General features: G+C 39.4%; 2 protein-coding genes, 1 non-coding gene and 1 pseudogene across 5 annotated transcripts; 2 read left to right on the top strand and 2 right to left on the bottom strand.

Annotated features, from left to right (window-relative positions):
* Positions 1–38,694: 38,694 nt before the first annotated feature.
* On the top strand, positions 38,695–38,767 carry TRNAV-UAC (transfer RNA valine (anticodon UAC)). Its single transcript has one exon. It is a non-coding gene; the product is annotated as a tRNA-Val (tRNA).
* Positions 38,768–49,244: 10,477 nt separating this feature from the next.
* Positions 49,245–64,769, top strand: RS1 (retinoschisin 1). The gene is made up of 6 exons (XM_058535349.1): positions 49,245–49,248; positions 50,764–50,789; positions 51,354–51,459; positions 59,859–60,000; positions 62,240–62,435; positions 64,530–64,769. Exons 1-6 carry the CDS (start codon positions 49,245–49,247, stop codon positions 64,680–64,682), a joined length of 627 nt encoding a protein of 208 aa, XP_058391332.1. The 3' UTR covers positions 64,683–64,769.
* Positions 64,770–77,116: 12,347 nt separating this feature from the next.
* On the bottom strand, positions 77,117–216,071 carry CDKL5 (cyclin dependent kinase like 5). 3 transcript variants are annotated; one of them, XM_058535521.1, is made up of 19 exons: positions 216,027–216,071; positions 184,407–184,636; positions 181,828–181,862; positions 139,379–139,424; positions 129,353–129,489; positions 124,553–124,673; positions 122,555–122,614; positions 119,561–119,651; positions 116,055–116,244; positions 110,601–110,681; positions 105,777–105,928; positions 99,989–100,955; positions 95,929–96,030; positions 95,541–95,646; positions 92,247–92,370; positions 85,285–85,384; positions 81,243–81,365; positions 79,962–80,081; positions 77,117–77,516 (listed from the first exon to the last, which is right to left on the bottom strand). In XM_058535521.1, the coding sequence occupies exons 2-19, from the start codon at positions 184,468–184,470 to the stop codon at positions 77,130–77,132; spliced, it is 3,006 nt and encodes a 1,001-aa protein (XP_058391504.1). In that variant the 5' UTR covers positions 184,471–184,636; positions 216,027–216,071; the 3' UTR covers positions 77,117–77,129. The 3 variants fall into 3 exon arrangements, with proteins under 3 accessions (XP_058391504.1, XP_058391505.1, XP_058391506.1); XM_058535522.1 differs by lacking the exon at positions 81,243–81,365 and adding an exon at positions 82,478–82,537 and having other exon boundaries at positions 216,027–216,070; XM_058535523.1 differs by lacking the exon at positions 81,243–81,365 and having other exon boundaries at positions 216,027–216,067.
* On the bottom strand, positions 163,102–165,024 carry LOC131400787 (gap junction alpha-1 protein-like; annotated as a pseudogene).
* Positions 216,072–230,300: the final 14,229 nt, after the last annotated feature.

Raw genomic sequence — 230,300 nt, 5'->3', positions numbered from 1 at the left:
AAGAAATAAAAGCAAATATATCATAGTGTTCTCAAAGTGCTCCATGAGAAAAGAAAAAGGGAATAGATTATTAATTCAAAATCCATCGATATAAAATTTTAAATGTAAAGTGAAGTTCAGGAGAATGAAAGTGCAACATTTAATTTCTGTTTTTTAGATAAATTCCAATTTTACAAGCCAGGACAGCATATCAAAAGGAGCATGGACTTTGGAATCGTCAGAGCCGGTTCCAATTCAGGTTCAGCAACCAACCAGTGCATGACTTTGGGCAGTTCTTCAATCTAAGTCTCAGTTTCCTCTTCTAGAAAAGGAGACTAATCAAAGCTCCCTCCAAGAGATTTCAGTGAGAAATAGAAATAATGAATGTAGTAGGCACTCAATAAATGATAGCTATTATTATTCACTTCCCTGTTGCATATCATAAAAGAAGCAAAATAACAACAATAACAATAATAATACAACATCGATGCTACTTCTCCACATGGGAGGTAGAGAGCCCACAAGAAGGGGACAGCCTCAATGTTATATGTAGGCTACTCTTTCTCAAAAAATGCCATGGTGCTCCAGAGACAGAGTACAGTGGTAGGGCTGAATGACCATGGGGGAGGAACTCTTCACTCTAGTGAGACCATGAGAAACAGGAAGCAAGCTCCAGCCCTGGCTCTGCCACTTAATAGCTGTGATTTCTCCAGCACATCACTTTGCCTCTCAAAGCCTCAGTTTCCTTTTCTGCAAATTGAGAACAACCCTTCACAGGTTGTGAAGATCAAATGTATGTGAAAGCGCCTGGCCGAATATAAAAGCACGATGCAAATAAAACGTACTTTATGTAAGTAAACTTAATTAAACCTACATTGGGAGGCACCATAAAAGGGTGTAACAGTTGACAGCAAAAAACACTGTAGTCAGAATTCCTTGGATTCAAATCCCAACTCTGAGAGCTGTTAGTTATATGACCTTGACAAGTACTTACCTTGTTGAGCAAGAGCTTCTTCAACTATACAAACAGGAATAATAACACTTTACTCTGGTTTATTGCAAGGATTAAATAAAACATGTAGAATATTTGAACACTCTCTGGAATACAGTTAGTAGTCAGGAAATAATTGCTATTATTTTCTCTTTTTTTGTCTTTATTTTTTTTTCTTTGTTTAATTTTTAATTATTATTTTTTATTGCAGTAACGTTGGTTTATACCGTTATATAGATTTCAGGTGTACATCCTTATATTTTGATTTCTGCATAGGTTACATCATGTTCACTACCCAAAGACTAATTACAGGCCATCACCACACACATGTGCCTAATCATCCCTTTCTCCCTCCTCCCTCCCCACTTGCCCTCAGGTAACCACCAATCCAATCTCTGTATGTGATTGTGTGTTATTGTTTTTATCTTCTACTTATGAGTGAGATCATATGGTATTTGACTTTCTCCCTCTGATTTGTTTCACTTAGCATAATACCCTCAATGTCCGTCCATATTGTCACAAATGGCTGGATTTCATCATTTCTTATCACTGAGTAGTATCCCATTGTGTATATATACCACATCTTCTTTATCCATTCATCCCTTGATGGGCACCTAGGTTGCTTCCAAGTCTCGGCTATTGTGAATAACGCTGCAATAATCATAGGGGTGCATGTATCTTTACGCATTCATGTTTTCATGTTCTTTGGATAAATACCCAGCAGTGGAATAGTTGGATCGTATGGTAGTTCTATTCTTAATTTTTTGAGGAATCTCCATACTGTTTTCCATAGTGGCTGCACCAGTTTGCACTCCCACCAGCAATGTATGCGAGTTCCCTTCTCTGCACGTCATCTCTAACACTTGTTGTTTCCCATCTTGTTAATTATAGCCATTCTGACAGGAGTGAGGTGATAGCTCATTGTAGTTTTGATTTTAATAGCTATTATTTTCTATCAAGAGCTTTCAAAATATTCATAGCCCTTGACCCAGTAATTTCACGTCTAACCACCTAAATATGGGAATAATTCAAAATAAGAAAAAAGCTTTACACAAAGAAATTCTTCAAAGTGTTACTTACGTTAGTAAAAAAAGTTCCAATATTAGAGGAATAAATAAGTATATTATGGCCTATCCACTAAATGAAATATTTAGCAATGGCTAAAATGATGTTTACAAAGCATTTATAACAACTCGAGAAATGTTTATATAACAATGTTTTAGTGCCAAAAGTGAAGCTATAAAAAATAATATTTAGTATGATCAAAAATCTACACTAGGGGCCAGCCCAGTGGTGTAACAGTTAAGTGTGCACGCTCTACTGCAGCAGCCCAGGGTTCGACGCACTGCTTGTCAAGCCATGCTGTGGCGGTGTCCCATATAAAGTAGAGGAAGATGGGCACAGATGTTAGCCCAGGGCCAGTCTTCCTCAGCAAAAAGAGGACAATTGGCATCGGATGTTAGCTCAGGGCTAATCTTCCTCACACACATACACACACACACAAAAATCTACACTATACCAGGGCCAGTCCCGTGGCCTAGTAGTTAAGTTCAGCAGACTCCACTTCCACAGCCCGGGTTCAGTTCCCGGGCACAGACCTACACCACTCGGCGGCAGCCATGCTGTAGCGGCAACCCACATATAAAATAGAGGAAGATTGGCACAGATATTACCGCAGGGCAAATCTTCCTCAGGAAAAAAAAAATCTACAGGATACCAAAAAGAAAAACTAGAAGGAAATTATCAGAATGTTAATAGTCGTTATCTTTGGGTAGTAGAAGGATAAGCAAATATTAATTACTTCCAACTGCTTTTTATATTTTACAATATTTCTGAAAGGGGAAAAGGTTTTTATGGGTAAAATTTTTATCATATGAATAAATGTAAGTAGATACCATTGCATCAGTTTCAGAAGACTTATTATTATGAAATCATAATAAACATTGATTAACATATTCAACAAGACATAATGGAATAATAAAAAGAATTATAAGGGAATACTCTGAATAAGTATATGCTATTAGATCATTTAGATGAAATGGACAAATTCCTAGAAGGACACAAACTACTGAAAATGACTCGAGAAGATATGGAAAATCTGAATAGACCTATAACAAGTAAAAAGACAGAATAAGTAATCAAAAAACTACCCACAAAGAAAGGCCCATGCCCAGATAGCTTCACTGACAAATTCTACCAAACATTTAAAGGAGAATTAATACCAATTCTTCACAAACTCCTCTAAGAAATGGAAGAGAAGGGAACACTTTCCACCTCATTCTATGAGGCCAGTATTACCCTGATATGAAAACCGGACAAAGACATCACAAGAAAAGAAAACTATAGACCAATATCTCTTATGAATATAGGTGCAAAAATCCTAAACAAAATACTAGCAAACTGAATCCAGCAACATATAAAAAGGATTATAAACCACGACCAAGTGGGATTTATCCCAGGGATGCAAAGTTGGCTTAACATCTGAAATTCAATTAACATACACCATATCATAGAACAAAGGACAAAAACTATGTGATCCTCTCAATACATGCAGACAAAACATTTGACAAAATTGAAAACTACTTCTTAATAAAAAACAATCAATAAACCAGGAATAGGAATGAACTTCTTCAACCTGATAGAGTATCTACAATGCTTTCCCCCTAAGATTAGGAACAAGACAAGGATGTCTACCCTCGCATTTCTATTCAACATTATAACAGAGGACAGCCAGGATAATTAGGCAAAAAAATGAAATAAAAGGCATAGAATAGAAAGGAAGAAGTAAAACTATCTCTATTTGCAGATGACAAGATTTGTAAATAGAAAATCCTAAGGAATCCATTAAAAATTTATTAGAGCTAATAAATGAGTTCAGCAAGTTTTCAAGATACAAGATACACATAAAAATCAATTGTTTTTCTATACACTTGCAATGAACAATACAAAAATGAAATTAAGAAAACAATTCTATCTACAATAGCATCAAAAAGAATAAAATATTTAGGCTAAATTTTTTTTAAAAAATTTTGTGTGTGTACGTGTGTGAGGAAGATTGGCCCTGAGCTAACACTCGTTGCCAATCCTCCTCTTTTTGCTTGAGGAAGATTGTCCCTGAGCTAACATCTATGCCAACTTCCTCCATTTTTGTATGTCAGTCACGGCCACAGCATGGCTTGATGAGTGGTGTAGGTCCATGCCTGGGATCCAAACCCGTGAACCCCAGGCCACGAAGCGGAGCTCGTGAACTTAACCACTACGCCACCAGGCCGTCCCCTATTTAGGCTAAATTTAACCAAAGAAATATAAAACAAACTCTGAACACTACAAAACACTGTTGAAAGAAATTAAAGAAGACCTAAATAAATGGAAAGACATCCCATGTCCATGGATCAGATGATTTAACTGTTAAGATGGCAATCTCCCCAAATTGATCTAGATTCAATGCAATCTCCATCAATACTCCAGCTGGCTTCTTTTGAGAAATTGACAAATTGATCCTAAAATTCATATGGAAATGTAAGGGACCCAGAAAACCAAAATAGTCTTGAAAAAGAGAAAAAAGTTGAAGGACTCACACTCCCAATTTCAAAACTTTCTACAAAAGCTATAGTAATCAAGACAGTGTGGTACTGGCATAAAGCTAGACACACAGATCAATGGAACAGAACTAACAGTCTGGAAATAATCCCTCACATTTACAGTCAATTGATTTTTGAAAAGAGTGCCAAGACCATTCAATGGGGCCAGAATAGTCTTTTCAACAAATAGTGCTGGGACAACTGGATATCCACATGCAAAGAATAAATCTGTACCCTACCTCATACCATACATGAAAATTAACTTAAAATAGATCAAAAACCTAAATGTAAGAGCTAAAAATATAAAACTCTTAAAAGAAAACATAAGCGGGGCTGGCCCAGTGGTGTAGCGGTTAAGTTTGCACATGCTGCTTCGGCAGCCTGGAGTTTGCAGGCTCAGATCCCGGACATGGACCTACCTACCACTTATCAAGCCATGCTGTGGCAGGTGTCCCACATATAAAGTAGAGGAAGATGGGCACGGATGTTAGCCCAGGGCCAATCTTCCTCAGCAAAAAGAGGAGGATTGGCAACAGATGTTAGCTCAGGGCTAACTTTCCTCACCAAAAAAAAAAAAAGGAAGAAGAAGAAAACATAAGCATAAATAATCTTGGATTTGGCAATAGATACTTGGATACAATACCAAAAGCACAGGTAACCAAAGAAAACATAAATTGGAGTTCATCATAATTAAAAACCTTTGTGCTTCAAAGGACATCATCAGGAAAGTGAGGAGACAACCCACTGAATGGGAAAGAACATTTGCAAATCATACACTTGAAAAGGAACTTAAAATAGAATATATAAAGAACTCTTACAACAAAATAACATAAAAATAAATCAATTAAAAACTGTACAAATGATCTGAATAGACGTTTCTCCAAAGAAGATCTACAAATGGCCAATAAATACATGCAAAGATGCTCAACACCATTAGTCATTAGGGAAATGCAAATAAAAACACTGAGATACCCCTTTATACCCATTAGGATGGGTAAAATCAAAAGGACAGCCAATAAAAAGTGTTGCTGAGGATGTGGAAAAATTGGAACCATCACACATTGCTGGTGGGAATGTAGAATGGCGCAGCCACTTGGGAAAACAGTTTGGAAGTTTCTCAAACTGTTAAACATTGAGCTACCATATGACCAGCAATTCTACTCCTAGGTACATACCCAAGAGAACTGAAAACATTTGTTTACACAATAACTTGTATATGAATGTTCATAGCAGTTCATATTGTTCACAATAGTAAAAAAGTAGAAACAATCCAAATGTCCATTGATTGATGAATGGATGAATACAATGTGGCATATTCATAAAATGGAATATTATTCAGCAATAAAAAGGAATGAAGTTCTGATTCATGCTACAACATGGATGAACTTTGAAAACATTATGCTGAGTGAAATAAGTCAGACAAAAAGACTCCATATTGTCTGATTATATTTATATAAAATGTCCAGAATAGCCCAAATCTATAGAGACAGAAAGTAGATTAGTGATTGCCTAGGGCTGGAGAGGTAGTGGGTAGAGGAGGGACTCAATCAGTTTCTGGGCAGGGTGGGGGGATGAAAATGTTGTTGATTGTGGTAATGGTTGTACAGCTCTGTGAATATACTAAAAACTATTGAATTATACACTTTAAACTGGTAAATTGTGTGGTATATGAATTATATCTCAATAAAGCTGCTGTTTTTAAAAAATGATCCAGGAAAACAGTTTGGCATGTCCTCAAAAAGTTAAACGTAGAATTATCATATGACCTGCAGTTCCACTCCTAGGTATATACTCAAAAGAATTGAAAACAGGGACTCAAACAAGTACACATACACACATGTTCATAGCAGAACTATTCACAGTAACCAAAAAGGTGGAAAAAACCCAAATGTCCATCAACAAATGAATGGAAAAACAAAATGTAGTATAAACAATAATGGAATACTATTCAGTCTTAAAAAAGAACAAAGTACTGATACATGCTACAACATGGATAAACTTCAAAAACATGATGCTAAGTGAAAGAAGCCAGACACAAAAGGTCACGTTGTGTATGATTCCATTTACATGACAGGTCCAGAACAGATAAATTCATAGAGACAGAATACAGATTGGTGGTTGCCAAGGGTTGGGAAGAGAGGGAAATAGGGAGAAAGTGCTTAATACCTAAGGGGCTTTACTTTGGAATGAGGAAATGTTTTGGAACTAGATAGATGTGGTGGTTACACAACATTGTGAATGTACCAAACACTACTGAATTGTTCCCTTTAAAATGGTTAATTCTATGTTATGTGAATTTCACCTCAATCAATTATTTAAAAGAAAAAGCAATTCAAAAAATCTAAGCTAATATTTCCATTTCCATGCAACATGTTAAAAGTTGAAAAATATTTCCAAAAGAGAGAATTAACTTTTACAAGTTGGGCTTGGCCTTTTTTAACCTAGGAAATTTGGCTAAATTTAAAGAACTCTGGGTAGTCTCAGACATAAAAAGATAATTACTCTCTTGACTCTTACTACTATGGAATTAGTTCAGCTGGAGCTTCTGAAAAATTTGTTTCATGACGTGCTTACAGATATGAAAGAGTTAGTGCATCTCCCGTGTCTCTACTGTCAGAGATTAGTTTGCTAACTCACCAGCACAAGTCAGCTGGGAGGGAGAACAGCATTTGCTTCCCAAAGGAAAACATCCCACACTAATTAGTATAGAATACTCTGCATCCTAAACTCTCCATCTTAAGCCTGAGAAACTTCCAAAACCAAGATGTGGAATAGAAATTGGGAAAATTATCTCTAACCTAGATAACAAAGGAACGGAGTTTAGGAGCAAATTATTCACATAATTGTCCTAGTTTATTTGTTTGTTTTTATTTTAATTTGCTTGTGGAAACTATGTCCCTTAAACACTCAAGTAAGTTTCATCTAGATTCTAGTAGCTATGAGAAAGAACCTCAGTACAAAATAAACAAAGGAAATATTATAAGCCTCTAATTATACGGGGATAGTAGGGGGCATGTCATCCATTTAGAACAACACGCTTTTTGGCAAACAGATGATCTAGCATTTCCCAAATTCTACCTAGAATATTCTAAAAACATGAGGCAAATCTAATGAAGTTCTGTGTTGAAAAGCTATAAAAAATAATCCGATCATTGAGTTATAAAATCTAATAAAAATTCAATGATGCTACTAAATGTGACATAGGTATGGATACATCTATTTATAAGTGTACTGAATAAATAGACATAAATGTACAGAGGCTTTCTGGTTCCCTGCCCCTGAGTTTTAAATTGAGATTTTATATTGGTACATTTTCAACCAAAATCAAATCAAACATAAAATATCTCTTAGATAATACTTTATGGTACATCATAAATTCAAAGCTACATCTTCCTAAAGGTAGTTTCCCATGTTACCCTAATGTTTCACCTTCAGTTAAAGTGATGATGCCTTGTGCAAAATCACAGAGGGCAGCTTGAGCACCACGTGAGTGAATGAGAAAGGGGGAGAGGGTGAATCCAGCTCACTCTGCCCTTTTCATTCATAGACAGGCATGATCCTAGCACTCACCTCTCTCAGATTTCCTGTCTTTCACTGAAGATGTACCACAGCCCATGTCTTCTCAATTGTGTGTTTGTGAATTCAACTTCTCATTCCAAGACAGAGCGAGCAAAGTGCCTCCCTTTATGCTGTGAGGAGCCACTCGTGGCTGATCGCCTTCAGTCATAGATCCTGATGAGGAAGACACAGGAGGGAGAGAGGAAAGCGTCCGTTAACAAGGTACCTAAGGACTGCTCAGCAGGATTCATCTTATGCTTCTTCTCAACTGCTGTTCATCATGTGATGTAGAAAGTGATCAGACATAATCTAATCCTGGTTTATTTTCCAAACCACAGCAGCAGCAACAGAGCAGCTATCGATTGCTTCTCTGCTACACATGAGTTATATTTTCCCCGTGTCTAGGTCAGATCAAGATCTGTATAAAATAAAGCATTAAAAATGAAAAGAAAAATGGAAATGTAAGAGCTTACAATTTTCTAATTGAAATACAGGGAATGGGATATGGAGCATCTGATATAATTTAACTGTTTTTGTTTTAAGCTCAAAATAATTAAATCTATCTGGGCTTTTAAAAACACAAATTGGAGGCTGACTTTCTATGAAACAAAAACAACATATTTAAACAACTATGCCAAAATTAAAATTAAAGTGAGTTCTTTGACCATATTTCTCAGAATCAGTTGGGATGCTTGTTTTAAGAAAAAGAAGCTCAAGGCCTCCCCCCAGACTGAGGCATCAGAATGTGTGGGAGTGCCTTTTTAATCAAGTTCTCCAAGTGTTTCTGAGGCCCCTCCGAAGTCTACCCTCACGCTCACCAGGCCTTCTGATGAGTTCTCTGCAACTGCTAAATTGGATCTCCCACAATCACTCCATGGGAGTTCTCAACACAATTCCTTTCCATAGTATCCCACCTCATTGCTTTTTTGGGTGATGTTTCCTTTATTTTGTGATGCTCCAAACCAGCCCGATCTAATCTATTTGCATTTCTTGACAGGAACAAAGTCAGAGACCAACTGACTCAGGACCCTAGTAGCCATGTCTATTTTTCCATTAGAACTACACTAAAAGCTTCAAAATTTCGACTCAAAGTGAGGGGCAAAATAAAATGAGCAAAGTATCTGAATTATGGAAATATTTTTAAAACAATAATAACCTTAAAAAACAGATATTCTAATATCTGTTAATATCTAATATCTAATCAGATATTGTAATCAGGCCTGATTCTTTTACGATTGAATTAACTAACCCTTCAAAACTTTGGGTTATTTCCAAATTTGATAGGCATTTCTTTCATATCTTTCTTATCCACATCACGGATAAAAAATGTTAACAAGGTCAGCAACTAGGGCAGAACAACTCTTGTGGCATTCCACTCCAGACCATTCTTTAGGGCTACTACAGACCCATTACATTCACACTCTCTGAGCATATTTGTTCAGTTAGGTGGTAAATTTACCCATCATAACTATCATCTTATTTATCTATGAGACATCCTAGAAATTTTGCTAAATATTTTAATGAAATTAAGATATATAATTTGACACCTTGACATTCCAGCCTATCCTAGCAGCAGAAGAAGAAGAAAAAGAAGAGGAAGAGGAGAAGGAAGAAGTGAGGGAGGAAGGAAAAGGGGGAAGGAAGGAAGGAGAAGGAAGAAGAGAGGAAGAACGAAAGGAAGGAAATCAGTTTGGCATGATTTTTAATAACAGAATCATAGAAGTTTAAACATGGGAGACAGCTTTAAAATTACCTAGAATTTACACAAAGTGCAAGGAAGTTAAGCAACTTGCCTAATGTCATATAGACATTTGTCACATATTAGCATCACCAGGGGAGCTTTTAAAACTCCCAGTACTCAAAAAGCACCTCATTAAATCAGAATCTTTGGAGGTTTAAAAAATACTGATGCCTGGGTCCCATCCCCAGAGATTCTGATGTAATAGGTATTGAGTAGGGGTTGGGCATCAAGATTTTTTTAAAGCTCCCCAGATGATTCTAATGCACAATAAAGTTTGACAACCTCTAACAGAGACAATGTTTTAGCAAACCCATGATGACGCCTAATGACCATCCGATTTTCCTCTAACTGCTCTGACTCCATTTGTTTGGAACAGAATTTTTCCAGAGGTCATGTCAGGGTTATAAGGCTGTGACTTCTGGCATCTACTCTTTTGTCATTTTTGAGAATGAGAAACTATTTACCCATCACCTGCCTTCTCTCCATATTCAGAAATTTCTCAAAGGTTATCTGCAGTGCCTATGAGAACACATCTGCCAGGTTCTTCATCACCCTTTGAAGTAGTTCATCTACTTCTAGTGACCTTCTCCAAGTGCCTAGATTAGTGCTCTCCAATATAAGTAGCACAAGACTTATCAGGGCAGATTATTTTAAAAAAATGCAGACTCCCAATGCAGACTGCCAATACTTGGATTCAAGAAGTCTGGGAGGCCTGGGAATCTGCAATTAAAGTGCACCCTTCGGGGGACTTTGACGCAGGCACTCCCTGTATCTCAGTTTGAGAAACATTGCTCTCCATATCTCCCTTGGGCTTCACTTCCATCTTTATGCTATTTTTTCTACCCCTTTTTATCAGTACGCAAGAGTTGGGCATTGAGTAAGCAACAAACACTGACTCAACAATAAGAAGTGATATGCAGATGGTTCCCAACTTAAAATGGTCGACTCATGATTTTTCGACTTTACCATGGTGCGAAAGCAATACGCATTCAGTAGAAACTCGACTTCGAATTTTGAATTTGATCTTCTCCAGGGCTAGAAACATGTGGTCTGATCCTCCCTCATGATGCTGGGCAGTGGCAGTGAGCTGCAGCTCCCAGTCAGCCCGGCGATCATGAGGGTAAACAACCGATACACCTACAACCATTCCGCCCCCATACAACCATTCTGTTTTTCATTTTCAGTACAGTAGTCGATCAATTACATGAGCTATTCAATACTTTACTATAAAACAGGCTTTGTGTTGGATGATTTTGCCCAACTGCAGGCTAATGTAACATGTCTGAGCTCCTTTAAGGTAGGCTAGGCTAAGCTATGAGGTTTGGTAGGTTAGGTATATTAAATGCATTTCCAATTTACAATATTTTCAACTTACGATGGGTTTATTGGGATGTAACCCCATTGTAAGTCAAGGAAGATCTGTATTTCAATCACGATTTTCTTTTTCCAGAAAATAAATAAATAAAGTAATATCTCTCCAAGGGCATTTGGTTCTTAGCCACCTCTTAGTTAATTCACTACACAACAAACCAAATTCCATTAAAAAGATTCACTAGGAACTAAAAAGTATCAAACTTGAGTATATTTCTGCTAGACTGTAAGCTCTACACGTATCTTTCTTTCTAAATACTCCTTGAATCTCTGCCACCTACACAGTGCCTTTCACATAGCAGGTGTTTGATAAATGCTAAATGAATGAATGAATAAAAGAATGAATATTTCTAAGCCAGAGTCTTTTTTAAAATTGATAAAAGTCATTATTCATCCATCGTTTTGTGCAGATACATACCACTTGATTATACAAAAGCCTTTTATTAAACCAGAAAATGGGTAGTACCTATACACCCATTTTTAAAGAAAAGTTTTAAATCATGATGGAAAGAAATGAGAATTGTTCTAGAACTCTTTGGTTATTAGAAAAAATAATTTGCTGTTAGAATTTTTACATGATTAAGTAATTATTATTAAGCAACTTATTTTTAAACTGTTTTTCTCCCTCAGGTAACAGGTGAAAAAAAAAAAAACAAGTACTCATTTTAATTCTTGCCAAAACAAGAGCTGGCTAAGGCCAGGTGCCATTTACCACTCTGACAACTGCCCAACCTAGACTGTAATCACCTACTTAAGGGCAGAGAGGGAAGCGAATTTTTACACGTGTATGTGCCTTTGAGGACATCTCTGGCTGGCTGCAAAGCTGATAAAAATGATTTGGAGATTTTCCATTATTGGGAAAAATCTAACCTTCTTCCATTTCCCGCCCTCTGTCAGCATTAGAAAAGCACTTAGCGTGCTAAAGAACTCTCTGAAGAAATATTCCCTGGGGCCTGGAAGGGGTTCTCCAGCCCAAGATGTGGGGAGTTTCTGCAGCGTTCACAAAGACCCAAGAGTGCTATAGTCAGTGACACGAACCACTGAAAAGGTGGATCTTGGCAAAAAACAGCTTGAAACTTGCCCAGTGCTGCTGCCCCTACCAATATATACCAAGGATGGTTTTAAAGCATAAACATAAAATAGTGACTCATCATTGGCACTCACTCCTAATCTGCAAAGGGAAAGGTTTCTAAGACTTCTGCTAAAAGGTTTTTACTGCGTGTGTGTCAGGGGCTAAGTGGGGAGAACTGGAGGGTGGAACTGTTTGATGATGTTCAGTTCTTTTCATCCTAACCACTTTGCATTTCTCAAGGTGAAAACACAAGGAAAGAACAAAAGATGGCCTTTGGAGCCTCCCCAAGTGGTTCTTATTCATTCTTAACTTTATTTTATTTCAAAGTGCATCTCTCTTGAACTCCCACAGGGCTCAGCCACCTTGACCTTGATTCCACCTCTGGTATTCTAGATGTGAATTGTGTGGCTTCCCATGTTAGAAACTCAGCTTTTCCTCAAGATGCTGGCTTTTGTGAGAAATTCCTACTCTAGCTCTAGCCCCGAGGAACCCAAATCTAGAACCCATAGCCATTCAACACACCCCAGCTCTCAAAGTGGGAGTTAGGTAGGCAGGTCTAATTCTTCCCCGTTGGCCTGTGTAGACAAGAGCATGGAGAACAGTTACCTCTTCAGGCTCACCCTGCTACATTCTCTTTGGTATTCATCAAAACAAGGGTCACAGAGCCTGATGTCTGTGGCCTAAATATAACTAAGGGGCACAGAGAGGGGTAGAGAAGTCCCCGGCAGACGGCACTAAAAAGGCCCCTTCCACCACCACCTTTCCAGTAGAACACTGTAGCATTTGCTTGTGTCTGGGGTCTTAAATGAATAAGAAGAGTCTGTAAGACTGAACTGGTGACTCTTCCTGGGTCTCATGAGATGAAAGGATAAGAAAAGGGAGGGAACTACCTACCACCAGAAGGTGTCTGAGGGTATCTGTTGTTATATCAGACAGGATGGTAATCAGGAGGCAGCTTAGCCTGGTGCCAGGTTTTCCAAAGTCTGTTTGTGGAAGAGTAGTTCTATGTGGTTTATGATTCTAGGAATAAGGCAAAAAAGGTCCCACCAACAAATAAGATCAGGAGAAGCAGGATTAAACAGGTTTCTTTACTGCAGGATTCCTCAGAGCCTTCAATATGTTAATATGTGTCTCTAATATGAATCTCTAAGAAAGAGCTATGGTGTCCACTGTTTCCCAAACTGCCTAGCAGGGGACCTTTTTGAGGTAAAGCATCTCAAGAACATCTATTGTTCCTAACTGCCTAATGCTGGCGCAGTGGAGCCCCGGGTTTAGAAGTCAGACCGGAGTTTAAATTCTTCTCAGCTAGTCATTAATTCCTCTGCACCTCAGTTTTCTCATAAGAAAATAGGATGGGGGCCAGCCTGGTGGCATAGCGGTTAAGTTCACACACTCTGCTTTGGTGCCCCAGGGTTCACAGGTTCGGACCCTGGGAGCGGACCTACACACCGCTCATCAAGCCATGCTGAGGTGGCGTCCCATATACAGCAACCAGAGGGATGTACAACCATGACATACAACTATCTACTGGGGCTTTGGGGAGAAAAAAGGAAAAAAAGGAGGAAGATTGGCAACAGATGTTAGCTCAGGGCCAATCTTCCTCAAAAAAAAAAAAAGAAAGAAAGAAAATAGGGATAATAACGCATACCTTACTTGTACTGAGGACTAACGAGGTGGAAAAAACCAACTTGAACAAAGAGCAATTCTCAGCAGATGAGTTAGAAGGGGCCATGCATGCGCGGGTACCCACTGTGGTAGAAGATTGAAACGAAACCTGTGTTTGCTCAAGTCTCTTCCTTCAGAAGGCGTTGTCTGGGCCCTCCCAGAGACGAAACCCCTTGGGTATCTACCGGTTCCGGGATAATTGTAGATTCACAAAGAAATGGACTCTTTTCCCCTGAGAGCACTCAGATCCGAAAGAATGTTATACCAGTAATAATAATAATAGGGCAAATCACTAGTATTTATTAAAGGACTACATTTACCCACACAGTGGGTGCTTTATATTTCTATTATTCTAGTTAATCTTCACAGCAACCTTCAAGGTGGTATCATCACTCCCATATTACAGATGAAGAAACTGAGACTCAGAAATTAAATAGCCTACTCCATGGCATAGCTGATCAGTGACAGAACTACAGACCCACTTTGTTTAATGATTAAAGAACGAAAATGTCCATCCACTAAAAGGTTAGCTATGCCTTCGTTTCAGGATCCAATCTGATCAATCTGTGTAAGCACTAAATCACTAAAGAGAATTCTTGAACACTGCAAGGAATTTTGTTTCCCTTTCGTACAGATAGATGGAAACCCTGTGGTCCTCTAAGACAGCAAGAGGCCAAAGGAGCTAAAAGAAGATTTCTGAACATGAAGTTGTATAGTGGGGTTTGGGGAAGGCCCCATGAAGGGCCTAGAAGGGTTTCTCAAAGTATCCTTTCCCTCATTTTCTAGCTCTCACCCAAGTAACCACAGAGTTTTTCCAAATATCGAGTTCATTTGGAATAGGCCACAACCCTTCGGATTGCAAAGTCATCTGTACCTTTTTAAGATGATGACAACTAATTTGCAATCAGCATCTGTGAGAAAAATCATTCCAAGAAATTGCAAAGCAATAAAATAAACTCCAAGGAGTGCATGTTCCCTGTTCCGTTGCTACACAATGTATGTTTATAATGTAGACTTCTGCTTGCCCAAAATACCTGAGAAGAAATAAATGTATTACCTGTTTCTTCTGCTTGGCCAATGCAGAGGTTGTTCCTCACTCCAGGTGTTTCAAGAGAAACAAAAACGAGAAAAAACCTTCTCTGTGAGGGATGCAGAGGTCTGAAAGAGAAGAAGTACAATTCTAGCTCTCTCTGGAGCACCACCCCTACACACACACACTCCACACATCTCATATCTCTGCAGTTCTCTGCAGAGAGAGCTCTTGCTTAAATGAATCAAGAAATAAATACACACAAGCACACAAAGAAATAACTCGAACGTGCCACAGCTGCTTTGCCTTTCAGCCTGGAAGGCGAGCCCAGAGCAGCAGATCTGGGAGAGGCTGGGCTGGGCGGTGAGCCGCAGCTGTCTGCCCCAACCCTGCCCTATTCCAGGCTAGGAGATAAAGGGATGCTCTCAAGTGATGGGCTGTGGTCACATGACTGCTTCCAAGGGGACCAGGCTCTGTACAGGCAGGACCAGGCCGATGTTTGCATAAATAATCTGCATCAGTACAAAATACAAAATGAATTTTGGTAAATAAGAGCAGAAAAGCATTCAGTGGCTGACTCTTTAGGTCAACCGAGGATGATTTTTAGGAAACATTACAGTAACCTGGGTATGATTAAGAGAAGGAAGTGGAAAAACAAAACATTCCTCTTTAGGACTTGAAAAGGCACGGGTTTAAGGGAGCAGCTGTTGGGTGCTGTGCTGCAAATTTATTTATATGCCGTTTTTATTCCTCCAGCCATTCAATTAGCTGCTTGTTGGAGAACCTGTCTGTGAAAGGGAGATTCACCTCTCTTCATCAGCAGAAAGGAAAAGGAAAGTTGACCTGTAATTTTGCTGAGTTTGAAAAGGAAGAGGAGGAAGACATTTGAAAAATCGAAGTGCCGATGTCAGTACTGGATGCCACCAGCCACAGTTCTGCTGTCTTTCGAGGCAATCCAGAGGTGATCTTGTTCCCAGAGTTTCACGTTGACTGCAGCTACACTGGCAGCAATTTTCCTCCCAAACTCTTCCTAGCTGGTTACACAGCATATGTGTTTTCGAGCTTACTGGCCTTAGGCATCTCAAGCTGGGATTTGAAGAACTCCAGCCATAGTCATTTCATAACCCCACCCAAGCTGCTCTTTAGCCAATTCCTTTCTGCAATTGAGAACCACAGGAGATCCAGTAAAGTGGTTACCTAGCTTGCTATTTAATCTAATGGAATCACTTTAAAAATAACTGGAAAGGCAGCTCTGGGCTTCTGTGCTCCTATTAGCATATTAAATATTATCAGAGGGCCTCATTATGAGGCAATGCAACCATACAGCTTTCCATGGTAGGGACTCCAAGACTAGGACCTGATAAGGCTGCCATACACATTGTAAATGATAGCATAACTACCCAGGCTCCTGAAAAATAGTGGACAATGTTGCTATACGGCTGGGTTTCCAGCCAAATGCCTAGTCAGTCCACAGTGATGGCTATGTCTAGACACAGTTGTTCAAATGTCACCTACTCTGTGTGAAGCCTTTCCTGAATCACCAAAGGGGAGGCAGTCATTCTGTCTTCTGGCTCTCAAAGCCATGTGTGTGTCCAATTATAGAGCTTCCCAAAGTGCACTGTAATTTGTCCTTTTACATATGAAATCCCAAAGGAAAAGGATCCATTTCATTCCTCTTGGCACCCCCAGCACCAAATGCATAAGAGGTACTCACCAAATATTTGTTTAATCACAGAAAGAAAGGAAAGGAGGGAAAGAACTCATGATTTAGGTGGTTGTTATAATGGTCAGTCTCTGGATCATGAATTGGATTGGTTGTGCCCTTTATATGACTTGTCTAAAATTTAGAATTTGCTTAAAAGGAAGAACTTCACCGTATTTTTCCATTGTACAAAGAAAACTAAAATGTTACTTTGAGCACCACAAAGAGTCCTATAGCCAGCCTCTAATTGCTAAATGAACCAGCACTGATATATGTGTATACATCACAACAACGATAATAACATTTATTGAGCACTTACTGTGTTGTAGGCACTTGTCAATTTTACATGTGTTGATCTTATTTATTTATTTATTTATTTATTTATTTCGTGAGGAAGATCAGCCCTGAGCTAACATCCATGCTAATCCTCCTCTTTTTGCTGAGGAAGACCAGCTCTGAGCTAACATCTATTGCCAATCCTCCTCCTTTTTTTTTCCCCAAATCCCCACTAGATAGTGGTATGTCATAGTTGCACATCCTTCTAGCTGCTGTATGTGGGACATGGCCTCAGCACGGCAGGAGAAGCGGTGCGTCAGTGTACGCCGAGGATCCGAACCTGGGCCGCCAACAGCGGAGCGCGTGGACTTAACCGCTAAGCCACAGGGCCGGCCCTGTTAATCTTATTTAATCCACACATCATCCTGTGAGGTACAGTAGTCCCCCCTTATCCAAAGTTTCACTTTCCACGGTTTCAGTTACCCGCAGTCAACCACTGTCCAAAAATATTAAATGGAAAATTCCAGAAATAAAAAATTCATAAGTTTTAAATTGCATGCTGTTCTGAGTAGTGTGATGAAATCTTGTCTCGTTCCGCTCTGTCTTGCTTGAGACATGACTCATCCCTTTGTCCAGCAGATCCACGCTGTATCCGTGACCCGCCCGTTAGTCACTTAGCTGTCTGGGTTATCAAATCGACTATCATAGTATTGCAGTGCTTGTGTTCAAGTCACCCTTATTTTACTTAGTAATGGCCCCAAAGCACAAGAGTAGTGATGCTGGCAATTTGGACATGCCAAAGACAAGCCATAAAGTGCTTCCTTTAAGTGAAAAGGTAAAAGTTCTCGACTTAATAAGGAAAGAAAAAAATGATACACTGAGGTGGCTAGGATCTATGGTAAATTTTACTACAGTATATTGTTGTAATTCTTCCATTTTATTATTAGTTACTGTTGTTAATCTCTTACTGTGCCTAATTTATAAATTAAACTTTATCATAGGTATGTATGTATAAGAATAAACATAGTATATACAGGGCTCAGTACTATCCACAGTTTCAGGCATCCACTGGGGGTCTTGAAACGTATCCCCTGCAGATAAGGGGGGACTAGTGAATACTATTATTATCCCTCTTCACACGTTAGGAACTACAGCCCAACGTCAAACAGCAAATGAGTGGTAGAGCAGGAGTTTGAACTCAGACACTTTGACTCTAGAACCCCTACTTATGATCATTACACTATGTTGTCTTGGTCAGCACCTTGTGTGGTTGCAAAATGAAAGTTCCAGCCTCTTCTCAGATATTCTCTGGCTTTCTTCCAGCTAAGCAAGGATGTGTTCTCTCAGCCTGAAAAAAGAAAAAATAAAGGGCAATGTAATGTTAACAGTTCTAAACTCACTGATTAACAGACTTATCCCCCTAACAGTCAAGGTGGGTCAATTTATATCTCAATGGGCACACCATCGGATGAAAACAGCCAAAAGGAAAGGTGAGAGTTCACCTTCCCCCTCGGAGAAGGTCATGGCGACACCCAAGTCCTCCTTAGCTAAGAGGTCTTGTGCTCTTCTATTCAATTCAATACCTTTTTACTGAGCACTCCCTATGTGGGAGGCACTGTGCTGAGGGACAGGGACAGAAAGTGTGAACAAAATGGACATGACCTGGGGCAAACACATAGGTAAATAAGAAATTAAAATTAAATTACAAATTAAAATCTGTCTCCCCTATTGGAATATAAGCTCCAGGTACCTAAAACAGTGCCAGACACATCATAGATATTTATTAAATGAATAAATGAAAGCAATACAGTATGACAAAATCTCTAATAGGACAGATAGGGGGTGCAGAGAAAGAGCCCTATGCCAGAAAGAGGGATGAAGGAAGGCTTTCTAGAAGAACTGATGCCCCAGCTGAGACCTGAGGATTGTGCAGCAAGAAGTTAGGAGTTAACCAGAAGAAAAGAGGTGAGGGAGGGAAGAGGGTGTTCTTGTAGAAACGTAGATTTTACAGTACTTAACAAGGATGTGAAAGGGGAGAGGTGAAATAAAAATCAAAACAAACTGAGTTCCTAATTATAATGCTGCAATTAGACTTATAAGTGGGTAGAGAAAAGTGCCCGTCTGCTGTGATTGAAAAATCGCAGGCTCTCCACCTCTGCAGGCTGGACTTACTCTTTCTTGGCTGCTTTGGCTGTCTTTCTTTCCTTTCTCACTTCCCCACTCCCCTACTGGGTTTGCTTTCACCCTCCAAATAAACTTACTGTCAAATGCTTGTCTCAGTGTCTGCTTCTGAGGGAACCCAAACCAGGACACTCAGTTAGTCTATGGTAGTAGCAAGCTATAGAAAGGCAGAGGGGAATGGAGAAGGCTGGTTGGACATTGCAGGCAAACCTCTCCTGTTTCACAAGCTTCCTGGAGCTGGCCACAGCTCCAGTTTCTCCCAAGGAGAAGTAATTCTAACAGGCAGCTCCTACACACACTGGGGAGTATGCTAGAATCTAGGCAAAGCAGCTGGATTTGGGAATAGACTGACAAAAAAATGATGTGTGCAGATCTGTTGGGTGGTGAGTACTTAAGGTGTCTGTCCATTCATGGTCCCTGATACATCAATGCCCAATAGCTCCAAAGTGAGGAAGCTCGCACGGGGCTGGCCTCCCAGCTCTGGCAACTCTCAGCCAGCCTTCTAGTGCTGGGCCCAGTGGTAAGCAATCACACCTAGTCCCGGCTTCCTAACACCTAGTAGTCTCCAAATGGGGGTACCTGCCCCACAGCAGATGCACAGAAGATCTGTGCGACAGTAGAAAGCAAAATATTAGAACTCATATTTTTATCTATTTTCTTAATCTTTTCAAATTTTCTAATTTCAGGTATGTTTGGTAATGTACACAGTATATGAGTTCAGTAGTATTAGTTGTAAATAAATAAATATACCTGTATTAGGGGTCCATTCTCAAAAAGCTTTTACTGTGAGAGGTTCATGATCAAAAACATTTGAAGAACCTTAATTTAAAGGGCCTGCTTCCTTTTGAACAGAGGTAACGAATACCAAGTAATTTTACATCTCCATAAAGAGAAAGGATCAAGCATATTTTCAGGGATGAGTTCTGGGTATTGAAAAACCACATTAAGTAGGAGAAAAGAGAGGCCAGATTTGGCAAGTCATTAGAAAGTCATTAAAAGAAATCAAAGGTGGGTTACAAGTCACTATCAGGTGAAAGAAATTCATAAAGGCCAGTGCTGGCCAGATGTGTCTGTTGGGGTCACCTGGTCAGCAGCCACAATGACAGGCTGAAACAGCTGTCACGTGTTGAAGTTTATAAGTTCGGCTTTGAAAAGGCTCCATCCTGGGTACAAAACTTGAGCTTTCCATGGTTGTGATTTAATAAATAGAAGATTAGTAGATAGCAGAATTTAAATTTTGACCACTGCTTAATCTAACCCTAGCTTGGTCCTAGATGGCTTGAGTTAAAAAATAAAAAATAAAAAAAATTCTCCTTAAATTAACCCTGAATGTTCATAAATCAAATCAAAAGCTTCACAGAGAGTTCCAGTCTGGGTAAGATGGAATAAGGACAGTCTACCCGCTGTACCCTGTCTCTCCCATTGAATGAAGCCACAAATCCCGGAGAGAATCCAGGGAGCACTGCGGCAGGCAGACACCAAGATGGTCCCCAACGATCCCCGCCTCCTGGTATTCATGCCCTTGTGTTATCCCCTCCCTTTCAGTGTAAGGCTGGACCTCGTGACTGACTTCTAATCAACAGAATATGGCAAAGGTATTTGGGATGTCACTTCTGTGACTAGGTTATAAAAGATTGTGACTTTCTGTCTTGCTAGCAGACTCTCTCTATTGCCTTTGTAAATCGTGTGCTTTTGATAAAGCAAGCCGCCATGTTGGAGAGGCCCACATGGCACAGGACTGAGGAAAGTCTCTGGCCAAAAGCCAGCAAGGAACTGAGGCCCTCAGTCAAACAGACGTCAAGGAACTGAATCCTGCCCACAACCCTGTGAACCTGGAAGTGGATCTTTCCCCAGTTAAGCCTTAAGATGCCTGCAGCCCAGCCAACATGTCGACTGCAACAGCTTGTGAGAGATCCTGAAGTAGAGGACCCAGGTAAGACATGCCCAGATTCCTGACTCACAGAAGCTGTGATATCATATCTATCTGTTTTAAGCCTCTAAGTTTTTTAGTAATTTGTTACACGGCAATAAATAAGTAACACAAGGACTCTGAAAAGTAAATAGCAAAAAACAGAATGAGGAAGAGGATCAGAGTTTGAAGTACCACCAAACTGGTGGTGAGTTGACCATTTTTTCCATCCAGTTCCCCCAGACTGGATTCAAGGAAGCAGAAATTCAAATTAAAACCAAAATGAGATAATACTGCACACCTATTAGAATGGTTTAAAAAAAATTCTAGGGCCGGCCCCGTGGCTTAGCGGTTAAGTGCGCGTGCTCCGCTGCTGGCGGCCTGGGTTCGGATCCCGGGCGTGCACCGACACACCACTTCTCCGGCCATGCTGAGGCCGCGTCCCACATACAGCAACTAGAAGGATGTGCAGCTATGACATACAACTATCTACTGGGGCTTTGGGGAAAAAAACAAATAAATAAAATTATAAAAAAATAAAAAAAATTCTAATAATACCCAGTGCTGGTTAGGATGTGGAGTAACTAAAACTCTCACACTTCGCTGGTGGGAATGCAAAATGGTACAGCCACTCTGAAAAATAGTTTGGTAGTTTCTTATAAAGCTGAACATACACTTACCATATGACACAGCAATCCTACCCCTGGGTATTTACTTTAGAGAAATGAAAGCCTATATTCACACAAAAACCTGTACACAGGTTCATGTGGTCAAATACTGAAAACAGCCCAAATGTCCTTCAATGGGTGAATGGATACACAAACTGTAGGACATCCATACAATGGAATACTATTTAGCAATAAAAAGGAACAAACTATTGATACACACAACCTGGATAAATCTCAAAGGCATTATGCTGAGTGAAAGAAGCCGGATTTAAAAGGCCGCATACATTTATATGACATTCTTGAAAAGACAAAACTATAATGATGGAGAACTGATCAGTGGTTGCCAGGGTTTATGGGTGGGGGAGGTTATGACTACAAAGGGACAGCAAGAGGGAGTTTCGGGGGCAATGTTCTGTATCCTGAATAAGGTGGTGGTTATACTAATCTCCATGTGTCAAAATCCACAGAACTGTAAAACAGGTCGATTTTACTGTACACTAATTTAAAAATAAATTTTTAAAAAAGCTTCAGAGCTGGCTCTGGTTTAGTGCCTTTGGGTCTGCAGATATTAAGTCCCCATGGGCTGACTTTGACTGCCAAGGGCCTTCCTAAATCACAACCAGAAGCAGTGTCTTCTGCTGTAAACTCTGAGCACTAAGGAAAACACTTCTCTCTGACTTCACTTTTAGCTCTCCATCCACGGGCACAACTCAAAAAACAGAGATCCCAGTCAGGAAACGCACCCCATCCATTCTTTACTCAACAAGTACTTACTGAGCATGTTCTAGCGACAAGGCAGAGTACAAAGATGAATACATTCTGATTCATTTCTCTACTAGCTTCACAGTGTAATGAGGGACACGGACCTGTCCACAATAATTTCAAGACAGGAAGTGTAGGTAAAGAGATATGCCCACATTCTTTTAGAGTCCAGAAGGATATCAGCTCTGCTAGGGCAAGTCGAGTAACGTTTCATAGAGCATGAAAGGTGGGGAAAGGCATTCTGGGGAACACGGGAGCATGCTATATTTGAGTGATGTTTCCTGAGACTGGGAGATAGAGGGTGTATAGAGTGGAGGATGGGGACGTGAACCTGGGGAGGTAGACTGGTGCCAACTGTGATCATTCCTGTAAATCACAACGAAGAATTCAGACTTGAAGCTGTCAGTCAGGGATTGCAATTTCAAATGCTTACATGGGCTGGGACAGATAATATAAATGCATAAAGCAGCCTGGGTGGAAACGATGGGACATTCTGGAGAGATTCTGTCTACATGAGGCAGATGCTACTTACCGGTAGCTCCCTCTTGGGCTGCCATCCAAAAATCCTGGCCCAGTGTTGCCCGATGTAATTTTTCAAGAGAAGCTGAACATATTTTTATGGAAAATCTCCCTATTTTTAAATGTCAGTATGAGTATATTTCTGCAAATTTGAAGATGCCGTCAATTTCAAGGAGCATCATTATTTTATGTACCAATAAGAAAGAAAAAAGCCACCCATCAAACTATGACACTCCATCGATTTTAAGACACATTCCAATTTCAGAGGTGCTAAAATGTGAAAAAATGTGCTTAGAATCAATGAAGTGCAGTAATTCTCATTTTCTCAAAACACTGTATAGACTCCATGGATTGAGCGTGAGGCTGCCAGATTGCAAACTCTGTTTAAGTGAAGGGGAGCCTGAGGGTAATGTGATTAGATTTAAGCTTCAGGAAGATCATCTCAGGTCAGATGGTGATGAGCTGGGAAAAAGCCAGCCAAAGGAAGACCAGTGAGGAAGCTCCTGCAACAATCCAGGAGAGAGAGGATAAGGGCTGAATTAAAGAAGTGACAGTGGGGATGGAGAGAGGGCCAAAGGTGAAAGCCTTTTATGTAATAAACCCCACAGGCCCCAGCCTGGGCAGAGGGAGTGAGGGAGAGGGAGGCATCAAGAATGATTCCAAGGTTTCTAGTTTGGAATAATAGATGGATTCCTCACTTCTTCAACAACACTTACTGGGTGTCTACCATGTGCCAGGCACTATGCTGGGCACTGGGGGTACAATGGTGGACAAGACAGACATGATCTCTGCCCTCCTGTCATTTACAGTCTAGTGGGTGATATCATTAATTGCGGTAGAGTATGAACGGGTACAGGGGTAGGACAAGAAGAGGGACAAGTGTGTTTACGGTGGAGAAAAATAACAAGTTGAAATGTCCCATAGGCAGTAAAAGATTGTGTTTAGAGCCCAGGAAATAAATCAGGTCTTGCGGATTCTGATTAAAGTGGTCATCAGGTTACCAATAACAGCTGAAGTGATTAGAGCAGATACAATAGCCAAGGTGAGCTTGTAGAGTAAGAAGGCAATAGGGGCGAAAGCAGAAGCCTGGGGAATAGAAACATTTAAAAGGAATGAGGAGGGACTGGCCCCGTGGCTTAGCGGTTAAGTGCGCGCGCTCAGCTACTGGCAGCCCGGGTTCGGAGCCCGGGCGTGCAGCGACGCACCCCTTGTCCCGCCATGCTGGGGCCGCGTCCCACATACAGCAACTAGAAGGATGTGCAACTATGACATACAACTATCTACCAGGCCTTTGGGGGAAAAAATAAATAAATAAAATTATAAATAAAAGGAATGAGGAGGAGGAAGGAGCAAAGGAGACTAAACAAGGGACAATCTGGACAGGAAGGAGCCCAGGAGAGAGGAGCGTCTGTAAACCAAGGGAGACAGGTATTACCACATAATCCAAAATACCTTTATCTATAATTACTGCACAAAAGTAATTGACCTTGGCAATGTACAACTCAGATTTTCAGAGTTAAGGGTGTTTTGCATGAACTCCAAATTCAGGCTTATCAGAACTGCTTCTTATTTAGAGAGTTGTGATATTTTTAAATATTGCCACAATCTGTTCCTTTAGCTTGTATGTGCTGGCGTTTTGCATGTATTGCAGTTTGACATCTAGCATGAGTCAATGGCAGAGAAATGTTAATTCCTTACTTCTTATTTCCCTTCTGCAGGAGCTATAATCTGCCATTCCAAGACAAAAGTAAAACAAAAAACATACATTTATGCAACTCCCTCTCATGTCAAAGCACTGGGAATTGGGCAATTGACCTAGGCACAGACGGTGGAGTCCCCTTGCAAGAAAATCATGAGGTTCTTGGCCTAGAGCTCTGTAACAGGTGAGCCTGTGATGTGGTAAGATACTCTGGTCCTCTGGACTTGTTCAGAAAGGCCCTTCATTTTATAGGAGAGGAAACCAGGCCCAGACAGGTTAGGTGGCCTCCCCAACGTCACAGTCTTATGACTTGGTGGCCAGTACTCTATCCATTACATCAAAATGACCCAGTTCTACCCTATAAAGATAGCTTGAATATAATATACATTAAAGTATGATAAACTCCATACACAAAACATAAAGTCCACAAGAATTGGCCAAACAACTAAGCAAACAGAGGAAGAAGGTTAACATTCAGTCATATGATTCTATGACTACCCAGATTTCATTCAATTCATCTTCTCCTTTAAGAGTTCTTACCCTTCCCTCTAAGTTGTATCAGTTCCACACAGGTTCCAGGAAAACAGACTCCTAGATCTTCATTTTGCTGGCTGCTGTATCTTTCAGCCTGATCTGTAGGCTCAGGACACAATCCATCGTCACACTGATAGGTCTTACTTGAAGAGGATTCCTCAGCCTCATCTGGAATTTTCCAGAGGTAGATTCTAGAATGATTCTTTAATAGGTTTCTGTGGCAACCCCACAATGTCAGATACAGGTATGACAGTACCTACCAACAGTAATGTCAACAACACAACCTGGATGACAGAACTACTTCCTGCTTATTAGAAAGGCAGGTTCCAGGTTCATCAAGCTTTCGTTTTGCCACCACTGCCTCCCTGTCAACCATTTTTGTGTTTATGAACATAGAAAACAAGGAACAGTTGATTTTTTGGAGGAATGTTGAAACTATTAGCTAAAACAAAGCCTGGGACATATCCATGGCTTTCTTTTCAAAACCCCTGCTACTATTGCCTCAGACAACTAAGGGTTTATGGTGAAGCCTTTGGGAAAGTTTTTAGAGAATTTTCTCTAAGAGCACTTATTCTTATCTTGGTTTTATTCATATATTCATTCAACAAATATTTGTTGAGGGCCAGCCCTGGTTGCCTAGTGGTTAAGTTTGGCACACTCCACTTTGGCAGCCTGGATTCAGTTCCCGGGCACGGACCTATACCTCTGTCAGTGGCCATGCTGTGGCGGTGGTTCACATACAAAAAGAGGAAGATTGACAACAGATGTTAGCTCAGGACAAATCTTCCTCAGCACAAAAAGAAGATTGGCAATAGATGTTAGCTCAGGGCAAATCTTCCTCAGCAAAAAACAAAAACAAACAAAAAACCCACACATATTTGTTGAGCATCTATTGTGTGCCAGGTACTGTTCTAGACCCTGGGGATACACCAATTAACAGAACTGACAAGGTCCTTCCCTCATGAAGTTTATAATCTAAAGGGGAAATAAACATTAATGAAATAATCCTAAAAATAAATAGGAAATTGCAAAGGAGAAGTACATGTATCATGAGAATGAGTCAGGAGGTCAAGCAAAGGCTTCTCTGAGGAAGTAGCCTTTGAACTGATGTCTGAAAGACAAATACTAGTTAATTAGGTGAAGGTGTTGATGGGGGATGGAGTCAAGCATACACTTGAGTTAAGGCTCGGTGACCCAGAGTAGATAACTGGAGCCTAGGATTTGGGGACTTGCAAAGGAGAATCTAGGGTTTAATATAGGTCTTAGTTTACTAAAGCTGAAGTTAGTATTTTCACCAATATTCCAAAGAGTGTACAATCTGTGTGTCTCATTTACATAAAACTCTCTAAAGCAGGGCTTCTCAAACTTTAATGTGCTTATAAATCACCTGGGGATCTTGTTAAAACACAGATTCCCTGGCCCAGCCCCTAGAGGTTCTGATTCAGCAGGTCTGAGTAGGGCCCATGAATCTGTATTTCTAATAAACTCCCAAGTGATGGAGCATACTTCGAGAGGCACTGCTCTACCACGCAGTAGGGTTTTTTGCTTTTCTGTTTTTTGGTGAGGAAGATTTACCTTGAGCTAACATCTGTGCCAGTCTTTCTCTATTTTGTACGTGGGTCGCCGCCACAGCATGGCTGATGAGGCCCACGCCCGGGATCTGAACCTGCGAACACCTGGAGCGCACTGAACCTAACCACTACACCAGGGGGCCGGCCCCCATTATGATTTTTATTTAAATCTCTATTTCTTTTTCAACCCGCTCTTTCATGACTTTTTAAAGTCAAACTATATTCTACAATGTTCTTGTGATTTTTAGGGTCAATTCAGGAGTAACACCAGAACAAGAGAATGTTGTGATATATAAATAAAACCATGCCATAAGCTAAAGATTTCAAATATTTGGAAAGAGCTAAAGATTTCAAATATTTGGCAAGAATGAGAGAAATAACAATTATAAGCAAACTGAGGTATCAGTAATGTAGTGAAACTTCATTAATGTACCCCAGTGAGGTGGACCGTCATCCTTAGCGAAAAGTCTGATTTACAAAGTAGTTTTAAGGAAATGTAATACAAATTAACCTGACGTAACTAAGGACAGGAGATTTCTATATGTTTAATGACTTTTTAACAGGTAGATAAGAGCCCTTTGTACTGAGCACTTTAATATTTTGAACGAAGCTCTGGAGTTTATATTACATGAGATAAAAACAACCTCCCTGTTTAGGTCTTTGTTTCTCACTACTGAACACAATTCCTGCTGAGATGCCATGTTCCTGCTGGTGTGGCTACGGGAAAAGGACACTAGGAAAGCCAGTTGGTGAGAGATCCAAGATTTCTCTGGATTGTTTTCCTGAGAAGGTCATAAAGTTAATACAGGGCCTGGAGCCAAGAATTGTCCTTTTAAAAAATTAAAAATGAAGTCTCTGTGCACGGAAGAATAGGAGGATTAGGAAAGGGGACCAGGAGTAAGTTTTCGTAACTTCAAGGAAATATCAGCTCTGCTACTTATGACCTGGGGAACTTAGGCAACTTATGTAACTTCTCTGAGCCTCAGTTTCCTCATTTGAAAAATGAAATAATATTTAAATGGAATAATCTAAGTGGAATATTCTTCAGAAACTATAAAGTGCTAAACAGATACTAGCTACCATTTCTAGGAGAGACCTTCATTCCCTGAGTGGATACACATCCTAGAGAAGAAATGTGGTCTGGCCTGTGGGTCAGGATGTGTCTGGGAGCATGATAGAATCTGGTTCTAGACTCAGATTGCTTGGGGTCATTTTCTAGCTCCACCGCGTAACAGCTGTATGTGAGCTTGGGAAAATTACATAACCTCTCCGTGCCTGTTTCTTAGAAAACAGAGATAGTAATAGTACCGCCCACACTGGGTTGATGTAAGGAATAAATGGGTTAATACATATTGTGGCAGCTACTGATAGTTGCCTAACCAATATCCATTCTCCCTTTCTTCTCCTAACCAATAAAACCCTAATTTTGTTCTAGGTGGCAATGGGCAAACAAAACTTGATTTGGTAGGATCCCTTGCAGTTAGGGGTGGTCACATGACTCAGTTCTGTCCAGTGAGATATAAGCAGAAATCTACTGGCTGAGGCTCCCAGAAAAGCTGTTTTCCTAATAAAAAGATAAGACTTAGCTGGCATGAGCCCTTTCCTCTTTGCCCTTACCCCTTTCTGCCTGGAACCAAGACACAACGCCTGGAGGTGGAGCAGCCCTCTTGTGCACATTAGGAAGAGAGCAGAAAGATGGAAGATGAGCCTGAGACATGGATGACAATGTGAAGCTGCTTCTTTCCTGGCCTCACATCATGTGAAATAAAAACCAACCCCTCTGTGTTAAGTCCCTGCTATTTCATTTACCTTATTACATGCAGCCAAACACATTCTCCAACCAATACACTTGTAAAGCGGTTTGAGTGGTGACTGGCTCATAGTTAGTAGTCAATAAATGTTAGCTATTATTATTATTATTTGCCCAGCATTCTGTTCCCTAACCAGGTGGCTACTAAGTATTCCCCTCATTGCCTTGCAATAGTACCCCAATTGTCCTTTTGAAATCAACCCTCTCCCTATTCTCAGCCCTGTGGTTTGCATGGGATTGACCACCCCCCACTGTGAGTGTGGGCCCTGATTGGCTTAAGCCAATTAGCACAGCCCACTTCCCCAGCAACAGTGATTGCCCAGGGATAGCACATAACTCAGGCCTAAGGCAGGTAGCACACCCTCTTCTCCTGGCAAAAGGGAGGGTTCAGATGGGCACGTAGCTAGAGACAGGCAATATGAGTGAGTCTCAGGGCTCCTGGAGAGAGCACTGGGACATAGACTCACTCTTCTCCCCCAAGTGTGGTGCTCTGAGCAAGGCTGTCACCATGAGGAGAGCCAGTGTGGGGGATGCAATTGTTACACGGAGAAGGGCAGACCAAGAGAAGGGCAGGGAAATGGAGCTGGAGCCCTCCCTCATAAATCTCCAGTTGAAATTTTACCTCTGGAATTTCAAGTCAGATTCATTTGAGACTGGTTTTGCTAACTCAGTTTGGGTTGAATCCTCTGTCATTTGCAACCACAAGATTCCTTCTGATACTATTACATGAAGAAAAGAATAATTTGATGTAAGGATTACAGACCTAGAGGGGAACTTTCCAAACTGGTCTAGTGCATCTATTTAATCAAATATATAGTCAAGTACAATATAAATTCATACCCAAACCACCTTTCCAAAAGAAAAGAACAGCAATAAAATCTACAATATGCAATTGTGTAAATTCATTCGAATTTCTGTTCCAAAAGAAAAACAACCCAGCCAGTTGAAAGTGTTGTGTTTTTGTTTTTTGTAAACACGTCCCGGAGAACTCCTTTAAGAATAGACGTACGTCTGGATTTTAGAACGAATGTTGGACCCAGAGGCAGACACTGGAATCCTATGACTACTATTGAAATAATATTCACAGACAGTTGTCATGGCAGCCTGCTCATTCTGCACAAAATAGAACCCACTGCATTTTAACAGGATTTAGCAGAGGGAAGCTGCTAGCCTGCAGACAGTCTCTGAGTTAACCTACTCATTGGTTTTGGTTTTATTATATATAGCCTTCAGACTATACTCTAATTGTATCCCCCAAAATTACAAATACTTAAAATCACTAATAAAGGCACATAATATGATTTTTGTTTAACACCTGCCTCACTCTTGAAATCTTCCCATTAGACTCTGAGGAACAGCTTGCAGGCAAGTCCCATGGTGTGCACACTTGAATCCACTTGTAAATCTAAAGAAGACAGTAAGTGTTGGGGAAGTAGAGGGAGTAACCAATTTCATTTCCATCACCAATTAGCACTGTCTGGATGCTGCTATCAGACATTTCCTTTTAAGTGGAGTTCTGTAGGAGTGGTGAGTAGCCAAGTTGTTCTATGCTCAGTTACACAGTCCCAGGGGAGTGACTTTAGAAAGTGGAAGCATCTCAAGACATATAAATAAGGGAGGGAGAGACAAAGTATTTTGAGCTGATCTGTTTCTCACTTGAGTGGCTATCTCTATCAAATCTCAACTCATTGAATGTGACTGGGGGTGATTTTGGAGATTACAGATAGCTGGTGTTGAGAGGAATACCACGAGGCAATCTCTAATATTAGACAGGTTTTCACATATCACCCTGCCCCCCTCTCCCCTCTGCCTTCTCTTTTGAGTCTCCTCTTTAAGAGAGAGGAGACAGAGTCTAATTAAAATCCGATAGCATCCCGCATTAGGAAAACCACATCAAGCCATTATCATCCATTAACATCTTGGAACGAATGAGTCCTTTGGGTAAACTAATGTTCTTCAGACTCCATGAGATGGGGCCATATCATATACTGTTTTTTTAAACTCCCACACTGTCCAACACTGTGCTTCTAGACATATTGCAGGCATGCGACATAAACAATTTCAATCAGGGGACGGGAACACAGGGCAGTCCCTCAGTAGCTGGTGGGCAGATTAAAGACTTGGTCAAAATGGTACAGGAGACAGCTAAGGGTGAGAAATGTGGAAATGTTGAATCAGTAGGGATTGTATTTTCTCTCATGTAACTGAAACTCCCACTAAACAATGGTATTAAAAATGAGGGGTTTTGGGCCAGCCCCGTGGTTTAGCAGTTAAGTGCGCGCACTCCGCTGCTGGCGGCCGGGGTTCGGATCCCGGGCGCACACCGACGCATCGCTTCTCCGGCCATGCCGAGGCCACGTCTCACGTACAGCAACTAGAAGGATGTGCAGCTATGACATACAACTATCTACTGGGGCTTTGGGGGGGGGGTGGAAATAAAGAAATAATTATTTTTTTAAAAAATGAGGGGTTTTATTTTTCACATGTAACAAGGAATCTGGAAGTAGGAAATCTGGGGCAGGGATCCAGGCACTTCCTTCTTTCAGCTGAACCATGTAGCTTTCTTCTTCATAATTGTCAACTCATGGTCACAAAGTGGCAGCTCTACTTCCAGCATCACATTTGCATTCCAGGCAGAAAGCAAAGAAGTAAGGGCAAAAGAGGGCATACCAACCGAGTCTACTTCCTTTTAAAGAAATAGTTTTGGAAGCCAACCTACTTCTATACATCTCATTGGCTAGAATTATGGCATACAGTCTCTTCTAGCTGTAAGGGAGCTTGGGAAATCAAGCTGTTTTAGCTGGACACATGCCTAATCAAACAAAATCAGGCAGTGCAACGTAGAGGTTAAATACAGCCTATGGAGCCAGATGGCCTGGGTGCAAAACCCTGCTCCTTCATTTACTAGCTGTGTGAGTACTCAAGTTACCTAACTATTCTGTGCGTCGGTTTTCTCATGTGTAAAGTAAGCATAATAACAGTACCTTTCTCACAGGGTTCTTGTGAGGATTAAATGAGTTAATATGAATAAAGGGTTTAGAATAGTCTCTGATACATAACAAGTATTATACGAGTGTTTATTCTTCTAATTTTTATCATTGAGGAAAAGAAAACCGGATACCGGATAAGCAACTAGCAGTATCTGCCACAGATGTGTCACCCACTCTATAACTTTAACTGTCCTGGTAACTGTGCTACGTGTGAGCAAGTGCCCTGCCACATGGAGAACTGCTGGCTCCCGGGCGACAGGGAAACCAAACCCCTGCCCTGCCAGAAGTAACGATTCCATGACCATCAGCCTCGTTCCCACTTACTGGGAACTGAGGGCAACCAAAACTTCCCAGCGTCCGAGCAGGGCACCACTGCCAGCCACTGTGCTGCTGCCCAGCCGTTTTAGACATGAATCATCAGGAGGCCTTCTGTTCCACGTGTCAGTGAACCCAATCCCAGCTGGCCTGAGCACAACTGGGAATGTATCCTTCAAATAACTGGAGAGTCAACGGCTATACTTAAAGCATGACTTGGTCGAGGCCTTAAATGATGGCACCTGGTTGCTCTATTTCTCAGCTCCAATCCGTTGCTGTTGGCTCCATTTTCAGGCTTTGGGCAGGCAGTGGATCTCTTTCATGCTTTGTGGTCACCCGCTAACTTCTCAACATCCTCCCTGTGTTTTGGTAGTTCCCCACATTTGACTCCTACTTCCCCGAAAGAGAATAAGAAATTTGCTTTTTCCAGCCTTTCTCATGGCAAGACCACAGGTATGTAACCCAGGCTCTGCCAGAGGCCTCAACTGAGAAAAGGGCAACACGAGGAGTCAAGGGGTTACGAAAGCCATCTTCTGAGAAGATTAATGGCCGAGGGGTCCAATTTTCAGAGGCAGCAGTGATAGAGATTCTGAGAGATTCTGCAGAGAGGCTCCCTCACTGGTTGAGTTGCTAACCTGTACTCAGAGGGTATAGCACTGGGCATCTTTGCTGCCCCACACTGAGATTTAGACATTATTTCCGGCTTTGGAGTCTCCAAGGCCTTCTCGGAGATCCTGCGAGCCACCAAATACCCTTTAATGAACTCACTGTCTTCTTAAACTAGCAGGAATGTTGAATCAGCTTAGGTGACATTATGCTTTGGTAACAAACAACCCAAAATCTTAATGGCTTAGGATAATCAACTGATTACGTTAATCAAGGTTTATTTTTCACTCCTGTTCCACGGCCAGCGCAGGTTGGCTGCAGTTCCATAACATGAGGTCTTCCCTCTAAGACTCAGGCTAACCTCTCTCTGGGGCACTGCTGTTCTCACAGCAAAGAGGAGACACTGAGGTAGCGAACCACAAGCTGGCTCATCACGCTTTTGCTTGGAAGCAATACACATCACCTCTGCCTACATTCAAATGGCCAAAGCAAGACACTCGGTCAAGCCTATCAGTGGGGCCATGGTGTAAAAATCCTCCATGGGGAAGAGCAGTGACTATTTTGGACAAGAGGGCTCTGCTGTACGCAACTAAGAGCCCTGTCTGACACAATGCAATAGTAAGACGGCAGCAGAACCTCCAGCCTCTGGATTATCTCACATTCAAGTCCAAGGTGAACAAGGAAATGTCTCTTCTGGGGAATTCAAGCAAAAGCCCCAGGATTGGCTCTTATGGGGACGGACTGACCTGGCTGGAGTCATCCCCAACCCTGCACAGATTCAGTCAAGACATATTTATCAAGCACCTACTGTGTGCTAGGCACTACTTAGGCTCTGTGGAATACAGCAGTGAACAAAACCAAATCCATGCCTTCAAGGAACTTTCATTCTAGTTGAGGATGGTGGGGGACTGGCAATCAACAAAATAAATAACTAAATATCTAGAAAATCAGGTGGTGATAAGTGCTGTAGAGAAAAATAAAGCAGGAAAGGGGGATACTGAGTTTCTAGTGTGACGGGGAAAGGAAAAGAGCAATTTTAAATAGGGCAGTCAGGAAAGACCTCACTGAGAAGATATTTGAGCAAGGTGAGAGGGCAAAGGGTGACCCAGGGAAAGAGCATTCAAGGCTGAGAGAACAGCAGATGCAAAGGCCCTGAGGCAGAAGAGGCCTAGTGTGTTTGAAGAACAGCAAGCAGGCAAATGTGGCCGGAAGAGAGTAACAGAAAAGGCAAAGTAATAGGATATATGATCAGAGAGGTAACAGATAGGACAGATCAAGCGGGGCCTTGCGGGCCACTATAAGGCTGTGGCTTTCATTCTAGTTAAGGTGAGGAGCTACTGAAGGGCTCTGAGCAGAGGAGTGACAAGATCTAACTTGGGTTTTAAAAGGATAACTCTGGCTACTGTGTGGAGAATAGTCTGTAGGGAAAAAAACGCAGAAGCTGGGAGACCAGGAGATGAGGTTCTTGGCAATGATCTAAGCAAAAAGTGATGGTGGCTTTGATTAGTATGGTAGCAGGTGAGATGGTAGAAAGTGATCAGATTCCAGGTAGATCTTGAAGGTGAAGCCAATAGGATTTGCTAGTGAGGTTAGAATTGAGTTGTGAGAAAAAGAAGAATCAAGTATGATTCTAAGTTTTAGGCCTAAATAACTGGAAAGATGGAGTTGCTCTTATCTGAGACAAGGAAGACTGAGAGAGGAGCAGATTCAGAGGATAGAGCTCAAAAGCTTAGATACAGACATATTAGGTTTGAGATGCCTATTAGACATGTAAATGGAGATGCTGAGTAGGTAGATTTGGAGTTTGGGAGAAAAGTCTGGATTAGAGATATAAATTTGGAAGTCATCTAGGTTATAGATGATATTTAAAGGTATTAGATTGAATGAGGTTGCCAAGGTGGTGAGAATGAATAGAGAAGTCCAAGAACCAAGGCCTGAGGTCCACCCATGTTCAGAGGTCAAAGAGATGAGGATCCAGCAAAGGTGACTGAGAAGGAGCAACCAGTGAGGTAGGAAACAAAAATCAGGAGAGAATGGTATCCTAAAGGCAGGGGAGGGAAAGTGCTTCCAACAGGAGAGGAATTGGGGAGAGCGCCTACAGACAAATCTTTCTAAGAGTTTTGCTATAAGGAGAGCAGAGAAATGGAAGTAGCTAGAGGCAGAAATGGAATTAAGAGATTATTTTTTTAATGATGAGAGAAATGTGTAATATTTGCATGCTGATCAAAATGATCCAATGGAGAAGTTAAATAATGATGTAGTTGAAAGAGGGCGGAACTGTTGGGGTGGTTTCCTTGAGTAGGTGAGAGCAGGCTGGCTTTTGATAGGAATGCAGACCACTCATCTAGGACAGGATTTCTCAACCGTGACACTATTGACATGTGAAACTGGGTCATTTTTTGTTGTGAGGGGCTGTTCTGTGCATTGCAAGATGTTTCACGGCATCCTTGGTCTCTACCGACTGGATGCCAGTAGCACACCAACCCCTCCCAGTCATGACAACCAAAAGTGTCTGCAGACATTGCCAAATAGCCCCCAAGATTTTGCCCCCCCCCCCGGGGATATTTTGAGTTGTCACAACTGGGGGAGGGGTGCTATGGGCATCTAGTGAGTAGAGGCCAGGGTCGCTGTGAAACATTCTACAACACACAGAACAGGCCCCAACGACAGAGTTACCCAGTCTGAAACGTCAACAGGGCTGTGGTGGAGAAGCCCTGATCTAGACGAAGAGCCCTGGTCTAGATCTATGAGGGCACACATGCAGGTAGGTGGGCAGATGTGGCGGGTACTTGTAGAAGTTCTCTTCTGATTGCTTCCATTCTTGCACTGAAATAAGGCAGCAAGTCCATCAGCTGTAAGTGAGGTTGGGGAAGGAGGTACAGGAAGTTTAGGGAGAGAAGATATGAAACTGCCCTTTAGGGGAGGTAGAGAATGAATGGACAGGGGAAGCAGACAGATTCTAGGCTACATTAAAGGCTCACTTGAGGTAAGTAGTCAAGAATTTAACATAAAACCAGTTGGCCTGAATGTGTGTTCTTCTTGGGGCCATATTCAGGGGCGGAGTAGGGAGAGAGTTGGATTTAACAGGTTGTGGTTTTGCCAACAAATACAAGCAACAAAGGGGCAAACGAGTGATAAAAACCACCACAGAACTCGAGCTGGGTAAGAAGACAGAGGGATGTAAGTGACTGAAAAGGTAGGTGGGCAGAAAGCAACAGATATCCATTCCAATAGGCTAGTTTCAAATGTTCTGAACATGGAGAGCTACAAAAGGGGAAAAATAAGGCGAGCTCTGCCATACTATGATAATGACTCACTTTTCTTAGTAAATACTTGAGTATTCACTGAAAGACAGAGTACAATCATTTCTAAATGAAATGAAATGAAATCAGCTTCCTAAGTCAGCTCAGCGTTTGGGGCTGTGGTTTCTTTGGTTGCATTACTCTCCATCAGTGAAGCCTAACACTGGGGAAGCCACACTAAACATCTGAGAAATCAGAGGACTCAAAACGTTTAAAGTGACTTCTGTGTTTATTTACTAGTTTGTTGATGTATTTGTCTTATCGTTGTTCAGCTGCTTATGGGTATACCTGGGAGGGGGACAGGCCTCACCAATCTGACTGAAAAGACTGAAGTGCCAGGCAAAACTGTGGGCAGCTGAGGCACTATCCAGGACACTGGTGGTTTCAAGGTGCAAGTCATCAACAGTTGTTTCCAGCAGGCTCTTGGTTCCTGCTTTTGAGGATTTCATTTAAAAACTACAGAAGATGAAAAATAAAAGGTATCCACCTCCTCACTGGCATGCATACAATATATTACGAGACCAATGGCACTCGTATGGGAACAACAACATGTAGTCTTTCTGGACATGGGCCTCCCGAAATCACTTAAGTATCAGAAGGCTGAGTTTGAGCCCAGCCCTGCCACTCACCTGTAGAATGGTCTCAGACAAGGCAAGCTTTTCAGCTTCAACTTCTTCAGCTGAAAAATGGAGATAGTAACACTTACCATGGCTATCTCATAGGAATGTATGTGAAAGTGCTTTGTAAACCATATTGCACTTTACTAATAATAGAGATTGTGACTACTCCTTGAGGGCACCCGGAGAGTGGAACAAGAGTCTCCCTCCTTGTCAGAATAGAGAAATGGAACACGAGTTTTTCACTAAGGGCAGAAACCTGTGTCACGTGCATTAGAGGTACACCAGCTTCTTTTCTACAGAGAGTGTACGTGCAGGAACTTGGCCAAGGCTTGCACTTGGTGAACCCACCCTTATAGCAAGTGCAGACAAAGCTGGAGGGAGAGCAAAGCGTTCCCTGGAGACAAACCAAAATACAACTGGTGAGTGTAATTTCAGGCCCAATTCTTGGTAGCCTTGTTTTGAACTGAGAGGGGTTTGGCAACAGGTGGGATATACTTAATATTGGGCATCCCGGAGTCAGAGTTCATTGACTAGCAGAAACACGGAGCTTTCATGAATGCATCCTCTGGCTAGTGGCTGTCCACCCATGGTCATCTCATGGCTCATAATCTAAACATCAAGTGCTCAAGAGGCCTCTCGAAATGTATCAACAAAAAGGCATTCTGGAAGAGGCCCCACGATGAATATTACAGGGCGCTAACCAGGACACAGGAAATCTGGTCCTAGACAACCCAAGCACTAGCTGCAGGCCTGCCTCTATTTCTGTAGAAAAACTTACAGGGCAGATAACAGCCTCCATTTTCCCACCTGGAAAGTAGGGATGACATTTAGACCCAGAGGGCAAAGTGGGGGTGTATAGTCCAACCCATGCATTTCACAAAGGAGGACACTGAGGCTTGGGAGGAGAACTGACTAGTTCAAGAGTAGCCAAGACAGGACTAGAATCCAGATCATGCCCCTCCGATTAGTGCACCTTCCACCCACCTGTTTCTTCCAGGGGCTTTCCCAGGAAGACAGGAGTTGGCTGAAGGGGTTGCTTTCGTACAATCAGTATCATTTCTCCACCATTCTGGGAGCCTCAGAGGAAGACGTCAGGGAAAAGGCCGGCTGCAGCCTTCAGCCATGTCCAATTCAGCACTTAAAGATGCCCCCCAAATGGTTTTAAGTGGGTTTTTAAGCTTGAGGACGGCGGGAAATCCTAGGATGGTGACGAAGATCCATCCAGAAGCACTGGGGAGGGCAAACAGCACTGACAATGAAAACCAAGAAGCGAGACCATACAGGAGCCCTTTGTAACGGAGAGTCCCAGCACCCCGTGGGGACCACAGTCCTGGAAGCACAGCGGCAGGTTCGCGGGCCTCGCACGGGCCGCGCTGGGGTTAATGCTCTGCTGTCACCGTTTTGGAATTCGTAATAACTTATGAACGAGGAACCTGGCATTTGCATTTTGCACTGGCCCCTCGAATCTTGTGGCCGGTCCTGCTTCATCCCCCCCCAGCCATAAAGGGGTGGCCTGTCTACACCGCACCCCCAACCCCACCCAACCCCAGGCGAATCAGAGCAAACAAAAGCCCGGTCATTTTTCGCCCCTCTCTGAGGGGAAGAAAGTTGTGGAAAAAGTCAGGGGCGCATTAAGAGCCTACATCCTCCGGCAAGAGGCCGACTGACGAGCGGCCTTTTCCAACCCTGGCAAAATGAATGCCAATATAGAAATGACCCCCAGCGCACCCCCAAACCCCGCGCTGCTGAATCTTGGCTCCAAGTGGGGCTCCCGTCCGCCCTGCTCCGGACTCAAGGCCTCCAATGTGCCCGAAGCGACTCAGTGTGTCCGTGGGGAAAATGGGGAAAGCGCGGGGCCCTCCCGAGCTGAGGGAAGCTGCCAGAACGGGCCGTGCCGCGAGCATGGTCCGCTTGCGCCCGCCGGGCCGGCCTCGCCGACGCCCCGACTGAGGGAAAGTTTGGGGACGGGTCATTAGTGCGACGGAACTCTCGGCCAGGGGGGTAAGCCAGGCTCTGGCCTGCCTGGTCGCAGGAGCGACGAACCCGGCACACGAGCACCGCGAGCAGCCCAGACACCGGAACCGGAGCCGGAGCCCGCGGCCTGGCCGCGAACGCCGTACCTCGCAGGAGGGGCGGGGCCACGGCGGGGGCGGGGCCACGGCGGAGGGAGCCGGTTTCAGCGGAGGCGCTGTTTATGATGTCAGACTATGAATAAACCAACGATGAGGCGAATCAGCGTGAAGGTTCCATAGTGTAGTGGTTATCACGTCTGCTTTACACGCAGAAGGTCCTGGGTTCGAGCCCCAGTGGAACCATAGCTGGGCAGCTGGTTTTTCAGTTTTACTACTTTGAGTGTCTGGGTAGAAACATGGAAAGCAAAGACAAGGTGCTTTTCTTTCTCCTTCTATTTTTTAATTTATTTATTTTATTTTTCTATTTTTTGGCATCTTTTTATCACAAGCGTAATGACAGATACCTTCTCCTCCCATCCCCGCCGCCATCGCCCTACCTGACAAACAGCAGAGGTAGGGTCCCGGCCGTGTCGTAGTCCCGAGGACGCCCCCGCCTCGCCCGGGCCCTACCCCCATCTCTTCTCCGGTACTCCCGAGCGGCCTCGGAAAATCCGGCACTCGTGGGAAGCAAGACCACCGGGCGCGGCCCTTTCCCTGCAAACCAAGACAGGCCGGCCTCCCCAAAGCCTCCAGCTAAAATATGGCAATACAGCAGCTCTTTGACTGCAGTTGAATTATTAAACGTTTATTATTATCATCGTCATCATCATCATGATTATTAAAGGTTTTTCACTAAACTCTAAAATGCAGAGCAGGGGAAAAAATAGTCCTTTTCTTTGTAATACAGCAGTAGAGTTTGTTGAATAGACCTTCGTCTGTTCAGTGAAGAATCCATACACACAATATAGAATAAATGTCAGCCTTGTAGATACTCCATAAATGCTGATTGAATGACTAAACGTTACCCTAGTTCCTTTTTGTTTCTCTTTACTAGTTCATTACAGTTTCGTTTGGGGGGTTATTATTATCTTTTTAATATTGGCCTGTTTCGTCTTCCACAAGAGGAATGAAGGAAAGTTGTCTGGGACTCTGGGGGCTGAGGTGGGATAGTGGCGGCCAAGAACTAAAAAGGGAAAACGAAACAGCATTTTTCTCTGCATTTTTCCAAGTAGTTTTGCTCATGCAGTGTGTACAATTGCATCCTTTTCTAATTCAAGAGTATAACACATGATTGCCCCTGTTACTACAATCACTTCATTAACTTGATTTTTTTTTTACCATCTTAATCCTTGTTAAGTGTACTGTTCAGTAATGTTAAGTATATTCATATTGTTGTGAAAAAGATCTCCAGAACTTTTTCATCTTGCAAAATTGAAACTCTATATTCATTAAACAACTCCCCTTCCCCTCATCAACTTTATTATTAATGGCTATATAATAATAATAGCTAATTATTTCAATTACTGTTCTTAGTATTTTACGTATATATATATCTCGCTCTCTCATCTAAGCCTCAGACTAACTCTATGAAGTAGGCATTATTATCACCATCTTACAGATCAGAAAGTTGAGGCACAGAGACCTTAAGTAACTTGCCCAAGGTCTCATAACAAGTGGTTGAGCAGGGATTTGCCCCCAGTGTGTCTTGGGAATCTCTGCTCTTAACAGTTAACTACATGCTGCGCTGAACATCCTAACCTTGGCCATGTAGATTGTTTCCCATTTTTTGTTATTATAAATAATGCAGCAATATACATCTTCGTGTGTAACTGTCCCCCCCGCCCAAATTTAGTATTTTCCTGAGTGAATAGGTATGAACATTGATGCCAATGTGCTTTCTAAGAGGGGAATCCATGTCATTTTCATGGAATTTGAGAATGTTAGTGCTTATTCTGCGGGAAATTGCTCAAGGTCACCCCCTAGAAGATGATGGCACGGAAAGGATTAAGACCTGGGCCTTCTGATTCTAGTTGCTATTTCCCTCCACTGCTCCCCTTCCATTTAAAAATAAAACCAATATCTTCCTTTGCTAAACTGACCTCCATTGACATTAGATTTTTCTCTGAGACTTCCTTGTTGAGGCAGGTAACTATGTGGGTTAACTTGGTGGGGCTCAGCGAAAGCCCTAAGAACTAAATGGAATAAGATGCTTAATGAGGCCAGTGCTCAAGTTAAGCTCCTGCTCCTGGAGAAGCTCTCCACTTCGAGAAGGTAGAGCTGCAGCCAAGGACAAGGGGAGAATGCCACGCAAGATAGAAGGCTTCTTGTTTTTACTTCTCTTTGGCTATGAAGGTATGTGCTATCCAACCATTAGGGTTCATTAAATACTTAATAATACAATTGAATTAATAATATAGCTGATTAATAGAAATGCAACCTGAATAATTAAAATATTATTAATTAGCAAGGCATGTTAATTAAGTAATATGCATTGTTAATGAACAACAGTTGTCTTGATATGGATGCAGTCCTCTTTGTCTCGCCACTGGCTTTCTAGTTTTGTGAGGAGCCTTCTAAAGTTCAAACAATGCTTTAAATGGGACAGAGAGAAGGAAGGGTGTCAGAAATTGTAGCTATAAATTGTAACAATTAATAAGAAAGTGTGGCATATTCTTGAGTATTTTTTGGAGTCAAAGTTAGAGTGATTGTAGAATTTAATCTTCCAAACCAGGACGTTATTGAGAATGGAAGAAGATGCTATTAATAATTCTGCTGGGACAACAGGTGTAAACCAGGACTGTCCCGGGCAAATTGGGACGTGAGGTCACCCTAGTTTAAATATGGATTAACATAACAGGCCAAGTACCACTGGACTCTAATAGAAAGCATAATCCATCTGAGAGTCAAGAACTCCTGAAGACTCAATAGACTCCTCAATCATTTTTAAATTTCTAAGTATCCTAGCAGGAGTGATATGCTTAAAGGAGTGAGGAGAAATTAAAGGCAAATCTCTAAAACATTATCCAATTCAACTTTCAAGTTCTCTTTCAATCTTTGAAGTAATATTCTTTCATGCCTCTCTCAACTCTCAAGGACCCATCAGCTCAGAATTCCTTTTTAGCTTCATTCTGAACATCAGAAATTGGTTGAATGTCTTCTTTGTGGTCACTGTTTATCTATGTGTATTACAGGAGTTAAGGAGGGCAGGAAGGGCGTGGCCTCTCCGCTCTGCCAGTAACCTGAGGGACAGACACGATGAAACTCACACGAGTCAGAATCCCTGGTTTAAATCACTTTCCTTTCTACCCTTTCCTTATATTTTATTGGTAGATTACTTGCTTTCACCATTCCCCAATCTCATGACTGTTGTTATTTAGTCACATTTCTCAGTATTTGGAAAGATTTGTAAAAATATAATCCCAAGGTCACTTTGCAAACCCAAATATATTTCTAAGTAGGAGTCATTTAGACCAATTGTCTCTTTTTTTTCCCTTTGCAATTAAGAGTCAGCAACTTGTCCCAGAAACTCTTAATACTTTAAGATGCTTTTGGATTGACTCCACTGATATGTTGGAGGAAGGTTCATTTGGGAATGCACAAATCATCATAGTAAAACACTGCCTATGTCTTATAACTGAGGCAGGCTTCTATTTATCTTATGTTGTACTTTTGGATTCAATGCCAATGATGATTTTGAAAACATCCACCTTATTAAATTATATTGGTTCAGTACTTGGTCATGGTCATTATATAAAAACAAGAAAAGAATCACCAAACTTCATCTTACAGGTGAGGGTGTCCTCTATGCAGGTGTGTCAACCATCAGTGACAGCAGATTTTTTTTAAAGCAGCTTTATTGAGATGTAATTTACATACCATTAAATTCCCCCATTTAAAGTGTGCAATTCAATGGTTTTTAGTATATTTACGGATTTGTGGAGCACACAATCTATTTTTTAGAACATTTTCATCACCGCATAAAGAAACTTGTACACGTGAAGCACTCACTCCCCTTTTCCCCCTCCCCCCAACCGCTGATCTACTCTGTCTCCATAGATTTGCCTACTCTGGACGTTTCATTTAAATGGAATCATGCTACATGTGGTCTTTTGTCTTTCATTCAGCATATGTTTGTGAGGTTCATCTGTGTTGAAGCATGTCCAAAGAACAGATTTACCCATGAATTTGCCTGTCGCCTAAAATAGTAACACTTTCACACCAGAAGCAATTTCCTTCTTTCTTCTTCAAGAGGGTCGTTACTGCAGCCTGCCGTTTTTCTCCTGTGTCTTATTCTTGTTTCTCAAGTAGATTGGAAGCTGGTTACAGTTTTAATCATTCATAATCTTATGCTTTTCTCCTTGGCTTCGTCTGTTTCCATGGGAAGGAAAGCGCTGTATTTAGTGACAGCCAATCAAAAAGACTAAAATAATCTTTCCGATGTGTGTCTAATGGGCACTTTTTCTCTTGGGCTTGCAAGGTACATTTCGAGAAATAGCATGCCTTGAATTTTCTTGCTGTGGTAACAAGGCTTTCCCCATGGCATGGCCCTTTGAGCAAAAGGGCAGAATGATCCCATATTGCATACATCCAAGATTGGGGAGTGGCAGAGATCTCAGATGCTCTAGCAGAAACCCATACCGTAGAGGAATCTTGAAAACAATCCGAGTAGGAAAAAAATACGCAACCACGTCATCTAAATCTTTTCCTTTTTCCTTTAAAGGCTGACCTATTTTCTTTTGCTCATTTCAACTACGTTATTTCCTGGTATTATAAGATGTTGTAGTCAAATATGCTTTTGTTCGCCAGCTTTTTGGTGATTGAATCATTTGGGGGCTACAGCAGCCACGTTGCTGCTCCTCGGTGACAGCTTTTCCTGTAAAATGCTTGTTGTTCCTGCCCTCTCTGTTCATTTCCATGAGGATCTGGTGTCTCAGAACCCCAGGCTGCCTACAGATGATGGCTTTCTGGGGAGGGGAGCCTGGGAGGGGGAAAAAATGCCAGAAATCTGTCCAACAATTGACTGAGCACAGGAAGTGGCTCTGAAACCAGGCCTTCCTCTTAGTCTCTTCCTCCCCACAGGCAGACAGTGGCAGAACCTCCTCGCCCTTCCCTTTTTGCCTTACACTTTGTTTCTGCAGAATGCGGAGCCCCTCCAGGGCCCCACCATGGACCAAGTAACACAAAAGGCCCTGAAGGCCAGGGCAATTAGAGGGGCCTCTTTTGAACTCTGGGTTTGCTCAGTTGCAGCTGCATAGACCCTCTTCAGTGACAGGTGCCCCCTCTGGGCCAAATTGATTTGGTTATTAAGGCCACGCTGTCAGTGACCCACTCGCCTTGCCTTTGGTCCCCCCAAAAGAGGATCTTGGCACACTTGATGTTTGCCCAACTGGCAGGGCCGTTCTGCATTTCAGCCCTCCCCAGCTTCTCCTGAGATGGGATGGAACCGAGTGCCTCCCAAGTCAACTAGATGCCAGCTGCTCATCTACTTTGCAGTTCTTGGGGAGCAGCTGCGGGACTGAGGCTATGAGTTCACGTACGAATTAACTGCAAGGAGCACAGGGCACCACCCAGCCTATCTGGGATTTCTCCTGAGCTCCAGAAGCTTCCAGCCAGCTGCCCACTCAACGTCAACACTTGAGTGAACCCATAGGCCTCTCAAACGGAACATCTCCACCCATGCCCCCAAATCGCTGCTCCCCTTGGAACCTTGTCCTCCCCCAGTAAATGGTAGCTCTATCCTCCCAGTTACTTAGGCCTCCGACCTCTCTCTCTTTCACACCCGTGTCATCTGTCAGCAAATCCTGTTGGCGCGACCTTCCAAATACAGTCAGAATCCAGCCGCTTCTCATCACCTCCACTGCCACCACGCTGGGCCAAGCCACCGTCATCTCTCCTTTGGATGACTGCACTCGCCTGACTAGGCTCCCTGCTTCCAGCCTTGTCCCGGGCAGTCTGGTCTATACCCAGCAGCCCGAGGGAGCTTTGTAAACCGCAGGCAGTCTTGTCTCTCCTCCCTTTGAACCCTGCCGACGTCTCACTCAGGGTAAATGCCACAGTCCTTATGTGCCCACAAGGCCCTGCACAGACTGCCTCCTCTAACCTGCTTCATCTCCTAAAACTCTCCTTTATTCACTGGCTCTCGCCCCAGAGTCTCCTTGCTCTTCCTGGCACATGCCAAGCACCCGCCCACCTCAGGGTCTTTGCACTTGCTCCTCCCTCTGCCCACAGGTCTCTCACCTCCTTCGGCTCTTTGCTCCAACATCACCTTCTCAGTGCAGGCTTCCCTAAGCCGAAAAGTCCCACTCTCTGTCCCCTCCCTTTTCTGCTTTATTTTCCTCCATAGCTGTCATCGTTATTTTACATACTATATATTTTATTCATTCATTCATTCATTCATTATCTTCCCCCACACTGGACTATAAGCTCTGTGAAGGCAGGTGTTTTTCCAGGTTTGTTTGCTGCTATATCCCCAGCACCTAAAGCTGGGCCTGGAATATAGTAGATACTCAATGAATATTAATGAACGAATGCTTTGGGACCAGTCATTACCAGCTGTCTTTTACATCAATTTCTATACTCGTACGGGTGCTTAGATAAACCTGTGGACAAGAAAGAGGTGTGAATAACGCTGCAGTGAACACAGGGGTGCATGCATCTTTACACATTGGTGTTTTCAAGTTCTTTGGATAAATACCCAGCAGGGGAATAGCTGGATCATATGGTAGTTCTATCCTTGATTTTTTGAGGAATCTCCATACTGTTTTCCATAGTGGCTGCACCAGTTTGCACTCCCACCAGCAGTGTATGAGGGTTCCCTTCTCTCCACAGCCTCTCCAACACATGTTGTTTCCTGGTATATATACACAATGGAATACTATTCAGCCATAAGAAACGATGAAATCCAGCCATTTGTGACAACATGGATGGACATTGAGGGTATAATGCAAAGTGAAATAAGTCAGAGGGAGAAGGTCAAATACCATATGATTTCCTTCATTAAGTAGTAGATAATAACAACAATAAACAAACACATAGAGACAGAGATTGGATTGGTGGTTCCCAGAGGGGAAGGGGGGAGGGAGGAGGGCGAAAGGGATAATTCTGCACATGTGTGTGGTGATGGGTTGTAATTAGTATTTGGTTGGTGAACATGATGCAATCTATGCAGAAATAGAAGTATAATGATGTACACCTGAAATTTATACAATGTTATAAACCAATGTTACTGTAATAAACAAAAAATTAAAAAAAAAAAAAAAGAAAGAAAGAGGTGGGAGACAAAGGCCAGAGCAAGTGGTGAGTTCTACACAGAGGACAAGGTCCTCTTCATCGGGAAGGGGATAAGCGCAGGAGAGTAGGGAGGGGAGGGCATTTGAGGCCAAGAAATCATCCGGACAAGGCCACGGAGGCATGAAACCGCCTGGCACGTTCGATGAGTTGCAAGTAGTAGAGAGTGCAAAAGATCAATCTGGAGAGGTAGGCGGGAGATAGATCACGGCAACCCCTTGAAAGACACATTATTATTATACCCATTTCAGGGATGAGGAAATGGAAAGATGTGGTCATACAGCCAATAAATGTCAGAGGTGGGACTTGGGCCGTGGCAATGGGGACCCACCAAAGGGTTTGGAGCAAGCAAGTGGCCGGATCAGGTTTGCATTCCATTCTCTTGGCAGCACGGAGGATGGATGAGGCGAGGTCTCTCTTTAGCGGGGAGAGTATCCAGGGGAGAGAGGGTAAGGCCTAAAACAGGAAGTGGTAGTGGAGGTGGAGAGGAAAAAGGCCCCTGGGAGACACTGGATGTGGGGGTTTAGGAAAAAGAGGCGACAAAGACGAGTCCCAGGTCTCTGGATGGGGTGGTAGGTGGGTGGCGGAGTCATTCAGCAGGATGAGAAATAGACAAAGGAGAAGAACAATCTGAGGAAGGATGTAATGAGTTCGGTTTTTTAAAAAACTTTATATTGCAGTATAACATACATACATTTAAGTATAATATATACACAGAAAAGTGCAGGTAGGTGTACAGCTCAGTGAATTTTCACTACTGAACACACCCACATAACCAACACTCAGATCAAGTAACAGAACGTTATCAGGCCCCCAGACACCCTCCCTGGGTTTCCTCTCTGCCACTCCCTGCCCCTAGTGTGACCAGGACCCTAATGTCTAACGGCATAGATTACTTTTGCCTGTTTTTGTACACTTTAAATGGATTCATATGGTGTGTCCACTTTAGCATCTGACTTTTCACTCAGTCTTGTGACATGCAACCGTATTGAGGTGTGGAGTTGTAGATCATCCATTTTCATTGCAGTATAGTGTTCCACTGTGTGAATTTACCACATGTATCCTTTTTTTTTTTTTTGTGAGGAAGATCAGCTCTGAGCTAACATCCATGCCAATCCTCCTCTTTTTGCTGAGGAAGACCGGCTCTGAGCTAACATCTATTGCCAATCCTCCTCCTTTTTTCCCCCAAATCCCCAGTATATAGTTGTATGTCATAGTTGCACATCCTTCTAGTTGCTATATGTGGGACCTCGCCTCAGCATGGCCGGAGAAGCGGTGTGTCGGTGCACGCCCGGGATCCGAACCCAGGCCACCAGTAGTAGAGCACGTGCACTTAACTGCTAAGCCACAGGGCCGGTCCCTACATGTATCCATTTGCAAAGGATTCTCAGACCCAATTTTGATGTGTGTGTGTGGAGGCTTCCCCACACCAACAAGCAGATCTCTGATGCTAGCAGGGTATGTGAGAATTCAACTCAATTCTGACACTATCTACCCAGAGATAGAATCAGATTCCACAGGGAAAGGGCTCAGTCCCACAAGACCGCCCTCCACTTGAGATGCCAGTCACAAGCCCAGCTTGTTACCTGTGCTTATTTTTTTCAATAATTTTTTTGTGTGTGGTCACATTGGTTTATAACATTCTGTAAATTTCAGGTGTACATCATTATACTTCTATTTCTGCATGGATTACATCATGTTCACCACCCAAATACTAATTACAATCCGTCATCACACACATGTACCTAATCATCCCTTTGCCCTCCTCACTCCCCTCTTCCCCTCTGGTAACCACCAATCCAATCTCTGTCTCTATGTGTTTGTTTGTTGTTGTTATTATCTACTACTTAATGAGTGAGATCATATGGTATTTGACCTTCTCCCTCTGACTTATTTCACTTTGCATAATACCCTCAATGTCCATCCATGTTGTGTGCTTCTGATTCAAGGGCTGTAAATCAGAGGTTCCCAAGATCCCTCCTCTGGTTCAAGTGATTTGCTAAAACAGCTCACAGAACTGAAGAAAACCCATTTACTCACTAGATTACTGATTTATTACAAAGGATATTAAAAGATATGAATCAACAGCCAGATGGACAGATACATAGGGTGAGGTCCCAGACAAAGGAACTTCTGTCTTCATGGAGCTTGGGGCCCAGCACGGTGGCATATGGAAGTGTTCTGGTTCCCCAACGTGGAAGCTCTCTGAAAAAGGCCAACAAGCTGTCCTTTCGGGTTCTTATGGAGGCTTCATTACATAGTCATGACTGACTAAGTCATTGGCCATTGGCAACTGATTCAACCTGCAGTCCCCTCCCCTCCCCAGAAATCAGGGGGTAGGACTGAAAGTTCCAATCCTCTGATCACATGACTGGCTCCACTGGCAACCAGCTCCCACCCTTGGGTGCTTTTCAAAAGTCACCTCATTAACATATCAAGAGATACCTTTGTCATTCTTCAACACTTAGGAAATTCCAAGGGTTTGGGGAGCTGTGAACCAGGAACTGTGGACAAGACCAAATATATATGAGAAATATTTTGGTCATCTGAATGACCAAATATATATTTCTTATAAATTTCTTATAAATCACAATATTGTACTATTCTACTCTTTTTTTTTTCTGAGGAAGATTCTCCCTGAGCTAACATCTGTGCCAGTCCTCCTCTGTTTGGTATGTGGGTTGCTGCCACAGCACGGCCACCAACGAGTGGTGCAGGTCTGCACGCAGGAACTGAGCCCAGGCAGCCGACGCCAAAGCAGAGCATGCCGAACTTAACCACTAGGCCACGGGGCTGGCTCCTGTACTATTCTATTCTTGATGGGCATATGAGTGTTTCCAGTTTGGGGTTATTACAGATACTGCTGCGATGCATAATCTAGTACATGTTTTTGTTTGTTGGAGAACATATGTATGCACTTCTGGTGGGCAAATTCTTAGGAGTGGAATTTCTGGTTCCCCATATATAGGGAACATATATGTCCAGCCTTAGCATAAATTGCCAAACAGTTTTTCAAAGAGGTTAGACCAACCTACACCCCTACCTTCAACATATGGGAGTTCAGGTTGCTCCATGACCTTGCCAACACTTGGTTGGGTCTAGTTTTAGACAGTAAGAGACATCTACGGGGAGATATCCAATAAGCCATTCAATGCAGGTGTCAGAATCTTGGATTTAGCAACATTTATGGGGGTGGAGGGGATAGGAAGCAGAGCTCTCAAGAGAGATTGAGGATTATTCAGAGTGGTGGGAGAAGAACCAGGTGAGCAGTGTGATGGAAGCTAAAGGAAGATTGGAGGGACTGACAGCACCCAACGTTGCAGAGTGAGAAGACATAAGGTCAGTGTTGGGAAGAGCCCATCGGATGTGAAAGTAAGAAGTTGTTGGTAACTTCCTTTGCCAGCACAGGGCTTGGCCTCCTCTCAAGACGGCGCTCCCTAACCTTCACTGCTACCTGAGGGGGGTCCTTCTGCCCATAGCATGTGGACCAAGGAGTCTCTAGAAATGACTAGCCAGTGGACAGGGGCCCAGGAGAGACAGCAGTTTGGTGACCATGGGTGAGGGGTGGCCCTGAATCTGCCCAGGCTAAAGATATGCCCCCTTGACTCCCACTGCAACCTATGCATGAGCCGGCAGAGTATTCACCACATGCATTGTCCAGTGGTCCATCATCTCCTGGGTCCTCAAGCCCCTTGTGGGCAAAGAGTGAGGCTTCCATTTCAGAAGGCCCAGGCCGTGGAGCAGTGCCCGGCTCACAGCAGACATGCAGAAGTGGTTTGTGGAATGGGTAAATATGTATTATTTAAATGAAGGCACAATTTTAAAAAGATAGCTTTATAACTGTGATGAAAAAGATGAGACTATTCCTCTACTCTCTACAACAAATCTGAAAGTTTTTGTGGGCATCACATTCAAGTATTAGATAGGAAAGTGGTTAAGGAAGGACTTTTATTTCTTACTGTCTACACTCAGGTTTTGTTTGAGATTTTTTTAATAGGTATGTGTTACTTTTATAATCAGAAAAGAAATGAAGGTATTTGTTTTGGTGAAAATGGGAAATGGAGCTTTGGTGCTTTAAACCAGCCATGTCTAACGGAACCTTCTGCGAGAGTGGAAACGTTCCGTATCTGTGCCATCCGGTACAGTAGCCAATAGCCACATGTGGCCAGTGAGCCCTTGAAATGTGGCTGGTGTGACAGAGGAATTGAATTTTTAATTTTATTAATTTTAATTCATTTAAATTCAAACAGCCACACAGGACTAGTGGCTATGGAATTGGACAGTGCAGCTTTAAACCATCGGTTTATGTTAATACATACAAACTCTTTTCCTATCAAATTAGGCATTCATTCTTTTTATTCATACTTCTATAAAGATAGTTTATACGTTAGTTTTATGTTAAATTTTGCACACTTTCAGTTTTCCCACATCATTTATACAGTATTTATGCTAATATTGTGGTTTGATATTTTCTGTACATTATAGGCAAGCCTAAAAAAGATTTTCTAAACAATGTCCTAAATGTAAATATGTCACAGTAGGGGGACCGGGAATCGACTCCTGAATAGCACATTCGGCAGACACTAGGAATGATGATGATGATGATGGAGAGGTAATAAGTAGAGGGAAAAACTTGCACTGTTAATGCTAAGTGGAAAAAAAATGTTGTAAACATTGTTTAGATAGTAGGTTCTCATATATGTTTTTAAAATACGCGTAGAAAAAAGACAGGAAAGATTTACAGTAAGATGTTAACAGTGTTGCCTTTGGTGGTAAAAAAATATAGGTGCTTTTTTTTTCTCTTTGCTACATTAATGTATTTTCCAAAATTCTGTAATGAACAAAAATAATAATAATTATCCTTGTCTTTCTGTTTAATTTTACTGCCCCTAGTTTCTCAGCGTCTGCAGAGGTTTTTCCTGGTAGACATTTACTTAGTTTGACTTCTTCCCAAGGGGTCTGTTAACTTATATGTGACTATTTTCATTTCGCTTTTCCATGTAATGAATCATTTTATTGAATTTCTCTTTCTTTTTTTAACTTGATTTTTCCTCTCTCGTCCTTCTGTTCAGCCACACTGGGATTATCGTCTACGGAGGTACGTTACAGTAGGAAGGCTGGAATTTATGTGGATACTGTTTTTGAAGATTTTCCTAGCCACAAATGATGTATAGGATTATCACTTTTTTAAAAAAATTTATCTTTTCTGGTAGTGGCAATAGCACGTTTTTTCTGGGCAAACTCCAAGATTGGTGTTTTAATGAGAGAATGCAAGTAAAGCAAGTCTTAACTCAGATGGCATAATCTCGAATCCAGCACTTTTTAAAATTAGATCCCCAGAAGGGACTTCCAGGGGATGCAAGGAGCCTGACCTCGGATTTGGGCTCCCCAAGCCCCCGAAGATAACATCGCCCTCTACACGGGTGTGTCTGTGAGATCACTAGCTGGTCACCCACAGTGGCAGACATTGGTTTATCTAGACTGAAAGCTGAGCGGCAACTGTGTGTGTTAAGGCTGGATTAAGAATTCAGCTGTGCTACAGTAGTGTGAAAGCAGCCATAGTCAATAGGCAATGAATGAGCAAGGCTTCTCCTGTGGTGCTGACTGCAGTTGCCTTTGACTGTGACTTTTCTGATGCTCCTGCCCCTCTGGCCTCCCACAGGATGAGGGCGAGGACCCCTGGTACCACAAAGCGTGCAAGTGCGATTGCCAAGGAGGCACCAACGCCCTGTGGTCTGTGGGTGCCACCTCCTTAGACTGCATACCGGGTGAGTGTCCCCTCTCCTTGGGACACCAGATCCTTGGAGTGTCCTTGGGAACACCCTGTTTCTCCTCCTTCTCTCAACCCAGCTGAATTACACCCCCGAATGCCAAGCTCTGGGTTTTCTCCAGTTGGCCTCTGAGCTTCAAATCTCACAATGGCCACTGCTCCAACCAACTCCAATGACGTCACTATTCAAAAACAGCTTCCTGGATCTCTACTTGGCCTGGATGAGATGATAAGGTGGGATCTAATTGTCAATAAAGAGATCAGTGGAATTTATTGAAAATAAATTAATGGTGGGTATCTTGAGAAGAGCACAGGCTTTTGAGCCCAAGAGACCAGAGTTGGAATGCTGGCCGCCTCATGTCTTATCTGGGACTTCCGCTTTGGTCTTTTTCTGTCAAATGGAGGTAACAGTAGTGGGCCTGGGTGTTAATTGCTCACTAGACAACCATGCACTTCCCCACATTCCAGCCCCCTTGCTGTCAGGTGGTGCCGTATGAGCAGTTCCTTCCAGCCAAAGTGAGCAGTGTCCCTTCCGAAATGAGGCCCTTAAGGGCTGGTACTTGACTCTACGGCTCACCCTTTCCCTGCTTGAGAAAGTGGCTTGTCCTTCACCTGGGTGCCTGGGAGGGTAAGTGGAGCAGAACTCCCTGCAGACCCTTCATGGGCAAGTTGCCTGAGTGAAAAAGAAACCTTTGCTGTGTTAAGCTTCTGAAATTTCTGGGACAATTTGTTCTGCAGCATAACACAGGCTTTCCTGACTAATATGAATGCCTTCCTCTAAGGCAGGGCCAGCAACTTGGTCTGTAGAGGACCAGACCGTAAATATTTGTGGCTTTGTGGGCCATGTGGTCTCAACTCCTCAATTCTGCCATTGTAGTGGGAAAGCAGCCATAGACGATGTGTAAATGCATGAGCATGGCTGCGTTCCAATAAAACTTTATTTACAAAAGCAGACGGTGAAGCCACAGTTAGCCCCAGGGCCACCGTTTGCCAGCCCCTGCTCTAGGCAGTTGTGAGGAATAAAGCTGATGAGGCATAAAGCACCTTGTGTTGCACCTGGCAAACGGTACCATTTCATAAAGGTCAGCTCGTCTTCCTGCCTCCTAAGAGCTCACACTGACTTGCAGAAGCTTGGGCGGCCCAGCAAGTGTTTGCAATGCTCAGTGCTTTCCAGGGCCCAGAGGCTCTTTTGCATGAAACTGTCCTTGCCACCCTCTCCAGGGTTGTGAAGGTGCCACGCAACATCATTCACTTTACACAATCGCCTATCATAGGTCCAGGAGAGGCAAGTTTGTGTGTATGTATGTGAGCTTCTCTTCATTATTTCATTAAATTTGCATTAAAATAGCACATTGTGGGGGAGGAGGGGCAGTCTACAAAGGCTTTTACTGCCTTCGTTTTCCTCTTTACTAAAGGAGTAGGAGGTTGTTTCTGAACTGTCTTCTGGAAGGGAACAGCAGGATCCCCACAGTGAGGAAAGCAGTAAGGGCTGTTTAGTTCGGTGGGCTTCCCCCCAGGATGTCCCACTGAGCTCCATGGCAGGAGCTCCTGCAGCCATTATGCGTTGATGTGATCTGCCCAGTCAATAGTGAAGCGCCCTCCTTGATAATCCATTTAGAATTCAATTCCACTCTCTTTCACCATGTGCCTGTTATGTGCCAGGCACTGATGGGGAGACAAAAATGAAGGCATTGCCTCCATCCTGGAGGAGTTTACCATTTAGTGGAAACAAATGTTCTCTTCACTAGAGACATGAGACCTACTGGAATTCTATTCCAAGGAAGCACTTTCTAAGAAGAAATTGAAAAGAGATTATGCGGATTGGCTTCATTGACCCAATCAACTGCGAAGCTGAGAAGGGCCGTCTGTTTGAGGAATGTGAAGACGATTCTGGTCCCTCAAGCCTTCTCCCCTACAGCGTTGTTGTGAGCTTGAAGTTCTGATATCAGAAATTCTTTTAGCTTAAGTGTTCTCCCCTCCCCGCTGGTTTTTTTGTTTTGTTTTGTTTTGTTTTTTAACAACACAGATATTTCCAGGAAGGAAAAAAATACGACCTCGGTGTTAAATGGTTGATTCATTGGTGTTAATTGGTTTTTTCAAGAAGGATGATTCAGGGCAGGACTAGCCACAACCTTCCAGAAGTCACTTGCCCATCAGTGCCTCATATCTTCAGGGGAATATAAAGAACACATCTTGGTCTCTCCGGACCCTGAGTTTCAGCTCTTGCGCCGGAGTCCGCCTTAGGGGAGAAAGGCCTAGAAAGCACAGAAGGAAAGGAGGGTCATTCAGAGCTGCCAGGAGGCCCTCCCAGGTGCACACTGGTGGTTACTGCCCAGAGGCCCCACCCACGGAGCAGAAGGTGACCGGCTAGGTGCATTACAGCCTCCTAATCTTCAGCTTAATGCTATTAAAAATACTAAAACGTCTGCTTTTCTACAGTTGAGCCATGACTACCTCAGCTCTCTGAGAGGGGAGACCAGGGTAGGGAAGGTATCAAAGTATAAGAAATCCAATGACTCAATGCTTTACTTTTATTCTAGATTTCATATTTCTGTATTATATTCAACTTTATACTCACTCTTCTATAAATATTCTTCTTTTTTTTTTTTTTTGTGAGGAAGATCAGCCCTGAGCTAACATCCATGCTAATCCTCCTCTTTTTGCTGAGGAAGACCGGCTCTGAGCTAACATCTATTGCCAATCCTCCTCCTTTTTTTTTTTCCCCAAAGCCCCAGTAGATAGTTGTATGTCATAGTTGCACATCCTTCTAGTTGCTGTATGTGGGATGCAACCTCAGCATCGCCGGAGAAGCAGTGCGACAGTGCGCGCCCGGGATCCGAACCCGGGCCGCCAGTAGCGGAGCACGCGCACTTAACTGCTAAGCCACGGGGCCGGCCCCTATAAATATTATTCTATATTCTATACCTTGTCATATATATTCAAGTCTAATACATGTGCATAATAATATTCACATCTCTCTTGTCAAAAATGATGCTGACCTCTCTTTGCTCTTTTAGGTTAACATTCTTCATAAGCATGTCTGGCCCTCATGCCTACAAATCAAGAAATTATCTACCGAACGAGAAAGGCTAGCATGTTAAGGATACGTAGCCTGGATTAGCAGCACATTGTGAATAAGCCTTTATCCATCTAATTATCAAATCATCACTCAGAAGAGCCACTTGTGCCACAGAAGATGCAGGGTTTTCCTTAAAATGAATGTAGAAACAGTCTTTTATTTTTCTTGAGCAAGATTAGCCCTGAGCTAACATCTTCCTCTGTTTTTGTATGTGGGACGCTGCCACAGCATGGCTGATGATTGGAGTTGTCCATGCCCAGGATCCAAGCCTGCGAACCCAGGCCACAGAAGCAGAGCTCGCCAAACTTAACCACTACGCCACAGGGCCGGCCCTGTAGAAACATTCTTTTTTCACTTAAAATGAGTGTAGAAACAGACTTAATAGCTACAGTAACAAACTTCCATTGGGCAGAAAACTTGGGAAGGACATATTCTGTGTGTGTCTGGTGAGGATCCCCTTAATTCCTTCAGCAACATTATTCACGTTGCTTAATACTAGCTTATACTCAATTGACAGTTTCTTTTTTATTAGGCCGGTGCGAATTCTCCGGGCTGGTCAACTTCTACTTCCTCCCTGAGCTCTCTGCTTCCTGTTTCTGCCATTTTCTTGGCTTATCCCTAGTGGCCACCCAAGATGGAGTCATGATGTTGGTTTATCCCTTCATTCATCCATCCAATCAATAACTACTGAGTGCCTAGCAGGTGCAGGCATTCTGCTTGGCTCAGAGGATAGAATGGTGAGCAAGACAGACCCGGGGAGCAGACAATGAAATAATCACCCAGAGGAGGGATAAGGGACAGGTGCAGGGTGCAGGGGAGGCAGCACCGGGAGGCCCTTACCCTGCTCAGGGTGGGCAGTGGAAGTGGGCAGAGATCTGAAGGATGAGTAGAGTTGTCCAGCTGAAGGGGGAGGAGAGGGGACAGGAGTGTCACAGGCAGAGGGAACGGCCTCAAGGGAAGGCCTCCAGGCCTGCATGAGGATCTGAAGGGAGCTCAGCCAGGACCATGGAAGGAGGAGGAGAGGGGGAAAGGAGTCAGGAAAAATAATAATAACATAACTGGAGTTTACTCCACAGCACACAGAGTGCGAGAAATGTCACATTTTCTATTTTTTCAAGTTCAAATAACTCCAGTTTGAGTTCCCCTTTGTCATGGCCTGTGAGGAGTCTACAGACAGGGTTGTTGAAGGTTCTTCCTCTCTCCTTTGACTACATGAAAGCCCCACGGGCTTGCGACAGCTGCCCGGGGGCAGGGCCTGGGCTCAGGCTGGGCGGCAGCTCCCTGCCCGGCCCACAGCCCCACTTGAAGGAAGACACCTTGTTGGTGGCTCTTCTCCCTCTGAACTAAGCTCAACTTGGGGACCTTCCCAAGTTTCCTGAGGATGTCCAGAGTTCAGGACTCCCAGGCCCCATCTGTGGTCCGGCCCCCTCAGAAGAACTACGTCCCCGCTGAGCTCAGGCCCCTACCACGAGGCCCCCACCCCCACACACAGGGGTCAAAGCCCAGAGTCTCTAGCTACCTCCTCCTCTGGGACAAGCAGCTAATTCCTGTGGAGGCCTAGACCTTCCAAATCCATAAGCCTGAGGAGAGATGCTGTCAGTAGGCTTCTCCTGTCTCAAATATCACACACACACACACACACACACACACACACACACACACACGGCTTATTCCTTCCTGGGGCAAGGAGAGCCCAACTCTCTAGAAACATGAAGCTGGCCTCCTTCTCGGGGAGCTGTAAGGGGAATAATGGGGGCAGGTCACAGTAGGGTAGAGGGGTGTTAGATTCCTTCCCTGGTGGTCTTCACCGGAAAAACAAACATGCAACACTCAAGAAGTCATCAATGTATTCTCACAAATTCACCCAATTACACCAATATTAGCTGCTACTTTTCGGCCAGGTGCCGCAGGTTCTACACTCCACAAATGTTATTTCACGTAACCCCATGGCAACTTTATGAAGGCAGTTACTAGTGTCGTGCTCATTTCACAGATGAGGAAACTGAGACCCACAGAGGTTAAGCCGCTTGCCTAAATTGATGCAGAGGGAGAGTGGGATCCAATCCCAGGTCGCATTAGCTGTAAGCAGGCGTTCTTGACCTCGGCTGCCCATTATAACCACTGCGGCTTTACTCCATGCCTAGGCGCTGCCCCAGACCAATGCCATCAGAGTCTCTGGGGGTGTGGCCCGAGCATCAGCGCTTCTGCAATTCTCCCGCTGACTCCAGGGGGCAGCCAGCCTGGGAGTCTCTGCTTTGTGCCCTGGGCCAGACCCACAGCTTTCTGGGTTAGTAGCCGGGTAGCTGGAGGCACCGATGCCTGAGACGGGAGCACTGGTCCGGGGCTGTCTTGGGCTTGGCTGCTGAGGGGTCAGTTGTGGACATATGGGGTGTGAAGAGATTTTGGGTCACCCATATGGAGCTGTTCACCTGGAAAATATTCAGGGGGCAGTGGGACGAGGCTTGGGGCCTGGGAGTCAGGCATTGGCTCCCAGACGCCAGCTGAAGCCACGGGGACAGTGAGATCATCGCCTCCCCTGGAGAGCAGGCAGGATCCACGTCTGAACAAGCCCTCACAGGCCTCCAAGGCCATTGCCACTGGCCAGGTCCCTGCAGGTCTATAGCCCCCTCTTAACTGGTAGATGTGCTAATTGGGAAGAAATGGCAAAGGAGATGTGAGGGGAAAACAGAGAAAGAGCAAAATGACAAGAATAAAGCGATCAGAGAGAGAATGATGGCTTTTCCTTCTCCTCTGCCCCCTCCCTCGGAGCTGGTGGTCGCGGAGCGAGGAACTGGCGTTTCAGGATGGAGGGGCCTTAGAGACACCCACGGTTAGAATTTAAGTGTCGACCAAGGGCCTAACTGAAACCCAGCTTCCTGACGCTGAGGCCTTGTCCCTCCTTCCGGAAGCACGGGCTTGTCTTCCAGGTCGGAGGGGAGTTGAGGAGGTGGAGGAGCCCCCAAGGCCACAGGCACTAGACCCCTGAATCCACCAGCCGACAGATGCCTTCCTTGGCAGGCCAAGGTTTCCAGAATGCGCTTTGAAAGTGTGCTTATTAAAAATGCGGCCGGGGGCCGGCCCGGTGGCGCAAGCGGTTAAGTGCGCGCGCTCCGCTGCGGCGGCCCGGGGTTCGCTGGTTCGGATCCCGGGCGCGCACCGACGCACTGCTTGGTAAGCCATGCTGTGGCGGCGTCCCATATAAAGTGGAGGAGGATGGGCACAGATGTTAGCCCAGGGCCGTCTTCCTCAGCAAAAAAAGAGGAGGATTGGCGGGTGTTAGCTCAGGGCTGATCTCCTCACAAAAAAAAAAAAAAAAAAAAATGCGGCCGCTCTGGGGGTAGAATCCTGGAAACTGCATTCTTTTTTTTTTTCTTTTTTGTGAGGAAGATCAGCCCTGTGCTAACATCTGCCAATCCTCCTCATTTTTTGCTGAAGAAGACTGGCCCTGGGCTAACATCCATGCCCATCTTCCTCCACTCTATATGGGACACCGCCACAGCATGGCTTGCCAAGCGGTGCATCGGTGCGCGCCCAGGATCCGAACCGGCGAACCCCGGGCCGCCACAGCGGAGAGCGTGCACTTAACCGCTTGCGCCACCGGGCCGGCCCCGGAAACTGCACTCTTAACAATGCTTCCCTGAAGATTCGCGTGATCGAGTGGCCTATAAAATGCTCCTGTTCTCTCTCTCAGGCATTGACATTATTTTAATAGGTCCCAGAAGCCTCAGGTACTTGATAAACTACAAATGCTGTAGTTTGCCTACAGTGCAGGCCCCACTGAGCTGCAGCTGCTGGTGGGAGTGGGCCCTCCTCCTTTGGTGCATTGGGCAGAAAGGCTGTTAAGCCCCCCTGGCCAGAGGTCTGAAGCTGTCCTTCTGTCTTCAGCCCCTGGGGACAGGGCATGACTGTCCCTACAGGCATTCTGGAGCCGCAAAATGGCGTTCAAGGTTTTGCATGCTTCATTCAGTTTTACTGACTTTTGAAAATCATCTTCCAGAAAGACCTCAGCACTCATTTTACTGTTGAAGGTGATGATGCTGCAGTAAATATGTTCAGCTCTTCAATCTGAACTCAAATTTACACATGGAAAAAAAATAATTTGATTTACCTTACTTGAAGTTTATCACCCACAATCAGAAAACTAGGAAAATGTATTTGCATAAGTTTATCATTTGTTTTCTACAGAAATTCAGCTAGAGACCGGGTTGGTTATAAATAAGAGACCCTCTAAATAGCGGCTTATTGAATGAGGAGTTTTGTTTTGACTCACATGGTAAAAAGACCAGGAGTAGGGAGTTGCTTAAGGATATCAGGGCTGAGGTTTCTGCAGTTCTCCCGGCCTTACTCATATAGTGCAAGATGGCTACTGTTGCACCAGCCATCAGGTCTTCCTTATAGGCAACAGGAAGAAAGAAGAGGCAAGCAAAACCTGATCGGAAATCTCCAGCAGACATCCCATTATATCTACTGGTCAGAAATTGTGTCACATGGTCACTTCTAACTGCAAGGGAGGCTGGGAAAGATTGTTTTTTGAGCTGGCCACATTGCTGCCTCCAACAAAATTAGGGTTCTTTAGTCAAAAAGAAGGGGAGAATGAATACTGGGTGAGCAATTGGCAGTCTCTGGCCAGGTAACACAACACTAAATATGAGAGGAAATACATGAGAAGAAGCATAGAACACACAAGAACCAGCTTTGGCTATTCTTCTTTGGAAAAAGCACTTCTTTTCAACTGTTCCTTATTCAACAGTCACTCAGGCATATTTCACCCTCTTTTTTTTCCACTAGACTAGTGAGAAAATTTATAAGTGGGAATTAAGTCTTAATATATAATTGCCTTTCTTGCCTCTCACCATTGTTTTGTTCCTATGATTGGCATCATATGCTGCCTGAGGACAATTAGGGACCCTGATGTCATCATGCAGGATGGCTAACCCTGTGTTAATGAGCAAAATAAAAAGTAAGGCATTTAAGTATGATATTTCGCTGCGAACCTCTTGGTTTTCAGGTCTCTAAGTTTGTGGAGCAGGCGAAGTATTTCTACCCCCCCCCATGAGGTTGCCATAGAACCACTTCCGTCTGCTTTTACAAATGTCGTGTCTCTATGGCAATCCCTTCACTTCATCTTCACCCTCTTCTCGCAGTGACTGGGTGGAAGACCCAGCCCCGCCGCTGCGAACCACGCTGACAAGTAAGACGTTCTCCACCTTCCAAAGCGCAAATGAGACGGTTTGATTAGTCATTTCAGTCAGGCCGTGTTTGTTGAGTACTGCCATGCGCTATGAGGGCTCTAATGTGCACGGGTTTTCCTTTCGCAGAATGCCCATATCATAAGCCCCTGGGTTTTGAGTCAGGAGAGGTGACCCCAGACCAGATCACCTGCTCCAACCCGGAGCAGTACGTGGGCTGGTACTCTTCGTGGACCGCCAACAAGGCCCGGCTCAACAGTCAAGGCTTTGGGTAAGCAGGGAAGGTGGCTCAGGGGTTTTTTCCCCTGTGATTTGAAAAAGCAGGCTCTATAATAAATGAATGACACAGAACGCATTTATTTATTCAACAAATATTAACTGAGCGCCTTCCATGTGCCAAGGACTGTGGATACAGCAGTGCACAAGGTGGATGAGGGCTTGGCCTTCAAGAAGCACCCAGTTTAGGGGGGGAGGCGGACTCTAAGCACACAATCACACAACTGATCATTTAATAAGTGTGGTGAGGGCTGGGGAGGAGACAAAGAGGGAAGAAAGACCTGTCCATTTGAAGCATCAGGGAAGGCTTTCTAAGGAAACGATATTTAACCTGAGACCTGAGACCTGCAGTTGGCCAGGTGATGGGGGGAGAGGCACAAGGTATAGCAGGTGCAAAGGCCCTGAGTTGGGAAGATCCTTCAAGGGAATGGATGGGGACCATAGAGAAGACCAGCAAAGTTAGAGCACAGGTGAGATAAGGCTGGAGAGGTAGGCAGAAGTCAGATCGTGTAGGGCCTTACACATCATGGTAAGGATTGTGGTCCTTATTTTAGGGATAACGGGAGGACCCTGAATGTGCATTAGTTAGAATACAGGTTTGTGCTGCTGTAACTAACAAAGTACAGAGACTTAAACAATGGAGAGGTATATTTCTTGCTCATCTAAAATTTTCATGAGGCAGTCTAGGTGTGTTAAGGCAGCTGGATGGTATCTGAGGCCCAGACTCTTTCTACCTTGTTCAAGATGGCTGCTCTAGCTTCCACTATCACACCTGCACACTAGTCAGTAGAGAAAAAAGAAGAGCAGAGAACACACACTTTTCCTTTAAGGACACAAACATAATCCTATGGGCCACTTCTGCCCACATCCCATTGATCAGAACTTGGCCCAATGGCCTCACCTAACCGCAACGGAGACCAGGAAATGCGATCTTAGCTGGGTGGCCATTTGCCCAGAGAAAACCCAGGAGTTCTATTACTAAAGAAAGATGGGAAGAAGATATTGGGAGACAATTAGCAGACTCTACCAGAGAAAGATTTGAAGTTGGGGAGTATCACAATCAGATTTGTATTTTAAGAAAAATCTGCTGGCTCCTGTGGGGAGAGCTGTTGGAGGGGAGCAAGAGTAATTCAGGGGGACTAGTTAAGTAAACTACACAGCAGTCCAGGCGAGAATAGAGTGTGACATGGGCTAGAGTGGTGGCAGTGAAACGGAGAGAAGCAAATGACTTTGAGAAACATTTGGAGATGGAGCCAATAGATGGATTGGATGCTTGAGGTGACAGAGAGGAAGCGACCAAGGATGGCTCTCAGACTGCTGGCAGGAACACCTGGGAGGCTGGGGGTGGCATCCAGAAAGATGAATACTGGAAGGAGGGGTTGGGGCGGGGTAATTAGGAGCTCACTTTTGGACAAGTTTCATTTGAGATGCTGTAAGGCATCCAGGAGAAGTTGTCTAGCCAGCAACGGATTCTCGGGATTTGGAATTTTGGTAAGGTCTGGGATGCAAGTAAAAAGTTAGGGGCCACCCAAGGAGCAAGTCCAGAATTAGAAGCGAAGGCAGCCAAAGACTGAGTCCCAAGAAGCTAATTAATACACAATAAAATAAAATTTAAAAAAACAACAACAAAGGGGAAACTGTAGGTTTCTACAATTTTTGAGGGATATAGCTAAAAAACGAATCAGTTCCTTCAATGGTTGGTTTGCTTTACAATTGTCAAAAGCCCTTCCAGAGCCACTTGGTTCAGTGTTCTACACATGGTAGACACTCCCTGAAAGCCACGCAAGACAGCACGTGAAGGAGACGCAGATACGTATGAAGAGAGTGAATTAAAGAAAAAAACAAGACATGGAGAGAAACATCAGGAGAGACCAAGAAAAGGGAAGTGGGCTGGCGGGTACAGTAATCATGCATTCGCATGTTTTAAAGAAAGACATGCTCAACCACACCCCAAAGGTGATTTCAGCTACACTCAAAGGCTTTTCTTTGACAAATTAGCTGAATTTGGCAATTTTTCCTCTGGTGGTGGAGATGCAGGGAGAGAGAAGGATCTAGGTATCACAGGGGCTGGACACTTCTCGGAGACAAGCGTCTGGGTGCTTAGCAGATTGCAGCTCAGCCTGCCTGAGCTTGTGGGGGCTCTGCAGGCACTGGAGTCCCCTCAGACCGCGCCCCCCGGCTTTTCAGAGGCACTTCCGGGGAAAGGCTCCAGTGATTCGCGGTGTCTCCGGCAGGTGCGCCTGGCTCTCCAAGTTCCAGGACAGCAGCCAGTGGTTACAGATCGATCTGAAGGAGGTCAAGGTGATTTCAGGGATCCTCACTCAGGGGCGCTGTGACATCGACGAGTGGATGACCAAGTACAGCGTGCAGTACAGGACTGATGAGAGCTTGAACTGGATTTACTACAAGGACCAGACCGGAAACAACCGGGTAAGATGGTCTTCCCCCAAACCACCTTCAGCTCGCACTCTCTGGGACTCCCCTGCAGTCCCTGTCCCTGTGCTCTAGTCGGCAGCCCTCTGTCAGAGCACTGACCCCAAGGCGTGGTGAGTCATCGGTGCTTCTTCCCTACAACACAGGCCGCTCTCTGACGACAAGGCAAGTTGTGGTGCCTAGTGCCGTTTGTTTGCCAATGAGTTTTGCTCATCTGTTTGCCACTCTTGTGTGCGAAAGACATCTTTGAATTCTCCTATCACTGTACAGCTGCTTGAATAATCAAAAGCGGCCATTTGGACTATTCCGAACTCGCCGGACCATTGAAGACTTTGCCGCATGGGCCTGACTTGATCTATTACTCATGCGGGCGGGTCCTTGTCCATTTATGTAGATCTGGCCTCTCCTTACTATTGATGGAGACCAACTGCTGGGAAGCTTTCTATGCCCCAGCAAGTCAGCCAGGAAACCACATAAGTGGTTAAAAGGACTCGCGCAGTGCAGACACGGAGGCACTTATCCCTTGGAGCGACTTTATATCTTACTCATCTCTGAGGGCCGAGCCCCAAGTCTTGTTCATCATAGGCTGAACAGAGTAGGCTCTTATTTATATATATATATATAAACACATCTAATCAATATTATATATATAAAGTATATTTGCAATGAATTAAAACCTCAGTAGCTGTTTAGAAATGTTAAATGTTAATGTCCTTTTGCTTGAGAGCAAGGGCTTCCCTGGCTAATCTGGACATTTAGTCAGTTTAGGTAGACGTGCGTGGCTGAAAAGCTTCAGAAGGCTTTGTACTCTCTGATGACAATTTGCAGAGCAAGACATTCACGGGTTGAGATTTCAAGGAGTTTGAACACAATGGGAAAAACCATCTTGATACTTGGACATTTTATTTCATTTTTGTTCTTATTAGTTGGCTTTTCAAAAAGATATGAAAATTATTTTTCAAGCCCTCTCTGTGTTTCTGAAGGCCTTGATGGTTCTTTGCAAAGAAGCACTGTGCTCGGGCACTCATGCAGTCTGGAGGAGCTTCCATCCTCCCTCACACCTGACTCCTGACTTGCATAGGTTCAAGGGCAAACAGCTTAGAGAAGGGGGGTGGGAAACTGCTATTGGGAAGAAAGGCAAGATCATGGCAGCTGAGGTCCTTCTTGTCTTGTCCATGGATGAAGCCAGTGTGGCAGCCAGATTTTTTCAGGAGATTATCCCAGAAGGAAATGAAACGTTCCGGTGTCATCAGGCAGAGCACTATGACTCTGGAAAGAGTGCAAAGAATGATTTCTTTGGAAATATAGCCAAACATCCACTGCACCTTTTTGTTACATCCCAAAAAACACAAAGCAAACCCTTTTTCTCTCTATTCTGGGCACTACCCTCTCCCATCCAGAATCTTCCCTCCAGTTTTTACATCTTTTTTTTTTTTCTAAAACATTTTTCCAAGTTTAAAAAGTACTTGCCATTTCTATGAATGTAGAGACACACTTAAGCTTTGGCTCACAACTTCAGGGCCAACTCATGAGTTTTTACTCGAACCCCACTTTGGATACCTTTGGAACAAGGTAACATTCCTCTTGTGTGATGTAGCCCTTTGCAAAATTTGTCAAAATGCAAAGGATTAAAAGACAAAATTGGTCATAATCAAGAGGCATTTTATCAGCGCCGTCCAATAGAACTTTCTGCGATGATGGAAATGTTAATATCTGCACTGTCCAATACGGCAGCCACTAATCACATGTAGCTACTGAGCACTTGAACCTTGGCTGGTGTGACTGAGGAACTGAATAGTTATCTAATTTTAATTCATTTAAATTTAAACAGTCACACGTGGCTAGTGGCTACCATACTGGATGGTGCTGTTCTAGATGTCCCCATATAGTGACTTGGAGATGCCCCAAGGATGTAGGTGCTAACAATCACTCAAGGTTAGATTTTGCCGGGGGAAGAATCTGCCAATTCTCTGCACTTAAGCCATTTTCTGAGATTTTCCAGTTAGAAGTTGAGGCCAGCTTCAGACAGGAATCGTTCTTCCTTTTCTCTCCCTTGATGTGATGGTGACAGGATTTTCTCCCTCTCTTTAGGTCTTCTACGGAAACTCGGACCGAACCTCCACAGTCCAGAACCTGCTGCGGCCCCCCATCATTTCCCGCTTCATCCGGCTGATCCCGCTGGGCTGGCACGTCCGCATCGCCATCCGGATGGAGCTTCTGGAGTGTGTCAGCAAGTGTGCCTGACGCCTCCTGCCTCAGCCCGGGCCTGCGGCGGGGAGCGCGCAGGGTCCCAGGGGACCGCAACACACCACGGTGACAAACAAGGCTGTATTTACAAGCTCTTTTCAATGCAGAGCTGGGCAGAGAATATTTCTTTCCTTTTTGAAGATATAGTTTCCAATTTCAATGAAAAAAAAAAGAAAAATGAACTTATTCCCCACTCAGGGCCAAAGAAAATACGAACAAAGAAAATGTCCCTAAACACAATTTTCAGACAAAAGCCTAAGCAGCGGGATAATTTGCTGCTCTCGGGTTTTTTGTCTCAGTGACACTGTGAAAGGTGCAGTCCCAGGGGAACACAAAGCAGCGCTGATCACTTGAGACTTCTCCTGCTTTCCCACATTCAAGACAGGAACACAGAGTTTCATGAAGCCTCGCTCTGAATACAAAGGGGGAGCAAGCTTGCGGTTTCTCCTAGCTAGGTTTTCATTAAATCAGGGCCTTTTAGGACTTTAGAGCACCGGGTAAGCAGACTGAAAGTTTTGGAGGTGACTGGGTGGTGGCGATGAGTACAGTGGGTGGGAGCCCGTGTCCCGGTCTCCAGAGAGCCGGACACGCCCAAACACCCAGGTAGGAGGGCCTCCCCTGCCCTGAGCTCTCACCCACATGCACACAGGGATTGGGGGGTCCAGAGCACTCATCCATACAGTTCCATTCTGCAGCCCATTCAAGCGAATTATCCTTCCATGGTCACTATTTAGGTGAATACACGGGGCAGGCTGTACGTGTAAGTAGCAATTTCCCTCTATTGAGGAACCCCAAATGACCAGAGCACACCGACATTTCCCTTTATCTAGGGCTACCATTTTTTCAACAAGCTTCACACTTTGACAACAGTTGGCCCAGGAGCTATCACTGGCTACTCGGAGGAGGCCCATTAGCTGACTACATGCTTTGCAGGAAGCTGTCAGGACCTACATCCTAAGACAGCCAACGTGGCTACACTCCTGGAGAACCCAACCTTCCAACCTCTGCCCCCTTGTCTTGCAACAAGCAAACACACCTGTTCCTGACGCTGAAACCTCCCTGGGAAGGAACAGGCCTGGCCTTCCCCTCCTGGAGGAGCTCCTTAAGCAGGGAGCTGGGGGAACAGTGTAAGTCTCCTTGGTCATTTATAGCTCAATCTGAGTTTTCAGGCGCTTCCCTGGGACAGGCTGATGACATGGGGGATGGGCAGGAGAGGATTTGAAAGTAGCGGCTGAGAAGGGATGGAATCAGAGGATGCAGGCCCTCTAACGAGACTGGGGAATCCAAGACTGTCCTGGCCCTGACGCGGTGCAGCCTTTGCCGGCAGCTCGTTTCTTTGAGTTACTTTTTGTTTTCAAATGCCAAGTCCAGCAAATGGACTCACACTAACACCATCCTGAACATCACATTCACCTTTTCTGTGAGTGGGTATCCTCCTAAAGGCCCCAAATCTCTCCCCTGGTGTTTTTGGGCTTAGAACAGCTTCATATTTAACCCAGCATCTTTCTAACCCCATGCTGTATACTTGAACCTGGAAAAACGCTTTTCACTGCTCAATCTCAAATGTAAACATATCAATTCAGGGTGGGGAAAAAAATCCTTGTCTGGCCTTAGGACTCGTGGACAAATCCATTTTGAACAGAATGCCTGATCAGAGACTCTTATTGGGAAAGGTGAATGAACTTTTATCATGACACGGATTGTCAAAGAAAATGGCGGTAGCCTAAGAGTTCAGGTCTACAATTGGCACTCCAGACACAGGAGGGAAGTAGAGTTAAGGGAAAAAAGAAAAGAACGCAAGTGTAAGGCACGGATAAACGTTCTCCAAATAATTGTTCATGTTGGAAATTTTTGTTTTATAACAACTTTATTGAGATCAAGTTCACGTAACATACAAATTTCACCCATTTAAAGTGCACAATTCAATGACTTTTAGTATATTCAGAATTGAGCAACAATTATCACAATCAATTTTAGAAAAATTTCATCACCCCAAAAAGAAACTCTGTACCCATTAGCCATCACCCCCCAACCGACTTGCCCACCCCAGCCCTAGGCCACCACTGATCTACTTTCTGTCTCTGTAGATTTGCCTATTCTGGACATTTCATATAAATGGAATTATACAATATGTGGTCTTTTCTGTCTGGCTTCTTTCGCTTAGCAGTGTTTTCAAGGTTCATCCATGTTATAGCATGTATCAGGACTTCATTCCTTTTTATGGCTAAATATCATTCCATTGTATGGAGAGACCACATTGTGTTTACCCATTCATCCATTGATGCACATTTGGGTTGTTTCCACATTTTGACTATTACGAATAATGCTGCTATGAACAATTGCGTACAAATTTTCGTGTGGACATATGTTCTCATTTATCTTGGGTATATACCTAGGAGTGGAATTGCTGGGTCATACGGTAACTTTATGTTTAACCTTTTGAGGAACTGTCAGATGATTTTCCAAAGTGGCTCCATTCCCACCAGCAGTGTATGAGGGTTCCAATTTCTCTTCACTTGTTACCATCTTTTTGATGATAGCCGTCCTGGTGTGTATGAAGTAGTATCTCATTGTGGTTTTGACTTGCATTTCCCTATGATTTATGATACTAAGCATACTTTCATGTGTTTACTGGCCATTTGTACACCTTCTTTGGAGAAATGTCTATTCAGATCCTTTTGCCTATTTTAAAATCAGGTTATTATTAAGTTGTAAGAATTCTTTATATATTTTAGATACAATTCCCTTATCAGATATATGATTTGCAAATATTTTCCCGTATTCTGTGAGTTGGCTTTTTACTCTCTTGATGGAGTCCTTTGAAATACACATTTTTTAATTTTGATGAAGTCCAATTTATTTTTCTCTTTTGTTGCTTGAGCTTTTGGTGTAATACCTGAAAAACCATTGCCAAATGCAGATCATGAAGATTTACTCCTGTTTTCTTCCAAGAGTTTTATAGTTTTACCTCTTACATTTAGATCTTTGATCCATTTTGAGTTAATTTTTGTATATGGTATGAGGTAGGCGTCCAGCTTCATTCTTTGCATGTGGGTGTCCAGTTGTCCCAGCACCATTAGTCAAAAAGACTCTTCTTTCCCCATTGAATGGCCTTGACACCCTTATTGAAATCAATTGACCATAAAGGTGAGGGTTTATTTCTAGACTCTCAGTTCTATTCCATTGATCTATGTCTGTCCTTATGCCAGTACCATATTGTCTTTGTAGCTATCATATTGTAGTAGTATCATATTGTAGCTTTGTAGTAAGTTGGAGCTTACTACAACTTTTGTAGTTGTGGAAATTGGAACGTGTGAGTCCTCCAACTTTGTTCTTCTTCAAGGTTGTTTTGCCTATTGAGTCCCTCAAATTTCCATATGAATTTTGGGATCAACTTGTCAATTTCTGCAAAGAAGCCAGCTGAGATTTCACATTGGAAATTGGTCAATACTTCAGAATTTAATAAACAATGAGATACTGAGATATGTAAAATGTTTCTCTGCAGGTCATTTGTTTAGGACAGCATGTAAATTATTTACTTCATTTATGACAGAATATATAAAAAATAAAACTTTTATTGAGGGACATCTGAAGCCTAACAGAATCTTACTATTAAACACATGAACTATGTTTGCAGTATTCTTTTGTGGGGGAAACTTTCAATTAAATATATATAATGTAGCAAAAACTCATTCTCTTACCTTACATTAACATATTTATTTTCAGAAATGCTAGAATGTGGTCTACACTTGCAGGAGATTTTAACTGTGGTAAAATATTCACAACATATTGCAGGAGATTTTTAAACAACTAAATGAAGTGCTATGAAAAAAGAAGTAGCATTAAGTGTTGCCAAGATTAAGAAAATCTGAGCTGATTTTGGTATTCAGTGTGGGAGGAGGTTACTTGGACGAAGCAAAGGTATTTCAAAATAAAGGTACCACTATGAATCCAGTCTCAGAGCCCAGAAGATTGGCCCCCTAAAGCGAGCCTTTGAACAGACACCGACAGAAGCCTATCTTGTTGTCTATCTGGAGTGGGTTGTGGAGGCCTGCTGACACACACACAGCTGTAAGGGCTGCTGCTTCCCCTATGATCCCAAGAGTAGCTCCAAGCTGGGAGGTCTTAACCTAGACAACTTTGCAGGGCTGAAGTGAAGATCAAATAGGATAAGTGCAGCTAAAGGGCCTAACGAGCTCTCCATAACCAGCCATCATGATTCAGTGACATTCCTTTTTAACCTCACAGGGCTCCCAACTGGGGCACAAATAATAGCAATAATGTTGTAATAGCTAATATTTATTGAGAATCTATCAAGTGCTTTGCAGGTCATCATCTCATTAAATCCTCATAAGAGTCCTATGGGGTAGGTACTATTATTATTTCCATTTAAAGATAAGAAACCGAGGCATAGAAAGTTAAATGACGTGCCTCAAACCACACAAGATGTAGGTGATGGGGCTAAGATTCCACTCAGGCACTCTGACTCCAGATCCTGAGCTTTTAGCCACTTCATCAGTCTCTGAACCTCTAGTGACTTGTTTCAGTGAAATGTTCCATTCTCAAATCAAACCAATTACCACCTGCTGGGAGATGGGAGGAACGGTGGTACATGAATAGTCCCATGTCATGAACCCTATGTCAGTTTCTATACACGGAGACACAGCGGCTGCACTGTTTAGTGGTGTTGAAGGGTATGGGCTTTACAGTGAACATACTCAGCTTCAAATCCCAGCTGGGTGACCTTGGGTAAGTTAACATCAAGTCCATGAACCTCAGCTTACTCATCTATAAATGGGGATACTACCCACTTCATTGCGTTGTTGTGAAAAGTAAATGTAATAATAAAAGTAAAACGCTTGGCATTGTGCCCAGCCATAGTAAGTGCTATGAACACAAAAAAATGACAAGCCCCAGATACTTTGATTCAGTCTTGATGAAAAAAGTCTAGTTGAAATCACAGACCCCAAGTTTCCATGACACTTAAGGAGAAACTTGGAGTGAAGAAATTGGTGACACAGTGCTTTTAAGAATGCAATGCACGGGGTTTCCGCTCATATCCTTTGTTTAGAAAGATAAAGTTGGGGAATATTTATATGTTATCACAAAATTTAAGTTCTTTCCCCCCTGACTCAGCATTTAACTCAGTTGGTCTTCTTATCCTTAAAGACAAAAGTGAGGGCCTAAAACTGCTCAGTAAACTGGCCCCCAGCCTGTTTTTGTAAATGGAGTTTTATTGGAACACAGCCACACCCATCATTTACATATCCTCAGGGCTGCTTCTGCACTACAATGGCAGAGTTGTGTAGTGGTAGAGTTGAGTAGTTGTGTCAGAAACCCTATGGCCCGCAGAGCCTCAAATATCTACTATCTAGCCCTTCACAGAAAAACTTTGCCAACCTCCTGCTCTAAAACGAAGAAACCCTTACGAAGCTGTCCGTCTTCGCTTTCTCCCGGGCACTGAGCAGGAGGTTGGCATCTCTTCCCATCCTCCCCAAACCACCAAGTGAGCATCTAACAACACGCAAAGGAGACAACACTCAGATGTAAAAGAAACCAAAGTTTTCAAAATGCCAGAAGGGAAAAAAGCTTTATAAATACAAAAAAAAAAAAAAAAAAAAAAATTATCAACATCATTAAACAACAGGATTTGCCCTGCTTTACATTAATTTCTGTCCCTTAAACTGATTCCAACTTCAAAGGCCCATTATCCCTCATTTGAATTCAAACGAGTTCTTTACAAAGAAGGAACTAACAGAGTTGCTTGCTGTTCAAATATGAGGGGCCACAGTGCTCAAGATGGGGACAGCCTGGCAATCACATCAGTCAGTGCAAAATCTGCATTTTATTAAAGACATTTGAGAAGATCCATTCAAAAATACATTGTGCTCAGTAAAAATTAACCATTTCATGCTGATAATTAAGGTTACCACGGAATAGATATTTGTATAATATTTACAGCAACAATAGAAATTTTACATAAGTTTAGAATGGAATACATGCCAGAAAAAACTTGATAAGATGCACCAACACATGATACAAAGAGTCATATAAACACTTCACAAATGGTTCATAATTAGCTTGTGAGGAATTTAAATATTCAATACTTTAAATTCAGTTTGGATTCAAAAATTAAAAAGGTTAACACCACGTCACACCCTTGCCACAGTAAAAAGTATGGAATTACACTCTGTATTACGGATTATAAAGTCTGTGCAATTAAGAATTTCCACTGATTCATCATCTACCAAATTTGGATGTTACATCATTCTGGCTTATCCCTATTTTTGTTTTCATGCATGAGCAGGGCTCTCAAAGTGACCCTGCTCTGTGTCTTCCCAGATTCCCCCTTCAAACTTCCTAGAGATTGAAGAAGCTCAGAATAGTCTTCTAAGTATATACAGAATAACTACCTGAATTCAAAATGGCACAAAGCAATTAATTCTTGGAGATAGGAATTAGGGGCAACTATTTTGTTTGGTTTAATTGTTTCCGTTAATCAATCCACGTTTACTGTGAGAATGTCCTTCTTGCAATCACAGCATTACCCCTCCAGCCTGACTCAATCCGTGACCAAGGAGGAAACAAGGAGAGGGAAGTAGACTGACATGACTATAATTAATCGTGTATCTGTTGTGAAAACGGATTTTCAACAAGCTTCGCTTTCCATTTTGGAAAATCTAAGCCATTGTGGAGAACTTAAAAGTTCTCCAGGAGGAAAAGCATTGTTTTTTTCCTGGAAACCCTGAATGCTTTGTAACTGGAGATTTTGACAACTCTGGCGATAAACACTTTAATCCCTCAACAGGGACAAAAGTCAAGGCATCTACCTTTTCTATTCCTGGGTTTCGTCCGATTAGCTCTGAAGCAGAGCACTAGAACAAGCTTGTCTATGCCTGAAATGAACCAGATCAGGCTTTTGGGAAAGTAAAATCCCAAACCAAAGGAAGTCCTGAGGAATTCTTAGCAGTCTGTCAAACGGAGGAGCAGATAAGGCCTCTTTCTCCCTGATACTCAGCGCTGGAAGAGTAGCAAACAAGGCAACTTCTAATCTGCATACAACATAGAGACCGATTTTGTAAGATTCCAAAGGAGGATGGAAATCCAACCCAAGGATCAAATGGGGTTCAGAGAGCTTCACCTTGTGGGGAATGAAGGGCCTTGGAAGCGAAACCAGTTTCACCATCGCGGTTCTTTGGCCCTAGAAGTCCTACGTGCAGACTATTACAAATTTTTTCTGGCAAAATAGATGACAAATCTCCCTCAAATTTGGGAGTAAACAGTTAATGAATGAAAATACAAGGCAGGTCGTGATCATATTTACTAGCCTATAGGAAATACACAGAAAGGTGGGTCAGCGCCTGGAGCGGAGAAAGGTGGAGCCAGGACCAGGCCCAACCAATGCTGACGAATTAACAAAGCACTATGGGAAGAAATGAATATTCACGCGATAACTGACTTGGCACAAAAGTCTATGATCTTTTATAGTACATTTGATTAAAAAAGAAGAAATAGAATATTCTAGGGCAGCAGGCCCAGAGTTTCCTAGCCACCTTACTTCTACCACATTGTGTGTATACAGACAGACGAGAGACTCATCCTGTCACGGCTTCATTTTCTTGCATTTACTCATGGTTTCTAAGACAGAATTTGTTACCCAGTGGAATCAGACCACAAGATATTCTATATCTCAGCTGGTCAAGATGCACAAGGAAGAAATCAGAACCACTTACAAGTTTTTGTTTTGTAAGTTGGCCCTTTAAGTCTCTGAGAGAAACTTCTTGTGAGATTCTGGCCCTGGGGATTGGCGACAGGACACTTAAAACATTTGTACTGTCTTTTCTGCAGCCCCTTTGAAAGAAACCATTTTTTTTTAACTATGAATAAGTTTTCTCTGCCTACACACTTTATTAGTGATGAACTGAAGGAGGCGAGGAAATATTTCAATATTTTCGGACTTGGTTCAGTGTATCATACCACATTCCCAGTTCACAAAAGGATGAGTCTGTGGATCTTAGTGCTCACAGGGAGCGCAATATCCCACTATAATGCAGGAGGTAACAAACTTCTAGATAGAAAAGCAGTGCTCTCCAGAAAACAATGTTCTGACCAGGAGAGAATACGCAGATTGCTGAGTCCCAGCTGAGCTCTAGGAATAAGTCGCAATGAGCGATCGCCCTTGCTGAAAGTTGGGTCACCACCAGGACCTAGGTGAACAGAAATAGACGGAGCCTTCTACAAACTTGGAAAGTAATCCTCTGGCCTTTAAGAAAAGCTGTACACTTATGAGTCATTCTCAATACACAGCTAGAAGAAAATAAATGGCTTTTTTCCTTATTTACTCTAAAAACTAGTTTAAGAATTGAGGATACTAACGTTAACTAAGAGGTGCTGGGAAGGGAAAATGGGATAGCATTTCCTAGCAAAGTCCACTAATTTTCAGGTTAAGAACATGCTTAACTGGCTAACTCTATAACCACAGCATACTTTATAATACATGACGTGACTAGAAACTAACCAGCGTAGCTCTGAGCCGAGAATTACAGTACAACCGTATATGGTGCATCTTAAAGCATGGTTTAAAACAGATTAACCAAAGCGTACAGCACAAATACTCCTATAACAGCCACATCACAACCACCAATAAAGAATTTTTTGCTTCTAATCGGTCTGTCGTATGCCATTATTTGTAAAGAGCTATTAAATGACTTGAATAAAAAACAAAGACATTTTCTTTTGGGAGACACAGCTAAAACCCATGGATACCTTTGAGCAGTTGGTAAAAATCATGCCAATCTGCTAGGCTGCTGCTTACTTCTAAATATAAGCCTCATGGCTCTGTGAAAGATTTTCTAAGGATGCTGACCTAGAATTTAAGTTCTCAAACACCTGTAAAGTAACTCTGGTCTCCTCTCGAAGGACGTATATTTTAGCAGGCCCAAGACAATGGAAACGAGCGATAGGATTCCAGGGATTCAAGAAGAGTGGTAGAAGACTGATGCTGAAGAAGTCACATCTGCAGTTTCGCAGCCTGCAGAGAACAAGGACAGGGCCGGACTCAGAATATGGTAGAGCAGGGATTCTCAACCTCAGCACTACTGATATTTGGGGCTGGATCATTCTTCATTTGCTGGGTGGTGGGGGTGGGTCCTGTGCATGTAGGATGTTTAGCAGCCTCCCTGGCCTCTACCCACTAGATGCCAGTAGCACAGCACCAGCCCCAGTTGTGACGACCAAATATGTCTCTTGATATTGCCAAATGTCCCCGGGAGACAAGATTGGCCCTGGTTGAGAACCACTGCTGTAGACACAGCTCACTTGAGCCCCTTAGCATGGAGCACTTTTGGTCTTGGATTCTGGAGAGAGGCTAAACCTCAGATCGAGACCAAACAAGGTTCAGTAAAAATTCATTTAGAACTTCTAAGAAGAAAAATGAGGATGGTAGTAAAGCAAAAGCAGAAAAACAGCAAAGCACAGTTTCTTTTCAAAAGGAGATCAGTGATACTTCCACAAAACAAAGTAATTAATAAGCCTTCCTTCAGCCTTTTTATCCTTTAGGAAGTTAGGGCAGATAATAGAATATGGATATCACAAATTTCCCTTCCTAAAGAAAATGCAGACTTTTGTGACTTTAAATCAAGTCCTTGTCATGGATGGTAATCTTTGTGAGGTCAACAATTCATCAACCAGAGGAAAACAACAGTTAAAAACTAAGAGAAAGCCCATTAGATTTGAGAGAAAACTTTACCATTCCCCTCTACGAGAAGAAGAGAATTATCCATGCTAGAAATGCGGATTGTAGTTCACTTATAGCTTACCGAGGTCAATGAAAAGTCAGAATGGACGAAAGCTGAGAAGAGGATAAAAGAGCTACCTCAAAAACACCAGTTGAAAACACTGTAGATATTTTCTGGCTCAAATCTGGGAATGTACGAAAAGTACGTATTGACTCTTCATCAGTTAGGTTTACTTTGCTCTAGGTAGAAGGCAATTATTCTAGCCCTTCTTTGAAGAACCATCATAAACATAAATGTTCTGCATAACATCTGAGATCCCAGTGTTAGCAAGGATGAAAACATGGGAAACCAGCCCCTAGGTCACAACGAGCCTCAAATGCCACAGTATGGCAATGTGACCGCGCAGTTCCTAAGCGCACAGCACAGTGAGAAGTCATTCCAGAGGAAAAAATGTAGTTTCTGGTTTGCAAGGGGGAATACAAGGTACAGATCTAGTATGAAAAAGAAGAGTTACACACCCTTTTAGAGTCATTAGTATCCAGGCAAAAACTGCTAAGGGTCCACACCACTTATATAACTGAGCAGCTGCCTGGGAAAAGCCAAAAGTCAGAGCTACTCGAACAGTACTGAACTGGTGAAAGACACAAGATATAAAAAGAACTGAAGAGCATGCAAACTATTGGTTAGAATCAAATCGTTTCAATGATTGATAGTACCCAGTTGAGTTTCATTTTAGTGCCTATCACACTTATTAAAATTAAATAAAAAGCACCTTAAAATGACCTCTATATATAATCAATACACATCATTATAGTAGTTATATAAAAATGCAATATGCACACAATTTAAGCTTCAAGGAAACTAAGACCTCTTTCTTTATAATCTTCATAATCATCAGCGCTATGATTCTCAAAATCTAGGGGAGGGGGAACAGTAACTCAGCACACTTCAATTACAGCTGACGTGATTCCAGGGCTGACGCTCTCAGAATCCTGGGACAAGTCAGAAATACCGAAAAGTTACCTCTTTGTGGGGTGGGAGGGAATCTTTAAAAATATTATTGCTAAGAGACTACTTCTAAAAATCTAATATTCTTGATGGATGATGGTGTTGAGCTGATTTCTGTCAAGGATGGCCCAGAGACACGGGGCTATAACCCTTGTTGGCCAAAGGCCTTGATGACATTTGGGAGTAACTTGGGAGTTGAAGGAGATCAAATGAGGGAAAGATGAGTCCTGTTCTGTCTGACCATGTGTGTGTATTATGTGCATGATAACCTTGGTATAAATGGACAGTCCCAGGAAGAAAAAAATGGGTATAGAATTTTCTCTACATCTGGAATTGCTTCAGGGGCCTTTTAAATATACTGGAAAGATCAATAACAAAAAAAGCATTTAGAAATAGAAATGCCACACATGTATCTCACAGCACACCAACCAAGAGTCTCCGGTACAGTGCACAGGATTCAGAAGCATAGAGCTGGTTTGCCAGATCTGCAGACAGGTGCCTCTTGCAACCTCGCAACTAGGAATGTTCACTGGCAAATCTTTGGTCTACGCTCTATGCTAATGCTAAGTAGAAGAGCATATTCTCTCTATGAAGACCCATGAGTAACCTTGGATCTGTTCTCCCCTCAGGTGCAAGGAACATCCCTGGACACGAACAAGAGTCAACTGTGTGAGGACAGAGATGAGGCCTTCTGGAGTTCTCACTGGCCTAGCCAACTTTGGGTCAGAAAGAAACGCTGCATCTCATCTGCTAACAAGGATCATGTCTGGAGGCTACTGCTGGAGCCTAAAGGTTGAGCAAGGTTCCTACTGTTACAGTCACATATAGCCACAATTCAACTCCCTTGATTAGAAGTATAATACTCACTTCATATCACAAATGTATAAAAATATGGCAGATAGTGTCATAACGATACTTTCTTTAAATGATTATATTTATAAAACAGACAGATATTTACCATATATATATATTTATATATAGAATAAAATACTCCTGATGCAATATATAAATGTTACTGTTTAGTTTTTATAGAAACTACTGTAGCTGTCCCACTGCTTCACAATGTTCCAAACAGCTCAAAATAACTTTACATTTAACATAAAAGGTATGATTATAACAGTACAATATTAATTAATTATAAATAAATGTTACAAATCCTATCAAATATGGAAGTTTAGAAAACAATTTAAGACATACAGTTAGTTCATCTGCTAACCCTTCAAAGGGATACTCTTGGATTACAATAAACCCCACATTTAGTCTAGGCAGAAAAAAATCTGTGGTGAGGGCATCGGTCAACACAAATTCTTCTATCCCTTGCAGCGCCAGAACACGTCCTGGCTTTCCCAAGTTCAACAGGGATTGCACTAAAGCTGGAAAGTAAGGGGGAGAAACTGGCAAGAATGTCTTATTCCTCAATGGCACACTCTATCCATTCTCACGAAAGACCCGTGGGGACTGGCAATCCCTAAGGAACTCCTGTGGCTCTAAGATCCCTGACTAGCATTTGTGGCCGTGAGGAGCCAGAGCTCCACACATACAATATTGCACACACCTTCATAAAGCTGAAAATACTGGCTTACCACCCGGGACCAGCCCATTCCCCAACCACCCCACCCCTCCCCTCCCCTCCCAACTGGCTTGTGCTGTCCCTCGCCCCCCTGGCCCCCTGCCTCCCCACCCACCCACCCAGCACACATTACAAGGCTGTCTCTTTTAAATCATTCAGATTTGGCATTCGGGACCGATTTGTTCTGTTATAAGGGTGCCCGTTTGGCCCACTCTTGGCACCCAGCTGTTCAGAGTAGGAAGGCCCCTCTGTGGCACTCCGGGTCACAGAGGACACGTGCCAACCAGGGTCCATCTGACCTGGCAGCTGGAGGGCTGGCCTGCCCTTTGGTGTGGGCTCCTGCCGGATGTTACTGCTCCCGCCAGAGGCCTGGCTCAAGGGGTGAATCCGAATTTCTGAGAAGGAATTTTTGGTTTGCTGAGTTGCTAAGGGTTGGAAGCGGGTGTCTGAGGAAGCCGGGTGATTTGAGGCTGAAGAGAGATGTAACAGCTTGCGCAGTGATTTTAATGGCTGGTTCTGAAAGAAAAGATGCGAGTACATGGAGGATTTAATTTAGAGTAGACTCCAAAGCCAGGGGGAAATGGAAGGGAGATCTGAGAGGACTGCATGTAGCCAGGGAGGGCTGCCATGGGAGAGGAGGAGCTAGTTCAGCCTCATCTGTTCCTTTGTTCTTTTCAGATAAGACCAAAGGTTTTTTTTTAGTGAAAAAGCCTAGAAGTCTAGACAAGAAATCTGGACCTGGTGTGGAGGCTGATCAAAGGCCTAGCCCCTCTGCCTGGCTGCAGCCCAGCTTTACTGGCACCCCGTGCTTCAACCAGCAGGAAGAAGCACCGGAAGCGGTATGCCGATCACTCTGAGAAGACCTTCTAACAGCTTCACGTAAAGCTGCCACTTGTATTGCACCAGCCAGAACTCAGCCATGCGACCATATCTAGCTGCAAGAGAAACTGAAAAAATGTAATGTTTCAATTAGGTAGCAACGTACTCAGCTAAAAGTTGTATATCCCTTTCTGTTCTTATCTCTCTGAGTTCCCTTTTCCCCTGACATTGCAAAATCTGAATGTTCCCTTTCTGCACTTTTACTTTTTTTGGTTTTTGTTTTCATTTTTTTTGCGGCAGGAGGAAGGTAAGGTTTGGGCGTTAAAAAATGCAAAGCACAGAGAAACAAGCAAAAGCCCTACAGACCCTAAAACACAGGAGGCCTTCCATTCCTAACATGGGCCTGTCTGTTACGTGGCTGATGCCTGGGCCCCACTGGGTGTTGTACTGTGGAGGGGGACTGTGTCTCAAGGCAGAAGGGAGGGTCTTGGAAGCCATCTGCCCTGCGGGCTCCCCACAGAAGAGGCATGCTAAAGGACTCTGAAATTCAAGGCCCTCACCGGGGACCATGGGACTCAGGCTGCAGCCCTAGCCTTGGGGCACCTTTGGCTGCCAATCTTCAAGGGCCATGCATCCAAGGGCTCAGTAAAGTTTTAATGAGTTCGTTGACGATCTCAACGAACACTACAAGATTTGAAGGAAGAGGGCACTGAAATCCAAGGGAAACTGCTTGAGAATTGACTCAAGTAGAAATTGCTCCTGGGGAAGCATCCTCCATGGCCATTCCAAAGTCTGTCCAAGAAAGCTTTGTGGCCCCCATCGGAGGTGGCATAGTACACTGCACACCATAAATGCTCAAAAGTGTGTTCTTTGCTGTTTTTTTTTAAATGAAATTGGTATGATAATGTAATGAGATTCCTGGTGATTTTTGTAGCCCTGACTACATGCAACTATTAAGCAATTACAATAACCTGGGTTCAGCTGGAAAGAAAAATTACCTAAAAAGAGCTTCTTGGCAAAAGAAATGGCTATACAAAGAAAGTTCTAAAGCCTCATATTCCTTTTTTGTAAATTGGGAACAGAACATCAGGCCCTCGCTCAGAGCCTTGTGCTCTTAGTTCCGATACATATCCAATAACTTGGATATCTGGTTCTCTACATCCTCTCCACCCCCCATTATGTTAGAAGCAGAAAATATAAATGGTTGGGCAAATACAATCGAAATTTGGGAAACTCCTGAGCGACTCTAAGTAACACCTTACAGTTAAAGAAAGTAAACAACGATCCTATAAAAACAGACTCTCCTCCAAATCACAGAAATCTATGGTCATTTATAGGCACAAGTAACTGTACAGCCTCAAAAGCCCACGAGGGTTGTCAGAAATTATAGTATAGGAGAATAATGGATTTATAAAATATTGAATATGATCAAAAAATAAGTTAGATTATGTTACTGTGCTCATTATGGGATATTGAAAAGATACAATATTAAAACATTTCTAATGAAAATAGTTGTTCAAAGGAGATAAACCTCAGCTACCTGAAAAATTTACTGATTCAATTTCTGCTCATTCCCTCATTACGGCAGATAAACGTGATTATACAATACTGTCTAACATACAGCTCCTAATGCAACTGTTTGCCAGTTTTGCATCAAAAATAGTATGGATTTCAGAAGTTTAAGTATTCTTTCAAGAAAGGTTGTCATATCTGTCTTTCAAGGCACAATTCGTACGCTACCACCTTCAATGAAACCTTAGTCTTCCCACTACCTCCTCTCACTCTCCCCTACGTTTTATGGCACGCCTCACTTTTTACCATGAATTATGGTTATTTATGGATTTTCTCTCTCTGTTAGGTTGCAGAGTATTTGTGGGCTGGGATGTCTTAATCATCCCCTGTTAATCCTCTTCAACCCCCCAGCTAGGTGAAGGCTAATGGATCCCCTGTAGGACATGGTCACTGAAGCAAGATTCATCTGGACTCCTAAGATGCATCTGGCTATTAGTGAGGGTATAATATAGGGAGGCTCTCAGCCTTGTCGTAACATTGAGAGGCTAAGTTTCTCAACCCTGCCCTCCCCTCAGGAGAGCCGGTCACTGCAGAGTCTGAGAGCCTAGGAGTGATGCAAGCACCACTCACTTGGGTCTGTAGATCAGAGATCTTCTCAGGACGCCACTCCTTTGGTCTGCTGCTCGGAGTGCTAGCAGAGTGAATGGCTTTCTGTAATGTCAGAAGATCGGGGCCATCAGAATTGGGCACCTAGAGCAGAACATGAACAAGGATTCAATAAGCACACCAATAAGCCTAATTAAGATATACAACTACACCCAAGAGGAGAACAAAAGCAAATCAAACCAAAACTCAAAAAAAGAAGGACCCAATAAAAAGGAAACCAAAATTCTCCCGATGTTCACAATGCAAGTGATGCTAGTTAAGTTCTACTGCCCTCTTAATAATTTTCCCCGCATTAGGAAAAATTGGCAGATGTCATGCAGCTTTGTTAAAACCTCAACCTTAAAGCATTCCCATGCTGTTAGTTTTAGTCGCTGTAAGAGAGAGCAGTTAAATTGGGCTGTACCAGGAATTGCTGTCGTATCCTCATTCCATATTGCAGTTAGGTTATGAACCAGTTCAATAAAACAAAAATTTGTTTCTGCTGGGAAAGTGATCCAAACGCTGTATTCGGTGGTGTCAAAGAAGTCTAGCAGGTTTTTCAAGGATAGCGAAGTGGGAAAGTATGGTTTGAATCAGATTCCCAAGACACTGCCCAGTAAATCTGGGTCTAGTATTATGCACTATGAAAATGCTGGAAATCTGTGGCATGAATTCTAAACGAATGCAATTGGTCCATTCACCAATTTTGGTGAACACAGGAAAGTAATGCCAAATGCCAAGCAAAAGCTCTGGCTTTAAACTAAGTGACCAGCAAAAACTAGAACCAGGCAAGGAAAGAGCAAATCACCAACTAACAGAAGCTGTTTTTCATGGAGCCTGCTAGCTCACTCAATTTGGTCAATTCCACTTGGTTTCAAAGAAACAAACTGCCAACCAAGTGTTAATAAACTTTGGGAGCCAAACGAAAAGACATCTGTTAATTGTAAATGTTAATCACATTCTTTACAGGAAATAAGGGATTTTATGAATGCTGTCTGCTGACAATTGGCTAATCAGACAACCCAAGCTAGCCTTTCGCTAGTTTGTTTGTTCAATAATAGCCTTTGATGTGTCAACCTCCTTAACTGATTCAGAAAATCCAGAATGGCAAAGAATTGATATCTCGGTGAATTTATGGAACTGGCTCAGGTACTTAACTAGCACAAAGAGAATATGACCCCATGAAAATAAAAGACATGCTGTTGTCATCAGTAAAACAAGTTTACTGGAGCAGTTTTCAGGGCTACCATACGTAAAAATGGGTACCATGGGTGGAGTGACTACAGGAAGCTTTTTCAAAGAAGAACTATGCTTTAAATGATTCTTTGAATTAAAAAGAGGAAAGAGGGATTTCTTGATGCTTGGATTCTCCCCGTTGGTGGAATCTGTCTGCAACATAAGATACAAATAAACTAATTGCAAAAAAAAAAAAAAAAAAAAAGTGTTCTTATGAAACTCCTAGCCCTTGGAAGCCCTCAAATTGTGAAATATTAACAGTCACTGGAAGAATCTGTGCTGTGTGTGTATCTAGAGGGGTTCTGTGTCATTTCTCACCTGGATATGAAGATGCCAACAATGTAAATTCAAGACATGCACAAACTTCCATGTATATAAAGAACATGTGGTCGTGATCCATACCTATAGTAGGAATGCCTAGAGATCTACACACATCTATTCACATTAAGCTTAAAAAACATTTAAGGATTTATTATCAGAAATATGATTATTATAAAGAATGTGTTTAAAGAGCTATTGATGAATTTCAATCTTTTCCTAATTGCTAGAGAGGACTTCAGCAACTAAATAATCTACCATGGATTCTGCCTAGCAGGAAAAAAAAAGAAAAAGATACTGCAAACCCTTTTGAACATGGTCAACTCTTGACCAGAAAACGTCACTTGGAAGAGGAGTATCACTGTTGCAGGATTCTACCATTGAGGAAGAAGCCTGGTTCTACACTGTTAGAAATATTCACCACGTGGAAAATATCTGCCGCAATTCAGAATATGGGTTTTCAAAGTGAAGAAACAGAAAGTTCAATCTTTAAACTGAAGCATGATTCCAGTTAAGATACTAACTAGGGTACAATTACCAAGTTGGCAAAGTCACCATATGCTCTGAGGGCTTATGTAACTCTCTGGATGTGGAACTGAAGCCAGATTTCCCAAGACGGCTTCCAGATTTGCTTGAGTCAAAGCAGGCACCTTTACAATACAGAATTATTTTTTGGCACCACTTTTCCCTGTTTTGGATATCTCAATTGTCAGAACTAGAATGTATATGAGGGATTCAGATCATCTTTTACGGGTATGTGTACGAAGACATTTGAGTACAACAGCCCAGAAAGTTTCCTGTTCCCATGACAGGGATCTCAGGGCAGAGTTTAACTTGCATCAGCACAGAGGTCACAAGAGAGCCCAGAAACAAGCAGCCGGAGGCTCTCCACACAAGTGGGCCTGTGGCACGGACTGAGCCTGGGCCTGCTATTCAGGAGAACCCACCTCTAGTTCACCCAACTGATTGTGCGACTTCAGGTAGGTCACAACTTGCCTGGGCAGTTCCTACAGCAGTGAAATAAAGGAGTTAAACTAGATTTAGGACCCACGGAGGCTTTAAAATGTCCTGCTTCTCTATGTGCGCTGGGCGTCAGATTTCCACTTCGTTGAATCTTATGCAAAAGCCACAACGCTTTAAATCTTTCAAACCTCGTTTACCTAGTTTTCTTTTGCTGAGTTCTAGAGAGTGAAAAAAAGCTAACTTTACTTCTGTTTGAATGCTTATTCGAAGTAGACAGAGTTAACACAATGTCAGGCTTAAGAGCCTGAGGTCTGGCAGGATATACTGAGTGCTCTTTGGAAACCTTACTCTAGATACCAAAGTCCTTTAAAGATTTTTTTTTCTTTTAATTAAAAAATGCAGAGATATAAACAACTTTTGGTTTGGAAGGCTTAAGTCATCGTGGCCTGTGCAGAGATATTTTGGCAGTTACTTTACATATCAAAAATGAAACGTGTGAAAACCTAAAAAAGAGTAAGTTCAAGTGGAGAGGATGTTAGAGAATAGTAATTTTCTTATTTACTCCAATCTATACTATTTAAACATCTAAAATTTGAACTGGATCCTGAATAATAGAGTCAGTCAACATGTATATACTCGACTCAGGCCAGAGCGAGCCAGGGGCGTGAGGTCTAACATGGGTCTAAGGCAGACAGACAGCAAAAGCTAAATCTATGCACACAACACCTTCACTCCCTTGGTTCTTGCTACTTTCTTCCACTTAATCAGCCCACTTTTGCTACAGGCCTGAGGTTCAAAACAAAAACAAAAACCTCGAAATCAAAATAATAGCAGTTAGGAGGAGGCGGTCTAATTTAATGTTCATGATGGAGAACTATGTTCTATAGACAATGATAAAATGTTTATTTGATTAGCACTTTAAATATTTTAAGCTTCTCTACTTTATTATTTTTAATTAATTAATTTTTTTTTGGAGGAAGATTGGCCCTGAGCTAACATCTGTTGCCAATCTTCCTCTTTCTTTTTTCTCCCCAAAGCCCCAGTACATAGTTGTGTGCCACAGTTGTAGAGTTATAGCTCTTCTATGTGGGGCGCCACCTCAGCATGGCTTGATGAGCGGTGAGTAGGTCTGCGCCAAGGATCTGAACCAGCGAACCCTGGGCCGCCGAAGTGGAATGCGAGAACCCAACCACTACGCCACCCAGCTGCCCCTAAGCTTCTCTACTTTAAATCAGGTCTATTTTGTTCATCCAGTCTAAATAACAAATGTAGTAATATTTGATTGAGTGGCATTTTGATTTGATATCCTGCTTTAAGTGAGTTTCAGTTAGAGATACAGGCAGTTGTTTTTTTAATGAACATTTCAGGAATATTATGCAGCCATTAAAATGAAGATGATAAAATTTATGTAGTAACATACATATTGTGTGTATGGGTGTATGTGTGATAGAGAGACAGAAATACTATTAAAAGCCAGAATACAAAATTGTACTAGAATGATCGCTATTATTTAAACCAAACTAAATAACCACCTTCTTTCCCAAACATATGCACAGGCTAAAAAGCTAGGAGGAAATACACCATAATCCTACTACTAGTTGTGATAGGGTGGTAAGATTAGAAATGATCATTTTTTTCCTCAATTTTTCTATAATGAGCTCATATTTTATAATGAAACACATAAATTTAACAAACAAGCAAGTGAAAGAATAATCTAGAAAGGTAATCTAGTAAGGTCTTTATTAATACTTCTAGAACATCTGTGAGATAAAAATTCTTACTTTAGGTATTATATTCTTTGCAACTATCATCTATCTCATCTTTACTTACCATTGAGTCAAAATCCTAGAATTTTCATAATAGAATGGACTTCAGAAACAGAGTCTAATCTACCCATCTTACAGATGAAATCAATGAAGTCCATCCGAGCAGGCCATTTTGATTATGGCTTTTTCCTTTTTAAACAAATGAGAGTCAATCATGTATGAAATAAAACTAGAAACAAAATCATTTAAAATGGCTGACTCAACCTTGTCTAGTCTTGAAGGTGCCACAAAGCAAAGGGGGAAGCAGGCCTCACATGGGTGAAGAAGCTCCTGCTGGCCTGGCGGCCTGGCTTCCCCACGTTTTCTCATGTCACTAACCAGCAGAATCCTTGCTTGGGTGGTTCAAGTGATGTGATGGGCATGGTTCTACAGAGCCAGCCCTGATTCAGGCGGAGGGCTCCCAGGAGACAAGACTCATTCCATTTCACAGTTCAATCACGGTACAAACATGTCTTCCTACTAAAGCAAGCCCTGAAATGTCAAATACTATCTCTTCTCTATGACTGTGCAGCCCAGAAATGCACTTGTCAACATGGGAATTGGATAACCAGCCAGGGGAGAATAATAAATGATGGCTAGTTATGAATTTCAAGATTTAAACATAAACCAAAACCATTTCCTAAGTTTTTGCATATCTTTAACCCCCAGAGAGAAATAAATCCTGCAGCTTCATAGTTTTTGCATGAATATAAATCCACATGGATAAGACGTTTATTGAGAGATGCTTAAAGTGTTCTCTCTCATCCAAATTAAATTTCTTCTATTCCTGGCGATTCTGTTGAATCTAGAAAAGGCTCTGTGACAGGAGGATAGTTATATAGAATTTAAGAAAAAAACATACACAGTGTACGCATGTCAAGTCTCAACAAGAAAACAATTCACTTTGCCATGTACAAAGTGTAAAGTACCCACAGACTAATGCAGACTCGTATGCCATTGTCTACAGAAATTGGCCATCTACTTACTGTTTGAGATTTCTTCTTTTTCTTTTTCATTGACCTGAAAAAACCTTGTTTTTCCTTTTCCTTGAGTTGTTCAGAATGACTAATGTTTTCAGGGCTTTTCCTAAATGAGAAGACATTTTTATCATATTGATCTTCCAGTCATTCTCCTGCCATTATATGAAAAATATAATGAAGATTAAAAATGCATGACACCAGGTTCAAATAACCATGAAGAATCAAGCACATAGGCAAAGAGCCTCTAAAAAGCACAGGAGGAACTGAATCTAATCAACCATGGTTAATGATTAGCCTTTGGCACAGGCTCACTCCAACTAGCAATTTGAGCATTATTACAAATGATCTGTAACTGTGCCGTAGGACCATTTCACACTGTTGAAAACCTCAGGATTAGCGAGTCTGAAAAGCACATGGTTTAAAAGATACCTTTTCTGTAACCCTCCGAGGGAAATAGCAGAAACATTTTCAATATCTTCATTTTCCTATTCACCTTTTTAAAACCAGCTCAACAAGTTCATTATTAGTGGCTTGCCATGATATTGAACATTAAAAAAAAAAAAAAAAAAATGCTGCTACAGAAACATTACAAATAAAAGTAAAAATAGCCTGAAACAGGAAAATTCCTTTATAAAAATCTTATACCTATTTATTAAAATTAAATAAAAAAATAGATAAGGTAAGAAAAAATGTAGACAGGAGGAATGTTTTAATACAAAGCACTCTTCTGGAAACAAGCTTCTAACTGAAAATACTAACATTAAGCTTCATACCACTGACACCACCAGGTGTTTTAATACAAATAGGAGATATTAAAAGACAACAGACAAGATATCTTGGCCCCAACAAGTTGGCTACTTGTATGTTAACAGAGGCCCTGTATTACTTAATTTAATTTACAGTCTTTAAAAAGCAACTCAACTGGTGTTAGTGTTATTCTTGAAAAAGACACCTTCTGTGGGCTCTATTTTAAATCTGAATATCTAAATGACTGTGGAAAACCATTTTCTCAAATGATTGGATTCCTTCTATTAGCTATTCCCTAAAATCAAGAGTAAAACGATTTCCCTAAAATCATTCATATTTATGGTTTTAGAATACCCAACAGTGATGAAGTTACTAGAACATCTAAGAAACTATGAGCAAAGCAGCATCCTTTACTTGATTAAATCTGTGTGAAGGCAGAAAACATCTATATAAACTATTATTGAGCCACATGATAGAAAACACCCTAAAACTATTAAAATTGCATCACATTTTCAAATAATTTTCACTGATATGAAGGAATATTCAAACTACAATACTAAGTGAAAACAGCAAGATTCAAAACTTTCTACATGAGCCCAATTGTATAAAAAAGGGTATGTATGTGTACATATACACACATTTTTAAAAAGGCAGGAATAAACTCTAAATAGCAATCATCTCTCAGTAGCAGGATTATTGGTGATTTATGGTTTCTTCTTTTTAATTTCAACAACAAACATACTACAGATATAATAAAAAGGTTTTACAAACCACAGAAAATTTATTTGAAAAATCAAGAACTCAAGATCAAAGAGAACAAGGGAAAAGATTTAGAGAGAGAGAGGACAGACAAAAAACAGGAAGTAAAACCCATGACTGTTTGAAGGAGCAATAATCATTTAAGTGCTCAGCCTAAAAGTTAACGAGAACTCGAAGGAAGTAAAAACATGTACTGTAGATCCAAGTGTTCCTGAAACTCATTAAGACTGGCAATTTTGAACATCATTGAGAGAGTTCCAAGTTCTGAAGTGAAAGTTTTATAATACAACACAACCAATAAAACAGCTAGCATTGGAACTCAGAATGACGCATTTATAATTTTTTTTTTTTTAATAATTTCATTTATTTATTTATTTTTCCCCCAAAGCCCCAGCAGATAGCTGCATGTCATAGCTACACATCCTTCTAGTTGCTGTATGTGGGACTCGGCCTCAGCATGGCCGGACAAGCGGTGCGTCAGTGCGCGCCCGGGATCCGAACCCGGGCCGCCAGCAGCCCAGCACGTGCACTTAACCGCTAAGCCACGGGGCCGGCCCCGCATTTATAATTTTGAAAGCTAGCGAATTTCAGACATGATGGAATGGGTGAGAATGGAATAGTGAGAAGTTAAAAATTCTTTAAATGCAGTGTTGTACTGTTGGGAAAACACTTGCATCCCAATGACAGGGTGGGCCTAGACCCTGGGAATTCGGTCCAAGTTTCTTATGACAAGTACTTTTGGGATTAAGGAGATGAAACCATTGCAGAGGGCCTAAACACAGACTGCTCTAAACTCAAGTCCAGGCCACCGCATCCAGTCATGTGAGGGTTCCCGGGAACCTCAGCGATCATCTAATCCAACCAGCCACACTATTTTTAATGTTCTGTAACTTCTGGAAGTTAAAGAATTATTTGTTTATTATACAGCTTACATCTTGGCATAATGGGTTCTGCACATAACCTAGAAGCACAGCAGAGTATTCAGATTAACGGGTAGAAGTTTTTACTAATCAGAATGAAAGTCAACAAAATCTCAAAGGTCTGCCGAGCGTCAGTAGTAAAAGTGCTTTCTGCCGACCCAGGAAATCTTTGAGGAACACGCTCATCATGACTGCAACCTCAGGATGGGAATGGGCGTTACTATAAGAACACTAATGCTGGTGCGAGAGTAAGCAAAGGCTTAAGTCCTAGGAGGAGCAGGATTTGAGTGGGAAGAAGAGTCCCTATCCAATAAGATGAAAGTACAAGGATGGGGGCAGGCTAAGGAAAGAGGAGACGGAGCAGGACAAAAAGCCCAGTGTTTGCAGTTCCTGTGTCCCCAAAACACAGGGAAGAGGAATCAAAGGCCCTCTGCAGTGTCTTTTCAGAGGCACCGGATAAACTAGAGCTGGCAGAGAAGGGGGAGTGATGGGGAAATATCTTCAAACTGAAGCTGAGTAGAGGCAGTGGGGCCAAGATCCAGGTAGGGAAAGATCTCAGAGGCCAAGACAAACAAGGAAATAAATTACCCTTGAACTAGAGGATGACAGGAGTGAAGTGTGAGTGTGCATGCATCACAAAAGACACAGAAGGAAGTCAGAGACAAAGAGAAAGAGTGCAAGTGGGAGAGAGAGAGGGAGAAGCTACACTGAAACATACACACACAGAATTAACAGAGAAATAGAAGGGAGAAAAAGCTTGGGAGAGAGACTCAGAGAGATGGAGAGAAGCTGCCTGGAACACAGGCATCTGAAAAGCTGTGTGTTGTACCAGAGAATGAAGAGAGAGACTTGGACATTTACAACTGGTACTGTGCCAAATGGGTAAGAGCGAGCCCCATAATTTATCTCATTTGTGAATTCTGGACCCTGCGATTTTACCTGGTACGGCCAGCAACTGCATGCTGAGCTAACTGTATAGGCAACAGGTGGGTCTAAGAGGGGCAGCGCAAAAGAAGGGCAAGTGGGTGACCACATAAATCTCAGGGACAGGAGCTTTGAGAAGGACCATCCAGCTGGTCACCTGGCACATTTTCCAGGGCTGATAAAACAGCGGGGGGCGAGAATGATGGTACGGGGCTAACAGGGGTAACGGTCTCCTTCCTGCACAGTCTTGGGACTCAAATATTATCTAACACAACAGCTATTTCCATAAGGGGTCAAAAGGAAAGAAAGAATTCAAAAGACATCTAAAAAGGGAAGGAATTAAACTGACTGAATCAAAGTCAACCAGTATTTACGGAGTATTTTGTATGTGCCAGGCCCCGTGTTAGGTGTTGGAGCTACAGAGAAAAATACAATAAGGAGTGTGACCTCAAGCTGCTTACAGACTCCAGGCGGGAGACCCACAGGTTTAACAGGGGGCCAGACTTCCGGGGCTTCAGTATAATCCCTCTGGGAGCAGTGTGAAGGTGAGATGGAGAGGAGAGGGGCATTTCTGGGTGACACTTTCCCTGCCCTGGTAGTGTGGCTAGGGTGGTCAGCTAATTATCTGAGAAGAGAAAATTAGGGAATAATTTTGTGAGTTAACGGCGGCAAGCAATAATGGATACCAGTATATTCATAACTTTACAAGAAGAAAAAGCCTGGGATTGTACAAGTGAGTGACAGCAATTCTTCACTTAACTACTAGGATTTCTAATTAATTTGATTTACTGTTTAAGTGTCAATTTTTAACCCAATTTTGACAGCAGTCTTTCTAAACATATTTATATACTTTGTCTTTTTAAGCAAAGAGCAGCCTATTTTATAAATATATACTCTACATGGATATCTATTCTATGTATGAAACCATAAAGGCTAGAAATGATTTTCCCACGGGGGGCCTGAGAAAAGGCAAAAATACCCTCTTCTCTCCACAATATTGCTTGGGATCTTTCTCCTCTGCACTCTGTATTGTTACCTGGGATTATTTCTTGCCCGACAACCTCAGAGCCAACTGCTAGAACTGTGCATAAAAGTAGAACAAACAGGTTCATAAGGAGGGTGGAGGTGTTTTCCCATTAGTAAAGATGATGAATCTGACCACGTTAACTCTATTTCTCTTGTTCTGCAATATTTTGGCTTATCTCCCAGTTTTTAACCGGATTCTGGATAGCTGAGATGGCCAGAACCACCACTCTGGATGTTATACTACAATATCTATTTATCTCTTTAAAATATGATATAGTAGCTTGATTTTTCCATTGCAAGAAATGTGTACACTGTACAAATAAATAATCTCTTCCCAAAAGAAATGTAAAGTACTACTATCAAGGAGAAATAGACTGCCCTTAGGTAAGCAATAATTTAGGAAAAGCAATTCGCTGTTACCATAGCAAGGCTCGTTCGTGTGTTTGTAACAGTTATCAAACTGCATTTCTCTCAAACATACACAATATAGTGAACCAATGAGAAATCTTGTTCAAGGAAAAAAAAAAAAAACAAGACAAATCAAGCTTAATGAATGACTTAGACTAAGTTAGATGTAATGCATGAAGGAAAAGTACCATAGCAGCATTATCATGAGGGGTAGTGGGAACAAAAGAACAGAGCCAATTCATCACTGGCAATTCTGGAACTCTCTCAAGCCTCAAAACAGCAATATCAGAGTAAGGATGACTTGAAGATTTGTGTAAAGTTCAACATCTCAATTTTTACAACAACTGTTTTCAGGTGTCTATACATATCCAGGTCTAAACAAGTTCTACTCAAACTGATTATCAAAAAGACAGAAACAATATGTTGTTAACACTACCTATCCTATATTTGGATTCAGTTTTGATCTGACCCACCTAATTTTCACAGGACTATGTTAATCTGTAACTGATGCTCTTTTAAACCATCACAACTTCCTCATGCAACGACCAGGAGAAAGAACAATTCCTTCTGTACTTCCGTATTCTCACAATTTAGACACTATTCTCAGGGCTTGTCAAAGCCACACTTGAAAACTGTCAACGCTGGTAACTAAGAGAAGCTGTACGTGTGCTCTCAGGTTAATGTATAGGAGATCTTGTCTACAGTCACAGGGAGAAAGAATGCACCAAAGTTTATCAGCCAAGTAAGTGGAGGGGAGACACCTGACGAGTCATACTGAAGTCAGAGTATGTTAACGATACAAATGGCTACTGTTAACAAGTCACAACGGCGCCAGGCCAGATCTAGGTGCTTTTGATGGTTTACCTCCTTTAATGATCACATCAACCCTAGGAGGGAGGTGCTATTCTTAGCCCTATTTTACAGATGAGGAAACCAAGGGGCAGAGAGGTTCAAGTTACAAGGCCAGAAGGTGACACTAATCAAGATATTCTATTTCCAGAGTCTAACCTCGTCACTAACGTTAAAACTCTCATTTTATAAATAAGGCAATGGATGTAAAGTGTGCTTATAAAACAAAAAGTATTTACAGCTTTAAAAAACATTGTTTTTATTATTATTTTTAAAATAATTAAGCTATTTTAACCATAGGGCACAGTAACATTGAAACCTCGATATAACCCTGCCAACAGGGTCCAAACTGTGAAACCATATAGTGTTAAGAGTACCGACCTAGGCCCTTCTGTGACTTCTGGCAACAAACAAGAGATGGAATCTCTGACAGACTGATCTAATTCTAAATTTGGTGTGTTACAGAGATATGCCATTTTATTCTCTTGGTGAAGAACTTAGTAGTTCTGTGAAGTACACATAAATGCCCCTCACACCTAGATTCTGGGCAGTCTTTGTGGGCAGCTGAGAATATAAAGTCTACATTATTAAAAAAAAAAAAAAAAAGTCCTTACTCTCCAGATAGATCTGCTAATGAGACTTGATACATGTTATAATTCTCTCCCTAAATTTTTATTACATATGACACAAAAAGAGAAAAGCATAAACAAAGTTGGTGCCTCATTTTAACCTCTGACTACCATTATGCTTTTGTGGTAACATACAGGGTTGTTTCCTTATTTCTCTCTTTTCACCCTGAATGAAAGTCAGGCGGCATAGAGGGGAAAGACACGAGCTTTGGAGTCAAAGCCTGTCTAGGTCTAGATCCTGGCTCCCTCCACCCTGTTACTGGCTGTCCAGCACCAGGTAAGCTCCTTACCTTTTCTAAGCTGCAGTGTCCTCACCTGTAGAATTGAGCCACCCCTACTTCAAAGGCTGATTGTGAGGACTGAGTGAGCAGTGCACACAAACTGCTAACCCAAGTGTCTGCTACTTGATTCAAGAGCAACAAGAGAGGAGACAGCAGAAGACATCCATCACATCAGGAGAACGCAATGGAAGACTGAGAAGGTATTTGCTGACCCGGGAGATTTTTTTTCTTTTACATGATATTTAATATAAATGCTGAACTTGAAAGAGACCACTACAAAGAACGACAAATCACATTTTCCTTATCAAACAATCTCTCTCAAGAAAGAAAGGCCTAGCAGGAGAAAGAAAGCTAAAAAGTTTATGCAAAATTTCTTTGAAATCTCAAATCTATGATTAGGAAAAAAAACAAACCAAAATACTCACCATGGATCGAACGCTGGTTGTCGCTTTGAGTGGTTAGTTCCAGAGCCGCTTTCTGATGGTAGGGAAGAAACTCGAGTTGACACGTTATTTTCATGGAAAGAATTGTCTGGACGTGGAGACGGCACTGAATAAAGAAAAAATAAGCCACTGATGTACTCTTTTGGTCAAAGCAGTTCTCATGTTATTCTACTGCATTTTCTCTCACACAAATAAAATAAATTAACAAACAGATAAAATCCTCATCTGCCCTTCATATAACTTTTGTGGTTTCTGAGGGTGGAGGCATTCCAGGGAACATTCTCCCTCCCTCTACTGCTCACAACAGTAACTTGCAAGGGTCAGTTAACACCTGGGTAATTACGGATTCAAAACATAAACTGACCTGTCAGCTGATAAACTGAAGAACCCTGTAGGATATTTACAAGTATGAACATGATAGCACCCCCTACCCCCTGCCACTGTTTTGACATTCTTTGAAGTTGAGGCTTTCTTACATCATAGACCCAACTATGCAAAATCCATTCTTAGTCTGAAGTGATTCCTAATAATATGTGTGCTGGAATATACAAACTACAATTTAATCCTTGACACTTGGGAGGCAGCATCAATTTTATATTTTTTTAAACTAAATTCCAAAGAAATTTATTTGCATAAAAATACTATTTTTCTCTAGGTTCTCAATCCAAGAATGAACAGAAAGACAAACCACAATGTATGTGACTAAACACTTTTCTGCCTTTTTTGGGGAGGGAGGAGGGCTGATTACTATCTTTTTCTGTCAATTTGTAAGCTTGGTCATAAATCAAAATATACTGCAAATTTCATCACAAAAGGAATCTACAGGCTGTATACCAAGATAAATGACACCATTTCACTTGACCCTTGACCAGTAGGACTGGAAACGGGAAGTATTATGGAAACATCTGCCATTTCAATGATATCACCAAATCAAGATTTAGTCTCCAGATGTTTCACCTAAATTTTTTCCTTCTATTTCTAGACTTCCTAAAATAAAAATGTTCTACCTGCCAAACCCTGAAGTGGATTATGAGGAAGACCACTGAGGGGCTTTACTGATATTAACCAATTTAATTCACTTGCAATCAAAATAAAATGGTGTTTCCAGAGGTCAAAGACTAATTGATTAATTAATTTAAAACTTTGCTAACATTTTATATTAAAGTATATTCTCCAGACATCTATAGAAATAACGTGTATGGTCCATTTTGGAAGTAAAACTTACAGTAATAGAAGAAAAGGCTTTTGCTCATATAAACTACAATATTTTGTTTTAATTAACTTTAATCTGAATTAAAATTTTAGTTCCATAGAATTCTAAAGTAACCATGGCATCAGAAAAAAAAATAAATAAATGCATTAAAAGGCATACTGGATGCCTTATGCTTTTTTCAAAGGTGGGGCTGGGAGGGAACAGAGTAGCCTCATCATTCAATATACATTTAGTCCTAAATAAATGTATTTAGCTCAGGTTCCTAATTAAAATGACCAAGCAGTTGTCCACATTCCCTCCCAATTCCTGCCTCTTTCCAGCTGTCCTCCCTAATCAACAGAATAGTCAGAAGCCAGGCAATGTGGGCATGGGTGTCTCTAGAAGGTCGTAGTGACTCTTGAAGGCTTTGAGAAGCTGTGCCTCCTGGAGCTAGGACATTGCCCCCACCTCGATGGGCTTGGTGTCAGTCTACCTACTAGTGGCTGGGGCTTCCCGGGGGCTCTCACTTTATCACTGCGTAGCTCCTCAAAGGAGATGCCTTTCTCTGTCAATGTCTCCTAAATCCACACAGCCCTCGAAGCATCTGTTTTAGTTCTCTATTAAACATTGAAGTACATTTATAAGGTTGTGCAAGTACACCTGAAGATTTTCTTTTATTCAGTCAACAAATATTGGGGCCGGCCCCGTGGCTCAGTGGTTAAGTGTGCGCACTCCACTACTGGCGGCCCAGGTTCGGATCCCGGGCGCACACCGACGCACCGCTTGTTGGGCCATGCTGAGGCGGTGTCCCACATACAGCAACTAGCAGGATGTGCAACTACGACATACAACTATCTACTGGGGCTTTGGGGTACAACTATCTACTGGGCCTTTGGGGAGAAAAAGGGAAAAAAAAGGAGGAGGATCGGCATTAGATGTTAGCTCAGGGCCAGTCTTCCTCAGCAAAAAGAGGAGGATTGGCATGGATGTTAGCTCAGGGTTGATCTTCCTCACAAAAATAAACAAACAAACAAACAAATATTTATGAAACTGCTAGGCAGTGTGCTAGTCGATGAGAGTAAAAGAGGAAAACATAAAGAGAACTCAATGTCTTTGAGGGCCTCGCAATCTCGTGAGAAACGCAAAGAATCAGTGCCATGTGGTCCGTGTCATGTTAGAGGCCTAGATAAGGAACCATGGGTGGAACAGAGGAGGAAACACTTCACTTCGTCTGAGTGGGCAGGGAAGACATCACATTGCAGAGGACCTCAAAGTAGAATCTTAAAAGAACAGAAACAAGCTACCAAGGAGGGCGAGGAGTACGTTTCAGGCCAGAGAAGAGCATGGCATGGGTGTGAGTCCCACAGGCTGGGCACCAGAGAGGAGGCAGAGCAGCTGGAGAGGATGGCAAGGGCCAGGGCACGGAAAGCCTGAAATGGCATCTTAGGGAATTCAGATTTTGTCCTGATGCCAGTGGGAAGCCACGAGGACTCTCAGCAGGTGAGAGAGAGGACTGGGGAGGCGGGGGGGGGGGGGGGGGGGGGGGGGGGCAGCGTGGTAGGGGCAATGGGTTGCCTTGCTCTATTTTTGTCCCTGTAGCATTTATTATCTTTTACTGCTCTATATAATTATTACATTTAGTGTTGCTCTTTCCTCATGAGAACGTGAGCTCCATGAGGGTGGAGACCATTGGCTGTCTCGTTCACTGACATGTTCTAAGCTAGGACAGTGTCAGGCAGACAGGTGACGTCAATAAATATTTTATGACTTAATTGAATGAATGAGTGGTGGGGTCAGAACACAGCTTCAGAAGAATTATTCCATGGACTGTTTTGATGGCAACCTTGGAGACAGGCAGACCAGTTGGCAGGCTACTCAAAGAACCCAAGTCAGAAACCACGAGGGCCTGAACTAAGACAGCAGGACCGGAGGCAGGGAGAAGCGTTGGAAGGCAATCGCACACGCAAGAATGACGCTGGTCTGATGGCAGTCAGGGCAGCGAAATGTAGTGGGGGGCGCGGCCTGGAGGTGTAGTGAGGGGGAGAGGAGAGAGGGCCCTGGTGGGTGCTAGGGGCCAGGCTTACCTCGGTAGAAGCTACCAACTCTCCTTGGAACAGGATCATTGTATAGGTGTCTATTTTCTTTAGGGGCAGTGCCATCATCAGAGTGCGGGTCATGATACGATCCGCCCTGAGACAGGAAACAGGTTTATAAAAAGTAAATGACAGAGCGATAACAGGGCCTGTAAACTTAGAACAGTACCTAACTGGTCTATAATTTACTCTAGGCTCTTTTAAAGAGAAAACTCAGAAGTATGGCTTGAGGAAAACCACTTACTTTACAAGCCAGTACAAATTATTTGTGGAAGATTGGGTATGAATACATTTTAAAAGATTGGTCATTTGACATCATTACAATCTACCTTTATGGCACATTTTATCATAAAAGGTAGCAACTCTGGAGAATTCATACCTCAGACTTCTGCCGTGCATGGAACGAAGAGGGCCCTTCTCTGGAGGATTCTTTAACGGAAGATCGCGCCACAGTCATCTCTGGAGGAAGCTGTTCTCCAGGCTGCAAGTCAAATTTAAAAGGATTTATAAGAGTGTCCTGTTCCTAGGAATGAAAATCACCTAAATCACCAGGGGCTTTACTTGGTATATAACCAGTACCTCAACTGGCTAAAATAAAAAATCTTACTTGGCTGAAACACAAATTGTCCCGTAAAAGAGTGAATCATCTGATGAATGTAAAATAAGTCAAACAAATGTCACACAGATGGAAAGTGAAATTCTCATTAAAGTAAAGGCGAGCTGGGATTGAATTACTCTGAAAATAGTTCAATTAATTATTAAAAACAAAGAGAATTATCTTCCTAATATCTAGATAGTCATGGTTCTGAGCAGTACTCTAATTCGAGATTCTATTAGTTAATCCAAAATTTCTCTAGCAGATTTTAGGCTGAGTTCCCCAAAAAGAACTGCGTAGATCCAAAATTATTTTTTAAGAAGGACTTATATAGCAGATTCAGATGAAAACAAATGTTCTTTGAGTATATCAAGGAATAGAATCAGTACTCAATAACTAACTACTGTATTATCTTAATTCCCTAACTACTGTAGTTTATGTACTTAAGTTCTCTTCTTAATCTTCTCAAGGATAACAGTACTTATATTTCATGTATTTTCTTAACCATAATCATGACAGTGCTCATCTCTGGAGACACTATCTATTTCTCTTAAGGAAGTGAGTCATAGCTAAGAGCAGCCTTGGTCCACCATGGTGTTCATTGAGGGTGAAAGTAGCATTTTCTACCCTTGGAAAAAAAAGATTAAGGAACAAAATTACCAAGCCATTAGGAGGAGTTAGCTGCATTGCATATCTGTACATTACGCACAGAACGAGTATTATCTTGAGCCTTTCGTGATGTATCAAAAACATTTTATTTAAAATTTAAAATATGATTCTGTCTTTCTCCCCCTCAGTCCCCAAATGTACTATGAAAGGATTCTGGGCAGGAAATCATCTAATGTAGCCTTTCTTCTTTCTACTTTGTAAAAAGAACTCACTTGAATTTTATCACCTGTATTGTTTACAAAGGCCTATAGAAAAGTATTTTAGAAAACAAATGATTTACATCTAACCTAAACTCTTAAGTGACAGTGCCAGTCCAGTCCCCTTGCTCTTGAAGGTGGCTACAATACTTTGCAAGAGCGTGATTCTCGTCATTTATTTACAGCTTTGGTTACTTGTCAAGCCGTCTGCCATCTTTGTGTCTTTAAACTTGTACTTTCTTGCAGCTTGGCACTGTACCGCCCGAACTGGACTTAAAATTCAGTAACAGTTGGATCTGTGCTTAGCCCACAGTAACTGTTTAGAATTAGCTTATTTCCACCATGTTCACAAAGTTTTTTTTCTGGATCTCTCAGAGAGTTAGTCCATTTGCCTTTTCCAAGTTATAGCTTTTTGTTTTTCTTACTTCTTCTCTGTTTACACTATGCTTAATGCCAGCTTACTTTACCTGGTTTTGACCTCCATGTAGCATCTATTGGTAGCTGCCAGGCTCTATAGAGATCTTTCTAGGCCCTAGAGATTCTCTGCTCTCTAGATGGACTCCACAGGGGCTCCTCTGACTCCGATCACGGCATCTCCTGCCATGTGTATCTCTTCCACGTGCAAGCGTGTATCTCCTGCCCTTCCTCTCACCTGAGCACCAGATGGTCTTTCCAACCTCGGGGAGAACAACTCTGCTTAGGGGCCCAGGGTCACTTCAACCTCAACATGCCAGCATAATACAGCGTGAAGAGTGCTGGCCTAAGAAACTAGACACTGCCTCATGATCCCAGTTGTGCCCTGAACTAGTGGGGTAAACCTGGGCAACCCACTCAACTTCTTGGAGCCTCAGCATGCTCATCTGTGAAATAAAGGGGTTGAATTAGGTGACTTCAAAAGTCCTCTCTTCTCCTCTGAAAAGGAGCCCCCAAAAAGAAACTGTGAAGTCTTTCTTTTTCCTATATTGAACCTTGCAATTCACAAGTCCCATTGTTTCTACTTCTGAGGAGTCTTTAAGACCCACTCTTTCTCTGTCTTCCCACTGGCACTGACTTAGTCCAGAACATACTCTCCCTACCTCATGCTTGGATTATTGCAAAAGCCACCCCAAATCTTGCATTTTTCACTCCAGCAACGTGCAACAAGTTGCAATCCCCACAGCACACCACGCTATTTAATGTCTCTATTACCCTCTTTTCCTCGCAGCGCTCTTTCCCACCCTCCCTTCAAGCCTCTTTCCTGATGTCGTCTCCGCTTTCTTCCCCTAGCTAAATCCCAGAAGTCTCTGTTCAGATGCCACCTCCCCTGGGGGCCTCCCACAACCCCCTGCCGGGACTGTGCCGCTCCTCTCTGTCCCTAGGCTGTCCATAGGCGCGCATACCTCCAGCACAGTGCAGCGCGGCACGCAGCCTCACAGTATTGCAACAGCCTATCCGTTGGCAAGTGGGTGCCAGCCCCCCGCCCCCAGCCCACACACTCCAAGAGGACAGGGACCACATCTTTTTCATCACTCTAATTAGAGCCTATCATGGTGCCTCGCTCAGTAAATGCCTGAACACATCTTCATTCTTTAGCCATTTAAAACCTCTACCTACACCCTAGCTCAGAGCAAGACCTTTAGTTGCCCCTAAAGCCACTTCTGACTGCTCCTGCTCACAATGATCTCTCCCTGTTCTCAACTCCTATTTATAGCAAGTGCCACAGTAATTTGGTTCTTAATTATTTCATTGTTATCATGTATAATTTAATCTTCCCTGAGAGAAGATAAGTTTCTCAAGGGCAAGGACCCTATGTCAGACTCTTTTGAGTGCCTGAGAATACCCAGCACAGAGGAGGTGTTCAATGTCTAAAGAACAGCCCCCACCATCACAGAAGCAGCAACAACTAAAATTTGTTCAACACTTAACTCTGTGCCGGGCACCGGGCACAGTGCTTTATACACTGTGTTTAATCTTCATAACACCACCCAGATGAGTAATCTGAGGCACAGAGAAATTACATCACTTTCCCAAATTTACACAGTTTGAAGCACATTGCAGAACTGGATACAAAGCCAGGTCTGTCTGGCTTTCCAGCCTGAGCTCTTAGCTGCTTTGCTACACCGACTGCTCAGTTACTGACGGTCTACCCGTCCCCAGCGCTCATCTTGCTAAGCCTCCCATGACAGACTCCATCCATATTTCCTGGAGTTCTGACACATGCTGATGAACCTATTTTCATATCCTCTAAAAGTGAGCACTTTCCCTATATGAAACTCTTCCTTCTGACATTAGCTTTTCTCCACCTTCATTTCTTTGATGCAGGTGAATGTTATAGATCACAAAAACATAATTTAAAAAACGTGTTCTGTTGTAAGCATGCTACTTCTTTCAAACAGGTTAGTGTCAGTTTTAGAGTCTAAAGATCAGTAAGATGGAGGAAGCATTATGCTAAAAACACTGCCTTGAGATTTAAAAACAATCTAAAAGACTGAAAATTAACATTTATCCTGAAGTTAAATTTACCTATAGTTCTAGTTAAATTTAAAACTTTTCAATTCAGTTAAGATATCGAGTAAGGTATTAGCAAAAGAGTTTGACTTAAGCAAATGTGGTTGGGAGAGATTAGAGAAAATCCCCATAAATTCACACTGAATTTTGAGAAAATTAAAAACTAACTCATATAGCTGATAAATTCTGTAATAAATCAAAATAGGATTCTCTCAACAAAATATGCCAGAAAGGAACATTTAAGAAAGGAAACAGATTTCTAAAAACGAGCTTTTTGAGTTCTCTTGAGTACTCAATAATTGGCTTAAATAAGTAAATTATTTTTATTTTTTTTACAGATTAGTCCTTTAAATATTGCTTCCCTAAATGTATCCTATCGAGAAAGTACAACCTCCTGCAGTAGGGAAAATTGCAGACTGACCCTGTTCACACCTCTGTACCACCTTCCCATGACGAGCACCAACAGATCGGGTCAAGGTCCTAAGCTGTACCTGGGGTGATAAGAGCTGCAGGCTGTTGGCTCTGGTCGCCATCCCTTGCCCTACGCTCAAGCTTCCGTCCAAGCCTTTGGCTCTCACTTTGTCCCGGGTCACGTACATGGAATGCCTGTGTGGACGCTGCTGGGAAGAGAAGGGGCTGGTGTAGCCCAGCCCATAAGAAAACGATTCATGAGGTGCAGACAGTGAATGGGAATGGCTGCTGTCCACGTGCTCGGGCAGCTTTAACTCCTCCATTGTTTTAGAATGCCTGGTTGTGGTTCGGCGTGAGTCGAGAGTGCCCTCACTTCGGTTATTTCTCCCGGAGGGGCTGAGCAAAGTTCTCGTGTCGCTGTGCCTGGTGGGGGTTGGGCTGGTGGGAGAGTTCAAGTCCAAGCAGCTGGACGGGAAGTACCTGCTGGTATTGGACTCTGCAATTTGGGCCCTGGCTTCGGAAAGGTTGCTCACCGACTTGGAGTCACTCAAGGCCCCATGGCTTTTGGTCTTGGTCCTGTAGGAGGGACTCCTGGAGGACTGGGGAATGGTGTCAATGTAGCTATGTCGACTCTGTTTTTCAATGGGCTGCAGTGTTCCCGTTTTGCTCTGAGAGCTTTCCATAAACGAGTGCCGGTTCTGCTGAGATCTGCTGCTTGACTTAAGGTACTTTGTGCCTGGGCCTTCTGAAGGCTTTGGGTCAATGTTAAAATCAAACTCTGCCTTTGACTTGGCTTCTTTTGGGCTGAGAAGGTGTGGTAAGTTGTTGTTGGTAAGATCTTTACCCGAAGACCCAGGCTGGCTGCTTGCCTGGTAGGTTTTGGTGTGCATGGGACTAAGAGTAGCTCCAGCGAGGTTTCCATTTAGGAAGCTTTCATTGGCAGGAAGACCTTCGTCAGCCCGGGGCAGACCCACACTTAGGTTCTGGATGTCTTTGCTGTTAGATCTGTGGTGAGACTGCAAAGCAGCACTTTTGCTGGCCTGGTTTCTATGTGAAAAACGAAAGAAGTATATCAGTTTCCCTCAATAGCAGACACACAAAAAGTATCATAAAAAAAAAAAGGACAAATACCTAAAACACCTCAAAGACTAAAAAACTCTCTCTAACATGTGCCAACAAATAACTCTAAGAAGTAAGTTCCTTAGATCAAGTCACTCTGCAACAAAGCATCGGTCCTGATGAAATGATTTTGGCATCCTTAAATGCTCGGCTAACTTGCTGCCAACACAGTTTCGAAGTGATAATCTGAGGAAACGTGCTTTTGCTATATTGGTGCTCACGAGTGTTTGTTATAGAACGCCTGCTAAGGAGAAGAGAGCTTAGCTATAGACAAACTCTTTATAACTCTTGCCTGCTTGAATGTCAGACGGCAACATTTAGACTTGAAGGTCACTGTGTTCCTTCAACTTCATTTTTATTTATAAAACTCACAGCCTGCCTCAGAGATACATGCTTACAGACACCAGCGTCTCTTTTGTCTTTAGCCTGTATCATCAAACAATGAGAATTCTAGCAATGTACTCAATAAAAGAAAATGGTACTCTAAAAAGAAATGTAAATTGCCTGGTGAGGTTTGTCGGGAAAACATGGTGATCAATGTTTATGTTTTAGAGAAGTGGCACTATTTGGAGTACTTGTACTCAGACATCTTCATGTACACTAAACAGGAACATGTCTCTAACTGGATCAGAGGGATCTAAAGAGTTAATTTCTTTCCAAAAGACACAATTTATTCTCTTCTTCATTTCACATGTCATTATTCCAAACCATCTGGGGCCTTCTTTAGGATTTAAAGCTTCATTTCCTACTTGGTTTAAAATACAAAATATAAATCCAGAGGAAAACCTTGTCCTCTATTTGAAAGCTGAAAATGACATCACAGCCAAGTCAGTTTGTTCTATTGTAACTATTTAAAGGACCAAATTGTAGTTTGAGATAGCTGAGAATGTTTTCAAATGAAAAATAATTTACACAATTCCCTTTTTACTATGCATTCATAAAATTTTGCTGCAAATATTTCTATTGCTAAGATGGTTTGATTTGGGAGAGTTTTGTTCCCATCACACACTAATTGGAAGAAAAGTCACATTTTGTTTTCTGTAGAATGGTAATCTGTGAAACTATGCCTTCCCATTTTCCCTGTGAGAATCCACACTTGCTCAGGCATCAAGGGTCAGGGCCCTTTTCCTCTCGTCCTACCTTCCAGGGTTAAAAAGTATCTGATATCAAGCAAGCCTGTAACAATGTAGAAGGCATCATCTCCTAAATGCACTCACTAAGCTCTCCCAGTTGGGGCACAAGAATTGCAGCATTAAATATGGTCATTTAAATATGAGCTAACTAAATGGCAGATCCCAGACCTAGAGAGAAATGATAAAGAAAGGAAAGTTGCACTTTCTGTTAAATGATGTCAACAGAGTCTCCCCAGATCAATAAAGGACAGTCGTCGTACCCTAAAGGCATCAGGTTTTAAACCATCAGAGTCGTTTGTCAACTTATTCTCGGTAACTAAAACATCTCAGCAACTTTTCAAAAACCCAAACGATGATAGACGAACAGTCTCACCCATAAATAGATCTAAATGTGCTGGTTATTCTCCATTTGCCCAACCCCCAATCCATTTTCCACTCCTCTCTTGCCCCATCCTGGGCCTCAGGAGCCCAACACTGCAGACTGCTGCACCCAGGCTCCCTTACCGCCTAACTCCCAGTGGGGCTTAGCAGTGCAAGAAGCTGGCGCCTGTCTTCCCTGCTCCTTCCCAGCATCAGCACCCGGACTTAGATGGGAACTGTGTCCCTCCAGATTACAGCTTCCACGGGGTGGCTCCTCCTGCCTGGCTCCCCTGGGCTCTCAGAACCCTAGTGCCAACACTTTCTCTCCTTCAGGCTTAGAGAGAGTAATAGCAGAGATAACACATGCAGATATTGTGAAACGTCTGAAGCTCCCAAGAGGACCAGAAAAGGAGAAGAGTGAAGACAGCTGCTCGAGCTTTTGAAACTCTTGGAAACACTGCTCTCAATGTGAAGCACAAACCTACATGTTAGAAAGAACATGTTCATAGCAATGTAAGACACAATTTCTAACGTGAAAAGGGAGTCTATAAAGTTAAGGTAGAAACATTTGTTAAAGATTTAGGTTGACATAAATGTACAAAGAACCTAAATTGCTATTCTGAAAGTTTCTGTCTTGATATTAATCTGATGCCATTGAGTTTTGTACATAATTCCTACGTAGAAAGGGCATCAAATGGTCTTCAAATTGGAGCTCTGCCAAAGCACAACAATAAAAAATTGCTTGAAAAATTCCATAGATCTCTTTGACACACAACTGTAAAGAATCTGTGTTAAACTGCCAACCACTTGAGAGGATTTTATATATAAACCCTTCTTAAATGGTTGGCAGGACAGATAGATAGTTAATCTCTTTAGGCAAAATAACTTTTCAAAACAAACATCAAAGATGCAAAGCGACATTTTTATGGAGAAGGTTGGCAAAGCAGGACTGGCGAGAGGGCAGTGCAGGGCAGGCTGAAGCACCATCCCGCCATGTCCAAGGTGAGCAGAACCTCAGGAGAGTTTGAAGCAGACTTAGGCAGGGGCTAGGTAATGCAAGAGCCCACTGCTTCTCCTACAGAGACAGGAACCTGGATGACAGAAGAGAGGGTATGTGAGTGTGTCTCAGGGACAAGTCAGGGGAGTGTGTAAGCGGCAGCCACCATGATACGGTGCCATGAACATCTCTACAATGGTGCTGGGAAGTGTCCCTAGGGGCCGGCCCAGTGGTGTAGTGGTTAAGTTCACATGCTCCGCTTTGGTGGCCCGGGGTTTGTGGGTTCAGATCCCGGGTGCAGACATACACCACTCATCAAGCCATGGTGTGGTGGTATCCCACATATAAAATAGAGGAGGATTGGCAACAGATTTAGCTCAGGGCCAATCTTCCTCAAAAAAAAAAAAAAGAAAAGAAAAGAAGTAGTGTCTCTAACGAGAAGGGTTTCCATAGAGGAAATATGGACCACAGACAAGTGTGGACAAAAGGACATTTCCAGATGCATGTAAACTGAGCTAAGATCGTTCCTAGAGAAACCATTTAGGACTTTTTCTTTAATATAGTTAGTACATTGTCAAGACCTAAAAACAAATTCCTCCAGAGATTTTTATTTACTTATAATTTCTATTCTCATCTACTTGAAAAGGGGATTCGGGAGGACTCCTCAAAGATCCATATAAACCATATCCTCATCACTACACACATCCTCCTTGACAGATCCCTAAAGAGGGTTCCCAGGGAGAACCTCAAATCCCCACTGGGATCTTTCTCAAGTGAGTCACTAGAGGACGAATACACAGGCCCCCTTTCATGATATGGGTTATACCACTAATCACTATAGCACAAATCAAAAATTTATCATCGGTCTACTAACCTTTATATCACTGGGATCCTTTCTCTTTGCAAATGTAAACTAGAGGAGTCAAGTGACAAGGTAGAAGGGAGAGAAAAGCACCTGAAAGGGGAGTGACCCCAGATAAGACAGGCATAATGTGAAACTCCTAAATGCAAAGGAGCAACCAAACGATGAATACTATTCCTTGACTTAGTGTACTAAAATCTCATAGAAACAGACAACAAGGTGAACACAAACTTGGTTAAAGGGAATTTGAATCTGATTCCAGACCTCCTTGAAAAGTAAGAATTGTCTATAAGATGTGAGGGAAACAATAACTAAAACCAGTCATTTTAAAGAAAGTAAAGAGCTGTAAAACACAATTACACCATCGCAGTTAAGCAGAGAAAATAGAGAATAAATGGTTATTGCCAATTTATGGATGTGCTCACAGTTCTAAAAAGTACCAGGTCTTGAGCTTTCAAAATTCCAATGGATTAAGAACAATTGTTCTACAAGGAGAGAAAATTGGGGGAAAATGGGAGAAAATTTATATTCAAAAAGGTCCACATTAAGAATTATTGTTTTCTATTTCTCTTCTTAACAGTAGATGAGAGAAACTATCTCCTATCTCCCATAGTCTAAGCAATGCCAGATGACAAGACCAGCTTCTTGGGAGAGGAAGGAAGACAAGGAGACAGTGACAAGCACACTGCCCTCCTGTAAATGCAGCCAACAGAATCACGGAACGTCAGTTCTGGAGAGAGAACCTGATTGCATAGTCCAATCCCTTGTGAGTTTTTTCCCTCAGGAAATAGAGATTTCTTTTTTTAAGATTATGCTGAAAAGTTATATTTTAAAAAGCACCAATTTTAATCACTATCTACCAAACTGACTTTACTACTTCCTTATTCTTATTCTTATGGGGAAAAAAACTTCTCAACTCAATGATAAATAGACAAGAGCAACAAAAACACAAGACCCTTCTATAGAGCAGACTGACTGAGTTTGGTTGCAAAGACTGTCCTACGTGCCTTCCCACTCACCTGTGTTTGGCATCCTCTTCTCCCTCCAGAAATCCCCTTGCCCTCATCCACCGTTCTTCCTCCAAGCATCACCCACTGGGTCCCATTTACACAGAACCTTCTAGCTCATGAGGTTAGAAACCCCCTTAGTTGATAACCCATGCCACCTTTCCCAAGGAATGCATAGGTTTCCATAATATACTTGTTAAAGATAAAGTCTTTAAGACCCACACAACTCTTTAATTGTGGTTCTGAATCATGTAATAAGCATAAGGAAGATATTTTTGAATAAAGAGGGCTTTCCTTCTTTTCTCTAATTGTATCATTTAAGCAGCCACCTCCTCCACCTACTTGTAAGACCAACACTGCATCTATATTTCCTTAAAAGGGAATATTTACCTATTAGACAAAGTGCTGCTTTCCACGTGGTAAGGTTTTCTTTTTGCTGACCTTGAAGGGGAGCGATCCAAAAGTCTCTGGGTTTGAAATGTAGGGTGATTCAAACACTGTTCTGTCAAGTATCTGTCAGCTGGGTCCAACTTCAGTAAATTCTTAGGAAATAAAATTAGGATTGGAAAGAACATTACAAAGTTAAATTTAAATCGTAATAAAAACCTTATTTCTTTTTCTTATAAAAGAAATGTGTGGTCATGGAAGAACATCTAGCAAACACAGTTTAGTCCAAAAAAGATTTTTTAAAGGACTATCTAAATCACCCATAACCTTTTTTTTTTTTTTTAATTTTATTTATTTATTTTTTTCCCCCAAAGCCCCAGTAGATAGTTGTATGCCATAGCTGCACATCCTTCTAGGTGCTGTATATGGGACGCGGCCTCAGCATGGCCGGAGAAGTGGTGCGTCGGTGCGCGCCGGGGATCCGAACACGGGCCGCCAGCAGTGGAGCGCACGCACTTAACCACTAAGCCACAGGGCCGGCCCGAAATCACCCATAATCTTATCATTGTTGTCCTCTAGGGATATGACCTCTCAGCCCTTTTGCGATTATCATATATACATATTTTCTTTTATAAAATCTGGCTCTTATTATACACATGAGTTTTGTATCCTGTACTTTTCACTTACTAATCAAAAACATTTTTTACAACATAATTTAAACATTTTAAATATACTTTTGAGTAAGTATATACTCACATGAAAGAATATACATTCTTCATCTTTCTCCTGTCCCCCTCTCTGGAGGCCCATGTTACCAGTTTCTTGTACATCCTTCCATAGATACTCTGTACACATCTCCATCTGCTTTTATCTTACCCAGACAGTAGCATACACACAATGGCCTGCACTTAGCTTTCTTTTCACTGGACATTAGATCGTAAGAGATCATTCCATATTAGTAAAGAGCTTCGACTCTATGGATGTATCGTAGGTTGTTTTTAGCAATTCCCTAATGATAAACATTTCATTTGTTTCCCTTCTTTTATTATTATGAACAGTGCTGCAACAAATAACTTTACAACATGTTTCTAAATGACTATGTAGAAGTTTGTGGTATGGATATACTATTAAACCAGTCTCTTACTGTTGGACATTTAGATGGCTACCACTTTTCACTATTATAATTAATGCTGTGATGAACATCTGAAATCTTTGAGTATATCCATGGTCCCTTTCATAGGATAAACTCCTAGAGATGGAACTGGTAGGCATGCAAACTCTTAAGGATTATTTTCTATGTGTTGCCAAATTACCCCTTAGGATGGTTGTTCCAAATGATACTCCTCTCAGCAATTGAGAGTCTACCAGTTTCCTGGCACCCTCATCAACAATAGGCATTATCTATATCATCCTTTTTAGCATTTATAAATTATTTAAAAAATGGTATCTCACGGCTGTTTTAACTCATGTCTTTGATTACTAGTGAGGTAAATCATGTTTTTTGGTTACTTATATTCTTTCTTTTCTTATTTTTCTATTTGTGTATCTGTTAATTTATTTGTAAGTGTCCTTTATTCTTTAAGGTACTAATCCTTTTATGTTGCACATATTAGATTTTTTTTACAACTAAAATGTTTTCTTCTAATATTAATCTTATTAGTAATTGGACAAGATTTTAAAAGGTGACTCATTATTAACACTAATTGATTTTTATTGAAAAATTAAGCAAATATATAAAGAAATATAACCTATATAACCTAACACATCTCAATAGATCACACTGAAATTTGCTTTTTGAGTGATGGGCATTCTCTCTCAGAGAAAGGAAGAAGGGTGAAATTCCAGCATTCCCAAATGCATCTCTAGCTCACTTTCATTGGTTTTGCCCACAGTTAATTTCTTTGTGATCCACTGTTGAACAGCAAAAGCACACCTAGATTTGCTCCCAATAAGCCAGAAGTCAGTTTCAGATAACCACCTTCAACCCAGCGTCACAGAAAATATGAATTCTGATCCTATCAGATACTGAAACATTCACTTTGGATCAAAAGATTCCGGTAATCCAAGCCACTGCTTACATGCAAGCAGATTTACACTCATGTTGACTCAGACACCTCTAAAAGTATCCCAATTCTTTCTTCTTACTAAAAAATAAAAACTATAGAGGTATATAAAATGCTTTTGGTCTCACTGGCAGTTAAAAGAGTTATCATCAAAATGGTTTCAATACTAGTTAAAAACAAAGGAAAGTCGGCCCCTGAGTAGTATTTTCAATTAGAAGTACATATGACCTTTCAGAAGCCAAATATCTACTAGCATTAACAAGCTATTTTAACTTAAAATGTTACTGCACACACACCCAAAGAACTATTTCTATAATTATGAATACAGCTGTTAATTTTCAAATTACTTGGAAAGATGAAGTCATTATGAGGAAAGTATAGAACTTACTGAGTAAACAGTTTCAAAATTCAGTACACGGGGGGAAAAAAACAACATTATTATTGTTTTGCTTTGTTTTGTTTTTTTACTAAAACAGAGCCCATATAATTATTGTAGGTGTTCTTTAAGTTATTAGGGGCTTTGATTAATTCTGGTGACTTGTATCCCTACTAAAATGGCTGATATGTATAAACAGATGCAAGATGAGATGGCCATTTCAGGTACTTATATACAGACAGAATTATCAAATCTGCCTTAGGCAACGGCATAGAGAATATATTTCTTCATGACAGGATAAACGGTGTTATTTATTTTTCAAATTCATTTTCAAAAATAGCTAAAAGACAAAAGGAATAATTCTATTTATATAACAATAATAACAAGGCAATATTAACCTTTGGTGATAGAAGTCAGACTCGTGGTTCCCAGGAGTGGGGACCAGCAGGGGTGTAGAGCCTGGGAGGGGGTCGTGAGGAGACTTCTGGGGTGTTAATAATTCTATCTCAGTTTGGGTGGGGTTACATAGATATGTTTACATTATAAAAATTAACTGAGATGTACACATAATTTTTATACCTTATGAATATACATTTCAATGAAAACGTTCACTTAATGTTAAAGAAATTTAAGGGTAAATATATTAAATGAATAGGAATTAGACTGTATAACTTCCAAAATGGTATAAATGCAGAAAGATTCAGGTTACCTTTGTACTTTTATCTCGGCTAGATTTTACCAGGTATCACACTGATGTTTGGTAATTACATTTGATAATAATTTACATTTGGTAAATAATTTAATAATTAAATTATTTATTATTTTTTTGCTGAGGAAGATTGTCCATGAGGTAACATCTGTGCCAATCTTCCTCTATTTTGTATGTGGGATGCTGCCACAGCATGGCTTGATGAGCGGTATGTAGGTTTGTGCCCCAGATCTGAACCCACAAACCCTGGGCTGCTGAAGTGGAGTGTGCGAACTTAACCATTACACCACCAGGCCAGCCCCAAAGTTCAATTATTTTTAACTAAAAAAAGACAGAAGGCAGAAAACATGAAATTGTATTTAATTCAGTTCTCCTACTTTATTCTATTTACATTTTAAAAGTTACCACATAATTAAGGCCCTGATAAATAATTATTGATTGTGTGAAAGAACATATTGACAAAACCCAACTGATTTAAAAGATAATTTATGCCTAATTAACCTGAAAGAGCCTTGAGGGTTCTTTTTTTAATAGCATCTCTCAATCTGTGTTCAGAAGAACACTAGTGCTGTAGAGTTTTATTTTAAAAAAAAAAAAGCATTCAGTATTTAAATTTGGGAAGTGTTGGATGTGACAGAAATGCTTCTTTACTGTGGGATTTCTGAAAGCCGTTATAGGTTAATGAATGTTGTGAATCTCTACAAAGGTTATGTGGTATGTGGCCTTTCCCAAAGGCCAAGCCTCCCTCGCCCACCTCTGCCCCCACACCTATTTACACAGTGTTCCTTGGAACACAGATTAACATAGTTTAAAGCACAGCAAAGTTCTGAGAGTGTTGCTCAGCAAATTCCAACTGTGCTAAGTACACCTTTAAAGGCTCTGTGCACAGTGTAACCTCTCTGATTTTCACAGGTTGACTGGGCAGAAAATAAAATTGATTCATTAACAAGTGGTTTTTGAAGGTCTACTATCAAACAACCAGCACTTGCTTATGCACTGGCTGGCGACAATGAAAGCTGGAGAAATATGAAAAAATAGTTCTCACTCAAGGGGCTGACTGTCTACTGGGAAAGAAAAACTTGAAGAGAAATGATGAGAATGTTTTCAGTAGTCCAGAGCGGGAAGACCGGGATGGGGGCACTAGCACAAGGAGGAACGCTCAGGCATGCCAGCAGCAGTGCTCCTGCTGTGTGAGAAGAGCCAGAAAGAGCCCATCTGTCTCGGAGAGAAGAGGCCAAGTTAGAAAAAGGGCAGAATTAGGTTCACTGATAAAAATAATCTTATGAGAGGCCTTAAATAAAAAATGTTAGAATCTCTTTTCTTTCAACATTCATTTTCAGATTTGTTTTAAAACGTTATGCCTGAGCAGCTCGAATGCTGAATAAATTTTTTTATTTCATTCTTATTATTTATATTTAGATTGTTATTATTCTGTCCATTTTAAGAACATAATTTAGGTATCTCATGGTCCTATCTAGATGAAATGTTACAATACCAGATACTGCTGCGATTTTAAATAAATTACATGCCTTTTAACATGACACAGCCCCCCATTATTCACCATTATACATCTATTAAGAAAACATTTTATTCATAAAAGCAGGCTATGGTCATATGTAGACACAAGAAAACCCACAACCCAAAAGACATTTTATACAGACAACATCAACTTGTCCCACCTTCATTAAGTCAAGTAAAACGCTATTTAAAATTCCAAGGTATCTTCTCTCCAATGACTGAGGATGGTTAACAGCTGGAAACTGCAAGAACAACATGAGAGAAGCGTTAGCACACGGGGAAGGGTGTTTGTGTGCATGTGCTGTGAGTGCAGAAGAAGGTAGCAGATGACTAGAAGTTATTGCCCTAGTGCCAATCCAAGTCAAATTTATTCCATATGTGTATTACCTTTGGTGTCTATATATTTGAAGTATGGATTAATAGGACTGGGTATTAAATAACAGGAAAACTCACATGTGAAAGATGATAATTCAATCTACTCAGACAATACTGAAGCACATAAAACAAACCAAAATATAAAAATTTGAAACTCAATTTGTACAGTTTACACAGAATTGTCTACCTATATAGACAATCCAGTTATAATAGTTTAAACAGAATATGTCTGCTTATACAGACAATTCTTAAGCCTTTTTCACAATAACATATCATTTACTTCTGAAAATTAGAAAAGTGAAAAAAAAAAGGGATAGAGGCCAGTACCTGAAAGGCCAGAGAAGTAGAAATAGCGAATTCAGACACACGCTCTATTATTGCTTTTAATATACTCTTTTATTGACCTGTTTTCAGTTCCTTCATTTATGTAAGTTGGAACAGAAGGCAAATAGGCTCCTAAATTAACAAAGACATTTTTAAATAAAATGAAGGGAAGAGGTCAGGTTTATTTAGAAGCTCTGTCCTTCCCTCTGCCAATTCACATTTTGCAATATCTAAGTAGATGGTAAAGTATTAGAGTCCAGTGCCACACATTCACCCCCAATGGGAGGGCTACGTTGCTTTAAATATATATTTCCTTTATACCAACGTGACACCATTTCAAAGTACTGAAATCCCTGAAGATGCTAAATAAGTGGATGGGAGGACTAGCTATGGAGGAAAATTCAACCGAGGTATCTAAGGAGAGATTATGACATCATCCCCACACTGTGCTAGGTACGGCAGGAGACATATAATATGGGTAAGATCTAAACCTCACACTGAAGCAATCTGCAGTCTAGTTGGGAAAGCAATCAGAACTAAACTGTGTAGCTGCAAATTCTAATCGAAGCTCAGAGAAAGGAGATACCAAGGTGGTTTGCAGCTGTAGAAGAAGGAATCCATAGATAATATTTGAACTAGATTTTGAAAGGTAAGAAAAATGTGAGGACACAGAAAAGTAGGACAGCACCTTCTAGATAGAGGAAGTAGAAGGAATAACATGAACTTAACACAGACACAGGCAATAATCTAAAACTGATTTCTGAGGGAAGTGATGCTATGTGAGGCATTTTAGCAATTATTCTTCTTATTTTAGAGATGAGGAAGGTGACGATCAGAAAGTTCAAATAAGTGGTTCAAGGTAAGTTACATAATTAAAAAGCAGTAGAACTAGTATTTGCACCCAGGTCTGTGATCTAAACGCACACTCTTTCTAAACCCAGTTGCCTCTCCTGAGAGGTAGAGAGGTTCCTTTGGATGTTGTTGGAACATTAAATATCAGCCCAAAGAGAGAGACACCTGTCACGCTGTGAAAACAAACTCCATACCGGCACATTTTAATTAATATTTTGCTTATGAGGTCTATCTTATGCTACCAGATAACCCCTCCTTTTATTTTCAGAAGCAATATTTCATTGATAAAAAAATTAATGCTGAAAGTCAAAAGGTATTAGAAATAGCATGATAAAAAATGACCAAGCAAACTCCTAACTTAAAAAAAGTTAATTTGTGTGCTTTTGAATGAAAGCCACCATTCTGCTACGACATAATTCAACAAATAACCAAAACCCAAGTATAGAAGTTTAAAGTATATCCCAATCAGTAGTTTGTTTGTTTGTTTCCTTTCTTTCTTTCTTAATCACTTGGCCAATACACTACAATGACAGTGCCTCTTTAACCCAGCAGTCACTATGCGTCAGGCACTGGTCTGGGCATTTTATGTATATTATAACATTTCATCTACACAACAACCCCATCAGGTGCTATCTGTTATCATCATTTCACACACGAAGAAACAGAGGCACAAGAAACTTGTCCAAGGTCAATCGTGTAGTAAATATGGAGTCAGGCTTTGAACCCCAGCAGTCTAACTCCAGAGTCTATGCCCTATACTCTGGGATAGCAATTGTTACTTTTTCAAAGCAATGCATACCATTAGAGCAACATCTTGTTGATTTTCCAATCTGTACACAACCGAATCAAAATGCAAATAACCGTGGACTGGTTACTGGTGAGTCCGTGTTTCACGGCAGTTGCACTTCACACACCCCATATGCTTAGCTGTCACAGACATTCTCCAGTAAAATGATAAAAGAAGACATTTCCCTCAAAAGATGTTGTTAAACCTCCAAAAAGATTAAACTCATTTAGTTAAGATACCACAAACACTTTCAGACTAAAATGTAAAAATATTAAGGTTTATGAAAATTGAAGTGTCATGGAAACAGCAATTTCTCTGAAGGATATTTATAAGCAGCATCATCATGTGCTGTCTAGCATTTTACAGATAATACTGTTTAGTGAGGACGTCTGTGAACAAACATGACCAGAGACAAATGAGGAAAAGATAGCCTTCGTGTGGCCTATCTAATTCAAATGCTACTCATTCTTCAATCTTCATTTCAAATTTCAAATCCTCCATAAATCTTGCTTTGAATCCAGCCAACCATGATTTCTAACTTTCCAGAACACTCTCATGGTCTCAATATATGGTGATGTATTAAAAAACAGTACAATGTAGTAAAGAATGCAGTACTTTATTATATACCACACTTTCTTCTAAATTGTATTGTTTTCTAATTATTTCAAGTGTAAAGGTCTTAATTCTTCAGCTAGCTTGTAAGTTATTAAGGCCAGGTACCACGGCAGATCTGTTTACACTCTCTTCAGAAAATCCAGCCTAGAGCCTCTTTACCCAGGCAAAGAACAAGGCAGCCAGCAGACCAAGCTTGATGTTCCAGGTCAAATATTCAATCATTGAACACTATTCAACCTTACAGGCACTATTCTAGGCGTGCTGTGAACATAATGGCGAACATGGTTGTTCATTTCTTCAGGAAATTCATTAGTCCAGTGAGGATACATACTTGCAAACAGCTATTTAAAAGAGACTGCAATGAGTGCTACAAAAGAGGTATGACCAGAGTGCTATAGGAGCGCAGAAGGGGGAGTCACCCATTCCCCCTGGAGGAGTCTAGAAGGGCTTCATGGAGGGCGGACATTTGACCTGAGCCTGGGGGAGGGAGGAGGAAGAGCTTTCCGGGAAGCAAGGTGAGTACTAGGAGAATTGTAGAAGTAAACATGTAGCACTGTAGAAGCAACATGTCAAGGAAACGGGAAGAAGTTCAATGTGGCTGCAGAATAGGGGGCAGGGGGTGAGAAAGGGTGGGAGAAATGGCTGGAGGGCTAGGAGCAAGTGGTTTTTAATGCTACCCTAAGGAGTTTAAACTTAATCAGCAATCCTGTAGAGGCTCTTAAACACAAAGGAGATTGAACTAAATGTGCAGTTTGCACCTACCATTCTAAAAACAATGCGAAAAGACTGAAGTGAAGAAAGCAAGTTAGAGAGATCAATTTGGGAGCAGTTGTCAATAGTTCAGGTAAAAGGTGATAAGAGTGAAAGAAGCATTAGAGATGGAGAGAAGGGAAATATGGTTGCGCTTGAGTGCTGACAACACAGATTGGTTCAAGCGATTATTCAAATATTCATTGAGTCCCTAACTAGACATGCTGGGCTCTGTGTTAGACGCTGGAAATACATTGAGAAAACAGATGACTTCCAACAGTTAATAATTAACAAGTAAATAAACAAAATAATTACATACTATGATAAGTGTTATGATGGGAAAAAGAAGAGTGCTATGAGAGAGACCAAGAAGGAGGTGGGGGCAGTATCTTGGGAGGGCAGAAAGAGGGGGCACTCTTGGAGCTGAGATTTACAAAATGAGAAGGGGCCACGCAAGGAAAGTGCCTTCCCAGGAGAAGAAGCCACAAGTCCCAAATTCATGAAGCTGGAAAAACCTTGGAATGTTTATAGAAGTCAAAGAAAAAGGAAGGCAAGTGTGGTGAGAATTTAGAGTGAGAGGGGAATGAAGAGAGGTATGAGCTGAGGCCAGGGAGCTAGAGGGCCCAAAACAGGCAAGGTCTGATGGGAAGGAGTTTGGATATAGTCTCAGTAAAACAGGAATTCATTAATTATGACTAACTTCATTTCTGAATAGAATTGATTTTTCTTTCTGCTAGACTGAGGGCAAGTCCTATTTAATGTCCTATATTCAGCATCTAGTATGACAAATGCTCAATAACTGCTGAACCATTTGCACTCTAATTAATGGTCATAATTTAGCTAATTTTTGGCTTACAAAGGCAAAAGTAAAAGGAGAAAAGAGAAACTTGCCGGGGTAACTCACACGATTTGGAAGAGAGAGAAAGCAGGAAGAAGATGAAAGAGAAACTGTTTGCACTTCTGTTCATTCATTTCTTCCAGACTCACTGAGCCTAGCAGGAGCGGTTAGTGTGTTAGGCACTCATGTGTGAGGAGGCGTGCTCTTCAAAGTGAAATGAACCGAGGTCCAGAAAGTCAAAGAAATAACCAAAGTGCTTAGCACATGTCAAGAAAACATGGTTGGAGAATTATGCATTTAAGAGAAAGAAAGGAAGTGGTGAGCTTATTTTATAGTTCCCACAATGGCCACCAATTGGCATGTTGGCCCAAACAGGGTAGTTGAAAACCAAAAAGTAGCTTTTGGGGTAGATGGAAGAGAGAAGCAGCCTATAACTGGCCACTCCAATAAGGTGCCTCTGCAAGCTGGTTGTCCCTCATTTGGGGAAGGTTTATACTTGAAGATCCTTTTTAGCATATTCTCAGAAAATAAGTTTTGTACAAAGTTAGCAAGTTTAGGAAAGGCTGCCCAAGACAATACATTAGTTTGAAAAGAAGATTTGATGTTTCACTGTCGATGGACAAGAAATACCTGCTAGAATAGCACCTTTAAATCTGCGAATGCAAGTATTCACAGTCGTCCTCAAATCACTACAAATATGTTTGGTCAAATAAGCAACAGCCATTCACACATTTTTGTATTTTTTGGGGATGCTTAATATTTTGGATAAAGAAACATTCTGAGGTAATCAAAGTTTAGAATATAATAATGCATATGCTAGAAAAGATTTTGAAAAATTGAAATTTAAAAATTAGGAAAAACGTTAGCAGTTCCCATTTTCAAATTCAGATCACTTTTTAAAATTCACAAATACTATATACGATTCAAAAATAAAATATTATAACAGGGATTATAAACATTGTAATGGGAAAGGGAATAGTATTTGATGGATAGCTTAGCATTCCATTGTGCAATGAACAATTATTTAAATACTGCTGTATTGATTCCATTTTGAGTTTTCGCAAAGCCTCTTACCCGGAGCCCGTGGAAGCGAGGATTACTGTAGAAGAGTTTCATCTGCTCAGATGGAAGTGGTCCTAGCACCTTCTGAATAGTAAAAAGTTGGTCAATTTCACTTTCTCCAGGAAATAAAGGCTGTCCATCACTAAGCTCCCCAAGAATGCAGCCCACTGACCACATATCTACAGACTTTCCATAGGGAGCTCTGAAAAACAAAGGGAGAGATTATCTTGGCAACTGAAGAAACATGTTTTAATAATTTCCAAATTATTTTTAACAGATTCATGATTTAAAACACATTTGTGTATTTAAGGAATTAAAAAGTGCCATGTGGACAAAAGTGAAGTTGAAAAAAAGGAATTATGGATATCCAAGTAAAAATTCAGAACACAAGTGAATAAATCTACACTAATAAACCCATAATAGTTTATTATAGTTAATAAACTAATAACAATTTAGTTAATATACACTGATTTGAAATCTATTCACATCCAGGCATATTTTGAACATGAATGGCTTAAAAAACCCTAATATAGCACAAACATCTGATGAGTTAACATCTCACTTGGGGAATGAAATGCTCCCAGGAAATGTATTTTCTAGGTAATTATCCTTTAAGCTCTCTACAGGTCAACAAATTACATCTTATCCATTTTTGAATTCAGTCTATTAAAATGTACTACTGACTTATGTGTCTTCTTAAACGAACACTGAATATTATTTAACCTCTGACTGCACAGAGTCACAATTTGTAATAGCTAAGATTGTGCTAAACTCTATTGGATTATTTACCTGAATCTATTTGTACCCTACATATATGGGGCTTTATGACAGCTATTTCCCTCTAACCATTTTTCCATTTACTTAGGGGTTTATAGCTCTCTTCTAGGATCTGAGTTTACCAGAGGGCTTTAGGAATGTTACTGTTATTAATAAATGGAGGCTATACACAAAAATCTAGGTATCCTCCAAAAAGCTTTATACGTATACCCCAATATCTATAGCCTTAAGTCAAATTATATACCGTAGATTAAGAAACCATATTTTCTTTAGTTTCAAACACAAATAATCTAAGCTTTAAGAAGGAAAAGCCAAAATAAAATACTTGAAAAATATATGGGATGAAATTCTAGAATGCCATAATGATATAGTAGTAATATAAAACTTTTAACAAATACTGTAAAGCATTATTAATATAATACAGAAAATGTTTCTAGGATAATAAATCATTGTAACAATAAGTCAATATTTTATTTATCTCATTTCCTTCCCACAAAAACCTAAGGATCATATTAGGAAACTTCATTTAAATGTTTTTGGTAGCTTGTTGGGGAGGGAAGGATACTGATCTTTCTTTCACACAAGTATGAGAGAGAGAAAAGTGCTAGATGGAAAAACCTATGGAAAATCTCCACATACCCACTACAAGCTATTTTTCTTCTGTCAACTGATTTGAATAATTTATGCAGCTGGAACTATTTGTAATGTCAAGGACAGTCTTGAGAATGTACAAAAATGTAAATTTTTAATGTTAATCAAATATCAACTGATTTCAATGGGATTTTTACACAAATAATATGGTTCTTCAACTAGTACTTGACAACCGTTTAATTGGCAATATTCAATTTGGCTCAAATTAGTTGGAGTCCCCATCTACTTTGGTAGCTCCCACATATCTCTCAACATAATTTCCATTTTCTGATAGCTATTATTAGGCAGCAAATACTCTCTGAAGTTTCACAATAAGGTTGTTCTCAGAATTAACTCCTTGGGGCCATCTTATAGACAAAACCATATTATAACAAGTCTTTCTACCATACTTGAATTCTCAGATGGGGTTCTAAGAATGATCTACTTCATACTCATTTCTTCTTTGGCAAATACTGTCCGGTATTTATCCAAACTCAAATTCCAATCCCTCCCAAAAGAAAATGGACTATGCATCACAGTGAATCTAAAAAGAGGTACACAGAAGAATCACAGAAAGAAAATCAATCCTAAATCCAAGTTTAAAAATGAGCATAGAAATTCTAAAATCTATCCACACAAAGAGAAATAATGAAGTGACTAACCAACATTTGTTTCCCAGGATCAAGTGCAAACTTTTGATTTCAACAAAACAGCAAAGCTTTCAATAACTGACACCAATAATTCTTACAGGCTCTAGGTCAGCAATGAATCAGGGATTACCACCAAATGGTTGGTAGACACTAGGAAATCAATTGCTAACATAAAAATAAACCCTCAGTGAGTAACTTAAACATACAGTCATCATGACCTTCAGAAGAAATACAGAAATTTATATTTCTATTACATAAAAAGTATCTTTTAAAAATTAAATTTCTCATGTCTCCCAGATACATGTATGGCAAACTAAAGAAAAGACATGAAACGCACTGGTCATCACTACCACCATAATTTATCTAAAATTATTTGTAGAGTGTGCCTTCTTTCTCCATTCTTAGATGGTCCCAAAGAAGGAAATACAATCTAGGGAAAATAAGAAAATACAACTAGGGTAGGTAGAGAATTGTTAATGAAACAATGATGGAAGTCAAGACTACAGGCTCCTTCTTAGGCTCTAAAGTTAAAACATATTAAAAAGAAGAACCTTATCAGAAGACTCTTTTCTGGTGTTGACAGATGAATGAAACAGCATTGAAAGTGGAAGGATGGGCACAAGGTGGATGGACATGGAAGTATTGCTGAGGAAAATATCAATGCAGTGCTAGTTTGAATAGCCATTTATCATCAAAGGGGATTTACATTGTTCAGAAAAAGAATGGCAATTGGTTCAATATTTACACCATGTGTCTAGCCAAGTGGCTGAACATAAGAGATACTCTGTAAGTAATCGTTGAATGAATGAATTAACAAACAGATGAGCCATAATGTCAAATTCTGTGGATATCCACATTCTTAATGTGGAAGATTATTAGCAAAGACGGCAGCAATAATTCCTCCCATTTCTGTACACCTGCCACTCTACCCATCAAGAGGTGGAATTTATTTCTCTATCCCTTGGATCCGGGCTTAGCCAAAGAACATGCTTTGGCCAATGAGGCAAAAGTCATGCTTGAAAGCCACCTTTGCTTTGGGGCTTGCCCTCTTGCTCAGGCAATTCTTCTGCTATCATATGAAGAAACTTGGACTAGCCTACTGGAGGATGAGTCCCCATGGAACAGAGATGGTCTGTTCCAGCTGAGACCCCCTAAACCAACCAGCCTCCAGATGACCTGCTGACTGACTATAGCTACATGAGCGACTCCAAGTGAGACTAGCAGAAGAATCGTCCAGTTGAACTCGAATTGCTGACTCCCCCCAATTGCTGGCACCCCAAATCATGGCAAATAAAATGGTGCTTGTTTTATGTCATTAAGTTTTTAGGTAGTTTGTTACACTACAATAGGTAATTGGCATTTAATGAACTGAAGTTCTTATCTTCCATAGATGGTCTCAAAGCTAATGATATAGGATGAGCAGATATGTAGACGTCATTCTATTTGGGGAAGGCAACTCACCCAAGTAAGAGTTCTGGGGACCGATACCACCTGGTGGCCACATACTCTGTATAATTGGCATTATTGCCTTCTGACAGATTCCGAGCAAAACCTGAAAGATAGCAAAGCCCAAAGGTGTAACTTTGAAAAAGAAATAATTTCATTTTGGCAAAATATTTCTGTGCAAGTAATATCTTAAAGCAACATCAAAAGAACATAATGACTGGTACTGAATGAGCTGTTTATCAGTGTCCTTGTTACTTAAAAAAGTTAGTCCATTGTTCATACATTAAGTAAAATATACAATGTATTCACTATAAAACCAGTCTCTCCTCTAGGCTAAAGAAATCCATGTTTTCAAAGTCATCGCATATTTTTATAAGCATTCAGAGCATACTTTTAAATCAGCTCTCCCCATAAATGTAAATCTTAGGAACAAAATGAAGTCTCCACAAGAGCCAGAAGTCAAAGCTGAACTAGCATATCGCAGCCAGTCAGTAATTCTGCTATGCGGCACTTACATAGTATTTGTATATCTATTGTTGCTGATCAGTTAGTAAACAACTAATGGTTGGCAATGATGGAAATAAAGCAGGCCAAAATTATTTTCATCTCCTAATGTGACTGAGAAGCATATTTGGGATATCTTAATTACCTTATAGACTTTTATCATTATTCCTCTCCCCTAACCGTTTCAAAAGGTTTTGGGGCCACAAAATAAACCAGCAGGTAAGTTAATTACCCATCGAACTCACCAAAAGCAATATGGGTTCATTATGAATATTTATAGAGAACCAAAACATTAAAGTTAGGGGTAAAAATTAAGGTGTATGTCAGCTTTGAAAAGTAGAAAATAGTGTTTCTTAAAAAAAAAACTAACTTCGGTTAATCAATACTTCTTTGTAAGACATATTCTGAAGAAATATTCATATTTTTGATCTGGGTTCTTCAAGCCAAACAAAGGAGCTACATGCTCTGGGAGGGAAAACAGTTAGGAAGTCCTCGTCGGGGATGCACAGGGCACAGAATGCCACGTGTGGTGCTGCCATGTGGAATTTCCTGACCATTTAAAATTGTCTTTTCTTTAAGAAATGATGCTAGACCAAGGATACTCTTTTCCTATTATTAACCACTCTACGGGCATCTCTTTTGTATTTATAACTTGTTTTACAAATTTCAGTAACTTGGAAGCTTAAACAGATCACCAACCCACGGAATCATGGATGCATAGCAAAGGGAGTATAAGGTGCACAAAGGCTCAGAATTTGGTGGGAATCACAATCACGGATAGGAACTCAGAAATAGATATTGTTCCTGAAAATCATAATGCTAAGGAAATGCTAAAAATGCCAAGATCAAAATCTTTTCCTTTTTTATTCTTCTAAGCACTTAAGATGTTTAGGATACAGCAGGACTCTTCTTTGCAATATTCCTTATCATAAAGTATGAAGAAAATTAAGCCCGGTAAAACATTTTCCTCAGGCAAGCAGATTCATAATATTCAAATTCTTTGAAAACAGCTATGCATGCTTCCAATTGCTACAGTGGACAAAATCGGTCATTCTACCAAGTGAATTCTTAGAATGCTTCCATTTCTCACTTGTGCGATCCATCTCCTAAGCATTAATCTAACTCATGCTTATGATAAGGCAATGCATTCTCATTTATATGCAGAGGTCTACATTGTATTTGTGATTATATTTGAATATATGAAAAAATAACATTTAAAAAAAGTCATTTTTCAGCATACGTATTAGGCAAAAGTATAATTTTAAAAAGTGACCCACAACCTAAACACCCTAATTTATAGTTTTAAAACTTTTCTGAATTATTTTAATTTAAATGTTTAATAGCGCTTAATACAGAGTTTTATATCTACGGGAAACAATACAGAATTTTCTACTAAGAGAGAGAACAACTCAAACACTTCCTTGAGTCATTATACTGCAAAGTCTTTTTCAAAGTGGTTCTGTATTCGTTCATCTCAATTCATCTTGAATTTGTGTTTATCATTTTGGAGTTCAGTGTGTGTCTCTCTCTGATTAGATTGGAATGTGTTTGGTGTTTAAACTGTTCTAGCCTTAGCAAGACAGCATCTAAAACTAAAATCAGAAAATCAAAAAACAAAACAAAAACTTCCTTGTATACTCAACCAGGAGCTGGAATATTATACATCAGTTACTAATCTCATTCGTTGAACATTTAAAGGGAATAAATGGAATTGTTCTAAAAATGTCTTTTGAGGGGCTGGCCCAGTGGCATAGTGATGAAGTTCACGTACTCCGTTTCAGTGACCCAGGGTTCGCGGGTTCGGATCTCGGGTGTGGACCTACGCGCCATTCATCAAGCCATGCTGTGGCAGCCTCCCATATAAAGTAGAGGAAGGTGGGCACGGATGTTAGCCCAGCGCCAATCTTCCTCAGCAAAAAAAAAAAAAAAAAAAGAGGAGGATTGGCAACAGCTGTTAGCTCAGGGCTACTCTTCCTCACACACAAAAATAAAGAAATAAAATAAATAAATAAAAATGCCTTTTGACCTTACAGATATATAACTATTGCATGTACACAATACGTATGTGTATATTTACATAGGCATCTTTTCAGTGTTTCTGATTACACCTAAAACAATTTCTATCAACATTAAGAAAAAAATTTTTTAATATTTTTTTATCCTACTCAAACCACAAGGCCATAGTGGTATTTCCTAGAAAATTCTTTTTCTGGGGTGATTAAATGCTGGGCTTACGAATACATGCATATATATGTATTTGCTTTGAATTCTCATTAAACAAATACTGCATGATGAATTTTTTAAAATAGTAGACAATATTATGCAGAGCAAAAAGAGAGTAGTACTCTTCCAGCAATCGATTTTTTAACATCTGACCCAACAGAATGTTCCCCTGCTAATTTAAGTCAAAACACAATAAATACTTTTAATATGCCTGTAAAAGCTACCTATGTGTTATATTAAATTAATTCTGTACTTACAGGGCTCAATTTCTTTTTAACTTACCAAAGTCACACAGTTTCAAAACATCATTGTGGCTGATTAAGAGATTTTCTGGCTTTATATCTGGAGTATCAAGATTAAAAGATAATTATTAAAAAATGTTCCAAGTCTGCTGATTGACACTGTCAGATCACTGTAACAGCCCCTAATTAGAAATATCCAGAGTAACTTGAATTGAAACCTGTAGCAGCGAAAAGCAGAGTGATACATTTTATGCTGGTACATAAAAGTTTCAATTAATTTCTTTTTGAGAAGCACGCAGATCACAATTTCAAAAATATTTTTTCCCTTTAAATCTTAAAGGTATTAATTGGATCTCTGAAGGGAATGTAAGAATAATTGAATCTAGGCCATCACATTTGAAGGACTATTCTTACTTTATAAAATACTAATAATACAAATTTTTGGAGATAGACTATAAAATGTTTACACCCACAAGATACCTTAAAAACACACATGAAAGTAAGTAGATAGCATTATATTTACTGTAAGAAAAAATACATATAAGATATATTTTCTGTTACGATTTTCTGTATAATTTCTATATTTACATATCTCTTTAGCTTTTCTGTGTGGTTCACAATTATAAATATCTAATCTGAAGCTATACTAAATGAGTCAAGATAAGATTTCTCATTTTTTCCATGTATCTTTTGAAGATGTGGGAGTTGAAGAATAAAAATACACAAAAGATGCAGTTTAATTCTCCCCTTGAAAGGCATCTCACAATTCTATTTTTAGAGTATCCGTCATCTATATCATATGGTAGAGGTGAAAATGGAGAAAGGGAAGAGGTAGGAGTGAAATGTGTAGATTTCAGAATCATGGTTTCTACTGCTAATTCACAACCATTAATTCACTATACATTTAACCAAATCACAGTATCACTACTGAAATGCAGCTAAATCTGTTCCTTGTTAATATCCTCAAACTCGAGTATAGACTGTTATTAGAATCATTACCCTTGACACTAGATGTCCATTTGACTTGGAGATCTATCCATGCCACCAACAACCTTGATAAGGTAACTGCTATGAAAGTCAAACACAAGAGAAACACATACTCTCTCTTTCTAGAAATAATAGGAGTTGGCACTCTTCACACGACCTTTAAGCTATTCTTAAAGTGAGACTCTTTTTAAAGTGATATCCTTGTGTGTCTGTATAGGTAAATTAAATGTAGTATGCATTTATTTGACAGTTCAAAGACAAGAAGTGGATACTGCAACATTTTCTGATAATGTTGCAATCTTTTAGCTTCATTATTGTATCAATTTGTGTCCCATTACTGTAAAACTCTAGAATGCAAGAGAGATTATCAGGAGAAGATAAATGGTGTAGAGTCAAAAATGGTGCTGAGCAAGTAATTTGCCTTTTATTGCTGTAAACTATCCACCTCATGTCAATAAAGAACAAAATAAAACAGCTTAAGGAAGTACAATCCTTTATGCAAGGTTGGTCATGCCTGCAACCTGCAAACAATGGGCACTCTTCACTAATGGGTAGGGAAAATCAGAGGGTAAAGGTTCAGACTGGAGGACCTGGGTCTGAGAGGAAATGAGAGGTGACTGTTAAGGGGGGTCAGTGACTTAGGGACCACCTCTAAAGCCTGATTCTGGATTGTTTCACATTACCTGGTCTACCTGCAGGACAAAAAGGCAATGGAGAGGGTCTTTTCCCCACCAAGCAAGCTTCAAAGTTCGCATCTATTGAGTTTTTTATATCACTAGGTGTTTCTACAGTTGAGAGTGGATCTGGTTATACAAAAAGAGATCTCACCATAATATCCAAATAAATTTGCAGTCCGTCCTTTCGGTAATACAAAAGGAGACATGGAGGCCAAACAATGTCTCATATCCTGTACGTTCAAAATGTATTTAATTTAAATGGAACGTCAGTGTCTATGGAAATATTCTTAAGACAGTAATACGTGACATATTCTATTGTTAACTTGATTTGATGTTTCCCTTAATATTTTCCATTTCAAAAATTCCATACTTACCCCGATGGACAATATCATTCTTATGGCACCAGTGAATAGCTTTGATTAGCTGATAGATATAACTTTTTACTTTTTCAGGTGGAACTCCATTTGGCATTTCTTCTAGCAATTCAAGCATATTCTAAAAATTAAATAGGCAGTCATTAATCTCCAAAATTAGGCAGGCCCATAAATCATGTATTAACAATTTAAAATAGCATCTTGGATGATAATTCATCCAATACACAGCATGCATTTTTTAATTGTTTTGCTTTCCATCTACAACCTTTTCCATGCTGAAGCAGGATCTTGTATTAAATCAAGGTTCTCTTCTAAGAGAAATTCCATTTTTACTACTCCCCAGTGCTGTCCCAAATAAAAACCCTGTGCACTTTTCACTTTCCCTAAAACCTTTCAGGCATCATTTCAGCATAATTTCAAGGGAAAAGCAATCAAAGTAGAGACAACACACTGTACTGTATAAAGGAGGAGGGAAACAGTCATTTTAACACAGTGCACTATACGTGTTTAATAGAATTTTGCAAATCAAGCCTTAAAGATATTTCTGGGAGACCTGGAAAATATTCTTTTTTTTTTTTTTGTGAGGAAGATCAGTCCTGAGCTAACATCTATTGCCAATCCTCCTCCTTTTTTTCCCTAAAGCCCCAGTAGATAGTTGTACGTCATAGTTGCACCTCCTTCTAGTTGCTGTATGTGGGAGGCCGCCTCAGCATGGCCGGAGAAGTGGTGCGTTGGTGTGCGCCCAGGATCCGAACCCGGGCCGCCAGTAGCGGAGCGCACACACTTAACGGCTAAGCCACGGGGCCGGCCCTGGAAAATATTCTTAAAGGAAATGATCCCTAAAATTAACAGTGATCAATACAATCATTAAGAAATTAAAACAGGCTAGAAAATACTGTTGAAATAAAAATTCACAGACCCCAAACAAATCAAAATTCAAAAATCTTAGTCTGGGGGCCGGCCCCGTGGCTTAGCGGTTAAGTGCGCGCGCTCCACTACTGGCGGCCCGGGTTCGGATCCCGGGTGCGCACCAACGCACCGCTTGTCCGGCCATGCTGAGGCGGCATCCCACATACAGCAACTAGAAGGATGTGCAACTATGACGTACAACTATCTACGGGGGCTTTGGGGAAAAAAAAAAAAGGAGGACTGGCAATAGATGTTAGCTCAGAGCCAGTCTTCCTCAGCAAAAAGAGGAGGATTAGCACGGATGTTAGCTCAGGGCTGATCTTCCTCACAAAAAAAAAAAAAATCTTAGTCTGGAGTCAGAGACATTCATGCAGAATTTTTTACTAAGTAGAAACTCCACTTAACCAGTCTCCACTGGATTTCCAGATCAACCAACCAGTCTTTATTCCCTCTATAAAGCACAAGACTAAGGCCTATGGCAGAATTAGAGCCTATTGTTTGTAGATGACCATCTAGGACAGCACTTCTCAAAGTGTGATCTGTGGATCTCTGGAGGGGGTTCTCAGACTTTGCTGAGAGCCCATGAAGTCAAAACTATATTCATAGTAACACCCAGCTGTCTTTTTCACTGTTGGCATTTACACTGATGGCACAAAGCAACGATGGGTAAACTGGTGGCACCTTAGCATGAATCAAGGCATTGGATTCTTCAATGCCACAACCCTTTCAGTTAAAAAAAAAAAGCCAGTTTTAGTTAAGGATGTCTTTGATGAAGCAGTAAAAATTATTACTTTTATTAAATTTCAATTCTTGAGTACATGTCTTTTTAGGAATCTACATGATAAAATGAGGAATATGCATAAAGCACTTCTGCTGCATATCAAAGTCTGATTGTTGTCTTGAGGAAACGCACTTAGGCAATCAAGTTGCAAACTGAACCAGCCACTTTTCTTGTGGAACATCATGTTTTACTTGAATGAATGACTGACACATAAACGTATTTAACATAAACGTATTTATGTTAACATGTGATAGGTTTATTACTATTATTTTTAAATGAATAAACATTTTATATTGCTCAATTTTGACTCCTAATATGATAAATATTAATAGATAAAACCCACATAAATAAAAAGCTCTTAGGGTTCCCAGTAATGTTAAGAGTGTAAAGGAGTCCTAAGACCAAAAAGTTAGAAAATCGCTGCTCTAATACAACTTGACGATTTTGTTCCCACCAATCAAGTTGTATACATAGAAACAATCAGTTGTTTGTTTATAACACTTCCATACCTACTTATAACAGATGCACTTGCTATTTTAATATAATTAAATATCAAATAAACCAATGAAATAATGTTTTAAAAAAACAGAGTTGTTGTTTATAAGAAAACAAAGTTTAATACTTTGGAAAGATTTAATAAAGGAAAGCCACTAAACATACTGCCTCCATCTAATCAAATGTGAATGCAACAACTATAAACACTGGCAAGGGGCGGCTGCTGGTGGGGGTGAGGATTCTGCATTGAGATTGCTTTGCAATATTTTTAAGCTTTTGCTTCACTTTAAAGAAGCTGACACAGGATCTCACAGTTGATGTGTTATGGGTATGATGTATGCAAGAAAGACACATCAGAACTCCAATCAGAAGATCAATACTCAACAGACCTTGACCTTACCTCTAAAGAGTGGTAAATGAATATATATCGATATATTTTCAGTTAAAATAAAATGTTTAAAGTATGCATGCATCATTTTTTTTAACGATTCTCCACTTGAATTGCCTTTTTCAAGTAACAAATGCATAGGAGGTACCCAATACACAGGAGGAATAAGAGGGCTTTGTAATATAGAAAATAAATTGTATGTTTCATTTCATGTTCAACTCTAAATTCCTCAGCAGCAGAGAGGAATGGCCCCCAATATCCATTCTTCCCTTATTCCACAGTAATACAATTTGTAAGTAAATGCATAGGTGCCCAGAATGAAGAGTACATTTCCCCTCTGCCTTGCAGTTAGTGTGGCCATAAAACTAAGTCCTGGCCAATGGGATATGAAAGCTAGACAAGGGCAACATCTCAGGGGTGGTAGAGCAAAAAGGCAGAAGCAACCTGGGTCTCCTACGGCTGTGGAGCAGAGCTACCATACCAGCCTGGTACTGCCTACCTTTGTATTTGTACAGGAGGGAGAAAGAAATTTCTATTTTGTTTAAGTCACTCTAATCCTGGGTCTCTGTTACAACCTCCTACCCTTTAAGAGCATCTTTCTCCTTGCCCTCTTGAGACTCATTGTCAATTGTTAGGCATTGCCACTGATGGGAGGGTGTGATAGTCACCTTCCACTGAAAAACCACAGGGCCAGGGCAAGAATCCCAGGTCTGAGCGTCAGAAGATGGGAGTTCTGACAGCAGCTCTGCCACTTACCAGCAGAGAGATCTCAGACACGACAAATGGTCTGATACACAGAGGCGATTTCTCCATTTGTTCATACTAAATTGTTATTAATTGTCAACAATCACCATGAGTAGAACAGAAATAAAACAGATAAACTGAAATAGATCTGTCAGAATTTTATTATTTGGCAGGGAAAACTGCAAACTGCATGATTATTTTTGACAACTAAAAATTAATATAACGAACATCTGATTTTACAGCAATCCTTTTTTAATAACTTTTTTTAAATATGAAATTTCAGTTTTATTTTGGTGGAGAAAGTCCCTTAGGAAAATACCTACGTTGACACAGAAAAAGAAATCTTAATACAGATTTTGGAAAAGAAACATAAAACAGTGTTTTAAAACAACAAAGAGCCCTGTAATATTTTTCAAGCTTTGCTTGTAATGAAATCACTATATATATTTTTTTAATTAGAAAAATAATTTTTAAAGGCTGAATTAATTCAAAAGGCACATTACTGGTCAGTCATCTTGGCACCACTGATTTCCATTTTGTGACAATGGTGGTGGTGGTGACACTGTTGTTTATGACATACAAAGCACCTGGGAATTGGCCCAGAGCAAACATAGACCTCTCCAGTCTTAATCTTCTTTAGATAATAAAATAGGAGTTTAGCAGGAGCCCCCTAATTTACTCATCAAGGAAACCTCTAAAGGTCTGCCTGGCTCTAGTTGATTCTACTCTTGTTAAGGCACTTATTTAAGTTCTTGACAATAACTGCTGTAGGTCAGCTGCTCTCCAAGAAATTCATAGGCACACAATACTGACTACTGTAGGGTACATTTGCCCTTAAGTCACATCATTAAAATTGTCACTAACAGTTAACAATTTTTTAAAAAATTACTAAAGCAAGTACGCGGAAAACTTGAACAATGTGTGCTTTTCTTCTTTTCTCCCATGCTTCCAATTCCTTACTTGTGGTCTCATCTACCTCCTCAAGCCTCACCTTGTGCCCCCTGGCACATCTTCTTCCCTTGAAGCCAAAGCACTGGCAATTCACAAAAGGCTGCTTCATGAGCCCATTCATTCGCCACTCTAGGTCTGATTCAGACAGCCATCCTATGCTTGCGAGGTATCTTACACATACCTCTATCATCCTGTACCGTCACTGTCAATTTACTTGTTTCTCCCTCAAAGGCCTTGCTTAGGTTTAATTAAAATAAACCAATCTAAACATTACTTGCTGAACACAGATTCTAAGACTTCAGAAGCCAAATCAATACACTATTTAAAATTATCTCTGTACAGTAAAATCGTACAAAATCCTTCAATATACTTCAGGATTTTTAATGATTATGGATATTTTCATTTTTAAAGTCTTCAGATTATGAGTACATTGACAACTCATACTAGATAATACTACTTCCTTGAAGAATGTCAGAGACAGCCCTAAATAAAAGAGTCAGGCAAATCTCCAGAGAGTCCATTAGTGACTTACTTTTTCAACATACTCAAACACCAAGTACAACTTCCCCCTCCGACGAAAGGCTTCCTTCAGCTCCACAATATTTTCCTGTTTGAGAGTACGAAGCATTTTAAGCTCGCGTAAAGTCGTTTCCTTGACTTCTTCATTTTCTAGAATGTAAATGATGGTGAATAGAGTAAAATTAAAGCTTTCAAACCACTGTTCAAAAAATTCTAAGAACACTGAAAACATACCAATTTCACATTCCACTTTGAGTACTTCTGCATAAAAAGTCCAAGGGTGGAATATTAAATATCACATTTTTTTAGTGAAAGGATCAAGAAAAAGAAACTTAAAGAAGAAAAGGCTTACTTGATCAGCACAAACCTAATTTTCTCCTTCTATTTTACTATATTCCTTAGAGCATAACGTATATGTACAACATAGACTTATAGATACGACATATGACTCCAGTGTCATTTTAACTCTAACACTACATACTGGGGAAGGAGGAGTTTAAAAGGGTAAAAAGAAATCAACAGTCTCAGTGGGCAGAGGAGCCTCTGTGAAGCATCTGTAGCAGGTTGATGTTTTCAAGTTTGGCCTAAAAGAGCATTTTATTCCTCACGCTGCATGTGAGCCACCTTAGTGAACAGAGGTCACGTGCCAGGCATGCACAATGCAGCTCACAGTCAAGTTGCAGGGAATTTTAAGAGTGTCTGATCTTCTCTCTAAATAGCAGCTGCTATAGGTTCCTGTTGTCCTCCTGTGGCATGTCCGTCTGTCCATCCCAGATGGTACAGCTGTACTGGGCTGGAGAACTAATGCTGAACCAATATACCCTTCCATATCATCAACTTCACTCATGCTAACCCCCACAGACATGGAGGAAGGACAGAAGTCACAGTAACTCTAATGGATTAATTGGCAGGGAAAGTAATAGTTCATTTTAAATAAGTTTTTATGACAGCTTTAGATTTAGCCAGGAAAGTCTACCTATCATGTTTACGTATGTATAAACAAGGATACAGGTTCATAATTCCTTATCTGCAATTCCAAAAACCCCAAAATCAGTCTAAAAACTGAACGCTTTTTCTAAGTTTATGGCAAATCTCTTTAGAGGCAAAACCTGAACTGACATGAGACCACTTACAGTCTTTGTTTATCCCATTTAGTATGAATATCCATGTTATGCTTTAGAAATAGTATCTGATTAAGGGGTGCTAACGTAACATGCTATATTTCCATTCTAAAATCCAAAAGTTATGAAGTCTACAACACATTTGGCTCCAAGGTTTTAGGTAAGGGTCAGAATCCTAGCTTGAGAGTCTAAGTTGTGTGACCCTCAGGTTCAGACATGTCTGGGGAGGAAGAAAATGGAGTTTGGGGAAAGCGGTGAGAAAGATTAAGATGCCTTCTAGGAAGAAATGCTTCCTAGGCAAGACACACAAGAGGAAAAAGCCTGAAGGGGGCCAAAGCAGGAGGGGAGATTCTAAATGCAGTGCCAGGAGTACTTCGATTATTTTCTATCCCAGCCCCTCTCCCAACCCCCATTCAAACCGAGTTTAAAGAAATTAGACTGTAATAAAAGCAGGGTCTTTGTAGCACCAGAGGATCTGTAACAAACAGGGAACATGAAGTCAACACTCCTTTGTGAACTGGTTACACAAGTGAAATATTATCCCTACCTCAGCAAGAAAACTGTTGGAGAATGCTGGAGCACAGATTAGGAAAGAAGAGAGAGAGATACTGCCTGTCAGAAGGCAAGAACTAGCAGGAGCAAAGGCCAACAGTGGCATAAGCAGTGAACCACCTCACATCAGGGGGGTCAACTGGAAACTGGGTACTCACAGGGCCCATGGCAGGGGAAAAGAGGACAAAACAGTGGGGGCCACCTGGCAATAGGGAGATGCAATGTGATCAGGGGACTTCCCAAAGTGGCTTAGAGGATTGTGGGGGTTGGGGGGTTCGGGGGTTGGGGGACAGAGGTCCAGCTGTTCTGCAAGTTGGGGCTGAGAAAGAGAAGTGGTGTCTTGTGACTGTTAGAACTGCTAAAGTCTAGGGAATGCTAAAAGTTTTGAGTCTTCCGAAGAAGGCTAACCTACTCCTCTGCTATCCCATCTGAGTTACTCTCAAGGTTGGGGTAATCAAACTAAAATCCACCTATCTCCAAGACACAGAATGCAATGCAGATCTCAATAAGAAGCAAATGATCTTTCAACAAGGAAGTAATTCAGCAAGAGACAACTCATGACCTGGTCCCTGTCTGCTTTTCCATCCCCATCTCATGCCCTTCTCCTCCTCCTTCACGTTAGTCTTTCAGTTCCCAAAATAGCCCCAAACTTTATTTTTCAACCTTAGGGCCTTTGAACTTGGTCCCTCTGCTAGCACTCTCATTCTAGTACCCAGACTCTTTACAGGGCTGGCTCCTTCAAGTTTCAGTTTAAATGGCACTCCTCACAAGCCGTGCCCAGACCACTAAACCAAAGCAGGCCTCCACTCCCGTTATTCCTTATTGCAGTCCTCCGAACTTTTCTTTCACCACTTCTATTACTGTATTTGTTTGCCTACTGGTTTACCACTTGTGTGGCCACTCCTGCTAAACTGAGAGCTCTAGGAGCACAGGTCTAAGTTCTGCTGTTCAACAGTTCACACCCTATCACTGAGCACTGTACCTGCCACAAAGAGGGGAATCAATAAATACTTCCTACGTGAATGCTTTCACTGGCGCCCTGAGGAAATCTTTGCTCATATGTGGCTAGCTCTTATTCCCTTAAGACTTATGGGAAGCAGCAATGTGATGGCAAATAGGCACTTTGCCCTCTCAGTTTTGAGTACAGTGCTTTCAATCTCCTCTCGCTAGAACTTTGAAAGGGCAGCTTTTCAGGCAATAAGACAAACTGAATTTATTTTCCCCTATTCACCTCTACCCCTGGTTGTCTTCTACAATATGTGATTATGAAAAATGGAGGCCCCAGAAAACTGACAGCACTAAGGGTCAAGAACACATATATACTGAATCATTAAAAACATCCATACGCTATGCTGGGTACAAATAAATGTTGCAACAAAGTCCAAAGTAAATACAGCTGGTGTATCTTTTCTAATCAAATACTTGGTGGATTCTTGGTGCCTAAAAAGCCACTGAAAAAAGGGAGCTTTGTATTATTAGCAACTTGTGGCGGTTTCACTTTGATTAACAGATAAAGCCACCTCAGAATGACTGAAGCAGAATGGCTTTAGCAGAAGGAACATTGGAGTAGGATTCAGGAGACCTCGATTTTGAATCCTTTTAATCACCTAACACCGCGACATGTGACTATGGGCAAGCCACAGGCATCCCCCCATACACACCTTAAAAATCCCATGGTCTTTTCCAAATCTAATGATCTGTGATTTCTTTTCATTAAAATCTCATTGATTATGAGCCTAAACCTCATTAAATTTTGGTACTTTGTTATATATACATCATTCAAATCTATACTGACTCTACTTAACAATGGCATAGAGAGAAGAAAAACGAACCTTCAAAAAGCAGCTCACAAAATCACCTAGCACGCAGTGCCAAAGCCACCTCATTTGAGCAGCCTATCTTTTTTAGGAAATGAAGGCTTCTCTAATTCATGCCAGTCATAGGTATTAAAAGTTGAGGTAAGCGCTTCAGCACTAAGATTGTAATGAATGGGAACAGGCGGGAAGTGGAGTTATTAATTCCCTAAGTGCAAGCAAAATGGTCTACTTTTCATTATTTCATGACTTGATATATCCTATCATTTTTCCTTCTCTGAGTACTTTTAAGGTTCCTGGCCTACCCTGTACTTTATGATGAAAATTGTGGCACTAAACGACCAGATGATGGGGAAAAGGAATGCACGTTCCACTTACACGTGCTTCTTTCCTCAGAGGTTCAGAAAGTAGCAAAGCTCTTCAGTGAGGCAGTTTTTTAAAGGTGGTAGCACAGCCAACTGAAGTGAGCAAAAAAATCCCTGCCTTCCAGCTGAAATAATCCCATGGATTCTTTATTTAGGCTAGGCTCCTCTAGTTTACAAATGAAGAAACCAAGTCTAGAAAGAATAACTCTCTCAGGATGAATGAAGAGAATATCACACTAAGCAGAACACAGGGACATGGGCGACATGGCGTAAGGCAGTGAGTGAGCTTTGGAGAGCGAGCAGGAACACCCAGGTTCAGGTCTAGACTCTGCTACTCCTTAGCTGAGTGGCAAAGCAGCATGGTATGGGTGGAAGAAAAACTCAACAAAGATCCTGGGGTCTGCATCTTAGTCCCAGTTAATCACATACTAACTGTGCAGTTTGGGGCCTTGGGTTCCTTGGCTGTAAACTAGAGTTGGGGTCCTACTAGATGATTCTGAAGGTCCTTCCAGCTCTAAGAGCTGGTACTTCCATGTGATTCCTGCTTCAGTGCATGCCGGTGGACCTGGTCATCAGTTACCACTGTGGGTGTTTGGCTTAGTTCAGGCAGCAACTCTGACAAAGTTATATAAATTCTACTGAGTGATGACTAAATGGCAGCGTAGAAAAAGGACATTATGTAAAAAAAACAAAAACTAACCTACTTCTAAGCTTGCTAGTTAGGCAAGTTAACACATCTAAAAATCAAGAAGGGAGATTCACTAAAGTAAAAGAAAACAACTTTTAAGAAGAAAGATCACAGACGCAAAAGAAATGCAAAGATAAATAAGTGATGAAAAGAGAAAAATCTAAAGATGAGCAGAAACTCTATTGTAGCTCTATTTTTAAAGAACTGTGGGCTTAGAAAAGAAATCCAGAAATAGCTGTAACCTACTTTATATGAAATCACAAACCTGACATTCTTGTATAGCCAAAGAGGGCCCCAAAAATGGACCTTTAAACAGGTACAATGGGGGGGATGAAGATAGTCAACCCATCTTTGCACAAAACCATAAGGGTACCATGTTTGAGTCTGGTTGCCCTGACTGAAGAAGAAACATCAACAGGAGGACAATTAACATGGCCAGGGGGAGTTGAACGGTGGTGCAGCTGTCATATATATCAAAAAAGATGAGAACCCTTAAATCTTCAGAGATGAAGGCGAGGTAAAGCACAATGGAAACTTATTAAATTATGAAAAGTGCAAAATGTTCACCAAATCCTAGAAGAATCCCTGAAGTTTGAACGAGACCCACTTTGGACATTAAAAGGAAGTGTGGTGAAACCAGGAGTAGCCAGAATGCTCCAGCTTAGTTAACTGAATTCTCTGTTTAACCAGGGTTGGAAAGTTTGTTTCAAGGTCTCTCTTACAGAGAAATCAGGTTCTTGAATTTAAGGACCAAAGATTATGAATTCTTGTTTTGTACCATTATTCAAAATAAGAAACCAGAGTTCCCTCGATCCAGAGATCAGGACAGAGCTTTCCAGTGTCTGCGTAAAAATAAGCATGAAATAAATTGAAGGAAAGAATGGACGATCAGTTAAACATTTTCTTATGATTAAGAAGAATAAATATGTCCATTCCAAGAGAAAAATATTTATTTACAGAAAACATAAGCAGCAGCAGGATATGAAATGCAAGCAATTTTATTTGATATAAAAGCAGAGGCACAACTTAAATTCCATCTTAACCGTGGACTGCTACACAGCGCCCTGAGAGTCAGCCTCCTTACCATGTACCTAGGCCCACTGACAAGTAGGGAGGATCCCTCCTCACCCCATCACCTGTAAATTTGAGGAAAGACTGAAAAGTCCAAAAAAGCAAAAGGTGTTGTCACATCAGAAGATCCAAATGTATATCAAAAATAAATTCTAGGGGCCGGCCCCATGGCGTAGCAGTTAAGTGCGCGCGCTCCACTGCTGGCGGCCGGGGTTCAGATCCTGGGCACACACCGATGCACCGCTTGTCAGGCCATGCTGTGGTGGCGTCCCATATAAAGTGGAGGAAGATGGGCACAGATGTTAGCCCAGGGCCAGTCTTCCTCAGCAAAAAAAAACAAAAAAAAAAAAAAAGAGAAGGATTGGCCTGGATGTTAGCTCAGGCCTGATCTTCCTCACAAAATAAAAATAAAAATAAAAAAATAAATTCCAGACCATAGGACCCTCTCAAGTAAATGTTGAACAGACAATGTTTTTAATTCTTTCTGGTCCAAAGCTATCTAGTCTAAATCAGTGCTCTTGGATTATTTAATAAATTGAGGCTGGCAGACACTTATACATGTGTGTGCATGAGAATGATGATACAATAGTGATAGAAGAGTAGAACATCTGAACATCAAATCTCATTGTTCAAGATTAGAGTTATAGGAAGGGTAGGAGAATTAGGCTAAATTTATCATTATACATAGTCTGAAAAGTACCTTTTAACTAAATAATCTCTAGTATCTGTTTGGTCTGTGGTCATTTTTCTCCTCTCAGAAAATCCAAATACTGAGCAGAACTAATTCTACGGAGACTTCTGGTTGGTTAGGTGTTTATTAATTAATGTTTCTCTGTGGGAACCTACATTAATAGACAAACATAATACTATCACTCAGGGTATCATTAAGAATTCATTATCGAGACTCCACATTTAGGATCATGTATAAAGAAGCAAAAGTCATCAAAACAATAAAATACTAACTAATGAAGCAATCTCAGATAAAAATGTCATCACTCAAAACATTCCTCCTTTTTAACAGGAGTTTTTATCCCCAACCAGTGTGTCAAAGTCTTTCAGGAAGGATCATAGGCAAAGACCCTGATAAATGATCTGATCGAGTTATATCAGCTAACAACTGGAGAATAAAAAACTGACGAGGATGAAGATAGAAAGACAAGAACATACAAAAATGAAGAGTAAACTGACAAAGCTTTTTGTGTATTTTTTAATGATCCTCTTTTACTGTGCAAGTCATTCATTGACCTAGCCTACAATTTTACTGTAAAAATTGCCCCTCCTCCCCAAAAGATAACACTTGGTTTTTTCTTCTCAGAAATAGCACATAATTGCTATTATAACCTAAATTGTGTTAACTATAAGATAAAGTAAACTTATTTTCAGAATTTTAGTTTCATTTTCCCAACTTAAAAAGTCCCAATCTAACCTTTTATTTACTATAAAATTTTGGTTCCCGTTTTAAATAATGATCTATTATCCTGGGACAACAAGGACCTCTTGAACTACATAGTAGTCTACCTTAAAATGTAGTTTCAAAAACGTTTTTTTCAAATTTGTGGATACATATGAATTTAACAAGAAAATAGGGCATTATCATAATCTCTTAAAGCTAAGAGAGGTAATATATACTCTCATAAAATATCCCTTGATACCATCAGTGTGAGAACACTTGATTAGCTTGAACATGGGTCAGACCAAGTTCAGATCCTATTTCAGTTTAACAATGTTTTTATAGGATTATTTTACTATCTTCACAAAGATTTTTAAACACTGGATTTAAAAAAGTCACTATCATAATATCAAAAGAATATTTTCAGAATAATAAAACAGATTAAAGAAAGCTATATGACAATAAGGGCAAAATTATCATGAAACTCTATTTTTTATTATAATTGGCTTGACTGAAATTTAAGATGATAAACTGATTCAGAATTAAGTGGTTTACATAAGGGTTGCATGGACATCCTCATCTGTACTAGACTATCTATGAACACTTCACACTCCAAAAAGGTTGTTCACCACTCATGTTCCCTTACTTTCCATTAAGCAAGGTACTACTCTGACAGGACGAAAAGGGTAAAGACAGAAAAGAGAGTATGAGATCTCCCAGGAAGAAGTGGAACCAGTAGGAAAGTGTGCCTAGAATAGGATTGGAACTTAAAAGTCATGAATAATTGGATATGTCTCCAGATTCGATCACAGAAATGTTTAGGAAGTGTCCCTCTAGAAGTATGTACAGGCATACCTACAAAGGTGTCCATCTGCAAGTTGGGTAGGGGGGAAGACTGCACGCCTGCAAGGTAATGGTAACTGATAATGGTCAGGCAGAGATGAGGGCAGAGTGGATTCATGTTTTGTCAGCTCCGTAAAATAAGGGCTGATCAAATGTTTCCTATAATGTGTCAGCTATTCATACACTCCCAGGATGCCACAGCTAGAAACAATCTCTATCCCTTCAAAATTATACAAATTCATTCAGGCACTGATTGCTTTCTACTCTGTTTTACTGCTATTTATTTACAGGTCTTAATTCTACTAACAGGTCATAAGCTTCTTTAAAGTATCTGAACCTGATTTACCTTCATAGCTCTGGCTCAGTGCTCAATGAATTTCAACAGATACACTCTTGATTGCCACTTTGAAGGTATCATTAACACAGGTACAAATATATCATTTAATTGAAGCTAAAAATTGGTATACATAGGATAGACATTGTGAAGAATATGTTAGTGTTGTTTAAAAAAAGCAATGGCATACGTGGCCTAGATGCTTTTCAAAAATTTGATGACAATTATTATTTTTAGTGGCAACTGACGCTTGATGATATGCCTTACAAGATGAATGCACAGCCAGAAGTCTTTACACACATGAGAAGGTTGTGCTTTGATCTACTGTTGCAACCACTAGTTTTAGTAGATCACCATTTGTCTCTCAGCCGCCTGTGGTTAACCCAAAGCCACTGCTCAAAGAGCTCATTTCCAATGATCTCATAGTGGGTTGGCCTGGGGCTACTGCTTCCTTGTTAGACTACAGGTACACCATTTGAAGCACTTCTGTTTTGTTTTGTTTTGTTTTGTTTTTAGAACAAGCTAAAAGCGTTTTTTACTGCCTTCTCTTTAAGGCTGCAGAGACAATGGCTGCTCAAGCTCCCCGCTCCACATAACCAGCACATCAAACACTGCTGAATCTACCCCAGGATTTTGTTAGTGAGCCTTTTTTGTGATTTAATGTTTGCTAAGTCTCTAAGGTAAGGGTGATGAAACTGTTCACAAATAGAGAGGCTGGTGTCTTACAGTACTTAGGCAATGTGTGCTGATGAAGGTAGGCTATGACTGCTATTGTCATACTTCCACTTAGATATGGGGGTTGATGCTATGCTGGTGCCTCTTACTCCTGGAGCACTATTTTTCAAATGGCAGGTTGTGACTCATTAGTGGTGAAATCAATGTATTTGATGCCACAATAGGCATTTATATGAATTTATATGAGCAGGAAAGAACGGAAAGTGGAGAACCTCACATTCCTAAAATAAAGTAGTTCTGTGACGCTTTTGCTTCAGTTATATATAGGACATCATGTATGTAGATAATGAGTTAGGATGTAAAAAATATTTCTACTGTAGGTCTCTGTGAAAAAAAGATGGAAAAATGCTGCTTAGAGCTTCTTAAAGGCCATAGGTGTCTTTGTGGTCAGTTTTTCTACTTGGTTATCTTTGGATGGCAAATAGTCTAGATTTAAAACCTAATGAACTACTGAAATGCTTTATGTATTTATTGTTTTTGTACCTTACTTTTTTTGTGTACATTACTGTTTTTTTAATGCTTTACCTTAAACTATCTTGCCTAGCATAGGGTAATTTTAATACTCCATTTGAAATGGTCTGGACGTGTGACCAAAGCCTCCAAGTATGGTATTTCTTCTTGTAAAGCTTTTATTCTTCCAATGAGTTATTCTAAATATGAAATCACTCCCTCAATACTGTCTACATACCACTTATCCTTGTATTTCTAACTGACTAGGAACCGGAGACTAGTAACCAATACTGAAACCTTTCACATAGCACTTCCTACTTGTGTGAACTCACAGAAGTATTTACTTCAAATTAGTTTTCTCATTTCAGTAATACTTAGAAACAGTGTAAATAGTATGCCTTCTACCCAGCATTTGAAGCAAGATTTCCAATACCTTAAAATACAAGATGAGTTTTCTAATATCATGAGATTTGAAAAGATTCACACAGAAGGAACTAGATGTTTCAAAGCAAAGCATGATAATAAATAAACTATATTCACTTTCTGAGATTAAGACTTTAAAATCTCAGGAACAGAGTCTAATCAGCTAGATCCCATCTCTACCACATTCTATTCACAAAAACTAAATACAGAAAGAAAAAAAAACAAATATATATATATATATATGTATATATACCTTCACTGTCCTTGAATTTCTTGATTGCCACAATTTCATGTGTTTCCTGCAAAGGAAAAGAAGCAGAAATAAGTCATTCTCCAGTGTTTTTCAAATTAAGAATTCCAAGTGTCTGGGGGTATATTCTGGGAAAGAGTAGCAAGAACCCAGAGAGTAAAAAACAGATCCTCCTCCTTCTCAGTTCTTCATTTCTTGGTTCCAAAATTCTCTTTCTTACCACTCCGCAGACATTGTCAGGGAAGGAAAAGGAGAAGGGGTAGGGGTTGGGAGGCAAAGAGCAGAGAAGGTGATAGAACATGAATAAACCAGAAGTGTCAATGTCTTTAGGCTACACAAAAGTGCCAGGATGACTGACAACAGAGCAGCATCTGTACTGCCCTCTGAAGCCCAGGGACACATTTTACTCGGGCTTCGAAGACCAGAGAACAGGCTTCTACAATACTTGGTAGTTGCTGGTAGCAGAATGCCTCTCCCGAGTCTCCTCCTTTCACTTCCCTTTTCCTAACAGATTTAGTTGTTCAGCAGCTCTTCACTATCGATGGTCATTGTGAATCCAAAGTGGGATAAACATTTGCCACCAAATACCAATCTCCACCTTCCCCCTGCCCTTATTTAGCTCTCCTGGACTAACAGAAGTAGTTTGTGAGCAGGACCCTACTTTAAACTGAAACACCACAAGTCTTTTTTTTTTTTTTTTTTTTTGTCTTTTTAGGTTGGAGGAGAAGAAAATAAGGGCTGGAAAGAAAATGGAAATGCTAAGAACTAAGTACCACTAGATTAAATAACTCATGTCTAATTCTGGTCTATAAAAGGAATAAAAAAGCTTTTGGTAAAATAATACACAGGTTCTTCAAAGCCAACATGTCATACAAAAAGGTCTTCTGAATGACTCAGGTCTGCTCTTTTTTACTCTATGTGGGTACACTTTTAGATCTGTAGGAGCAAATCATTTAATAAAAGATTGTCCCTGCATCAAAACAAAGGCTTTAAAACTGGACACAATACCAGGCAATAACCAACAAGGTACAAATCCTTAATGTATTAAAAATATATGCTTTTCTTTAGTTCTTTACAAAAGCAAGGAGGATCATGAATGCGAAAAAAAAAGTGACCATTTTAATCATTACGCTGAAAGACAAACCCTGAGTTGTAATTATGTCTGTAAATCAAACACTTTCTGTTTCTCATCTGCCCCTTAAAAAAAGAAGAAAATAACAGCTTTCATATTTGTGTTAAAGGAAAAAAATTTATCTGATAAGTGCTATAGGCTATTGAGGAAAAAGATTCTTCTTAAAGGTACTACGTTTTTGTTTTTCACGGAGGAATAGATAGAACTGTAGAGTACAGACAGCTTTTGGGATACAATTTATTTGTACTCACTCTTCCAGGTACTTTCTGATATTGTAACTGTTTTGTTATTGGGAAGGAATAACTACTAATTCAAAGTGATGTGGGGGATGATCAGCTAGAAGATCAGTACAGGTGGAACCAGGTAACTGTTCTAGGTACCTACTCTCTCTTAATACACTGATACCATTTTCTTACCCTGCTCCTTTTCAAATGGTTCTGGCTAGCAACCTACCTACGGCATAGCACAGGGCTGATCTTCATCACCAAAAAAAAAAAAAAAAAAAAAGAACAAACCCTGTCAGGAAACTCCACTAATAGCACAAAGAAAGGGGTAGCATGATATGTGTCCAGGAAGAGAATAAAACTGCTCACATCTCAACTTCGAGTTGTTCCAGGCAGTGTTTCATCCTATACTGCACTCTAAACTCAGAGTCCCACCTACATCTTTTTATTGCATCCTAAGTGTTAACTTCGTCTTTTTATAAAAGGTCTTGCTTAGTTCAAATCTGTCCCCTGATACAACTACAAATTTAAACTTATAACTAGTACACTTACACCATCTTAAAGAAAGAAATTCATTCATTAGTTTCTGGCATAAAACAGTTGCCTGAAAGGGGATCAAATAAAATGAAATGTTTATTCTTTTATTTATCCTTTCACCAATACCATGGAAATCCCGTCTTAACACACACACACACACACACACACACACACACACACACACACACTCAATACGGTTTATATATTTACTTAAAGAAGGAAGCCAAGTAGATGTAGTTTTCTACATAAAATCAATTCAGTGTTTGGTGGAAAACATGCGATTAAGAGCAGAAGATGCTGGAAAGAATTTCACATTTCACTTTTATTCAAACTGCTTATAAAAATAATACAAACTCATTACAGAAAATATAAATGAATATAAAGGGTATAAAATGAGAAGAGTATAAAAGGAATAGAAAGAAGAAATCAAAAACTATTCATGTCACCCTTGCTAGCATTTTGGTATATTTTCTTCCAGTAAATTTTTCTCAAATTGGAATAGTAATATTGTATTATAGCGTTGTATATTGCTTTTCTTTCACCTGATATTGTATGAGGAACATTTTGATCTGTCATTAAGTAATATTTAAAACCATCATTTTTTTTGAGGTCACGTTGATTTATAACATTGTATAAATTTTAGGTGTACGTCATTATATTTTGACTTCCATACAGACTGCGTTGTGTTCACCACCAAAAGTCTAGTTTCCATGTGTCACCATACACATGTCCCCCTTTACCCCTTTCACTCTCCCCCTGCCTCCCTTCCCCTCTGGTAACCACAAATCTTAAAACCATCATTTTTAATAGATGGTTATTTAACCAGTCTATCAATGAACATAATTCAACATCTGCATCTTTATTTCCATAGAGTAAATTCTGTAAGTGATATAATTGGGTCAAAGGGTATAAACATTTTAATGTTAGGAGCCTTTAGGCTCCTAATACTGCCAAACTAATATCCAAAAATATATCATTTCACAGTTCTCTTCAGCAGTATATGAGAATACCCACTCTATAACCACAGCCAACTCTGAATACAATCATTAAAGAAAGTCTTGAGATGTCAATGAGATCCAAGAAGTTTTTCTTCTGTCAACTGGTAAGTGAAATAAGGTCTACTAAGGTTAATATTTTTTTTTTTTTTTTTTTTTTTTTTACTGATTCATGGATGCGAAGCTGTCGCCAATTTTTGCTACAAATATTTTCCCCAGATTGTTGTGGTCATTGAATTATTTAGGGTCTTGTTGTTGTTGTTTTTGAATATAACATTACATAGTCAAATTTATTGATACATGCCCACTACTTTTGTGTGTGTGTGTTGAACTAATATTACCTGGAAATCAAGGACTTAGAAAAGTTTTTTTCCAGCAACCTTAAATGCTGTTTCTACTCCTATTTTTCTAATATTTTCCACTAGAAACCTTATAACTTTCAGGTTAGATCTTTCATAATTGTTTCGTATATTTTGTTTGCTACTGCATCATAAGTGCCTAGAATAGCAGGCACACAGTAGGTGTTCGATAAATAGGTGTTTTGTTCTTTTACTCCCTCCATTTTAGGTTTCTTTATCTTCTTTCCTTATCTCAGCCAACTTCTGCAATTTTTGCCTTGTTTCAGCTTGTTCTCACTACAGAGGTCATATCTCCTTCTGGCTCTCCTTTAGGAGACTTAACTTCATCTGCTTGTTACAAAAAATCATTTTTAGAACTATGTGTTGCTTCTAAATCTTCAGAGCAGTGTTTTCTTTATCTTCCCATGTCTTTTCATAAGGTCCCCCCACCTCCTTAACTCATCCTTACAAAGACAGGAAGAGATCCAACAGACCTGGCATCTGGCAGCATAAAGGGTAGTTGGGTATTTCACCACCTGAATTTCAACGGCAGACTGATGCACCCGAGCCCATTTTCAAATCCTGGATTCCTGGCAACCCTTCTCACCGGGTTGGCTGGTCTGAGACTAGACCACCTGGGCAGGGTTCTCTGAATAAGCTCTTTGCCGAGCCCACACTTCCTAGCACATCCTGCTCCCACTGCTCTACGTTCACCACATCTCGCCATGGGGATCTATGAATCCTAGGATGCAACACGCCACTTCCAATCCTTCTCTACTTCTTGCCTTACTGTATTTGGGGCATTTAGTCTCTGAAAAGATCTGGCAATACAGGTGCTGATGTGGGCTGGTGGGAGACAAAGAACTCCAGCTCGCGCAGGGTCAGATGATGGTTACCACTGTAGATGGCTGCCTATTTCTAGCCCCTGTGGTTTCCTACTCTTTGGATAGTTTGCCCTATTCTGGCTCAGAAAGTAGAATAAATAGCATGACGTTCAAGGTTGCATTTTTCAATCCATCTCCCTGGACTTTGCCAACGATCTTCAACATTTAATTTCTTAATTTACAGAACTTCTATGAGTTCTTTTTTTTTTTTTAAATATCTTCATGAGTATTTAATGGAGAGGTAGGAGGTGATACACCAAGTTTTATTACTTGTACTACCACCACCCAGAAATGCTACACATAATATAAGTGTAGACAAAAAAGAAAAATATATGAAAAATAACTCTAAAAAACTGTGTTTTAAATTCAATTTATTCACAAAAGCATGCCATTGCCCCCACAACGTCTGCAACAGAATGTCACAAGCTGTAGTTAGCATGATAGGCAGATTTGCTACTTGTTTCAGTGTCTTACTTTGTTTAAACAATGAGCTAGTTAAAAGCTGACATTTTAAACAACAAGCCAAGGATGTGATAAAATATATAAGTAAACCATTAATGATAATTCCATACCTCACCCTTAATTTTGCCTCAGAATTGGAATTATATTACTTTGGAATGCAAAAAGATAAGAGTTCCTGATTGTACCGCTATCTCCACAAGTGAGCAAGCTATATCAAGACATTTAACACTTTCCAGAATAAATTTCCTCAGCTGAAAAAAAACTTGAGAATGAAAAATAAATTTTATGAGTAGTGACAAATAGAAAAATATCTGGAGGGCCTGTATTTCTTCCAGTATTCTCAAGATCTCCACCCCATAAAAATCATGCCTCAATTATTGAACAACCATACTGGACACAGAGACTTGTAACCAAAACTCACTCCTGCTGCTGACTGTCTAAAGCTCCTGAGTCACTGGTTTATTCCCAGAATCAACTGTCCCTTCTTAAGATGTTGGCAAAGCAACTAATTGGTATTAATAATCATAAAATTTACTAACTTACTTAAAATGCAGTTACATAACTTGATTTACTTATGCTCTGGAACAGTGAATTCTCTAAACCGATCATACACTGTATAAGGAAGTAGCAGGAGTCATTGTTCTAAATGTTTTGCTCTGTAATTTAAAATATCCAACATGCATTATAAAACAGAACAGAAAAAAATATTGATTTTATTTTACTCTACTATTCACGGGTTAAACCACTCCAAAGGTTATACTCTACAATTCATTCTCTAATTACTCTCTGAGGAAGCCCTTCCTTGGGGGAAATTCCTTATTTCTTCATCCAAATAGCAGGAAATATAACTTGACTGGTAAAGCATTTAAAAATATTTCAACCCTTGTTTTGTATGCAAATGTCCAACTGTCTAAGTGCTTTCACACACTGACAGGCTCCTCCAGCAGGAGCAAAACCCTACAAACACAGACACTATCACCTTATAGATCGATATGGGACTTGAAAAAGTGAGCTTTGTTTTAGGTTATTATTTTTAAGCACTTCTGTGCCAGGCCCTGTACTAAGTGCTTCCCATGTATTATCTCATTTAATCCCCAAATCAACACCCTGAAGAGGATCTTTTCATCATGCTCATTTTACAGATGAAGATATACTGAGTTTTAATGAGGTTTCACAATTTGCCCCAAGACCATACAGCTACATAACAGAGCTAAGATTTTAAATCCAGGAGGACTGATTCTGGAGGCCATTTCTCATCCACGGCCATGCTATACTGCCTTTGCAAGCCACATATGTAAGTTTTGTTGTTGATAAGGATATATTCTTAAACACATACACACCACTGGAGAGGCATCATTATTTCTCTTGTGTGTTTTCTCAAAAATACATGTTAGTACCAACAAAAATTTTCAAAGGGTTTTCTAATAATGCCTGTTATAATATTTACACCTAAAATATTTACACCTAAATATTTCATTCTTTCCATCTTTAACTTTATTCTTTTAATTCATGGAAACCTTCTAAAATAAGAGACAAATTATTTATTTTTACATTATGAGCTAAATTATAAAATGGAAGTAAATTCAAGCACAAGATACATTCCACAGTAGGTAGACACAATGGAGCTAATATGTGTTTGCCACGTACCGTAGAAATACAAAACATTATTGAGGATACGCAATGATAAAAACTAGACTGTTTTCCAAGAAATCTCTTAAAGATCTTTACTTGACTTGCACTATTTTTTACTTATAAACTACCACAGTTTGCCAATACTAAAAGTTAGATTAACTACTGAATTTAAGTACTTCAGACCAAATCAGGAAGGAAACAATCTAGAGCAAAGAAAGGGAGCATTCTAGCCAGTCAGCTAAGAACTGTTTACTGGGGCCCTGCTTTATGTGAGGCTTTATGTGACACATCCTAAGTTTGACATGAGTGAGTAAATGAAGCGTCCCATATACACAGAAGCTTACACCCTGGTACGTAATAATGCACAACAGAAAGTTAAAATTTATGAAAAAAGTTAAAGAGTACAACAAATGTTATATGGTATGCCACAGGAGTTCAAAACAGATTGATCATGTAAATATACAGAAAAAATGTACACCCTTTTCAGATTTAAGTTGATAATATGTTGGTTTATTTGCTTCTGATCTCTCTCTCTGAAATGTAAAATGTCATAAACATACCTTTGTTCATTCTCATTCCTTCTCTCCCCAGGGGTAATTTTAATCCTGAAGTTGGTATGTACCATTCCATGCACATTTTTATTACTACAAATGAATCTACCCATTAGCAATTTTACCGTTTTGTACACTGAAAATCACGTAACTGGCACAATATTGCACACAGCTTTTTTTTTTTAAGCACAACATTGTGTATCTGAGATTTAAACATAAATCTAGTTCACTGGTACTCAACTGGGCATGACTGTGCCTCCAGGAGACATCTGGCAAAGCCTGAAGACACTTTTGGTTGTCACAATGTGTAGAGGCTCCTGGCATCTAGTGGGTGGAGGCCAGGGATGCTGCTGAACATCCTACAGTGCACAGGACAGCCCCACAACACAGAGTTCCCCGTCTCCAAATGTCAAAAGTGCTGACATTGAGAAACTCTGCTCTAGTTTATTCATTTTAACTATTTTGTGGTATTCCACTATAAACACTCCTCCTTAAAAGACAGACTAACCACTTGTTGAGGAGATATGGTAAAGCTTTTGAAAAGACTAATATACTGTGAAAAGAAATTTTAGTTGAAAATTAGATGATTAAAAAATTAATTCAAAAATTATTAAAGCTATTAGTCATGGCACTAAAATCTCTACTCATCTCATTTTCATAAAACAATGATTACTTTTATAATAACTTGTGTAACATGGTTCCATTAAAACAGTATTTAGTGAAATATACCAAAAGATATATAAAAACATATTATTTACTTTTTTTGTTAAAAATTCAGTGATGCTTTTCATTTGGCCTAAAACAATTTAGCAGAGTCACACAAAATCTACACCAATAGCTAGCAAAACTGCTACAAAGGTTCACATCATAGGGATATTGTCACAGGAAATATTGGTGTTAACTCTAAACTGTTCATAATTTGTATGCTAAGAGTACTTCAAGAAAACTCTTACATTTTGAAAAGCATTACAAGGAAAACTCAAAATGATTTTACTTCATGCTCAGCCTCTAAAAAGAGGATAGTCTTAAGAAAATATTAATACATTATCAAGAACATGAGATAGCATGCAGCCAAAAGGGAAGATGTGGGACATGAGATCTTACCAAGAAAGACTCATACAGAAAACAACTGCCTTCAAGCCAAGTCAGTAATAAAATTCCTATGTAACAAAATCTATTTTCTCATATATTTCCATGAAAATATCAAATCCCTTCTACCCCCTCTGGGCTGGATCTGCCCTCCATACAACTTTATTGAGATGTAAAATGAGAATAAATGAGTAAAAAATACTTAGACAGAATGCCTAACCATTCCCTCATCTTCTCCCTCTGAATCTGGTCCTGTCCCCTGTCCCCAAACCTCAGTGAACGCTGGCCAGAAATTTAGGATCACTCTTCACTTCTCCCTTGTCTGCACCCCCAAATCCATCCAGTCTATCACCAAGTGCCATTGATTTTTGCCTCCTAAATCTTTTTCAAATCGGTCTACTGTTCTTCTCTATCTGAGCACTGCTATCCCAGTTCGAGTCCTTGGCATTCCTACCTGGAGTACTCCTAGCCTCCTAACCCTTCTAATATGTCCGCCACTCAGCAATCAGGCTCTTCGTTTGGAAACGGAAATCTGATTTCAATGCCCCACCATTTCCCTTAAAATTCTCCCAAAACTCCCCGACCCTAAAAACTATGTCAAAGCCCCCTCACATGCCCAACAAGGTAGACCCAGGGACCACTGGGATGCTCTCCAGCCTCCTCTCCCTAGGTCTCTCTTGCTTGATGAGCCCCCACCATTCTCACTGTGACCTCTCTTGCTATAGGGCCTGTTCCCTTCGCTCCTAAAAGCTTTGCCCTCTCTTGCCCCACTCAGCTTTACATTATCCTTCAGGCCTTGGCTCAATCCCCACTTCCTCAGGGAAGCCTTCCCCGTGACTAGGTCTGAAGTCCCATATGCTCTCTTAGCAAACACCTGTCCTTCATAACTTTTACTAAAGTGACACCTTCACATATTTATATGAACATCTGATAAAGGTCTGATTCTGCCACTGGACTGCAAGCACGTGGGTGAGAAATAAACATATGACTGGTCCAAAAGTGTGCTGAGCAAGACAGAGGAAGATCCAGCACAAATGTCTCACTGTACTGCATTGCAGTACTTACATCCTGCAGGTCCAGATCATCCTTCTTTTTGGACATCATTTCCTAATTCCACTACAGCTTAACATAGAAACACCTTTTTTTACCATAATTTTAAAAAGAAAAAAAGACGTATACAAGGAATTAAAAAAAAAAAAAAACAAGAACATGGAATACAAATATACACATTCACATTTCTTTAAGGACAGTATATCCCTAGGAGACATATTAAGATAGATCTGTTTCTTTCTTTCTTCAGAAAGTTTCAAAAAATTAAGATAATATCCTTCAAAACTTCATCTGGCCCTCTCCAGAAGTCCTTTAATAGGCAGGAATTTGACTAAGCTGTTAAAGTTCAGAAGGAATTATATACACTGTCTTGATTAAAAACTTCTTTTGCTACTTGGCTATTCTGGCCTCCTGCAGATCTTAAAAATATACTGCAGAACCAATATTGTTTTCTTTCTGTCAAACATTTCTTCCACAGTATTACCATAAAATGGCTGCAGTTACTAGGTTGCCAATATTTATCAAGTTATATCAGAAAGCTTACCAAATTAAAAAATCATTGTTGATTTCTCCACGTGAAACAATAAAATAAGGATTGTTCTCCTTCATTGTCACCTCTATTCTATTCTGTAACAAAACTTAGATTTCCTCTACCCTGGCAAAAAGTAATACGAGAACAGAGACGTCACATAACTACCAATATCTAACAGCTATGCAGTGTGAGACATTCTCAGTGATGGAAATAGTCACAGACCTGGGAACTGGCTAACACTTAACATTGCTTACAGTGCTGTATAGTAACGTGGTCACCAAATCCTCAGTGCAAATGTGCTACAAACATTCAGTCATTTCACATTAGTGGCACTTTGGGGAAATGAAGGAAAAGGAGGAAAGCTTGAGCTGATGTGGAAAAGAAAGAAGGGAAGAGCCTCTAGAGGTGAGACATAAGAACATGAGTTTAGAGGGAAGAGAAAATCAAAGGGAGAGACTCTTGAAAATGTAAGCCACATTCTTAAGGAGGCCACTGGAATTCACGCAGTAAAGTCTTGAACTATTTTTACTCGAACATTAAAAGTGAACGGATCCAGTAAGGCTGTGAGACTTGGGACCACCTAGATTGCTGACATTTGAATGCCACAAATATAAGAATAAAAAACATCAAAGTCTAGGAGCATTTAGTTGCTAAATGCGACAAACCTACACACCCAGAAAGCCTTAGTAAGTACTTTTAATACGGCTCAGTGTAACTATTAGCGGATCAACATCAACCTGAAGGGACACTGGCTGACGATGCCAGAGGATGTAACCCTGATGAACTAACGAAACTAGTTCATACAGAACTGTACACTTAAAATGGGTACATTTTATTGTATATAAGAAGGTACATTCTTGTATGTAAATTGTACCTCAATTAAGTTGATTTACAATGAATCACTTAAAAATAATTCACCTCATAGTTATAGACTGATATAAATTTACTGCCTTATGTTAATATTAAAGATTAGGTAATTGATAAAATGTTCAAAAAATAAAATGTAGTTATCAAAATGAAAATGAGGCATCCAAAGAAGAATTTTCACTAACGCCTCTGGCAGAGCAAATAGCAACTCTTTTCAATAGAAAGGGAGACAGGTGAACTTTCAAACACAATTTAGCTCTGTATTTACAGATCACACAAAATTCAAAATACACTTGATTTTCATATAACCCACACTTTCAGACATTATATACAGATGCTCTCCAACTGCTGTGTCTACACCAGACTCAGACTGTGGGATATCAGCAAGTGAATAGAAATTTCAAAGAGAACATTCAAAAAATGAAGATAATGAAGATAAGATCCTTCAAAACTTCATCTGGCCCTCTCCAGAAGTCCTTTAGTAGGCAGGAATTTGACTAAGCTCTTAAAGTTCAGAAGGAATTATGTATACGAATTATATACATGATATAACGATACCTGCCAGACAGCACTTCAGTTTAGTAATATTAACCATCATGTCCATAGTGTAGTTATTGTGCAACTGTAAGTACTATTTTATTTTATAACAATGGGTAGATAATGAGAAAATTAAAATTCCACTTCTAGTGATCAAGTGATTGAGACAAAGATAGTACTAATTAAGAATGCCAAATGCAGGCAATCTACAACCTCAATCAGACAATCATTGGACTTAAGTTGTGCTCAATAGTGAACAAGCAGTACAAAATTTAAATATATCCTCCAAGACTAAATCTAAGATGTGCCGAGAAAATGTACCTTTTTAATTTCCAATAACTGATTTAACCCTGCTTTTCAAGCTCTGACCTTGACTTTGACTTGCATTCTACGGTAGCTCAGTCCTTTCTGGTTTAGAGTCTCTTTCAGGTAAAGGCTCAGTTTTCCCCTCAGATTTTCTCGCTGCTTCTACCAAGATGGCAGCCGGATGTATGGATGTGGGTGGGTTATATAACTTCACTGTGGTAAGGGAAGGGCTCTCAGATAAACACACACAGGCCCCTGTGCTGTCCCCTAGAGCTCTCTGGTCTCCAAGAAAAGATTCCTTATAGGCCTGGACCCTGGACATTAGCCCAGGTGGCTGTTGGACCCGATGGGTGCTGTGAACTCAGGGAAGTGCTCTTGGCTTAGAGCCCAGAGGTCTGACCTGGTTGTTTGGCTCCTTCTCAGCTTTAATTGGTGAAGACATCTAGACTCTGCCATCTCATTTACACCCATGACCTGGCCACCAACTAGAATCATATGACGTTTTGATCAATGACAAATCACATATACAATGGTGGTCCCATAAGATTAGTACCATACAGCCTAGCTGTGTAGTAGGCTATACCATCTAGGTTTGTGTAAGTACACTCTATGACGTTCGCACGACGACAAAATCACCTAATAATGCATTTCTCAGAATGTTCCCCCAACCTTAAGCTATGCATGACTGTATAGTGTTGGTATCAGCCTGCCCCTCGACATAGCATCCCCACTGACAGGTTCACTGGCTCTCAACCCAGGTACCTGGCGTGTGCGGTAACGTGGATTCCTTAGAAGCCACTCACAAGCTGAAGGAGGCCCAGGAATCCTCTCTCCACCTAACCACAGTATGCCACATTTTACTCTGCTGTCACTGCTTCCATTGTGATGAGGCAACCTTGCAAAGCAGTTTCTTCTCTGAGTTCCCAGAGGGAAGTGGGGCATAAGCTTCCTTCACTTTTGGCTTTACTCTCAACCTTCTGTCCCCCTACACCCACAATTTCTGTTCCCTGAGGTGGTGAGAGGGGTAAGGGGAAAGACATGTCAAGACTTGCATGCCCTAACTCTGCCTCTTCTGCCCACATTCCTTTGGCACCTGGAAGGGCCATCTTTCATTTCGACTTTAAGTCTCAAAGGAATTTCCCCTACAAACGTAGAGGCATTCACCCTACCCTCTTACCTGGAACCATGATAGAGGAAACAGTCAGGAGAGAAAAACCAATTTATTTACCAAAGATACATCACCAGGTATTCCAGAAATATTACTCCCGTTAAATGTATAAAGATTCAGCTATAATAATAGAAGAAAAAAACAAAGAAAGGTTTAAAATTAAAATAGATGGATGATCAACATAAAAATACATGGTCCAAATGAAGACAAAAATCTATTGTTCTGTTGAACTAGTAACAGACAGCTTGCTACAGATTCCTTTATTGAGGGAAGAACAGACTGTGCCTAACTTTCTCAAGGCCAATTATTCCGGTAAATTATGTAGATACCATTGAAGTCAGCACACTTAAGTTTTGTAGACACTGGTGGGTAAACAATGTACAGAAAGCTAACACTAGCAGAGCTACTACAGAGGCAAGTGGCTTACTGCTTCCTGGGAGGCCTAATAAAAACCAGATCCATGAACATCTACTCATACTTTCTGCTGAAGTTAGAGACAGTTAGGCTAAAATGGTTATAAAATCCCGACTTAAAAGAATATCTGATTCTATTTTGTTTTTATTCATCAATAAGCTGATGAATCATGCATGTGTGTATATAAAATATAAAATCCATAATTCTTGATTTTGGGCAAATATTTTGCCTTAATTTTACATTTTCCTATAAAATAAGAAAATGAGAGTACTGAAATCTGGTAAAGAAAACCAACACACCAAAGTTTAGTTTTTTACAATTCATGAGAAATATGCCTGGGTTTTAGGACAGAAACATACTTAAAGAAACTCCAAAGTTCAAAAGCAACAGAAATTATGTTCTGTCTAATATCTTTAGGCTACTAAGGCATAAGGTTCTCAGGTACAGGATTACTATAATAACAGCAAGATGTGAAAGATTGATAGGTATAGTAAGAGAAACTTAGAAGTTCTCTATTCCAACAACTGCACTGGATTACCTCCACGTGAGCATGCTTTCTGACAGATATGCTCACACATAAGGAGACAAGGAAACAGAACGGTACGAGCAAAATCTGAAAAAAGTTCCAAGTCACTGCTTTTTGCCATAACTATATCCATGTACAAAACTGAAAAATACATTCAACATAGGTAGCAACAATTTTTTCTTCTCTTTTCTTAAAAACTTATTTTCAAAGTATCTAGTTAATTTAGTGAAAACTTGTTATATCTTATATTATGCATTATGGAGAAAACTAGAAAACGCCAGATTCGCTTTCTCTTACCATAGAAAGAGATAAGTATCAAACATAAATCAGCAGCAGCCTGTGATATTTTTGAAAGAGCTAAGCCTGGTTTATCTTTATATCCAAGTATTCAGCACTTCATCTTACACATGCTAGGCATGTAATAAAATGTCTGCAGAAGCGAACTGTACCATATTCTTATACAGGCACGGAAGAGGAGCTGTTTACCACCACCACATAAGGAAGTTGGTCGACCTCATATATGCCACCTTGAGTCCTAAAGCAAAAAAGAGGAGGAGGAGGAGGAAGAGACAAAAATCCGAAAAGTGGTCATGCCTTTGAAACAACCATGGAATGTAAGTCTCAAGCAGTCCAATGTCTCAAGAGAATTAGCTAAGGAACACTATAAACCTAACAAAATTCTTGTATGTCTGGTTCTTTGACATCAAGAATATCACTGAAGCATTGTAGTTGAAATCCTCTTCTAGTAATATTCTCCAAAGGCCTCAGTGAGGTCGTCAGTTTTGAACATAACAGATACTTCAAACATACTCTGCTGTCAATCACTGGACTGGGGGAAAAAAAGATGTATTACATATCACGTGGCCTGGAGGCTTTTCAAGGCTTCCAGGATAAAGTTTTAATTCCATGCTTCATCTCCTAACTTTTAAGAAAAAGCACCCCTATACCTATCACACCTAATTATTTGCAGTTTCTCAACTGAACCTTCATACATACTTGCTTTTATCTGCTCATACTCTGCCTCCAGCATTCATCCTTTCTTCATTTACTCAATCAACAAACATTTTCCAAGCCCCTACTGCGTGAAGGGCTTTGGGCTAAGCACTGGGGATACATAGGAAACAGACAAAGGGGGTCCCTGTTCTTATGGCAGCTACATTCTGGAGGGAAGAGACATACAATAAGTAAACAAGTAACAGACAAGAAGATAATGGTAACTGCTATAAAGAAAGCAAAACAGGGCAATTCAATAGAGTATTTATCTGAGTGAGGGAGTACTCAGGAGGTGATGTTTTTAGCTGTTACTTAAATGACAAGACGCCAACTCTGCCACTTCTGGTGAATTCTTTTTTCTCCTTCAAAACCCTCCTTCAGGAAGCACTGCTGGGTCCCTCAGCTTGTTTTGTGTGCTCCTCTTTTGTGGTCCCCAGCACCCTAGCCATACCTCCAACCAAGCTCTTACCACAACTGCACTGGAATCTGTGATTTGCCATTCGGCTTCACTTCTCACCCCAGACCGTAATTAAGATCTGTGAGCGTAGGCGCTTCACACAACTCTGTGCCCCGAAGACCTAGCAGAAAGGCACACCAAAAGGGTGGGATGGAGGAGTTCGGAAGTTCAGCTGCCCTGGATACCTCTTAAGGATCTTATAGGGACCAAGAAGAAATGAGGCAATGGACACACAGGGCATAGAAATGAGATATGTAAATTTTATTGTAACTAAAAACATCATAGAAAATAAAGACTGAAACATTATCTTGTTAAAAGGACCAATCACCTGAGTTTTGAAAATAAATGAGCTGTTTTTTTGACATTTTCATTCTCTGACAGTCTGTGAACTCCTCAAGGGCAGAGACCACATCTCAATCACTATGTTGTCACAAGCCTTTCCCTTCTAGAATGTGGGCTGTCTATAATCACTAACTATGTCCTTCCCGTCCTTCATCCCAAACATCCAGCAAGACTCGCTATAGCAGATGCCTTAGCAAATGTCTGCTTAATGAATTAATTTAAAGTTTTAAAGCTCAGTCCTGTGGTTTATCTTGAGCTAGAACTAACAAAGATTCTTTATATATCAACAAAGAACGTGTTCAAACACCATGGATGATAAATTAATTACAAATTTGAAAAAGATATCTGCTTCAGATAAATCACATAGTGATTCAGATAAATCACATAGTGGGTATGTGCCCGTGGCAATTTAAGAACCAATGGTACAGAAAAAGAAAGTGGATGACTTTAGGAGAAATTATACATCATTCTCTAACAAAACATGGCAGAAATTTTATATTTAACACTCTGTGTTTATAAGGAATAGAACAAACTGTTAGATTATATTACCAAGCACATCAAATATGTATGTAAATAAAACTTGATTCCACATTTTAAATGAATGGAAAATTTAAACATTTCACTGAAAAAGCAAGATAAAGGGCAGCATGAATCTTTTCTGAACAGAGGAACTTGGCTACATTATAACTGCTTTACAATAAGCCCCTAAAGTAGACTTTCAATCTAATAGCACGGAAAATATTTATATGACGACTTGTGAATCACGTCCTTCTAGTTATTCTCCTACCTGCATTTGAACAAAAAGGCACCTAAAGCAATAGAAAACATCACAAATGTATAAAAAGATGTGATATATAATAGATATATATAATAAAACATAATCTGGTTAAATTTTCTAAACAATAAACAAAAAAGCAGAAATTTCTAACAAAATCATTATTTCCTACTTTCAGAAACAAATAAAAAAATCTCATTAGAGGATGATACTCCAAACAGTTTAAAATATAAGATATGTACTGGGTGAGTTGTTGTTCATACTCCTGTTGCCAGATCTACCCATGTGGTTTCATAAGAAAGAAAACAAAGTGTGTCTAATTAGAAACATTCTTTAATTACATTTAATTTTGTGGTACCTTTTAGAAGCACTTCTTTCAGACACAATCTTAATTTCAAACAAACAATAATAAAGCAAAGTGAAATTCAAAGGTTGTTACACACCCAGAAGGAGGGCAAGAACTTCAGATCTAGAACCAAATTGCCTGGATTTGAATCCTGGCTCTATCACCTACTAGCTGAGTGACCTTAGGCAAGATACTTAACTTCTCGGTGCCTCAATTTCCTTTGTTGAAAATTGGGTCTAATAATATCACTTATTCCTGAAGTTGCTATTAGGACTGAATGAGAGGATATAAGTAAAATGCTCAGAACACCACATGAGCTAAAATGTTACTACCATTATTATCATCATCAGGGAGACAGTTCAAAATGCTCTACTTTGGGGCATTCCCAAATCACCAAAGCAAGTTTCCAAAGGAACTCAGAGAGCATGGAGTTGGCCCCTGAGGGGCTTCTCCTGGCCCTGGGGAGAACTAACAGGCCTTACTATTATAAACCCAGACTCACAAAGGTAGTAGAGCCGAACTTCCCAGCTAATAGGCTAATGTCAAAGAGAGCTGACATTCCTCCAGGACTGGAGGATCCTCTAGGACTGGGAGGATCACAGGGCTGTGGCTTCTGTATGAGGCAGAGGGATGTCCAGGACTTGTCGGACAGTCATGGTACTTGGAGAGATTCCTCCAGTCTGATCATGAAGCACCATAGCCTGGAGAGGTGGGGTCTGGGACACAACGCCCACTGGAGGGCAGCTCCTGGCAAAAAATGGTAACCCTAAACATAGAAACAACAAGGCGCTAAGGACTAGGCCCCTTCCCCACTTGCCTGGTACCTCATAAACCAAAGGAGGCTTATCAGTCAATGGGAGGCAAAGGAGCTCCAATAATACCACAAGCCTGGTGGTGTGGAGCTAGATTTAGTTTTATCTCTAAAACAAAGAATTGTGTTTTCCACCTGAGTATCATGGTGCAAATTAAAATCTACTTCATAGGTCTTTGAACTTTACAAAACTGTGAGGTCTCTCTGAAGGCAAGGACTATGTCTCAGTCCTATCTGTAGTCCCCAGGATCAATCACAGTGCCCGATAGATGGTATATTTGAAAAATGAACTGATGTTATTATCATAAAAAGCAGTGTTTACAGAATTTTCACACACACGTGGAGACTTCTAGTTTTGGTAAAGGTGGAGTAGCCCCATTCCTCCCAGGTTCTTCCTCTTAAAACTAAAAATCCCCGTACATAACACACAAACATGCTCAGGAAGACAAGGTGGAAAGGAGGAGGACGACTGCCTAGGGACTTCAGGACTTGAGGAACACCACGGCAGTACGCTCCCTGGGCTTCCTCATTGTCTCCCATGTATCCCAATAGGGTGCTGCAGAAGCCTCCAACCTGGAACCGACAAGAGGTTCCAAAAAAGTACCAAGAAAAGCCTGTTCCCACAGCCAAAAGACCAGGAAAAGGATGGGCTAACAACAGAGAATCTTTTGGGCAATATTTACCCTACTCCAGGCAAACATCAATAGAAAAACTGCACCGTCTTTCCACTGAGGTTTCAGTGGGGCTAATCAGGTAGACAGTCTTACACAAACACATACTCTCTCACTCCATACACTCCTAAAAAGCAGGCAGCACTGCTCCAGCTCCCCCGCCTGATGCTGTCCCTGTTGGTAGGGCTGAGCAGGGAGCTAATCTTCCATGCCCTGCCTGGCAGTAACAGGCAGGGCTCCCATTCCCCACCTCATGGTGTTGATGGGTCCAGTCAGGAGCTGACCTTCCATCTCCTCCCAGGCCCCTGCCAGGGTAGTGTCTGCAGAACGGAGCAGAGGCAATAGGCAGTGTGAGTCAGTGGTCCACTTTCGCTCGGAAGGTGTTAGCAGGGCCAAGTGAGGAGCTGGACATCCACCCCACCCGTCTGCAAGGAGGCAGTGGAGTAAGAGCAACACTTCCACAGAGGTGGTGTCAAGGAGGCCAAGCGGGAAGCTGAACAGACACACACCCCCGGCCCTCATGCTATCCCTCAACAGGGAGGCTGCCTGCTAAACAAAAAAGATGAAGGATCCAGAGTCTCTTAATATGCAAATGACCAGGATGCAATCAAAAATCACTCATCATACCAAGGACCATGCAAGTCAGAACTTGAAGGAGAAAAGACAAGAGACATCAACACCAAGATGAATCAGTTGTTGGAATTATCTGATGAGGATTTTAAAGCAATCCTAATAAAACTACTTCAACAAGCAACTCAGAAATGCCCATGGGCACAGACAAAAAATAGCCCCAATAATAGCCTGCTTCTCTCAAGCTAAAGGACCAGGAAAGGAGAAGCCTAGCAAGATGGAAAACTTTTAGACAATAACCACTCTACTCCAGCCAAATGAAACAGTGCAAATTGTGGCCCCATTCACACCAGCAAAGGCAGAGTGGGGAGCATGTCCAACCCTCTGCCAGAGGAGTGCCAGTGGAGGCTACGTGGGGAGCAGTGAAAAGGGATTCCTGCCTCTCCTAGCCAGGGTGGTCAGCAGAGGCCTAGTGGGGAGCCAAACTCCCAACTATACCAGTAACAAGAAGCCCCTCCCCAGCGGGTGTCAACAGAGGGAGAGTGAGGAAACTGGACTGCCATCCCCATCTGGCACCCGCCCCCCTTACCAGAGCAGTGTCAAAGGAGGCCAGATAAAACACAAGATTAAATAAAACTCAGAGTCTAATGCATAACACCCAAAACGTCCAGGTTTCAATAGGAAATCACTCATCATGCTAAGAACCAGGAAAACCTCAATATGAATGAGAAAAGACTATCAAGAGATGCTAACACAGAGATGTCAGAATTATCTGACAAGGATTTCAAAGCAACCATCATACAAAGAGGAAGTCTCAAAGGAAATTTTAATTTTATAGAACTTAATGAAAATACATTATACCAAAATACGTGGGATGCAGCTAAAGCAGTACTAAGACAGAAGTGTACAGCACTAAATGCACACATTAGAAAAGAGGAAAGGTCTCAAATCAATAATCTAAATTCTTACCTGAATACTAGAAAGGGAAAATAAACCCAAAGAAAGAAAGAAGGAAATAATAAACCAGAAACTATAGACCAATATTTCTCATGAACTCAGGCACAAAAATCCTCAACAAAATATTAGCAAATCAAATTCAGTGATGTATAATAAGACCTACATACACCACGACCAAGTTGGATTTATCCCAGATATGCAAGGCTGATTCAACATTTGGAAACCATATCAACAGGGTAAAGAAGAAAAATCATATGATCATATCAATTGATGCGATAAAAGAATTTGACAAAATCCAACACCCATTCGTGATTTAAAAAAACACTCTCTGGCAAACTAGGAATAGAAGATAATTTCCTCAACTTGATAAATATCATCCACAAAACCCTACAGCTAACATGACATTTAATGGTGAAAGACTGAATGTCTTTTCCCTAAGATTAGAAACAAGACAAGAATATCTGCTCTCATCACTGTTACTTAACACAGTATTAGAAGTTCTAACAAGAGTAATAAGCGAAGAAAAAGAAACAAAAAGCATACAGATTGTAAATGAAGGAATAAAACTGACACTATTTAGATGACACGATTGTCTACACAGAAAATCCTAAGGAATCAACCAAAAGACTCCTAGAACTAGTGAGTTTAGCAAGGTCGTAGGATACAAGATCAACACACATAAATCAATCAACATTTCTATATACAAACAACAAAAATGTGAAGACAGAAATTAAAAGCAAAATACCATTTATAATTGCTCCAAGGAAATGAAAGTCAGATATAAACCTAATGAAATACGTATAGGATCTGTATCCCGAAAATTATAAAATTATTGCTGATGAAAAAAACTGAAGAGAACCTAAATAAATTAGAGAAACATTTGTACTCATGTATTAGAAGACTTAACAAGATGCCAATTCTCCCCAAATTGATATACAGGTTTAATGCAATTCCTACCAAAATCCCAGCAAGTGTTTTATAGACATAGGCAAGCTTATTCTAAAATTGAAATGGAAAGGCACATGACCTGGAATAGCTAAAGAAATTTTGAAAAAGCAGAATAAAGTGGGAGGAATCATTATACCTGATATTAAGGCTTACTATAGCCAGGCCTGCTGGTCTAGTGGTTAAGATTCGGCACTCTCACCACTGCAGCCCAGGTTTGTTTCCTGGTCAGGGAATCAAAAAACCCATCAGTTGGTTGTCATACTGTGGCAGCTGCTTGTTGCTGTGATGCTGAAAGCTATGCCACTGGTATTTTAAACACCAGCAGAGTCACCCATGGGGGACAGGTTTCAGCGGAGCTTCCAGACTAAGACAGACGAAGAAGAACCTGGCCGCCCACTTCTGAAAAAATTTGCCATGAAAACTCTATGAAGAGCAGTGGAGCACTGGCTGATACAATGCCAGAAGGTGAGAGGATGGTGCAAAAAGACCAGGCAGGGTTCCACTCTGCTGTCCACAGGGCCACCAGGAGTCGGAATTGACTTGACGGCACTAACAATAAGATAGTATGATACCGGCAGAAGGATAAACACATAGATCAATGGGATAGATCAGAGAACCCAGAAATAGAGCCACACAAATATGCTCAACTGATTTTTGCCTGTAAAAGCAATTCAACGGAGGAAGGATAGACAGACTTTTCAACAAATGGTGCTAGAGCAACTGGATATCCATACGTCAAAAACAAAAACAAAAACAAAAAACACCTCAACCTAGCTCTCACAAGTTATACAAAAATTAACTCAAAATAGATCATGGACTTAAACGCAAAATAGAAATCAATAAAACTTTTAGAAGCAAACAAAGGAGAAAATCTTTAGGACTAGACAAAGAGTTCTTAGACTTACCACCAAAAACACAATCCATGAAAGGAAAGATTGATAAATGACCTTATCAAAATTAAAATATTTTCTCTGTGAAAGACCCTATTAAGTGACGAAAAGACAAGCTACAAGCCGGGAGAAAATATTTTCAAACATATCTGGCAAAGGATTTTTAATCCAGAATACAGGCATAATCATTTTATTGCACTTTGCAGATACTGCGATTTTTACAAGACCCTCCACCAGCAAAAAGATTACGACTCGCTGAAAGCTCAGATGATGGTTAGCATTTTTTAGCAATAAAGTATTTTTTAATTAAGGTATGTACATTGTTTTCTTAGACATAATGCTATTGCACACTTAATAGACTACAATATAGTGTAAACAACTTTTATATGCACTAGGAAACCAAAAAATTCGTGTGATTCGTTTTATCGTAATATTTGCTTCATGGCAGTGGTCTGGAACCAAACCCACAATATCTCCAAGGTATGCCTGTATATATATATTTTAAAAATTCCTTAAACTCAACGGTAATAGGGCCGGCCCCGTGGCTTAGCGGTTGAGTGCGCGCGCTCCGCTGCTGGCGGCCTGGGTTTGGATCCCGGGCGCACACCGACTCACCACTTCTCCGGCCATGCTGGGGCCGCGTTCCACATACAGCAGCTAGAAGGATGTGCAGCTATGACATACAACTATCTACTGGGGCTTTGGGGGGGGGGGGTGGAATAAATAAATAAAATCTTTAAAAAAAAGAACTTAAAAAAAAAAAACTCAACAGTAATAAAACAAACAATCCAATTGGAAAATGGAAAAAACACACATAGGTATTTCGCTGAAGAGGATGCACAGATGCCAAATAAGCATGAAAAGATGTTCAACATTATTAGCCATTACAGAAACGTAAATTTAAACTACAGTGAGATCACCTACACTCCATTAGAATGCTTAAAATAAAAGATAGTGATAATAGCAAATGCTGGTGAGCATGTAAAGAAACGAGATCACTCATATATTGCTGATGGGAATGTAGACCACTCCAGAAAGAGAGTATGCCAGTTTCTTACAAAACTATACATTGACTTAACCATACAACTCAGCAATTACACTCTTGGCCATTTATCCCAGGGAAATGAAAACTTATGTTCACAAAAAAACCTGTACACGAATGTTCACAGCAGCTTTATTTGTAATAGGCCAAAACTGGAAACAACCTTCAAGAGGTGAATAAACCGTGGTACCTCCATTCTATAGACTACTCCTCAGCAATAAAAAAGAACAAACTATTGGTTCACACAAAAACTTAGATTGGTCTCAAGAGAGTTATGCTGAGTGAAAAAAAGTCAATCTCAAAAGGTTATATGCTGTATCATTCCATTTAAACAGCATTCTTGAAATGACAAAATTATAGAGATGAACAGATTAGTGGTTGCCAGGGGTTAGGGAGAGGGGAAGGGAGGGATGTGGCTGTGGCTATAAAAAGAGCACAAGGGATTCTTGTGATAAAACTATTCTGTATCTTTATTGTGGTGGTCACACAAATCTACACAATCTACACACACACACACACACACACACGAATAAGTGCACATAAAACAGGCGAAACCTGAATAAGTCGATGGATTATATTAATGTCAGTCTTCTGGTTACAATATTCTACTATAATTATGCAAGATGTTACTATTGGGAGAGATTAAAGGATATACGGAATCTGTTATTTCTTACAATTGTATGTGAATCTATAATTATCTCAAGATAAAAATGTTAAAGAAAATCAAGCAAGCAATATGTGAAGATGAATGTGAAACAGAAAGTGAGGGTGGCAGTGTTCAGCATGATTCCAAAGTTTCAAAAGTTTTGCAGCGCCCCACAGAAACACACATCCCATTCATAAGTAATGGGGATTATTCCTCATGAAACGGTTTGTGAGAAGAAAATCAGAAAGACTCTTCGTTGAACCAAGAGACTGGGTTTTCCAAATGAGACTGTTTAAACTGTCAGAGCAAAATGGTGTGGATTGGCAGATTTAACGTTTAAATTGTCCCCATTTTCTCCTTCCCGCAGTGCCCTGTGGGGTGGGAGGAAGCTTCTGATGAAGAGTAGATCAGTTAAAAGAAAGAAAGAAGCTACATTTTTTGCACATCTGGAAGTAGTGAGTATATCTGTGATCCTGCTACATATGATTAAAGATGTAATACTAAAACCTTCTGTAACGTAGTCACTGCAATTCCATTTCTAAAAATCTGATTCTAGCGTATTTTGCTTCGATTAAGATGTACCAATGAAGAGTGCAAAAGACTAGGAAAGATCAGTGCAGTCAGAAGTTCTCAGAGGAGGCAGACATGTGGGTTGCTCTCTTAAAACTGTATTGAATAAAGAACACTTTTTAGAATATATGATAGACTAGGTCTACGTTGCATGCAATAAAGCTGAACACGACCGTAGTTTAACACGAAATGTAATTAGTGTACAAAGTTGCTTATGTAGCTGTCATGCAAGAACAAAATATTAAGCTCAGCATTTTCACCAAGCTTCTGTGATGAGCTTTAAAAAAGGCATTTGGAGAAATTATTAGATTTATTTAGTAGGGTATGTATTTCAAAAAAATTAGTTACATGGGTAATATTCAAACCTCTTTCAACCTCTCTTGCATTCCAAATAAAATCTTAGTACAAACACCAAAAATGTTGGTCGCCCCCAAAAGACAGACTGCCAAACTCATAACAGAATACAAGTTTTGAAATAATGTTTATTAAGTAGAATAAAGCCAAGAACTATCAGTTACTGCAAAATTCATGTAAGAACATTTAACAGTCCAACTCTACAAGCATTTAAGTTTCTCACATTAATAAGTGCTGTTTACAGTACTAAAATTCTATCATTTAAACATCAATGATTACATTTCAGAAAAAGGAAATCATTCACGACATCTTTCTACAAAAGACCAAAAATCATAATGAACAGAACCAGTATCCATAATAGGATACATGGGGTGAAGGGGTTAGGAAAAAGAAAGAGTTCTTTACTTTCACAGTAGGAATTGTGTAATGTAAACATCATGTGGCCTACACCACAAAATCCATGAGAAAGGCTCGAATTTGAACACTGTGTATGCATTATTTTAAAATCTATGTTCTTGAGTTTATACTGCATCTGTTCGTACCAATATGTGGCAAATACCTATCACTCTTTCACAAACACTGAACCATTCTAGGGGAGTATGGGAGAAAAAGCCCTTACTTATGTCTCACCTAATGCAACTTTTATTTAGAAGGTAAGTTCTTTGAGTCTTTAAATCCAACATGTACCTCCATTAATCCCTCTCTTTTCACCCTCTTATCCCAGATACCCCAAAAGAACCCTGGTAGTCCAATGTCTCTAGTCTGCTAAGCCTTAAGACTGGGGTTGCTGAGTACCACCTCCACTGGAACACTTTCTACTGCACCTTCCTTTTCTTTAACAGTTGAGCAGAATCGTAATGCTTTCAAGCATGTGTCTAGATCTCTAGGTCATTAGGCTGCTGCTGGCATGACCGCTGGCTCTACAGAACAGCTGCTGGTCTACAATGGCTAGTGCCCAGTAGTTAGGTTTTTTAGAATTCTGTTTATCATGAAGGAGATCAAAGGTTGTATGTGTGAGTTAGAGGTGGTGCTTCCTGCCTGCCCCATTTGATCTTGCTATGCGCTGTAATTAGCACGGTTTTGCTCACTTCCTTGTTTGTTGTAATTGCGGCAGGAAGAACTGTTTCTGTCTCCAAGAACCAGCTTGTCCCTGGGAGGGGACATGGTGGAGAGAGGAACAGTTGATGAGGAGCCATTGGAAGGGCTCGGCAGAACAGATGTATTGTGGTAAGTCTCACATTCCAGACCCTTTGCATGGTCCTTAATGCCCTTGAATAAGACACAGAATAGCTCGATGATGTTCAAGGCAAGAGACACCAAGGACACCACTAGCATGAAGAGGGTGAAGATGCTTTTCTCTGTGGGGCGAGAGAGGAAGCAGTCCACCTGATGCGGGCAGGGGTCTCGTTTGCAAGTGTAAACCGCATTCAGGCTGAAGCCATAGAGGTACCACTGGATCAGCAGGAACGCCACCTCGAAGAGAGACTTGAAGAAGATACTGATGGTATAGGTTCGCAGCAAGCCCCCCCTGAGTTTCACCTTGCCGTGTTCTTCAATGCCATACTTTAACTTCTTCATTTCAATTTCCTGCAAGCGCATCTCCACGTTGACACCGTTGGTTTGGGCAACTTTGAGTTCCTCCTCTTTCTTGTTCAACTTCTCTTCTTTTCGCATGACATAGAACACGTGAGCTAGGTACAAGAGTGTGGGAATAGACACAAATATGATCTGCAGGACCCAGAAGCGCACGTGAGAGATTGGAAAGGACTTATCATAACAGACGTTTTCACAACCAGGCTGTCGAGTGTTACAACGAAAGCCAAACTGCTCATCATCCCAGGCTGACTCAACCGCTGTCCCCAGTAGCAGGACTCGAAAAATGAAAATGACTGAGAGCCACACCTTCCCTCCAGCGGTGGAGTAAGCTTGAACCTTGTCGTGGAGTTGGCCTAAGGCACTCCAGTCACTCATGTTGCCTGTTCGCTGTTCTTTCGCTTAAAAGAAGTGAAGTAGGCACGCCAAGTGATTGCACTCCTTGGAGGATGAAGTAAAATGAAAGAGTAAGTTCAAGCACTCAAAATCATCTCAAGTTTACAAGTCTGCTATTTGGTACCTTCCTCACTCTTCCCCCTAATGAAAGACAGTTGCTGATACCTGATAAAAGCTTATGTGGATTCATTTCATACATGGTGAGTAAATACTTTTAAATAAGGATGTACACATATCGATAATAGGACAAGTTACATAATTGGGGGAACAAAATAGACACATCTAAAGGTCTCCTTCAATTCCAGAATAAAGCAATCTCCAAAGAAAAGGCTCAAACACAGAAACTGACTTACAAGTTCACATATATTGACTGATTTATCTTCAGACATATTAGGGCCATCACCTCCCAAATAGGTAATGATGTTCATTCGAGCATTATTTATTCAGTGCTACTAGGTGCTAGGTACTGTACTGGGCACTGATTCCTCTGGTGAGTAAAACAGACAGAATTCCTGTGGAACTCACGATCAACTGGGGGAAACAGATAATTAAAGGTGCAGTATTTTATTAATTCTCAGACACAACTGATTGTACGATAAACCATTATTTTACTTACCATTCAGAAAGCAATCAAGGCAACCAGTATAAGATGTGCCCCAATTTCAGAAAATTGGGGGGTAATGTATATCTTAGAATCAGTGAAAAAGGCCAAGTGAGTAAGTGAATGTACAATTGCAAATTTAAATAAGTGCCAAGAAGGAAACAAACTGGCACTGACAGAGATTAACGTAAGGAAACCCAGATCGGACTGTATAGTCAGCCAAGCGAAGAGTGGAAAAACTGCTGCATGTGAAGGAAGCAGCATGGGCAAAAGTCTGAAGGGAGAAGAACTCATGGTACTCAAGGAGCTGAAAGGCAGCAGCATGCTTACCAGGTAGAGGCAGAAGTAGCCAACTGGTGCCGGAGGGGGCTCCTCAGGCCTCCGCTTGACAGCAGCAGAGAAGCCCAGAAGCAGAAAGCGGGATTATACTGCGAGGCTGGAGCAAGACCGAGGCCATGGGAGAAATTTCTAATGGCAGTTGAGGGAACAGTGGCAGCTTGAGGGAACAGTGGGAGGGCTGGGGGAAGAGACAGGATGCGATTGAAGGATGTACAGAGCAGTACAGGGATGAGGGTTCTCTGCTAATGGACAGCCAGTGAGTTTTGACGGTGACAAAAAGTAAAGGAGGATGTCAAGAATCATGGGGCTGGTCCTGAGAGTCTCTGGAGAGGGGAGCAGGCGATCAACACTGCAGCTGTGGTGCTGAATGCTGTGGTGAATGAGGGGGCATTTCGCAAAGATAGGTGCCATCCCAGTTAGCAGGAAGTAGCAAGATCAGGACAAAAAAAGAGGAGCTGCTGCTGCCTCCTTATCTGGGGATTAGAAGTCAGGGCCCTGCCAACAGGGGCCTCAATTTAAATACTTATTTATTGAATGTGAACCATTATCTTCAGTTGAATCGTTAGCACATGGAAACTTTTTTGTTAGGACTAAAACACTGATATGCTGCGTTCATTCTTATGGGTTTCTTCTAGGATATTGTTATAATACAGCAAGAGGTTTTTTGTTGTTTTTTTTTTTTTTATTTCAGGAGGAGCAACACTGATATCACCCACTAATCTGTTGAGGGTGGGTGGAAACTGGCCTGGGGCATAGCACAGAACTGTGCCACTACTGAAGACCTGCTATTCTTTCTCCATTTCATCCTGACAGCCTTATTTCTTTATAAGAAATGTTTCTAAGCAAAAGCCTAGGGAAAGGTTTCTGCCTCTAATTCAGAGCATGCTAGACAAATGGATCTTACCTTAAAATGGACCACAGCTAACTGATTACTACATGGCAAAAAATAATTATTTTCAACCAAATCATTTCAACACAGCATCGACTCATTTTTTAAAACAAATTTTATTTAGTATATTAAGATAACATTCATAATGTTTAATATTTTAATTCTCTCTTCAAAAAACAAAATCTTTAATTCCCAAAGATAGATATTCATCTTAAACCATTAGGAAAATTAAAAGAGAAAAATATTTCTTAAAATAAACTTAATATGAATTTGCCAACTAATAAGCAATCTTAAATACCATGCAGCTAATTTGTTTCTTGGTTTAACGGCTATTCCTCACAGTAGATTCAGTGAGAAAAATAAAACTTAAAATGAAACCTAAAAAAGGGGCAAGGTTAATGCAATTTACAATGTCTCAATTGCTTGAGTTGGTTACAACTATTCTCCAAGGATAAAAACTGAAGCCTCCCAAAATGTAATTTTTTAGCAAGTAATCAAATTATATGACTTTAAAGTACATACAGTACTTTCTCAGTTACTTAAATAACGCATTTTAGCCAAATTGTCCTCTATCACACAGATTCTGCAAGTAATCCTACTAAGCTAAAGTCACCAAGATCTATAGCTTATAATTAATACATTCTTCAAGGTTAGTTGAAAATAAACCTTTAGCAGCATGAGAGTTGGGCATTTATTCTCATTACTTTTCCAAATTTAAACAGAGCTTAGTCTCCAGAGATTTCAAAGTGCCTTAGAAAATTGAGTTATTTCTTCAAAAACAAGTGGGGTAAAATAATTACAAGTGAAGGTTAAAGAAAATAATCCTGAAACTACTTTAGCAGGGTTTATAGAAGGTATCTGATGAAACAAAAAACAGTGCTGTGGGGGAAAAAGAAAATCAATAATTCTAGTTAATTTAGGATCAAGTTATTAGCAATTTTCTAAAACTACATGAAGTTCTTAAGTTTTTCAAATATTTTGTTGTGAAAAAGTTCTTACTAAGCATTTTGAAAATATATAGATCTGAGATTCAAAGGGATAAAAACAACTGAGAATAAGTCATCTCAGCTAAGCAAACAGTTCATAGGAAAATTAAAAACCTCTTGCCAAACATTATTTTTAAACTGGACAAGATATTTCCAATTTTAAAATATAAACGTAAGATTTCAGGTCTCAGCTCCAACATGTAAAGTGCTTGGATATCATCACTGCTCTTTACAAGAAAAAACCTGAACAAACTGGAAATCAAAAACTTTTCTTAGGCTTATCAGAGAATTCAAGACAAAGGGCAAACTGAACTGAAATCTGGAGAGACAGGCAAATACAGAGAATCACATCAAAGATCAGCTTACCTGGAGCAGAAGGTGCTGGAGTAACACACTAGTAAGAAAATGTAAATGGTAATTTTAACAAAGGTTTGTGAGGAAGAACTCCTGGGGGCACAATCTTAGGAGAGCCTCCACACTCTCGTGGCTTTACCTCCAGGAACCTCACCAGGTTCTGACTGTGAAGATCCGGGAACAGTCTCCTCCTCTTTTGAGTAAGAAGAGAGAAATGTAACAATTTTGAATACGCCCAGGGTGAAGATCCAATAAAAATCCTCTCCCTTTTGGGTAAGAGGAAGGGAAAAGTAACCATTATGAAATATGCCCAGGGAAAAAGTAACAGTTTTAAAATAAGCCCAGAATGTTCTCCATAACAAAGGCTAACACTCCAAGGAAAAATTTACCAGAGCCTTATATGTTTTCCTGGGAAAGCAGAAATTAGCCAACTGCAGCCCCCTCTAGCCTTTTTGTTTCACCTAAAAGGAAGAGGGGGAAAATGGCTAAGAAATATTTCTGAAGGTTGCAGCCCAGGACTCAGGACCACCAAAAGACTAAGATTTAGTCCTAAGAGTATAGAACACTTCCCCTTCCCTACACTTTACCACCATGTCACCAGGGTTCCAGTACAGTAACAGTGGATTACAACTGAAAGAGTTGCAAGAAACAGACTCTATTTAAAAAGAAGTTCATAGGAAAACCCAAAGACAATGGGAGAGAAAAATAAACAAAAGAAAAAGACACTAGAGGAAACTGAAGCCTCTGGCACCTACACCTACAACAAACATTAAACACAGCCCAGCTCCTAGCCAATTAACATAAAACCTTTCACTAAAGGCCTATTTACCACAGTTCCTATTACCCAATATATCCTATCTTGCTTTTTAAAAACATTAAAAAGCATGCTAAAAGGCAAGAAAAAACAAAGTCTGAGGAGACAAAGCAAGCATCAGAACCAGACTCAGATAAGGCATAGATTTAGGGATTATCACGGATAATTTCAGATAGAGAATTTAAAATAACTATGATTACCATGTTAAGAGCACTAATGTAAAAGTAGAAAACATGCAAGAACAGATGAGTAATGTAAGCATTCACAACTCTAAGGAAGAATTAAAAGAAAATGCTAGAAATCAAAAACACTATAACAAAAACAAATAATGCCTTTAATAGACTCATCAGTAGATTGGACATGGCCAAGGAAAGAATCAGTGAACTTAAAGATATGTCAATAGAAACTTCCCAAACTAATATGCAAAGAGAAAAAAAGAATTTAAAAAAGCAGAACAGAATATCCAAGAACTATGGAACAATTATAAGAGGCATAACTAGAACACCAGAAGAAGAAGAATAAGACAAAGGAAATATTTGAAGGAATAATAGCTGAGAATCTTCCAAAATTAATAACAGACATCAAACCACACTTCCAGGAAGCATAGAGCACACCAAGCAAGATAAATACCAAAAAGCCTACACTTCAATACACCATATTCAAACTACAGAAAACCAAACACAAAGAGAAAATCATGAAAGAAGCCAGAGGGGAAAAAAACATCTTACCTATAGAGAACAAGGATAACAAGTACATCCAACTTCTTGTCAGAAGCCATGAAGTGAAATATTTAAAGTGCTGAACGAAAAAAACACCAACCTAGAAGGTATTCAGTGAAATTATCCTTCAAAAGTGAAGGAGAAATAAAGACTTTCTCAGAGAAACAAAAACTGAGGGAATTTGTCACCAGTAGACCTGCCTAGTAAAAACTGTTTAAAAAAGTTCTTCAGAGAGAAGGACAACGATTTAGGTCAAAAAGTCAGATCTACACAAAGAAAGGAAGAGAATGGGAAAAGGAATAATTGAGGGTAAAATAAAATTGATTTTTCCTATTCTTAATAGATAACTGTTCAAAGTAATAATAGTAAAAATGTATTTGCTGATTATAGCATTTGGATAAGTGAAATGAATGACAGCAATGTTACAAGGGATGAGAGGGAGGAATTAGGAAAATTCTGGTACAGGGTCCTTGTCCTACCCAGGAGGCAGAATAGAGTTATCTGATAGGGGACTTAGATAAGTTGCAAATGTAGCAGTAGCAAACTCTAGAGCAACAACCAAAAACCTTTTTCAAAAGAAGTATAATGGATATGCTAAGACAGGAGAGAAAACAGAATCATAGAAAATGGTCAATTAAAATCAGAGAACGCAGAAAAAGAGGGGACTATTTTTGTTTAAAAACAAAAAAAGTATAACACATAGAAAAGTTATAAACATGGTTCATATTAATCCAAATATATTAATAATCACTTTAAATGTAAATGGCCTAAATACACCAATTAAAAGAGACTGCCAGGGTGGATTTAAAAAACCCACTTTAATTATAAAGATACAGATAGGTTAAAAGCAAAGGGATGGAGAAAGACATACCATGTTAACACTAATCAAAAGAAAGCTGGAGTCGCTGTATCAATTTTAGACAAAACAGATTTCAGAAAAAAGAAAATCATTAGGGATAAAGAAGGAAATTACAAAATGATACATTCTCCAAGAAGACATAACAATCCTTAATATGTATGCACCAGATGAGAGAGCATCAAAATATGTGAGGCAAATAACGATAGAACTGCAAAGAGAAATAGACAAATCAACTATTATATTTGGAGACTTCAACATCCCTCTTTCACTAACTGACAGATCCAGCAGGCAAAAAAATGAGTAAGGATATAGGTGAATTGAACAGCACCATCAATCAACCAGATCTACTTGACATTTACATAACACTTTACCCAAGAACAGCAGAATACATATTCTTTTCAAGCTCACATGGGACATTCATCAAGACAGACCAAATCCTGGGCCATAAAACACAACTTAACTAATTTTAAAGAATAAAAATCATACAAAGTATACTCTCACACCACTATTAAACTAGAAATTAAAACTAGGAATTAAACTAGAAATCAAAAACAAAAAGATAGCTGGAAAATCTCAAAATATTTAGAGGTTAAACAATACACTTCTAAATAACCCATAGGTTAAAAAAGAAATCTCAAGAGGAATTTTAAAATGTTTTGAACTAAATGAAAATACAAATCAAAATTTGTGTGATGTAGCAAACAGTGCTTAAAGAAAAGTTTATAGCACTGAATGCATATATTAGAAAAGGACACAGACCTAAAATCAATAACCTAAGCTTCTACCTTAGGCAATAAGACAAAAGACAACTTAAGCCCAAAGCAAGGAAAAGAAAAGAATAATAAAAATTATAGCGGTAAAAGAGGAACTCAATAGTGAAAATCAATGAAAACAAAAGCTGGTTCTTTGAAAAGATCAATAAAATTGATAAACCTCTAGCCAGGCTAATCAAGAAAAGAGAGAAGACACAAATTATTAATATTAGAAATGAAAGAAGAGTCGTCACTATCACATGGACATCAAAAGGATTTATAATAAAGGAATATTATGAACAAATCTATGCCTACAAATTTGATAACTTAGATAAATGGACCAATTCCTTGAAAGATACAAACTACCAAAACTTACACAAGGAATAACAGACAATCTAAATAGGCCTATTTCTATGGAAGACAATCAATCAATAATTAATAACCTTCCAAAAAAGAAAGCCCCATACCCAGATAGTTTCACTGGTGAATGCTACCAAACATTTAAGGGAAGAAATGATACCAATTCTCTACAATCTTTTCCAGAAAAGAGAAGCAGAGAAACACTTCCTAACTCACTCTATGAGGCCAGTATTACCCTAATACCAAAACCAGATAAAGACATTAAAAGACAGGCAAACTACAGATGAATATCTCTCATGAACACAGATGTCAAATCCTCAACAAATACTAGCAAATCAAATTCAGCAATGTATAAAAAGAAGTGTACAACATGACCAAGTGGGATTTACCCCAGGTGTGCAAGCTTGGTTCAACATTCTAAAATCAATTCATGTAATCTACCACCATCAACAGACTAAAGTAGAAACATCATATGATCATACCAATTGATGTATAAAAGCGTTTAACAAAATTCAACACCCATTCGTGATAAAAATTCTCAGCAATCTAGGAATAGAGAGAACTTTCTCAACTTGATAAAGAACATCTACAAAAAACCTACAGCTAACATCATACTTAATGGTGAGAAACTGCATGCCTTCCCACTAAGCTCAGGAACAAGATAAGAACAAGATAAGCTCTCACGATTTGTATTCAACATTGTACTGGAAGCCATAACTAATACAATAAGACAAGACAAGAAAAGAAAAGATATACAGATTGGGAAAGAAGAAACAAAATTATTTTGTTCACAGATGACATGATTGTCTATAGAGAAAATCCCAAAGAATCTACCAAAAAAACTCCTGGAACTAATAAGCAATTCTAGCAAGGTCACAGGATACAAGGTTAATATATAAAAGATAATCGCTTTCCTATATACCAGCAATGAAAAATTGGAAATTAAAATTAAAAGCAACACCATTTACATTACCACCAAAAGAAAAAAAAAGAAGTACTTAGGTATAAATCTGACAAAATATTTCCAAGATCTGTATGCGAAAAACTACAGAACTCTGTTGAAAGAAATCAAAGATCTACGTAAATGGAGAGATATTCTGTATTCATGGATTGTAAGACTCAATATTGTTAAGATGTCAATTCTTCTCTACTTGATGTACAGATTCAGTGCAACCCCAATCCCGGCAAGCTATTTTGTGGATATCAACAAATTGATTTTAAAGATACTATGGAAAGGCAAAAGACCTAGAATAGCCAACACAATACTGAAAAAGAACAAAATTGGAGGACTGACACTACCTAACTTTAAGACTTACTATAAAGCTACAGTAATCAAGATAGCACGGTATTGGTGAAGAACAGACGCATAGATCAATGGAACAGATAATAGAGAGCCCCCAAACAGACTAAACACAAACACAGTTGATCCTTGACAAAGAAGCAGAGGCAATCCAATGGAGAAAGAAGTCTTTTCAACGAATGGTTGAAACCCATGGAAAAATGGGCAAAGGACTTGAATAGACATTTTTCTAAAAAAGGCATACAAATAGCCAACGAGCACATGAAAAGATGCTCATCACTAATCATTAGTGACATGCAAATCAAAACCACAATATGATACTACTTTACATCCACTAGGATGGCTACAATAAAAAAAAAATAAGGAAAGAAGTGTTGGCAAGGATGTGGAGAAATTGGAACCCTTGTACATTGCTGACGGTAATGTAAAATGGTACGTCTGCTGTGGAAAAGTTTTGAGGTTCCTCAAAAAGTTAAACAAAGAATTCCCATATTACCTAGCATTTCCACTCCTAGGTACACACCCAAAAAGAACTGAAAACAGGGACTCAAAACTTGTAAATGTAAGTTCACAACACTATTCACTATAGTCAAAAGGTGGAAACAACCCAAATGTCCATCGACAGATGAATGGATAAACAAAATGTGGTATATGCATACAATGGAATATTGTTCAGTCATAAAAAGGAACAAAGTACTGATACAGGCTACAACATGGATGAATCTCAAAAACATTATGCTAAGTGACATAAGTCAAACTCAAAAGATCACACATTGTATATGATTCCGCTTATATGAAATATCCAGAATAGGTAAATCCATAGAGACAGAAAGCAGATTGGTGGTTGCCAGGGATAGGTAGAGGGAGATATGGGGAGTGAGTGCTTAATGGGTACAAGGTTTCTTTTAGGGTGATGAAAATGTTTTGGAACTTGATAGAGGTAGTGATTGTACAACATTGTGAATGTACTAAATGCCACGTTAAAACGGTTAGTTTTATATTATGTGAATTTAATCTCAACTAAAAAAAAAAATGGGCCTAAAATGGCTTAATTCCTGGCGCTACCATCTACTAACTTAGATGGCCTTCAGAAAATGGACCCATTTGAGCATTAGTTTCCCCCATGTAAAAGGAAGATAATTCTAACTTTTATAGTTGTTATGAGAATTTAAAGAGTAGTAAAAACAAAGCACCTAGCACAATGCCTGGAAGAGGTACTTGAAACACAAATTATTGCTATTTCTTCTTAACTTCTCATTTACATCCACTTGAATTATAATTAGGAAGATATCTCAAGTTTTTTGTCTCCAAAGAATTTTACTTTTCATATTTTTTGAGAATATCCTTCTCTTAGACTCAAGTAATCTTTCATAGCCTCATGGAGACTGTTTTCTTCTTTGTATTCATCTTTGGATAAAAAGAGCTACTCAGGCCAGTGATGGAACACAGTCAAGGTGAATAGATTGTACGTGTCTCTGTATGCCCCGTACCTAGCAAAGTTCACTTCTCTGTTCTGACAGTTGATATGTGAAAGAGGTAACCAATATAAAATTTCCAGCCATTCAAAGGATTTACCCAAGTCCAGCTCAAGGGAAAAGTAGTTGTCAGTGGAAGTCTCACACTTTATTAACTCTATTCCTCAGGCTCCAGGAGCACCAAGGGCAAAGAGACAAATAGAAATTGAGGTTGTTGGTCCACTGAGGCCACTATGCTGTTTCCACTGTATTCTCCTAGTTAAGCCCTAACTTAAGCAAGCCCTGCTCAACATCAGAAGTCAGCAAACTATTTCTGTTAAGGGCCCCAAAATAAATATTTTAGGCTTTGTATGTCATACAGTCTCTGTTGCAACTACTCAACTCTGTCATTTTAGCACAAAAGCATCCATAGAAAATACATAAATGAATGAGTGTGGCTGTATTCCAACAAAACTTTATTTATAAAATGGGCGGCAGGCCAGATTTGGCCCACAGGCAGTAGTTTGCCAACTCCGGATCTACGTTGTCAGGGTAGGCTCTCCTGCCCATCATAATATGGTGGTCCTAAAGGAAATGACCTGGGCCACGTGGATCAAGTTTCATTTGTGCCATTTGGGGAAGGTTCTACAATCCATCAACATTGCACCTAGGATTCCAGGCCCTCTGACACTCAGAGGTAAACAAAGGTTCTCACGACACCATTCTCGTTCAGCTGTCATCAGCTAATAATGCCATTTCCTAATTCTATTCCCATCTTTATGGTAGTTCTCTTATGGATTTCTGGGAAATGCTTATTTCTTTTTTTTCTTTATTTCTTTATTTATACATGAGTTTTTTCCTAAGCAGTCTTTAATGGAGAATTTATTGAAAAAAATGGGAAAGAAGGTTTCACACTATCATTTCAACCACAATCTTCTCTCAAATTTACCTCTCCCAAACTATATTTTACGTTCCCTGACAAAAGAAAACACGATCTTATATTTCTTAATTTATACATGCTCGACTAAATTACTCAAAAACAGGAATTACACCTTAATGATTTTTGCAGAGCCAGTGCCTAGTAGAGTGCCTGACATTTTGTAGGCACTCAATAGATTTTTCTTAAACAGATATTTGGTTGAATTTTACTTTACAATGCCATGCCTAGAACACAGTGCTTTAAGTACAGGAGGTAGAAAAAAATTTTTAATTTGATTTTTTAAATTAAAATGCTTTAACATATGAAACAAACCTTTAAATTAAGAAATAGTAAAGCTCAAAAGCATCGTATAATATGAATTATAGCTTCTAAGAGTATTTCAGGGTTGGGTTTCTTTTTTGGGGGGGCGGATTTCTTTTTACGTAGCAATAGATCACCATGCGCTACTTCCCAGTCGCTGATTTCAACAACTGATAAAGAGTTATGCTTAACTACTTAAAAGTGTCCACTATATGGGCATTTGTTGATCAGTTCCTTTTCTTATATTTCCAGTGAATGTATATTTCAGGCCTGTGTAGAAAAATGATTCACACTCATTTTTGCTCTTAAAGTTTCGAAGAAAAGTCGCATTAAAGAGCTATTAGTATAAATCCCTTAACCACAGACATTTATCAGAGACTAATGAAATTACTCATCCTCAAAAGCTGTAGAAAGAATGTTCTCTTCTTTGAACTAATTATGTTTTTATGATTAGAAGAAAAGGGGACTTTAAAGTCCATCTAGTGCCCCAGCCAACTCATCCTCTAGGCTGGGGGAACGGAGGGATGATCATTTAGAAGTTGAGTCACTGTAAGAAGGATGAATGAGGTCAAGTCTTCTGTGTAGACAATGCATGCAGAGCTAGTACTGGCTAGTTCTAATATGACCATCCCCTTATCTCATTTACTAAAAAATAAACAAAAAAACAAATCCAGATTAGGATGATGAGGATAAAGGCAACCAGAAAGCCTGCAAAAGCCCAAAATTCTTCTAGTTCCCTAAAGAAGTCAGACTCACCTGGAAATTGACACGAGCCAGTATATCCTTTATTGATATCAAGACAATAGAAACATGGGTCATTCTTCCTATATCAACAGACTAGCAGAATCGGATATCCAAAATATTATAATACAAAGAAGTATGATTTTAGTGAGACTTTTGTAGTATTCCAGAGACTGTTCTACAATTAATTAGATCAGCAACAAAAACCAAGTCGAGAGAGGAAACCACACAGAAGTAATGTTTCTATATGAGTGGCTCTGTAAGAGGAGACAGAAGATGTCTTCCTCCACTAATGATTCCTACTGTCTTTGCTCCTGACCCGAAGTCCAGTTTAACATTGGCATCTTATTAATCTCCATTACCTGCAGTATATTAATGTCATTTAGGAGAGAGTAATTACTTAAAAAAATGATTATGATGAAATAATCAATTAATATTGAATTATTTCTAGGTTCTTACAATCTGTATTAAAAACTCCAAGCCTCTCTATAATTTTCTTCAAATGCTAGAAATTTTGCACGCAAAAAACAAGAACCCACATCTTATTTTTATTTAAATAAGAAGGAAAGTGATGATGAATAACATAATTAATCCCATATATTCAGTTTCTCATTGTTGACTCATCTATTTAAGTTTTGTTTTAAAATCTCAATTCACATGTAAAACCTAAAACTAAAAATTAAATAAAAACACTTGTTTTATTTAACGTGGAAAAGAACCCTGAAAAAAGAAAAGTTTATTTTAAGTAGAAAATAACTATGTGGTTTTAGATGGAAGACTATAAATAATCTGTTATATTTGTGATGGTTCACTGACTTTTCCTCAAGTACCTTCTTAAAATAGTTTGGTTTAAAGTTAAAAAAAAGTAACCAAATGATCATTCAGCTTTTTAGTGGAAAAATAAAATTAATCTGAAAAAGAAAAAAGGAATCACTAATTCAAAATGTATAATGCTTGCTAAAAATGAAGCCTTGTATCAAAAGCCAAATTGTGAATATTAAGTAATAACAAACAGCCAAAGAATGTGTTTTAATAAGGGGAAATACAGATATTCCTGACTAGTAAATATTTAATCAAATCTACTCTAGTTCCTTCTACACTCAATCTCAATTTCTCAACTCTCAAAAGGGAAAAATGGCACAATCCAGATTTTCTCTATCTACTCTCTCCTTAACCCCTCGCAATTTGGCATTCAATATACCGTTTCACTTAAAGAGGTCATTAATAAACGGCATTGTTAAATGAAATGGATTTTGTCACCCCTCAATCCTTATCATCATGGATCTTTTATGAATTTTTACACTGTTGGTGAATACTATTTTTAGACTATCTTTCTTCCTTACTTTCAAGAGACCTGCCTCCCTCTCCTTTCGGTCTGATCATTTTAAACATGGCCTTCACTCTGCTCTGCACTCCCTCTTGGAAGGTTCATATCCTTCACGGTTCCATCTCATACTCAAGTTAGCTATTTCTGGAGTCAGATCAAAGCCTGGCTCCATCTCTTAACAGCTGCATAACCTTGGCCCTGTTACAGAACCTCTCTCTGACTTAGTTTTCTCATCTGTAAAATGGGAACAAGAATAGGGTCATTGTGGGGATTAAATGTAATACATCTAGTAGAGTGCCTAGCATATGGTAGATGCTCAATATGTGTGGTATTTATTAATATCAGGTTTGGCATTCTGCTGCCATTTTAATCTTTATTATGAAAGCCAAATTCATTATTTCTTCCCCCAAACTTATATACTCTTTGACGTTTTTCAGTCAGCTAAATGATACCAATGCTTTTCCAGTTTACCACAAATCCTTGGGACCATCTTTAATCCCTCCATAGGGACCTGCTACTCTGCAACAGTCCTCTATAGTGTCCTTTATTTTTGGTTCTGTAATTTAAGTCAACTTTATTATTTATTGAACACTTATAGGCTGTACCACAATACTGGATTGTTCATGGCTTTGTATAATTAGCTATCTCAAGAGTATATGTCACCCACTACTTCAAAACAAACAGAAAAACTTCTCACAAGCCAATCCCAGCCACAGTAAAGGAACTACATGAATCAACACTTTCTCTGTCCTAGGCTCAATTAGCCTTGCCCTCCAACCTCTATCTGGCTGCACAACCTCTCCTGCCTCAAGTTCTAATCGCATCGCCGTATTTCAACTCCATTCCAATCTCCCTACTTTGTCGTAAGGATACCTCTTTGGGCTTCTGTAAAGAAAAGTGTGCGGTAAAACATGCCTCCCTCCTCATAGGCACTTCAAAGCAGACATGCAAATAAAAAGAAAATCTGCAATGCATATCTGCAGGGTAAAGTCCAACAAGAACTTCTTCCAAATGTAAGTAGTCATAAGGCCCCATAAATAGCTGAACAGTCATTGCTAAGAGTTTTCATATACATGCCAATGTGTACACACAACAATAAACAGAAACTGTCAAAAAGAGAGTACAGTTACATTTTTATTTTTTAATTGGGCAGCATTTATTTCAGTAAATTAAGAAATATGGTCTTTGGCCTGGAATAGCCCAACATCGTATTGTATTCACAAAAGCAAGATATATCTGTTTATAAACATGACCTTTACATTTCCTGCAACAGTATACAGATGCAAACTACGACTTCCTTTCACACTTGCTCAAATATACAATGTTAGGAATTATTTAATTATATACACATCCACAGCCAACCTTTTCAAAAAAGGATCAAATTTATGCATAAGTGATCACACAGACCTATGCATATGTAATCACACAGACCCGATTTATACATTTTTATAAGCATTTTATTAAATTTTTTAAACGTATGCAAAATATATGAGCATGATTATTTTACATATAATACATACAATAAGGAAGATTATACCCATTTTTAACTATAATATGAGATTTCATAGTAATCCATTTGTTTGGTCCTAAAGGGTAAATCTTACCAGAAGTATCAAATTCTTTATAACAAGTCTAATGACTAAAGAACTGCAGATTCTAAAAAGAGTTTTATATTACTCTGTGTTAGGCACTAATTTATGCTTTCAATTTTCCATTCAGCAATATCTTTTTAGGTGAATGAAAGGAAAAAGCAACAATACTCGGAGAGCTGGGCTGTGAGTCCCTCATTTAGTGAAGGGCAGTAAAAAGGGGTTTTTCAGATGCACTATCATTTGTAGCAACCTCCCAGGTTATTTTTTAAAGTATCTGTTCTTCTATCTCTTAAGACAGATCATAAGCCATATAAGGGCAAGAAAACCATGGTTTATTCATCCTTGTAACTCAAAGTGCCCTACACATAGCCACTAGGAATCACAGTTCACATTTAGAGTTGGTTTCCCAAGAGCAGAGATGCCTGTTCTCATCCACTTTCACTCTGGGCCCATCTTGCTGGCACCAACAGTGTGCATCACAAGAACTAGGTACAGGTAGCAAGCATATTCTAACAAACGAGTAAACCAGACATAAGGAAAGATAAAAACAATATATTCAACTAATAAACTTTATTTTTACATAAAAGGCAGAAGGAGAGCTTAGAGAGGGTCAAAAGAAAGTATAGGGAAAAAGGTCACAGGAAGAAGTGTGACAAAGACTCACAGAAAACACTGTTGGGAGATTTGCATTATATATCAGAAATCTTTGGATTTTAAAACTCCAAGATTAAGATTAAAAGCTGAAGCTTCCATTTGTTATGTTATATAAACAGAGCCAAAGTACAAAAGGAGGTATTATGTTCATGAAAGAGTCAAATTTAACTTGGAAACTAACGATCTATTTCCCCTGAGTAGTACCTACCCAGGAATTTTAGTTTCTTAAAGCTTCAGAAATTTATCGTAACTCAAGGCAACTCACTAAAAGCACTGCATTTCATTAGAGAGCTTTCCATTTGTTTAATTTCAAACTGTGGTAATATTTCTTAACGAAGTATTCAAGGTGCTACATTTATTTTGATTATATTTATTATTTTAAATTCTTAACCAACCTGAATCAAGAATCAATAGTATTCAAACCATTTCTTGAGGATTTACTGGCAGAGATCTTCAGCCAACTATTACCAACATAAAATAATTCAAACACCGAATTTCAAGAATAAAAAACTCATTGAATTAAAGTATGCAATTTGTGATCTAAAACTCCAAAATATATCAACTGTCATGAAGCCTTAAATCCAAAATGTAAGTAATATTTTGTACTATAGGAAAGAAAAAGCAAACAAAAATTATATCATCTTTATTTACGTATACACATATCTCTACGTAGTCACATGCCACATAACGATGCTTCAGTCAATGACGGACTGCATATACAATGGTGGTCTCATAAATTAGTATCATATAGCCTAGATGTGTAGTAGGTTATACCATCTAGGTTTGTATAAGTACACTCCATGATGTTCTCACAATGACAAAATTACCTAATGATGCATTTATCAGAAGATATCCCCGTCATTAAGCGACGCATGACTGTACATACATGTTATGATAGATATAGACAGACAGACAGATAAATAGATTGATTTGAGAGTTTAAACTAAATGGCTTGGGCTAAATTGCTAAACTCATCTCAGACATAAATTATATCATTATATAATATCACAAAAAATTTTAAACCTTGGTCTTAACAAATTATACACAAAATAGCACAAGGCCAGATATTAATATTCAGACTAGGTATATCATAATAGAAAAATATTTAACTTAATGTTTGAAACTGTTATAGTTTCAACACCTGCCATTTTTTTTAATTAAGGTATAATTGACATATATTAGTTTCAGGTGTACAACATAATGATTTGATATTTGAACACCTGCCATCTTACAGTTAGTCTCTACGTAAAACATGCTCACTACTGAGCAACAGCTATGGAAACTTGCAGTAACTTCCCTGAATAATTGGTGATTATTATCATAGTCAAATATCTATATAATAAGATTCATTTGAAGACTGTCCAAGAGTGATCAACTACAGCCAATAATCATAATCATACACTATTATCTCAAGCCCTATTTCATAACCAACACCTATCTACTACTCTTCAAAATCTGTATTCAGGTCCCTCATGCAATCTAAATTATTGGTCTATGTGAAAAATACTGACTGACTGCAACTCCTCCTTGCTCTAAGTACTTGAATATAAATTAAATGTCACAACCTTGATTTCTTCTCTACCACCTATTCTCTCTTCCTATTAGGCAGCTTTTAACCCTTACATAGGTCGGTTGAAAAAATAGCACGCCATTGCAAAGAATTAATGACTACCACCTAATCATGATAAAGCTTGTCCACAAGTAGTCTCCTTTTTCTGTGTTCACATATTAATTCTACTTCATTAAGCATCACCATCATAGCCATAAAGTTTTAATTATATATCCACATGTACAGAATACTACATTAGTTTCAAAATAGTTAAACATATACAGACATTTTCTTCTTATTAAAAACCATGTACTTGCCTTGTGCCTGCATTTAAGTACAACTCCATAGGCTCCTATAATAAAAAGAAGTAAACAGTTAGGAGCACATAAACAAACAACAGCTCTTGGAGAAATCAAAGTTCTATTATATTTACATTGGTTATCAGCATATAATAATGATTCCTAAAATGACAATATGCTGCAGTGATAAAGCAATGAGCCACATACAAAGAGAGCATGGATATTTATTATATATTTTTTATAAACCAAGAGTATAAGCAACCCTCTTCCCAGCAAGTATTTTTAAATGTTTCTCATTTTAAAGAAAATTTCACTTGAGACATTTTTTTAATTTCAGCTAAAAATTTCTGGAGACAAGATTTGGACATAAGAACTTTAAGAGTAAATGAAAATTAACTCAAAAGATTCTAGCGACCTTAAAATTTAAGAGCTAATGATTTCCCAATAGTAAGCTCAAGCACAGAGCCTACCAAATATGTTCTCTCCTAGAAGACATTTGAATCCTCTTCTAGGGTACTGGAGTGTTTTTCCCAACTGGGAAAATAGTACATCCCTCGCATTCCAATTAATAACTGGTAGGAGTTGCTACATTTTTGCCATAAATAAATACTCAATACAAGGGCACAGGCCACAAGCAGTCCAAGGATCTCTGGCCATTTACAGCCAAGTACTCCCACTTACTTTGGTATATTTCAATGAGATTCACTACCTTTTGGGTTACATATCCTATTACCTAGCCAATAAACTACTTCCTTAGAGGCAGAACACAGAGTTGACAGCAAGGTACCCAGGAAACTGAGGTTAAAGTTATATTGTGAAAAACCTAATTAGGAGAATCAAAATGTAATGAATGATAACTGACATTTGTAAAAATGTCAAGAACACTGACATCAACAGACAAGCAAAGCCTGCATGTATCTATGAGAAAGGGACTTCAGGGAGATGAAACTGGGAAACGTGTCTCCAGTAGAGTCTGGGGAACCAGAACAAATCTCCCTCATTTTGGTGGAGATGGATGAATCTTATTATCACAGTTAGGATGGAACCAGCCATTACAGTCATCCAACTTAACTCCACAATCACCAGGCAATCATCCAATCCTCACTTAAGTGCCCATGCTAGTTTTTCTACAGGATGAAAATACACTGTATAGGCTATAGGAATGTCGAGTTTGCTTGACAGTTTTTAATTTCCTTAATATATATGTATTTCTTAGCCAAAAAGCATCTGAGATAGTTTACAAAGAAAAAAATATACAGCAATGATGGTTTGACTACAACTTAAACTGACATATTCTGATTCATATAACAGTCTGGTAGTTTGAGTTAACCTGAGCCAATCCCTGAGAAGATGATCACCTATGGTATACTAAGAAAAATAAGGTTATGATCCAGAAAAACTTTGGTCCAGAATCTGGAACATTCCAACTCTGTTACACACTATGAGCTGACCTTCTCCAGTCAGTAGCTTTATTGTATAAGTCTCTAACTGTAACACTTTTGAAAAAACAAAAAACAAGTAAATAAAAAAGGCAGCTATTATAAAACAGATAGTAGATAAGACATTGAGAATGAATTTTATTTACATAATTAACATCAATGAAGAAAAGAAAAAGGAGTTGACTGGTGAAGGAAGAAAGATCCATTCTTTATACACAGTTTCAACTTCAGACCTTGAAGCAACCAATAATTAGACAATATTTTAATTGTTTCTATTGACTTGAAAAGGACTTAACAACTTAATATTAAAATCTAGAACAGCTTTGCTGTTCACATAGGTAAATTTTTAACTTAGTTTGAAATTCAAAATTTATTTGAAAATTCTGAAATATAAAATTTTTGTAACATTTTCTTTAAAGATATGAATGTTAAGAAATTATCATAATCACAATCACTTATCTCTGTTAACAGAATCATTTATCAAAATCTCCATAAAGTTATCTTTAAGAGAAAAAAATTACTAAGAAGGAAAAATCAGAAAGACTTATGAAAAATAAATTACCGTATTTCATCAAATCGATGACGTCATTAATTATAAGCATTATTTTGTGTACTACTAGGGGAAAAAAAGTGCTGCCTATTAAACCATGACATGCTACTGATTATTATAACACACATCTTGATTTCAGAGATGTTAAAATACAACCAAATTGTATGCCTCAGAATTTATAAAATGCGGTTTGTCCCGCTCAAAGACAAACAGAAGTTACTCATTCATTTATTTACTATGTATTAAGTAAAATTTAACTTATACAAAAAATTTTTAAGTTATTCAAAATAAGCCTAGTTTATATAAAAATAAAATGTAACCAAAAAACTGTAGACTAAAGAAACCACGATTGCTAACGAAAAGAATGAAATGAAGGCGGCCTTAAGAAATCCCTGATTTACTGAACTTTAAAGGGTTTTAAAATGTTATTAACTTCCCATTGGAAAATAAGACTCAAATAGTTTAAGAGTAATTTTACCTTAAATATTTTACTCTTAGGCACACATATGAATGAACATAGGTTAAATTAACAGGCTCTGAATTAGCAACTTTTTTGGTGGTAGGTATAACCGTACATTGCTCAAAAAGTCAAAGAACGCTAAACTTACCTTCACCTACAACCCCAAGGATCTCAAATTTATTCATCACATTACCAATGTTAGGAATCTTCATGAAGACAAACTCCTCTTTTTATGTAAGCCACAGAACATGGCATCAAAAAAGAACTTCTGAGACAGTTGTGCAGTAAGTAGAACACAAAATGTCTGAAGGAAGAAATTCTCACAGGTCGGCGGAACTTTCACATATTTGTTCTACTGTGAAGTGTTAAATGATCCCCCTGAAAGAACAAACACAATTAAAAGCCATAAGTTTTATATCTCAGTACTCTAATAACCTATCCTACTTTTTTGCACAGTTCTTTTACCATGTTAATGTTTCATACACTAAAAAAAAAAAAAAAGAAGAAAGAAAGAAAGAATAGAAGGAAAGAACCCAAAATGGAACCCAAACGAACAAATGTACCTAACTATATTTGAAATGAATAACAACCACACTGAAGGGGGCCAGGGGGAAAAGAATTAACCCCAGGTAACTTTTGAAATCAATATTTTAACTACATACTCTCCTCAAGCTAAAGACAAAAAGAAACATAAACAAATATTACAACTACTTAGACATTTGTTTTTACACAGAGATAAGAAACTTCTTTATGTGTAGTCTAGGATTGAACAAATAAGTAAATATATTGTGGATAATGAGTTTGGTCTCTTATTCTCATAAAAGGAAGTTACAAATATGAAAAAGAGGAAGGTTTGGAATCAGAGTTAACCATATAAGCTCAGTTCTTAATATAGAGAGATGTAGAAATCAATATAAGTGTGTAAATACGCATAGACACAAACATATACTCCTTAGCTCTGTCTGCTGAGGGGGCCTAGAAGCAATGACACTCCAACAGCCACGAGCACAGCTAGTGAGCCAATAAAAGGCACCCAGGTTCCTTGGAGAAATGGCTGATTCCCAAGCTAGGGCAGGGAAAACTACAATATGAGCCCAGGATATATTTTTGTGGTGCCAGAAAGTACGGAAATGCTCAAAGAATGATGGGGGCATGTCTAAAGGACACAGGAATCATCTTGAAGAGACTTCCACTGATCAAACGAGGAATATTTGAACAACAAAATAAATAAGGATAGTAGCAGATTACAATCCAAAGTATAAAATAAAAAAGCACCAGACCTTAATGATATAAATAAATAAATGGGGGACAAGGAAAAGTTCTTCCTTAGAGTATAATTCCAAATAATAAATGTAGTGATAGAATTAGAAAATCACCACTTGGCAACCACCGTGGTAATAATTATTTCAGGCAAGTATCACCAATATGTGCTAAAACTAGTGGTTGAAAGTTTGATGGAAAACAGGATATTATCTAGTCTGAAAGTAGCTCCCTGTAAGATATCTCTTAATTACAAAGGGAAAAACAGTAATTTCATAGTGAAGAATCCTGCTAGACGCTACCTTAATTAAGTGATCAGAGTGAACATCATCAATAATAGGACAAGTCAACATCATATGCCTGCTGATGGGATGCATCACAACATCACTACTTCTGTGGCATTCCTTCCAAAAAAGTAAAACCTGAATCTAACCACAGGCAGCAAAGACAAGCCCAAACTGAGGGACATTCTACTAAGTAACTGGCCTGTATTCGTTAAAAATATCTAGGTCATGAAAGACAAGGAACAACTAAATAACTGTTCCAGAAAAGAAGATTAAGAGTCATGATAGCTAAACATAATGTATGATCCTGGATTGGATCTCGGACAAGAAAAAAGAGTTTTTGCTATAAAGGGTAACTAATAAAATTTAAATGTCTATGGATTAGATAATAATATTGTATCAATGATTATTTTTTACTTTGATAATAGTACGGTGGTTCTATAAAACAATGCCCTTGTTTTAAGAAATAGCGAAATGGGTAAAGGTGGTCAAAAGGTACAAACTCCTAGTTATAAAATACATAGGTCCTAGGGATGTAATGTACAGCATGGGGACTATCGTTAATAATACTGTATTACATATTTGAAAGTTGCTAAGAGAGTAAATCTTAAAAGTTGTCATCACAAGAAAAAAATTTGTAACCATGTGTGGTGATGGATGTTAACTAGATTTATTGTGGTGATCATTTCACAATATATACAAACATCGCATCATTATGTTGTACACTTGAAACTAATATGTTATATGTCAATTATATTTAGATTAAATAAGGCACAGCCCAGAATCTCTAGAATAAGACAGTTTAATATAAAGTTTAACAAACAAAAAAAGATTAAAGAACATCAAAGTTTTTAGACATAAAGCTTGCAACTCAAACCATTCAGAAAAAATATGTACATGTGTATGAAGGAAGAAAAGAAGAAAGAGAGTCATAAAGCAAATATGGTAAAATGTTAACATTTGGGGAATCTGGGTCAAGGGTCTATGAAACAGGAAATTCTTTGTACCATCTTTGCAACTCTTCTCTAAATCTGAAATTACTTCAAAATAAGTTCTTTGTTTCAAAAAACCTATCCTATCTTTAAGAATAACAGCTGTATCAACACAAAATATTGGTTTAAAAGGAAGAAATAAATCAAAACCAGTAAAGAAATTTTCTTTGCTGCCTATGAAATTTGAAACTTTTAAAAAATGTGTACCCCATGTGATGTGGACAAGTATTGACAAGAAGAAATGTGCCTTTTCATACACTGATGGTAGGAATGTAAACTGGTACAAGCTTTCTAAAGAGCAATATGTCCATAATTAAATGCTTTTAAAATGTCCAAATTTATCAAAGTATCTGACAAAAACCTACAACATCATTCTTAAATGTGAATATTAGACACAGTCCCTTTAAAAATTAAGAACATGACAAGAAGTCCTACAATTAATACTTATTAACATTATTCTGGTGGGTTCTAGCCAGCTCAGCAAAATAAGAAAAAACAAATGAATAAAATATATAGGATTGGAAAGAGGCAAGCAAAATAGGATTAGATATTATTGTCTACATAGAAAATTCAAAGGATTTACAAATTATTAGAATTATAAGTGCTAGCAAGGTAGCTGAATATACGTTTAAAATACAAATATCAACTAATTTGTAAACATCAATAAGGAACATGTAATTTTTTAAAATCACATTTACAAAACAAAAAAGGCACTTAGGATTTAACAAAAGATATTCAAGATCTCTATTCAAATATATATATTTACATATATATTTGTTATATGTATACATTTATATATTATTCAAAGGCATTAAAGACGACCTAAATAAATGGAGTTATCCCAATTTCAAGGCTAGGAAGATTCAATACTACAAAGATGTCAGTTCTCTCCATATTAATCTATACAGTCAGTGTAATTCTAATCAAAATCCCAACATGGTTTTCTGAGGAATTCAGATAAGCTGATTCTAAAATATGTATGAAAGAGCGGAGTTCCAAGTACAACCAACACCCTCCTGAATAAGAAAAGAAGGCTCAGCCTTGAGGGTAGGATCTGGCAGGATGGCCTACCAAATACATTGAGGGTTACAATTGAGCTATACAAATTAAGACAGTGTCTTCTTGGCAGAGACAGACAACTCAGCCAGTGGAACTGACATGAGAGCCCAGAAGTAGACCATACTTAAACATCCCTACAGCTCCACACTCACCTCCCCCTTCAGTCTGTTCTCAACACAAAAGTCTTTAGGATAAGTCAGATCATGTCACTTCTCTGCTCAAAACCCTCCAATGGCCTCCCCTATCAGTGAGAGTGCAAGTCAAAGTCCGCATGAGCCACAAGGCCTTCCCCTCCCCTCCTCTGATATCATCTCCAACTACTCTCTCCCTTGGCTTGCTTCACTCCAGCCACACTGACCTCCTTTCAGTTCAATATATAACAAAGGCACAGCTGTCCCTAATGCTAAATATCTTTGACACTCTAACATTTACTTCAGGTCAGATTCTTATTATCTGATTTTTCATTCAACATTTACAAAATGTTTTTGCAAAAAGGAAGGCAAGAGAAAGTAGACACAATACTTATTTTAGAAAATTTAACTTTAATTCAATGGAATCACAAATTTTTAAAGGATAACTGTGACATTTAGAGAAAACAATGTCACAATATCAGAAGAAAATAAACATTTATTCTATTCATTTATTAAATGAATAATTACTAACATGTTTCAGAGAATGAACAAGTAAGACACACAAGACAGTGGCAGACAAGATAGGCAAGGTCCTTGTCCTCATGGAGATTACATTTTGCTGAGGGAGGAAAAAATACAAGATTTTATCAGACACCGATACACGTAACGAAAGGGGAAAAAAGGAGTCATTACTCAGACAAGAGAGGCCTCCCTAAAAAGGTGACATCTGAGGTGAAATATCAATAACAAGAAGGAGCCAGCCACATGAAGATCTAAGTCAGTTACATTCCAGATAAAAGATGCTCAGAGTGTTTCTGAGAATGAATCATTCTTTCATTTTCTGTGGCTGATTTGGAAGAACACTCAGGAGACATTTAAATATTCCACTCTCGGCCAATAACAGTATGGCTCATTTCAAAGGAAACTAGAGATAAAAATTAAATCATTCCCACTAAGAAGACTCAGCACCCCAAAAACTCTGTATGTAAGTATACATAAAGAACATTTGGTCTCACCTATTCTCTGTGGAAATCAAAATCGAGTAATGCAAATTGGGAATCAGAATTCAAATGTGCGAGGAAATACATAACATAGGTATCAAGACAGTCTTTTAATTACCAGTATTCATACTGAGAAAAAAAAATGTATGCCAAATTGAATTTAACTATAATTGTATGTGAATAATGCAGATTAATTTTTTAAGGCATAAAAACTCGGACAACTTAGCTTCAGGTAAATTGGATGACATTGGATGAAATGTCTCTTTAAAGACAAATACAAATACTGGAGGGAACACTTTTTAAAAACAGTCTAAAAACCCCCCAAACTTAACAAGATTATAAATAATTACCTGGCTGAAATCAAGGTAAAAGAAGAGAACCCAGGGAGGTAATCCAAACCACCCAAAAGGGTTTTAGCCCTCAGACACTTGAAGATCCAGAAAAAAATGGGAGAAAAGCAGGCCTGCTCTTGAAACACGTACAAATCCAGGGGCAAAAAAGTCAAAGGCAAGAGTGTTTCAAAGGAGGAAGCGAGCCATCACTCACTTCAAGCCGAAACCCCAAAGAGCTATACCCCCAAGATACACGAAACCAGAGAGAAATCAGCCATTGGACAGACTTGAATTGTAGCTTTCTGTCAACTGGGTGACCTAAATAAACCTCGAAGTGTACCTTGGATTGAGGTGGTCCCACATTCAGATTGGTAGTGCCAGCAGTTGTCTGGTGAAAGCAAAGGAGGGGGTAAAAAAAAAAAAAAAAGGAAGTCTCTGCAGGAAGATAACATCAACCTGGCCTCACAATATAACTTCTACAGATAACTTCTCATTTACATTGTGCAGTACCTCATCAAGAGAGCCAGACACACAAGGTGAAAAGACACCATGAACAAGAATCAATAGACTACAAAACTACTACAGGGTTGAATTAATAAAAACCCAAGAATTGAACATTTTGATAGAACTGGAAGGTCCAAAAGGTGAAAGACCAAATTTGAAAAATAAATTAGAATTCTAGAACTGAAAGATAGAATAACAGCAAAGGAACTCAATGGACAGTTTTAAAGACAAATATCAGGATACAGAAGATTTTAAACATATTTTTAAAACTTGACCAAATGAACTTACAAACTGTAGCAAAGAACTGCAGAATATCTTTTTTTCCGCAAGCACATACAGAACATTTACAAAAACTGATAATGTGCTAGGCCATAACACAATCCAAAACAAATTACAAAGATTGAAGTCTGAGGATGTTCTCTCTCCACAGTGCAAGTATACAAGAAATCAATCACAAAAGAAATAATTAGAAAATATTCATGTGTTTGGAAATTAACAAATATATTCTTAAAATAATCCATAAGTAAGTCAAAGAAGAAATCATAACATATTTAAAAATAACAAAAATACAAATTTATGGGAAGAAGCTAAAGCAATGCTTGGAGAGAACTGAGAGCATTACATATGCATATATCAGAAAATATTTAAAAAATGAAAATAATCTTTCTCAGCAAAAAAAAAAAAAAAAAAAAAAAGAGGAGGATTGGCATCAGATGTTAGCTCTGGGCTAGTCTTCCTCACAAACACACAAAAAAAGAACAAAGAGCTGGATCTTAGAAATCAACTGAACCCAGCCACACCATGAGGGACTTCTGCCCTATAGAACTGTGAGCTAATATATGGGTGCTGTCTTATGCCGCTAAGCTTGTAGTAATTCATTGCAAAACAACAGAAAACTAACAGTATCATTTTGTTTATATACAGTTCTTTTTTTTTGTGAGGAAGATCAGCCCTGAGCTAACATCCGATGCCAATCCTCCTCTTTTTGCCGAGGAAGACTGGCCCTGGGCTAGCATCCATGCCCATCTTCCTCTACTTTATATGGGACGCCGTCACAGCATGGCTTGATGAGCGGTGCATTGGTGCGCACCCGGGATCTGAACCTGCGAACCCCGGGCCGCCACAGCGGAGCGCATGCACTTAACCACTTCGCCACCAGGCCGGCCCCCTATATACAGTTCTAAAACAGGCAAAGCTGAACTATGAACTATACTGCTTAAGTATGCATTTATAAGTGGTAAATCTATAAAAAATAAGTGACCAAGGAAGTGTTTCTTATAAAAATCAGGATATAAATTACCTCCAGGGAGGAGTTGAGATGGACAAAAGATACATAAAAGGGCTTTCTGGGACACTGGTAATATTCTATTTCTTCACTTCATAGTTAAATAGACATTAATTAGAGTGTATATTTATATTTTATGTATTTCTATGTTGTTATATTTCACAATAAAACAGGTTTTTAAGAACTCAAAGAGTAATTCTGATAATGACATCATATATAAATAGTTCCCTGGTCATTTATAGGGAGGTAAAAGAATTTCCATCCAAGATAAAGCATTTCAATATTACATTAACAAAAAAGGTTAACTGAACTCTCTCTCTCTGAGGCTCAGACTCCACATAATGTACTGTGTCTAGTGCTGGGTATCAACAACAAAACCAAAACCTCCCAGTGATGCATAACCTGGATGATGACTGCACTCCAAAACCATCTCTCCTAAGAAGCTGGTGAGGAAACTGGGTGAGTTTGGCCTCGAGAGATAACTGACATCCAAATGTCTGAAGACTCTTCAAAAAAGAGGGAGTAGAGCAAGTGATTTGAGTGATTTCAGAGGGAAAAACTAAGATCAGTGGTAGAAGTGAAAAGGAGACAGATTTCAGCTTAGTGGTGATTGGACAACAATGAACCATCAACGGTTACTCATTCATTCTGTAAATATCTGTCAGATACACACAGTGGGCCAGCCAACTTGTAGATGCTTCAGGATAGAGCAAACCCCTGCTCTCATGGAGCCTAGTGAGGGGAGACAGACAATAAACAAACAAACATGATCATTCCAGACAGTGACAAGTGTTATAAAGGAAAGAAAACAGTTTTATGATAGAGAGTTATGGCAATGGAGAAGGAAGGGCCCTTTAGATATGATGGTCTGAGAAAGGTCTATCTGAGGAGGTAAGATTTGAATGAAATGTTTAATGTAAAGAAGCAAGCCACGGGAATAGGGATGTGAGAAGAGCACTCCAGGTAGTACAGAGAGTCTTACAGACCTTGATAAATTCAAGGAACAGAGACCATCTGCAATCTGAAGCATAGCAGACAAGTAGGGGACCAGCAGGGGGCAGTAAGAAGCCACTGGAAGCAGTTTGATCGTGGTAGAAAATAGTCATGTACTAAACTAGATGTCCTCTAAGGTCCTTTCCCACGTGAAGCTGCTAAGAATCTCTCAAAAATCGTTTGAGTTTTTGATTACCCACCATTAACTTTGTAAACAAATAAGAGAATGCATTTTAAAGTGGATTTTGTCTTGCACTAAGAAATACACCTAGAATTAAGCAATCTTGTTTCTGCATTGGCAAGTAAGCAGGTACCTACAAGAACTGACAGAAACATAAGGCTTATAATTTATTTCATGTATTATTAGTATTGAATTTAAGAGTTGCCTGGGCCTTGAATGTTTCCTTTGTTGCTGAAATTATAATCTTCATCTCAACGGGTCTTTTCTTCTTCCCAAAGAGAGTACAAAATCAGTTGAATCATGAGTTTTGTTTTTGTTTCTAGCATTTTTTTTTATACATAAAAATGAGAGAACCATTTTGTCACTGAAAACTGCACAGGAATGAATTTGGTACATGACAAAACTTCTGTTATAATAAGAGAGTTCAAATGGTTTGAAAGCATCTTAAAACTCGTGATCCATGCATGGAAGGAAATCATTTCTATGGAAAGCACAGCCTTGTGAAAAAAACATCCTAATTACTCTCTTGTAGAGAATTCTCCGTGTTGAATATAAGCGAGGAGATAATGCACTCCTACTTAGTTTTCTCCCTAGATGGGACCACTTGACCCATAATTAATAGGCTCTTCATTTTGCTTTATTATCCCAATAGTGGGGAGTAATTTGATTTATCAATCCATTCTCTATAATTCAGTTCCTATTAGTAAATCAAACTGATATTTGACTATCATGAGTAACATACACACAGTTTAATAGCATAAAAATTTTAAACTACCAAACATGTAGCTTGCCTCCCCACCCTTTACCTTTAGAATCCTTCCACAAGGCAGGAAACCCAACATCAACTCAATGTATCTCCCACCTAACTACTCAATTTTTTTCCCAGCACTGCCAATCCTATTAAACTCCCAGCCTTTCCTGAGAATATGAGGGCCTCAGTGTTCAGAATGGAAAAAAGAGCTAAACTGGGATCAGAGAAATTCAGGATTCATACTAATACTGTACTATTTAAGTTACACTATTGGTTAAAAAGGTTTTCAAGGTACCTTCAGGAAAATGTAAGTATCAACTTGATCACGGTTTCTATGGGATAATTTGTTCTGCTCTCCAAATTCTAAATAACTGAATTTAAAATAAATTTAACAGAAGTTGGGGACCACATAGATCTTGCCAGGTTGATATGGGTCAGAAAATGTGGTCTAAGTTATTATCCTCTACTCCAAATAAAATAACCTTCAGATGAAAAAGGATAGAAGGAACTGAAGTCCAAGACTATTGAAGAATACTTACAGGCTTTGAATGAATTCAAGACCATTGGCCTAGATAAACTTCATCCCTGAAATGCATTAAGGCTTTGGAGATGAGATTGCTGAACCTTAGTGGTCTGGGGAAAGTCACAGGGAACAGAGGATGAGAATGAAGACTGGCCAAGAGCAAATGTAGTCACATTTTTTGGAAAAGGTAAAACCGTACATTCTGTAAACCCTACACCTAAGAACCTACAATTAAAGCAATCATTCAATAACTATGTCTTGAGAGCTAACCATATGCCATGCAGGCATTTTGCTAGACGCTGGGGACATATCAGTAAAGGAAACAGACAGGATCCCTTATCTCCCGGAGTTTATCAAAGAATCACACAATAAGTATAAAATTGTAAATATAAGTGCTATGAAAAAGAGATATAAGGTGTTACAATGGCTTGTAACAGAGGTTTTCCACTTAATTAGGGAGGGTTGGCTCTTCCAGAGAAAGCAATGAGTGAGCTGAGATCTGTAGGACAATTCGACACAAACTTATGGAGGAGGAGGAGGGATGCTCCAGGATATAACGATTTATGTGGAAGTCCCAAGTCAGGAGGGAACATGGCAGACACAAGAGACTCAAAGGAGGCGAGGGTGGGGTAGTTAATAACCTAGTACAAGGTGAGGCTGGAGAAATAGTAGATTGGGATATTTTAAGTTGTTTCATCTTTTTCACGAGACATAAGGAGCCACTGGAGGGTTTTGAACAAGAATGGGAGGGGTGGGTTCAGAGCGGGTATGACAATCAGATGATTTGCATTTTGAAAAGATCATATAAACTACAGAGTAGAGAATGGCTCGGTGCCTGGAAGGGGAGATGTCAGTTTGGGGGTATAACAACTCGGAAGCCATTGCAGCCACCCAGGTGAAGGATAAGGACAGGATGAACTAAACTGGTGGATATAATAAAGAGAAATGGAGAGACTCGGGATATATTTGGAGGGGAAGCCAATACAACTGGGGATGCATTAGAGATGGGAAGTGAGGGAAAGAGAAATCAAGGATAACTTCTTGGTTTGGGGCTTGAGCTATGAGTAGATGGAGGTTGCTGCTTCTTGATGTGAGGAAGACTAGAAAAGGAACAGGTTCAGGGAATGGAGGAAATCCAGGATTTCATTTTAACCATGTTAAGTTTGCGTTGAGATATCCATAAAAATGAAAAGAGCAAAAACCAAAGGGAAAAGAGAAATAAAAAGCTGAGGAAAAGAATCTGCAACTTATATCACAAAGAGTTAATATCCCAATACATAAAAGGTTCCTACTACTCAATAAGAGGGGTAGAAACCCAATTTTAAAAATGGGCAAAGTGATATGAACAAATAGTTCACAGAAAAGGAAACACAAATGGCTCTTAAACATATAAAAAGTTACTCAACTTTACATACAATAAAAACTGAAGATTTAAACTACACACTGAGATACAATTTTTCAGATTAGCAAAAACCAAAATTAACATACCACCATGATGAGAGCACGAGGGAATTAAGCTTGCCCATACATTGCTGGTGGGAATGCATATTGATACAATTTTTTGGAGGCCAATTTGATAATATCTTTCAAAACTAAAAATAAACATACTAATGACACAGCAATTACATTTCTAGGAATTTATCCTCAGAAACACACACACACACACACACACACACACACACGGTGAGCATACATTATTCACTGCAGCATTGTTTATAAGAGCAAAAGAATGGAAACCACCTAAATACACATCAATAGGGGCCTGGTTAAATGAATTATGACACATCCATTCAGTTACTTTAAGCTAGAGACAGAAGTGAAATACATATGTACTCTAATACAGCATTTCACAAATTTGAGTTTTCTAATTTATTTTCCCATAAATCAAAATTATACTTAAAATTGTATTCTAATTAAATACCACTTATATCTGTTTTGTACACGGGTTCTATGTAAGATTATATTTGAAAAAGGAAGTTTATTGCTGTTTTTTGAAAATCTACTAATTGAAAAGTATAAAAGTACATGGTGGAGTTTATCGGGCCTGAAGACATCAAGCAATTTCAAACACTGTCAATAATCTGGAAAATTCACAAAGGCTGCTTCCAGGCTAAACGGTGTTAACATTGTCACAAATTGACCTTCTTACCATGTCTCTAGATTCCTGGTCCTTGAAGTTGTAGACTGGAGATTACATCAGAGAGATTCTGGAAACCTGGCAAAGTATCAGATTTATGGTTGACCTTGAGAACTTGCATTTCCTCAGTTAAAAAATAAGGTTCCTCTGTTAGACGATCTCTGAGGTCCCTTCCAGCTTTCAAGTCCCACAATTTCATTTCTAAACACTCAGAACCTCTCAAACTGAAAATGAGTGTCAAAATCCTCAATTAATAGATGTCAATTCATAAGGGACCAATATAAAATATATATATCCTACCTTCTCTCTCTTTTCCTTACGGTTCCAAATCACTTACCAAGGTAAGTTTCAAGGGCAGTTGAGTAAAATCATTTTACAAGGGAAGGACTGGAGTGATTACCTTTCAGCCTATTTCAGAAAAACTGCAAAACCAGAATAAGTGAAATACTGCTGGCCAAACATCTGGTGATGAAGCTATTCCTGAGAGGGTCACTTATGTTAAAGGGAAAAAACAAATAGTAATAATGACTAGACAGCAGCAACTTTGCAAAGCATGAAGAGGAAGTCTGGGATATTTTCCAAATGGCTTGGGAGGAAGTTATTTTTATTTACAGAGATAATTGTGTCCTATTTAAAATATAAAATGAACTGAAGAAAATCAAGCTAAAGATCTTGTACTTCCTCAGCTGTTTGTCCTGCTAACTTTAGAAGGGTAAGTAACATTACTTTGACCAAACAAATAGCAATCAAAATTACAAGCAATTTCATCAAGGCCATTAATTGATGAAGGCATCCAATTAAGTTTGAAAGAGATTTGAACACATGACTAATAAATAATAAAAATTTAACATGTTAACAGAAAAGATAGATATGTTCTTTCCCTTAAGGAAATTACAATTTTTAAAAAAAGATATGGTTAAGAGGACTTTTAAGTTACAGCTCTCCCACACACTAACTTAATGTTGAGCTGAGCAGTCTCCTGAAAATTTGGTTTGTTTCCATTTGTAAACTGGGGTTAAGTGTCCTTGACACCAAATACGTGATGTCTTTTCCACACCAATTCTCTGTCACCAACTGGGTGCCCTACAATCTATTCTGACACTAACTACCCAGAGTTAACATCAGACTCCACAAGTTTAAAGGCTCAGTCCCTCAAGACTTCCCTCACTACAGAAGCCAGTCACAAGTCCTGGGTCCCCAGGCCACCTTTACTTCTCTCTGACTTGGCTAAAAATGTGGGGGTTCCCAAACCTCCTCCTCAGGTTTGATAATTCTTCAGAATGATTCACAGAACTCAGGAATACTCTTTACTTACCATTACTGATTTATTATAAAGGATACAACTCAGAAACAGCCAAATGGAAGAGAGGCATAGGGCAAGGTATAGGGCGGGGAGGGCAGAGCTTTCACGCCCTCTTAGGGAACACCACCTCCCAGCATCTCCCAGCACCTCGATGTGTTCACCAACCCAGAAGCTCCCAAACCCTGTCATTTAGGGGTTTTTGTGGCCGTTTCATTATGTAGGCATGATTGAGTTCAATTACCAATGGCCAATGATGTAATCAATCTCCAATCCCTCTCCCTTCCCCAGAGGTGGGAGTGGGAGAGGGGGCTGAAAGTTCTAACCTTCTAATCATGGCTTGGTCCTTCTGGTGAGGGGGCCCTTTCCTTTAGTTATCTAGGGGTCTCTGCCAGGAGTCATCCTATTAGCATACAAAAGACACTCTTATCACTCAGGAGATTCAGGTGACATTCTTGAAATAAGAACAGAATATTAGATAGACAAAAGGGTAAAGGCATTCTAGGCATTCTAGGTGAAGTGTGTGCTAAACCAAAGGTTAAAAAAAAAAACCCCAACAAGGAGTGTTTGTAGAACTCAAGTTATTCAGCTTATCTGAAATCTGGGGCACAGGTCCAGGAATGTAGAGACATGAGACAGGGACTAAATCACAAAAAGCCTTGTATGCCATGCCACAGGTGTGTTTCCCTATATCTGAAGAAAGAGTTCAACTGCTTTACAAGAACATAGACAACAGTAAATCAAGACAACAGTAAATCAAGAGAAGCTTTTTAGTGAGTACTTAACAGTATTATGTTTCTGAAAAACCACCATGGCAGCAGGAAGAGGGTTAGGGCAGAGACACTAATCAGAAAGCTACTGATCGAGGCCAGGCACAAAATGATGAAAATCTCAAATAATGCAGCAACAATGAGAACAGACAAAAGGTGGATAGATTTGAGATATTTAGGAGGTGTACTCAAAAGACACAGTGACAATTTAAAAACAGTTGATGAGTGAGAAATGCAGAATCATCTGATTTCAAAATTTCTGCCTTGACTATTGGGTGTATCAAGACACTTGCTAAGTGAAACTGGGAATACAGAGGAGCATACGGAAAACAATATTACATGACTGACAACTACGGGGTCTTATTTGTTATTTATTATGGGAAGTTTTATGCTGGACAATACAGAGATATCATGAATACAAAGTTGAACTTCAGGTCAACAGTAAGGAATATAAGCCATATAAGTTGAAAATATGAGAAAGTCAAGATTTAACTTAATTCCACTGACTCCTACAGAAAGAAACAATTTTAAAAAACAGAAAATCATTATTTACAAGAAGAGACCATGACTTACTCTTTTTAGACTAAGGTTGTTCCTATCAAAAATTGTTAATGTCCCACTGCTTACCAAAAAAAAGTCCAAATTCCTACGGCATGATATCAAGGAAAATAGCTCAAGACATCTCTTTCACTCGCTCACTCATTTATTCATTCAACAAATACCTACTGAACACCTATTAAGTAGGTTAGGGATCATCTCACCCGGCCTAATCTTACAGAGAGGAAAATTTAGGCTTGGGGCAGTTATGTTACTTAATCTGAAATTAACTATAACCTTCGGTGATTGCTTTCCTGTGAATTTATCAATAACCTTTGGCCCACTTCTCTCCTATAAGAATCCTTGGCTCCAAACCAACTATACTTACTCATCAACACCTAGAACATGCCTTTCCCTTTCTCACTTCTGTGCCTTTGTTCAGATCATTTCTCCACCCCTGGCCCCAGTCTTTGCCAACTGAAATGTTAGCCATCATTTTAAAAATCAAGTAGATTATAACCTTCTCTCTGTTCAGCCCAGTTAGAAGTTATTCTCTATAAACTCTGGGTTTTTTCCTTTAGTTTCCTAAGACTAATTAATAGATTCCCATGATAAGAATTTAAAAGAATAACCTATAAATTCTTACATTCAGCACTTACATGACATTCATCATATACTTATTTAAACATTTATTGTTTGAATATCTATTTCCCTTAGGTAAATCATAATTTCCTAGAAACTAGACACCATATCTCTACTATATCCTAGGTCTGGGCCATGCATATGAAATAGGTACTCAAAAACTTTTTTTTATTTCTAGGACAAAATACGTAAACAAAACTCAGGTACTTCCAAAGCTTTATGGGGGGGAGAGGTGTCAGTTTTATTATCCTTTGTATCAAATCTTTTTATGAAGAATTAAAAAAAAAATCAATCTGCATTTCAATTCTTTTCTGCCTATCAACTGAGGGAAAACTTAATAACATTCCACATTTCCAAAAGATATAAACAAAGAAAAGAAATGGGCTTGGGATAAACCATTCTAACAATTCTTAATTAAGAATTGACTATGCATATTTATAAAAGTAACTGACAGAGAATGAACTTGTAAACAATATTACTGTCAATTACTATCTGTATGTGGGTTATCTACAGTACATTTTACTTTACAGTTCTAATAGTACCAACCAACTTTATTACTTGTGTTTTTAATTCCATGCAAACAGGATGTAAAGCCCCCAGAAATACCAACTACTATCTTCCTGTTCAGGGAATCACAGAATCTGAAAGCTAGAGTAAACGCTACCCATTCATTATACAAACGGGGAAACAAAGCTTGTATCCAGGTCTCCTAATCAGCTTCTGAGGAGGAGCTCTGCTCTGGCTTGACTGAAGGGCCCTCTCCCCATTCCCAACAGAGTAGGTGGGAAAACTAGACAACCTCCTGCTGACCACGGAGCCTGCTTCTGAGTATGGTATCATCACTTTCCTTGAAACAACTCCCAGTTTACTTAACCATTGACACAGGATTCAGTATTTTAAAGAAACCCACACACATTCCAAACTTAAATATTGTCTATTATCTTCTATTTTGATTAATCAAAAATAGGCTTCTCTATGTTAACACAGGCTAACATATCCTAATAATTTTAAAAATCAAAAGTGAATTTCCTTCTAGTTTCTAAACTATAATATGTCCTCCTTAGAAGATGAAAAATCATTATTTCAACAACCCAAGACCAATTAAGATGATGAACAATCAGGCACAGTGCACTGCCTGTTGGTACCAACTCTTCCTTTATCCAGACCTCTCTTTCTATTCTTCTTAGAATACACACATCTGGGTGTCAACTCACTAATTATGTGACCAAGAGCAAGTTATTTAACCTCTTTAAGCCTATTTTCTCATTTACTAGGAGGGACTGATACTAACTACTTACAGGCTAATGGTGAGGATTCAAGGTTATATAAATAAAGCCTCTGATGCATAGTAGCCACATAATAAAAAACAACTATTATTAGTAATTAAATAACGCTAATTTAACACAACAGATGATGGAAATAAGAAGGCTAACACTATAGAAAGTGGGATTTATCATCTCAATTATGAACCTGCACTTAAAGACATTCTTACGTCAAGACCCAAAAGGAATAATAGATTTGTGAAATATCATTAGCATTTTTAATTTTTAGCATATTTAACTATTTTTATTAAAGTAAATAAAACATTTTTAAGGCAAGCAATATTTTAGTGTTTAGTTCTGATGACAATTAAAGTATTTGCAAAGCAATGTTATTTTATTAACATTGAACAGTATCATTGGAAAATTTTCCACTCAGCCTAAACAATTTAGAACTATGCTAAATCCAGAACCACTTCTGAAATTGCAGTGCACTATCAATATTACTGATAATTTATAGTTATATAAGTAAAGATGCCTTCAACTAACTGTATAAAGTGAAACATTTTCTGTTGGGCCAAGACAAAAGCAAAATTTGACAAATGGAAGAGCATCTGGCAGAAGTGATGAGGTATATTTGTAAAGCATTTCATCTGGAGGAAAAGCAAATGCACTTCCATTACCTTGAGTCCTAAAGTTTCATGAAAGAAACCACAGAAACGAGACACACACAAAAGGTATAGTTACAGGACTACAAATCGAAGTATTCTGCCTGAGCTAGGAAAAATAAAATGAGGCTTCATTTTCAAAAAATAAAATACAGCGAGAAGTGAATTACAGAGTCTAAACTATAAAGAAACGTGCTATCAATTAATTACTATCAAAGGATAGAGAAAACATGATGGAAGCAATGAAGAATATTATTTAGAATAGATGAAATACCTTTTCCTAACACTGTTTCCGTACGTGATACTTTATCCAACAAAATTAAACCAAACAGGAGAAGCACTTCCAGAATGGTGGTGTGAGAAGCTCCACACGGACCTTCTTCCCCAGCAAAACAATCCTAACTGGTAAAAATTATTTTAAAAAAAAACCTATTTACAGTGTTTCAAAATTGCCTTAAGAGCATATGGCAAATGCAGAAACATTTATTCAAGAAAATCTACTAGAATCTTGGTAAGAATGACATATCTGTGGCATTTGAGCCACAACCCACTTCCTTCCTCCACACCACCCCCAGATCTACTCCAGGTGGGGGTAGCCAAGAAGACAAGGCATCCTCTCACCCCAGCTCCCAGTCTAGGGTGAAAAGTTTCTCCCTGGGAGCTGCAGGTTGCCAGCATTTCTCATCCCTTGCCCACAGCTCCATGTTGCAGAAACTCTATTGCGGGGAAGCATGGCTGAGAGGACAGGAGCTCCCTGCCTCCATCCAGCCCTCACTCACAGAGCAGAAGCTCTATCCTAGGCAAGATTGGCTGAAAATACTGGAAATGGAACCATATGGAAATTCTGGAGTAGAAAGGTACAATAACCAAAATGAAAAATTCATTAGCATACACCTGGCACCCACATCCTGGTTTCTAATACCATTCCCCAATAAAAGGAACCAGAACCTTTTAAAGAAATGGCAGATTCTAGGACTGAGGCAAGAAATGTAAAAGATGAACATCTTGTAGTGTCAGAAAGTGTTCAAAAAAAAAAAAATGATAGGTTATGTCAAAGTGGCACATGAGGCAACTGAAAGGGCTCCAAATGGCCAAAGAAGGAACAATTTGAGCAACAAAATTAAGTAGTATTGTATTTGGATTATAACCCAGAGTATAAAATAAGTATCCATGAGTCCATAATAATATAAATAAATGACTGAATAAATAAATGGAGAATGGAAAAATCTCCAATGCAGAAAAATTCCAAATAATTTATGTAGATACTCCACCCTCAAGGAGGTAGAGTATAACTCCCCACTCCTTAAGTGTGGGCTGCATAAAGTGACTTCCTTCCAAAGAGGATAGTATGGAAAAGGGAAGAAAGAACAGCTTCACAGTGGAGAGACCTGACAACACTCCCTCAGCCAAGTGATCAAGATTAACATCAACAGTGATTAAGTCAGGTTGACAGTATATACCCTTGATATGAGGTGATGAAAATGGCACTTCACTTCTGTAGTCTTCCTCCCAAAAACATATAACATCAGTCTAATCACAAGAAAAACATCAGACAAGTCCCAATTGAGGGACATTCTATAAAATACCTAACGAGTACTACTCAAAACTGTTAAGGTCATCAAAATCACAAAGTCTGAGAATCTGTAACAGCCAAGAGGAGCCTAAGGAGACATGACAACTAAATGTAATATAGTATCCTGGATAGGATCCTAGAACAGAAAAAAGACATTAGGTAAAAACTATGGCAATCTGAATAAAGTATAGACTTTAATGATAATATCAGTAATCAATAATCAGTATCAATATTGGTTTACTAATTGTAATGAATGTACCAGACTAATGTAAAAAGTTAATAATAGGGGAAACGGGGTGTGGGGTATATGAAAACTTTCTCTCTCTCTGCAATTTTTCTGTAAACCAAAAACTATTCTAAATTACGAAGTTTATTTTTTAAAAACTCATTAGAGGGGCTCTACAGTAATTTCAGTTGGCAGAAGAATCAGTGAACTTGAAGATAGATTGATAGAGATTATGCAATCTGAAGAAAAGAGAGAAAAAATAATGAAGAAAACTAAGCAAAGCCTCAGAGAAATGTGGGACATTGATAAACACACTGTGATGGTTAATTTTGTATGTCAACTTGACTGGGCCACAAGGTGCCCAGATATTTGGTTAAACATTATTCTGGGTGTGTCTGTGAGGGTGTTTCTGGATGAGATTAACATTTAGATCTGTAGACTGAGTAAAGCAGAATGCCCTCTTCAATGTGGGTGGGCCTCATCCAATCCATGGAAGGCCTGAATAGAACAAAAGTCTGAGCAAGAGATAATTCACTCTCTCTGCTTGATGGTCTGGTCTTCAAACTGGGATATCATTCTTCTCCTCCCTTAGACTTGGACTGTAACTTACACAATTGGCTCTCCTGATTCTCAGGCCTTCAGACTGCAGAATTTTGGACCTCTCAGCCTCCATAATCACAAGAGCCAATTCCTTATAATAAATCTATCCATATCTCTCCTTCTCTTTCTCTCTCTCAATCAGAATCAATCTATCTATCTATCCATCCATCTATCTATCTATCTATCTCCCCTATTGGTTCTGTTTCCCTAGAGAACTCAGACTAATACACAGACCAACATATACATAATGCGAATAACAAAAGTAGGAGAGAGAGAGGAAAAAAACAGAAAAAATCTTGAAGAAATGATGTCTGAAAACTCCCCAAATTTGATGAAAACATTAATCTACACACCTAAGAAGCTCAACAAACTCCAAGTAGGATGAATTTAGGATGAATTCAAAGAGATTCACACCCAGATACCCCATAGTCAAAATGTGGAAAGACAAAGAGAAAATCTTGAAAGCAGCATGAGAAAAACAACTTGTCATATACAAGAGATCCTCAATAAGATTAATAGCTGACTTCTGATTAGAAACAATAGAGGCCAGAAGGCAGCAGGATGACACATTCAAAGTGCTGAAAGAAACAACTGTCAACCAAGAATCACATATCCAGCAAGACTATGTTTAAAAAATGAAGGCAAAATAAAGACATATCCAGATAAATAAAAATTTGAGAGAATTTATTGCTAGAAGACCCACCTAACAAGAAATATTAAAGGAAGTTTTTCATGCTGAAAACAAGTGACACTAGACAGTAATGTGAATCCACATTAAAAAAAAAAAGCACAAAGGAGGTGGGTGGGAGCAAAGCTACATTGGAGTAAGGAAACGACACCAGATGGTAACTCAAATCCACAGGAAGTAATGAAAAGAACTATAAATGATAAATAAGAAGGTTAATATAACAAACTACAAATAAACAATTGCTTTCCTTTATCCTCTCAGCTTCTTTAACAGATAAAATTATATAAAGTAATAATTATAACAACATATTGTTGGGTTTTAACATATATAGACATAACATGTATAACAATAACACAAAATGGGGGAAGAGAGAATAGAACTATATAGGAGGAATGTTGCTATATCTCACTGGAATTAAGTTAGCATTAGTCTGAAGTAGATTCTTATAAGTATGTATATAGTAAACACTAGAGCAGTCACTAAGAAAATAACTCAAAATAGTGAAAAAAAATCATTAAAGGAATTAAAATGCTACACTAGAAAATATTCCCTTAATATAAAAGAAAGCAACAAAAAAAAAGAGAAAAAAGACATGAAACATAGAAAACAAAATAATAGATGAAATCCAGCCACATCAATAACAATGTTAAATGTGAATAGACTAAACAATCCAATCAAAAGGTAAAGATTGTCAGACTGGATAAATAAACAAGATCCTACTATATGCTGTCTACAGGAGACATATTTTAGATTCAAAGATACAAACATGTTGAGAGTAAAAAGGATAAATATATACCATGCATATGAGAGCTGGTATGGCTATATTACAATCAGACTAAATAGATACTAAGACAAAAACTACTAGGTAAAAACTAAGATAATAATCAATATCAGTAATCAATAATCAGTAATCAGTACTTAATAATAAATTACTAAAGATGGAGGGATATTTTATTGTGATAAAAGGATCAATCCATCAGGAAGATATAAAAATTATAAACATATATGCACCTAACAGAGTCCCAAGATACTTAAAAATTGAACCAAAGAAATAAGAAAATTTGGATGAGCACAAGCAAGAGATAGGTAATAAGGGATCAACTGCAGAGAAAATACTCAAGAGACCCATCCTTTATTCACGTATCAGTGCTTAACTCTGATTTCCAACTTTGATGAATATAAGTTTTCTAGTCTTGAGTTACACAAGTTACTAAGAAATAGTAATGTTGCTTCTTTTAATAATATATTGCAGGAACAAAATCTAAAATCTGTTATATGAATAAACATAACTCTACATAACATATATTTTAAATTCAGATATTAGAAAATAGGAATAACCATAAACATTAAAGTAGTTGTTTACATTGTCCTTTCCAAGAAAAGCAACAGATCAAGTTTGGAATGTTAAAGTACCACCATCCATTCTCATTTGTATTAATACTAAACATTAAAAGGCTCAAACGTATTACAAATGATGTATACAACACTTGACAGGAAAAAAGTAGAGATGCTATTTTTCCAAATGGCATTTTCTTAAAATTCTATTTAAAAATTACAAGGTTTAAAATATATAAAAACACCACAGTATGGGAAAACTGTGTTTCAATATATAAGATACTTGTTATCCAACTTCTTTAGAGAAGTTTGGTCAACAGCTTCTCCAAACTTCAGGTACCATCTTATGTTCATTTGAATACTAACTTTGGACTAGTCAACACCTAAGCCATGAATTGCCTATCTGCCTGAATTGCCTTTTCACTAAGTAAGGTCCCTAGGAGCAGGGATTCCACTTTCACAGTTTTGTATTTCTTCTGTTCAGCAAAACACACTTCCACCTTTACTTTCTTCTGCTACTAATTCTGTGACATTGGGCAAGTCACTTCAACAATTTAATTAAGATGCTGTAAAAGGGCCTTGATTGTAATACTATAGTGTGTACAGTTTAATCCTTAGGCATTAGAAATTATTGAAGGTTTCTAAGTTTAGTGACACCACTAAACTTGTAAATCAGAAAGTATTGGTGTAGGGGATGGGGTGCACGGTTTGAAAGAGGTAGAAACTTGGAGACAAACAAAACAATTATGATATTACTGCAAAAGGCCTGGTGAGAGATAATATGGACCTTAATTAAGGTAGTGGCAGTAGAGACAGAAATGGGATAGTTTTTAGAGGAATAATTAACATACACCATACCCTTAGAATTTTTCTGTTACCAAACTAGACTATGCGGTGAATAATCACTGCCAGAAATGCTTATAAAAATGGACAAAATCTAGACTGATGTTATCAAGGGAACAAAAATGATCATTTTAATCTGTAGAGATTTTATTTCATTAGAATCAATGAAGGTAGGCCTTTGATGGCCTACTTTTCATACACCATCCCCTCTCCTCAGATCTTTAAAAATACTACAGTTCTTAAACTTAAATAAAATTAGATGTCAGAGACTAAGTTAGGCAAGAAGTGAAATTTAAATTTTGTTCTAAACAGAGCATCTTTATGGTCAATCAGAAGTAAAAGGATTAGTTTCACACGTCTCACTTCTAACTTGGATTTTTCTGGACCACTAATGAAAGATACCAAAAGCAAATGGTGTTAACTCTGAGGTGGGGAGAGGGATAGGAAGAAAAAATAAAAACCACAAAACTTTTGCCTGAAGCCATTACCTTTTGTATAGCATCTTATTCTACTTTCTTCTTTGAGACAACAACATCAAATAACGTCAGGCACCTTTCACAGTGACTAAGCAAGGGGTCCTGGCTGCCTCAAGAGTTTTTGTTTTAAAAGGATATAATTCACAGTAATTACCTACCTCACATATTCTATTAAAGAGTCTTTAATTGTGTGCACAATGTGGCACACAAAATAAGTGCTCTGTTAGTTTTAGTTTTCCTTTTTTCATGAAAGCATAGAAGCATCTGTCATATTCAGTTTTGATCTGCATTTAAAGAAAATTTTCTAATAACCTATAAAATGAATATTATCTATACCTCCTAATAAACATTCCTAATCCCAGCCAATATGTGTTCTTCATCCACAGGGACAAACCCCAAGAAATGTTCCAAAATTCAGAAAACAAATTTAGTATGGAAGGATACTTCATTGCCAACTTTATCCAAATTCTTCTAGATTAAGGTACCAAATAGAAGCTATATCATATTATCTAATGATAAATAATATAAAAAGAAACCAACTCCTTATCTTTCAATTTGTATCATCATCTTTCCCGTCTTGTCAAATAACAGAAATTGCATTTTTCAAACTACATGGTATATATTATGATTCATAGGTTTACACGATATTCTTGTACATTCTCATGAGCAATGTTAGCATTTTATTTTAGGACTTATGACCTAGCCTACACTAAGAGGACTCTTGCAATATTTCAAAACTTTTACCTTTCCAAATGTTACTAAAATTAAGGAACCACTTGAACCATAAGGGGAAAGTATGAACACATTTCAAAAAACCTCAATTGTCTTAAGTTTTTGTCTACACAAGATACTAATCCTTTCCCCCCAGCCACACTCCTTTCTTTAAAAAAAAAAAAACAAAAAAGACTCCATCCATAGTCCCCGAAGCCAGTCGTACACATCATGCAACACTGCCCCTTGGCCATAGCTTACTGAACTAGAGAAAAATCCCTGGCCAAAGCTGGACCTATGATATTCTCCTTTCTAGGAGATGGGAATTCAAACTCAGAGACGAAGACAGTAACAGGCTACAGAAAGCTGATTAGAAGGTCCTGTAAACTCAGGGGCTTAGGCTGCTATTTTGAGGCAGCCATAACATACTATCTGCAAGTGAATGAGTGAGAAATTTGAAAATGACTTGGAGAGAAACAATCCTGAGACAGTAGGCAAGAAAAGCAACTGCCTGATTATTTCCTGCAATTGAGTCAGAGATATCGCAGGTTCTTACAATAAAATCTCATTTACTTATGTTTTGTTAAGCAAGTTTCTATTCCTTAAGACACTGCCTAATTATAATATGAAGTATACCCCATTAATATAGTAATATATGTATTAGATAATCAATTTGGTTCCTCTAACAGAGAGACCCAAAATAATAGTGGCTTAAATAAAAGAGAAGTTTATTTCTCCCTCATGTAAAAGTCTGAGTAAGTGTTCAGTGCTTTCCACCTCACAGTCCAAGATATCTGCTTCAGCCCTCACCATTTTGCCTGCATCCCAGCCACAAAGAGGAAAAAGTGGGGTAAAGGGAGGGCAAAACTCCTTTCCTTTTAGGGCACAACACAGAAGATGTACCCAACGTTTCCATTCATGTCCTGTTGGCCAAGACCAAATCCTGTACCCACACCTGGCTGCAAAGGAGACTGGGAAATGTAGTTTTTACCTGGACGGCAAGCGCCAACCAAAAAATTCAATTACTATACTAAAAGTGAACAGATACTGGAAGCCAACTTAGAATATACTAAATATTCTAAGACTACATCTAAGAGGTACATCTAACTCTCCAGAACACTTGTCATTATCAGTGAATGTTCTTAAAAGAAATTAGAAGAGATTCTCCAACCCTAGAGAAGAAAAAAAGGAAAATTAAAGCGCAAGGAGACAAATGAATCCCCCCCCCCCATTATGGACTGCAGGAAAGAGATAAATGAAAATTATTTTCAGCACTTTCTATCTTTTACCACACCCTTACTCCCCTACCCTGTCAGATCACCCATTGGAAAAAAAAAAAAAAATCAAGAACTAGCAGGTATGTATGTTACATGTGTACTGCAAAAGACAGAAGGCAGACCTGGAGCACAAAGAATATAGTGGGAGTCGGAGAATAGCAGACCACTTAATTTTGCTGGCTGAATGCATCAATCTAGCTGACAAAATTTTGAGGCTCTGTATTTCAAAGAGCCTAGAAGTCCTCAAATTAAAATCTCTTGCAAAAAGTCATCTCCTTTCATTCACCATTACTAGAGTGGGGTATTAACATTTCAGAAAGTCAGCACAAAGTCCTATGGCACACTTGGTTATTTTTAACCCCAAATCCACCAAAGACTATAGTTATTCATATTTGAATTTTGTACCTGTTTTCCTCTCCAAAATTTGAATGATATTTTCTGATCTGGAATTCATTTACTGGGTTTGTAAAACTTTAATAACAATGAGAAAAATCAGTATATAAGATATAGAGAAATTATATAGTAAAATACATTAGGAAAAGGCCATGGTATTAATAAGAAAAAGAAGAAAAGTTATCCAAAGTACAGCATTTTAAATTCTAGAGTGACGATAGCAAATGAACATTTCCTCAGTAAATACCACAGAGAAACAGAAATCTTGAGGCTCAAAGTATTCCCACCACCTCATGATGAGATGAGGCCAAAAGAGATACCCAAAATGGGAAGCTCAATGTATTGGATCATTCTATTGTGAATTTGGCCCACCTGGGAACTGTGTTTCCCAGAATTCCCTTTCCTGCATGGTACACCAAGTTAGAGATGGGCAAACTCTTGGAAGATCGTCATGGTTAGACAAGGTGAGGACAAATGCAGAGATGCCTGGCAGGGTTCAGTTTGTCCTCACTCTCCTCTCGTCCCCTCTGTGTCCAGCTCTTCTTCCTCACCTGACCACCAGTGGTCCAAGACCTATCAACAAATACTTGGCTGTGAGCTGTGGATCCACGGAGGCAGTAGCTACAGAGGCAACAGCCTCCCACACACCTCTCCACAGTCATCCTCTTTACATTCCCACTTTGATGGCTGTGCACACTTGGCTTCTTAAAATTTTCCCAGTAAGCTCTGACTTATCCACTTGTACCAGTGCTTCAGAAGGATCTATTAGTGATTGTTTTTCTGATCCTTCCCCTTCCTGATTTTCACATACCCAGCTCCTCTCACAATTGTGTACACTCTGATTACTATAATAAATCCCTTATCCCTTATAACACTCACAGTGGTTCTATTTCTCAGACTGAATCCTGACTAAAATACTCAAAATTCAGCAATTAATCTGTAATCCAGCAGTATTAACGAATGGGTTTAATTACTGAAAGGCACTTCCCTATCACTACTAAGTTGAATTTTTCCTGAGGTAACCAGGTTCACTTTATCCACTGACTTCTATATGGGAGAAATGTTTGCTGCTTTCTTTCCTATCAAATGATTCCAGACAAAGACTGCTCTGTTACATTTATCTTTATCTCCCTATATATAGCACATAAAAAATACATATTAAGTAATCCAAATTATAACAGTTATTTATTCTAAGTTGTTTTAATAGAGTAATTTGTTAATATTTCAGTTTTTTAAGTGTTGTTTTAACCAATTTGTCATTTGGGGACTTGCTAAGAGAGGAGACAAATGTATTAAAAATTAGTAATTTTTAAGAAGTCTTCTCTGAAATGAGCCCATGAATTCTAACTTTAAAATTATAAAAACATAGGGCCAGCCCCATGGCCTAGTGGTTAAGTTCGGCGTGCTCTGCTTCGGCGGCCCAGGTTCGGTTCCCAGGCACAGACCTACACCACTCATCAAGCCATGCTGTGGCAGCGATCCACATAAAAACAGAGGAAGATTGGCAAAGATGTTAGCTCAGGGCAAATTTTCCTCAGCAAAAAAATTTAAAAAAGAAAAATAAAAAAAATAAAAATGTATAAGGCTATGAAACTGGAAATGAACCAGGAAAAAAAAACTGGGAAAGTGACAAAAATGTGGAGATTAAACAACATGCTACTGAACAACCAATGGATCATTGATGAAATTAAAGGAGAAATCAAAAACTATCTGGAAACAAACGAAAATGATAACATGCCATATCAAACCATATGGGATGCAGCAAAAGCGGTCCTGAGAGGGAAACTCATAGCGATACAAGCCCACCTTAACAAACAAGAAAAAGCCCTAATAGGCAACCTTAAATTACACCTAACAGAACTAGAAAAAGAAGAACAAACAAAGCCCAAAGCCAGCAGAAGGAGAGAAATAATAAAAATCAGAGCAGAAATAAATGATATTGAGACCAAAAAAACAGTAGAAAGGATTAATGAAACAAAGAGTTGGTTCTTCGAGAAGATAAACAAAATAGACAAACCCTTAGCCAGGCTTACTAAGAAAAAAAGAGAAAAGGCTCAAGTAAATAAAATTAGAAATGAAAGAGGAGAAATTACAACGGATACCATGGAAATACAGAGGATTATAAGAGAATACTATGAGAAATTATATGCCAACAAATTGGACAATCTAGAAGAAATGGATAAATTCTTAGACTCATACAACCTCCCAAAATTGAACCAAGAAGAAATGGAGAATCTGAATAGACCAATCACAAGTAAAGAGATTGAAATAGTAATCAAAAACCTCCCAAAAAATAAAAGTCCAGGACCAGATGGCTTCTCCAGTGAATTTTACCAAACATTCAAAGAAGATTTAATACCCATCCTCCTCAAACTATTCCAAAAAATAGAGGAAGATGGAACACTTCCTGAATCATTCTATGAGGCCAACATCACCCTGATACCAAAACCAGACAAAGACAATACAAAGAAAGAAAATTACAGGCCAATATCGCTGATGAACATTGATGCAAAAATCCTCAACAAAATATTGGCAAACCGAATACAACAATATATTAAAAAGATCATACACCATGATCAAGTGGGATTTATACCAGAGACGCAGGGATGGTTCAACATCCGCAAATCAATCAACGTGATACATCACATCAACAAAACAAAGAATAAAAACCACATGATCGTCTCAATAGACGCAGAGAAGGCATTTGACAAGATACAACATCCATTTATGATAAAAACTCTCAATAAAATGGGACTAGAAGGAAAGTACCTCAACATAATAAAGGCCATATATGACAAACCCACAGCTAACATCATACTCAACGGGGAAAGACTGAAAGCCATTCCTCTGAGAACAGGAACGAGGCAGGGCTGCCCACTCTCACCACTCCTGTTCAACATAGTACTGGAGGTTTTGGCCAGAGCAATTAGGCAAGAAAAAGGAATAAAAGGAATCCAAATAGGTAATGAAGAAGTGAAACTCTCACTATTTGCAGATGACATGATTGTATATATAGAAAACCCTAAAGAATCTGTTGGAAAACTGTTAGAAACAATCAACAACTACAGCAAAGTTGCAGGGTACAAAATCAATCTACAAAAATCAGTTGCATTTCTATATGCTAATAATGAACTAACAGAAAGAGAGCTCAAAAAGATAATACCATTTACAACTGCATCAAAAAGAATAAAATACCTAGGAATAAATCTTACCAAGGAGGTGAAGGACCTATACAATGAGAACTACAAGACATTATTGAGGGAAATCCACGATGACATAAAGAAATGGAAAGATATCCCATGCACGTGGATTGGAGGAATAAACATAGTTAAAATGTCTATATTACCTAAAGCAATCTACAGATTCAATGCAATCCCAATCAGAATCCCCATGACGTTCTTCACAGAAATAGAAAAAAGAATACTAAAATTTATATGGGGCAACAAAAGACCCCGAATAGCTAAAGAAATCCTAAAGAAAAAGAACAAAGCAGGAGGCATCACAATTCCTGACTTCAAAACATACTACAAAGCAATAGTAATCAAAACAGCATGGTACTGGTACAAAAACAGACACACAGATCAATGGAACAGAATTGAAAGCCCAGAAATAAAACCACACATATACGGACAGCTAATTTTCGAGAAAGGTGCTAAGAACATGCAATGGAGAAAGGAAAGTCTCTTCAATAAATGGTGTTGGGAAAACTGGACAGCCACATGCAAAAGAATGAAAGTGGACCATGTGCTATCGCCATTCACAAAAATTAACTCAAAATGGATCAAAGACCTGAAGGTGAGACCTGAAACTATAAAACTCATAGAAGAAAATATAGGCAACACACTATTTGACATTGGTTTTAAAGGAATCTTTTCGGATGACATGCCTACCCAGACTAGGGAAACTAAAGAGAAAATAAACAAGTGGGACTTTATCAGATTAAAGAGCTTTTATAAGACAAATGAAACCAGAATCAAGATGAACAACCAACCAACCAGCTGGGAGAGAATATTTGCAAAACATACATCTGACAAGGGGTTGATCTCCATAATATATAAAGAACTCACACAATTGAACAACAAAAAAACAAACAACCCGATCAGAAAATGGGCAGAGGAAATGAACAGACACTTCTCCAAGGAAGATATACAGATGGCCAATAGGCACATGAAAAGATGCTCAACATCACTAATCATCAGGGAAATGCAAATCAAAACAACGCTAAGATACCACCTCACACCCGTTAGAATGGCTATAATCACCAAGACAAAAAACAACAAATGTTGGAGAGGATGTGGAGAAACAGGAACCCTCATACACAGCTGGTGGGAATGCAAATTGGTGCAGCCTCTATGGAAAACGGTATGGAGATTCCTCAAAGAATTAAAAATAGAGATGCCCTATGATCCAGCCATCCCACTACTGGGAATCTACCAACGCACCTGAAATCAACAATCCAAAGAGGCTTATGCACCCCTATGTTCATTGCAGCATTATTCACCATAGCCAAGAAGTGGACGCAACCTAAGTGTCCCTCGACTGACGACTGGATTAAGAAAATGTGGTATATATATACAATGGAATACTACTCAGCCATAAAAAGAGACAAAATCGTCCCATTTGCAACAACATGGATGGGCCTGGAGCGTATTATGTTAAGTGAAATAAGCCAGAAAGAGAAAGACAAACACTGTATGATCTCACTCATATGTGGAATATAAACCAACACATGGACAGAGAAAACTGGACTGTGGTTACCCGGGCAGTGGGGGTGGGGGGTGGGCACAAGGGGTGAAGGGAGTCATATATGGGGTGATGGACAAACAAAAATGTACAACCCAAAATTTCACAATGTTAGAAACCATTAAAACATCAATAAAAAAATAAATAAAAAATAAATAAATAAAAAATAAATAAAAATGTAAAACTTACGAAGTAATCATTAGAAACATCTTCTCCCCAAAAAGAAATGAATATATACTAAGCACTCAAGTCCTGAAACAGACACTAGTAGGTCTGATTCAATGATTTTTTTTTTAAGTCACCTTTTCTAAAGATTTCCCAGGATCTATTTGGAACTTAATCTTAACGGTCTAATATACATTTTCATACAGCTTTTATGAATTATCAACTATTTCTTTCATGACTGTGACATTAAGATAGCCTATAGTTAGCCTGCTATATTCAAGGGCATAAAAACAACTCACAATTGAAAAGACATTCTGCCATGAGCAAGAACCATAATTAAAGACCAGATTCAGGTACTAACCTCTAAAGCACTATTTGTGACTGAGAAAATTTAGTATATATGAAAACCCAGCCCTATAATTAGCTAGAATATATATGGAAGGAGAGGAGAAGATTAGGAAATATTTGTGCTAATAAATGAACCCTTGTTTTACAAAAAGATTCACCTCATAATTTATCTGAAAGGAACCCTTGTTTTACAAAAAGATTCACCTCATAATTTATCTGAAAGGAAGATTCCTAAACAGTGTTTAAAATTATTCCATCTAGAAAAACTCTGAGAAACAGACTATTTTACAAGATAGTGCTATTCTATAAAACACGTATAATTGTAAAAGCTAGCAGTTGTCCTTACTAAAGGCCCACCATTGGATCCCTACCCACAAATGGTATAATAGAGTTTATATTTTGGGTGAAAAGAATGTCTTTAGCCCTCTGCATAAATTCCCAACTCAAGACAGGCACATACAACTAATAAAATGATTCAGTAAAACACCACTGGAAAAAGAAATAAGTAGCATTTTACTCTATGTGGCTTCCTATAGAATCCTAAAACATTTACTATGAAGATAAATTTTTCTTACAATGTCAGTATATTTGAAAAGAATACAGAACATTCTGAATTAATTAAGGTCACAAATTTTTTTTAACTTAAATCAGTCTCACATCCCATCCACTTGCTGTTTATAATCACAGCTATATTTTTTTAACTAGAAAACTGCAAATTGAATGTAAATATATCATGCTCCAAAATTAGAATACAATTTTCCTCTAAACTTGATCTTTTAAAAATTTTAATCTAGAGGAATAATAAAGTTATTTAACTTGCTGGACTGGTTAGATATTAAATTTTTTTAAACAAGCACATTTGAGTTATCACTTGCAATAGTTTCTAAAAGTTTTCCAAGTCTTAATGATTCGCAAACATACAACATTAAATACCTATCATGTGTAAAGTGCTGTGAAAAACAAAAGGGTGGGGAGGAGAAAAATGATTTTCATTCCACAATACTAATTACAGTTGCAGCTTTCGTTTGCCCACTCTCATAATTCCCCAAATAGTCAATACAGCCCTGCTCATTATAATGGCCTTTTGCCGGTCCATCTCTACAGCTCCATTATGTTACTGTTGAAATACCACGACCAGGCTAGCACAGACTCCCCAACGGAGATGACCCTGCACAGGTTGCCTGTTTTAAGTTGCAATCATCTTCCTGAGACTGCTCAGCGTCTGTAGACTCCCTTGACGACAGCAGCCCACAGACTCCTCCAGCTCACAGGAGCATGCATGACATTGCCAGAGGACAAGCTTCGACAAGACTCTGATCCCTCAGCTACAACCCACCAACTTACTAGTCGACTTGGAATTTTCCTCTGTGAAACGCTACCTGACACTTGCCCACACTGACACTCACATGCCACTTCTCTCCCCACGCAGTTTCGAGAGTTCTTCCTGCAGTTCATCTCTACTGGCACCACACAGCATTACCCGAGCAAGCCAATGCTCTCTGCAAGGTGGAGCGCTCCTTGGGCTACCTCCGGTAGGAGACGTCTAAGAATGATGCTTAAAAAAAATTAGTACATCAGAGGTGCCCTGTGGCTTTTCTCATGACTCCACTACTTTGAAGAATTATTTAAACTACTGATAAACTTTCATATATAAGTCCTTGGGATACACACTGAGTTCTCACCATCAAAATTAAATTTTAAATATTTCAAATAAAAGATTTCATAAGATTTGTTTATACAGCCTTTAAGAATCTTTATGATGTCTCAAAAGATACTATTACCTTTCACTTGGCCTCATGGCTGTTGAGGAACCCAGAGATTTGGGTTTAAATCCAAAGATAATTCAGAAATTAGAATGAGATGCAGTTTTAATTTTCCACTTAGGAAGAATCTCTGCTTCCAATAATGCTGACTGGTTAATTCAGGCAAAGCTTTCCACTGCAAACAAGTAGAAAGCTGGACAAAAATATGACAACTGGTAATGAAGGGAAAAAAACTAACATTATTCACCAACTGTACATATAGAAAATCCAAAATAATCAACAAATAAACTATCAGAAAAAATGAGTTTATCAAAGCTGAGGGGTACAAAAGTTAATAACCAAAAATCAATTGTATTTCTATATACCAGCAATAAAGTTAGAAAATGAGTTTTTTAATATTTCCAATACGATCAAAAAATATCACATTCCTAGAAATAAACAAAAAGAAAGGTGGAAAACCTCTACATAGAAAACAGTATTTTAAAAAATTAAAGGAGACCTAACAAGTGAAGGGATAGTCAATGTTCTCGAGATTTAACATCGTAAAGATGTCAATTCTATCCAAATTGATCTAGAGACCCAATGCAATCCTAATCAATCCTAACAAGTTTTTTATGGAAATTTACAGGCTGATTCAAAAATGTATACAGAAATGCAAACAACCAAGGAAAACAAGACACCCTTGAAGAAGAACAAAAAGACTCTCTCCAGAAATCAGGACTTACTACAAAGCAGTCATTAAGACAGTATATTAGACAACTAGATGAGGGGAAAGAATGGAAAGCATAGAAATAGATCATACATGAAATAGATGCTTGTTGTACAACAAAGTTGGCCCTGCAGACCAGCGAGGAACGTCTGGTCTCTGCAATAAACAATGCTAAGTCATTTGGATACGCATAAGAGAAAACAAAATTAGACTTGACCTCTAACTCACACCATACATAAACATTAATTTCAGATGGATTACAGATCTCAATGTAAAAGTCAAAACAATAAAGCTTCTAAAAGATAATGTAGAAGAATATCTCTTTGTGGATACAACAAGCACTAACCATAAAAAAAGGACAGATAAACTGGACTATATTAAAATTTAGAACTTCTAGTCATCAAAAAGAGAGAGACCTAGTCAGCCACAGAGCAGATACTACATACACACACATACATTTTTTAAATGGTCAACGCATGATGATAATAAAAAGCAGACCAACTTTTAGTCAATAATTGTATTGATTTTAAATTCTCTATAGAAAATGCACTCTGTTATTGTCTGAACCTGGGACAGACCACACCCCTCACTCCCAGCCCTTGATACACCACTAACTTTTGAGGGTTTGCAATGTTTTATGTCTTCACTTGGGTCAAGTTACATGAATGTTGGTTTTGTGACAATTCACTGAGCTGTTCACTGAGGTCTTGTATACCTTATTAAGTGTTTAAGTCAATGGGCGAGTATGTACACCTCTTGATTTACAAAATAATAAAAACGAGACAAGGTTGAATATCCTGAGACAAAGGTTAACATGTTAGTGTGATATTGTGATATATAATAAGAAATATATATTTGGTCTTTGTTTCAGTTTCTGGCACAGAGCTCCTAAAACCCTTGGAATTTCCTAAATAATGAGAACAACAAAGGTTATGTCAATAAGGTGACTTTTGGAAAGCCCTTTCGTAACCTAAGGATGGGGACAGGTTGCCAGTGGAGCCAACCATCTGATTAGAGGGCTGGAACTTTCAGTCCCACCCCAACCCCACCTCCGGGGAGGGGAGAAGGGCTGGAGATTGAGTTCAATCACTAATGGCCAATGATTCAATCAGTCATGCCTATGTAATGAAGCCTCCATAAAAACCCAAAAGGAGAGGCTTTGGAGAGCTTCTGGGTGGTGAACACCTGGAGATTCAGCGAGAATGGCACGCCTGAAGAGGTCACAGAAGCTCCGAAGCTTTTCCCCATACCTTGCCCTATGCATCTCTTCCTGTCTGGCTGTTCCTTAGTTATATCCTTTTATAATAAACCAGTAATCTAGCAAGTAAAATGTTTCCCTGAGTTCTGTGAGCCGCTCTAGCAAATTAATCGAACCCAAGGAGGGGGTCATTGGAACCTCCAATCTATAGCTGGTTGGTCAGAAGCACCAGTGAGCACCTAGACTTGTGATTGGCATCTGAAGGGGGAGGGGGCAGTCTTGTAGGACTGAGCCCTTAACCTGTGGGATCTGATACTATCTCCAGGTAGATAGTGTCAGAATTGAGTTGAATTGTAGGATACCCAGCTGGTGTCCGAGAATTGCTTGGTGGTGTGGAAACGCCCCCCAGGCCCCTCCCCCAACAGACACACACAGTGGAATTGGGTGCAAAATCCCAGTTGGTGACCAGAAGTGGAATTGGTCCCAGAATTGTAGTTAGCATCTTACAAATCAGTATAATATAAGCACCCAAAGAGAAAACAGGAAAAGAACAGATATAAACAGGCCTTTCATGAAATACAAATATCTAATAAACCTATGAAAAGCTGTTCAATCTCACTAGTAATCAAATTTTTTAAAAAGAGAAATCATTTTTAACCTACCAGGCTGGTAATAATTAAAGTAACTGATAAATATCTAGTGTCTTCTCATAGGTATGGAAAAATGTGAACTCACATTCACAGGAGGTAGGAATATAAAGGTTTCTGAAGGGTATCTGGAGGGTAATCTGGCAAAAGGCATCAACATTTTAAATGTATGAGTACCATTTGATTCAAAAATCCATCCTATTTCCAGAGATTTATGCTAAGGAGACCATCAGACAAATGGGCAAAGATGGATACTGCAAAGGTTGTATACTGCAGTGCTGTTCACAATAATCAACAAAGAACAACCCAATATTAGTCAAGGTAGGATCGATAAAGTAAATGATGTCATGTAATATAAATGAAAAATCACATCGCTATTAAAATTATTTAACTATATTTACTGATAGAGAAAAATGGCTATAATATCTTAAGTAAAAAATCATGCTATAGAACATGGTATATTCTGTCAATGAAAAAAAATTCCTTCACAAAACTAAGAAATGAGCAAACTGTATTCTGTATCTTTGCTTGCTGCTTAGAAAATTCACTAGTAGCTAGTTGCCTATTTAAAAGGAGAATTTTGGAACTTGGTATTGACCTATATATGAGACCGTTTATGCCTGATATTATTGGTTCTTATAAGACACAAGAATAACATTGTTATTCCAATAAAAGTCACAATGTTTCATCTTTTTTGTCTTAAATATATTTAGGATTCTTCTCCCCAGACTAATGTTGGCACACCAGGCATCTCAGACTGTTTTGCCCCAGAGTCGACCATGTGAAATGAAATTGCAATCTTTACCAATTAGCTGCTTATATAAACACTATTTCCCAAATATAAAACCCATCAATTTCCAAACACAACTGACCTGAGTACACTCTTTCATGTATGAAACATTGACAAGTGTTCAAGATCAATTTGCCTAAAGAATTTTGTTTTTAGAATTGTATAATTCCATGTATACAAAACTGAGTTTAAATACACAAATAGATAGTCATAAATATTTAAACAGAAAAATGTATTGCTTCTCTCTGGAATGTGGGATTTGAGGTGATTTTGCTTTCTTCTTCACTTTCCCTTGAGTGTCTGAATTTCTTACAATGAGCTTGTATCATTCGGGGGAAGAAGTTATCCTTATTTTTAGAAGAAATGAGCTTCCCCCATATCCCACATCCCATACCATGTGGCATCTCCACCTTCTGCCCACAATGCTTCAGAAGGCAGCACCATGCTCTCCGAACACCCCAGTTCAAAGCCTCAACTTCTTCTGAGGCAGCTGCCTCTGTCCTGACACCCAGCTGGCTGTCAAGGCTTATCCAGCCCAGCCAAATTGCTCCTCAGCAGCAGTCTCCTTTCAATTCCCAAGGCTACTCCTCCCCTAATTTACCTCACCGCTTCCAATATCTTTTAGTTTTAACTCATCCTATAAAAGTCTGTCAGCTTACTCTTCCTAAAGTAGGCTCCTAGGATGTCCCTTCCTTAACTGAAACGGTTTCCCAGCCCCTACACACTCACATTCTAGTATTCAAGTTCCCTGCTCTAATCCTGCCTTTTTGTTCTCATCACTGCCTTTCTTAAACCTTACTCTCCAACCAAAGGGCAACTGACTATTCTCTGACCAAGCAAGTGCAGGCCAGTGGTTCTCAAACTTTAGCACATCACAGTACCTGAAAGGGCTTGTTAAAACCCAGATTTCTGGGATTGACTCCCAGAGTTTCTGGTTCAGTCGGCCTGGAGTGGGGCCCAAGAATTTGCATCTCTAACAAGTTTCCAGGTGATGCTGCTGTTGCTGCAGCTGGTCTGGGGACCACAGTCTACTTGGTGTAGATTATACTTTCCTGCTCCATGACTCCATCAAGCAATTCCCTTCCCTTGGCATACACAACCACCACAATTGAAATCCGTTCGAGATTTACCTCATATACCAATCCACCTCCATGAATCTGTACACAGGTACCTTCCCCTCTCTGCAACCCAAATAAGATGTGATATGCTGTGATATGGAATCTCCACAGCACTGTATTTGTAATCCTAGTGACAATATATTTGGTTTTGTATCATTATGTGTGTCTCCTAGATCCACTGAACTAGGATTATGAGGTTAGAAGACTCATTCTCATTGGTCTTTGGACATGAAGATGTCCAGGACAGAACCTTGCAAGTATCAAGAACTCAGTTTGAAACTTCCTGAATTAAACTAGTAGCATTTCAAAAGGGTCTTGTTCTTTATTCTGCTACACACTTCACACTGTAAGCCCTGAAATAGTAGCTAATGATATCAATGACAGGCAAAGTACACTAGTTCCCATAGCAAAAGGCAACAGGAACCCAGCGCTCAAAACAACTTACAAAGGCAGGAACCAGTTTCTTCAAAGACCACGTGTCTTGAAAGTCAATCAAGACTGCTAACGGAGAGAAGGATAGAATGCTTAGTTTTTGAACTCTTTTAACGCTATTTGAATGATATGATAGGTCTATATTATTTTCAGATTTATTTGAAGGTGACCCCAAAGGTCTGTGACATGTAGTGATTAATGACTTAACTCACACAGGCTTGGGGACAATAAACACTCAGATAGTAAAATGCATAGATGACAAACTTTAATCTTTTCTGGTGTCAAAAAGAAAGCAACATATATTGGTGCAGCTACTTTAGAAAGCTGTTTGATATTATGTACATATGCTATGGCCTAGCAACTTCCCTCTTAGGTATGCACCCCAGAGAAATGAAAGCATCTGTCCATCAAAAGACATGTACCTAGTAGTTTTATTTGTGTTAGCCAAAAACAAGAAACAATCTAAATATCCATTAATAAGAGAGTGGACAAATTGTGTTTTACCACACAATAAAATGGAAACAAGATTCAGTAAACTTTTGGTCCAATCATTGCAAACCACACTCACTGAATGACAAATAAATCCATGGGAGTGAACAATTCACGTAAATACTTCCATTGTGTCCAATTATATCTTCCCTGAGAAATTACACGTAGTACCACAAACACCAAATTTGGAAACCTGGAAAATTTCATTGTGGTGCATCCCACCAAACATAGCCTTCTAATATAGTGGGCCACCTGCTGAATGCCACTTGGTAAGTGATAAGAACCTAGGTAAAAGTTCTTAAATTTTCAATGTGATAAAATTTGTTTAAAAAATCCTCTGTAGTTCCTAAAAAAATTAAAAATAGAACTAATATATGATCCAGCAATCCCACTTCTAGGTTTACATCCGAAGGAAGCAAAATCAGTATGTCAAAGAGATACCTGCACTCCCATGTTCACTGCAGCATTACTCACAACAGCCAAGAAAGCCAAGATACAGAAACAACCCAAGTGTCCACTGATGAATGTAAAGAAAATGAAGGGGCGGAGGGTGTATTGGAATACAATTCAGCTATAAAAAATAAGGAAATTCTGGACGTCAGCATCATGGCGGAGTGAGGTTTCCCGTGAACTCTTCCCCTGATAAGATACAACAAAAGGAACAGTCACAGACCAACAACGGAATCCCAGACAGAGAAAAGCTAGATCAGAAAGATCCACACTGCCGCACATCTGAGAGTGGAACGTGCTGGGCCCCCCCGGAGGAAGTGGGGAGAGGTAAGGAGAACTCCTCTCCACCCCCATCAGATCAGCGATCCCAGTTGGTGCGGCTCCCAGGGAGGAGGGAGGGGCGGCCCTCTGGGGGAAACCGTAGCTCTTCGGGCTCTCTCAGCCAGTGGGAAACTCCCACACAGAGGACTCAGAAGAGCCACAGGGCTACCATCAACATCTGAGCACCCCAAAGAGCGGATAACCAGGAGCAAAGGAGAAGCCCCCCAGGCCAGGGACCCAGAGGGCAAAAGAGAGAGCACCGCCCCTCCCGGCAAACCGGACCCTGCAGCTCAGCTGACCAGACCAGACCAAGCGATCCGACCCGCAGATCGCAGCGGGAAAAACCCCGGCAGAGCACAGGGGGCTTAGAGTACACAGCCCTTTACCACCACACAGTGGAGGCGGGTGGAAAATGCAACCAGAGATTTCCAGGATGAGGAAAAACAAAGCCAACACAGGAACCACAATGCAAAGATACATGAAATCATCAGACCAGAAGGAAAATGACAAGCACCCAGAAACTAACCCTAAAGACACAGATATCCATAATCTAAACCAGAGATTTCAAAATAGCTATCATAAAAACACTCAACAAAATACGAGACAACACAGACAAACAATTCAATGAGATTAGGAGTTTCTTCACAAGAGATTGAAATCATAAAGAAAAACCAATCAGTGCTGATGAAGATGAAGAACACAATGGAGGAGACAAAGGAGAATCTGGAATCTTTAAAGAACAGAGCTGACAATATGGAGGAAAGAATTAGCATTTTAGAGAATAGGAATACAGATATGCTCCAGATGGAAGAGGAGTGAGAACTAAGACTAAAAAGAAATGAAGAAAGACTCCAAGAAATATCTGACTCTATTAGGAAACGTAACATAAAAATTATAGGTACCCCTGAGGGAGAAGAGAGGGAAAGAGGAACAGAGAGCCTATTCAAGGAAATAATAGCTGAGAATTTCCAAAATCTGGGAAAGGAGCAGGAAATACCAGTAAGCGAAGCCAACAGGTCACCTAAATACATCAACAGGCAAAGGCCCTCTCCACGACACCTAGTGGTAAGGCTAGCCAGAGTCAATGACAAAGAAACAATATTAAGGGCAGCTAGACAAAAATAACGTACAAAGGAACTCCCATCAGGCTCTCAGCGGATTTCTCAACAGAAAGTTTACAGGCTAGGAGAGACTGGAATGATATATTCAAAATACTGCAAGACAAAAACTTTCAGCCAAGAATACTCTATCCAGCAAAAATATCCTTCAAATATGATGGAGAAATAGTAACTCTCCCAGATAAACAAAAGTTAAGGGAGTTCATGGCCACGAGACCCCCACTACAAGAAATACTCAAGAAGGCCCTCAGGCCTGGAAAAAAGAAGAGAAAAGGAATACAAAGCTTGGAGCAAGGAGAAAAATAAGTAGATAAACTCAGAAAAATAGTAGATCTTTACCAGAATAGGTTAGCAACCATTTAAATACTAAAATCAAAGATCAAAGGAAAGAATTCACCAAAAATAAAATTAACCTCATCACTGTAAACACACAGCCACAACACAAGATAGAATAAGGTATAACAAGAACGACTTAGAAAGGGAAGAGGAAAGTGATTGAATTGACTTGGTATAAGGAAATAGGAGACCATCAGATAATGGAATATCTCATACACAATATTTTTTACACAAACCTCAAGGTAACCACTAAACAAATAATCAAAACAAAACCACATATGATAAACAAAGAGAAAACTAGAAGAGTCATAAGACAGAACAACCAAACTGAATTGGCAGTCCAAAACAAATGGGACAAGAAACAAAGAAAACGCAAAAGAACCAGAAAATAAGTGACAAAACAGCAACATTAAGTCCTCATATATCAATAATTACCCTAAATGTAAATGGATTGAACTCTCCAATCAAAAGATACAGAGTGGCAGGACGGATTAAAAAGCAAGACCCAACAATATGCTGCCTTCAGGAAACACATCTCAGCTCTCAAGACAAGCACAGGCTCAGAGTGAAAGGATGGAAGATAATACTCCAAGCTAATGGCAAACAAAAGAAAGCAAGTGTTGCCATACTCATATCAGACAAAGTAGACTTCAAGATAAAACAGGTTAAGAAAGACAAAGAAGGGAAATATATAATGATAAAAGGGACACTCCACCAAGAAGACATATCACTTATACATGCACCCAACATAGTAGCACCAATGTACATAAAGCAACTATTAAAAAACCTAAAAGGAGACATTAACAACAACACAATAATAGTAGGGGATCTTAATACCCCACTTACATCAATGGATAGATCATCCAGACAAAAAGTCAATCAAGAAATAGTAGACTTAAATGAAAAACTGGACGAGTTGGACCTAGTAGACATATACAGAGCACTCCATCCAAAAACAGCTGACTATACATTCTTCTCAAGCGCACATGGAACATTCTCAAGGATAGACCATATGTTGGGAAACAAAGCAAGCCTCAATAAATTTAAGAAGATTGAAATCATAACAAGCATCTTTTCAGATCATAATGCTATGAAACTGGAAATGAACCATGAAAAAAAAAAACTGGGAAAGTGACAAAAATGTGGAGATTAAACAACATGCTACTGAACAACCAATGGATCATTGATGAAATTAAAGGAGAAATCAAAAACTATCTGGAAACAAACGAAAATGATAATATGCCATACCAAACCATATGGGATGCAGCAAAAGTGGTCCTGAGAGGGAAACTCATAGCGATACAAGCCCACCTTAACAAATAAGAAAAAGCCCAAATAAGCAACCTTAAATTACACCTAACAGAACTAGAAAAAGAAGAACAAACAAAGCCCAAAGTCAGCAGAAGGAGAGAAATAATAAAAATCAGAGCAGAAATAAATGAAATTGAGACAAAAAAACAGTAGAAAGGATTAATGAAACAAAGAGTTGGTTCTTTGAAAAGATAAACAAAATTGACAAACCCTTAGCCAGGCTTACTAAGAAAAAAAGAGAAAAGGCTCAAGTAAATAAAATTAGAAATGAAAGAGGAGAAATTGCAACGGATACCATGGAAATACAGAGGATTATAAGAGAATACTATGAGAAATTATATGCCAACAAATTGGACAATCTAGAAGAAATGGATAAATTCTTAGACTCATACAACCTCCCAAAACTGAACCAAGAAGAAATGGAGAATCTGAATAGACCAATCACAAGTAAAGAGATTGAAATAGTAATCAAAAACCTCCCAAAAAATAAAAGTCCAGGACCACATGGCTTCTCCAGTGAATTTTACCAAACATTCAAAGAAGATTTAATACCCATCCTTCTCAAACTATTCCAAAAAATAGAGGAAGATGGAACACTTCCTAAATCATTCTATGAGGCCAACATCACCCTGATACCAAAGCCAGACAAAGACAATACAAAGAAAGAAAATTACAGGCGGATATCGCTGATGAACATAGATGCAAAAATCCTCAACAAAATATTGGCAAACCGAATACAGCAATACATTAAAAAGATCATACACCATGATCAAGTGGGATTTATACCAGGGACGCAGAGATGGTTCAACGTCCGCAAATCAATCAACATGATATATCACATCAACAAAACAAAGAATAAAAACCACATGGTCATCTCAATAGACGCAGAGAAGGCATTTGACAAGATACAACATCCATTTATGATAAAAACTCTCAACAAAATGGGAATAGAAGGACAGTACCTCAACATAATAAAGGCTATTTATGACAAACCCATAGCCAACATCATACTCAACAGGGAAAGACTGAAAGCCATTCCTCTGAGAATAGGAACGAGGCAGGGCTGCCCACTCTCACCACTCCTGTTCAACATAGTACTGGAGGTTTTGGCCAGAGCAATTAGGCAAGAAAAAGGAATAAAAGGAATCCAAATAGGTAACGAAGAAGTGAAACTCTCACTATTTGCAGATGACATGATTTTATACATAGAAAACCCTAAAGAATCCATTGAAAAACTATTAGAAATAATCAACAACTACAGCAAAGTTGCAGTACAAAATCAATCTACAAAAATCAGTTGCATTTCTGTATGCTAATAATGAACTAACAGAAAGAGAGCTCAAAAAGATAATACCATTTACAATTGCATCAAAAAGAATAAAATACCTAGGAATAAATCTTACCAAGGAGGTGAAGGACCTATACAATGAGAACTACAAGACATTATTGAAAGAAATCAATGATGACACAAAGAAATGGAAAGATATCCCATGCACGTGGATTGGAAGAATAAACATAGTTAAAATGTCTATATTACCTAAAGCAATCTACAGATTCAATGCAATCCCAATCAGAATCCCAATGACATTCTTCACAGAAATAGAAAAAAGAATACTAAAATTTATATGGGGTTTGGGGCCGGCCCCGTGGCTTAGCGGTTAAGTGTGCGCGCTCCGCTGCTGGCGGCCCCAGTTCGGATCCTGGACACGCACCGACACACCGCTTCTCCGGCCATGCTGAGGCCGCGTCCCACATACAGCAACTAGAAGGATGTGCAGCTATGACATACAACTATATACTGGGGCTTTGGTGGAAAAATAAATAAATAAAAATTAAAAAAAAATAAAAAAACAAAAACAAAACAAAAAAAAATTTATATGGGGCAACAAAAGACTCCGAATAGCTAAAGCAATCCTAAGAAAAAAGAACAAAGCAGGAGGCATCACAATTCCTGACTTCAAAACATACTACAAAGCAATAGTAATCAAAACAGCATGGTACTGGTACAAAAACAGACACACAGATCAATGGAACAGAATTGAAAGCCCAGAAATAAAACCACACATATACGGACAGCTAATTTTCGACAAAGGAGCTAAGAACATACAATGGAGAAAGGAAAGTCTCTTCAATAAATGGTGTTGGGAAAACTGGACAGCCACATGCAAAAGAATGAAAGTGAACCATCTGCTATCGCCATTCACAAAAATTAACTCAAAATGGATCAAAGACCTGAAGGTGAGACGTGAAACTATAAAACTTCATAGAAGAAAATATAGGCAACACATTATTTGACATTGGTCATAAAGGAATCTTTTCGGATGACATGCCTACCCAGACTAGGGAAACTAAAGAAAAAATAAACAAGTGGGACTGCATCAGATTAAAGAGCTTCTGTAAGACAAACGAAACCAGAATCAAGATGAACAGACAACCCACCAGCTGGGAGAGAATATTTGCAAAACATACATCTGACAAGGGGTTGATCTCCATAATACATAAAGAACTCACACAACTGAACAACAAAAAAAACAAACAACCTGATCAGAAAATGGGCAGAGGAAATGAACAGACACTTCTCCAAAGAAGATATACAGATGGCCAATAGGCACATGAAAAGATGTTCAACATCACTAATCATCAGGGAAATGCAAATCAAAACAACACTAAGATATCACCTCACGCCTGTTAGAATGGCTATAATCACCAAGACAAAAAACAACAAGTGTTGGAGAGGATGGGGAGAAACAGGAACCCTCATACACAGCTGGTGGGAATGTAAACTGGTGCAGCCTCTATGGAAAACGGTATGGAGATGCCTCAAAGAATTAAAAATAGAGATGCCCTATGACCCAGCCATCCCACTACTGGGAATCTATCCAATGCACCTGAAATCAACAATCCAAAGAGGCTTATGCACCCCTATGTTCATTGCAGTATTATTCACCATAGCCAAGAAGTGGAAGCAACCTAAGTGTCCCTCAACTGACGATTCGATTAAGAAAATGTGGTGTATATATATATACAATGGAATACTACTCAGCCATAAAAAAAGACAAAATCGTCCCATTTGCAACAACATGGATGGGCCTGGAGCGTATTATGTTAAGTGAAATAAGCCAGAAAGACAAACACTGTATGATCTCACTCATATGTGGAATATAAACCAACACATGGACAGAGAAAACTGTATTGTGGTTACCAGGGGCAAGGGGGGTGGGGGGTGGGCACAAGGGGTGAAGGGAGTCATGTATATGGTGATGGACAAACAAAAATGTACAACCCAAAATTTCACAATGTTAAAAACTATTAAAACATCAATAAAAAAAAAATAAGGAAATTCTGCCATTTGTGACAACATGGATGAACCTAGAGGGCATTATGCTAAGTGAGATAAGCCAGAGAAAGACAAATACTGGATCACTTGTATGTGGAATCTAAAATTTTTTTAAAAAGTCAAACTCACAGAAACAGAGTAGAATGCTGGTTGCCAGGGGATGGGGGAAATGGGGGAGATGTTGGTCAAAAGGTACAAATTTTCAGTTATAAGATGAATAAGTTCTGAAGATCCAATGTACAGCATGGTGACTATAGTTAATACTGATTGTATACTTGAAATTTGCTAAGAGAGCAGATCTCAAGTACTCTCACCAAAAAAAAAAAGAGGTAACTATGTGAGGGGATGAGTGTGTTAATTAACCCGATTGTGGTAATCATTCCACAATGTATATGCACATCAAATCATCACACTGTACACTTTAAATATATACAATTTTATTTGTCAATTATACCTCAATAAAGCTGGGAGAAAAAAAGAATGACCCTGCTTAAAAAAAAAAAAAAACACTCTTTAAAAAAGGACACCAGGATAAACATTGAATAAAGCCAGCTAAGCTGCCTCCCTGTTATGAAAATGCAGAGCCTTTCCCTCTTTTATCCAAATGCTTCTATGCTCCAGCTTTTTCTGGGTACCTACTATCTATTGTCCCAGGTCCTGAGGGTAAAACCAAAGAAAGACAGAAGGAAAAGACAGAAAGAAAAGACAAGTCCCCTGACCTCTCTGAAGTAAAACAGGTAATAGAATTGCTGGGAAGGAACTGACTAAAGCTTTTCCAACTCTCCAGGTTAAGTGTGGAACCACATTCTAACCAGTGCTATCCGAGGGAACATTCTGCAATGATGGAAATGTTCTATATCTGCACTGTCCAATACAATAGCCGCTAGTCAAATTATTGGTTACTTGAATTGTGGCTAGTGCAATTGAGGAACTGAATCTTTTAATTTTATTTAATTAATTTAACCTTAAATTTAATCAATGTAATGTCTAATTGATTGACTTAATTTATATTTAAGTAGCCACGTGTGGCTAAGAAGCTACCATATTTGACAGTGCAATTCTACACATACTTCTATCATAATACTTACCATTGATATTGTAGTTCCCCAATGATAAGGTTCTCCTAGTTGTAATCACCATCAATTTAATAGCTATTGAAGGGGGAATAAAAGACTACATTCAACATACATGGCAGGGTTAAGACTCATCTGGATTTCAGAAATGCTAAAGCCTGGGGAGCAAAATGCACTTTAGAACAGAGGAGATCCAGTAGCTGTGTTTTCTAGGCCTCTTCCCTTTGGAAGTGAGCAGCCTGTGAAAAAGAACCCTCCAGTACATCTGTGCTTACAATAGCACACAGCACAGAGAAGGTGTTCAATAAACATTTGCTCAGTAAAGTGCCAAAACAAGCGTCTCTCTCTCCCCGCTGGTATTCTAAGAGCAAGGGACTGGATCTGTAATATCTGTATTCCCAGCACCCATGCAGTGCTCAGAATATAATATGTACTCAATATTTGTGTTTTTTAATTGGCATGCAATAACAAAAGTGGAAAGAATGGTGCGGCTACGAATAACATTTTGAAGACAGAAGCAGGAGAACTTGCTGACCAGAATGTGGAACTAAAGGGAGAACTCTAGTACCATGAACAGAAAAAAGAAAGTCTGGAAGAGGAGCTGAGTTTGGGGAAAGCAGCTCAATTTAAGACAATGGCACGTGGCACCTACTACTTACAAAACTGTATGCTAAATACTTTAAGAACTACAAAGATGCAACTTGCTCTCCAGAAGTTACAGTCCAGTAGACAGCATGTTATGTATGTAACTACAGGCAAAAAAATTATAAATGCTGTAAGAGGGACACTGAAGAAGTGTTATGGATGTGTACAAGAAAGAAAAGCATATTCCCAGAAGTTCAGGGTTAGAGTTAAAACAATAAAGCATGAAAGGTCAGAAAGAGGAAGAAGACGGTCAAAGGCAGATTGTTAAAGAAAACAAAAATATTGCAGGGGAAGAAGGCTAGAAATGGAAGTAGGAAG

Source organism: Diceros bicornis, chromosome X, assembly GCF_020826845.1.
Source record: "Diceros bicornis minor isolate mBicDic1 chromosome X, mDicBic1.mat.cur, whole genome shotgun sequence".
Taxonomy (NCBI): domain Eukaryota; kingdom Metazoa; phylum Chordata; class Mammalia; order Perissodactyla; family Rhinocerotidae; genus Diceros; species Diceros bicornis.
The sequence above is the reverse complement of the archived record's forward strand: the minus strand, read 5'-3'. Positions and strand labels throughout refer to the sequence as shown.

Coding starts and splice junctions, on each gene's coding strand:
- CDKL5 (XM_058535521.1), bottom strand. CDS start 184,470: ATGAAGATTCCTAACATTGGTAATGTGATGAATAAATTTGAGATCCTT. Junction 122,615..124,552: donor GAATGATATTGTCCATCGGG/GTAAGTATGGAA, acceptor TTGATACTCCAG/ATATAAAGCCAGAAAATCTC. Junction 100,956..105,776: donor AGCAGCACTTTGTCTAATAG/GTAAATATTCCC, acceptor TTTTTCACATAG/AAACCAGGCCAGCAAAAGTG.
- RS1 (XM_058535349.1), top strand. Junction 51,460..59,858: donor CTCCTTAGACTGCATACCGG/GTGAGTGTCCCC, acceptor TTCCTTTCGCAG/AATGCCCATATCATAAGCCC. Junction 62,436..64,529: donor ACCAGACCGGAAACAACCGG/GTAAGATGGTCT, acceptor CCCTCTCTTTAG/GTCTTCTACGGAAACTCGGA.